This window comes from Topomyia yanbarensis, chromosome 2 (assembly GCF_030247195.1).
Source record: "Topomyia yanbarensis strain Yona2022 chromosome 2, ASM3024719v1, whole genome shotgun sequence".
In the NCBI taxonomy this organism is placed as follows: Eukaryota; Metazoa; Arthropoda; class Insecta; order Diptera; family Culicidae; genus Topomyia; species Topomyia yanbarensis.
The window spans coordinates 125878287-126166644 of NC_080671.1; the positions used below are offsets into that span (position 1 = coordinate 125878287).

General features: G+C 37.1%; 3 protein-coding genes across 4 annotated transcripts; all 3 read left to right on the top strand.

Moving 5' to 3' along the window:
• The first annotated feature begins 56932 nt into the window (after nucleotides 1-56932).
• Nucleotides 56933-61237, top strand: LOC131679738 (uncharacterized). Its single transcript, XM_058960482.1, has 2 exons — nucleotides 56933-57178; nucleotides 57243-61237. The coding sequence occupies exon 2, from the start codon at nucleotides 57251-57253 to the stop codon at nucleotides 61235-61237; it is 3987 nt and encodes a 1328-aa protein (XP_058816465.1). The 5' UTR covers nucleotides 56933-57178; nucleotides 57243-57250.
• A 17003-nt stretch (nucleotides 61238-78240) lies between these two features.
• On the top strand, nucleotides 78241-223529 carry LOC131681005 (developmental protein eyes absent). Of its 2 annotated transcripts, XM_058961713.1 has the most exons (8): nucleotides 78242-79544; nucleotides 112386-113822; nucleotides 136025-136071; nucleotides 211649-212927; nucleotides 221205-221400; nucleotides 221564-221678; nucleotides 221752-221996; nucleotides 222062-223529. In XM_058961713.1, the coding sequence occupies exons 2-8, from the start codon at nucleotides 113742-113744 to the stop codon at nucleotides 222241-222243; spliced, it is 2145 nt and encodes a 714-aa protein (XP_058817696.1). In that variant the 5' UTR covers nucleotides 78242-79544; nucleotides 112386-113741; the 3' UTR covers nucleotides 222244-223529. The 2 variants fall into 2 exon arrangements, with proteins under 2 accessions (XP_058817697.1, XP_058817696.1); XM_058961714.1 differs by lacking the exon at nucleotides 112386-113822 and having other exon boundaries at nucleotides 78241-79544.
• A 7725-nt stretch (nucleotides 223530-231254) lies between these two features.
• LOC131681006 (cytochrome c oxidase subunit 4 isoform 1, mitochondrial) lies at nucleotides 231255-232659 on the top strand. The gene is made up of 3 exons (XM_058961715.1): nucleotides 231255-231410; nucleotides 231843-232066; nucleotides 232180-232659. Exons 2-3 carry the CDS (start codon nucleotides 231860-231862, stop codon nucleotides 232504-232506), a joined length of 534 nt encoding a protein of 177 aa, XP_058817698.1. The 5' UTR covers nucleotides 231255-231410; nucleotides 231843-231859; the 3' UTR covers nucleotides 232507-232659.
• The last annotated feature ends 55699 nt before the right edge of the window (nucleotides 232660-288358 follow it).

A 288358-nucleotide genomic window follows, 5' to 3' on the forward strand; every position in this document is an offset into this window, starting at 1 on the left:
ATATTTTAACTTGAAAAAATAATTCTTTTAAAAGCGTTATAGCTCTTTGCAACAATCTAAATGAGGGTAGGTTTGTACGGATGAATTTGAGAGTAAACTTAGTACTCTACGCTTCTGATGAGAATTTCTTGGGCTTTCTTGAAATTTTAAAATATTACATATTTTTCAGTATCTTCATATTTTCAAAAAATATTTTTACTCAGGGTTCTATTCCAACTAATTTTTCATTCGAAATTCTATCTTTTTCTGATTTCTCAGAACTTTCAAGCCCAATTTGATGTACAGTAAGATTCCGTTTTTGGCACGTTCCGTTTTTGGCATGCTCTATTTTTGGCAACAAAAAAGTTCCGTTTTTGGCAACAAATGGGTTCCGTTTTTGTCAACATTATTTTTGTTCATAGTAAATCTTTTGAGAAATGCTCAATAATCATTTTATTGTAATAATGGATATCGCTTTTGACGTTATTTCCAAACATAGGAGTCATATTCACTATATTTTATGAAGGCGGGCATAGCGAATAAAGTTAAATTTGTTGATTTTTTCTATTATTTCATTCCATTTCACATATTCTTATATAATTAACTAGCTAATACCCATCGCGCGTTGCTGCGACACTCTGCGAAATAGGAGAAAAACATAATTTGTTCCAAAGCGCCATCTGGCGGGCAGATAATCTCCAACTAATAGCACACAAACACGCCCCATACCAAATACCTACTGTGTGCAAATTTTTACGGAAATCGGTTAAGCCGTTTGGGAGTCTATAAATCATATACATACAAACTTTGACTTTTATATATATATATATATATATATATATATATATATATATATATATATATATATATATATATATATATATATATATATATATATATATATATATATATATATATATATATATATATATATATATATATATATATATATATATATATATATATATATATATATATATATATATATATATATATATATATATATATATAGATAGATAGATAGATAGATGTTCTTGTGACATTTGTGATGTCACAAATTGAAAATAAAAGCTTTTAAGGTAATGTTCCATTCTTGGCACGGTTCCAGTTTTGGCAACTGAAAAAAAATATTGTTGCCAAAAACGGAATCCTACTGTATTATATTCATATATTTAGTGTAGCAAAAACTGGGGTTCAGCACGATCGGAAACCTTCCCTTTGAAAAACGCAACAGTGTACGTGGTTTATAGCGATATAAATCGATAAAGTAATTTTTCACGTTATATCTTGTTTATAGTCTACTAAACTATTTTTTGCATAGCAGTAGCTTCAGAAACAATAAATAGAAACAAAAACAAGTAAAAGGATTTCAGGGATTTCTCAAATTGGTGTAGAAGAATAAATAAAAATAAATGTGCAAAATTTTTAATAATTAATAAATAAATAACAGATAATAAATAACACAAATGTTTACTTTCCAAAGATGTAAGAATACGGATTTGAGGCGCTGTATCGATAACAGTCGATACAGTTCCACTGATCCCGCAATACGGCTACTACATAAATATTACCAAACGAATCAGTTGAATGTTCAATTGTGTCTGGGAATGTCGAACCTGCACTTATGTCCATCAAATGCAGTCGTGTGAATCCGCTTGGAATATGTGCCATTTTTGGGTACGAGGTACGGTGCATCGTATCCAAACATGTTTCAGATTATGTCCTGTGCTCTCGGCATTCGTGTGGCGTTGCCTGGTAAGGTCTTTAAAAAAACTACAAAGAGCTTATTTTTATTATGTTTGCACTAGACCTTCCGAATGCCCATCAGGGCTGGCCGCCAGCAACCAGCTAACAGCAGCAACAGCAGCGGGTGGACGGATCTTTGCGGTTTTGTCGGAAAACATTACACATAATCCGCTTGGCTCAACTTGAACCGCTTCTCCGAGTCCTACCAGCTCGCAGGATGGCAGAGTCAAGGGCGCGCGAAGGGTTCATTTGTTAAGTTGTTCAAAGTGAAAATCGGAAAAAATGGAATTAAAACTGTCTGGTCTGAGATTTGCTGCACTCATTTTTGGCGTTTATGCTTCCCATAATGCCTTGTTACGATTTGTGTGCATCGGCGAGGCTTATGACTTTTTTATGATTTCACGGGCTGCCGATTAGGAATTCTAATTGCATCTATTCAACTTTCTTGACTGATTTTAATTAGCATGAAAATTTGTAATCAATTGTTTTCGGTTGGCACTTCATTGGATTCAGGCACTTATGAATACGATATAAATCATGAAAATAATTTGAATGTGAACGGCTGGAAGACCTGACCAAAGACTACCCCGAAAACCTGAACCCGTCAATCAAAACGACCGCATTGACGCATGCATCCTCATCACCATCATCCCTCATAAGGCTTTATGGGAAGCCCTAAAGAGAGAGCCGGTATTAAGACCAGCTGGAACAATGCCACCAGCATCTAAGAACATGGTTTTTGAAATACTGACCGCCAACAGCGTAGATCAACCTCCGGGCGAAGAATTTCAATTCCAACAGCACTCGTGAGGAAAGAGAGAGAAAAAATCTTTCAAACCCGTGAACAGTTTTTTCACCTACTGTTCTTTTTGCCTTCATTTCTGGGTAGTTTTTCTCAACCTAAATTCGGTAGCCACAAATCGTGCCACGCATCACTGGAATCAATAATCGTCCGGTTCTTTGGGCTGAAAATATGATAATAATAGAAGCTGTTTACGGTTGAGTTGTGGGAAAATGTAGCGAGCTCTGGTCATATTCCTCCTTACTGATATCATCTAAGGAAAAGTCGAATAGTCATTTAAAACATAGAATTAATTTTTGGTGACTTATTTTTACTCACTAATTTCATTTTTGTTTGTGTCACAACTGAGTCAGGTTCTAACTCCAACTGGACTCAAAATGTATCAAATGATAGCGGGTGGGGTTACAATCTGTCTCAATTTCAAGGTCAAGCAAAAACGGCAAATGTAGACTCCGCGTAATTTTTTAAAAATATTTTTATTGCTGTTTCAGTTACTTCAAATATTCACTATTTCATATATTTGAGTGAAAATTAATGGTTTTCAAAGAGACAGACGTAGTGTAATTGATAAATCGATTGCCTTGTACGCACCTCACCTGGATTCAATTACCAACCCCGCACGTAGGTTGGAGATTTTTCAAAAAGAGAAATCTCTTTTTGAAAAATCTAAGGTTTAAGGGTCTCTCTAACCCGAGAAAAGAGACGAATGTTTCTAAGGTTAAAACCTGTATGAACGAAATAAAAAAAAATGTAATGCGATTTGATGTAATATTCTAAAACAATTTTAATAACAAAGTGTTAACTAAAGTACGAACAAATCTGCTTATGGCTTTGTGTGACAATTCATAACTCACTAGTTATCCACTAGTTTCTGGAGAAGTTGAAAGGACCAAACTTGCTTTTTAGTTTATTTTTTGCATCACTTCCTTGGAGTACATCTTCCATAGTTAATCCTCTTTCTGAGAAAACGAAACAAGGCATGACAAAAAAGGAAACTATCCCTTCCCACCGAACCTTTTCGGTAGTCACATCACCTGACGTTATCCTAATCAATTTGGAATTTTAAGCTCACAAAATTGCCCAACAGCAGAGCAGAAGTGGAACGGGATTAGGCCAAGCAGGTCCAAAGGAGCACTGATAGCTTCTTGAAATCCGTTGTGTAAAACTATCAACCCGACTAGGTGGGAATGGTCACTCATGGACTGTAATCACAATTCCTGGAAATCATTTGTCAAATAAAACCAGCAAGCCCACGCCCGACCGTTGTCATAACCTTTCATCAAATCATGAATTGTGTTCAACATCATTGCAATCTTTCACACCCTCTTCAGGGAATTGAAAATAGAAACAGCTTACAACTACTCGAGACAAAATCCATCATTAAGTCCCATTCATCGACTCTTGACGACTAGAGATGAAATGAGATTTTTCCCATTCTCCTACCGGTGCTCGTTCACTTTTTATGCTATTATGAAACTGTGCTCATTGACACTCCATTTGAAGTGTAAACAAATTGCTCTTCTGAGCGTTCCTTCAAAAAAGAAGCTCTTTTGATCCTCGGGAATAAAGGATCCCTGCTCTACCTACCTATGACGCTACCGGTTGCTCCGATTCAGTTCACTGTGACACGTTTTCAATAGCATAACGTATGTAGGTGCTCCCTATTTCTTTCATTTCCGTACTACGGACAGATATCAAGAAAATTGAAGTACTTTGAGGTGGGTATGCACATATTATAATCGCATTGAGACGAGACATGTTTTGGCGATGCTTTAGGTTTCTAGGGGACATCCCTTGGCGGGATTGTTACTGGTTGGGTCAGGAACGAAAGAAATCACAACCATGGGCATTATCTGATCAAAAGTGGCACTTGCGGCAATTATGGAATATGTTTCAGTTTAAGTTCACGTCCTTTGGGATTTTAAGAAAAGTATAAGCAATTTTTTTTGTTTCGATTATAGAGGTTTTAACCTTAAGGTCATTCGCCTCTTCGGGTTAGAAATATCTCTTGTGAAAAATTTCTAACCCTATGTGCGGGGGTCGGGACTCCAACCCAGGTGCGCTGCGTACAAGGCAATCGATTTACCAACTACGCTACGCCCACCCACGTATAAGCAATTTATGGTTTGGAACGTTCTTACATAATAATACTTTTATTATTACTTCTCCGCTAACTAGAAACTTCAGTAAAACCGCTTTTTGACGTGAAGAACAAAAAACCTACAAATAAAGAAATTTTGAAACTAGCCTAGCCCTGGATCGACGCTAGCTCCGAAATCGGAAACATAAATTGTGTTCCTGAGCAATCGCCAAGTCAAGCGTAGTGTCCAACAAGAAAAGGACACCGCTAGCTTAGGACAGCGCTAGCTTTGCCCTGCTCGAAGTCAGTGTTGGATTTGACGAGACGAAGTGGAAACATAAATTCCATACCTAATTTATTCAAATCTGCTGTGCCCTTCGTTCGCAAAAGTGCTTTTGCCCAATTTTCACCTTAGTGGAGTTAAATGGAATTTTACCCAAATTTTTCTTCTCAGGGAGAAATGGCATGGTGCATATTGCATTGGCTGCTAAGCCGAACTAAGTTTCTCTGGTTCTCATCGGTTAAATCGGAACAGCTTCTCACGCTTGACAAGGTGTTTGTTCAGGAACACAAACCATGTCTACGCCTTTGTAAAGTCTGTGTAGTATAGAGTTTCGTACAGAGGAATGCGCAACACTGATGATGACTACTTTTTTGTGTCTGGCAACAACAGTTTTTGCTGTCACTTTGAGTGACTTCAACCGAGTTACACAGTCATTCTGGCACTCACTCGTCAAGAGAATTCCAAAAATACCCATATTGGTTAGGTTATAATGAATGTCGCTAAACCGGAAGTCGCCCTCTGGGATTTCAAAATGGTGTCAACAAATTAATTTTTGGCACCTGCTCGTGAAGACCATTCCGAAATACCTATGTTGTAGAGTTGCGGGCCAGAAGCAGTCTTCCAGACCTGTCTTTTCCACCTTTCCGAAAGTTTGCATTTAAGGTTGCACAGAGAATGCGCAAAATTCGCAAACGAAAAAAGCAGTTTTTTTCCACACCGTATGTCAGATCTTCATAAAAATCAATCAGCAGTACTGTAACAACATTCTACATACGCTGATTGATTTTTATGAAGATCTGACATACGGTGTAGAAAAAAACTGCTTTTTTCGTTTGCAAATTTTGCGCATTCTTTGTGCAACCTTAAAAGGACTCAGAATATCTTTGCAAAAACCACGTTTCAAGTATAAATACTACACGCAAAAATAGTGTTCTGATTGTGTACCCATCAAGTATGTGTCGTCTTTTCAACCGTTGTTCCAGTGTCTTCCTTTTTCATTTGTTCCGTAATGCTGCCAAGAAATCGTTTCTGAGCTCATTATCTTGTTAGCTGTAGCCTAGTACTAGTTCCTAGTTATTAAGATAATGCTGTTCGTTTTAATTGTAGTCATAAGTGTCGAAAAGTATCATTTGGGTATTTGTTATCTGTTGATAAAAAATATACCTGCTGGAGAGAGAGAGAGAGAGAGTTAAAACAAAATTCAGCTCCAGCGGGTATTTGCCCTGTTCCCAAATAAAAAATAAATAAAAATTATCTTCGGCAAATTTCTTAGTCACTTCATGGATTATACTTCAAGCAATAAATTGTACTTATACTTCAGGAAAAACTTTGGTTTAGGGAAATGGAAATGTAAAAGGTGAGTACTCGTATTAATATCCATACCAATGTTAAATGTAATGCGGCATGCCACGCTAACCAATCGATTTTATGCTCTGCATAGTTCTTCGAAGCCCAAGAAGAACAAAAAGTCGCTGTTTCTAAAAAATCAATATTGCGAATCATTTCTAAAAACCTCTAAACAATCATATTTTTCTGAAAGATGAGTAAAATTTGTTAGTCTCGGTCGAGATTCAAAATGTCCTTATTTTGCTCTCAGCCCATTTGGTAACCCTAATATAATTGAAACAAAACTAATTTCGGTTGTAACAACTTTTGAGTGTATCAAACGGGATTTACTAAACATAATAAGGCGTTTATTATTATATCGAACAATATATTTCTCGGAAAATTAAATATAGAATTTCGTATGGTACATACATTGTAAACATTCATTATCAGGAAGACATGGAATTCGTTTCGATCTGTTGTTTATGCCTTCTTGGGTACTCGTCAAAGATTTGTTAATGACTTTAAGAATACCTCCTTCAATAAAATCTTATGTTCAACTATTTCATATTTCATATTTTTTGCGTTTCTCTGAGAACAGTTGCGAACACGTCTTTGAAAATGTATTCACTATGTTCGCATTTTTTCCGGGAAATCTTGGGGTGAGCATGGTGAGCACTCTGAACAGCAATTGAAAACCATACTAATGATTTTCAAACGAAGAAGCGAATTATGTTAGGTTAGAATGAATAAACGAATTATATTCGGTTATTGCAGCAAACCTCTGAAGTAATCATAAGTATTCCAGTGCACTATATTGGTTATGAATTCGCACTAGCATTGTATAAAGACTTTATTTGTGCATTTACAATGCAATCAAGCTTTACATTAGGAAAAATGTAGCATAATTGGCAGTTATATATACGTATATAAAGCAAGCCTCATGTCACTTTAAACCACTTTATATATTCATTTAGTGATAATATAGAGCAAATAAAAAGTCAATATGGTGGTGATGATTTGTTAAAGACAGATCTCCTCTTTAGAACAATAGGAGGAGGAGCGCCGTGAATGATAATGAATGCCGTAAATGAGTAACAGCTCAATATTATATTATAGGATTATATGAGCATTGAATTGGGCTTAGCAGTCCTTGAAGACGGCCCTATATGCAGATCTAGGTTAGAAGGCTACGTTATAATGTTTACACCGAATTCTTTTTTTGCGCGGGAGATGCGTCCCCTGCAAAAAAATCCGTGTTATTTCGTGAAACCGTGCAAAAACATCGAGAAACCATGCAAAAAAATCCGCTCTGTTTCGAAAAACCGTGTAAAAAAATTCCGTGCTATTTTGAGAAACCGTGGTAAAAAATCCGTGTTATTGGGAGATACCGAGTAATAAAAATCCGTGTTATTCTGAAAAACCGTGTAAAAAAATTCGTGCTATTTCGAGAAACCGTGCAAAAAAATCTGTAAAAGATTTTTTTATCAACAGGCATTTGGTTAGGGCATTTGATAATAAATAGTGTTGGACATTTTGAATGTACAAGGGGGTCGTCAATGTGCCAGGTAGAAGTTTTTTCAATGTTTCGAGTAGTTTTTTTTTAATAAAAACTTGTTTCTTTATTCAGTTCGTCAAAAGAAGTTATTATCAGTTGAAAGTCAATAGTAAAATGTGTCAACTATTTAGAATTCGTTAAGTTGTAGATTACACGGTGCTACAGTGAATTTGATCTTTTAAAATGAGCTAGTATAACAAATGCGATACAAAATAATGTTGTATACACAAAATCTTTATTTATAGCAAAAATAAACATTTTCTAGGATTTTCGGCACAACGGAATTAGCTACGTTGTCATTTTCAGCCGATTTTCGATTTTGTTACATTTTTGGATAGAAGAAAATGAGATCTTTCAGTGACTGTCTGCCAAGTAACCACCGGCTTTCGGGAGGAAGACAAAATTTTACGCTTGTGTGTTTCAAAAAATGTGATGTCCTCTAGTTTGTCTACTCCTAAAAAATGTTTGCGGTATCGATCTCTATTCTAAACAAATTTAGAATTGAAACCGCTTTTGTCTTATTCCTATTATCCTTTTTCGTCTTTTAGAATTGAAGCGGATCAATTGACTATTTATAAACATGATGAAAGATGCTAACAGTATGGATCTTACTCGCGAATACTTTATTCACTACAACTGAGTCTATATTTATTTTCGATCTTGTATCGGAATTTGATAATCTCTATTCTAGTCGTTATTGGTAGTTGTTATGATCTACACTAGGAAAATATGCTAGAGTACTGACAATATCTTTAAGTTCCACAGAAATAATCCCCCTTTATTAAATACTTGAGAAATATAGGTCCAGAACCAACTCGTCCTATCTCAGTAAAAATATACTTGTGCCTGTCCTTATTCTTTGAAACCTCTTTTTAATCGACAATAACTTATTGGTTGATATCAAGAAACATCAGTCATTTAGTACTACCCGGGGGGAACTGAATCGTATACCCACTACTCTATTTCCGATACGGTGTGATCTCCGAACCGGAATATTATTTCGTGATATCTAAAAAGCACACAATCCTATGAAAACCAGGACTGTCAGATAATCAAGTGTCACATCTCATTCAACTTTTATGAACTCAAATTGATAAATTGATGATTGATGGAAGTCACAGTTGCAGTCCAACTGCATTGCGTCAAACACTGCGCCACAAAGCACATTTCACCCACCCGCGTTATTCGAAATTTTAATTACCTATGTTTAAATACATTCCGTATCGAGCCAATGCATCCATTACCTGTGACTTGAATTGTAATTAAATACATTTTCCTGTGATGTTAAAAAAGTACCATTTTATGCATTGGTGGACCACTTTGTGCATTTAAAATATAGAGAACTACTGTTATCTTAGCACATTGGGAGACACACTTGTGCATTTAAGCTGCCTTTCTAAAATAGAAAAATGCACGACTTTGACACCTTGGGAAACCCCCAAGTGCATTGAAAATATCCAATTCCATGGTTTCTCAAATCACTCGGTTTTTTGCACGGTTTCTCGAAATAACACGATTTTTTTTGCACGGTTTCTCAAAATAACACGGATTTTTTGTACGGTTTCTCGAATTAACACGGATTTTTGACGTAGGACTACGTCTTTGTTTTCGATATAGTGGTGCACGTTGCAAATTCTACAAAAATGGTATGTAACGAAAAGTGGTCCAATTTTAAACGCATATAATTCAGCCATCTCACGATAAATTTTTAAATTTTTTGCGCATATCGCCCAGAAATACTTCTAAGAATAGATTCCAATAGATAAACCCAAAGATTGATATTGATATCATGGCATTAAAAATTTAAATAATGGCATCATGGCATTAAAAATTTAAATAATGAACAACTTAGTCAAAATATCGCGCATTTACATACAGAAGATAGCGCTTCCCTAGTCCAGCGCGACAGATTTGTGTACCTAGCGCGCTACGCTTCTATGAATGACGTCATCATCAACTATTTAAACGGACGGATTTCGCCAGAGCAGCTCAGTTGCCTGTTGAACAGCTGGCGAAGCAGATCACTGCGCTGTGTGTTTCCACAGCCAGTGTAGCTGATTTAGAAGTCCGTTACACTGCCTGTGGAGGTACGCTACCCAGTGAATGCGAATGAGCTTGTCCGTATGCTATCTTTTGTGTTGTGCTCGTTTCCAGCACACTTTTATGTATAATTATTCGTACACAAAATAGTTTGTACATGCGAGCTCCATTTGCAAACACGGTTAACATAGTATCGTGGTATTAGTTGTCTCTTTCGCTCTATCCATCATCATCAGCGTTGATTCATTTTGCTTTGTGCTAATGTTTGAGGCGAATGCGTAGGTAGGTAGATCTGATAAATTGCACAACGAAAGTTTACTATTTACGTTCGATCAATTCATAGATTCATTTCCCCGTCACGTGATTCATTTCCACTCAGCCTATAGTAGTATAATAGGTATATACTACAAAGCCTATTTATGAATGAATACACTGCCACTTGAAAAATTGTCGCAAAAACGCATCTTGTCCATATACAAAATTGTTTTCGATTCTTGTATATTTATAGTTTCGATATATGATTAAGACCACTGCATTCGCTATATTTGTATGCGTACTCTAGGAAAGTTACAATAATGGCAAAATATAACTAGAATGCTTGGTCTATACATGAAATGTGATTATATCTGAGATCTTCTTAAATAAGTTTAATCGGATTCGATCACCTACTGCAAATGAAATGACCTGATAACCAATAAGGTTTGGTTCAATATGTAATATTCGATGTTGATTGGTTGTGATTAAACCATAAGTAAGAAATATGTTTGATTTATTATTACTATAAATGTACTAAGAAAATAAATATTTTACATTAAGGTTGGACAGAGAAAAGGTAAAATTCGCAAACGAAAAAAGCAGTTTTTTCCACACCGTATGTCAGATCTTCATAAAAATCAATCAGCAGTACTGTAACAACATTCTACATATGCTGTTTGATTTTTATGAAGATCTGACGTACGGTGTGGAAAAAACTGCTTTTTTCGTTTACAAATTTTGCGCATTCTCTGTCCAACCTTAAGTAGTATAGTCCTACGTCTACAGCTCGTGAAACCCCATAGAGCTACCCTTTGTAGTTTTTTGGCACGGTTTCTCAAAATATCACGGATTTTTTTACACGGTTTCTAGAAATAGCACGGATTTTTTTGCAGTTTTTTTTCTCGGGTAATCGTATCATTGAACTGGTATAATGTAATAGGTATTCTATACATAAAATGGGTTTCATTTTGCAAAATCGTGCAAAAAACCGTGCAAAAAAGTGCGTGCAAAAACAGAATCCGGTGTATTTGGGTTGTATCATGCTGCTCGTTAGCTATATCCATCATGTCAGTCCCATCCAGAGGCTCAGTATCATAGCGCTGGTTAGACGACATGCCGAATCTTTGAACAACAATTCTGGCTAATGTAAATGAACATATTGTGGATTAACAATTTACATTATCATAAACTTAGAAATATTAACTTTTGGTGAATTTTGCAAAGATACCCGTAGATTTTGTAAACCTTTTCCGATTTCGGCGAGTGACCTCTCATGATGATGATGATGGTCTTACCTCATACCCCTACAAAGGTGTGAGCTGAAAGATTTATCTAAAAGATAATAGATGTTTTTACACATGACTAAACCAGTGAACAAAACAAATACGCACTGGTTAAATATTCAGACAAAGTTTTTCCTTCAAAAGACGGCAACCAAATAGGTTTCATATATTTCGCAGACAACCAAGGTCCATCAAGAAAATTTTCATCTCGGGAAGATGCTTGATGGAATCGGGAATTTGTTTATTTGTTTATTTGGGAGCAGGAAAAAGCCAGCTGGAGCTGAATTTTGTTTTAACTCTCTCTCCATCAGGCATAAAACCTCCTCATCTTTTATATCAACAGATAACAGACATCCAAATGATACAATTCGTCACTTATAACTACAATTAAAATTAACAGCATAATCTTAATAACTAGGAACTAGCACTAGATTACAGCTAACAAGATAATGAGCTTAGAAAGGATTTCTTGACAGCGTTACGGGACAAATGGAAGTCGAAGACATTGGAACAGCGATTGAAAAGACGACACATACTGACGAAAGGTGCGTTATAACCATAATTTGTTCTGGCTACTGGAATGCGAAAGAAAGGATGGGTTCGAAGACTGCGACGACGAATGTCGATGTCCAAAAGTTGTAGAAGTTCGGAGCACTCGATTCGAGTAAGCCTAATGAATGATAAGTAATGAAAACGGCCTTCGAAACTTACCGGCGTATAGACAGAAGATCGAGGTCAATAAGCTTTCAGCGATCTATGTAGCTCGATAGATTAAGTGGGTCCCTCCATGGGAGTCGACGAAGTGCGAAACGAACAAATTTACGCTGAATAGCTTCAATTCGTTGGATATCATTTTGGTACTAAGGTGTCCAGACTACATTGTCGTATTCGAGTGTAGAGCGAACCAAAGCACAATAGAGTGCTTTTAAACAATGTATGTTGGTAAAGTTCTTAGTGATTCTGACAACGAATCCCAACAGCTTAGAGGCCTTAGAAATAGTGTACTCAATGGGGTGCTTGAAGTTTAGTTTAGGATCTAAGTAGACTCCTAAATCTTTAACAGATGATTCCCGTTTGAGAACGATTTGTGAGATATTGTAGTCGAAATTAACTTTCGAGTGTTTGCGAGTAAAATATATAACCGAACACTTGGAGGCGTTTAACATCATCCTATTGGCATAGCACCAATTGGTGAACACATCCAACTGGGACTGCAAGAATTCTGAGTCTTTGGCATTCCTGATAAGCTGAAATAGTTTGAAGTCGTCAGCAAACGAAAGTTTCATACACTTCAGCAGATGGTTTAGGTCGCTTAAATAGAGCAAAAATATGAAAGGTCCGAGATGACTGCCCTGAGGAACTCTCGGGCTGGCAGTAAATGGTGATGTCGTACAGTCTCCAGTTTTTACTGCCATTTCACGTTCGGTTAGGTACGAGTAAAGCCAATCCAGAAAGGAGCCATTAAATCCAAGTTTACTTAATTTGGAAACAGTTATCTGGTGATTAATTTTGTCAAACGCTGCGGAGAAGTCGGTGTAAATGGTATCTACCTGCAGTCTTGCTTGGAAACACTGACTGATGAAGGATGTGTAAGATACTAAGTTTGTAGTAGTTGACCGTTTAGGCATAAAGCCATGTTGGGTCTCGGATATGTAGCTTGTTCTAAACTTCTCTCCAATGTGTGCAACATGTTAATGGGGCAGTACTCTTCAGCTTCATCCATTTCAGTAACTTTGGGAATAGGAACCACAAGTGATTCCTTCCAAACTTTCGGCACGTGACCAGTTTGTAGTGATTGATTTACAAGGTCCAGCAGATCGTGTCCGATGACATGAAAGCAATCCGGTATCACTTTTGCGATGACATTATCGATGCCAGCCGATTTTCCCACAGAAAAACAAATCTCCTTCAACTGTTCAAAAGTGATTGGGTGAAATTCATCAAATCTATAGTTGATATTAATCGGCTGTGTTGTTTCCACAGGTTCACTGATCAGCTCAAAACTTTAATTCATCACTTGCACACTGTTAATGAAATAACTGTTTAATGTATCCGATATTATTATCAATTATTATCAACTGCTTCGTTTGACCGAACGTTCACACCTAACAATAGTGAAAGCTAAACGACATGTAAATCGATACGAATGTAAATATACAAAGCTTGAATAAAAAATTTGATTGAAAGTTTAGTTGAATTCGATGCATTCAATGGGAGCATCAAAAAGCATATGATTTTACTCTTCCGTTCGTGTCATTTATTTTACAGTAATATTGGATTAAAAATACATTAAAGTGCATTGATATCCCGTTTAATTGAACTATAATTTTTAATCAATGTGTAAAATTATAATAATATTTGTTGAAGCAAGCACGACAAGTTGTGAAGGTGGGCGTAGCGTAGTTGGTAAATCGATTGCCTTGTACGCAGCGCACCTGGGTTCGAGTCCCAACCCCGCACATAGGGTTAGAAATTTTTCATAAAAGATTTTTCTAACCCAAAGACGCGAATGATCTTAAGGTTAAAACCTATATAATCTAAATAAAAAAAGACAAGTTGTGTATATTTGTGGTGGAATTTATTTTTACATTTATATTAATGCTCCAAATATCTGCATGAAAATAAATTTAAAATCACAAAATATTTTTTCTGTGTTGAATTTAATCGATTCTTTGGCGTAAATTCCAACTACACCAGTATGTCTGGAATGAGATGGACAAAAAGCAACTTTATTACCCGGAATACCATTCTGATCAGATGCATCAGCATTAGCTCTATGTTTTTCTGATTACAAACGCAACAATGGTGTTCATGATATATTTCACAGAATGAAACTGCTGATATCATGAACATGGGTCACATTACTGCACGTATCAAATTCGAAAGCAAGCTCTGGAATAAAATATCACGATAACGTGAAGATCCTAAGATCCTGAAATAATTAACATGAATCACTCTACCCATGACTAAAATATAACGATAACGTGAATAGAAATTACGAAAATAAGCATAAGCATAAGAGATCGCCCGTAGTTGCTACTCCGTTATTGACCAGAACCAAATTAGGTTGCAAAATGTTCATTGGAACAACATGCTTGGGAATAACATGATGAGCCACATTGTACAATCTATTCTGATCCCTGCATGCTGATCAATACCGACGCCGGCTACGTCCGAATGCAGATCTTCTGGGAAAGGAAGGAATGTTAGTCCGGTACATGTTGCTACTAGAGACCGAGGAATCCTCTGCATCTCCACATGTATCACGGGAAGGGGAGAGTTGTTAGTAAATGTGTCAGTAGCGTTATCATGTAATAATTGCTCTGGGCAGCCGGCTGCCGAGAATTTGGGAAATTTATCATTTGTTGTATTAATACGATTAGCAAAATGAGCACCTTGAACTCCGGATAGCCGTCTTTAAGGAGCACTGCTTATATTTTTTAATAATATTCAATAACACGACGAATTTGTTCGTGGTTTCTATCGTGTCGGTGCTGATTTTACCCGGCGATCGTTTGAATAAAATGCGGAATCTTATACAGAAGGTTCATCAGACTCTTCCATAGGTGTCGCGGAGTTAGTGGTTTGGAAGGGAATAGGGTCTAGGATTCGCTTCCAACCCCACACAGCCGACCGTGGGAGTATTGCCTAGAAAAGCTAATCTTATCTGCGTAATGGGCCGGATCACTATTTATTGCGACATTATTTGGACTAATTTTGCTATTCCGTCTCTACGATATATTTTTGGGTTGCAAACTACCGCGTGATAACACGTTATACAGACAAAGAGTTATGATAGTTCGAGATGTTATAAATCAACGAAAGTATTTCCTATTTTCCTTATTGGATTGTTTGTGAACACGTATACGAAGGATTATATCGAACATTGAAGGGAAATCGTTAACCTGATGCACGGGCCTGTTACCAATAACGGAACTTGAAATTAGACTTGCAAGATCACCAAAACAGATGCATCGAACCTTCAGTACGCATCGACCCGCGATCATCGACACCAGTCAAATCAAAGTCCCATTGGAGCCAACCCCCGAACAACAATTCGTCTTTACGGTATTGTCTTTCCGGCCAGATCCGCTCGCACCCCGTCACTCTGCCACCACCGGCAGAAGGCCAACAGCACTCAGTCGTCGCCTGTCCAAGGACCAAATGTCATCAATAGACCCAGACTCGCGTGGGGGCATGAGATAGAATTGAACGCTGACCAATGAACATGACAGAAAAACACTTATTCTTCGTGCGGATATAAGGCCAACCGGTCCCCGATCCCTCTCGCGAATTGTCAATTCTCAAACATTATACATGATTGAAGTCATCATTCCACTCAAATAAGGCCATGTGTTTTCCCTAAGCACATTGAATGTTCTGTGGATCAGTTCCCCCGTTGGTAAAACAAACCCCAAACATAGAAATTAGTTTGCTCAGTCCAAAGAAAAGTTAGCCGACCGGCGGATACGTGTTTTTTTCAGTGCCATCACATCAACGAACGCCCAAAATTTACATGCGACAAAATATCTGCAATCCCGAATATAAAAGAATCAAAACCTCTACTCATTTGCAATAAAATAAGAAAGCAATAAAAACAGTTGAATATCCAAGGCGGCTCATATTCAAAGATAGCACCGCCGATGAAACACCGAATTAAAAATAGGTGACAAGGGACGCGGACGAAATTAACTGAGCACCGATCGGCTGGTTTGCCACCTATTTTTCAGGTGAAGAATTTTGGGGCGACACCTGGTAGTCGTTAGTCGCTGGTGAAACACCAATTATTTGAATGTCAAATTTTCTTATCGCCGTATTTTTTCACTTTTCGAATCGAATTTTATTTTCTGAAAAACCATTTTTCACTATTTTTAGAAAGTACACTGTGTTTCTATATGTTTTCTGTGTACTTTTACTGTCCTTGCATCGGGAATCGACGGCCCGTAATGCGAGGAAAAGATTTTTTTTCATTTGCCGAAATTAGATTTTCACAAACTGTCACACCTCGCGTCAGTCGAAAAATGCTTTTATAAGCCACTTCACTTTGTATTTTCGTTAAATTGCATCGTTATTCACACTTTCGATAACCAAAAGGCAGTAAACTGTGCCGTAAATGATTAAAATTAACCGACGCGAAGGGAGCGCTACGAGAGTCAACCGCTCGTGACGAAGATACACACTCGAATCTCCGTGAATAGAAATTACGAAAATCATGACAAAGTTCCTGAAATCATGAACATAAATCACATTACACGTGTTTAAATTGTTAAAAATCGCGACTAAGATCCTGAAATCATGAACATCATGTGACTGGCGGCTGTGTATTCTCAAATTATGAACAATAATAATAAAAACTAAACATGTACAGGGAACAACAACAGGAACCCAACCGAACATTCGAATGTAACGCCATGAATATATTCGGGGTGAACTAGTTTTTTGGAAACACAAATAATTTCATTAATGTGAGATTTATAATTCACAATTTCAGGATCTTGGTAATTATTTTCGTAAATCGTTCAGTTAACGAATTCGTTGTCTTTTGTTCATTAATTTATGAGCGACTTTTTTCGTGCGTCAAAGCTGACATACTCTGACGAAAAAATCCGTAAACAATTCTGCAACGAAGTACAATCGTTCATCACGGTCAGTCATACCAATACATTCTGCATGAAGCCCTTTTCGTGTTAAATTGTGTAATTTGAAATCCCAAATCCCTAACTCAGGTAATTGCTCCTGCAGAAGAAAAACTTCATAATAAAGGATTTTTCTTCGTCTCGGAAAATCAAATTATATACAATAACAACGGATTAACAATTCCCATGCCGAAGAATACTGGGTTTTCCTTGCGATTTTCCGACCCTCCGGAGAAAAATAACGAGCAAACGAAGCAGGTCCGGGAAAACATTATGCAGGGAAGGATGCTGCGCGTGGCGTGCCAGGCAAGCGGGCAGGAAAAACACACTCGAAAAGAAAAGCGCAAATCAAATTGTAGGGGCGTTTCTATAACAACTTAACTTTTGCCGTATGCTTTTAATTTGGTTTCAGTTTTCTCGCTGAATGTGTGCTGTACTGCGAGAGACTGCCTGCCGCTTTTCGGCGGATAACGAGTGTGGTGGCTCTAATATGCTTTGCTTTTTTTTTATTTCGTTTTTCTTCGCCTGTGCGGGAGGGGGATGAAATCCCCGGCTACGGAAGTGGGTGGTGGTGATGGTGGAATACGGTTTCCCAGAGATGTTGCTAGGAGCGGCACGGTTCTGGGCCAGGCGACTGAGAACAGTCGTATTATAACACCAGACAGACCGATGTTTTCTGTCTAATGCTGTTTTATGCCTTTATTATCAAATGAGTGATGACAGATAAATTCTATTATTTTTAACAAGGAGCAACATTCGTTGGCACCCGCGCATGCACGTCGACCTCGGTCGGTGCACAGGGGTAGGATGATGTTGTCATGGCTTTTTACCTCCGCTGATGTGAAGACTTGCTGACGTGGCAGCATGCGAAACACGTGTTCGAACGGTGGGAATTAATTATTGTGCCGAGGAAACATTCACCTTCAATTAGGTTTGTTTGCGGAATTAGTTTGGCAGTGATGAGTACTAATTATTTGGCATAGAACGGTATACTCACTGCGCTAGGTTTGAAACAATTATAATCACTAACCGTAGATGAAGTTATGAGGTGGTTTAAAAATGGTAGTACGTTTTTGGTAAAGTTTTAGTAGTACATTTAGTTTAAATGTGAAGAGTTGTGTGTTTTTCAATACACTTGACAACCTACACTGTTAACACTTTCCAACATTCAAATAGCGATATTATATTCTAGAACAGTTGAACTATGGCCACTTATTTTTAACTATATAAATTATATTCGTGCGTGAATGCAAGAATAATATTAACCAGCACCTGTTGAATTATCTTGTTTTTTTGGGAAGCCTGTAGGCACTTTTGGGTGTAATTTTTTTTTCTGATTTGCATTTGTTTTCTGCTTCAAATGCAACTAAATCTGCTGAAGCAAAATATTATTTTAGCAGACAGCACTTTTAAAATATATTCTCTAGATATGAACATATCACAAATTACATCAAAGTATATCCAGCGTAGCGTATCTTTGAACAAATTTTACTTCACCAATTTGACGGTTACAAGTGGAGGATATAAATCTAATTGCTCACGCTTTCTGAAAGGTCGTGGCATGTAACTAAATAAAATTTAATAACACAGTTTCTATACCACTGATAGCAATCTCGATGATCCCATAAATCTTATCGCACCCTCACCCGTAGATCCCCTTTCAGATAGGGAGCCAGTGCCGAAAATTTGAGAGGGTGTCAAATTGAAAAGGATAATCATAATAAAACATGATAGCAGATAGCGTTAACAACCCATGCATGTATATAGGCGATAGGCTGAGAGACTAGCGGAAGAGGAAGGGATGCTATGAACCCCACTACTGCTGCGGTTTGATAAGGGATCTCCGGGGACCAAATTAGCGACTCGGTTACCCGCTGTAAGTGAATGCATATTTTATTCATCCGATCCGGTGTCAAATTCACGCCAGCCCAAGTGGACTGAATGTGGGACATTAGGACGTGCTGTCGTTCGGTAACAAGTTGTAATAGGCAGAATAGACACTTGTTTTTTTAGATGATATTGTAGCGTAGCGATTGAAATGAAGTTGTATATTGTTAAAGAAATTTTAAATGAGCACTTTGGTTCGAAATTCTCAGTTGTAACGCCTCACCCTATCCAAAAGTTGTTGCAGCTGAAAACGTACCCTTCGCCGGATTTAAATTTTAAAGAGCTTTCTCTTTATCCAAACAATCTGGAAAGTTTCCAGCCATTTGCAGGCATCAGCTGCTAACACAATAAACATATTTCAGGACCCTACTTCCTCCGTCCTGGCAGTGTACGGTGTGTCGAGTTTGAATAGTATCATCTTTCAGAAATCGATTATTCCACGACCATTATCTGTCAATTATTGTCGACTTTCCGAGGAGACGCAGCAAAAACAATACCAACAGTGAAGTACATACATATGTCTGTCGGATTCAACTCGGCAGTAAATGGAGTGATGCTGCTTATTTGTGGAAATTGTAGAACTGTAGTTCGATAAATTGCTTGCTTCTTGTTTGTTCTGACATTACTAATGTCAGCGTTTCTGCAGTTTATCATCGATGCTGATGATATGCCGAGATCCCCCTAGCAGTGTTATCTAAAAATAAATGAAAATTTTAATGCTACGGTGAGATATACGTAAAGAAGAACGACGATTTTTTTCTTGAATTATTTTAGATGTGTGCACCCAAAACATTTTCCCAATGCAGCAAATGGATTACACCTTTTCATCCTTATTTTGATTTAAAATCATGACTTTCCAAATTAGTTACTGCAGTGTGATTAGCTGATTTGGTCCGTATCGACAGTAGTTCAGTAATAAAAATAGCGCACCTTTGGTGTAAAACAAACAATTCACTCATTAGCCCATTGAGATACACTGAGCAAACTAGTTAATTGAAAACGAAAACACCCCTTTTTGGAAACACAGTCCTGATCGCCATATCGACACACCGGTGTGGCTCCGCATCACCGACCCCGTGTGGAGATTCTATTTGGGGGAAAATATTCTCCCAAAGCGATCGAGCTACGTAAGTGAGCACGAACGAGTGGGAAGATAACGCATGTGGTTTCCATGCTGGTCTGTGTTTTTGGAAGGGTTTTAATTCTGGGGACGAATGCTGAATTGTATGCATTATGTGGTTACACATAAAACTGATCAGTAGCACGTAGAACACTCTTGGTACTACAGTACGTAGCGGAGCTGATTCTTACTGACACTAGCAATCTTTCCTGGTTGGGACTCCTATATGCGACGACCGGTTTATGGCTCGACAACCGCACACTCTAATTCGCTTGACTAGGCTAAAACTTGCATCCATCACTAATATAGAATATTTTAAGCCATCCCGAGCAAACGAAAAGCCCATAATGCCCCTATGGTCATGGGGTTTGACATGGGTTCAAACCATGAAAACACTATCACCATGGTCCGGTAGATCCCATATAAAATACCATATGTTGGTGTATGTATGGGTTTTGAGACCATTTTATGGCGTCTTGATGGTTGTGAATTTTGTCACGGACCTTGTTTAAGGTCTTTTCAAGGAGCTATGTGGTGTTTGAACCCATGAGTATTTGGTCGGGATAACAGTAATTCAGAAAGGTTCATGTTCGAATATCTATTTACAAGAAATGTAATAGGAATTTCGCGATGTAACAAGAGTTCCCGAGCAAATGGTCCGAGACACCACATGGGACTATATAAACACCATACTAAGATTCGCTACAATTAATCAACCCCATAATGCACCATAAATATAGCATAGTAAGGTCATTTGAACAACATGATTGATTTATACCATAAATCACCCATTGCATAGTGCAATGATGGTCCTAACATATAAGTATGGTGTGTTAGCACTTTGTAGGATCAATGCGTCTTGTGAGATATTCAATTTATTATACATAGTGTGAGCATGATGACGGTACACAGAATTGCAGTACACCCAGGTTATTTTATACGGGGGATGCGTACCGCGTATAAAACCGCGTTAATTGGAAAATCCGCGTAAGAAACCCTCAGCAAAATACTAAGAATATTTTTGAAAGTTTTTATTGCGCGGATTTCGCAAAACTATCCAAAGTCCTTTTGAATGCAAAAGATATACTTTTTGCTGAATAAAATTCTAAGTCCTTTTAAATGCAAAGAACGAAGAAGAATTTTGGCAGTTTCTTTGCACGGATTTCGCAATTAACAGGGTTTTTGCAAAAATTATTCTTTGAAATGCAAAAGACTTAGAATATTTTTGGAAAGATGGAAGAGACGGGTCTGGAAGACTCCTTATGACCCTCACCTCAACAATATAGATCTTTACGGAATGGACTTGACGAGTAGGTGCCAGAAATTCATGTTTGACGCCATTTTGAAATCCAAGATGGCAACTTCGGGTTTAGCGAAATTCACTATAACCCAATCAATTCGGAATGGTCTTGACGAGCAGGTGCCAGAAATTGATTTTTGACGCCATCTTCAAATACAAGCTGGCGACTTCCGGTTTAATGAAATTCTCTATAACTCAATCAAAATAGATAGTTTTAGAATGGTCTTGACGAGCAGGTGCCAGAAATTGGTTTTGGCGCCATTTTGAAATCCAAGTTAGCGAGTTCCGGTTCAACGAAATTCCCGCATGCAAAATCTGGGGAATCATCCAAAATCGAACATAAGATCTAATCATAAACCAGCGAAATGCAAAATATTTTTATGTGTTAATACAGAAGAGTGTGGTGGAAATGGTAGTGAGAGGAGAAAGAGAAGGATGTGGTGTGAGTTTGGGGTTTGAATTGATTTCAATTAAACACATTGCTAAAATTCAAGCAAATTCAACTGTTTAATTAAAACTATTTGTACTACAACTTCAACTTCCAAAAATACCCATATTGATTGGGTTATAGCGAATTTCGCTAAACCGTAAGTCACCATCTTGGATTTCAAAATGGCGTCATCATGAATTTCTGGCACCTACTCGTCAAGTCCATTCCGTAAATACCCATATTGTTAAGGTGTGGGTCATAAGGAGTCTTCCACATTTCTCCCATTCCATCTTTCCGAAAATCTTCTAAGTCTTTTGCATTCAAAAGGACTTAGAATATTTTTGAAAAAACCGCGTTGATTGAAAAATCCGCGTAAAAACCGCGTTAATTGGAAAATCCGTGTAAAAAACTTCGTAAAAAACCGACGGTTAATTTGTTATTTATAATTTAATGAAATGTTGGTTACCCGAAGAAATCCAGAAAAACTTGTATAAAATCTATAAACAATTAGTTCAGTACATTTTGCGTTAGGTGGACACTGCATATTTTGAAACTGCCTCTGGAGATTCAATAGTTCTATTTAAATAAAATATATTCGCATAAAATATTCATTTTCTTTTTTATTGACACTCCTATTTGGATTTGTTTGATTTATTATCTTTTTACATTACATATATAAAAATCAAATTCTAGTTTTAGAAATTATCCAACTCTGTTTAGAATGATGCCAAATTGTGGATTTTTTAGTTTACTTAATTTTAAAATTAAAAAGCACAAAAAACACAATTTTTGAAAATCGCAAAGATTCAAAAGATAAATGTTCCATTGTCTAGTTCAGGGTATTTTTTCAAAAAATTTATCAGATCAAAAACTTTGATTTATATTTATCGAAGCCACATTGTATATTTGTAATTTAGTTTTAGTTAAATGATCGTTTCCATTGCTTTCGCATCAACTACGTTTCTACATTTCTATTTAAAACTCATATGGAATTATATGGAATATGGATTTATTCTAAGTTAATATATTTACCATAAAACTATTCAATATCGTATGTTTTGAGTCTTTCTCGGATTAAATCTTCCTAAAAATTTTCTTTGTTGGGCCTATGAACTAGAACACTCCCATAATATAGATCTAATTTCAATACATTCATTGTAGGCTGAGTAATTAATAACAATAACCTTTTATTCATGAGATGAATATGGAATCAGCTAGCTAAGAAATTATTTTTGCACTGATATTGATATCCAAATATCATTCAAGTGGCGTGATGTTTCCAAGATATTTGAAACGAGCAGATCTTGGGAACAACATATGCAGTGATATAAGAAAGGTTTCGTCGCACTGTTGGGTGTATTATATAGGTTTCGTCTCATATACGTATATTCTGTAGTGCATAAGCAAACATAAATATTTTAACAAAACATTGTTCTTTCTGGTTTCGATTTGATTTACAATTCAAGTATTCAAACTCCTCTGAGTCAAAAAATGTACGAAATCGATGTATCCCTGTACGCAATAAATGCAAAAAATATAGTTTACGCAAATAAATGTGAGACGAGAAATTTTTAGGCATTAATATCCATTTAGCAATCAAATGATGTGAAATTTCCAAGTTCTTACGCGAGACCGGTTGATTCTGTGGACAACATATTAATTGATAGAAGAAAGGTATCATCGTACTGTTAGGTGAATTGAATCGATTTCGTTTCTCATGCATGTATGCTGAGGTGTATAAACCACTAAAGATATTTTATGAAAACATTTTTCTTCGTGTTTCGGTTTAATCTACGATTCGAGTAAACAAACTCTTTTAGGTCGAAAAAGGTACGTTAAATCGATGTATACCTTTACACTGTTTATACTAAAAAGATACGGTTTGTGCAAATTTGCGCAAGATGTCCTAGACATTTCCGAAAAGCTGATGAAAAAAAACTTGAAAATAGACCTAGTCTGATATGCGAGAAAGTGTGTGCTCCTATTTGAAATCGAGGTAAAGGTAGTTTAAGTTTTCCCATACATTTTACAAAGAAAGAAAAAATCAAACAACGAGCGCACTGAACTGTAGCGTGCAAACCGTTCATCCAAACCTCGTGAAATTATGGCAAGTAACTATTCATATCCTACCTAATAATACAAAAATAGATTTGCTCCGCGCCGGGATTAAGCTGACGATGTTCAGAGTGATTGCATAACCTTTCTATAGGAGAAAGGAAAAAAAATGATATGACATATAATTTGATTCAGCTGTTAGAGCGAAAATGAGAAAGGTAGCACCACATGGATTCGAATTTTGCATTACCTGACGTTAAACAGTATAGAGTTAAAATTTCAACAAAAACAATTTGGTGTTATGTGAAAATGAAAATTAATAAATAAATTACAAATGAGTATTTAGCTCAATTCAGTCCAAAACTCGAGGCAACATTGAATTTACACCAACGTTGCATCAATGCAGAAACAAAAACACTATTAGTAAACGCATACCAATTTGAAAACGGCATAGCTCATTTGTATTATAAATATGCAGCAAAAATTCAAAAGTTTGATCCCAAATCATATCGGGTATTAACCCCAATTAAATACCATATCAAGTTATAGGGTTTAAGAATCAAATACAAGGCAGAACTCCAAACTTGAAAAATCAACAATTGAAAAATGACACAACTCAACTCAAAAGTAATTGTTTATAGATTTTTCCAGCTAATAAGACGAAGAGAACACTAGATAAATGAAAATAAACCTTACTTAAGGTGCATAACTGAGAAGCTTTAGCAAAGCCTACCCTAGAGCTTCATGCGGTCCAAACGCAGACAATGACGCGACTACTGGAGGACCAAAAGTACCATTCAACAACTTAATTAAAATTTAAACGATCTCACTGGTATTACCTCCAGTCGTGTTAAGATACTCTGTTGCTGAACACATCAATCTGCAGACTGCTGGCTCACTTCCTAACCAGCCGTGGCAGCTCACTCAGCTTATATTGTATCAGTGGCGTTCATTGACTTAATCCTCTCTCCACTTCTGGAGGTTCTTCAATGGCAGGACATTAGAAATCACGACAAATGCTTCCACACTGTGAATATTTATATTTCGAAAGAACACTTCATGATAAAATGAAGGATATACGCAAATAATTGAGAAGCAAACAAAGCAAAAAATAACCGAGAATCCCCAAAAGCTCGGCAGGATGAACTTCGATTTCTGCTCCCCATCCGGCGAAACTGCTCATTGCGCCGCACCATACATCCAAGCACATTGATGGAGTGCAGCTATATTAAACATCTTTTCTACGTGTTATCCCCTTTATTCAGGACGCCAGATTGTGAAGTGAACTTTTCTAAATCTAAACCTAAAATTACTTAGGAGTAAGTTAAAATCCCTAATCTACAATTGTATAGCGCTAATTAAAAGCCTAAATCGGATGCTCAGCCAAAACTTGCAAGTAGGAGGCAGCTACTAATATTTATAATTAATAATAAGAAAATTTTTAGCTTCAGTTAGTACTTGCGGTACTGCATTTATTCCTAAAATTAAATAGAGTGCAGCGCAAATTCGTTAGTTGGATCACGACTGCGCCCCAACTAGCGAATCGTATCCGTTAATTGGGGCAACTGACAGCTGGCAAAAATTACCCGAGGGAAACGCTAATTGTTTGTCTTCTTTCGATAAAAAAAAACAAACAAATATTTTTCGGTTCGAGAAAGTGGGCTGTTTCTTCTCAGTTTAATGATGAATTTTGTGACAAAGAATGCCGTTAGTGTTCTGTTTGCCATTAATTACATTCCTTTTGATAATTTCTTTCACATAAAACAGGAAATGGATACGCCGCTGAAAAAAACCGATGAAGCGCAAGTATACTAAATTGCCACTAGCTAAAAAGTTATTTGACAATGTTGTTGATTACATCAAAGATAACCTTCAGGAAGTTAGCAGACAACATCTCTGCGACACAAACTAATTGATACTAAATGCAAGAAGCGCAATATCTAACACATTTATTTCATAAAAAAATATTCCGGAATATAAATTCAAAAAATAAAATTCCATTGGATTTCAAAGTATGTTTTTTCTAGATCAACAGAAATCAACTAATGAGCCCCTTGAAATCGATGACTTTCAAATGTCAATCACTTTTAGACTTTCAGTTTTGTCATAAGAGTGTCTTTTAGTTGGGGCATGTCCTAACTAGCGATCACCCAAATAACGAGTTTGTGCTGTAGTTCGGACAAGTCATTGATTGTTACTTAGCTGCTATTCTAAAATCTACGGGAACAAGTAAACTAAATCAAACGATCAAACAGGCGCACCAAACAAGGTAAATTGCAGTTAACATTAAGTGAATGTAATCCTAACCTAAAAAACTAAAACCCTTAGCTTACCCACAACCGATCTTTGAACTAAACATAAAGGAGAACAAACACAAAAGAGCCACTAAACGTAAGTCGAAATAATTCATGCGAAGTTGTGTATAGAATAAGACAATCACACAACACTGAAAAATTATCATGTACAACATAAAACACATATTCCTCCCCTTTTTGAATAGGGATTTTTTAATCGTCGCACTGTTATCGTCGCTGATTGCGCTGAAATATATAAATATATATATACACGTCGCTTCAAGAAATCGGAAATCAGTCACTTTATTCAACACCATCACTATTAAACATTTGGCTTTTTGGCATTCGGCCTAATGCCCATTGGCGATTCTACGTTGAAACCGCTCACAGATAGCGCTGGAAGCAAAGTGTTGCTGATTTGATTCTGTTCTGTCATAGTGCATATATTTTCTGTAAACAATGGTAAAAAATAACTTTTAAACATCAAAGCACCGATCAATTTGTTGATAATTGTTTATGAAAATGAAGGAAAATTATCATTTTATAAGATGATGAGTAAACATCTTGCGAAAAGGGTGTAAAACAGTGGTTTCTAATATTATTCGCAGAGCTATATGTGTTCTGTTCCGAAATGTAATTTGTTGAGCACCGTAGCCGCCGCAACATGATTTCCCGTTCCTCCTAAGTTAAACTAATCCTTCATGAGATGGTGTAAATTCATGAAACTCGCCAGATCACGCGAAGAAAGAATATATCCGGCTAATAGGAAAGTGTCAGCTTTGTATCATACACAGCCGATCCTTCTCTCTGATAGTCTTCACTATATCTCCTACGTAGTCCAAAATATGAAGGAGTTTGACATTGGTACTGATTGGGTCTCGGTTTCGAGTTGGAACTTTATTTATGGAACAATTTTTGTATAACCACAATAATACCTCGATCACATTTCGAAGAAATGTATGAGCCAAATAGTTGCAAATGGCTGTAATTTCAGAATAATTGCAAATAAAATTAAATTTCTTACTCGTTTCATTCATATTTTGGCAGTGGTAAGCTTTTTCCAAAAAGAAAATGAAGTTTTTGTTGTAAAGGCCTATACACCCTCGGTGAAAATGAACGTGAACTCGATGCGAACCAAATTGTTTTTTCCAATATCTCACTTATTAGTGTATAGAAATTGATGAAAATGGAACTAAACGATAGTTCATTAATATACTTAGCGAATCCATGCACAATTATTCGATATAATTGAACCAATGTAATAATATTCGTATTCCCCGATCATTTTAAATATTCCACGGTGAAATATGTTCGCAGTGGATATCTCACTTGTTCACCGGGAGTGTAAACGCGACGATTGGTGGAATTGATGCGGAGTGGTGAATATAAATGTCATCGCTGTTCACGGTGAACGTTCACCTTCGAATACCAAATTGCATTCTGACAAACTGTAAACTGTCAGTTGAGCGTGAAATCGGTGTTCGCTGATGAAACTGTTCACGACGTCCTCCACCGTGAACAATGGACGGTATTCAACACATGTTCACGTTCATTTTCACCGAGAGTCTAAATAGTTCTTAAGCTACGACTCACTTGCGGGTGAAAAAAACTAAACTGTATCACTTTTCCAGTTTATGAGCTGAATCATAGGTGTCGCATGACTAATTTTGGTTTTGCCGCAAATCGCCAATTCGGCATAACGTGTATTTGACCTACTGTCCATTTGGCCAAATGTCCATTCGAACTAATGTCCATTCGGTTGAATGACCTTCGGTCTAACGTCCATTCGGCTTATTGACCTTTGGTTTAATGGCCGAACACCTTTCCTAAACTTGTGTAACATCATTGGGAAGCAACCAATCCGCAACTATGTCTCGAAATTGCTCGCAAGTGATGTTGTCATTGTCTCTAGTATCAATTTTGAAAAAAAGGACCCAGCATGCCAATCGTGTACAAAATGCATGACACTTTCAGTGTATTTGGATGAAATGGGGTCGCTAGGCTCTTCTCTGGTTGTTCATTACACTGAATAGGCAGTTTAGTTTTTGAATATCCCATACACAAAAAATAAGATTCGTCTAAAAAGATAAATTTTTGGCGAATAGTTTGCTTGACCGAAAAGTCATTTCTGTTTAACCATTCCAAAATTTGAAGACATTATTCAAGGAAATATTTTTGGAATGATAAAATTGTGGAGAAAACTGAAAAGATTAAGCTAGTCGTGATTCAGTATATGCAAAAAATTCTCCACGACTTTCTCCTTGACATCTAAGAGATTGGTTACACGTTTTGTATGTAACAGTTATCTAAAACTCGATATAATGAAGGAAACCTAGTGAAGACCCGATTTTATCAGCCCTCCATTTTGTCTGCCCCTGAGTTTGTCTACTTACGATTTTGTCAGCCTTTTGTGTCAGCCTCACGTGATTCTAGCAGACGAATTAAGTCAAATTCGAGTAAATCCTTTCTGGAGAGTTTTCTAATCTTAAGGTTCAAAGAACTTTCGGTGAGTGTCTATGAGAATTGAACGCTTTATAGTATGTGTTGGGAAAAAGGCGTTCAGCTTTGCCACCGGGTTATCCATATAAAACCTTTCAAAACTCTAAAAGAAGAAAATCAGTCGATTTATAAGATCATCACGATTCAAATCATGCAAAATAGCTGCTGGAAAAACTATCGGCTTAGTTGAATGGTGCTTTTGAAAAAGTGGCTGTGATTTTTTGCCACACTACCACAACGTGCGCAACACAACTGCGCAATGAAATAACCACAGCCACTTTTTCAAAAGCACCATTCAGCCAAGCCGATAGTTTTTCCAGCAGCTATTTTGCATGATTTGAATCATGATGATCTAATAAATCGAGTGATTTTCTTCTTTTAGAGTTTTGAAAAGGTTTTATATGGATAATCCGGTGGCAAAACCGAACTTTTTTCCTGGAGCCCCCTAATGGAAACTCATAGTAAACTAAAGAAATGAATTTTTTTACAGCTTCAAGTTTAAAAAAATTAAATGATACATAAATGCATCTGTGTACTTTTTGTAAAGCATTTTACCTCTATACATCTTCTTCTCAAACGTGATTTTATTGCAACCAATTGGATTTAAGGTTATGATTTTTTGAAAACCACGTGTAAAGGTGCATACGGCCTTTTCAAAAGTTATTCTTGGAATAATACATCATTTTTCAAATCGAAAACATGTGTAAAATTTCAAAAGTTATTCTTGGAATAATACATCATTTTTTAAATCGAAAACATGTGTAAAATTTCGTCAAAATCGAATAGGGTCGTGCTTACACTTCAACAGATATGATTATGTATTCATTATTTTAATTTATTTATTTTATTTTCTAAGTTCACTGTCATATTAGTTACCTTAATAATTTTAATAATTTTCTAAATATTAGTCGTCTATTTTTCGATTTCTTTCATTCATTTGGCTCTCTATAATATTTTATTAATTTATTGATTTGGTAAGTAACTCGAACCACTGCTCTAAATATTCAAACATTTCTTGTTTTGGGACCTGTGCCTGGAGGACAACTAAAAAGTGTGAATTTATTGATTTTTCTATGGCGAAATCGTAATTTTCTGAACGATTTCTATAACTATTTATCGGACTACTTTGGTGAAAAGGAATTGGTGAAAAACGAACAATTTTTTTTCGGAAGAATTCCCAGACGCTGAAATGGACAAAATCCTCAGAAGATAGATCATCAGTCAACTGAGCTGGTTCAAAAACTAGTTTGACGCGTCCATCAACAGAAGATAACAGCACATTGTTCCAACTGATTTCGGTAGAGATAAAACGCGTGTACGACAGGCAACAGAATAAAAACCAGAAGCCTTTTTCATGCTGGTTTCTTCACTTTGCTTAAGACGCATCAAGATACATCGGACAGCGATACCACCATCCATCGCCGCTACCACCGGGCAAGCACCAGACAGAAAGGCAATCGCACTAGCAGCTCACGAGACGCAATGAATGAGAATTTTGAGTTTTATCAACTGTCAGCCGACTGACAGTGACAGTACGAGAAGATGCATAAAGTATTTCTCCCACTCGCGCATGTGTATAGTAATTATGACGTGGCCCAGGGCAATGCACACTAATAATACGTAAGAAACTCAAGAAGAATGCATACACCCAAAGCGAACACAACATGATTTGTTTCTTCAGAATTGAATGTCGGAATAAATGATCGACTATAAGTATCGAGCGTGTTTATTGCACTGGCCCGAAAAAAACAATTGCGACCAACATAGTTTCGTCTTATCGTGATAGTGAGTTTCTATAAATTTTCCAACGAAAATGCTATAATAGTTAAACAATACTAAAAGAATTCTGCTTACTATGTTTAAAAATACGATATATCACCTATACTTCCCATATTGTATTTAACCTTATACGTTTGAATTATCTTCTGTCAAATTTCCCATTTAACCAGTTCAAATATTGGGAAACTTTTTTCGTCTCGTTTTTTTTTTCGTCCAGTCTGGTGCTTGTATGAAGCCGTCAAAAATCGGAATCGGAACCATCAGCTGAACGGCACAGCAGTGCCCCCGTCAGAGCGTAGGGGGTTCAGCGCAGCGGCCCTGTGTACCTACTGACGTGAGTTCAAGACCGCGATGATACACAGTAGCCGAGATCTGAGGCGGCACGCACGCACAGTTGGAATCTGTCAGTGTTTTTGAAATGTTGAAATTCAAGGCTGGTCGGGGAGACCGATACCATATTTTACCGAATTATGATAAATTAGAGCGTCGCGGATGGATATGTGATTAATTATGTTGTGTTAATTAGCGCGTTACTACAATAGGATGATTCATTTCGTACCCTTGCAATAACAATTATTTCTTTTTGTGTACGGCGTTCCACATTCGGGGTATGCCGAACAACTGAAATTTGATATTGAACTAACTAAAACTTGTCCAAAATTCCGGGATTTTCATGTTGAAAAACCACAAAAGATCACTGCTGCTATTCATCGTGGTCCAGCTCTATCTATGCCGCTATGGTGTACCTTTTCGAACGGTGTTGGTTCTTGCTGATATGCTTGCAGAGCGTGTAACTGTTCGGAATCAATCAACCGAAAACGGGGATCTCATAGGAAAAAGTGCTAACCACCAACATATTTATTATTTCCCAAAAATATCCCATACCTACGAAGTAGTGAAATTGATATTTTATTTCATATCTATACCGATTGGTTTCTTTCTATACATCTTTTACTAGGAACAGGCAGTAAATGAGCATATGGCCACGGAAAGTTGGCCGGTTGGTCAATATGTTGCATCTAGGTATGGACGAAAAATCAAAAGTGCCAGAAAAGCGTTTACAGTCTCTGTAGGGATGTCAATAACGGTAGAAAAGAATAAATTATTCGCTTCTATTTGTACCGATCGTCACAATGAAAGTCGTTGAATTGTTGTATACAACATTAAATCCGAAATAATAGTATGAATATATTTCAAATTTTTATATAGTAACTTTCAGTATTATCTTCCAAGCTATCGAGATGAAATTTATTATAGCATGTGATGCTAAAATTTGTATAAAATGCTAGATAATATGCCTCACCCTGAAAATCATCCACCGAAATATATGCTAACTTAACATGGTCTCCATCACCACAAAACATTTTTAAAATGATTTGTCTTACCCTCCCCTTAATAGACAATCTAATGTAGAAAAAATTATTATTTTACATGTACACCAACACAAGGTATTGAGAGAGTTCCGAATCAAAATATTTTTCTTTTATATGCACTAACATGGACATGACTTTTTAAACAACTTTTACAAAGACATGACCTCTTTTGGTTAGACGAAATGGAACACGACTTAATATATAATATGTCCAAAATTTAATTAAATTCATTGTCTACAATTTTATTGTCTACAACTTTGTCGAAGACTGCACATCAATCCATCTTCCATAAGAGAAATTATTGAACTTCTAATGAAGTGATGTCTGAGTCAGTTTTGTGCGGGGCCTATACTTCAATCGGAATATCAAACTTGTGCCGGGCGGTGAAGAACAGTAGCCCTGGGAGCTGTAGGAAATCCGCCTTGCCATATATTTCATTATCCATGATGAGACAATGAGGCTTCGTCAGCATCTGGGTGTACAGTTTTCGGGCCCACCGTATTTTGTCGTTCGTCACAATTTAGAGCTTTCTGCACTTTGTACGTATGCAATATCTCCCAGTCCTTGGCTCCCTGAACGAAAGACTTGGACAACTTATTGGCCACTTCCCTGACCAAAATATTGGGATTCCGCTTAAACGTGTTCTCTACACACTAATGATCCCGATCACTAACAGAACATCCATTTTACCACATTTCTCCTTCCGTTCGATGCTCAGAGTTTGGTAGGAACGTTGAACATAGGTGTGCGCAGCGGGGGGCTAACAGCTTAAAAAAATTCAGTTATGTTAAGCCTTCATTATCAGTTGGATTTCTGGTAGAGATTCGATTGTAAAACAGTTATTTTATTTTGTAATTGAATTTTACGTTGTTCCATTTATTTCCTAAATCTAGAAGAAATTAACATCAAACATTTTCAACTTCCTTGAAAAAAATTTCTCGTGGTGTTTAGCGTAAAATAATCGTCACGTGTTGTGCAATATGATTTTTTGAAGTTTATAAAATTGAACATTTTTCAATTGCAGATAACATGTGAACTATTGATGCAAGGATTTTTTCTACAAATAATTAGAGTTGTGTTTTGGTAGTGAGTAGTCTGAAATTTTTTTTAAAGCATTTTTTTAGCATGGCCAATTTAAAATCTAAAAGGGTAGCGATTTTTGGAAGTATGATTTAGCATGATACGAAGTATGATTTAGCATAATACGTTATCAGAAAAAAATGATGCGTATTTATTGTGGTTTAAAGACACAATGTGGGTTTTTGCGGTTTTTATTCCTCTCGAATGAAAATTTGAACTTTGGGCACGATACCTGCCTTTAATTTCTGCACAAGTTGCTGATCAACTTCGCCGGCTGCTTTTTTTCCAGTATCTAGTCATTGCAATAACATCCATAGCCATGTTTCCATTCTATATATGTAGAGTACATAGACTTGGTTTGGGTGGAATTCCTATATACTTCGATTGTGTGGAATTCCGGGAGATTAGGGGGTTCAACCCATTCTCATATACGTTGACGTCATTATCCCGGTACAGCTATTGCACATTCTTACTGTACTGGTTACTCGCCAAATCTGGCAAAAACTGGGGAGAGCCCCGGTGATACCTAATTAGCCGCTAGACGCTTTTCTGACCATCATTGATGTATAACTCGTTGTTGGTTGTGATGAAAATTGGAGTCTTGTGGCTATAACTGCAAATTTACTGCCAGATGATACACTTTTTCCAGCAAACTTGTTCGAAATTCCTGGATTAGCTTTGAAAGCCGTCATGAGTCCTGACGCAGTTTCTGGTACCGCTTCGACGATACGATGGCATCTTCTGAACAGCAGACAAACATTACTTGAAATCTGTTTGTAATGAACATATAGAGGTGGGGATGGGCGTAGCGTAGTTGGTAAATCGATTGCCTTGTACGCAGTGCACCTGGGCTCGAGTCCCGACCCCGCACATAGGGTTAAAACCTCTATAATCGAAATAATACAAACATAGAGGTTTGGATATTGTGATCATCATACTCGGCTTTTTATTTCTTTTGCGCAAAATTAATTCTTGCTTCTTTTCCATCGCTTGACAATTTAAGAAAACATTAAATTTTTTGCGCAAGGTCAAGGTCTCAAGAGAAAGACATTTACAGTGTTGCAGTCAAAAGCTTCCGGAACAGACCACAAAGAGCACTGCACCAGATAAGAAGAAGCTTCGTTATTCTACATTCTTTAGCTTCAAATATTTGCAATTTTGAAAATTTTAAGAATTATGTTTTGTTAAAAAATCAGAGTGATTCTCAACATACGAGCAATTTCAATTTTTCTTGAAGATCCAAAACTCAACAATGTGAAAAGTTTTATAACTGAATAAAAAACCAAAAATAAACAAAATCAATAAAAAGTACTATTAACTAGTGGAAAAATCCATAAAAAATTCATTTTGATATATAAAAAAACAACAAAAATTCGTATATCTTTTGAATTTACGTAATCAGATCAAAATATTTACGAAATATAATATTTCTCTTTCTATCTCGCCAGGATTCGGTAGTGGATTATGGTTCACTGACGACGTAAATTATAGTGCCCTCAAAAAAATCTGGATTACCTTTGTTAATCTATTAATTGTGATATGTTATCTCCACTGATTTATGCTTAAAAATAATTTTTATCTCACTTTTAAATTTTTTAAATTTTGTTTTATGATGGGCCCTATTCTCATAGTCACGTCACTCAGTGACTAGAAGAAAATTTTCTTCAATTCACTAGGTGACGTGATTGTGAGAATAGGGCCCGATGTCTATTTTTCAGGACAATATATTGAATGAATTCTGACCTCACCTCAATTCACACTTAGATTTTCACCAAAAATTACTTTTCCAATTTATAAAAAAAAATTCTATCTGTAGTATTGGGTGTATCTCTAATGGGTTTATAAGAAAAATGAAGACAAACAATAGCTTTTGAGCCACTCCAAGAATCAAGAAATTGCTATTTGTAGCGACCGAACCATCGAACCAAGATTTTCTGGAAGCCACTTTCCAATCACGCTCCACACACATATATTCTTCGATTGCATACCTCCAGCGAGAGTAACGCTTTCCTCAAAAGTCGACGACGCCTTGCAGATTGTCTACCTACGCGTTACATGCCCAAAAGCATCCCAACGTAAGCCTGCGTGTATAATCCGTACAGCTCGTTGCTCATGCTACTGGGTCATTTTCCATTTTCTTTTCTTCGTCATAGTATTTAGTAGTAAAGTAGTAGGTTGGTAGAACTTATGTTTAGTCATTTAGTCACTGATCGACGCCAATTCAGAAGTCTTTCGTGAAACCAAGAGGCATGTGATTATGGTTTCGTTTCTTCGTACACTGCATCGTATCGTATTTTTGAGTGCATCTCCTTCAATTTATCTTCTAATCTGATCAGCAGCCCGCAAGTAGTATTGTCATAAAGCAATAGTCCGTAGTTTGTCTTTTGGTAACCTGCTGTGATAATCACTGATAAAATATTCTGTCAATAAGCGCTGTTTGCTAAACAGAACACGGGAGAGTAGCTTATAAGCGGTATTAAGGCGCTTTATGTCTCGATAATTATCACAGCCGAGTCAGTAGATTCCAAACCATTCCGAATGCAGTTTTTTTCCATCCATCATCACGATCGCGTGGATGATCACTTCGTGCCGTTTTAAAACTCCTGAATATTTGTTTACACTGCCTCTAACATACTAGTCCATAATTCTCAAGCCTTTTTCACTACACTGTTCTAACATAAACCAGTTTGAGCTTATGCTCCTAGTCTAATTTTTCTCATCTGTTGCTCGTTGGCACTCCACATCGAACCAGTTTCCTCGTGTGTCATCCGATAGTTATGTGACTGCTGAGCTGGTCGCCCTATGAACTTGCTGCCACGTTGCGCTCAGGTGATCTCTTATTGGTCATTCCTCAAAACTTTTTGTCCTAAAGCCGGAGTTATATATCTCAGGTTTTCCATGATATAAGAAATTTAAACGTGCATTTTTTGGTATTCACTATTAAACTATGTTTATTAATATATTTTTTTCAGTTTGCCAAAGGGATCTTTTCATATGTTTCATAAGCATTTTTTTCTATAAATGAAACTTTCAACTTCAATACATGGGTTTCATTCTAGGGCAAATAATCCATTAATTATGGTAGCAGATACCATCATGATGCATTGCTTTTTCAGTAGGTCATACTCAAAAAATATAACAAATTAACATAAAAACTATAAAATGATTAAAACCGTTTTGGAACATGCATCCCAAAAACCTATTTTCATATTTCTCATGCGTGTAATGAAGAATTCTTGCACAGTTTCTTTTTTCCACTTTAATGACATTAAATTAGCTGAACATTACTTAGAAGGGAAAGTTATGAAAATTTAGAGCAATAATACTCAAGTGATAGCCAGGATTTAAAATATACAGATCATAAAACTAGTAGTGATAGGGTCATTAGGAACAGGCTTAAAATCTTCAGGACAAATCTTTTATCTTTTGTTGGTAGGAGTCGAGCTTAGGCAGAGTTACTACGAATTGGTCAAATCTACCAACATGTCTCACGGCAACAGCAGAGTTGTCCCTCTTTACCATGAGAACCGACAGATTTCCTATCTGTATATTCCAAATCCTTTCATAACTAGAACTTTTATAACTTTTACTAAATAGTAATCTCTAGCTAATTCAATGTCGTTTAACCCATTCATGCCCATGTTGTTTGTGGACAACAACGTTTTAAAACAGCTATAGCTTTTGATTGAGACGAGATTTACTCACACAAACAAGTAAGGCTCATTAATGTGATTATTGCCTTTAATTTGAGTACTAACACTTACAAGGATCAGCTCTAGAACTGAAGTTATTGCAATTAGTCTGATTGGATTCCGATGGAGCAGTGCTGCCAGCGACAGTTTACGTTGACGACGGAAAATGATTTTTTCATATATCTTCGTTTTAGTGCAATATTATTGAAAACCGATAAAACTTATCAATTTAGACTGTCGTTGGCTACGTTTTCCACGCAAGTGGATCATTGTTATTATTCTAGGAGAATTGTATTATGCATTGGAAGGTAAAAATTGAGCAGCTTCTAGCACTGCGAGGGAAGCACCTATCTTTATGAAAATAGGCTTTTCGTGTTTCTTAACCCCACCGTTTTCAAGGAAAAATAGTTTTGAAGCTCTACATGCATTAGAAAAAAGTTGGGCATGAAAGGGTTAAAGGAAAAAATAGAAGTAGAATACGTTGTTATCCGAACAAGTAACATCTATATAATTCCAAAAGTTCATCTATTATTATATTACTGTTAAGTTTTAGAAGAAAGTTGAATGTTTCTCTTGTTGTCACTTTCCATATAATACCTCCTGGAATCGCCATATATGCCTTTGTAATAAAAAGTTTAAATTTTTAGTTAATGCAAAAAATAGCACTGTTATATTTTTAAGTCGGTAACCGAATTTTTACTGCAGTTACCGCTTCTTCTCAGCAAACTTATCTTACAAAGTGAGTTATGCAGTAAGATTCACATGTTTCTCGTATGTCTTTAACAATATAATCATACTTATAAAATCAGTAGACTTTCTACTTCTGCCCAAGTCAGATGTACAATCGAACCAAGTGAACAAAAACTAGCAACCTCTCGATCTAGTGTGCATTGTCTCGAGAACAAAAGAAACTTTTAATTTATTCTTGCCATCACGAGTGAAGTTGACGAAAAATCTCTGCTCCGGCCCAACACAGCGGTCGTTGACTTTTAATTCTGTTCAATAAGATTGAGTTTTCGTGAAGTGGAATACCTGCTAAAGGTGAAGATGCAGCTTAAGCTCAAGGAGGTTATGTATCTACAGTATCATCATCTTCGTAATGTCGTACTCATATCATTCAACACGTTAGCACAAGCCGAACGTTTCGTTTTGCAGAACAACTTGAAGCACCTGGCTCAAAGTGATAAAGTTGGAATTAAGATTCCCGTGAATATAGAAAAGGACTATGTAGATGTAAAGTTACATGACTTATCACCACGTACCCCTCCTGATCTAATCGCAAAATACATGTCGCAATACGGCGAAGTAGAATCAGTTACACGTGATACGTGGAGAAATTTCTTCCCGGGTACACCTAACGGTGTTCTTGTGGTGAGGATGCGGATCGAAAAACCTATCCCCTCCCACTTGACTATAAAACTCAAAACCCACGAAGCTACTATTAATCAAACTGCGTTATGCACCCATGAGGGGCAAACTCCCACGTGCAAGTATTGTAATCAAACAGCACACCACGGACCACCTTGCGCGGAAGATACAGAGAAGAACGCATCTCTACCGATTGCCAACGAATCCACGGTAAACCAACCCAAAAAAGAGTTTTCAATACCAATACTTGAACCACAAACGGTTGCCAAATTTGTGGCAGCTGTTCAGTCCATATTGACAACTGCCAAAGCAGCATCCAGCACCCCAAAAACCACTGTAAGCAACATGGGTGATGAAGATAATAACAATGACGAGGGATTTACATTGGTCATCCGTAAGTGTAAGAAGCAGGAAAGAACATCTGGTCGCGAGCACCAAGACACTTTTAACGATGATGACCTTGATGTGGAGGACAGGATAGAATTAAATGGTCCCCATGACGCAGCAGGCGAGCCGCGAAAGAAGGGCTCCGCTCGCAATAAAAAGTTTCGCGCACGAGATCCAACGGACAATCAATAATATTTGTTTTTATTTTTTACATATTGTAATCACATAAAAGATTCACGGCTCCGTTAAGCTACCGCTATGAGCCATGTCAAATAAAGTGAATAAAAAAAATGCTTATAAAAGTTTTTAAAATTTCCAGAACATTAGGGGGGGCTATAGCCCCCCCCCCCTTTCGCACGCCAATGACGTTAAATAACACGACTTACCGTTGACTTCACGATTCCGAGTTATTTTCCGATGTCCCTATGAGAAAGTTGAGGATTTTCCAGGTGCTTTCAATTTTTGAAAAACTGGCAACAATATAAATCCAGTGTAAGCAATATACTTTAAACTACACTGATTTTTAGATAATTTAACTGTGCACCGACTGAACTAAAAATGTATTAGAAATCTCATTTTACAATGTTATTAACGCATTTACTGCTAAAAAAAGTCGAGCGCTTTATTTAAAAATGACTAAAATATTTAAACTTTTAAATACCATAATAGTCTATCCTGTACAGAAAAGCCTACAAATAAGAAAATGTTTCACTTTTTTGTTTTAGCTAAAATTACGGGAAAGTTGATTTTATGATATTTTTGATGCACCTTCGAAAGTGTACAAATATAGCTGCTACTTTTTGCAACCTTCTGAGTTATAAGTCATTGAAAACTATAATTTTTATTTAAAAGAATGACCGTAACTCGATAACGAAAAATGATATCGATTCACATTCTTCAGCAGAAATATGCCCAATGAAAAGTACTAAAATTGCTTCATAGAGAGTATGAAGATAGACTATTTAAAAATTTATAGTTAAAAAACTGATTTTTTCAGAAACACCCTAAGTTAAAGAAGAAGAAAAATTGTAACATGAAAACCGATAGTGCTATAACTTTGATGCTTTTGAAAAAACATTTTCCTTCAACTTTTCTGAAGTAAGTACCTTACTATACCATTTAGTTCGAAAAATAATTTTTCGAAAACAATGTTCGAGAGGACCATCTTAGTGACATTTTGCTTTAAAAGAAAGCTAATTTAATTTCCAAAAATACTCTCTCAGACATAATTTCTCTAAAATGAACGGCTTGGATGTTATTGATTTCTGTACCGAACAACCGCCCTTGTGACCCATGGTTAGCGGTGAAAATGCGAGCTAGTGGGTTTTCTCTATGTACTCTGTCAACAAATTCCAAACTAACTTCAGCCACGTTGGTCCGATAGCTTGACGTGTCCGATTTGCTTCAAATTTGGAGCAAATACAGCTGGTCAGGGTTGAGCCGATAGGGCTTAATTTTTTTTCTTGTCACTCTAGAATACACCCTTACGTGTCAGCTCTGCAACTACGTACAATACGTCTTGTTTTGAAGTGTTGCAATTATTCAATTTTAAAACATGTTGAAAAACGCACGTGCTCACAGGTGCAACGTGGTGACAGAAATCCGAACCTAACAAGACTGTGTCTTATAATCAACTTCGCTAAAAATACCGACGCCGTAAGTAGCCTCGTTCAATAGATAATTCAAGTTGAAAAGTTATTTAGTCATATGTACACAACGTTACCATATTCCCAGCAAACCAATTTTTTTTCACAGGTAACTTCGCCCGGAAAGTGATGATCTGACAAGCAGCTGCGAAACCTTGCATCTTTTGGTTTTAATGCCACCAATTTAGTTATAAGTTAGCAATTAGGATTGCTTTTTAAACAATTTAGGTAGTAATGTTAGTGTGTTTTAAATAATGTTCAAATATTCATAAATACCGATTCTGACGTACTGGATACAAACGGTAAACGCTACTTTCCGAAAAATAATATGTGGATTCGGAATTTGGATCCAGTTGGAACAGTGTTATTGACTATGGAGGGTAGAATCAGATTAAAGTCTACATGGGCTTTTGTTATAATCCCCTCTCTCCCCCTTCGTGGACAAACGAATCCTTTTACGAAACCCCTCATGAGTCCACATGCTTTATGGTCGTTCTTTATTTAGTGAGCAAGTTTTGATGTGACGAAGTCGAAACACATATCCACGATTTACAAAATTTATAGATATTGCAATTTCAATTTTGGGCAATTTTTGCGTTACGTAATTTATGAATGGTCCCTTAAGTATCTATTTAGTGTCTATTTAGTGGCCAAGTTAGTCTGCTAGATACTAATGAGACGAAGTAGAAACGACAAATTGCTTAGAAACTCCCTAGTTCTCTTTAACTACGGTTCAAAATCTTGATAAAATCAATCGTTTCCTTTTTCTAGTTTTCAAGGACACATACTTCTTGATGTATTCTAAATTCAACCAGAACATTTTCAAAACATCACATATCGCGCTGATTCAGTCGCAGTAAAATTCTGATCAACCCTAGCGCAAAATAAATGAAAACATACGTACCTATCTATGTACAGTCTCCTCGAGCACCGCCACTAATAGCGCTTCCGATGTAGAGAACTTCTGCACCTTTTCTATGCCGCTACCTATAATAATGATCAGTGCAAAGGGATCGATCGTTACGCCCGGTAGCAATTCTTATCTGTATATTTATTTTCGCTCCCGGACTGCAGCAAAAGCAAAAAATCAATCCCGAACAGCATAAATCGTAGTTACTCGCTCTGTTAAGAAAAAGAGCATCGAGCATCGGGACAGCAAATCAATAAAAAATATCGAATAACCAATTTTATTAATGGCTTTGAACTCGGCAGTGCAAAGGTTGGATAATTAAAAGGTCAGGATGCTGGTCGTGCCAGCTTCTTTTTCGCTGTCCTTTGTCTTTACGGTTTGTGGTTTGGTACCTCTATACCTACCGATCGGAGACGGGGTTCGTTAGGGTCGTACTTTTTTTTTCGGAAAAAGGTCACCCCTTTTTTCAAAAAAAAAAACGGACAACTTGATTGATTTTGAAAGAGGTCATGATAATATTTTGGGGTGCCGTCTCAAAATATTCTCAAGGTTAAAATTTAAAAAAAAGTGGTTTCTTAAAGGGTTAGTTAATTAAATAATGCAAAATTTTTACTTTAAACAAGACGCTAGGTAACAGCCAAAAATTAACTTTTTCGTGGGAATTTCGAATCGATTGTGTGTTGATTATAATTTATTGATAGTTGGACATATAAGAGAAATTTTCGTTACATTGTCCAGATCAAAGGGTTTAGTGTGAGAAAATGCTTGCGGTAAAAATAATTTAATCAGTTAAGAAAAGTGCAGGCTTTGAATTTACGGTATTGGTAGGTACAGATTTCTCATTAGAAGTTTGTATGTACAACCGTTATTTCTATAAAATCATGTCAAATGGTTGGGTTTTCGATTTAAAATTGGAAAGTGCAAGTATAGAGTATTATGAGACAAGTCAGGAAATCGGATTATTAAATGCAGCACTACATTATTCTTTTATTACATACATCGGTATAAAATATTTTTGAAATCCATCAAATTTCAGAACGATATGTATACTCAGGTTTTTTCTTAAGCGGTTTTTTGCGCGGTTTTTACGCGGTTTTTTACGCGGATTTTGAAATTTACGCGGTTTTCATTTACGCGGATTTTGAAATTTACGCGGTTTTCATTTACGCGGTTTTTGAAGTTTATGCGGTTTTCATTTACGCGAATTTTTAAATTTACGCGGTATCCATTAACGAGGTTCCCATTAACGCGGATTCATAAATTTTCGCATTCTTCATTTATGCGGATTTTGAAATTCACGCAGTTTCCATTTATGCGGAATTTGAAATTTACGCGGTTTTCATTTACTCGGTTTTCATTTAAGCGGCCTGTATCCTCAGCGTAAAAAACACCTGAGTGTAATTAATTAATTTTCTTCGAACAGGTTAATGTTTCTTGTTTGAAACTATCGGACTTACTTGATCGTGGTTTCAACCATTTCGTCATCGTTATTCCTGCCTCGAGGCTCGATGTTCTTCCCTGCTTCTCGTGCTTATGGTTGACGAGTATGAATCGGTCGTGTGAACCGTTGGTTTCTTCGCTGATGATGCTTGCTGTTGATTTTGAGGGACTTGCGACAACGTTCGCAGTTCTCATGATGGTTTGAAAACGTTATTGAAAACAAATCCAATTAACTATTCATTCAACAAATATACGAATATTACTGCTTCTTTATTGACTATATCACATATTATTCAGTTCTATGATTATACAGTAATGTTTCGATTATATCACTATGCGTTTATATCAATACTCGTTTATATCACCCTCGATTATATCACGGTTTTATCTCGATTATATAACGCTTTTTGAAAAACAGACAAGGCACACTACGTTTTGATCCAATTAAGCCACACGTTGTGTCCAGGCACTTTTAGGTTTTTTACAATTGATTTGCTTATTTTCATGTAGGGTAATGAGCCTATTATTAGGTTTCGGACTATTTCACTAATGGTTTATATATGATGAGGTCGGTCAAAAAGTCGAACTTTTTTATTCTTTTCTCTTGAAGTATAGATTCTTAAGAAACTATCTGAAAGCAAAGTTATAGCGCTGTTCATCTTGTTCCTTTAAGTGAATGGAGGGCGTGGCGCGAAGCTTTAAACGTGAATAATCTCGAAATAATGTTTTACCAAGACGTTGTCGCAAAGACTAAGATTGCGAAATATCTTTCGGCCGATTTCAATTTTAGTTTTAAATTCATCATAACTTATTTGCTGTGTCCTTAAGGGACCGTCTGGTGTAGCAGGTAAACAAATCGACTTCGTTTATAAATTGTTGGTTATCAGCAGGAAAATCTAACAAAATAATGAGAAAAACAAAATACGCAAGATATGGTAGGTATGCCGAGATATGCATTGTCCCTCGTGAATCGATGTGAATACTTTTCTTTTCAAAGAACAACATCAACAATTGGAGATGGGACTATTTCTATAGATGTTGAAACAACGAGAAGTGAATCGTAGTCTCTCCGAATACACTAGTCAAGATATTTGTCCTAAACCTTAACGTGCCAGATTCCTTCAAGTTTAGTATTGGGTGGTTCAACAATTTTAAGAAACGGTACGGGATACGTAAAGTAAAGCTGTGTGGGGAAAAGTTATCCACTGATGCCATACCGTTTTACCCAATGCTTTGAACAAAGATGGCAGACGCTGCTCTAACCAACGGCTTCAAATGGGTAGTGTGACTATAGAAGCATGGCAAAAATAGGCTCATTACCCTACTATGATTTATTCTTTTGACTAACTTTAACTTTTTATTACTTTTTGTTTATAGAAATACATGGGTTAATGCTTGAATGTATTTTTTTTTTGTTTTGTTTTGAATATATCACGCTTCAAATATATCACGCTAAAATACAGACCGACCAAGATATAATCGAAACATTACTGTATTCTTGAGGCCATGAAAGATAGAATTACGGAGACTACCTGATTCCAGGGAGATTTTCATTTGAGAATCTTGGAATGAAATCAGGATAGTTACTTCAAACAAGCGTTTTTTAATGAAATTGAGTTTGGTTCACGCAAAACAGAGGTGATGTTGGCGAACCAGAAATATACTTCAGGTTAGAATCTAACGCGATTTCCAGACCTGAATTAATGTTTGCCTCAAGCAAAAACAACATATAAATTTGTAGTTTTAAATCCTAAATATTGTAAATATTATTTCCCACAACAAAGATTGTTGTATGATTCATATTTGGGTCTATCAAAATATTAAGAAAGTTCAGTCGTTGACATTTACAAGGACGTTATGATTCTTTGTCTTATACAAAACAATCTAAAAAGGCACTGAGGAGTACACAGCCCCCCCCCTCTTCTTTTAATTTTCTGGCTACGTCTATGTTATTCAGCAATTCATTCTGAACATTTCATTCAAAGGTACCAAGTCTCTGCGATGAATATATACTCATTTATTTGAGTTTTAAATGTCGATGTCGGTGGTGCACCGGCAGTGTTGGAAAAAGTAATAAATTTCTGCATTTGGATTTTACCATAAGTTTTAAAATCGTTATAACTATTTTTTGAAAACTCGTAGCTAGTTACGGTCTTCGATAAAGTTGTTAACCAAGGTTTAAACTATAGTTTTATAAAGCTGGTTTTTCATATGGAGTGAAACAGCGATCTTTATTAACGTAAATCAGTAAAGCCATGTCAAGTGATCCTCGAATTTTTCGCAAAATCACCGATCTTCATGAGGTATATTTTTATGGGATTATGATGATTAGCTTTTGGTATAAATATTTCGTTACAATTCCTTTTTCTCTTCAAGATATTAACCCTTAAACTTTATTGCAAGATAAAATTGAAAATTTTATATCTCAAAAACTACTAAAGATAATTCAATGAATTTTTGTACACCTATGCAATGATATTTGCACTATCTTATAAAAATATTTTTATTTTATAATTGTGTGAATAACGGTACTTTGCATCTATTTAAAATTTTCAATTGCATTTTTTCTTATTTTCTTCACGCTAAAATCTTTCAAAACGTATGTCAAATTATGCGAAAATCTTTCACCTTCAATAATCTGTATTCATAATTTTTCATTTTTGTTCCTATCGAGAGTTATAGGGGATTTTGTGACAGTGCGCTCTTTCAACGCACGGCCCACTTTGATGCAACCCGCGAGAACGTTCATATTATCAACGTCGCACGTCGCAACGTTATAATGCGCATCGCTTTGAAGGAGCGTATCTCATGTTCAAAAATGGCATCTCTGAAATTAAAGCAAAAAGACAAGCTTTTCTTTATGGATAATTGAAAGTGATGTTTTCTGTGTAGTTTACTTGCTCTTTAGCGTTATTATATTGTTCAGGAGTTATTTAATTTTCTGTCACTCAATACCACGGAGAAGCGCACTCGGATGTTGCCAGCCGATGAGCAAAGTTGAGCAGTGGGCATGTTTTAACCTGCGTTGACATATTTTTTGCAAATTGACATACTTCACCACGTTTTATTTCCAGTTGGTTCTTTCTGAGAGGTAGCACGGTATATTGCGACTCTTTTCTTAAATCCACATAGCGACTTTTCAACCATGCGCCATTGGGTCGTGCGTTAAATTACGCGTTTATTTAATTTGCATCAGTGCGAGTGAGAAAACGTTTTGACGTTTGTTTTTGTTTCGATCACACTTGGGTGTTTCCCATACAGAGACAACTCGCGAAATGCAATATTATCTCAAGATAGACAATATCTGCTCAAATAAACATTCGATTGTTTTATGTTAAAAATATGGGTCGATCACACGAATAATGTATTCCGTAAAAAAAATCATAAATATGTTCGTCGTATCTTGCTTTTGTGGCATCCTTGTGGAGTGATAAATTTAAAAATTATATTGGTCAACACAAGTGTAGCATATGTCGTAATGGGCGCAAAAAATACAACGAAAATATATGTGGACATGAATAAAACACAATTTTCGTTAAATTTTCAATTTTACATCCCATGTTTATAGTAATGGGTTAACGCGTTTAAAGTATAGGAAAATTTAACGTTTAATTTTTCTTCTTATAGTGTTCGCCAAAGTATTGGAACTGGAATATTCGATGACTGAACAGGTACATACGATGATTTTAAAATAAAGATCGTTGATGATTAAATGAAATTCGACAAAAATAAATAATATCTTACCAGAACTTGGAGAACCATCCAATTAACAGAATTGACAGAAGCAATAGTGATAAAAAAACCCCAACATCGATACGATTGAACAACAGATTTTATGTAAACTTTTTTCAAAAGACACATCGTTGTTTAAAAGTAATATCACTCGCGAAAATAAAAACGTGAAATAAAATGCTGTTGGCATAAGATTTTCAATTTTCATATATTTATGTTGCAGACTAAAAATGAATTTGGATATAACGTAGATGTATTTTGACCAACAAAAGTGTTTTTAAAGATGTTAATTGTTAGTAACATTAAATTATAATAATAATAAATATATTAAACAACTATAATTTTTGTTGTGCACTTCGGTCAAAAAAATTTAACGCATCTCAAAATAAACGGAAAAGATGACCTTCGATAATCCGTATTGAAAAGTTTGCCCTTTTGCGCTAATCGAGAGATGTGGTTTCTTATAGTCATGCGATGCGCACTTCCCACGCGATGCGCATTCTGACGTAGCGACGTGCGACGTTACCAATATGAACGTTCTCGCGGGTTGCATCAAAGTAGGCCGTGCGTTGAAAGAGCGCACTGTTACAAAATCCTCCATAACTCTCGATAGGAACAAAAATGAAAAATTATCAATACAGATTATTGAAGGTGAAAGATTGCCGCATAATTTGACATACGTTTTGAAAATTTTTAGCGTGAAGAACACAAGAAAAAATACAATTGAAAATTTAAAATAGATTCAAAGTACCATTATTCACACAAATAGAGCAAAAACATTTTTACAAGATAGTGCAAATATCATTTCATAAGTGTACAAAAATTCATTGAATTATCTTCAGTAGTTTTTGAGATATTAAATTAACAATTTTATCATGCAATAAAGTTTAAGGGTTAATATCTTAAAGAAAAAAAGGAATTTTAACGAAATATTTATACCAAAAGCTATTGTATGTATGTATGTATGTAGGAAGCCACCATCAGTTCAAGGCATTACCAGTGGATGCGGGTAGACTTACAGTAGAAAGAATTTGTTTATCAGGTAACTTTCATACTATTACTGTTACCGAAGGTCCAAAATAGGGTTGGGCGGGCACGTAAACAGAGGCGTTTACGCGCATTCCGCGGAAAATAGAGAATCTCCTTCCAGTAATAACATCCAGCCACATAATAAAGAATTTCGCAGTACCAGCTTAAACCCGCCTGATGGTTTGTTTGTTAGAAAGGCGCGTCTCACTCATTTCTGACCTTTAGGAGGAAACGGGAGGTTTCCCCCAAGTGATTCAGGTTGGCAATCCACTCCATCATCCAGTCTTCCAATCGTAAGGTACCCTGATGCTACCCATCCCATCCCGTATATGATATTTAGTTGATTTTTCACATAACATAATTGTATTGTCATGAATATATGCTTGAAGTGTAGTAATTATGTACACATATTGAATAGATTAATTAAAATGAAAAATAAATGCAATTATTATATTGTACATATATTTGGAAAATCTGGAAACTAATTTAATCACCGATATAATGAATATCATGTATTTGGTAAGAATATTTATACCATAATCCCTATACAATAAAATATACCTCATGAAGATCGGTGATTTTGCGAAAAATTCGAGGAACACTTGACATGGCTTTACTCAAATGCAAAATAATTGACTTCCCCATATAAAATCCCATACAAACTTTGAACGCAATGCGCAAACCCGGAAAGCAACCAACCGCTACCAAATTTTGCACAGGCATTTGGGACCAGAAAAGGAACTCAAAAAGTGCTGTGCCCGCTAGTTTAAATCATTTTGAAGTTCTCCTATACAACCGCGAGCCACTCTAGTACTCATGCGTAGTTGGTAACGTATCTTCGGTCCATATTTTGTTAGGAAATACCAGGATTAGCTTTAAAGCACCTTTCATCTCGTCTCTCGTTCTCTACATGAAAAAAAAATCCGTTGATAAGTTCATGAAAAAATGGCGATATCGTGTACTTAACGATTTATGAGAGTTGTGACTAACTTCCTAAGATTATGAATAATAAATATCGTATACATGAAACCATTTTGAAATAATCCACGCCAAAAGTATACATGGCATTACAACGAAAAGTTTGGTTGAATTACTGTGGACATGTTTAGGTTTTGTTATAATTCTTGTTAATAAATTGAGGATACATTGGTTTGTGTAAGCTATATCACCCAAAAACCGACAGTTAAACGTTGTTCATGATTTCAGGAGCTTAGTTGAGATTTTTTCGTAATTTCTCATCACGTTACCGTTTTATTTTTTTTCGGATTTTTCTTGCAGAGTAGCGTGAATTTTGTTCATGATTCTGGACACGATTTTATTAGATTCTATTCATGTTATCGTAATATTTTATCCACGAGATTCGTATTGTATTTTTCTGGCAGAGTAGTGTGATTTACGTTCGCGATTTCAGGATCTTAGCCACGATTTGCGTAATTTATATGCACATTATTGTGATGTTTTATTCTTAAACATTCATGGGTTGCATGAAATTGAAAATGTTAGGGTTATCTCCTAAATATTACAAGCACGCAAGATAGATCGTATATAATGTATTATTAATCAAGAACCAGTTCACGAATACACACGAATAATAATTTGTGATTTGTGAACTTTTCACGAGCACGAATGGTAAATCTTGACCAATATACTAGGAACTAGTTCCCGAATACATGAATATTTTTTTATAAATACGTGAACTATTTCACGAACATGATTAAGTAAGTTGTGACTATTATACTAGGAATCACGACCCAGTTCACAAGAATGGTGAGTCGTGACTAATATGTTAAGAATCATGAATAATATTTCATGATTTTCTGATCTATTTCACGACCACGGATATTGAATTATGAACCAGTTCACGTATCCATGAATAATATTTCGTGATTTTCTGATCTATTTCACGAGCACGGATATTGAATTATGACTAATATGATAATGAATTAGTTCACGAGGATTTTTGAATAATAGTTTCGACTATTCCTGTCACTAAGTTAATGTCGTATTCTGATGAGACGAAGTCGAAACGCAAATTCCATAACTAATTTAGTTATAGGTTTTGGCGCTTCACGCGCAAAGAATTTCACAGTTTTCTTCTTAATGTAGAAAAAATAGTTTTTACCAAAATTATTCTCCACTAGGAGAAATATAGCATAGTGCATCTTGCATTGGCTTGCTAAGCCAAACCAAACGTTTCGATTTCATTAGATTCTCATCAGCTTAAATTTGAGCTCTTTTCTTGCGGGACATCACGCTACACTAGGGGTTTGCTTAGGAATACAAATTGTGTTTCCTATTTTTTGTAGCTAGCGTCAATCCGGCGCAAGCTTAGTCCGGTCACTAGGTTAGTGTCGGATTCTGATGAGACGAAACGCAAATTCCATAACTAATCCTCTTAAAGGAGATGACTCTAACCTGTATTATAACTTACGAAACATATCAATATAAAGTTAGAAGTAATCGCAATATTTGTTCAATTTTTTGAAGTTTTTCAATGCAGTGTATCACGAAATTGTTCAATGTAGCAAATGAATATCACGATATTACAATTACTATACCTTTAATTTTCCGTCATTATCCCTCACATCCAGTTTTTTTCAGGCACAATGTGGCTTCCCAAAATATACCCCCGGTCAATCTCTCCCCCTCTCAACGGGTTTTACTTTGGCTAGTCAAGTTGTCGAATAGTTGTATGGTATAGCGACTAATAATATGAGCAAGTAGCACCCTATTTAAAAGCATGCAAAACCTTTTCTGTTTACTGTATTCATTTTCAAATATTATCTACAAATCCTAACAATTCATCTACTGAAAAACTGGCGTATCGTATATTAAGTTCCGATCACGAATCAGAGAATATCGTTCGTTAGAATATTCAACTACACTTCACAATTATAAAACAAATACTAAGCTGCCATCAATCTCTTCAAAAGTAGCTTCCCTGTCAACAAACGAAAATGTTTTGTTTGCCCTTGATATTTAAACAGACCGCGATATTAAATCAAATAAAAAAACAGAACCGTGCGTTCAGCTTCCGGCGCCAGCATTATCATCATGATCAACACCACTACCACCATCGATGGGTTTTAAAAGTTTTTTTGAGCATTTTCCCAAAATTATGCATCAAGCGTTTCTTTCCGTAGCCGTCCGAATGCAGATCCGAACACAGCTCATCCCGGCACAGGACAAACATAACCATTAATCATGTTCTGTACGTGTACGCGACTCATCGGGGATGCGTGTCTAGAGGCATTATCCGAAAGGGAAGACAACAGAGCGCCTCCCATTCGCCTTTGGTTGATGGGTGAAAATTTACCGGCTTTCGGTTTACCTGCCAGTTACGTTTACTTTGTGTTAGTGACATCGAATTTTCCGTTCAAACTGGTTTTCGAACCCCTCGCAGAGTAAGTGGCGGCTGTCGGTGGGCGTGGTTTGCGAGAGGCAAACGATTGTGTTTGTGTGCCAGCTTCTGGGGTAGCTGTGCATACCAACACAACCGAACAGAGTTGTACCACATCATGCGTACCAGTGTTCGGTGATTTTTAGCGTCGGATAAATTAACAGTGTACTGAAGACCAGGGCGCGAGGATGGGAATTTTGCCCAGAGCGAGGAAGTTTATTTTTCTTGGCGTAGTTGTACTGGGCCAGTGAATGAGCTACTGGGAGTGGACTGGCAGGAGATAAGCTTGAACTGAGGTGTGAAGAAAAATAAATTGAATTTTGTAAGTTGTTTCTTTGCTGCTACAGGAAAAGCAATTCGCTTCGAAAAAGCGGTGGGGGTGGACGGATTACGAGAATAATGGTGCTGAAATGAATTGGTAGCGGAAGGAGGATACTAAGAGCGCAGTAAAATATAATTCAATTTTGCTCTGTACGTTTGGAATTATTTATTTCTAGCGATGGATGCGGTTAATGGATATAGCTTGACAGGACTTGAATTCATTTGCGTGATACAAACTTTTCGGAATTATGGTCAGAAATAATTGTTATGGTAGTTTTCATTTTGTTTTGTATTTGTGCTAGGTAAAATAAAAGAACAAAACTTGAGAAAATGTTGAAGATCACAGGCTACCTTCGTTCCGTGGCTACTTCAGGTAATTTTTAGACGCTTCCCTTTCATTGTAAATCATAGATAAATTAACCTTCGTTCCAGGCTCAGTACCTAGATTATTATGAATTACTTCAATTATAAAATTTTCGTAACAAAAACTTCAAAACATTCTTATTATTATAAAAAAGCAGCTAGGATCTATAGATGGCTTAGTTTAAAAAAACAAAAAACGGCTTGTCTCGTTATAAGAAAAAAACTATAAACAGATTGTTGAAGGTCTCGTTATCCGTAGTAGAAACCTTAACCTTCCGACAGTCGCGCTAGTGCACTGAGTGCTGCTCTGAAAATCTAGCGAAATCGTCTTAGGGCACCAGCGGCTGCTCGTTCAGTGGGTCATAGGCGCGACTTCCGGAGGATTAAATTAAAACTGATATTAGGATTAAAATGTTAGTAAAAAACTTATAATTGGAAAAAGAAAACACTAGAAACGCACCACCTCTATAATTTCAAATTTAATGTTTTCAAACACGCTTTTTTCTAAATATTCGTGCGTTAGCGTACTTTGTTCGACCAAAGGATTTGTCGTAGTCCAAAATAGGCACATTTGTCGAAACTTTTGCTCTTATGTAGTTTGTCTTTAGTGCATTTATGACCAGTCCAATCAGTTTTGTTGCAACTTTTGGTCGGATGCATGTCTCCACCATCCACCGACATCGACAGTTCGGTCGTTATCAGTAAAAAAACTAGAACTTTATACTAACTGGGGCATCAGTCCCGCCCAATTATTTCAACCGTACACGTAAGTTTAGTGTCATTTTTTGAATTAGTGTCTAACGGCTCAGTCAGCTGTTGGCTACTGATGACGAGGATTCAAAACACCAAAAATGACCTTCCGACAGTCGCGCTAGTGCACTGAGTGCACGCTGATCTGAGAAGCTAGCGAAACTGTGTTAGCGCACCATCGGCTGCTCGTTCAGTGGGACATTTGCACAACTTCCGGCGGGTTAAGTAGGTACGTGAACCATATGCATTAACTCGGCAGTTAACCCCAATTTAGCAAGGGAACACAAGTATACTTCATCCGTAGAATACTCTGGTAAAGTCTCCTTTATCACTAGAATTCGTAGTACCGACCCTTTTTGGTGAGAACCGGTACCACGGTACTGACGCCCTCAGTACCGGTAAAATACCGGTGCTGGAATATTTTTTATATTAAAAGGTTTCATCAGGCGTAAAATATGTCCCCATCAATGTATACTGTGTGGTAATAATAGTTTCCAATTCGTAACTTGCGAGTTTGCAATTACACGCTTCCAAGAAGTTAAAGAGTTTGACCGTACAGATAACTGAACAAACGAAATCAATCTCTAAAACTTTCACAATTTTTTAAGGCGATGCAATCATTACATTCGCTTTATATGAGTTTGTTAGCGTTGAGCGTTTCAAATTGGAGCTCCCATCCCAAACTGCCTATACAAACTGCATGTCGCTCATGAGGGCCTTGCCTACATATACTTCTAAGTGTCCAGTGTGGGTTGGAGAACCGGAGACCAACTTGACTGTAGTGATTTTTAGTTTACTTATACTGATTCCCGCTATAACGGGATACATTTCTGGAGACTATGACCTTTTGGTTCTCGTCAGGTTTCAGCTCTATGCTAGATATATTCTTTAACCAGTCGATTTACAACCACCAAAGACACCGGTCACGAAATTCTGCCGCTGCCTGAGCCGCAAAACGAACCACAACACAGTACTGTTATCTTGTGTGCATTGTCTTAAGAACAAAGGAAACCGTTCGATCTACTTTTACATCTGCCAAAGTCCCACTAAACAAGAGTAACAAACGAGCAAAGTGAACGACAGTTAGTGCGTCTAGAACAAAAGAACCATTTTATGTACTCCTGCCCAAGGATGCAAAATGCCTACCTTTTCTGCGGCTGTAATTTTTCTGCCTACATTCTCATTTCTCTTTCGTCGCTGCTGTCGTTCGCTATTGCAGGACGCCCAGCGCTGTACGGCAGTCTGTAAGAAAAGCAGTAACATGACAAAGAAATACTGCCCCCAGTACAGCCACCAGACGCGAGCGGTACAGCTTCTCTTTCCTTATTTTACACTTTTTAATATTTTTGATCTATTTAATATTTTCAATCACTAACGACAAAAATAAATGCGGTTCGTTTGCGCCACGACCGGCATCAACGCTTTCGTGTGCGGGCCTCTCCCTTTGACTACGCAGAGAAAAGTGTACAAAGCGAGAGAACAAACTTTACTACGCCCCACTCTCACCGAGCAGTCGGAGTACAGCAGCAAAACAAAAATGTATTCTACTGCTCTACGGGAAAATGTACTCGGTTTGGCTACCGTTCTGGCAAGAGCTGTAGTGATGCGTCGCTGTAGCGGGCTGTACGGCTTGTGCAAATATAAATATAACGAAAAAAAATTTCGTTTACCAGTACCTTTGGCATCCCTGCTCCTGCCATCATGAGTGAATTTGATGAAAAAGCGCAGCTTCGACCCAACACAGCGGTTGTTGACTTGAGATTTTGTTCTACACGACCGAGTCTCTATGAGCTGGAACATTTTCTGAAGGTGAACATGAAGCTTAGGCTTAAGGACGTCACCTATCTTCAATATCATCATCTGCGCAGTGCAGTATTGATATCATTCACCACATTAGACCAAGCAAAGAAGTTCGCTTTACAGAACAACCTGAAACACGTGATTAAAAGTGACAGTGTTGAAATGAAGATCCCAGTGTACAAAGAAAATAATTTTATAGATGTGAGACTACATGATTTATCACCGCGTACTCCCCGTGAATCAATTACAAAATACATGTCGCAATTCGGAGAAGTGGAATCCGTTACACCTGATACTTGGAGAAACTTCTTCCCGGGTACTCCTAACGGTGTTCTTGTGGTGAGGATGCGAGTGGAAAGATCTATTTCCTCCCACTTGACTATACAATTCAATTATAATGGACTAACATTAAACAGACCACGCTATGCACCCACGAAGGGCAGACACCTACGTGCAAATACTGCAACCAGACGGCACATCATGGAACACCTTGTGCGAAAGAGGAGAATGCATCACAGCCAATTCGCCACACATCTTCGGAAAACCAATCTGAAACACAGACTTCAATACCATTACCAGAACCATAAACGGTTACCAATTTTGTGGCAGTTGTTCAGGCCATAATAACAACTATAAAAGCAGCATCTAATGCTTCAGAATCAACTTTTAGCACCATCGACGAGGAAGCCAATACCAATGACAGTAGCTTTACTCTCGTAACCCATAAGGGCAATAAGAAAGGAGGAACATCTGATCGTGAACATGTAGACACCATAGACGATGATGACATCGACGGAAACAAAAAAAAAATAATCGACCAACAAGATGCACTAGGCGAGCAGACAAATGGTACCTTACCACGAAAGAAGATCTCCCCGCGCAATAGAAAGTTGCGTGGACGAGACCCTAAGGATACTTCATAATATTTTTTTTATTCATTTTTATTTTTACATATTGTAATAATTTAATAGACCCACGGCTCCGTTAAGTTACCACAATGAGCCGTGTCAAATAAACGAAATACAAAAAAAATATTCTTTAACCCTTTGTGACGCGATTTTTTTTTCAATTTTCTGTTATTTTTAGCTTTACATAGGTTTTTCGGGTTCGTTGATTCACGTCGAAAATTTAAAATTCAAAATGTCGGATCCAATATGGCGGCTGTACTTGGCTATATTTCATGTTTTTTTTATATTGGCCTAAAATGTCTGTTCAGGGTAGTATTAATTATAGAAGGTACTAGATTTCACTAACGATATAACGAGCCCTGCACATTTTTTATTCATTGGTACCTTGGGTACCGCTGCACATACATTGAATTTTGGCATAGAATAGGGATGAACTGTCATGTACAATTACTTCTAGTTGAGCCACCGAGTAATAAAGCTGCGATACGGAGAAGAATAAAAAAGGTGTATTAAACTACGTACCGTTGTAACACCTAGTGAGTCCACAAAGAAATCCTTTGCCACCTACTGCGCCTGGTGCCGCCATAAGGAAAACTAACTTACCGGTCACAACATAAACTGGTGCCGTGACCAGGATCCGGTGGGAATCTGTTGCTTGCGAAACGTGTTTAAGGTAGGCGCCATTGCGCTTAGATTACCGTACTAAGATCCTTCTGCGAATACGACCGCCATCACAGGACGCCATCATCTGTAATTCTTTTCGACCGCCATCACGCTCGATCTGGACAGATCCAGCAATCCTACTGCCGCAATTTAAATCATACAAGGCCTAGTTCTTTAGGCCAGTAGGTAATTGGCTGTCCAAAATTTTTTTTACACCTGCGCAGGTGCGTTTAGATTTACTTTTCTTTCTGGGAACTTTCAACTGCTGAGCTCAATTTATCGTCGATTAGTTGTACTTTGGTGGACTGTGAGGCTGATCACAATCACGGTGGCAAAACTGCATGTACTCAACCTAATTATCTACTGCATGCAATTTCGGAACGGGTTCTACAACGGGACTGACGCAACGTGCATGTGAGTTGCTGTTGGCGATTGCTGATTCTATTTCGTACAAGGCACGCTCAAGCCTTGGACAAGGTTAGTACCTTTCCAAGTTCTCTATCCTCTATCGCCAGTGCTACCTGGTCCTTTTTTCTCAGACAAAATCGTCGACGTTTTTCGAGCCGTTCCATTGACATCGCTAGGACAGTGGTGGTTCTTCACCGCTCCACGCTTCGTTCAACAAAATGGAGGACGACAGAAGAATGCAACAGCTTAACACGCGAAGGACGACTCTGCTCGCTTCGATCAACCGAGCTGATCAGTTCCTCCAAGGATATGAAGCCGACCGGGATGTTTTGGAGCTGAATCTGAGAATCGAAAACCTGGAAGTGTTGTGGCAGGGACTGGAAGAAGCACAAGCCGAGCTGGAGGAGCTGGAAACCACAAACGAAGGGATGGTAAGAAACTTGCAGTTTCGTGCGGAATTTGAGCCGAAACTGTTTAGAATAAAGGCTGGTTTACTTTCTAAGATGCCTCCTCCAACTTCTTCGACTGTTGATCTCCCTCAAACCCCCCCTACTCGAACTGGGTCTGGTCTGGCTGGTCTGAAATTACCTACGATTGCGTTGCCAGAATTCTCCGGCGACTACCAAGATTGGCTCGCTTTCCATGATACATTTCATGCTCTGATTCATTCTAACGTTGAAGTTGCTGATATACAAAAGTTTCACTATTTGCGTGCTGCAGTGAAAGGTGATGCGGCTCAAGTGATCGAATCGATATCAATCAGTGCTGCAAATTACCGCCTCGCCTGGGAGGCTCTCGTATCACGCTACTCAAACGAATATCTTCTCAAGAAACGCCACCTTCAGGCCATGCTTGAAACGCCGCGAATGAGGGAAGAATCCGCCGTCGCTTTGCATGGACTTGTGGACGAGTTCGAGAGGCACACGAAAGTGTTGAAGCAGTTAGGTGAGCCGACCGATGCCTGGAGCACAATGCTAGAGCATCTGCTTTGTACAAGGCTTCACGACGAAACACTCCGGTTATGGGAGGACCACGCTTCTAAATTAGAAAATCCGACCTATACGAACATAGTAGAGTTTCTCCAGAGAAGAATGAGGGTGCTGGAATCCATTTCAGTGAATCATGATTCAGTATCTTCCTTGGCAATCTCTCACTCTATTTCAGGATCAGCACCAAACACTTGTCCCTTTGGTAAACAAAAAAGGGCCTACCCGTTAAAATTAGCCACCCACGCCGTTACTGAAGACTCTACACAAAAGGTGAATGCTGGCAACCGTCCAGGGGTTCCGTGGCGTCAGTTTAAACGAATGTCTCTCACAGAACGGTTGAATATGGTCAATCAGAGACGTCTTTGCTTCAATTGTTTACGCGGCGATCATTATGTTGGAAGCTGCCCAAGTAAAATCGGCTGCCGCACCTGCGAGAAGCGTCATCATACTACCCTGCACCCTGGTTACGTTGAATGCCCGTCTAAAAGTAATTCAGCACAGACCTCAATTGCAACCGGAAGTCGTTTGCAGTCCATAGTCCAAACGAATGTCACGACAGCTTGCAACGTTAGTCTTACCCCAAAGTTGTCTGATCCATCAGATATTGATGTACAGCTATCCACATTTTCAGCCCAAGTGATGCGGACGAACCATATGTTCATGTTGACAGTTGTTCTCATCATCGTCGATGCTTACGGTCAGGAGCATCTAGCCAGGGCACTACTCGACTCTGCTTCCCAACCAAATCTCATTACGGAACGTATGGCACAGATACTAAGACTTAAGCGTAAGAAGGTGAATGTACAGTTACAGGGACCTGGAGGAATCGCAATACGAGCTTCTGATACAGTATTCACACAAATCCGTTCTCGAAAGGAAGATTTTACCCGTGATGTTGAATTTCTAGTGTTACCCCAAGTCACAGCGGATCTGCCAGAGCAAGATGTACCTGTTATTGATTGGAACATTCCTAAGGATCTTTTTATGGCGGATCCGCATTTCTACATGCGAGGAAAAATTGATATGATCATCGGCCTGCCTCACTTTTTTGCGTGTTTCAAAACACCCGCTCGCATTCGCTTATCGAACGACCTTCCCGAGATGGTGGACAGCGTTTTCGGTTGGATTGTTGCTGGTTCCGGTGATTTGGTTTCCGTTACTCCAGATTTAGTAAAATGCCACACTACAACCGTGTGTTTAACCACGCTGGAGGAAAATTTGGAACGGTTTTGGAACATTGAAGAATTGCCGTCGCGATCCGATTACTCAATGGAAGAAAGGGAGTGCGAGCAGCACTATTCATCTACTGTTGAAAGGGACAGTACTGGTCGCTATACCGTGCGTATTCCGCGCCATCCAGACTTCGATACAATGCTAGGAGAGTCCAAGTCATCAGCACTACGACGATTCAAATTGTTAGAACGGAGGCTAGAACGTGACACCCGATTAAAAGTCGAATACCATAGATTTATGCAGGAGTACATCACATTGGGCCATATGAGACTTCTGCAACCGTCCGAGCAGTCTGCTAATAAATGCCTTTACCTTCCACATCATCCAGTCATCAAACACTCCAGCACGACGACTAAGGTACGCGTCGTCTTCGATGGCTCCGCCAAGACATCAACGGGGTTCTCGCTGAATGATGCACTCCGCGTTGGACCGGTTGTACAGGACGACCTACTCTCGATTGTTCTTCGATTTAGAACGTTTCCAGTTGCAGTTGTAGCAGACATCGCCAAAATGTACCGTCAAGTGCTAGTGCATTCGGATGACACTCCATACCAGCGCATTTTTTGGAGATTTGGTGATTCAGGGCCCATTCAAGCGTACGAGTTATTAACCGTAACTTATGGCCTCGCCCCGTTTTCATTTTTGGCAACTCGTACACTTCAACAATTAGCCCGGGATGAAGGTGCTGCATATCCCATGGCTGCACAAACTCTCCAGAAGGGGTTCTATGTGGATGATTGTCTAGGAGGTGCCCAATCAATCGACGAAGCTTTGCAATTACGAGAGGAACTGGACAGTTTGCTCACCAAAGGCGGATTCACTCTGCGAAAGTGGACATCTAACAAGCTCGAAATACTGCAAGGACTTGAACCGGACCAGATCGGTACACAATCCGCACTAATGTTTGCACCAGAAGAATCAATAAGCGCCCTAGGCATTGGATGGGAACCGGAAACCGACAAATTACGTTTTGATTCGAAAATTGATCGAGAGGCCGTAGCTGACACCAAGCGAAAAATTTTGTCATCAATTTCACAATTATTTGATCCACTGGGGTTGATCGCTCCAGTAGTAATTCGAGGAAAAATGCTAATGCAGGAATTATGGCTGCTGCACTGCGATTGGGACGATTCTGTACCAGATATCGTGCAAGAAAAGTGGAACCAATATCAGCAACAACTTCCTAAGGTAGCTGAATACACAGTAGATCGCTACGCATTCCTGCCAAATTCGAAAGTCCAACTGCATACTTTCTCGGACGCCTCAGAAAGTGCATATGGAGCATGCGTTTACGCGAGGTCCATCGACAATCACGGTAATATCAGGGTCCAACTGCTAGCATCGAAATCTCGCGTGGCACCTTTAAAACGCATCACGCTTCCCAGGCTCGAGCTATGCGCAGCCGTCGTCGGATCTCAGCTTTTCTCGCACGTTGTGAAGGCACTACAAATGGAAGTTTCAGATGCCCGGTTTTGGTCCGATTCGACGATAACAATTCAATGGCTTCAGGCGCCTCCACATACTTGGAAAACATTTGTCGCCAACAGAGTTTCTGAGATACAAGCCAACACTCATGGGTATCGATGGAGCCATATAGCTGGCAACGAAAACCCAGCTGATTTAGTTTCCCGTGGAATGAGTGTGGAGGAATTTCTTGCAAGTTACCTTTGGAAGTATGGTCCAGAATGGCTTCGACTTTCAGAAAAGCATTGGCCGGAGACTGCTCCTATTCCTGCGGTTTTAGATAACGTCGAAATTCGTAGAGTCGTCGCTCCTATATTACGCACCAAACCATTCACTAATCCAATTTTCTGCCGGTATTCGTCATTCAGCAAACTCGTTCGTGTAACGGCCCACTGCCTCAGATTTGTTCGTAATATTCGCGAAAAGGCGCGAGCGCAACCTCAGGACAGTACGGTTCAAGGCGCCGGTAAATTATTGACGACTCAACAATTAAGTGATGCTGAAATTCGCTTGATTCAGCTCGCCCAAATCGACGCATTTAAGCAGGAAATAAACGATCTGAAGGTAGGAAAATATGTGTCAAAGCACTCACAAATACGATCTCTGAACCCCTTTATAGACCAAGAGGGTACGATACGAGTAGGGGGGAGGTTAAGATTTTCAGACCAGACCTTTTCAAATAAGCATCCATGTCTATTACCCAGCTTCCATCCACTATCCCAGATGATTGCCAGACATTATCATCTGAAAATGTTACATGGTGGCGGCCAATTAACACTTGCTGCTATGCGTGAGCAATATTGGCCTGTGCACGGAAGACGATTAATACACAGCGTCATTAGAAAATGCCTTCCATGTGCAAAGGTTAATCCCGTCCCAGCCCAACAACAGACAGGTCAGCTACCCGTAGCCCGAGTCACTCCGAGCAGGCCATTTACAGTAACTGGTATCGACTACGCTGGACCTCTTTACTTAAAACCACCGCACAAACGCGCTGCCCCAACTAAGGCATACATCTGCATTTTTGTATGTTTTTCCACAAAAGCGGTACATATTGAGCTCGTATCTGATCTCACAACGTCAGCGTTTCTGGCTGCACTTCGCAGATTCATTTCGCGCCGTGGATTGCCAAAGCACATCCATTCCGATAACGGCAAAAATTTTGAAGGTGCCAGAAATGAGCTGAGGGACTTGTACCTGATGTTGCAGAATGATCGAGTGATGGAAGCGATCCAGTCGCATTTGTCCAATAAAGGAATAACCTGGCACATGACTCCTCCAAAGGCACCTCACTTTGGAGGCCTTTGGGAAGCGGCAGTCAAAGTTGCTAAAAAACATCTCCAACGCCAACTAGGAAATGTTCGATTGTCGTTTGAAGACATGGCCACAGTATTGTCGCAAATCGAAGCAAGTATGAATTCGCGACCATTAACACCGATGTCTGAGGACCCGAGCGATTTCACTGTTTTAACCCCAGGGCACTTTTTAATTGGATCCTCGATGCACGCACTTCCAGAACCCGATATACACTGCATGGCCAGTAGCCGTTTAGATCACTATCAGCGAATTCAGCAACTACATCAACAATTTTGGCACCGGTGGAGAACGGAATACCTGCAGGAGCTTCAAAGGGACCATAAAATTTGCAATGCAAACACGGAAATTCTCCCGGGACGACTGGTGCTCATCGTGGACGAATGTCAGGCTCCCCTGAAGTGGCCGCTTGCCAGAATCTTGGAGATCCACCCAGGAGAAGACGATTTGACTCGTGTAGTCACTCTGAAAACCAGTAAAGGAATCATAAAACGACCGATCGTGAAAATTTGTTTGTTGCCGATAGATCCTGCTGAACCGACTAATCCTGAAACGATGCTAGAAACGATTCATCAGGAAACGACGACACCGTTGAGCAGAAACCCCGATTTATAATCGCATCAGAATTAAAAGTGTTTGAATTTATAAATTATGTTAGCGTTAAGTTTCTGAATATCAAATTTGAGTTATGATTAATTGAAATTGACATTTCAAGGTGGTGGCGATGTTCAGGGTAGTATTAATTATAGAAGGTACTAGATTTCACTAACGATATAGCGAGCCCTGCACATTTTTTATTCATTGGTACCTTGGGTACCGCTGCACATACATTGAATTTTGGCATAGAATAGGGATGAACTGTCATGTACAATTACTTCTAGTTGAGCCACCGAGTAATAAAGCTGCGATACGGAGAAGAATAAAAAAGGTGTATTAAACTACGTACCGTTGTAACACCTAGTGAGTCCACAAAGAAATCCTTTGCCACCTACTGCGCCTGGTGCCGCCATAAGGAAAACTAACTTACCGGTCATAACAATATCTTACAAGGGGATATTCGGGGTCGCTGATTCTGATTCTGACGTCGAAAATGTGAAATTCAAAATGGCGGATCCAATATGACGACTGTTTCATTCTCATTCTAACGAAATTCGCAAATTTCGTAACAAATTGCTGCCATTGTGTAGCAACGATTTTGAATTTTCAAATTCTGTTATCAGAATCGTAATCATCGACTGCAAAAACCACATAATATATTTTTATGCTAGTTGAGAAGTTATCACTGTCTCTCAGAATAATTTATAGACCAACATAATAATAAACTCCATTTTTGCATATTCTGACAATTTTTTTTCGAAAAAACTAACCTACGAAAAATTCTGCAAAGAATCTATTATTTAGTTCAACGTTTGAGACACTTGCAATAAAAAAATTAGATCTCTAGCACTAGAACGAATTTATTGTATAAAAACGAGATTTTCGAGTTTTACTTGTTTATAACTAAAAAGTAATTAACAAATTCAGATAATTTTTTGTGCTAGTTGTATTTTTTACATCCCTAAGAGTTGATTAAAAGAAAGTATTCGTATTAATATGTCAACGCTAACTAGATATCTGATAACTTAGGAGAAGTAGGTGGTACGTATACGTCCCACTGCGTCGCAAAAGGTTAACAAAAATTTTGTATAGTACGGAAAATACCGGTACTTAGTTTTATTCAGTACCGGTATTTCGGTATCAAAAATGGGTCGGTATCCCCGGGTTTTTCGATACCGGTATTACTGGTGCCACAACCATACGCACGCACCTTACGCTTAACTTACCTCAGGGTTCGTACAACCTCTGCACAGTGGTTTCAAACGCGAAAAATGTTTTTGTATTTCATTAATTGTGACAGTTTTGTAGAACATTTTGAACTTGAACCAAAAAAATCTTGGAAAGAAGTTATAATGAAAAAATTGATTTTTTTCGGTATTTTCTCTAATAATGCTCTATATCTCAAAGATTATTAAAGATAGACTATTACCACCTTCAGTAAAGTTTCTTGTAGAAGAATTTACTACAACTTTGCAGAATACACCAACTCGCTATCTCTAATTTTACGAGAAATAAATTTTGAATCTCACTTATAGAAGGATTAATCATCAAACTTTTGACTTAAAAAGATGGGGCATCTCATTATCATCAATTCAGCCGAAAGTAGTATATCGCTATAACAAACCATTTCGGAGTTATTGAAAACGATCACATTTTTCGCGTTTTAAACCAATGTGCTCTGGCTGCAGTTTCGTGTGTGCGTTTGTGAAACCCTCTTTTGCTTCATGTCTTCCTCAAATTTGAGCTCCTTGGGATGCCCAGTATTTTTCGATGGGCTTAGTTCCAGTGCGTTCGAGGGATCTTCTCGTTTACATTCCTGGTAGTCACGGACGGCGCACTCCGTTTGTCACATGAGCAGATCGCTTGCCAAATCATGTATTTATGGGCGAACCTTGAAAGTTTCTACTTCTTTACTTCCTCCGGAACATCAAGCTGGGTGGTGAAGAACAGTAGCCCCGGAAGCTGATAAAAGTTCGCCTTGACGTAAGTCAAATAGTTTACAATATCGCCTTGATGTTGATGGGAAAGTTACAGGAAGTGTTATAATATATTTCGAGAGCTACTGCATTTCAGAAAATGTTTGTTATGAGTATGTTGATTTAAAAAGGCGTTTAGAATCATATTCAAAAAAAAAATTGACTGCAAATAATATGAAATTTACAAATATTACCAAAAGTTGTTGTTTGAAAAACTTTTTCATTGAAAGCTTCTCCATAATCCAAATACGCTAAAAATTTATTTTACGTCTTTAAAACGTTAACCATTAGAATGTTGACATTTTATGATGGGGTATCGCGAATTACTTTTAAACAGTATATAATTACACAAATTAATTTTTTTGTTGGAGCAAAATTCCAAAAATCTCGAAAACTATCCAATTTTGGAAGAGTTGTGTTAAATTTAAAATGGTACTTAGAATTATATTCTGTAATAAAATTATAGTTTTGCATGTCAAATAGTACATTTGAAAACATGTATAAAGTTATTGTTAGAAAAACATTTTTACCACAAGTTCTCCATCATGCTCATCTTTTCTCCAAAGGTTTTTGTTGACAAAATATAAGAAATTAAAAATGTTTTTTTTTGCGATTTAAATTTTTAACATATTTTTATGAAAAATGACACAACATTTTTTTCAATGTATATTTTTTTTGTATAGAACTATTCATTCTCTGTAACACATTCTCAGATAGTTTTGCTGTATAATATAGAGTAATCGATCATGTAGAAACGTCTTCGCCTTTTTGAAAAATTGCTCTTGTATCAAAATATTGCAATTGCAAGAAAAAATCATGGAAATTCATAAATCGATCACAACTGCACAGTTTCGTTCGAATCGACCATGGTCATATTTTGCGATCGGCCGGTTTCTCATTGAATCCCTCTTAAGGATTTTCCAAATCGATGTGCAGTAGCCACATTATGCAATACTTTTTGTTTCTTTATTTAATTAAATCAGTTACCCTTATTCTTTGAACATTCTGAATTGGCTATGTTTGATTTGCGGTATATTTAATAATATTACAATATTGTTAAACAATATCTTTGATTCATTATAATACCAACCGAAAAAGATGATTCTCAATATGCACGAAATAATTTTTCAAGGTTTCAGTCAAATTTTCAAAAATGCAAATTAATCCTACTTTGAAGTATTCTTCCTTTAAACTATAATGCATAATTGTCTCATGTTCTATTAAACTGCATGGAAATAGAAAAATTATGCGCAGAATGGTAGTAAAGTCCTAATTCTAATTTGAATATAAATTGATTTTTTGATTTTATGTCTCCTTCATCATTTTTTCACTTGTTCTCGAGGATGACTAATGTAACAATTTTTGAATGATCCTCCTACTTTATTAGATTCTACATATTAAATTTTCTTGTCATTAACTACCTACAACCTATCTATTTCTACAAATTCGATGAAAATGTTAACGTCATTGCAATATTTAATAGAGTTAATACAATGTTAGTAACAATGAATAAAATGATTTGAGTTTTTGGATCAAGTTTGTTTTTTGGGATATATTCGAAGGCGTCTATGTATCTGAGGGTATAGTTTCAACATTTTTATTGTACTCAAATCATATTTTGTTGTCAATTTACATTTTGCATAATCCAGGATCAGTTTAATGACGATATTTCGTATGATCAGTAGGAAAGGGACCTAAAATCTGACTGCCACAATATACTTTCAGAGGAAATCTTGAATAAATCGTTACACACTAATCACAAATTTGAACAGCTACTGTTGTGGTTTGCATTCCATTAAAAACTGTTTGTCCCAAAATTTCTTCTTGTAGTGAATTATAAAGGGAGGATGTCTCTTTGAAGTAGGATTTTCTTAGTCTCCAGATTTATTATCGGTGAGCTCGTTCTGATTATTTTATTATGCAAATATATTTATTGATATCTAATCATTCCCAAAATTTGACGTGAACTTGATTACGCGGTTCTGTAGTATTTCTCTCAAAAGTCATACCTACCAATAGTATGCCAACAAAATAGTGATTAAATTAAAACTTGCAGGATTGAAATTAGAATCACTTTTCATTAGATGATTATATGAGTGAAAATATTTTGCGTGCTTTTAGTTGTTTAGGCGTTTTTGTCTTTATGTTTAGTCAATTTTCTCTATCATTTCGATACTTTACTCTATCATTATTTCAGAAAGCGAGTAAAGGTGCTATAACCTGGCTCATTAGCCAGGACAGGGCTAAATATCTCTGTCCCATCCCAGGAATTAAAGGAGTGACATTAACCCTTTTAGCAAAGTCACTCCCAACGATTTATCAAACCCTCATCAAATTGAAACGATTGTGTACGGTTGCCCAAGTTTGTTCCTTATTCAAGATTCAAAATAATCCGTTGATTAAATTATTCATTGTATGAATAATTTGATTGCCGTATAATTTTGAATCATCTTTGTTTTGTACGCTGCACAGTTGGCCTGGTCGCTTTAATGCTTGTGTCATATTCAATATGTGCCACAAACATTAATAATGACAAAAAAAAATTGTGGACGAACGTCTGCAATTTTCCAGGATCCCTACATGTATTGGCTGTGTATGTGTAGACTAGACTAGACTAGACTAGACTCTAAAAAAATTTTGTGGAGGGGTGGGCGTAGCGTAGTTGGTGAATCGATTGCCTTGTACGCAGCGCATCTGGCTTCGAGTCCCAACCCCGCACATATTGGAATGGAATTTTCATAAGAGATTTTTCTAACCCGAAGAGGCGAATGACCTTTAGGCTAAAACCTCTATAATCGAAATAAAAAAAATCTTTGTGTTATTATTTGATTTGATGAAATAAATGGATTGTCGCACGGTATTTTTACAAAAGTTATTTATTATTGATTTTCCCAGATCATCAATTCCACGGTGCTATATTGATTTTGTACTTTTCAAGTGACCTAGTATAGGCTGTAGATCTTGTAAAAATGCAACATAAGACAATGTTTGAAAAATGTTGTATACCCTCAAAATCTTGATTCATGAAAAAAAACTATTTTCGGGACTTTTGGCATTAAAAAAATTTCCACGCGGTCATTTTTCAACCGATTTGAATTTTTTTGGTTTTCTAGAAAGAAGAAGAAATAACCTTTCCAACGGTTTTCTATATTACATTCTTTTGTTAAAAATACTATACTATATGAACTATATGAAAACAACCATAATTCTGCAATTTTTCCATGAAAATTACGAAAATTACTCAGCATTCTTCTAAAAAACGTCTTTGCTTTAATGAAATTTTAGAGAGCATTAAATTTCGCATCTAACGACCTATATATTAACAAAGTCAGTTCATGTGAGCAAGTTTCTAATTTGGAAACAATAATAACTCTTCCTTTTTTAACCTATTTTGAACATAGATGTTCTCCCTAAGTTTCTATTTAACAGTTATGTGTCCAACTAAAAAAAACACCTTTAACAGGCCAACGAGGGTACCCGGGTACCCACAAATTGAAATGCTCATAACTATGGCTTCCTTTAACCGATATGGACACTTATGGATATTCTGGATTCAGGAACTCGTCCACTTTTTGATTCTGTACAATAGAACCGGAATATTGGATCTGATTTTTGGTAATCCGGATTTTCCGGAGTAATGTTCCAGTACTAGGATATGATTTGTAAATTTTAATAATGTACTAGCAATATGAGTATCAAAACTCTTCAAATTGTCCTCGGAAGTCTTTTTTTTTATTGTTACGGGACCCTATGGCAATTTGAAAAATGGAATTGGAGTGGAATGGCCACTCACGGCCCCACGGGAACCTGCTCTGGAATGTCCGTTCCGGGGTCAAATCACCAAATGGTTCCAAAGCCACGAGATACAGCCTACTGATGCAATTCCAAGAATTTTACCCATATTGCTAGTATTCCATTGAAGTTCGCAAATAGTACCCCAGCACTGGAACCTGCTTCCGGAAACCCGGATTCGCGGGAACCGAATGAAGTAACCCGATTCATTTTTACCAAGTCAAAAAGTGGATGAGTTCCTGAATCCAAAACGGCCAAAAGTATCGAAATCGGTTGGATATTACCTTAGTTACGGGCATTTTAGTTTTGTGGGTACCCGGGTACCCACGTCGCACAGTGGCTGGAGGCTGGCCAAAACCTCAAAAAATTATTTTTGAAATATTGATATTTTCTATTTTTCCTAAATTTATCATGGATTGAATGATGTATATTCAAAATATTATGATCATTGGATAAGAACACGATTTTTAACATGAGTTTAAACGTATCAAAGTCCGGACTTTTTAATGATTTTCATTTCCAAAACCACCATGGCTCTGTTCACTTCAAATGCATGTTGCTCTTTTGATTTTGGTCCGATTTTAGCACAACTAGTTTCATTGTGTAGAGGAACGAAAGAACTTGGTTAGTTGTTGTTGTTGTTATTTATTTATGACACTTTACACCAACTTGGTTAGTGAATAATATACATTTAGTAAATTTGTTTGGAACTATGACTTTTTAGTTCAAATATGTTTGAGGTGGTCAGATCAAAAATACTTTTTTTCACTAATGTATTCTGAACAAATTTCGGAATCATTTCGGAACGGTCACATGGTATACATTCTATGGTAAATAACCTCTATTTTCGAATATCATGGTCTCGTTCTGCGCCTAGGTGCGCAAAAAGGTTTAAGGAGATTTTGAAGCTTTGTTGCTTATATGGAGGCGCAGGGTGTTTTGTGTAAAATAGTTAGATAATCTACAGTAAACCAACACGTTATACAATAGATTTAAAGTAGTATTCTTAATTTTTATGATATTGCTGACATTGGTGTACAGTAACGGAAAATCTATCATGAATACGGGATCATAGTTATAAGAAAGGTTCAATGACACTGTATGGAAAAATGCATTTAATATTTTACGACTTTTGACATCAAAAATGAGCTCAGCACCTCAAAATTAGCTTAAATTGTGATTTTCAGCCAAATTATGTAACATTTGAGGTTTTGTCCGACTTTTGTTTGAAGACCCGCCACTGTGCGTCGGCCTGTTACGTAGTAAAAAAATTCAGGAGCCCCTCCTAACTCCCACCCTTACTATATCAACAATATTATTAACCCAAAAGCTTGACTTAGTGAAGTTCTAAGACGTCACAAAGTTTCAATTTCCAGCTATGGATAAAACATAGGAATTTAATTAGTTGAAACTTAAAAAGGTACCCGGGTACCGCGTCGGACACACAACGGTTAAACAAAGACGCTTCTTAATAAAACTGTAGTGCAATTTTTTTAATAAAAAAATCACAAAATAATGGTTACTTTCATATTGTTGTTCTAAACTCGCATAGTATTTTTAACAAGATAATATAACATAGCATACCGTTGGAAAGGTCATTTCTTCCTCTTTCCAAAACACTTAGAGAATTTATAATCTGTTAAAAAATGACCGCGTAGAAAAAAATTTCGTGCTGAAGATCCTGAAAAATGTTTTTTTTGCTATAAATCAAGATTTTGAGGGTATATTAGATTGATCAAACGTGGTTTTGTGCTGTATTTGATGAGATCTACAACCTTTAACATACCACTTCAAAAGCACATTCAATTTTTTTATTTTGTAGCATCGTGTTATGCATTCTAAGACCAAAGAGAAATTTTGATGTGTAACCCAGAATATACATAAGGAGTTTGAATTAGCAAGTGAAGGAAATCGAATAAATAACGAATAGTTCAACTTAAACAAAAGTCCACAAGTCATTGACCAAACGATCATTGATGTTTCCATTATAGAAATTAACTAAAAAATTGCTAGTTTCTCAGATATCCTAGAAATCACTCGAAAATGGCTTTTAAAAGAAGTGAAGGTTTTTAGGTTTTTTTGAAATCAACAATACGAACTGTTCAGAAGACCAAGTACCACCAAATGGGGTCGTCCACCGGGATACGAAGGTACATCATACTGAATATGAGTTTTTACTTCGTAGATTAACAGTAACAGTAATCAACGTTGCGAATCGTGATATACACAGGCGAGCACTTTCTCACGCTATAATCGCTGCTCATCAAAACTTCCGACGGAGCATTTTGTCTATCAACGGTTGTTATGTCTTCCGCCATCGGATTGAGTTGTCCCACAGTGTTCAGCGTTGTCAACTGTACAGTTTGATTTATTCCCCCCCGCCAATCATAACCACATCTCCGTCAAAGCATTCCATCGTTATTTACCAAACATTCTCGACAACAGAAGCAAAACATTTTTATTAGTTCATTCACGCCACGGGCCACTACTGTTCGATCGCCGCTGATTCGATCGTTTCCGATCATCTGTTCTCAGTACCGCTGGGCTGAGGGGGCTGTGGGAATTTGGTAGCAGTTTGTCGCGGGCGGGTAGGGAAGATTTGTTTTGTTTCGCAAAAAAGCATAAACCATCACGTTCTGCAGCAATCGAGCGTGGAAGACGGTTGCATTGCTTCCATTGAAATAATCCTCAAAGGTCCAAAACGCACTGAGCGAGAGGAAAGATCGCTCGCAGTAATATGAACGAACATCTTAATTTTAAACAGTCACTGTTATGCAAATTAACTCGCCCAAGTAAGTACTTTGTGGGACTCGGAGTTGCTATACGTATGTACATGCAGTACAGCGGATTGAAGATGATGACTTGTGCGATGGTCGATACTTTGCTGGTGCGAAACTGATGACGTCTGATGTTGGAGTTGACGACGCGGCTGATGGGGATGCTGAAGATACGCTTTCACAGCTCTGCGGTGTGTGGGAGCTGTTATTGATAGCCAACAGATCTGCAAATTGTCGGACTAACTCTGTGTGACCGTCGCATCGGCATTCATCGTGCGGGTTAATCTCATGGGTCAGCGGAGTATCTCAACGAGATTTCAATTAGCATTAATGCAAACAAGCTGGGTTACGACGGTTGGAAAGAACAAAAATAAAAGGAAACGACGTGGAAGGAAGTCTCGTGATGGTATTCGCCACGATCATGAACGAAACGAGACGTGCTAATCAGTCTGGTTTGGCAATAAGACTCTGACGATGTGCTGTGTGCATACTGTTGTTTGTTATGAGTTTACGCTTTAATTTTTATGATTGCGTTTAATGCAGCACTTCTTAACGGATTGTTTATGCTTCGCTCAGCCGAAGCCTTTCAATTTTGTATTTCATATGGTGTTATGATTTTTAAGGAACGGTTTTTTACGATGCTACCGTCTTTACAGCTTGCCTTTGTTTTTCTCGATTCCAACCTTTGTTTAGTGTTTTGGTTTCTCAAGAATCAGGAGAAGGAATGCCGCTTTCAGTAGAGAATCATTGCATGGAGGATCTAGGAAAACAGACCAAATGTTTAGATGGTTGAGATTCGAACGAAATGTTTCCGAAGCTGAAACGAACTTTGCAAATCGTTTGAATCATCACGGTCAGAGATTCTAGGAAACATGTTTTTTTACTGTTTTAAAGAGGATTTTAGTACAAATCAAATGAAAAAAAATTTGCTTGAAACCTCTAATTGATTGAATCCTTCATCATAAAACGCGTTCCGCGATCTTGCCTTGGAATATAGCTGCGTATGATTGCTCTATTGAAAACGCTCGATTCAAGCCGCATACGTAGTACACGACTTTAAAACTCCTATAAAGATCCTCCAAGAGACAGAATATAAGCAGGCCTTATGCTTTGGGGGGTTGTTAGGGGTTATTAATGGCGAAAAAAATATCGTTCACAATTTTTTTTGTCGATGCAGAAAATGTTTGTCTATTCTGTTCATAACATTAACACAATATTTGAACGTTTTCCTAAATTTTGACTACAATATCTTGAAAATTGGATGAGTGACAGTCAAGCATTGTAATTCTCTCTCACTCACGCGAGAAGGAGCTTATCCGATGTCCAACTTGATAAGAAGATGAGTCGCAAAATTCTCCGTCTCCACAAATAGCGTGAGAAAAATTTTCCGGACAAAATTTATTTGTTTTTTTTCTTCTCACCGGAGAAGGTGATAATATTTTAATTTCGTAGAAATCACTAAAATCGTCAAAATATACACCTAATTTCAAAGAAAAGTGACAAAGAAGTACGATAGACTTGTTTTTTCGTGTTTTGGTGTAGCGACAGCAAGGCAGCGAGCGCAAAAAGGATACCGTGATAAACTCATTTGCTCATACTCCGTCGGTTTTCTTTATCCGAAGAAATAACGCGTTGTATTTATCCTGAGAAGTTATGTGAGTACCATTAACTTTTCGTTTGAAAATGTGAGTTTTTATTGTCGCAGTAGCAGATTATCGGGACGCATTTACTCATATGAGCGATAAATGCAATGCATGGTGACAGTGAATTTTCAGGAGGTACCTCGAAAAAGTGTAGTGTGCACTACAACTCGAAATCTCCTGGATCATTCGTTTTGAAATTTTGTACAGTTCTTTTCCCCATTTTCGACTCGGTAACTATGGGAGTTTTTTGCAAAGTTTTTATTATTATTATTATTATTATTATTATTATTATTATTATTATTATTATTATTATTATTATTATTATTATTATTATTATTATTATTATTATTATTATTATTATTATTATTATTATTATTATTATTATTCTTATTATTATTATTATTATTATTATTATTATTATTATTATTATTATTATTATTATTATTATTATTATTATTATTATTATTATTATTATTAGTATTAAAACACATTTAATAATGTGTTTCATATTACTTGAAGTACATAACGAGAAGCAGCGTTGTATGTCTAATAAAAACGGAGAAAAGGGGATTCCACCAACTTACCCCAACCGCCAACTAGCCCCAGGCTCCCCTACTTTACCAGCACAACGGACATACTTTGTAGTCAACTGTACTTAGCGCTTGTACTTTCGCGTAGCTTTTAATAAATCGAAACCAAAACAATACAAAATTCATTTGTGAGTCGGTGTGAGCAATGTTGCCAGAACTTCGAACGAAAATACTTTATTTGCTGTGGGTGCAATAATCACTTTTTGCGGTTTTTTTACCGTTTAAGTACAATGGTGGTAACCGCACTAACCAACCTGTAGCTCCGGAACCGAAAGTCAGATCGCGATGAAAATAAACAGCAGCCAATGAAGCATTGTATCAATTATTTTAAATTTGGATGAAGGTGGAAATAGGTGAAGAATTTTCTGAGGAATAGGTGTGAAATCAATTCTGAACATTGGCAAGTTCTCCGGGCCATCAAAAGACCGTCCTAGGACTACGGGTCTGAAAATCTAAGTAATTTAACACCCATTTTAATAGGTCTGGCATCGTCTGGATAAACATGGTGGTTCCAGTTTAATTTCAATCAATAACTTTGGAACCAGATGTTGGATCAGAATTAAATTCAATAGCAACCAATGACTTTAATTAGAGACTAAGTTTAAGAAAATCCGTTCGGTCATCTCCGAGTAACTGATGTGCAACACATACACACAGACATTTGCTGAACTCGCCAACATCAAAATACCCCGGCAATTAAATGAGCGTTTTGGCATCCATAAATTTGCAAATTCCGTCTCAGGAATTAACTCACCGCTCGCGCGATTATGAATCGGTAATGTCCGGAATTCTCTACCGACGGTCCTACCAGCCTAGCCTCATGCCATCAGTTGGATTAATCATATAAATGAAGTAACATTCTCGCTAGCACACGCGTCATACAATCGCCAACGCGATCGAAAACACGTTAACACATAAACGATCGAGCTCTTCGCGATCATGCAAGCGATCGTGAAGTCCCTATGCCCGTATATATCCGAATTGTACAATGAATATCACATTCAGAACCACAGCTCGCAGCAATTGATCTTCAGCAGTGTTTAGTGGGTAACATTTTCCGTCTCGTCTGCATTTATGGCGAGTGATTGTGAGACCCTAGCTTCACAGTTCCAGTAGGACAACTCTCGAAATAAGATATGTATATAAAAAATCTAATGTCATTTGACCTTCCGCGTTTTGTTCAATACTTTTCCGATCTTTTACGTAGATAATGTTGAAGTCGATTCATCTGAGATAAGAGCTCATCTTAGGCTTATGAGAGCTAAAAACTAAAAATGATTTTTTTTGTAACATACTGGAAACAACCATATTAGTTTAAGATTCTTTAATTTTTTTTTCTATTCACTTTTTTAGTCGAGAAATCCAGCAAACCAAAGAAATTTCAAGTCTTCGTCAATTTTCGTATCTAAAACGGTTAAATAAAGAAGTCAACCAGCTCGAAAAATGAAAAATATGTCAATAAATTTTATTAAAATGGATGAGGATTTCTTTAAAAATTTTGCTTATAAACTCGAATACTCAATTTGCTCGTCTGTCAATACTTCGCTCTCTCTCTGTTTTGAAAATTGAAGACTTTATCGAACTCTATGAAGGATATGGATAGTGAAGTATTGTTACTCGATTAACGCGAATAATCGTTTAATTCCTTAAATAATCGAAAAATTTATAATTGATAAATGGAATCAATTAATCAAGCTCTCAAAAATTACTCGATTAACGGATAATCGATTATTTGCAAAAATCAGACATCACTAGATATGGAAAATATTGCTGAATTTTCCTGTGGACACATATAAAAAAGAAATATATAGAAAGAGCAGCTCATGTTAAAAAGAAGGAAAATGCCCAGAATGTTTAGACCAATATTGTAAATACACGAATAAATAAACATTGTTCAATTTAAGACAAACAAATACCATTCGTTACTAATTAGGTGTTGTATCTATGTATTTCTGTATTACGGTTGTTCAGTCACATAGAATAAGCATTTTTGTATACTTACACTTTCAACTAAATAGCTCTTGAACCAAAACTCGACCGACCCGAAGAAATTTGTCCAAATGGCCTTCGACTAAACGGTATTCGGTCAATCCGCATTCGGTCAAACGTCATTCGGCCTTATGGCATTTAACCAAACGGTTCCTTCGGCCAATCGGCCAAATGATCCATTCGGCCAACCGTTATTTGGCCAAACTGGCTGGAAGGTGGCCAGATAGCGTTCGGCCAAACAGCATTCGGCCAAATGACCGGACACCATTTGTTTCACTTTCACTGAGGTCCTGACAGTATTAGTGATACATAGAGTTCTAAATTACTAATGACTAACCAAAGTCACTTTGACCAGATTGGCCGCCTACGAATTTGTACTTTTGATGCCAAATATCTTTAGAATGCATTAAACGTTGAGATTTTATGTTATCTCGAAAAAAAACCAAACTCTTGACCAAAATCGACTTTTTGGGACTTATTTCATTTTAAAAAACAATTTGAATGAGGATGATGTGAAACCTTATTGGGACGAAGTCCATAGGAAAATTATTATTTGTTATGAAATGGGAAGAAATACAATGCTACACTATATACTAAACCACATGAGTTTAAAGTGCTTAGATTTATGTAAAACCCCTCCTCAAACCAAAATTAGCTGGATTGAAAGAAAAACAAATTAATAGATGCTGATTAATTAAATCAATATTACACAATAATAATTTTGGAAGCATATTGGCTTAATTAAAATTTCTTAAATTTTGTTTAATATTTCGATTTAGTACATTCCTGTAGCCTTAATATTTTTAACAAAATTATTTAAAATGACATTATCAACAACTTTGCTGAAGACATTGATGTCTCGTGCTATTTTTGAAGAGTTTATTTTCCATAATTACTTCTTTGTAATCACCAAAATTATTACATCGAAGGATACGATTTTTAATGTTGAAAAGCTTCCTCGAGGTTGTTAAAACTCTAAATTTGATGCTTTCCAAATTATGTAATCTTGACTGTTAGAAAAGTTTTGGAACATTTATTTCATTTTAAAAGTACACTTTGTATTTTTATACTTTGTCTTAATTCACATGATTTTTGATCGCTTTAAAAAAATTTCAGTATATTCAATATCTTCAATAACTGTAACCATAACAAACATATAGGATTCCACAAAATTGTAGCATCATGTGCTATGCCCAACTTTATTGAAGAGTATAAATGAGTATCTTTAATTGCTAACATCATCAAAGGTTAAGTAAGCTTAATGTTAAGATAGGCCAAAATAAAAGTTACTGCAAGCGTCCAACGGAAAACTATCAAAAGTGATAAAGTGCAACTGTATTAGAGGTATGTTTCCATTGCACAGTTTCCAAAATTCCATATACTACTGATTTCAAAATAAATAGTTACTGAAAAAATACATATAGGGAGCCCGGAGCTATTAGGACAGGGGGTAATTTGGACCCCCTCGATTCCTCAAAAAATAGCGAGACTTTCTGACTATCGTACATATTCGTGGAACCGCTATTCTGAAACATTAATTTTGAGAGCTGAAGTTGATTCTATATTCTTTGTAAAAACAACGAGTTTCGTTGTTTTGCCATTCTCAAAACAAAAATCATTATAATGGAAAAACCGTGATTAAAACAACAAATAAAAGTGAGAAATTTAAGGTAATTGTTTTGGAAAGCTTGAGGCTCCTATTTTATGGAATGATTTTTGTTTGGGTGAAAATAGAGATATTTTTGAGACGCTCACCACTTTTGTGGGATATGAGCTTACGGGGCTATTCGGACCCCCTATTCCGCCAACCACCGTTCAGCGGCTTGCGACTGCGCACACCATTTCATACGCCGCAGCAAAGGAAATACATGGGCCGCCAATCGACAGCTATGATATACCAGATTAAGTTTTTGTAAAGCAATTTATTTTTTTTGCTTCTTAAGGAGTGTCTCTTGTAATTAACAGGTAAACGTAATTCCATTGCAAAAAAAATTAAGAAAAATGATGGTCTGAATTGCCCTGTAGGGAGGTCCGAATTATTCTACATTGTAAAAGGATGGAAAACGTAGAGGATTGCAAATCGTCGCCTAGCGCTGCCATTGAGTGGTGCAAATGAACCTTTTATGGCACCAAAATGTAACTGAGGTTTCGAACTAACAATGAGGACTTTTGACCGGTAACTTTTTTCACATCTATCCACCTAAAAGGGCAATTTGCTTAAATAGGTTCGAATAGCCCCGGGTTCCCCTAACTAAAATCAGTTGATATTATTGCTTTGGGAACATATCAAGTAAATTTGAGGAAAATTCAATAAGAAAAATCCACTATACTAACTAGATGACTAGAAATATTTTTTCGGTCATTTTTTGGTTACAATGAACAATTTTGGATTCATCAAGAAAAAAATTTGTTTTTGCGTCGCTATAGCGAAACACGATAAAAAGTAACGAAAAATATTTTTGAGTTGCTTTATATTGACGTATTACTGCATTATAAATTAAATTATAAAAGGCTGCTGTTAGGCTAATTTTGTTTCTGAACTTTCAATAATTTATCAAGCTTACATGAAGTTTAAGCATTTTCGAAAAATCGACGATTTTCATCAATCCCCCCCCCCCACCAAAACCAAATTTCTGGCTACGTCACTGTTTCTAAGATGCTACAATTTAGAATGTTTAGTGAGGAAAGCTATCCTTTAAACCTGTCACACATGATATTGTGATATTGTTTGTATCTTCAAGGAAATTACAGTTTCTGTTCAAAATTTAGGCCCGCTCTACAGCGATATACACTCAGGTTTTTTCTCGCGGTTTTTTGCGCGTTTGTTTTACGCGGTTTTTTACGCGGAATTTTTAATTTACGCGGTTTTCATTTACACGGCCAGTATTCCCCGCGTTAAAAAAAACCTGAGTGTATTTCATGAACAAGTTGATCATGATAACGAATTCTGCGCATTGTTAATCACTCTCAATCTGTATCATTCAGCTGTAATCTCAAAAGATTTCAAACAGCTCGTTGAAACTTTCGCTACTGACCAATGTTTCCTGATTTTGTATCGCTACAAGTCCTGTTATGGCGAAACCCTTTTTAATTGGTGTCGCGGGATTTATTTAAACCAACTGGAATAACCTAAAAAATAAGTTCGTGGTATTTGTGACTGAATGGCTGTTTTCAAGAATATGATTTGCCCAACTATTAATCTTTCTTCATGCAGGAATCGTCCTGGAAAGACATTTCCAAAATTCCGATTTTTGTATAATGTGGTATTTTCTCAGAAGGCCGCCAACTTTGTCAACAGGACCTATGTTTATGTGCCAGCTCAGTTGAACATTATTTCACATGGTTTAAACAGTAAGGGAACATGGGGAGACTTGACCAAGCGCAGAATTCCATTATTGGCTATGACGTGTTCTATTAGGTTCTTAATTTTTTTTCAAAAATATTTCTATACATGTTTCGGTCCCTTAAGATAACTTTAATTAATAAATTTGTGTTAAAGGATGTAATTTTCTATCAAACTTTCCCCGCAGTGGGGAGACTTGACCAAAAAAAAACGATCACAGAAAAACTTTTATAACTTTTAAAAAAGTAAATCAAAAATTCTGCAAAAAATCATGAACACGCACAATATTTTTGCTCATAATATCTCAATTACTTTGGAAAGATTGGAAACTTTTTTATAGATTTATGCAGGTTTAGCTGAAAACCTGGTCAAGTCTTCCCATGTTCCCCTATCCTTGAGCATAGTTTTCAATTTAATCGTACCTATTAAATTGTTACGTGATCATCAGCAAACCTTTCCAACCGAAGAAGAAACGCCTGAAATGGAGTGCACCAAAAATGGACAGCAGCAACTTGCTCGTCAACAATCGGGACTGCTCTTTAAAATGATGTTTTCTTTTTGCGTTTGCAGAACAAGAGACGAAAGGAAATCAAATACAGAAAAGTGCAATAATATTACCCATCTACCACCATTCAACCATTGGAGTTGTTGTTAAACCTAATATCGAACAACGAAAAGAGCAACTCCGCTGTGCTGCTCTGTATTGCCCCTGCTGGGAGGTGGGTTTGCCAGGGGGTGGTCGCGGATATGCTCCTTTCCATACACCTATAAAGTTTGCGCAAAACTCATGAACACCTCAAGTACTACATGGCAGCCAGGCACTGGGCTGTGTTAGTGTTTGGATAGATGCACCAACACACGGCCGTCGGTGCCCGCACCACACAACAGCATAGAATGAGCAACGGTTCAGCCAACTGCATGCCGCAATAACTGGGAAGGAGGAATCTATGCTCTGTTTGAGCGCTTGAGTGAGGGTTCCCACTACCGACACAGGGAACCTACTACACACATCTGGACGAAGCGAACAGAGACAACCACAAACCCGCCCGACGGACATGGGCATGGTAGGGAGGAAAAAAATCTTCGACAACATTTTAGTTGCTGTAACACTCTCCGTAGGAGAGGAACGTCTTTTTGTTTTGCGCGCGGTGAATTCAAAGATTTGTTTCGTTTCGTCGTCACCGTCAGACCGGAAGGCTCGACGAACAGAAGAAATTGAATGTGCGCAAAAGGACTGTAGTGACACCAGCAAAAAAAAGAGCAGCTTGCAGAGGCTGTGCCGGGGGTTGGTATTTAGAGCATAAAGAAGACTTTTTTCTTTTTTTCGCGGTAAATTCTCATTGGATGGGACACGTGAAGTGAAGTGCTGCTATCGAGGAAAAGGACCCGGTTGAACCAGAACTTTGCTAGCACACAAAGGGAACGATTTCAATTCAGCAAAAGCGAGAAAAAGATTCAAATTACAAGAGTTTTTTTTCTTGGTTCGATTTTATGAAAAGATCGAACTTTGAAGGCTGAAAGGAAGGAACAAGGACGAGGAATTAGAAAGGAATTTCATCAATTCGAGCAAGTTCGTGGAAATCGTTCAAGTGACAAGGAAAAGGAAGCAGGAAGAGATTACGCGCAGAAACGAAATAAATAACCAAGTAGTGGAAAGTGTGATAAAGCTCGCGGATTAAGGTGAAAAGTCAGTGGTTCGACATAAGCCTGCAGTCGGCAAACGTTACGCAATAGCTACGGTAATAATTCATGTTCGCGAGTACTTAGTGTTACAGTCTATTAGAGAAAACGAAGTAGGAGGAACCTGCCATAACAGCGAAAAGCCGATGATGGAAAACGTTCGCCTGTTGATTGTAGTGTAGGAAGGTGAGAAAATCCGGATTTCTCGGGAAACTACCCCTTTTAGTGGCAGTGATAAAACTTTCGTGTCAATTGAAGTCAAACGGTGGAAAACGCTATTGTTATTAGTGGTAATTGATGCAATTTGTAGTTGGTTCTACCTAAGCCGCGAAATTAGTAGCAGCGGACAGTGTCTAGTCATTCGACAGGTACATTTGGTCGGCTGTCATGCGATCCAGTTAGACTCAAGTGTCGAGTTTTAAGTGAAGCCGACGGAGGCATGGAAGTTTTTTTGCCAGCGCAGCGCAGTTATTAATGGATTGTATTAATGTTGAAATTGAGGGTGGATAGCTGGGACGACTGCAAGCGGACGACGGTATGTTACTTGTCAATAAGCGCTAGGTTTTGCCAAGCCCATTATCATCGCTTTCTCATCACTTTGATTATATCGGAAAAAGTTGAATTACTTTTATTATAATTTATATTAGTCTAAATTCAATAATTATTTTTTTCTCGAATACTCTAGATGGCGATGCTTGAAACATGTAATTCAAGAAAATCCAAGTGTTTTTATATGATATATTGTTAACAAACGGAATGCAAATTATGGGTACATCATTGCGATCACTTTTTAAGGCGACCTATTTCACAGTAGATTCTTAGTGTACAGGACAAATACTGGTCTAGTGCTACGATCTGTCCAACCACTAAGAATCCTACCTATCTGGGACTTGATACATACGACGGGTGACTTATGAGCAGGGATACCAGGTATATTTTTCAATTGTCTTCACATTTCTTCATTTGGCCGATGAGGCCAGGATTCTGAATCACTTTTAGTGTTTTTTCTGCCAGAAATCGTGAAGACATCCGAAAAAATTGTCTTCAGAATGAAAAACCCGTCTTCATAACCTTTCAAATGTCTTCAAAATGAAGACATGTCTTCACATCTGGCATCGCTGCTTGTGCGCTGCGCTCTTCACCATTTGAACTACCAGACATGAGATTTGTTTTGGGTTATGATTGTTATTTATTTCCTTTAAAAATAACGCAATCCTTGTCCCATGTATATGAACTAGTAATAGGTTTTCAGTATCTTAGTTTTCCATTTTTTGTATTTGATACTATATTTGCATTTCTCATAGACGCTGTAGTTGATGTAAAGAATCTCAAAAATATTCCAAAACTTTCACAGTAAAGATTTCCCGCTATCGGCCAAATATGATCAGACCTAAGCCGAATCTTAATAATAAATTTTTAATGTTGATAAAGTATATGCATGTGCTAATAAATTGTCAATTGTCAATTCGAGAAAGTGTCATGCTTAGCTGAAGCCCAACTTGCTTAAAACTTAAAAGAGGGTGTGGTTTTCGATTGGGTGCTTCTAGAAAAGATGCCGTCTGGGCACTATTGAGTTGATGGGTTCTGAAGTTAAACAGTTATTGAGATATGTTGTAGGGTTATGAATGTGTTAAAACATCACAGATCAATGAATGTGAATAAACGGACCAATTGTTTTATTGGTAAACGCAAAGTATTCATATAACAACGGTATCCTTTATCACCGATAACAAGTATTTTTAATTTAAATCTTGCGCTTCAAAACAAAAACGTCTGACATACGCTATATTATATCTTACAACAGAACTAATGCCTAACGCTGCTTTTAATTAAGCATGGATTAGCGTTTCGACTTCATCTCATTAGTATTTGGAAATCGATTGGGCCACTGGATAGATAGATAAATCGCACACAAAATGGTCTTAATCCAAATTTCTTCTGAGGGAATAATATAGGCAAGCGCAATGTATTGACTTGTTGGATGAACCATGGTTCCATTTCTCTATGATGTCAATAATCAGAATTTGTGTATTTGCCGCACATCTTCTACGATCAGCTGGTAGCTTGTAGTGATTCATTTAGAAATCAGTTTCTATCTAGCTGCCAAGCTGATGTGCCAGCTACTGATGAGACGAAGTCAAATGCAAATCCATCATTTAATAAATTTATAGGTAATGTGCAACATAGCATTAAGGCAACATGGATTTGATTCAATTTACTGCTTAGGATGTAATATAGTAACAAATCTCTGTTGTTGATTGAGTGTTCGTAGAGTTTTATCGAAAACTATCGGCAATCGACATACCTGTGATTTGAAACATATAGATAACATACAGATAACGACCACCCAATGTTCGAAATCTCTCGACTCATTTGTGGGTGAGAGACCAACGTTTCTTTTCTACGCAACTGAAATTGTAAGACTCAAAGGAAACCATTTACCATTTAGTCTGGGTCGAAGATTTTCAGGTTCCTACTGCCGAAAATTAGATGAATGGAGCTGAAGACCTGAGCGATTGACTTTCTCACGAAATCTGACGATTACTCCAGGAGGTCTGGGCATTGCCAAGTAATCCGCCGCTTAAGGCCGAAAAAATATTGAGCAATTGTACACACCAGAAAATAATTAATTTTAAACGACATGTAAATCAATATGAATGTAAACATGCAAAGCTTGAATCAAAAAGAATTTTTTTTCGAGAGTTGTCTTACTGGAGCTGTGGAACTAGGTTCTTGGAAGGGCTCCCCGTCAGAATCACATACTACAATTTGCAGACGAGACAGGCAATGTCGCCCACTAAAACACTGCTTTAGGCCAATTGTAGCGGGCCGTGATTCTGAATGTGATATTCATTGTACGGTTCAGGTATGTGCGGGCGTAAGGACTTGCGATCGCGTGTAGCATCGCGAAGAGCTCGAGCATCTGTACGTTAACGTGTTCGATCGCGTGTGCGTTTGTATGTCGCGTGTGCTAACGTGTATGTAATTTCGTGTGTATAAATTATATTTTATAACCGTGTGCGTTTCGCACATTCGCGTGTGTTCTTGGATAATCGCGCGCGGACCCTGAAGCTAATATTTTATTTTTTGTGTACGGCTAAGATGCTAAAAGAGAGTGAGATTTTCCATATCACTAGAGTTCCTGGTGATGTCGCCATGGGACGTGTTGTCTAGTGGATATGAGCTTTATTTTTTGATTGGTCCTACTGAATGTATGGACCTAAGTTATTAGGGCAGAAGGTAATGGTTTCCGGGCGTGACCGATTCATGAGCACGCGAAAACGAACGTCTGTAGGTTCGCGTTTGAGACAGCGTTGGAAACTTAGTAAGTGCTAAAACTTTCTCCTTATTACCGGGTGTTATAATTTTGCGCGATCACAAACGTATTGTGCGTTGTTCATCGCGAAGGGCTTAAGCGTTCGTATGTTGACGTGTTTGTCACGTGTGCTCGCGTTCATGTGACTTCGCGTGTGCAAGACTGGATTTTGTAACCGTGTGGCCATTCCTATATACGCGTGCGTTCTTGGATGGTCACGCGGACCTTCATTCTGATAGTTAGTTTTCGGCGTACAATTCACATTCTGATAGGGAGTAAGTTACCCCATATCACTAGAGTCCTCGGTCATGTCGCCATATAATGTGGTGTCCAGTGGATATGAGAGCTTTCTTTTTTTAATTGATCCAATTGAAGGCATGGACCTAGTCTGCTGATGTCAAGGATAGAAACATCCGGAAGTTACCGATTCATGATCGTCCTACCGCGGAAGTTTTTAGGTTCACGCTTGAGACCGCATTTGAAAATTTATAGGAGCTGAAACATTCACTTTATCACCGGGATGTTATCATGTTTACGAGATCGCGTGTGTAGGTGCTGTGGATGGTCGCGAAGGACTCAAGAATTTGTATATTAACGTGTTTGTCACGTGTATGTGACTTTGCGTGTATAATTTCGATTTTATAATCATGTTGCGTGTATTTTTAATGATCGCGCGCGGACCGTTAATCTAATGCTTAATTTTTTGTGTATGGTACAGATGGTAGAAGAGAACCAGTTTCCCCATATCACTAGCGTTTCAGGTCATGTCGCCATTGAACGTGTTGTCTAGTGAACATGAGCGTCATTTTTGGTTGGTTCAACTGGAGGCATTAGTCTAGGCTGCTAGGACCGCGAATGAACTTCCGAACGTGGCCGTTTCAAGATCGCGCGAGTGGTGGTTTAATGTTTGAGACCGAGTTTGTAAGTTTATAGGTGTTACGTTTACGGGGTGTTCTAATATTGGCAAAATCGCGGCCGTATGTGTGGAGGATTGCAATTGCATGGTCGCGTGTGTGACCAGGTTTGTGTTATCGCGAAGGAAACGAGCGTTTGTACGGTTGTGATTATATGAATATATAGAGTATAGTATAGTATAAAGTATACTAATAAAAGGAATCATAGCATACCGAATAATGAAAAAAAGATGCAAAGAAAGAAGTGCTTAAATTGACCGATGCTATTTTGGTCTACATGAGTAATGGAAAGGCAAACTAATAGATTACAAAAGAACAGATTAATGAAGTTGAATACAAAAACACATGTAACATAAAATCAAACTACTTTAACTCGTGCAAATGTTGTTTATTTGCTATCAACGACAACTGCATTCTGTTAGACTTTCATCATGCTATGCTGACCGGGAATGGATGATTCACGTGCGTCGGTAAATTAAGTGTACCTTAATTTATCCATCCATGAATAGAATCGAATGCACAAATTGAATACCGGAAAAATTACCCACTATTCTATCATATACGCCAGTTCTGCATCCATTCTCTGAGCCAACTGTCACAAATATTCAGGCTAACACATGCACAGATAGCCATGCGACTACAATTACTACAAAACGACAACTAATAGATTTCTTTTGATGTATTTATTAAATTAATTTAATAATTAAATTAATTTAATCAGCCTGTGCACGATGACGATGTCGGCCAATAAACGGTCACACAATGGCCCCCACTGTGAGCTCCTCCACCAATACTGCCGTTTAGCTGTGGAATAACAAACACAGCCCACAGGAAAAGCCAATGCACGTCGACCCGCCAGCCGGTCACGTCAGAGCGCACAGACTGGTGGTTGAGCGTTAGTATGGGTTCTGTAGCACTTATGCATGCAGTATGCTTGATGATATTTGCAATACCGTCAAACCCCTCAATCTAGGGGAGGAACAAAGCTTGAATAAAAAATTTGATAAAAAATTAAGTTAAAATCAATGCATTCAATTGGAGCACCAAAAAGCCCATAACTTTACACTTTCATTCGCGTGATATTACATGTTATTTATTGTACAGCTATACTGGAATAAAAATACATAGAAATGCATTGGTTTTTCGTTTAATGAAACTATAATTTTGAATCAACATGTAAAGTTATAATAAAAGTCATTGAGGAAAGCACAACAAGCCGTGTGCATATGTAGTGGAATTAAATTTTACATTTATATTCGCGCATGAAAATAAATGTAAAATTGCAGAATATTTTTTCTGTGTAATATAATTGTGGATTGTTGCAAATAAGATAAATCTTTTCCTTCTCCTCCTGGTCAATTTGACGAACTTTTAGAGCAAAAATCTGACAACTCGCTAGTTTGTGAATCGAAGAAAAAACTATTTTTGATGCCAATTAATGACTAGTAACCCTGACAAAAACTATTCTATTGGTTCATGCTGGTTTTTTTAGGACGGCAATATAACAATAAGAATTCAGTCGATTTGCTTTGGTTTTCGAATCTGGGTGTGTTTACATCCGTTCGTCGTTACTAATTGCTTGTTGAAAGCCGCTGTTCAAACTGAGCCAACTTTTTGCTATATCTCGTCTCGTCAGATTTTTCGACTAGGATTTTTTCTTTGCACTATTGTTCAACAATAACTTTATTTTTATTATTTCGAAATAGTTTTATCGACTGTGCATCAGTTATTTGAATCAAAGCTTTTTCTCCAATCCGATAGAGATTAGCAAAATTTTGAACTTACTGTTATTACACACGGTTCAGCGTATCTAATAGTACAAACATATTAAAATATTGAAATAGTGATTCTTTTAAACGGTATTTGAAGAATTGTTATTCGTTCGAATGGCATTTAGTTGAATGGCGTTGGGCCGAATAGTTTTCGACCATATAGCTTTCGACCAAAAAACCGTTACAGCCAAATAGCATTCGGCCTCACGATATTTGGCCTAACGGTGTTGGGCTAACTGATTTATTCGACCAACTGACCTGGACCCAAAAATAGTTACCAGGTTGAACTAAATTTATTTCTCAAAAAATATTTTTAAATCAATAAAGTTGACAGTTTAGATTCGTTGACTAAATGCACAACATGAAAGGCTTTTGTAATTCATTTAGTAATTAATCCAGCTAGAAGTAATTATGGATAACTTACTCTTCGAACGGATTTCGGTAAAGGCTCAGTGTTTTTTCGGCAAAGCTGTTTGTATTCAACTTTGCTTACGGTATGTTTTCAGGGTATCGACGTAAAATATGATATTTAACCAACTATTTCAACCAAAGATTAGCGGAACTTGTGACTTGAGAGCTCATGATAATTTATACAGGGTGTTTGATTCATGGTTAAGAACCTCTCGGGGGGTGATAGACTGTCATATTTGGAGAAAAAATTGTTCTACACATACCATCAAATCTCAACCAATACAGAGTTATTGAACTTTTTGTGTAAAAAAATTATTTGTCTTAAAATACTTCTAACTTTAAAAGTATACTTTGTATTTTAAATTTTTTAATTTTATTCGAAAGGTGAGAAAATTTCCTATTGAATAGTGTTCTCATATCTTTTAGTTAATTAGTTTTAATTACCTTTTAGCTGTAAAGTAGTTAAAAGTTAGTGACAGTTCTCAACACTGTCGGTAGAAAAGGTTACACCGAATGCTGTCAGTGCTGTCAGTGGACTTGCCACAAAATTAGAGTGTAAGAAAATTGGATTCAAGCAACGTAGGTTTAAATTGTAGCTATAGTAGTAATAAAAACCCTCTTTCCCAATTAAACCGTCGAGAGGAACAGATCGTGAATAAAAGTTTTTCGCTGTGCTAGTAGAGCGTAGTTATTCCTCGTGAGCCCTATTCCATCGGCGTCCCATTTTTCAATTGTGCCTCCACGAGTCGTCCGTGTGCGAGTCCCAAAAGTTTGAACCGCCGGAAATCGCGATCCTGCCTCAACAGTTAGTGTTTTTGAGGAGGTTTTTGCTAATTTTCTCGAAAGCTGAGAAAATGTCCTATCAGTGTATGTACAAATATCTTTTAGTAAAGTGTACTAAATGATTTTTTACTAACGAAATAGCTCAAAATTTGTGTTTTTGGAGAGTTTTTTTTTAATTATTCTAATTATTAATCAACAAAATTTATCGTTACTATTGTTCATTTGATACCCCTTAATGTTCTCTATAACTTTTTATTTGACACTATGTCTATATCTCTTTTCATTTTGCTGCTATTTAATAGTTAACACTGCATGACCTCGCCACAAATGTTGTGGGTTCGAAATCGTTATTTTTGCATATGAAACTATGTGATAAAATCGATTTTGCGTCGAAACAAAAAGAGATAATTGAATGGAGTCGAAGAAAGAACTGTAGAACTTGCTGAGATGCATTATTTCCATGATAATACTGGTGATGTTTATTATTTACTATTTTAAGAAAATTAACGAAAATGCTAATAATAGCACTAACTTTAAAATAATTTACTTCTTAAAGAATACTAAATTCACTTAACTGAAAGGTATTAATACATTTTTCTCTGTAAAATTTTCCTGGCTTTCGAATAAAAAGAAAAAAAGTACAATAAGTGCCATACTTTTTCAATTAGAGCTGGCTTTAGTGAAAATGAGATAAAGAGATCCATGTTGAATAACCCAAACTCATGAAAATAAGAAAAGGTAAGTGTATCATGTCAAAGAACGAATTATGCAGCTCTTCAATACTAACAATCTGGATTATTGAAATGATGAGGTTAACTATTAGGATTTTCAAGAAATGAACGAAAAATCGATTGAAATTGTTTAATTTTCAATAAATTACTTTGAAAAATCTACTTAAACTCATTAGCTGAACCATGTGAGGGCATCACTCAATGCGAAATTTTCTCACCTTCCCAGTGGACCTAAAATATTTGAAATACAAAGTATACTTTTTGAGTTAGAGGTATTTTAAGACAAATAAGTTTTTTACACAAAAAGTTCGATAACTCTGTAACGGTTGAGATTTGATGGTATGTGTAGAACAATTTTTTTCTCCAAATATGACAGTCTATCATCCTTCGAGAGGTTATTAACCATGAACCAAATACCCTGTATTCTTATATTCTTCCTTGTATGAGAAAGATATATTCTACTCTAATGTTTATTACCGTCGGTCAATGTTTTTAGTTTGACGCGAGTACAGTGAAGATCCGTTTTATTAGTCCCTTGCTGCATTTTAGTCTGACAAAATGGGACATTGGCCAAATCAAGACATATTTATTCGTTCTTTTTAATAAGCCGAAGCTGTTACAACATTTTTCTTTAGTCCATAGACATAGCCTCATACGCTTTTTTGAATTATTTAGTATAAATTTCTCTTAAGAGGTCTTCCATTGCATAATTTGAAAAAGCAGCTTTAATTTTTGTATATTCCGCGTGTTATAGATATCTTATCTATGGTGAAGAAAATATTCACTCGAATTGCCTGCTAGAGCTCATTAAATGGCTATACATGTGTGGCTGATAAAATATGGTCAAAAAATCTATATAAATCGGTTGCAGACAAAATCGGGGGCTGACAAAATCGGGATTTCACAGTATTTTAATTATCACTCCATTATAGGTTGCTTTATTTACTAAGGGTTTCCTCATCATTTTTTTCTTTGCTTTTTTCAAAGTTCCTGGGCATAGCTGTTTAAAATCTAATGCCTGTGAGTTTTACTCAATTTGGTTTTTTCCTTCTAAAAACTTTAAAGTCCATTTTTTGAAAACCACAGTTGCAAAAAAGCTATAAAAGTTATGTATACAAGTAAAATACTGCTCTTTAGAAAAAATTATTGTGCACAGGATTCAGTGTTCTAAAGCCCCCAAAAATTTTCGTATAACATTTGCTGAAGGTGAAAATGGAGGATAATATATATGGACGATAGGGTTCGCAGTACCGACCCTTTTTGGCGAGAACCGGTACTACGGTACTGAAACCCTCAGTACCGGTAATACCGTTAAAGTACCGGTACTCGAATATTTTTTTAAAAAATTCGAAAAAAGCTTCAAACTGAAATTGAATGCTCAAACTGATGATCTTATTCTTAGATGATTGATTTTTGCTGATCAAAAAACATGTTTATTGTTTTTAATTGCTTCGGAATAGCAAGACTCATTTCACAGAAGATATTTTTTGTATAGGGCACCTTCTTTGATTTCGAAATCTAGGCCACTTTGAAATCAATAATTGCTAAGTTTCGTCGACTTGAACAGATGGTAAATGTATGAAACCCTATTAACAACAGTAAATCAAAGCGAGAATGGCAGTAAATCCGAGCAGGTTAATCGCATTTCCTCTCTTGCTTTTCTGAAAATTGGTTTCGGCCTTTATGTCGTTTGCCTACTATTCTCTAACGCATATCCAGGCTCTTTGCTTTCCTGTAAACTATGGAGTTTTGCTGAATTTTCAGATCACCAATAATTACAAATCGCCCCATTTGAAGCAGTTCATCAAGTCTAAAACTGTTAGCTACTAAATCGCTGTTCGTTCTATTATAGATAAAGGTTTAAGAGCAAAGCAAATACAGACATGACTTAGACCATAGTCTTATTACGCGCCACCCAGTAAACAATGGAAACCAATCAGAATGTCGCTAATAAAACTTTAACTTCTAGAATTATTATGATGATGGCCCCACCTCATTCCCACACAAAGGTGTTATCTCAACGATTTATCTAGAAGGCAAATTAATATAATTAAACGTCATCTTGCAGACCGATATTTTGAAACAGATCCCCCTGCAGAGTTAACATATTTGTCATAAAAAATTGTATAGTACCGAAAATACCGGTACTGGCTTTTGTTCAGTACCGGTATTACGGTACCAAAAATGGGTCGGTATTCCCGGGATTATCGGTACCGGTATTACCGGTACCACAACCCTAATGGACGATGAGAAAATCAATGTTCGGCTACAAGATCTGACATCACTGGCTTGTACCGTGGCTATTGAAAGATATATATATATATATATATATATATATATATATATATATATATATATATATATATATATATATATATATATATATATATATATATATATATATATATATATATATATATATATATATATATATATATATATATATATATATATATATATATATATATATATATATATATATCGCATTTGAATGATGTGGAATCCATTATGAAGGACACCTGTAACAAGGTCCTAGTATTTCAAATGGTGTGTCTGTGGTGAGAGTGGGGGTGGATCGACCCATTATCTCATATCTAGTAAAAGTCAAAAAGTGATAAAAGAGCGTTTTTACTGTGATGCAAATTCATTTACCTGCGAATCAAATACACTCGTGTATTTATAGCTTTGCTGATAAAAAGGAAACGTACAGTACTAATATAACTAGTTATTTTGTCATTTCTTTCGTTGTGACGGCAACTAATGCGAAATCACATAGATAATCAATCATATAAGTATCTATCAATGTTTGCTTCCAACTTTCGGTTCGAGATTTATTTCAGATAATGAACCTAATATTGCAACTAGCAATTTCCTATGGTTTCCAATCAATGTCCATGGAGGTTTGAAAATGATGTGAGAATACAACCAACAGTCATAAATAGCTAATTCCGGAGAGCGACTAAAATGTAGCGACTGGTTGAATCTAAAAATCAACAATTTGGGATTAGAGCTTCGTTTTTAAGTCTTCAGTATGTGACAGTCTCTCGTTATTTTGTTGTTCGATGTGGAATAAAACGAGAGAAATGTTCAGAAATCACGGAGCATTGAGAGGAAGAAAGAATCAATAAATTGAAATCGACTCAAGAGCACCTCTTTTATCTTTCTATATCTATTCTATATAGGAGTGCTCAAAGGAACTGATCGAATCCTCTTACTTGGGTTTGGTGAAATGACAATAACTTTACAAGAGACTGTTTCCCTTATTGTGGTAAAACTAACCTGTAATCAAACAGACATTACAGTTTTCTCCAAGAAGCAATATCTTTTTCAATATTAATGATAACCAATTTTTGAGCGGATTTGTGTAGATATATTTGTTCAACGAATTAATTTAAAAACAGATATTTAAAAGAGATCCTCTTCAGAAAATGAGAAATAAGTGCAATGTGTTTTTTTTCTATGTGTCGGAAGCAAGTGATGCTGAAATTATTGAGCTAATCCATATTTATAGTTTGTAGTTATTTTGGAGGATATAATCAATGATGCATTTGCATCTGTTAGAAGATATCAGTAATCATAGTTAAGTGATTTTCATTCGATTAATGAACAATTTCTTGGCAGTAAGGGACTGTCGTATAGGTTGGGACAGCTCGATATTTTCGTTCCTATACAGTGTTGCCATCTGTTATTTTTAGCACATGCTAGACTCGATCGTAGCTCAGTCACTTTTACCAAGTTAAAGTTATAGTTCATTATTGTCTCAGCTGCACTAAACAGTGTCAAAAAACGAGCGAAAAATCTTTTGTTGTGCTGATTTTTGCCCCATCTTAAATTGAATCTTTTTCATCAAAATTTCAACGTAAATAATTTTAAAGTGTTAAGAAGTAACTAAAATGTTATTACCGATCAGGGTTTTACGTTTTTTCATTGGATTTTTTTTCTTCGAAAAATTGGTTGGGACAAGCGTGTCGTATATGTTGGGACACCATACAATTACGCATGCGTACAAGATTGCGTACAAGCTTTACATGTAAAAACTGTGAGTCAGATTAACTTTGTCAAATGGAAGTAAATAAGTGTTTCAGTTACTTATTCTTATTCTAAAATACCAATTAACAAATAAATATTACCCAAAAAATAAATATAATGCATTAAAGTTTTAATTGCCTTTAATTATTTAAATTGTTTGAAGTATCCCAACCTATACGACACTTTTTTGGCCGTCATGTAGAAAATTGATCCTGAGTCTTATTTAAAATTGCAAGTAAACATCTTCCATTCCCAGTCATTAAGCCACATAGTATATCTACAAAATAGTGTACCACAAACTAAAAAATATTGTCATGGAAACCAGATATCAGCCTCTAAACAAACCCGTTCCAACCTAGACTACATTCCCTTATCATTCAGAAGATTACATTCTTGATAGTTTACTCAAATATATTTCGCATTGTTCAAAAGTCAATGAATGCTGAAATAAATATTTTTGTCAAATATGCTGGGAAACCTAGAAGCTTTATTTGCTCAATATACGAATACACTCGTTCTAGTAATCTCATTAGGTCCGAACGATTTTTCAAGATTGTTGAAAGCCAATAGAGCTAAAGCTTTTATTCTTGATTTGTAGCGAAACCATGTTTGCTCATACACTTTCGAATTCACTGGTAATGTAATTGAATATGATAATGAAAATTACTGGCCTACCTTTTGCCATTGTTTCAGGGATCTAGGAATTCTTCCAGGGCCGGCGGATAACGTGGCGAACACGAAATTATTGTGACACATTCAACAGGGCATAACTTTTTTACCATTGGGTAATAAATCAACCAAATTTTGCACACTTTCTCATTGATGTGTATTGTTTACATGCTGTCAAACTCGAAGTCGTGTTTTTCGATTCAACGAAAATGGAGGTGAACCAACGCGAGTCGAGAGAACAAATTCTTTCCAAACACCTGGAATTTCCTAACCTGTCGCACCGGCAGTTGGGAAAAATGTTGAGCGGTTGACGTTGGTCCACGGCAAAGGAGCTGGAAGAAAACCGGGACCGGAGAACAAAAAGACGGAGGGAAAGGTGAAGCGGATGATTAAAGCAAATCCCAACGTCTCAAGCTAAAAAGATCGGCATGTCGCAGAGCTACGTCCAGAATGCAAAGAAGAGAACTGGACTACATACATACAAGGTACAGAACTTCCCAAACCGCGATGAGCGGCAACAATCGACGGCTAAAACTCGTGCACGGAAGCTCTACGAGAAGATGGTGACAAAATATGGCTGCTGTGTGATGGACGACGAAACGTATATAAAAGCCGATTTTAAGCAAATTCCGGGGTTGGAGTTTTTCACCGGCAAGAGCAAGTTCTATGTGGACGACAAATTTAAGAAGAAGAAAATGTCGAAGTTCGCCTCCAAATATCTCATTTGGCAGGCCATCTGCTCTTGCGGACTGAGGAGTGAGCCTTTCGTGACAAAGGGCACAGTAAATGGCGAGATCTACAAATCTGAGTGCCCTGAGAAGCGCCTTTTGCCGTTCTTGCAGCAGCACGACGAAGCTCCGCTATTTTGGCCAGATTTGGCATCATGCCACTATTCTAAAAGTGTCCTGGAGTGGTATGTGGCCAATTCTGTCCATTTTGTTCCAAAGGACATGAATCCGCCAAACTGTCCGGAGCTGCGCCCGGTGGATCAGTACTGGGCAATGATGAAGCGGGAACTTCGGAAGAGCAAGAAGACAGTCGAAGACGAGAAGGACATGTTAGGAAAATGGAAAAAAAACTGAGAAACTGGTACCGGATGACACTGTAAAGACTTTGATGGAGGGCATCAAGCGAAAATGCGTTCAATTTTGCACTGAAGGCTCCATCGATTAACTTTTCTTTTGATTTTTGAAGCAAATATATGTATAAAACTACCCTAAAATTTTGGTTTGATTTTAAACAATATAACAAAATTGGCATGACATTTTCGGTATCGCAATAATTTCGTGTTCGCCCTTTATGGGTAGTAGTACCCCCTTGAATATATCTAAGTGAGTAATTACCCACTCAAAACATTGGATAAAAAACCTAAAAGTAGTAATCTGCCACGCATGTGGCACACAATGCACGCGTCTTTAATTATTTGCATAAAGCGATTTTATGTGATTGTAGGCGTATGTATTGCGTTCTACGCTTATGTGACGCCCGCCCTGACATTATTGGGAACGAAATTTATGTTTATCAACATGCAAATAACTATCCTAGTACACAAGTTTTATTATGTAGAAAGTGTTCACATTTTTCATCACGCTTGAACTAAATTCCATTGACTCCTGCTACGGTTCAGTCAATACCTAGAGGCAATATTCTGCGCTCAACTCAACAAGCTGAAAAATTCTACCTCTATCGACAATCTGGACACATTCAATGTCATGTTCCAATCCGGCAAGTGATCAAACAAAACCCGATGCCAGTATTTTTGATCGCAGTTCCAGACCGCTGCTCGAAAAAAATCATTATCCACTACAGGATCGCCCGTGTTTGACGAGACTACCTACCACCGTCCACCGTGAACCAGTTTCAATCTCTGTCTCATACATCAAGGTGTCTGTCCCCCTGGCAGAAAAGATGACAGCCGACGGCGGGCTGCAACCATGCGTGGCCTTCGGTAAGATCTTCTTTTTGTCGTCCCAGCACATCGGACAGATTGCCGTTTCATCTTTTTGTTGATCATCATCGTCACTGTTTCCGAAAGACAAATTGCGTTCCGTTGCTGCACATTATCATCAAATAATTGATTTCCAGCTGATTAACATCAACCGTAGGTCTTCCTAAATGAAGTGGGATAATTCCAAACCTAAAAACAGTAAGATTGTGTCTCTATACATCACTACATGCGAGTTCAATCCGAAAGAGGCAATCGACCGGTTGGTCAACTGAACCGGGAGCGCGGTGGGGTGAAAGCGATTATTCATATTTGTGAATTTATTGAAAACTTGTGACCATCGAGATAGAGTAAGGAAGATAAATACTGTAGCCTCGTCCCGTAGGGCGATTTTTCATTACAAGACTATCCGTCATGTGCCATCGCGACGAAGACAATCTGGCTAGGATGGGTGCGAATGTCGCCAGGTTGAGATTATTAATTTGAACACTGGCAAATTTGAACGTTTGACGACGATTCATTGTTTCCTGATGCGTTGATAGGTGATACCCATCAGTCTGGGGGGGGGGGGGGGGGACGTGGTTGCCATGCCATCCCTCTGTGATCCGAAAGGTGACCGTTCCTGAAAGTGACAGATTTCATCTGTTGTAGTTGAAAATAACAGATTCAACACAATTTTGGTTAGATATGGCATGCTCAGTGGGTTGATTAAAAGTGTATCGAGAGTTTTATTTTTTCTTGTTGCCACTCACACAGTTTTCATGATGTCAACAATTAGGTGGTAACTCTCGTATTCATTCTTCTTTCTTCCATCTTATGACAATTTCGTTTTTGACAGTGCATTATACCGGGGTAGTCGGTGCTACACTCATTCAAACTTAGATGTAATCAGTCTTTCTTTTTTACACTACATCGCTGTAGTGTTTTAGATAACATGCTGATACCGACTTATATGGGAATTTCATGCGTGACCGCACTCTTTAACCCGTAACTCTATGGAAAAGCTGTACCTTTCTTTTGAGACTATGTTTGGTAAAATCGGTTCAACCATCTCCGAGTAACCGATGTGCGATTGTTGGTCACATATGTACATGACATTTGCCGAACTCGACAAACTGAGTCGAATGGTGTAAGAGACTCAGTCCTCCGCGCCTCGGTTCAAAAGTTGGTTTTCAGAGTGATTGCACAACCTTTCTATAGTATATATATATATATATATATATATATATATATATATATATATATATATATATATATATATATATATATATATATATATATATATATATATATATATATATATATATATATATATATATATATATATATATATATATATATATATATATATATATATATATATATATATATATATATATATATATATATATATATATATATATATATATATATATATATATATATATATATATATATATATATATATATATATATATATATATATATATATATATATATATATATATATATATATATATATATATATATATATATATATATATATATATATATATATATATATATATATATATATATATATATATATATATATATATATATATATATATATATATATATATATATATATATATATATGGAAATTCCTTTTACTTATTGATTGCTAAATGCTCAAAATATTTTCAGAAGACGCTTTGGATGTAGTTAGAATACTAGGATTGCGTAGTTAATAAAAGTTGTCAAGAAAGATCCGGTTCGCTGTGAAATTTATTTCTTCCGCATCACACGTACTGTCACAGGTTTCTCCCAGTGCCAGAGTTTAAAAATGCTTGAATTAGGAACTCTGGCAAAGACACTGCACTTCTAAATAGTCACAATCTTAAGATTCATAAATCATGCATGTGCATTTTCGCTAGCGGTACCTAGTGACAGAATCCTAAACTATTCAATATACCGCTTCGTAGGTTTTCATGTCTTGTGCAACTATGTCCAAGACACCGTCCCAGGCACTTAGCTAGAGGGGGGCTAGGGGACTAAAACCCCCCCCCCCCGAAATGCTTTGAAAATAATTTTGAAACATTATTATCAGCGACTTTAGATTGTAGCTCGTTTGGTTTGAGATAAAGTTAGAAGATTGCTGTTTCCAACAACCAAAATCAATGGTCACGAAATTCAGTGTGGTTTATGCTTCTGTCCCAGCCGGTGTGAAGCGAACGACAAATAAAGTTACTTTTATATTGTGTTCCTTGTCTGAAGAACAAAGGAAACTTCTACTATACTATGCCCTAGTAATCTGTCGAGATGAGTGAGTCGCAGAAGCAAGAAGTGGTGCACCGGCCAAATTCTGTGATTAGTGGTGATTCGCATAAGAGCGAGTATTTGTGATGAGAAACATTTTCTGAAGGTGAAAATGGAGGCTATACTTACGATAGCCACCTTTATTGAGTTCTACCACCTCAGGTATTCTGCGCTCATAGCGTTCAACTAATTTGATCAGACGAAATCATTGATTTTGAACGATTTAAAGCAATTAAATTTTAATGGTTGTGTGTGACAATGCTGTAATTAAGAGCTTCATATAAATGGACGGCGAGAGAATCAATGTTCGGTTACAAGATCGGATACCGCTTTCTTGCAGATACAAATCACATATGGGAGAAATGCAGCACAAAACATAATGCGATAGTGCAATTACACATAGTATTCTTTGCACATATCAAAGGAAAACTAGTACGTTGCAGTTCTGTGAAAAAACGTCACATTACAATTTATTTAACGCTGAACACAAACAATTACCAAATATGTGGCACATGTTCAGGAAATATTGACAGGGGTAAAAGCTACGTCAATATCTCAAAATCTACAGCCAGCACAATCATTGAGGAAACTCACAATCATAAAGGCAACAAGTAAGCATGTTTGCGAACATAAAGGCAGCAACCACGATTATAAAAAGGAAGTGTTCAATAGCGAGATAGATATGAACGACCCCCTATACGCATTTGGTGAGGAAAAAATGTTTCCCTGCTTCGTAAACAGGTATCTACGTGCAATGGTTGAGAGCTTGCGTGAGATCTGTCGGACAACCAGTTAAACTCATTTTATTATTTTTATTGTTGGGAACAGATATAACTAGATAACAGAACCACTGTTTCGATTGCTGAAAGAAGTTTAATGGACGACTGAGTACTAAAACTCTTCAAAAGTGAACGCATCATCGCAAGTGATTGTCCCGTTTAACAAAACTCATATGTAATACTCGGTATTGGCAACTCTATTTTAAATTTAAATGACAGGTTTTTGAATTGTACCCAATTTGAATTACTATATTAGGTCTGTGCACTCTGTACTCTTAGTATAAATACTAGACATCACATTCAAGTGTACTAGGCAAAAAAATATTTCAATTTACTGAATGATATAGCTGAGACGCATCATCATTTTCATTGGCACTTAATTTCACTTTCATGCGAGGAATTCGTTTCGTTCATGCGAGTTCGCAACACTTGCGACTAAAATGTTGTGACTGGTTGAATCTATTAGTCCAATAATTTCGATTTTATGTCTTCAGTATATAGCAGCCTTACGATCTGTAAAATGAGAGATGATCAGAAATCACGGAGGAGAAAAAAAGAATCAGCTAATTTAAGAAACCTCAAGAGCACCTCTTCTATCTTTTCTGTGCACTCAGAACTCTCCATTCGGTTTGAATAAAATAGCATTTTCGAAAACACATTACGTATTCGTTATCCGCACAACATTCAACGTTAGGCGGAACAACGTTGATTGAAAGTATTTCCTAAATTTTAGTTAAACAAACCTGTAATCAAAAAACATTACAGCTTTCTTCAAGAAGTCCTGCATCTCTTCCAATTTTGATGATGATTGTAAAAAAACTTGAGGTTATTAAAAACGAAACAATAACTGAGCTGATTGTTTGCATTGACTTAGAAAGCGTAACTGCAATCATCTTCGCATCACGAAAACTACCGCTGACAAAAAAATTTGCAAAAGATTCACAGAAATCGGATAAATTACAATAATTTAAAAACATAGAAATCTGAAAGAAAGTCTCTTCGGCACAGGAGAAGCAAGTGCGATGTATTTTCTTTGATTTGTTGGAAGCAAGCGTGATGCTAAAATTATTTAGCTCCCCCATATTTATAGTTTCGAGTAATTCTAGTGATGTCATCAATGTTACATTCAGTGCTTCGAAATTTCAAAATCAGTTAACTATTTCTGCTTATCGAAACTGACATTCAGATTCAACGCCTCGGTCATTAATTAACTTTCCAACTGACTGAAATTTCATGCAGAATCGAATGTTTGAGTACAGAGGAAATATAAATTCCTTCACCAACCAAAGCATTCATTTGTTATTATGTGGACAGTTCGAGCATTAGTGAGCCGCGTAATCTATGTTTAGTGCATTTTCGTTCAATAAACAAAATTCAGTTTGCTTCTGAAACCGAACATATACGAACCCGAATGCGCTATGTCGGGAGAATGAATGATGAGGGAAACGAACCAAATATTTCATTCATCGCGGCGGGCAGGAATTGAATTTCAGTTCTCTTTCAAGTTCACTCAGGGATGTCAGATTTAAGCTCTGGTTACATTTGACAAAATTTACGTAAATTGCAAGATAACAGTAATCAGGAGATTTCATTTCGATTAGTGAACAGCCCTATAGTAGATAAAATTCCGGCTAGTTTAGTAAATTAATTCATTGAAACATCTCTTTTGTATTGTCCAAAAATCCATGAATTCCTAAATGAAACCTGTAAGCTTCGTGTGCTCAAATATAATATTTGCTTAATCTAGGTAAATACAGCTATAGTTCTTATTCATGCTTTGTAGAGAAATCAGTAGTATTTTTTGTACACCCTTTATATATCAACAAACAAAATTACTGGTCTGTCTTTTACCATAGTTTCAAGGATCTAGTAGAAGAATTGCCTAGAAAAATAAGCCTGTCTAATGATATAAAAAGTATCAATTTCATAAAAGAATAGTATCTGTTGAAAATCTGAATACTTAAATAGATAAATAATTAGTTGTTCTCACTTGTCTGAAAATAGTCTTTAATGTATCATCATTTAAATTGAAAATTATTATAAATTTGAGTTGAATAGGCGTTGAACCGTTTCTGCGCATCTACAAATCGCCTGCCTAATCAGAAGATCTATAGCGAATTTCGACATTCTCTTGTATTTGTATTTATATAATTGAGTCTTAATGAACTATACTAAATGACCTAAAGTGGCATGCGCGGAACTAATGACGAAGTCGAAGATGTCGTTATAATCGTTGAAGCGACGGGTCATTTCTATTATCGGTTGTTGGCAGCGTAGTTAGTGTTGTGCATTTCAGAGTGCAGCAGTGTTCGAGAACAAAGGACACGGGTTGGTGTGATAGAAGATCGGGAACATCATATTCAGCCATAAGAAGCTTTGACACGAAGGTAGTTTACGACGCGGGTCTACGATCTTCTAAAGTGTGTAGTCCTAATAATCGTCAACGATCTTCGTATGGTTTAGGTTCAGCGGATCGTTCCAAGGCAATTGACGTAACGCATATCGTATGAATCTGCGCTGGACAGCCTCACTTCGTTGGCTTCAAGTTGTATGATGGGGGCACCCACCAGACCAGACCACGTTTGCTAATTCCAACGGTGAAAATGGTAGCTTATAAATTAATAATAAAACCAAATTCAAAAGTAAGAATTCGTCGATGTATCAGACATTTCTTGTATCAGACAACATATTGTCTATTGCCTTAGGAACTGTTTTCACTAAGAAATTTTCAAAATTACATTCAGTTTCAAGTGACTATCGCAAGTCACCAGAACAAGTTTTAAGCCCTTCCCGAAACAAAATCCTGGCTACGGGCCTGCACCGTCCTGCTAATAAATCAGGAATTCGAGATGCAGTAGGCCAAAAATGGCATGTTCACTAGCGCAGATATTGGCAGAAGATCGAACTATTTTGCATACCAGCTCGTAGGTTTTGATCTCCAGAACAACATTGCCGAAGACACATATCTGCTGAATAAATCAGAAACTTTAGATATTGTAGATGGAAAAAATAACGCCCATTAGCGCTGCTTGGCGGTAGAATTCCGACATATGCATTCGTCCATCCAAAAGGTCATAATCTACTGCCCAAGTTTGCAGAAGAAATTAGTGCTCTAAATGATAAGGATAACGAAGTATTCTAATGACTGTCTGTGTTGTTTTCTGTCTGATGTTATAGCACCATTTTTCTGCTCTCGAATTTTATCTTTTTTTTATCGTTAATATGACCAAAATGATAACCTGAGTTATAATCACATGCAACATCAAATGATCAAATTTATTTTTCATTTTGACATCATACTTTGCTCGGGTAACCGACCACCGAACAGTAGTTGGCGACCCCAAGAATGAAGATCTTCCACCAAATAACAACAACAAAAGTATCAATATTTTTTGCACATTTTTATATATTTTGCAAATAAAGAATTTACCCATGGCTCTGTTTAGCTATCACACCGAACAGTATCGTTTAAACGAATTAATAAAATATAGGGATTAGATATTTTGTCTTCGATTTCTTATTGCACACAGGAACAAGAAAAATTTCAGTGTAGCAAAATTATTCATTTTTAATTGAACGATCATTACATGAAAATATGTTTCAAAATTCTTCATCCCAGAAAAACGAAAAGTGACGATGAAAAAGTTTTATAACTTTCATACCCGGTGTTAAAAACGTTCGTCTGGCTTTATTATATATGCAGATACGTCGGTTTCTGACCGACCCTACTTAGTTGCTGCCGTTTCATCTGCCACCCATAACATTAGTGTTTTTGATAAGCAATCGATCGTTATTTTGTACGCCCCGTTTTTTTTTTGCTCAACTACACGAGATATGAAGGGGAATGCAATGAAGCCGAGACTGACTTATCATTATGAAAACATTCACAACACTGTCAACTGCAAGCGAATGACTGGAAAGTTATCTGCCCCGTCAATGTCCAAATTGGTTGCAATAAATTAGCTCGCGGTCATTTCTGGACTCGGAAACGACAAAAAACAGTAACCACCCGCTGAGAGCGCGTAGTCGCGTAGGAGTCTTCGATGATTTGCTGTTCGCCACCTAGTTTGAACCCACGGACCTTCGCTGAGCACAACTAGCGGAGGATTGATTTGATGTATGGGCTTTGGTATCAAGCAGACAGCTCCCAAGAGTGTTAAACAATTTGCCTACAAATGTTCAATATACGCCCAAACTTCGGGCAGGACCTACACGAACGTTCATGTTTTTGATTTTAACACAGACTGGCGCCTGGTATGCAAATATAGCAGTATACTACCCACTCCAATGTTTTACCGAAATATTTCTTAAGTAGATTTCGTTAAGGAAAATCACCCAAGCTGTACATACATTTTGTAAATATTGTCTCTGTGCGTTAATCCACAGCACCCTTTCCCTGAACTTTCCATTCTTAAATATTCTAAGCCCGAAATCCCCTTTCATGAATCAATTCGTTTGTGTACCGACAACTACCTGCATTTACTCGATGCAGATTTCAATCCGCGATAGCCAGCTAATCCTAAGTTCTTGGGAGCATACCAGAAAATTTCAAACTCAGCTGATCCCAGGGCAAATCAGATAATGGATAGCGCAGCTCCGGATGTGACCCGAGCGATTATACCGAGCAGGCATTTGTCATTCAAAGTATTAAAACCTGCCGCCTTTTGCCAGTTCGAATGAATTCGAATCCCAACAAATGCCGTCAATCCTCCGTAGCCATTATTGCAACTACGGACGGACGGGTGCACTGAATAGTCTTGCAGGGCTTGGGCATTGCAGCTTCTGCTGTTTCATTTCGCTCGTCAAACTAGATCAATCTCGGTGCGTCCCGGAGCTGATCCGTTTCTGCCTGCTGGCTGAACGTGAACGTCGGAATGTCTGCGTTTCGTTCGGATCGGAGAGGTGGGTACTGTATGCAATACTACGGGATAATTTGAAACCGTCTCTGGTGAAATTTTACGGTTCACATTTCAAAGGCTGTAATTGGAGATTGTGCGAACCATTCGCTCGTTCGGTCTATGCACATTTATCTCGTTCGCTGTTCAAGAAGGTATGTACGTGTGACAAATTTGAGTGTTAAAGCAACTGCCTACTAAATGGCTGTTGAGTTGAGTTGAGAAGCCTCTACGTTTGCGATGTGGATTTTTTTAACCTGATTTCTGTTATCAGGGTGCTTTTTGAATCAACATTTTAACGAGTGAGTCAGAAGAAGCTGGGATAATTTTTACTTACTTATATATGCATAAGTGGGAAAGAGACATCTGGTTGGGCATTAGAGTGGTTAAAAAGAAGCTTTTCGTTCGATAATGTCCCAACCGGATTTTGAAAATATAAGCATAAGCAACAAATTTAATCTGTTTCTTTATTTAAAATTCCAAACGGAACTGCTGGCACAAGGCGCTTGAAAATATTACCATTTTCACTGTTTTATTGATTTTAACAAGTTTTATTACCATAATATATATAAAAAAAAGTTATGTTTGTTGTTTTTGGCATTTAGTTTTATTTTTGTTTATGCTAATTTAGATTCTTAAAATCAGCACAATGGTCAAATAGTATCAAAAATGGCCATTTTATTTTTCATAAAAACATGAATTTTACGTCGATACCTATTGATATGCATCATAAATGTTTATACTGGAGGTCAATCTTCCTCAATGATGGATCCTTAATACACCCAAAAAATAGTTAAATATTCAAGATGAAAGTAAACGATGCTGTCTCCGAAAACGTGTATTCGAGATGCTTGCTTATAACATTTGCTGGAAGGACATATTAAAAGCACTCTGTACAGCATGTGTACGAGATACCAAAAAAGAGGAGTTAGTGTTGGTAGTCTTTTCTGAAGTTGCAGTCTTACACTTGTATATTTAGACAAGCAAGGGATTTGCCGTTTCTATAGTTATTTACTTATACGAATTTTACTATTTTACCTATTCATTCCCAAAAATGAATGATTTCAAAAATCACAAAACTACAACATTGTTTTCTGGCATGATTTTGCATCATGCTCCGCATTAGAACAAACTAACGTTCAATTCTTAAGGGATTACACCACTGTACAGCACGAAAAAATAGACATATGTCGGAATGTTTACTCAACGCTATGTAAAGATGAATGAAGATCTCGTAAAACGGAATTTATAATAGGTACTAGTGCTGATTTACAAAAAATAAAATTGTTAAGAATATCCAACACAAGATGGTGGTTGGACAGCATTTTCTCGCAGGTGAATTCTTTTGGAAAGGGTCCACTGCCGGAAGTCTATCTCTCGTAGAAAGTTTTATATACAAACAAAAAAATACTAGCCACCCGCACCGGTCTATTGTGTACTTGTAACATAGACACAGCAAAGTTCCGTTGCTCCCAACTACGAGTGAAGTGAAAATAAATTTCGCCGGTTATGGGAGAACACAATCTCGATTGACTTTTCGCAGACCCGTGAAGTGTCACACATACAGCAACATCATATGAGATATGTAGTACTAATAGCGTTCAACTGCTTAGCCGAGGCAGAAAGCTTCGTAGTAAAGAACAGGATCGAACACGACGTATAACATGAAAACGTCAATACCAAGAACCCCGTGTATATCGATTTTGATCTGACGGAAATTCGCCTACACAATCTGACACTTTGTACTCGTACGGATTATATTAACCCTTTCTTGATCAACTTTTTTCTAGTTCATGTAGGGGTTCACATCTATTTTTCCTTGAAAACGGGAGGTTCAAGAATCACGAAAAGTATTTTTTTCATAAAGATCGGTGCTTCCCTCGCAGTGCTAGAAGCTGCTCAATTTTTACCTTCCAATGCTCAATACAGTTCTCCTAGAATGCTTACAATAGTCCAATTGCGTGAAAAAGGTAGCCATAGACAGTTTAAAGTGAAGGGTTTTAATCAGTTTTCAATACTATTGCAACATAACGAAGATATATGAAAAATTCATTTTCCGTCGTCAAAGTAAACTGTCCCTGGCAGCACTGCTCCTTCGGAATACAATCAGACTAATTGCAATAACTTCAGTTCTAGAACAGGTCCTTGTAACTGCTATTATTCAAATGAAAGTCAATAGTCACATTTATTAGTCTTACTTGTTTTTGTGAGCAAATCTTGCCTAGATCAAAAGTTATAACCGTTGTTGTCCACAAACAACGTGGGCATGAAGAGGTTAAAAGATTCAAGTCGAAGTATAGAGAAGTGAAATCCGTCTCTGACGACACATAGAGAAACTTTTTTGATGCATTCTCAACGGAGTTCGGGAGGTTCGAATGTGGCTGAACCACATCATCTCAAAGTGTTATCTATATACAAAGAACAATATGCACATACGCTGGGTCGATGCCCATTACGTACCTGAACAGCACATTATGGTAAGCCATGCGGCAAAACAACTAAAGATATCTCATCTACTACAACCAATACCACCAAACAGCCTTCGACATTTGCTGACACACAGTCAGCCAGCCATCAACCAGATGTGACAGCCAGTCAACAAATAAATGCCGGACAAACTTTAATGCATGGAACCCCCAAGCTATTCGTTAACATATAGGGGATAATGGGGATACATGAACCACGGGGATATTACGTCACATTCTACCTATTTTAGTGCAAACCTTATGCGTTTTGTTAGCTCTGTCGGTAAGCTGACCTCACACGCATTTGCGATAGTGTTTGTTGTCACTTTTACAGATAATCAAAGTTATTGTAGATTAAAAGTTGCCTCAATTGAGACCTGGCGTTTTTTTGGAAAAAGTTTGTGGTGTCCCTTTTGTGAGACTAAACATCGTAAAGCTTTTGAAGTAGGCGTAAAATATGTTATTTATATGAAGAAATTTGCAAAAGTAAATATTTCTTGCCAGCTTAACACTTCGTAAAAATAATGTGCAACTATAAACGCTAAACGCAAACAGGCTTGACTATGAGTGTAACTATGTAGTCTGCGCTAACTTACAATCTTGAGAAGAGACATAGAGTACGTCGAGATAAAATATACAATATCTCGTACCCTACTTTAAGTCGTTATGTCAAAAACTTAAAAAGGACGAGAAACGTAATTGGAAGCTGATTTTGGACAACAAGAGACAGAATTGACTGCTTATCTTTTTCATTTTTTTAATTCGTTTATTTGACACGGTTCAATGCGTTATCACAGTGATCACCTTCCATACAAAAGTCGGACTAAGCCTCAAAAGTGTTCCGAATTTGATGAAAACTTCACATTAAGGTAATTTTGTGATGCTGAATTCATATTTGATGTTTATTTTTTGTTTTTTAATTGCCTCAAAATGTTGTCACCTAGGGTGGTTCTAAAATTCTATATTTACGAATATAAAGTGCACTACATCCGAAAATTCATTTTCAAAAAATTAGGTGTAGTGAATTTTTTAGCAGAATACACATTTTTTCAATTGTTGATAATGATAAGACACATCTATAAATTATATTACGAACCCTGGGTAATCAAAGGCTATCAGGCTTCTCCTTCAGACATATCATGAAAAATCACCTTTTTTCATACCTCGGGGCAGAAAGGGGCAAAACAAGATATTTATTTTTGGAAAGTACACTAATTTTCAAGTATCATGAACAACAAGCGATCTTTCCGAATTGTTTCAAATAAAGTACCAGTTCGACCCTAATCGGACTCTTAACTAAAAAGATATAATCATTTCAATAACTTTGGTATGAAAACAGTTTTTTGCAGAATTCATCATCTATTTCACTTTTGAAGTTCTGTACAAAATCGAACTTTCGTCCTCAGAACTTAATATTTTGAGTAGACTCTATTCAACCTGATAAGAAACAGAGAAAAATGTTAAATCATGAAAAATCTAAAATAAAATTTTTAGGTTTTTTCCGGATAGGCGACACTGTGCGTTAGCTTAAAGGAGCCATGGGTCTTTTATATATTTACAAGATGTAAACAATAAAAATCACAATAAGTTTTATTTTGAGCCTGTAAGATCCCGTGCGCGCAACTTGCTATTGCGAGCGGAGATCTTTTTTCGTGTCGAAAAGATGTTCCTTCTCTCGCCAACTTCGGGGTTATCCATGGCTCTCTCGTTGTCGTTTACGTCCGTATCATCATCGTGATTACTTCCTTGATACTCGCGATCAGATGTTCTTCCTGGCTTCTTGCCCTTGCGGGTCCCGAATGTGAACACTCCATCCTTGGCGGTAGCTTCTTCACTGATGGCATTAGTTGTTGAATTTGAAGTACTTGACGCAGCTTTAGCAGTTGTCATTATTGCCTGAACAGCAGCCACAAATTTGGGAACCGTTTGTGGTTCAGGTAATGATATTGGAGCTTGAGTTTTGGTATTTATTTCTGCAGCTGAGCTTTCCTCAGCAGTTTCTGGACAGGGTTGTCCGTAGTGTGCCGTTTGTTCACAGAATTGGCACGTAGTAGTGTGTCCTTGATATGTACAGAGAGTTCGTTGTATGATGGTATCGTCCCCTTCTGTTTTGTACTGCAGGGTAAGGTAGGAGGAATGGGTTGGTCTACCCGCATTCTTACCACAAAGACACCATTTGAAATACCTGGGAAGTAGTTTCTCCATGTGTCCTCCGTAATAGATTCTACTGCTCCAAAATACGACATGAATCTTTTAATTGTCATTTTGCAAGTAAGTGGAGATAAATCATGTAATTTAACTTCAATATTCCCATTATCCATGTATATAGGGATCTTGATTTCAGCATTGTCACAGACAAGCATGTGTTTTAAATTGTTCTGCGAAATGAATCTTTTCGCCTGGGCGAAGTTGGTGAAGGTTATCAGCACCGCATGCCTGACGTGCTCAAGCTGTATGAAGGTGACTTCCGAACGCCGAAGCTGCATTTTCACCTTCAGCAGATGTTCCACATCACGAATATTTGGTCTTATGCGAAAAGACCTGAAGTCAATGGCCGCTGTGTTAGGCCGAATAATCACGTTTTGTTGATGAAACTCAGTCATCTTGATAGATCACGCAAGAATAAAAATAACGGTATCCTTTGTTCTTCAGACAATGCGCACAAGTAACTTTTTTTTCGTTTACTCTGCACTGGCTCGGACAGAAGCAGGAGCACACTAGGTATTGTGACCGATGCCTTTGATGGTTGAAAATAGACTGACATCCTTTTCATTGTTTAGAAATGAGATTTGGATTGAGCAGTGTGGAAACTCCTTTTAGAAGCTACGAATCAAATCAGTCTGAGATCTCATTGAATATACCTGTAATGTTCCATCGCCAATCACCAGAAACTTGCGCGGATTCCCAAAGACTGTACCACTGACTGTAGTCTAGAAATTAGGAAAGGAAACGACGAAGAAGTAGCATCACTACCGACTCGCCATAAATAAAATTGATCAAAGAAAAACACGATGGAAGAATAGACACAAAATTTCTAAAAACAAATTCAAATAATTTGTGATATGGATTTTATACTACAAACATATAAATGAATTTTTTTTTGCACAAAGGCAGAATGAACGAACTTTTTTTGTATGGTTCTACGTGTTTTTATGATACTCTGGATAATGGTTCCCATGGAGTGGGGATACTTGAGCCATTTGACATACTCAACAAAAATGCATATAATTTTGATAACACGTTACTTTTGTTTACAAATGATATTGCATATAGTAGGGCAATGTTTTTTTTTCATATTCATGCATATAGAATATTTTATCGCAAAAGGTCTAATACATATAAAAATTAATAAAAAAGTGGTTCATCTATTCCCACTCCCCCCCTATAGAACAGAAATAAACATGAAAGAAGAGTTCTATATCAAAGTCACTCAAAAACACAACAAGCATCAAACATCTAACAGCGAGAAACAAAACTCCAGCAACGACGACATGAACGCAAATACGAGCGATGGAGAAGGCAGACAGAGTGATTAGCGACAGGGGGTAAACCTGACCATTGCTCAACACAAAGAAAGAGAATTAATACGAGAAGCAAAAAGCAGTGCTCCCAGAATAGAAGGCAGCAATAATATTCGGTCATTTTTTGTTTTTATCTTTCATGATTTGTATATTACTTTCAACAATAGGCGAATGACTCTTGTGGTTAAAGCCCTAATGAATTGTAATAATAACATTACATAGATTAAATGAATGAATTCTCATTTAATTTATGGAATGTTATTATTTTTATTCATTATTACTCGCGATATTTTCGCTGTTACAGTCAATATAACTGTTGTTACAGTCAATATAACTGTTGATAACACAACGGAAATACGTCCATTGTTCAGCATATTTGTCGTATAAAGAATTATCACTTTCTGATGATTTCAGACGGTGTCGAAAATGCCTATCACATAATTGGGGCTGCTCAGATATCAATTTGAGAGATGGAATACTTAAGCAGCACAAATCTGCATCTACTCGATAGAGAAAACATTTGCAAGCGTAGGTAGTTGAGCAATAGGGCGTAGTGAGGGGTGAGGGGGGGGGGACTTTAACATGTAGAAATTCGAACTGAAATGTTGTCGAGTTGGAATGTTCAGACGAATTATTTCAAAACATTTACACAATATCCTACGCATAATAGTAACGTTGAAATAAAACATACTGTATCCTTTTGCCTTGACTTTTATCAATAGAAGCTATGTTACAGACTGAATCAACTGATGTCGAGTTACATACAAAATAATTCATCTGAACATTCCAACTCGACAACATTTCAGTACGAATTTCTACATATTAAAGTCCCCCCCCCCCCATCACCCCTCACTACGCCCTATTGCTCAACTACCTCATGAAATTGAGCTAAGGCTTTTGAATAATTCATCCAAACATACCAATGTGGTAAATCTAAAATAAATAATGTTATTTTGGAATGCTATATGAAATACCATTGGTACACCCGCAGTGTTGGCAATAAAAATGATTTTTGGCATTTAATTCGATGTATCAAATTTTGAACAGCTATAACTCGGCTTAGAGACATTCTAACACCATACATCCTTCGGCAAAGTTGTTCAGCATATCCTGGACTACACTTCTATCTATTTGTCGGCATACTACAGGAAGAATTGTAGTCTGTAGAATTAAAAATGCAAAAATGTAGGTTTTCCCATACTAATCTCCATACAAATTTCAAACGCAATGCGCTACGCCGGGTCAACACCAATCGACCCCAAATTTTGCACAATTGTTTGGGGCCCCAAAAGGAACCAAAAAAGTGCTGTGCTGAAAAAACGATCATTTTGCCCCACCCTAATATATAGATGAACATATGTACAGTGAGCTAAAGCTCAAGGTACGTTTTTGTTGTTAGCCCAGTGTCGTAAAGAGCTATAGGCTTTATCAGTAGGGTTTATTATACCTTCGGAACTGTATAATTCACGTTGCTTACTGTTTTGTGTTGTGCTTGTATTTTGTTGTCATTTTCCATTTCCCTATCTTTCCCTTTCCCTTCCCATCAGGAAAGTGATGAAACGACATGGCAAGCCATGAATCTACGATTAAAATGAGGAATTGGGCCAATTGGGCGAATATATTCAGGTTCCTAATAGGGAGAATTGACCAGCGTAAAGCTAACGATTTTTTTAGAATTATCTAGATGTTGAATGTCGTGTGTGCGTGTGTGTAAAGGCAGAGCGCCGTGTCTGATTAAATTTATACATTTTTAACAGCATCTTTTCACAGGTCATTGGAAGCAATGCATACATGCAAAATTGAACCTTCATCAATTCTTAAATTCTAGGGGAACCTGGGGCTGTTAAGACCGTGGGGTTAATTCAGACCCCTCTCGATTGCTCTAAACCTGAAATTTTACTTGTATAATCAAAGTATTGTATAATCAAAGTATTGTGCATGAGCATGAGCATGGTGACAGTACAATTCGTAGTTGCTACTTTGTGATTGATCAGAACAAGGAAATCGCACAGAGAACCAACGAACGGGGCCTGGGAGTAGTTATGTGCACGTTTCGAGAATTCTATACTTTGAAATGCCAATAACGGTATACCTCTGCATCTCCGCTTTTGCCACGGGAAGGAGTTTTTGTTAGTGGGATGGGGTAAAGAGCTACACAAATCTGGATTCACCTTGATAAGTGATACAATCTATGCAACTCTAAGAAGTGTTATCTTATGTTTATTGCTCGGGGCAGTCGGCTGCCGAAATATTTTTGATAGATTTATCGTTTGCGGAACTAATTTGCTCGGCTTGTAAAAAAGCAACTTAATATAAGCAACATGCTCCGGACAGCCGACAGTTACCAATGTTTAATTGAATCAAACTTCAGGTAAACAATTTCATTATTCTTTGTTTCTTTATTCCGACGAAACACAACATTCCAAGAACAATGCAATATATGTAAAGAAAAGCGATTACCTTTACTATCTAGAGACATTTATCGAAATAGATATGCTAATGTGTGATTAAATATTTCGTAATATAAGTACTTATCTTTTATCTTGCATTACCTTTCCTATTATTATCAGAGGGGGGACAATTTGACAGCTCATATACAAATCGTTGAAACCACTTTATTTGGGTCTGTGGGTCTAAAATGGCGGATCAATCTTTATTCAAGAACAATTTCTAAAAAAAGCGTAAACTTGTTCACAGTGAAAATTTTCTTGTTCATTTTTTTTACTTTCGATAATTCATTTTTGAAGACTTTTTGGGCGTTTGGTGTTGTTTTGTTATAAAAATGCATCTTTATTCCGATGCATTATTTTTAAATGATTCTTTGGAGTCATCAGCATACAAACAAGCGGCGCTTATACTAGTTAGTAAGCACTTTTATTTAGTCTTAAGATATTAGGTAATAATATTTGTATTGCAATGTAAAAAAACACACACAATGATATTGGACTGTTTTGCTCCCTCTCCGATAAAAAATGAACTGTCATCACTTCTGAATTTCGTGGAAACCTTTGCACCGTACATGTCGCAGCACCTATCAGTTATATGCTATACTGTCAGAAATAAACAGTCGAAGTCAATCCTGCCTTTGTTAAATGTGAAGTGAAAAATGATAATCACAAAACTAAATGTATTTAAAGATTAACGACAAACTTTCGAGAATTGTCATATGTGAAAGATATTTCAAGGGCAATGGAAGAGGAAAAAGTTCACACTAGAAGCGCACTCAAATCAAATCATGCATTTTATATTTTACATTCGGCACAATTTGTAATCCTTAACTTGTTTGTATTTATCTTAATTATTAATTATTATATCATCTTGATTATCTCTCCCGAATGTAAATAAAGAAAACAAGTTCGTAAAAGATGTCACGAAATTATTTTTTCGCATACAAATTTACAGTATCGCAATTAGTGGACGGCGTTCTATGGTGGCGACATCATTCGAAACACGGTGGTTTCATGCAACTTAGGCTAAACGTCAAGTTGCGGGAGGGTTGATTATTATCAAAAGAAATGAAATGACAATGATATATTGGCTACTTTCTCCACCAAACTTTGAACAATGTGTCAATTCTTATATTATTATCATACGCGCGCGTTTTTATGTTAACTGAAGCGCATTTTAACCGGTATAAAATAAGCACTACCGAAATAGCTGAAATGACTAATTTTGTATGTCGAATACACAATCGATAACATGCGCGCCGGTTTTTATATGCTCATTACTAGAACAATATTAGAGACAATAAGAACGAAAATAATCTAACTTAGTTTCAAGCAATAATGTGCCCATTAAATTAAGCAAATGCGAGGAATAAAAAAGAAACTAATATATCTTTTTGCTCACGAACGAATGTGTTTAACATAATAAACAATAATACAGTGCATGTACCACTCGAAAGTACGAAAGTTCTCAATACAATGAGAACAATTATTATAATTGATTGATGATTTAATGGACTAAAATAAACCATTGAATATGTCAATAATTGGACATTTGTTCTTCGTACTGATATGACTACTGCAAATTGGTAACTGGATTTGAATTCTTCTAGCGTTTTGTCAATGCTCAATCCTCATATATGATTAAACAGTCATCATTCCACTCAAACAAGACCATGCGTATTCCCTATGCACACTAAATGCCCAGTGTATTAATCCCCTAGTTAGTCAAATAAACACTAAACAAGCAAAGAAATTAGTTCGCTCAGTCCTAAGAAATTTGAGCTCGATTGGCATCACCCGGCAGATGAGTGTTCTCTTACAAAGTCATCAAATCATTGGTTGGTTGATGAACAACCAAAAAAAAAGGTGATAAGGGAAGCGGACGAAAATATCTGACCACTGACGCGTTGTTTTATTTATTTATAGAGTAAAGAATATTTATGTGCCATAATGCACGATGTCAATAAAAAATCCAAATCTTATCTAGTGTACATCCGGCTTAAATGTTATTCTGGTTACTCTAGTGCGCCTTGTAGCTTACCGTAATAAGTGTTGACGTTCAAATTTGTTCTGATTGTTTGGGTACATATATGTTACCATGCCGCCGCCGGCCAAAAATCCGGCGCTTACACCGTCACACTTCAAAAAGACATCAGCGCACATATCTAGCCTAGAAATGTTTTTAAGAAATTTGATATCCAGTGATTCTAAAAATCGGCATTGTTTCGCATTATTTAATTTTTTGTTTATATTTCAGTTTTACTATTTCTTATATCCGTAAAGCGTACTGCCACTAGTTATTTCTATCATATTTCTTGACTAAATCATCAAAGCACACCCCATCAAAAGCCAAGTCACCCATTTAGAAATCTCAATATGGAATAAATTTTATGTGTTCCTTATTTTCTCCTTTCACCAACAGAAAAGAGATTGACAGAGATAGAGCAAAACAGAACAGCCATTACAAAATAATTACTTCAGCTAAATAATAGCGAAATAATTTCTCCAGCCAAAACTGTCCCGACGAATGTGGTCCGTCTCGTGACGCTGTGCAGAGAAACGAGCCTAATCCATGAGCAAGCCAAAAATACCACAGAAATCTAAAGTGCCTTAAAAATTAATGGCATAATAAAAAACTAATAATTGCAATTAGCCATTCGTGCAATCAATATTGCGCCCTGGCGCCTCGTGCCGGATGAGTTCGGTGGAAAAAAGGACACTAATTAACAGTCGCGCGCGTTGAAAACAATTCATGTAATTGGTTGAATAACAGTGAAAAACGATACACTACGGGTGACCGATGCAACCGACAGCAGGATATGGCCACTTGTAGTGAAAATTGTGCAGAAATGTAAATAGCACAACTTAGCGGCAATTAAGTACATTGATGAGAGTAACTTATTTTCGTTCAGTGCTGGAAAAACGCAATACACACGGTCGCTGCAACTGAATGTTAAAATTAATAAAAATGATTAACTTCCCGCAACGTGCAAGTAATTGATAGCGATGTTAATTCTCCCGCGATTAAAACATTGACGAGCAGAGTACCGACGGGTGAATTACCACGGCTGGAACTCTGCGCAAACGCGTGACAACCAACGGATCTTTCAGCGGGTGTGTACATATTAGTTCGACGCTGGGGTCTGTCAGTCAGCAAGCTTCATTGTTCAATCAACCGGTCAGCAGTTCCGACGGCTGCTGCAAACGTTACACATTCCGAGTTCCCGCTCTAAACAGTCCAGATCGGTGAAGGTCTGACCGTTCACTGCGTGTGTGAATTTCGTAGTGTGATCATAAATCTTTAATGATATATCATCAACGTTTCGTCGTCGTCGTCGACTCTGGGAAATCTCGGCAACGAAAATCAGAAGATAAAAAACGCGCTGAGTGAGTAATTGTGGGACATAAAATTTGGATGTTTTCGCGGTTTCCTTCGCCAAAGACCTAATCGATCTTCGAAGGCGGAAAGAAGTGACATAGAACTTGTCCGACGACGTCCGAGAAATAATAAAAAAGTGACGTAAAACAGTTGCTTCGAAAAGTTGGTCAGCCGATGCCAATCCAAATTTTGCGAACGGATAAGTGAACCGCGGAACAAACAGAGAAAAAAATATCGGATTAAGTGAAGTGAACGCGGCTTTGATATCTCGCGACTCATCGGAGCGTTCCGAAATAAAACCTGCTGCTGCTGCTGCCGGCGAAGTGGCAATAGTGCGTGTGTGTGTGTTTGTGCGTGCGTATGACGAGTGCCAGCTTTTAATGTGAAAAATCGTATGAAATGGTGACATTAATGCCTTGTAGTTACATATCGGCCCCACGGATCTCCATCATTGATAAAATGATAGAGATAGAACCAAAGGTATTCAGCATTCTCTTTTGGGAATTAGTATAAAGGTATTCCTCACCTATACCGCAATAAAGCTGTGCTTCCTGGGGAAACTGAAAACGACTGTGATCCTTTCCTCCCTCTTTTTGACATATACTACAGTAAATAATTTGTACTAACTCTACTTCAGCTGAACCATAGACTTGTTTAGGTTTGTGTGTGTTTAGGGGATGACAATTAACATTTCTTTTGGCTTCACTTTCTTACGGTGGTAGTGATGTTTGGTTTATTTTATAACTTGATCTTAGTATTGATTTGAAACCTCTCTACGTTTTTCATTTTTGAGATACAATCAAATGCAAATATTAAATGTATGCTAATGATATTAAAATTTTTGAAAAAGAGGCATACATTCGTTATGAATAAAATATGCTTCGGATCCATTGTAAATCCCATATTTGCTTTTGATGACATCATGTGTTAAAAATGTTGTAGTGTATGCTTTTTTGGATGTAGAAAGTGTATCGTCGGATCCTGGCTGAATTCAATGACATTTGACAATTCACATGGATGTGAATAGTTTAAAAAATTGAGAAAAGTGCACATTGTTTAATTCGTTTCTAACACGCGTGTTACCGTCATCAAACAAGGAAAGAAGTTTCTTAAAGAACAACTCATGACATAAAGAATGAAACATTTTTTACATTTCTTATAAAAGAAATGTATAGAATTCGCTCAAACTTTCAAGATTTTTTCCGAGGCCCGGAGGGTCGAGTCTTATATACCAATCGATTCAGCTCGACGATTTGGGACAATGTCTGTGTGTGTGTGTGTGTGTGTGTGTGTGTCTGTGTGTGTATGTAACGGACAAATTCTCATTCGTGTTTCTCAGCAATGGCTGAACCGATCTTATCCAAACCAATTTTAAATGAAAGAACTAAAAAACAGTATGAACGCTATTAATTTGTTTTTGATTCTGATGTTTAGTTTCCAAGATATGAATGTTTGAATGCGCAAAAATGGCGTTTTTTGCAGTTTTTTTGAATTATCTGCCGAAATTGACAATATAGATTAACAATTTATATGTTTTTAGACAGCTTTAATACCTAATAGCTAGAATACCTTTCGAACAAGCTATAGATTGTTGAAATCGGACTATTATTAAAAGAGATATTTAACATTAAATGCGGACGAAAGATTTTTATCATTTCCCATAGCCAGAAATATGACCAAAAACATGTAATCTATTATTAACGCCAAAACGGCTTATTTTAGGTCAATGGTATCTTCGGGGAATTTAATGGAAGCAATATGCCCTTTCTTTTGGTATTGTGCTTTTGCTGATTAATCCCCCTATGAGTGAGATATTTTCACAAATTTTTTGGAAGTGATTATATCGAAATGATGTCTTCAGCAAATTTGTATCTCTTACTTCTGCGAATAACTTTACAGAAGACTTCAAATATCTATTTTTAATACTTTAAAAGTTATGGCTTGTTGTTTGTTGATTACTCTTTGTCGCCTATTTATTGTTCAATATAGTAATAATCCATTGAAATAAGCTAAACATTATTTCGATAAAACGAATTTTGTATTTCATTTTCCTATCTACAACCGCTAGAAATAATCACCGAACACTTCCAAGTTGTCTGGAAGGAACTTGATAACTTATCAGTACAAAAATGTTCATTTGTGCGAACCTTCTGACTGCAATTTTTCTAACTTATAACCATCGGATCGATCCGAAACATATCGGAAAATGAAAAGCGAAATAAATAACTCCAAGCAACGGTGTAGCCAAGAGAAGGTTTTGGGGTTTAACACCATACAACCCTCCCCCCCCCCCACAACACCCAAAAAAAAATTGGATTGAAGTTGAAAATTTATTGATGCAGACTGATTTAATTCAATATTACAATAACAATTATCTGATCCGTAGATTGATAACCTGTTGTTGTAAACATCATGAGGACTTTTGATAAATTGTCGGAATGGGGTCCTGATATGTAACTGATCTATTGGTCTTGATTTCACAGTTGTCTAATAGCATCAATATCAAATTCCTGCCTGAAAACATTCCAATAGAAAATTCCAGAGTTCTGTAATCAATCATAATTCTCAGATTTATTTTCAAATTGATCACGTTTTTGTAGAGATGTACTGTTATAAGGGTCTTTATTTAATAGGAAGCGAAGTTAAAATTGATTTAATGTCTATGAAACATAGAACTGCTCACCAAAAATGCATAAATTTCAACATTTGCTAAAAATGTTTTTGCCTTTCTCATTCACTCTAAAATTCGTCGATCTAATCCCGACCGGGAGGGCCGTGTGTCATATGCTAATCGACTCAGTTCGTCGAGATCGGAAAATGTCTGTGTGTGTATGTATGTCTGTATGTATGTGTGTGTATGTGTGTATGTGGAAAAAAATGAGACCTCTGTTAATCAGAGATGGCTGGATCGATTTGCACAAAGTTAGTCTCAAATGAAAGGTACAATCTTCCCATCGGCTTCTATTGAATTTTTTATTGATTGGACTTCCGGTTCCGGAGTTACGAGTTGAAGAGTGCAATCACACAGCAAATTCCCATATAAACTGAAATGAAAAATTTTCAAAATCAAATTTGTATTTTTGATGCCAAATGACTTTATAATGCATGAAACATTGAGATTTGATGTAAACTCGAAAAAATAACGTTTGACAAAAATTGATTTTTTTTGGACTTTGGTACTTTTTTGCTCTGTTACTATTTTCTGAAAAATTAATTCTGCATAATTTTAAAATTTCAAAAATTACGGTTTCGGAATTATGCCGTTTAGACATTAAGATCGATTTTCACCAAACCCCCACCAATTGTAAAATTGGTATTGTAAAAAAACGTAAGTGCGATACTTCAATGCCGATAGGTGGGACCGAAAAAGTAAACAATCGCCAAAGGGACTATATACTATATATACAATCATTTTGTCAATTTCAATAGCAAACACAAATTTTAATTTAATAATTTCAAATACTTCATGAAGTTTTGGGTTTCGATCACTGAATCATGCAATCTAGGATGTAAAAAACACAATAGTTCTTAAATAGGAAATAAAACCAAGTCTGGAAATATGCACTATTGATTTTCTTTGAATGGTGGGTTTTTTCAAGAAAAAGCGTTGATTTCTTAATCCTCAGTCGCGTTGGAAATTTGAGTAAAGTATAAACCTCAAATCGATTCAAAAAAAATTCGATTTTTTTTGTCTCAGTACAATACCCGATCAGAACATTATAACAGAAAACTATCAAAGTTATATCTCATGTTGATATTTATTACTCTCTGTGTTATCTTTATGATATACCGATCAAGAATACAAGAAAATTTATATCAAGATTATATCTTCTGGTGCTATCATTGGATTAATAATATGATATTAATATACGCATACAACGATGATGTTACAGTAAGTTATATTCTTTCACAATTATATTTGAATGCTAACGGTTACACAAATGACAGTCTATATGCTTATACACTGAAGTCTCTTTTTATGCGTCGTAATTAAACTTTTTAAAGCGAATTTTCGAAGCTTTTGATTTTTTATTTGGATGTTCAAAATTCCGCATTTTGAGTACAGACAAGTTTTAGATGCAAGTGGTCGGAGAACTTGTCGGTGAGTATTTGGAAAAAATCCCTTTTTTGTCTTCCTTATAAAAAGCCTAATAGTGTTTCTCTTTGTTTCAATTTTTAATCAAATAATTATTCTTGTTCAAAAATTAAAAATTGTATATTTAGTCTTTAATAAAATTTTCTAACTGCTTCCTTTAGTCTGAATAAAATCGCATTAACATTTTTGGTTTATCGATCTGAGCTCTGAGCTGTTTTAAGATGTAGATGTGTCGAAATGTATTCCCCTTATCATAAATATATTAAATTTCAAATTGCACACAAATCCTAATTAATATCTCATATTTTCAAGAAATTGTGAAAATTGTTATACATCGAGAATTTCAGACGCATGCATTTTGTGCGCGAGACATATACGTGGTTAATCTTGTTTTTGTTTGTTCCAAACTTTCGAGTGGGTAATTCCCCCCTCAGTAATTCTCGAGTGGGTTATACTACCCATACTACCCACGTGTTCCGCCGGCCCTGCGGGAGACTATTCTAGAGGTTCCATACTAACAATTAAGCGAATAAAAAGGAAGTCGATTTGCCCACTAGACGCCCCCCTTAATATTAGGGGAGAGTGGGTACACTTGATCCCACTTTTGTTTTTTTCTCATAACTTTTCAATGAAATATAAATTTAAATTGCAAAATTCGCCATTTTGTAGTCAATCTGAATTGTAAGAGCTATGAATAATATGTAAATCCGAATACTATGCACTGTCAGTAATATGAACAATTTTGGAAATCATGCCAAAACGAGGTTTTTGTAAAAACGTGGGGTAACTTGATCCCCTGCCTACTAGGGCTAAAGAGACAAAGCACACTATGACTAATACCTACTAATATTCAGCCAATCACCTGTCCTGACAAATTAATTAATTAGAGTATCTTTTTAAATGCACAAAAAAAAAATTTATCACCGTAGAAAGTCAAGGCAAGTATTTGAGGTAAATCAGTGCTGTTTAACTGTATTTTCCAACCTTCAGTACCTTATACCGTAATTTGCTCACGGAAAAAAACATTTTAGATTAATTAATAGTGCCAGGCACTTTATGAAAATGATATTTTTCTATTTCTATTCATTTCGAAAATGTTTGAGAGCGCTAATGATAGGGATTAAGTGTACCCAGTGTTACAGGGATCAAAGATACCTATTGTATAAGATGAACAAAATTTATTTTTTTTGTATGTGTTGTGAAACTTTTTATTCTAAAAATGTTTTTTTTCTAGACAAAAGCCCTTAGAAAGTAATCGTACTTGAAAATATTCATATGCAGTTAGTTAGCCTATCTCATACAACCGCTTAAAAAAATTTGTAAAAAGATCTTCGAAATGGATATTAACACATATTTTCTAAAATATAGTACAATTTTTCCAAACCAAATGTTATACATTAGATTTGTTTTTGAAGCATCATAAACGATCAAATATTTCATTTTCTTTTTATATTGTGGTAATATTTGCTGTATAGATTATGAGATATGGTCAGGGAATCAAATATCCCTAAGGATCAAGTGTCCTCACTCTCCCCTATTTATTCTGATCATTTTCTGTTCGATTTCTTTTATTTCTCGTATTTCTAGAATACATTTTAATATTTTATCCATGAAGGTAGTGGTCGACAGTTCGAAAAATGAAAAAGTGTAATAAGAGTAATAATTGCAACTTGTTTGCCGCCAGCTCATTCGACTTCGTGATCACTGGAATAACTACCTTTCTTAACAGATTTCAGAATTCTTTGTTTTCGAGGTAAATCCTTTAATGTAGTCTGAACGCGGTGTGCGTCGGGCAGACGTACTTCAATTGAAGCATAATTCGTATATGCGCGGTTCTTGTCGTCTCTGACGCCATGGCTGACAAGAACCGGCTCCCCTGATTAACGTTATCAGTACACAATTACGTACGTGATGTAACTGTATAAAAGCAACTTTCACTTGAGCTTGTGTCATCGTTCCTGATTGCTATTCCGTTATTGATCGGGACTAACTGAAATTTCACAGAGAATGAATAGATGTGAATGCCTGTGAGTAGCAAATCATTTTTTTATGTTCAACTCCTGTTAGTCACAAGTTATTATTTGATCATTACCAGTGCTAGCCAGGCCCGAATGTACGTCGCAGCAGGTAAGGGAAGTAATGTTAGTCGATTTTGTTGGAGGCCGTATATACTACTGCACAATCCACAAATATCACGGGAGGAGGGAGATCACTAGTAGGGATAGGGATACGGTTCAAACTTGTGTTGCAAAAGATAAAGCATCAAAAAATTTCGAATGCAATTATAATATTAAGAGTAGTAAACAAACTGAGGTTACTACTAAAACACAGTTGTTAGTCGATTGTTTTCGCGATAAGAATGTGAAATAATTTTGAGCGGCCCAAAATAAGCATTAACTCTACGGAAAGCCTTATTTTACATGACGAATATTCTAACAATTTCAAACACGCGCTTTTTATTATTATCTACTATCTTTTTATTATATCTACTAGAAACAAAAGCAAGCAGGTTTATCATCAATTGATAAGAAGAATGATAAGAATTTATTTACTAATTTAGAGCAAAAAATTTCCTTGTAGCTGTACAAATACTACTTTAAGGTGCATTTTCATCTATTTACTAAAAATTCCAAATCATGCATTGTATGTATTAGGAGTTTTTTTAAGTCAATCCAAATAGTTTTGCGCTGATAAACTGTTGAGCAGTGGATAAGCAACAAAACTGTAAATAGATACTTCTTGTTTGTTTTATTGACAGCTATAGCGGAGATTCTACTCCGATGACATGAGAACGTTGCTCTTTCAGTACTATTTTTATTATCACACAACTATTCGTTGTACTTTCAACTTAACCAATTTTAAATCCATATTATTTATTTTGGTTTAAACTTTTTTTGAGCAGAAATCGAACCTACATTCTTCTGGTCTATAACTGAATCCGTACTTAAAATAAATTCTGTAAAAGAATAAATGAGAGCAATAATATGTGACATATCTCACTTCACAGCTAGGTGGATTAAATCGGCTTTTTTGTTTTGTTTTGGACATTACTCTTTTCGTCAGGTTGTCGGGTAATAATTGTGCATCCCTAACCGGCAAACTCCACCGAGTTCCCTGCCTGGTGGCGAGAAGTCTCCTTAGATTTTCATCGCGCTTCTTTTTTTTACGATGTTGGATGCTGGTTGGATATTATCCCAATCGATGCCCTTCCCCCATTTCCTCTGCCACACCATCCGCTCAATCACTTCCAATATTTATGGCTATTTTTCATATTTTTTTTCTCGTTTCGTTCGATCATTTCTCATTCCGACCGTATACCTTTCTCCGTAGTATTCGGGCCGGGGAGACAGACGTGTGAGGACCTACGCTCAAGACGATGGTTTTTTTTATTTCCTTATACTGAGCTCCCTCCCCGCCAGCATCATTCATCGTGGTTCATTTTTCAAACCACCGAGAGCTGGATTTAAATTATTCCGTGTTAATGTACTGTCCTTTTGTTTATTAATTTAATTTAATTCCCCTTCCGACGCGCTGGGTGTTGGTGAATGCAACTTTGATGATGGTTGGCAATGCTGGCCTGCTCCGGTCGTAATTCTGCCGTTACGTGCGTGTTGCTGGACGCGCTCGCGGTGGTCACTTGAACGGTGGAATTGATGGTCGAGTTTATGGGGTTTGTTGCTTTTGTAGGTGGGTTACCATCAGCGTACGTGCAAGTCAATTAGGAAAAAGTAAATATTTGTTTGGATACAATTGGGAAAATGTACTTTTGTATATAAAATATTTAAAATAATCCATAAAGAATTGTAAAACGATCCATAAAAAAGTTGTCCATGTTCCATACAACAAAACTGAAAATCCATAAAACAGTGTGAATGATCCATAAAAAAGGGTGATTTGATCCATAGATTATGTAAAATTGAACCATAAAATAGTCGCAAAAGAGCACTAAAATAGTAATAAAAGAGCAATTAAAATGAACTAATGCCCCATAAAAATATTGGAAATGTTCCATAAAATGATACATTTTGCGCCATAAATTAACTGACATTGATCCATAGAATATTAACAATGTACATTAAAACACGTCGATATGTTCCATAATATCGATAAAAATGTTCCACGGTATTACAAAATGGAGCAATAAAATGTCAGAAAAAGTTCCATAAATTTGATGAAAATGTTTGCTAAATAATTTTTCTTGGTCCATAGTAGATGAACATTAGAAATGATTCATATATCGAACGTTAAATTATGGTTCATGGATATTTACAAAACGATCCATAAGAAAAGAAAATGTAAAACGATCCATTGGCATATGCTTATGCACTAGAAAAAATGAATTTAATGAATTCATGCGAAATTTGATGGTAAACTGAAAAAATAAGTTGTGCCTTATAATTCTCATAACAGTGACAGTGTTTTAACAAGTGAGATTATACTGGGAGCTAGTGTGATGCGGCTTGGCCGCATATCCGAGGCCAAGGATCCGAAGCGGCGCAAAGCCGCTGATGATCCGATGGACGAGGCATTGATTAACCCGTAGCTGGAATTGCAAGCAAACCTGTGGTTCTCTCGTTTGCCCGGTTTACTTAAACATAGGGGCTATAGCTAGTTAAAAGCCGACTGAGCGGCAGCGAAGTCGGACAGTGCACAAGAAAGCGATGTGGCGTAGCCACATTAGTCAGTGTTCGTGTATAAAATGTCCGTTTTCGCTTCAGATAGTTATTCAGATAGTATTTGCGACTCATGCCAGCCTGTATCAGCGGTCTAACAACTCTCAGCGCTCTAATATCATAAATACCCTGACGTTTTAAGAGTTACCATAATGATTTCAGGTTAGCTAAGGTCAGTTAGCTGACTAGTGGGATATGGAAGCTGAAGTTTAACTATAATATATGCATTGTTTGTTGTAGTTTGACATTACAACCAAATGTAATAAACTTTATTATTAGTTCGAATAGCAAAAATTTCGCCTGAATTCATTAAATTTAATTTTTCTGGTGCATAAGCACATATTAATGGATCGTTTTACATTTTCTTTTCTTATGGATTGTTTTGTAAATATCCATGAACCATAATTTAACGTTCGATATATGAATCATTTCTAATGTTCATTTTTACATCTTTTATGGACCAAAAAAAAAATTTAGCAAACATTTTCATCAAATTTATGGAACTTTTTCTGACATTTTATTGCTCCATTTTGTAATACCGTGGAACATTTTTGTCGATATTATGGAACATATCGACGTGTTTTAATGTACATTGTTAATATTCTATGGATCAATGTCAGTTAATTTATGGCGCAAAATGTATCATTTTATGGAACATTTCCAATATTTTTATGGGGCATTAGTTCATTTTAATTGCTCTTTTATTACTATTTTAGTGCTCTTTTGCGACTATTTTATGGTTCAATTTTACATAATCTATGGATCAAATCACCCTTTTTTATGGATCATTCACACTGTTTTATGGATTTTCAGTTTTGTTTTATGGAACATGGACACCTTTTTTATGGATCGTTTTTCAATTTTTTATGGATCATTTTTGTTGTTTTAGCGGCGCAAACTTAGGGCTGCCGATACAATTCCATGAGCATTTTTATCGCTTTTAGAAGTGCGAATGAGCAAATATTGAATTGTTTTATCAGTTAATACATCTCACTCCGGATAATAAAATCATCTGGGAAATCGATTCAATTTTTTTTTCGTGAGATGCATTTGTTATATATTCGGAAAATAGATACGAATTATTTTACTAGTGGCGTAAAAAAAGGACTTTAATCAATTGTGTTCAGACTGTTGAGGAAAACTTCCATGATCAACTGAACAAAGTTCAACATGTGATAGAACCCAAATATACTGCACCAATTCGAATGAAATCACGCAAACACTCCTACCTCACACGTCGAACGAACAAATCCTCTCTCGGGAAAAGGTGCGCAACGCCGAGAGGTTGTCCATGTTCAACAGTGTTAACCGTTTCACCGATTTCGCATGTAGCCGGTAAAATATCACCAACATAATCATTTATATCCAGCAAAGTCCAATATTTCACATGCCTTCGGGAGGCATATTTACGCCACCAGCGAACAAATTTTATGTTGTTTTCCAAATTCGAAACCCCGTACCCCAGCTCGATCGGCGAGCTTGTGGCATGTTACAAGGCCGTCAACCCAGTCTAAGAAACGAAAAGCAACAGACCACGCATGTATCCCACTTGCCAACATGTTGGTTTAGTTCACTGTTCTCTTTGCACCGATTTGGTTAACATTTTGGTAATGCACTTTTGTATTTAATTGTTTCGAATTGGAACCACATGTGCCTTCCTGTCTGGCTAGATTGTGCTCTGGGTAGAATAACCGGACCCAGATTTTGTCCGAATCTACCCCGGCAGCTAATAAATCTACTTGAAAAGTTGCCCCGGTCAGCTGAAATATTGGCTAAATGATTTTCCAAGAATTTGACGGCTGATGCTGACGAAAGTCAGTCTCTCCGCTTGACATATGTGCACGCATGGACGACAGCAGGAAAGAGCGAGACAGCGAGAAGGAGTGGGAATGTTTTCCATTCCAACACGTTCCACCCAGAAGAAAAGATAAATCCTCTGCCAGAACAGCGGCAGCATAATTTACAAACATAATTAATTTTATATTATTTTTTAATTTATATTTCATTATCTTTCTCGTTTTTGTTTTCACCCGTTCTGGAACCACTCGTGCTAGCCGTGAGCCAGTGAGCATTTGGACCAGCAACAATAAGGTGCTGATCTTATCTGAATATCTCCACAGATTTTTTGGTGGTTGGTTCCCTACGTTCCGGCAGGCCTCCGCGGCCGTAAACTCGCTGAGATATGCTAATAAGACACGCAGTCAAAGCGAACCATAATCGACGGTGGTGTCAACTCATAAATTTTCACATTTATCGATTTTATCGGAAACATAATTTGTTGCGCTGGTTAGCATCGGGATCATAAAAAAATGCTGCCTATGGAAACGGTAAACGGTGGAGGGGAATTCGCTCTTGTAGATTCTGTACATTTCTATTTGTGTATCACTTCTGTGCTGGTGGGAAGCTTCCGCTGATCCGTGAGAAAAAAAAGTCCCTCCCGAAGCATTCATCCGCTAAACCTATAATGTCACAATAAAGACTACACAATTTACGACTTGTCTGTACCGAACGGGATTTATTAACTGCGCTGTCCCACCAGTTTCAACAAACTACTATCCATAAATCCACCTTCACTTTGCTTTAAAGTGGGAAGCAATGGGACATTTTTTTTCTTCGACAATCACCCTCGCTTCAAAGATCTATCCACTCGACGGCGGACGCTATCGTAAAATCGGTAAACGGGAACAAATTGTTTAAACGCTTCCAAATGTGCGATAACGATCACTCTCTGGAGGATTCGGCCCAACAACGTGATGCTGATGACACACAGCGTTCGACAATGGAAGACAGCGAAAGATTCCCGTTCAAGTGAACACGTTTTCCCTTGCAGACAGGAATTGGGTTTTTGCTGTTTATTTTCACGAATCTGTGCGGTATGCGCGATTGATTTAGGAGCTTCCTGATCGTTGAGAATGCATTTATTGGAATCGGAGTGGTTGATACTGGCGGTTCCAGGGGCACAGAAGGTGTTTTTGTAGAAATGTGTTTGTATTTTCTTCATAAAATGATTTCGCGATTTTTTTGGTTAATGTGCTAATCTTTTAGAGAGGAGTATCGTAGTAGATTTCTTTGTAGCACTTCAATTAAACAAGACATAGTATATTACAAAATTTTAGCCAAATTTGGAAGCAATAGTAGTTGCTAAACACAACTTTGTACCTAAAGAGCAACATACCACATTTTATTATATTGCAGAAATATTATTTCTGCATTCCAATGGGGAATTCAATCTTTCATCTCGCTTTCTCTACTAACACTAAGAATGCTTCCAAATCAAAGCAAAGATCTGGTTCATAAGACCAGCACTATTTTCGTCAATATTTTTGTACGAAGTCCTTATTCTTAAATTAATTGCCTTTTAATACACCTTTAGCAAGGAAAATTTCATTGAAATAATTGTAAAGCAAGTTCTCATACTAATGATTCTTTTAATTTAGCTAGATTGAAAAGTGGACTGTTGAAATTTTATTCAAGTTTTAATAATCTCTAAAGATTGACATGGTTCTATGCGTTAGTTTAACTGAGTCGTTGATATTTAACCTTCCGGAAGTCGCGACTAGTGCACTGAATGCACGTTGCTCTGAAAATCTTGCGAAATCGTCTAAGATCAGCTGTGGCTGCTCGTTCAGTTAGCTATTTGCGCGACTTCCGGAGGGTTAATAAAGCAAAACAATCATTTGACGCTAAAGAGTGAAATGTTCAATAAATAAAAGAAATGAAAATGAGTACGTCTTTTGCCGTAGGAATATATAGTCTGTCTTATCCATCTTCATCAAATACGTTCACATTTATCCCAGATCAAGATGATCGGATGATATAGTTTTCGAAATTGAAAACTGTAAATAGGTTTTGAATGGATTGGATGATTCTTATGAGTAACTACAAAGCTTTTCATGGAGTGCCGTCTGATTACAGTACTGAGACTTGGTGATCTGGACTAGAAATTACACTAGAAATTGATACATCTGGAGTTGATCTGTAGAAAGTTACAAGGAATCATAAGCTCCATTTCCACTTTAAGTCAACCGTTATGGTGTACTAGCCAATCCCCATCGCGCGTTGCTGCGACTTTCTTCGAAATAGGAGGAAAACACAATTTGTTCCAAAGCGCCATCTGGCGGGCAGATAACCCCCAACCAATAGCACACAAACACGCCTCGTAACAAACGCCTACTATGTACAAATTTTTACAGCAATCGGTTAAGCCGTTTGGGAGTCCATAACATTGACTTTTATATATATATATATATATATATATATATATATATATATATATATATATATATATATATATATATATATATATATATATATATATATATATATATATATATATATATATATATATATATATATATATATATATATATATATATATATATATATATATATATATATATATATATATATATATATATATAGATTAAATTAGTCATAGCATTTTCGTTTCGACTTCGTGTTATCAAAATCTGACACTAAAAGTGCCAGGACTAAGTTAGCGCCGCAGTGACGCTAGCTCCAAAAACACTCGTTGTGTTCCATGACTTATTTCCTTCTGGTCACATGAGACCGTCGGACGATGATGTCTCGAAATAATACCTAGGGGTAAAACTTCCACCCGTGACAAAGGAAATAACTTTGCAACTTAAAGCGACTACCAAGTACTATGTGAATCCCATGATAATTATTAATAAACGCAGGAAATTTGTATTATCTGTGCTAGAAATAATGTGACGTTTCACAGTTCTAAATCCTTGATTTAGTTGTACTCGCAACAAATCAATAATTTCGTTTACACGCGATCAGGTTTGTAGTTACTCGCTAACATGTCAAAGGGTAAAGATCTCTCGGTGGTCAGCTATTTTCTTTCGCGTCCCTTATCACCTAATTGTATAGGGTGATTCATTAACAGTCATCTTTGAAAATAAACCACCTTGGTTAAGCAACAAATCATTTTCTTTTGGAGTTGTCCTACTGGAACTGTAGAGCTAGGTTCTCGGAAGGGCTCCCTGTCAGAATCACATACTACAGTTGCAGACGAGACAGGCAATGTCCCCCACTAATACACTGCTTAAGGCCAATTGCAGAGGGCCGTGATTCTGAATGTAATGTTCATTGTACGGTTAAAATATGTGCGTGGGTAGAGTCTTCGCGATCGGGTGCTTCATCGCGAAGGCCTCGAGCATTTGTACGTTAACGTGTTCAATAGAGTGGCTCGAAAATGACATTTTTCAGCACAGCACTTTTTGAGCTCCTTTTATGGTCCCAAATGCCTGTGCAAAGTTTGGGAGCGGTCGGTTGCTTCCCGGGTTTGCGCATTGCGTTTAAAGTTTGTATGGGATTTTATATGGAGGAATCAATTATTTTGCATTTACGTTAGTAAAGATCGCTATTTCACTCAATATTAAAAACCAGCTTTATAAAACGATAATTCAAACCTTTGTTAACAACTTTGTCGAAGACGGTAACTAGCTAAGAGTTTTCAGAAAATAGTTATAACGATTTTAAAACTTATGGTTCAATCCAAACGCCGAAATTAATTATTTCTTCCAACACTGTCAGTACACCACGACACCGATACTTTAAACATGAATAAATGAGAATATATTCATCGCGGAGACTTGGTACCTTTAAATGAAATGTTCAGAATGAATTGCTGAATAACATAGACGTAGTCAGAAAAGGAAAACAAGAGGGGGTGTGGCTGGTGTACTCCCCAGTTCCCTGTTTAGATAGTTTAGTTTAACATAAGGAGCACATCTTTAACGCTAGTTTGAACCGCCGAATTAAAAATTAACCTTACGTGTTTGAGTGCTACTATTTAAGGGCTCTACTGTTATCTCATTTAAAATGGTACAGCGGTTTATAAGTTTTACATATTTTAAAACCCTATTTCTTAGAGTCAGATTTTAAAAAATGCGTATCCTTAGATTCCTTGAAGTTTCGGAATTGTTTCTTTTGACGTTTTCGTTTGACAATCTAGGAACGAAACGAGGATAGTTATTTCAAAAAAGCGTTTTTTGATGAAATTGAGTTAGGTTCACGCAAAACAGAGGTGATGTTGGCGAACCAGAAATATACTTCAGGTTAGAACCCAACGCGATTTCCAGACCTGAGTTAGTTTTTGCCCCAAGCAAAAACAACACATAAATTTGTAGGTTTAAATTCTAAATATTGTAAATGTTATTTCCCACAACAAAGATTACAATCTGATATTTGGGTCAATCAAAATATTAAGAAAGTTCAGTCGTTGACATTTACAAGGACGTAATAATTCTTTGTCTTATACAAAACAATCTAAACAGGGACTGGGGAGTACACATGCCCCCCCCCCCTTCTTCTTTTCATTTTATGACTACGTCTATGATATTCAGCAATTCATTCTGAACATTTCATTCAAAGGTACTAAGTCTCTGTGATGAATATATTCTCATTTATTAAGTTTTTAAAGTCGATGACGTAGATGTGTATTTCACCATAAGTTTTAAAATCGTTTTAACTATTTTTTGAAAACTCGTAGCTAGTTACGGTCTTCGACAAAGTTGTTAACTAAGGTTTGAACTATAGTTTTATACGGTTTTTCATATTGAGTGAAATAGCGATCTTTAATAACGTAAATGCTAAACAATTTATTTCCCCATATAAAATCCCATACAAACTTTGAACGCAATGCGCAAACCCGGGAAGCAACCAATCGCTACCAAATTTTGCACAGGCATTTGGGACCACAAAAGGAACTCAAAAAGTGCTGTGCCCGCTAGTTTAAATCATTTTGAAGTTTTCCCATACAACCACGAGCCACTATAGTGTTCAATCGCGTGTGCGTTTGTATGTCGCGGGTGCTAACGTGTATGTAACTTCGCGTGTATAAATTCTATTCTATAACCGTGTACCTTTCGCATACTCGCGTATGTTCTTGGATGATTGCGCGCGGACCGTGAATCTAGCATCTGAGCCGTACACCAAAAATTAAGTAATTTCTGGTGTACGGCTTAGATGCTAGAGGAAAGTAAGACCTTCCATATCACTAGAGTTCCCGGTCATGTCGCCATGGAAGATTGTCTAGTGGATATGAGCTTTATTTTTTGATTGGTCCAACTGAATGTATGGACCTAAGTTGCTAGGATGGAGGCTAATGATTTCCGGACGTGACCGATTCATGAACGCGCGAACACGGACGTTTGTAGGTTCGCGTTTGAAACTTTGTAAGTGCTAAAACGTTCACCTTATTACCGGGGTGTTATCAAGTTTGCGCGATCGCGGGCGCAGGTGTACGTTGTTGATCGCGAAGGGCTTAAGCGTTCGTATGTTAACGAGTTTGTCGCGTGTGATTGCGTGCATGTACGAAGTCACGAAGTATACTAAACTGGATTTTATAACCGTGTGGCCATTCGCGTGCGTTCTTGGATGGTCACGCCGACTTTGATTCTGATATTTAGTTTTCGGTGGACAATTCATATTCTAACAGGGAGTGAGTTACCATATCACTAGAGTTCCCGGTCATTTCAATTGAAGGCATAGATCTGGTCGTGTTGTCCAGTGGATATGACAGCTTTCATTTTTTTAAATTGGTTCAATTGAAGGCATAGATCTGGTCTGCTGATACCAAGGATAGAAACTTCCGGAAGTGACCGATTCATGATTGTTCGAGCGCGGGAGTTTCTAAGTTCACGGTTGAGCGTTTAAAAATTTATAAACGCTGAGACGTTATCACCGTGATGTTATCATGTTTACGAGATCCCGAGTGTAGGTGCCGGGAATGGTCGCGAAAATGTATATAGGGAAAGTTATGAAAATTTATAGCTATAGTACTCAAATAATAGCAGGAAATGTAAAGACCAGAAAACTAGAAATGGCAGGGTCACTAGAAATAGGCTCAAAATATTACAGACTAATCTTTTGTCTTCGGTTGGCAGGAGTCGAGCTTGGGCAGCATTACTACGAATCGCTCAAGTCTACCAACCAACACGGCAAAGACACACTTGTCCCTCTTTACCATGAGAACCGACGTCCTTGTAATTAGTATAAAAACCGCGGCTATATATTTGACAGTATAACAACGCCCGCAAATAATGATAACATAAGAATTGGAACCTTATTCAATCGTTCGCGGAGAAAGAAACCAATACATAATTATCACTTCATTTGTTTTAAAAATATCAAACTGCCATCCACATCGTTCACATGCCGTTTAACTCATTTAACCCTTTCATGTCCAACTGTTTTTCTTGTGCAAACAGAGGTCCAAAAATATTTTTCCTTGAAAACGGAGAGGTCAAGAAATACGAAAAATCTTTTTCCATACAAATAGGTGCTTGCATCGCAGTGGTTGAAGCTGTGCAAATTTTACCTTCCAATCATTAATACAATGTTCCTAGAATTTTTACAATAGTCCAATTACGTGGAAAATGTAATCGAAGACGGTCTAAATTGATAGCTTTTATCAGTTTTCAATAATGTTGCAAAATAGCGAAGTTATATCAAAATTTCATTTTTAGTCGTCAACGTAAACTGTCCTGGCAGCACTGGTTCATCGGAATCCAATCAGGCTAATTGTAATAACTTCAGTTTTAGAGCTAATACTTGTAACTTCTAGTGCTCAAATGAAAAGTAATAGTCACATTTATTAGCCTTACTTGTTTTTTGGAGCAATTATTGCCTAAACCAAAAATTATAGCTGCTTAAAAACGTTGTTGTCCACAAAGAACATGGGCATGAATGGGTTAAATTTAAGCAACACGTCCGACTTTTAGCTGTCCAGAGCTGAAGTTACTTTTTTTTCTAAATTAATTCAACAGACGATAAATTTATCACAAATTGTCGGCAGCCGGCTGCCCAGAGTAATAAACACATAACACATCTGAGAGTTGTATAGATCGTATCACTTATCAAGATGAATTCAGATTTGTGTAACTTTTTACCCTATCCTATTTACAAAAACTGCTTCTAGTGGCAATCGTGAAGATGCAGTCCCTTGTAACAATTGAGGTTTTATGGGTCTCTTAAAGCCTTTCTTAAAAATTAAAATGGACTTGTAGTGTGCTATAAAACTAGCATTGCTACCTGGGGTGGTAGGGTAAGGTGGGGCAAATCCGACCTAGTAAATGGTTTTGGCTGTAAAATAATAATTTTACATCGGATCAAGTCGTTTTATATATCAAATTAAAGATTAGACTTATGGGTAACTTGTATAGCATTTTATTTGCATCTTGGGAAAATTTTGAGATATTAGCATTTTACGAAAACGTTCATTTTTTTCTGTTTTCAAAAATAGTGAGGTAAACGCGACCGCCTATGTTTTTGGTTGATTTAGTACATATATTACCCAAATTTTATGCTTTTTCAATGATAAATGAATGAATGTTATGTTATTAAATTGTAACATGAAGAAAATGGAATTCAATGTCAATCTTGGAATGACAAAATAACGAGCAAAGATATTCCCATTGGCATCGGAGTAATTGCCCGACGAAAACTTTATTCATCACGTTTTTGTGTCTTTCGTTTGTAATTATGAACCATTGTGCAAAAAAATAATAAATAATATCTAAAAAAAAGACTGATACAAAGACTGAAGATGATTACAAGTAGTAATCGAAATACCGGTATCTGTTAAATAGTGAAGTGCAAGTGCATCTAACTATAAAAACATAGTGGAATTAAATGGAAGAAAATCTTTGAAACATTACGTACATTCCACTAAGACCTCCGTTCGCGTATATATTGATCAATAAAAATATTTTTCAATATGATAAATAAACATTTTCTTAGCGAAAAAAGCGGTCAGATTTACCCCACTATTTAGAGGTCGGATTTGCCCCACTGCGTCATTTTTCATTACGATACAATTCAAAAAAAATATTAAAAAAGTTGAACTAAATTCACCTATGCACTTTGTTGCACTTTAATCAAAGAATTGAAATCCACTTACATTTTTTATGCAATCACTTTAACAATCAGAAATATCCTGTAGTCAATGATGCACAGAAATCAAATCAAAAGTTGTAAAAACACACTTATAATCGTTTGAGCATATCAATGTAAACTATAAAATTGCTGTCATACCACCATTATGATTATTTTCGATGCTCTACACGACAACATTGACATTAGATCACGTAGTGCTTCTTATTTTCCATAATAGAGGGGGGTCGAGTTTACCCAACGGTCGGATTTGTCCCACCTTACTCTATACCTGGTCTCCATATCAATGTTTTTTCTCCTAACATTCTTTCTCTTCCCAGATGACTGTAGGAACGTGGCCGGTGCCGTTATTGAAATTTCAAAGCATAAAACTCTCGAAACGTGCACATTGATAATGGATAGCTATTTGTTTAATCGCCGTTGGCAGTCGTATACTTCAAATTTTGTTTTATAAGGGGAACTGACCTTAGGGAGGGGGCGTTGAAATCATGATATGTTTGATAAAATTAGTGAGGATACATAATGATTGGAGGGCCATTTTCAGCTACACATTATATTATTGTTTGAAAGTCGAACTGAACAAGACAGCCAATGTAAACACCAAAGGGGCACCACTACTGAAACTACACCAAAATTGCCACAAGACCACGTTACGACTCTGTCAGTCCCATTCAGTTTCGCAATAACACAAAGGTTTCGCTGCTCGATCTAGGCCCAACCAGTCCTGCACTAAGATTAATCCCTGGTAACACGAGACTTTTGGTGTCCCTGGAAGGGCTGGAAACTACTTGTTTGATTTCAAATTTACAGAACCAAAAAAATCTGAATTTTATCGTTGACGTAATTGCAAACATGACACAATTCAACAACTAGTAATTCACGGAATGACGAAACATTACCGTGTTCCGTTTAATTTTACATGCTACATATACTTTACATGCGCAATGACATAAAATTACACTTACTACCATTCAGAACAAACGCTGTATGTGGAGTAATTTTACATGATTTACGAAATTAAACGTCATGTAAAATTAAAATCAAACGTAGAATTAAGTCATTTTTGATGCTCGTATATGTCATGTCAGGAGACGTAAATTTACACTATTTTTTCTAGGTGTGTATTTTCTTCGACTTTGGGTCAGAGATTTCTCGAAATGGTATATTTTCAAGCAATCTCATCTGCCTATAGTTTTAAGAAGGAATAAAAGATGTCCTCGCATGGGGTCATCGCCGTTACACTCGTCCTGAGCCAAAAAAGCATGATTTGTCAGGGTGTCAAAGCTCTTTTTAGTATTTCTGCCAAAGAATACTTAGAGCATTGTCTAAAGAACACTTCAAATTCGTCGGACACTATTGGTCCGGGGGGCATGGTAATAAATCATGTAGACTCTCTCTATAATAGGTACACTTTTCAGCATTTGCAATGGAAGAATAATTCTCTTGATTCTATACACAATTGTCGCATATTGATACAATGGCCCATTTGCCTGTATTTAATAATATTCTTCAGTAGATCCAGGCATTAAAAACTCGAATCGGTGACTACACTGTTGATCATAACGTTGTGATCGGACATGTAGACGCGATAGTCCTTCATAGAAGGCTTGGAATCAGTAACGTCATTTGCTTGTTTTAGACAGAATATAACGATTCTGTGCTTATCTGAGCGGGCTTTTGAGGTAGCTGTCGCGACTGAATATTTCTGTATCAGTTCTATCGAAATCTTTAGAACACTTAGCGGATCATCTTTGATCCGAAAGAAGATCAGATAGAGACCGACCGAGTTCAATGTAGTTGATTTTAAACGGGAAGTCAGAGTCATGGATAACGATTCGTGTTTTACATCCATTTTATCATAAGATGGGTCTTTGCGGGAGAGTTTATTTACGCACGGGCCTACAGCCTGGCGCAAAACGAGAAACAGGAAGAATACAAAGGATGAGATAGAAATGGCGGTAGATATAATAAATTAAAAGACAAGTTAGGGGATATTAAAGCGATAATGTGGTCATCTAGCTTAACTCGATCTATGACTGGATACTACCGATTTTCTTAGCAACTGGCACGAAGAATGTGTAAAAACCTTTATCAGCCATCTATATTAAAGTCAATGTTTGTATGTATATGATTTATGGACTCCCAGACGATTTAACCGATCGCCGTCAAAATTTATACATAGTAGGCATTCGTTATGGAGCGTGTTTATGTGCTTTTGGTTGGTGATTTTCTGCCCGCCAGATGGCGCTTTCATAATAAATTGTGTTTTTTGCTACTATTTCGTTGAAAGTCACAGCAACGCGCGATGGGTATTAGCTAGTAAACTATAAAAAGCTTCTTTGCTTCACTGGTATATGCAAACGGTAATTCAAATCTAATGATATGTAACGTAATCAACAATTACGGAACCAGATCACAACTCCTAAAAGTTGTCTCCTCAGTATACTGGCCTTGATATATTGGAGAGTGACAATATTTGTGGTCATCCTAAATTATCCAACTGGACGTTAAACTCCTCGAAAAAGCCCCTATGCGAAATTTGCAAAAAGGTCTTATAATGTCACGAAACGTCGAGATTTCAGTTGAGTTTAGATTGATTTAAAATAACATAATGACGTTTACTCACTGGGCTGGTGCAGAATGTCGCTGGTCGAATGATCTATTCTCTTCAACTTGACTATACAGTTAAAAACTCATGGAATCAAAGTTAAACAAACAACGCTATGCGCCCACGAAGGGCGAATCCTTACATACAAGGACTGCAATCAGACGGCACACCTCTATAAACTTTGCGTGGATGATGCAAATGAGCATGCAGCTCAACCGATTACCCATTCATCTACAGCAAACCAATATAAAGCAGAGTTTTCAATACCAATACCTGAACCACAAATAGTTGCCTGCTGAAGCCATAATAAAAACTGCAAAAAAACAGCATCTAGTACCCCAAAATCAAATACCAACATCATTGGCGAAGAGGTTAATAATAATGACGGCGGGTTTGCGCTGGAAAAGTTTGAATATTTATAGCAAAGTAACAGATACATCATTTAACCATCTCAAGACTCTTCTAAAGGTTCTAGGTGCTGGACGAAAATCGCAAATGACGCGTGAAAATCTATAGAATGCTGCTTGCTCATTTCAAGCGAAATCCGAACATTTCAAACTTTGCCAAAAAACTCGATGTTCCGCAAAGTTCCACTTCCTAAATCACGACGAATATCTCACAGGTATGGACAAGTTTACTGTAACTGTTTCAAACGAAAGAAGCTGTTCTAATTCGATTCGAAGTACCTGATTTGGCAGGCCGTATGCACTTGTGGAAAATGTAGTGAACCACTCGTGACCAAAGGCGTCAAGAAGGGTGAGATTTACAAAACTGAGCGCCTCTAAAAACGGCTTTTGCCGTTTTTAAGATTTCAAGATCAACAACCATTGTTTTTGCCTTTTTGGCGTCATTTTCAAACCGTGAAGGAGCGTTATGCGATTAATTCTACGGTTTTTGTGCCGAAAGACATGAGTCCATCAAACTGACCTGAATTCCGTCCGATCGAAACCTACTAGGCCATGATGAAACGCAAACTTCGGATGTCCAAAGAAGCAGTGTAGGATGAAAAGAAAATGATGAAGAAGTACAAAGATATGAGAAAAATGTACCGGAAACGCAAACGAGCGTTTTACTCAAATTTCCCCTTAAGTTCAACCGACATATGCAAGCTGTAATAAATACATGTACTGAATTACTGTAAAATTTTGCTTTGAATAAAATAGTTGATTTACCAATCAAGCTAAAGTGTGGCAATAATTAACGACTCATTCTTTGTCTTCCAAATTAGCTTTGTGATAGACTTTATAGATCACCAAGCAGAACAATTCTGAAACAAGACCGTAAAATTCGTTATAACGTACATTATATAGAAGATTACTGTACTGATTAATTGCTGATCGTTTAATATCATCACACTAATTTCTATTTCTCTTTTTTCTAGGGTAAAAGATCACGCACAGAAGGACCAGATCTAATCGATAGGAGTCGGTAAGTGTAATTTAGGATTTTTCAAATATAATTTCAGTCAGTCATTTTTTTATGAACTACAATCACGTACAAACTCTATTCTATCGGTTAGTTCCCACACGACATCTTACCATGTGGGATGACTAACGTGCCAAAATCGTACCTATACCAGCTACGATGACTACTGAGCGAGTGCCAGAAGTCGCATATCATCTCACAGCACCACCACCACCACCGACCAGTGGTGTGGCATTCCGGTATCGATAACCGGCTGCCGTTTAGCAAGATTATCACTTTAATCGTTGGACAGGCGTTTATCTAAATATTTTGTGTAGTTTAAAATTTGTTGAATCGATAAAACAAACCAACAGCTCGCCTCCATCCAGCATTGGGCGGACGACGGAGGAAAAGTTCGATACTGTCCAATCGTCACCCTGGGCTCATCTGCATATTGATGACCGTCTTCTCATCACGGCCCATCTTCATCTCCAGCCGGGCAACCCCGGAGAATCGCAGAGACATTGGTGTTTGTTTTGTCCAGGCATTAATTCATCCAATTTTTTCATGTCCCCCTAATTCCGTCCTGCTGCGGTCGTCACCCGGGAGAATTTCGAGCTATAAATTTACCTATATTTTATTCATAGAACATTTTTCACTCTCGGACTATCCGGTTGAAGGTCTCTTAGGAGGCCCCCATATAGTGCCAAGAACAAATGGTCCTTCTTTTCCCAGGCCTTCACAGCGCGCAGCAGGTCTGAGTGATGACTACGATGGGCTCATAAATAAGCTGTCTTCCAAAATCAGCTGAAAACGGCTCCCTCCGACAAATATGTGAACCTCGTGCCGTCTCGCCGCACCGTTCGTAGATGGCAAAAATGTGGAGAAAATTTGTCGACTCTGCGCGCTTATGAAAGTGCCATCCGTATGCAAATTGCCTCGAATGATCGTTCCGAGCCGTAAGGTGCCGTGATTGGTGGTTGGCGGAGCGGGCGGTCGGTTCAGGGAATTAATTTTCACTAGTTACGGTGAGTATTGAAATTCATGTTTGTAAAGTGTCACTTTGCAGACTCTCGAGCATAAATTAGTGCTGGAATTGTCGCGAACCGACGGGAAAGCTGCGGGCTGGAGTTAGCGGTTGACAAATTTCAACACGTTATTGAAGAATGATACAAACTGTTTTAGAATATGGCAATAAATTTTTCGTTTGCACACGGGAGTTTAAAGCCTGGCTTCAGAGCGAAACGGTCGTCAAACATTTATGACCGGTCGACGGTATGGATCCGGAATTGGGTTAGATTGGTCTGAAATGACACGAATGGGATGTGGGAATAAAAGTTTTTTTGACTCTCCAGCATAATATCCCTTCAGTTTTTCAATAGGCTGTGTTTATATCTATTGTTTCGAAGGATAAGGAATCAAAATATATTGGCTAGATTAGTATGTTCCACATGCTATTCGGAGATTTGTGTTTTGTTTCATTGGCTCTTCACTTTCCTGGTAGGAAGGGAAAGGGAGGTGAAAAAGGTAGGGAAACGAAAAATGACAACGCAGTGCAATCATAACTCTAAACTGTAAACAACCTGGATTCTTCACTTACGAGTGAACCGTGATAAAGCCTATAGCTCTTTACCAGAATGAGATAGGAACAATAACCTATCTAGTAGTTTCAGCTCCCTGCACATAGGTTCCTCTATATGCGGAGAACCAAAAATGCGGTTACGTACTTGCATTACTGCAGGGCAGTTATATGTCAAATGATATAAAGTTCCCTAATCAAATTCACAAGGATCACACGAACGATACTCAGCACAGTAGTAGCCTTGTGATAATTGAGTTTGCAATTTCCCGTCAGTTCTCTGGTTGGAATACTGCAATTGTGCTTGGAAAAACCTGTTTTAATCCACCTAGAGGTGCAATTGTGCCTTTCTCATTTCTCCAAACTATGATTTAATAGCTGGTTCGTACAATATAACTTTATGGAAATGTCTTTCATTCTTATTACACTTGTTAAGTATATATAAGAGCACCTTTTTGCATTCATCGCGGTATCGGTTTGAATCGGAGTTTTCTATGTGATCGACCTCCACAACCCGTAACTCCGGTGCTGGAAGTCGGATGGAGATGGAATTTAATATCAGTTTCTGGGGACGCAACACCTTTCATTTGAGACTAAGTCGATCAAATCGGTCTAGCCATTTTCGAGAAACCAATATTACCGTTATTCTGAATTTGGATGCTTCCGGATCCGTCGATGGTGGCCAGTGTGGCCAAAGAGACTTTGAATGACTGTTGGTGACCTAGATCTACAAATTCAACAGTTACGTTTATATTTTGGAAAAAAAATCACCTTTTTAGATTCATCGCAGAATTCGTTAGAATCGGGCTTTGCTGCGTGATCGTACGTATCATCCTGTAATTCAGGAACCAGAACTCGGGTCCACACAAAATTCAACAGCAGCTGATGGACCTTTCATTTAAAGTCAAGTTTGTCAAAATCGGTTCAGAAAATTCCGAGACACCGATGTGGACAAATCAACAAATTTTGTTTTGTAACCATACTCTTCAACTCGTAATCCGGAACAAGATGTCGGTTGAAAATGAAATTCAATAGCAACCTATGGGAATATTATACCTTTCATTTGAATCTTAGTTTGTAAAAATCGGTTCAGCCATCTCCGAGTAACCGTTGTGGACATTTTGTTAACAAATCCGCACATACACACACATACATACACACATACACATACACACATACATACATACACACATACATGCACACAGATATTTTGCGATCTCGGCGAACTGAGTCGAATGTTATATGAAATTCGGCCCTCCGGGCCTCGGTTAGAAAGTCGGTTTTTGGAGCAATTGCATAACCTTTCTATATGAGAAAGGCAAAAGAATAATATTTAATTAGCTTAATAAGAATGAGTTCAATGTTATCTTCATGTGATTATAATTTGCAAAGGTTGGTGGAATGCGTTTGAACGTGTAGGGAATGGGGGTTTAGTAGAGTGGGTGTGGAGGATGCGTCAGAAATCCTTCATCTTATTTCGGTATACGGGGTGGATGAAGGAAATCTGGGCGTGAGGGTGATCCAAGAAGAGGGGAGTGATGAAGGAGGGAGGTGTAAGGGCAAGGTGGGGAGGGGGGGGGGGGAAGGGGCGGCTACGCCATACTCAACTGCATATTTTGCCTTCCATTTGAGACTTGGTTTGAGAAAATCGGTTCAGTCATCACCGATGAACCGATGTGACTTTAATTGTGGAATATGCCCGGAATTCCGGACTTCCGGAATCGTCGATAGTGGACAATATATTCAAAGAATGTTTGATTGGCAATCAGTGATCTAGATCTACGATTAGAAGTAATTTGGTGACCATTTCAATAGTTTTTAGCCTCTGAGGTATTACGATTGTACCGATTTATATGGGAAATTCCAGTGTATCCTTACTAACACCCCTGTAACTCCGGAAGCAAGAGTCAGAACCGAATGAAATTCAGCAGCAGTCAATGGCATTACTGTATCTTTCATTTGAAATTAAGTTTGTAAAAATCGGTAGAGAATTCGTTGTGGAATGGGTGTGATATTAGCTTAGGAACTTGGCGGGTTCCCCGAAGGCGTCATGAACCGTCATAGGCGGCCAATGTGGTCAAAGCTGCTTTGATTGATCATTAGTGATCCAGACCCGCAAACTAGAGTAATGTTACATCAATTTTAATATGTTTTACATCATTTTAACATTATGGTGGTACCACTTTATATGGGAATTTGCTGTGTGACCGCACTCTTCAACCCGTAACTCCGGAACCGGAAGTCGGATCAACTAAAAATTCAATAGCAGCTTATGGGAGCGTTATACCTTTCAGATGAAACTAAGTTTGCGAAAATCGGTTCAGCCATCTCTGAGAAAATTGTGTGAGTTTAAATGACACACACACACATACACACACACACACACACACACACACACACACACATACATACACACACACAGACATTTGCCGATCTCGACGAACTGAATCGAATGGTGTATGATATTCGGCCCTCCGGGCCTCGGTTAAAAAGTCGATTTTTACAGTGATTGCATAGCCTTTCTTTATATGAGAAAGGCAAAAAAGCAAAAAAAAATCTTTGACATTTTCAGACTCACATCCGGCTGAAAAGTTTATGTTTGAACAAACATCTATGGTTGGCATGTTCGGAAGTGAATCTTTTATATTATCCAACTAATCGACAGTTTCATTCGCTGCAGTTGCTCTATTTAGCCAATTCACCGGCCAATTCTCTTCCAGTAATACCGGATTGATGGGGTACTTGTAAACAGTAGATAGCATTAGAATTGCTGAGTTCTTCGATTTTCGACATGCGATTACTAATCGAATCGATCTCGAATCTGCTGAACTAAGTGCTTTTAGGGTAGCCTGACTGTTGGAGCCAAAATCACAAAATCCCTTTGATGGATATTGTAAGCCACAGGAGGATTTCTGCTTGAAATAAAATACACTATTATATCTACCAAGCGAATGGGATTTGTCTAATCTCATTTCACGACAATAGACACCAGCACTGGCTCGATCTTCCAACAAAGAACCGTCAGTGCAATAGGTATGTATTCAAGTGTTCGCTCCATACAGCCATTCATTGCGAAGAGGAAATTTTAAAAGGAAAATTACACGTTAGTCAGGGAACCCGTAGTATATACACTCAAGTAATCATTTGGGATCACAATGTTGTGTGGCTAGATGCACGATCTATTGTTGTTCCAGAGCCCTTAATATTGTATACACAATAAAGTGCTTCTTGAATCAGAAACACATATAGTGGTTTTATGTTTAACTGTACCTCTAGAGCAGTCATTCTAATTGCTATTTCACAAAAATGCTTAGTTCGTGGGATTCGAGTACTGATGCACAACCATGCACTACTAGGACACATGCAAAACTGAATCAGATATCACTTCGCTAAAAGTTTAATAACTTCTATTAACAAAGCCGGATTGACATGCTGCCTTTGACAAAGTTGTAGACAATTAAATTATCTTTCTTATTTTCACTTACAATGATACAATGATGCATACACTGCCACCTAGTGGAAAAAATGCGAGCTGCAATCTTTAATTTGGAAAAATTGTGTCAGTTTTTCAAATGTATTGATAGTGGGTGTCCTTATGAGTACACTCATATTATTTTTAAACTTTAATTATTCTTTTCTGACTTTTAAATTAAAAAAAACTTAATTAAATTCAGCCAACAAACTGGCAGTTGTATCTGCAAATATCTCGTTCGCCTTATTGTTAACCGGGACAGCGCCCCCAAAAGTGGTACATTTGCAATCCGCTAGCAGTTTTAAATCCCAAGTTTCATCTGCAAACTATGGTATATCTGATGAGGCAACCTATAGAGTCGTGAAAATCGCATGGGTTTAGATGTGTTATTGTCCTAAATGGAAACAAACTAAAAAATGCTTTTCCCTCCCCTATGTTGAGGGGTTTGATGGTATTGCAAACATCGTCGAGCACATTGCGTGCATCAGTGCAAAAGAATAATTGCTTTAAGATGATTATTGTATTAGGCCTCGATAGTGGTGCATTGATGAGACCGAAAGGGCTTATCCAACTCACTTTTAAGGATCACATTTAAGGAATCCAAACAAAATGCAACAAATATATAAAATGTTTATACCCTCTTCTAAATAGGAATTCTAGGCTCTGCCTAAAGAACAAACTATTAATTTATCAACAAATATTCAGACCGGCAATGCTATACACTGAAGTCTTTTTTATGCGACTTTTTTATGCGGATTTTCAAAGTTATGCGGTTTTTCATGCTGATTTTCAAAGTTATGCTATTCTTTTTATACAGCTTAATAGGGAATAACCTGAAGAGACTTTTATCGAAAGATAGATCCTCTTGAATGCACATGCTTAAACAAAAGACATAAAATGTTAATATTTTTATTTTAGATTATTAATTACTAGTCTTTTGGTCAAGGATATGAGAAGCATTCTTGATGCAGTGAAAATAAAAACAGAAAATGACTGAATACCTTTTTACCTTTCTCATAATAAAACTTATGCAATCGGTCGGAATTTCGACTTTTTAACCGAGGTCCGAAGAGCCGAATCTCTTATAGCATTCGACTCAGTTCGGCGAGATCGGAAAAAAAGTCTCTGAGCATGTATTTTTTTACTTGGTGGTAAAGCTTTTACACCGACCCGGCATACGTTCAGTAGTTAGACCATACTACCGATTTCGTCCATCGTGTGCCAGAGTAAGGGACTGTGAACAGAGAAGATAACTATGAACCCTATTCCTCTAAACTCCACCAAGAATTCCGACATTTGCCAAATTCTCCGGATTCCATTTGAAATGACTACTTTGGGGGGAGGCGTGCTAATGTACTTCACTTGATACCAGTCTAGCTGGTCGTGCTAGATTTCGCTTGTCTCGTAACATCTTGCACGCCATGATATTCTACATGCCTTCCTCTCTACGTTGACCAGTTGGATGCCGTGGTCGATCCGGCGATTCCGGTTGGAGGGTGGTTTCCGGTTCACTGGTGCCCCAACGACCCTGGTGGTTTGTCGCGTGCTACTCGGCGTAGTCCCCGACGGTGGAGCTAGCCTACCTCGGCGGAGAGTTCCCCGACGAAAGAATGTCTCCTGCAATCGTTGATGGACACGTTATTCTTCCTTAGATGCAGTCCGGCAGAATGTCCAGCGATTCCCGGTGGAGGATTGCGTCCGGTTCACTGGTGCCCCGATGATTCAAACCGGCGATTCGCTATGGACTACTCGGAATAGTCCCCGACGGTGAATCTTTCCTACTCCGACGAAGAGTTCCCCGGCAGTGTAAGATCTTCCGAAACCGATGCTACCTGGGCAGATGCCGAGGTCGGTTCTGCGATTCTGGGTGGAGGGTGACTTCCAGTTGACAGGCGCCCCGACATCTGCCGGAGCTACTTCCCGATCTACTCGAACTAGTTCCCGGCGGTGGGCCTAGCCTACTCCGACGGAGAAGTTTCCCGACGTTGAAGTTACGTGCCGAGGTCAGTCTTGCGATTCCGGGGAGTCACGGTTCCGACAGCATAAGTCATTAAGTGACTTTACGCTTGTCTGGACATGCCGCAGACTCAGGTGATTCGCATTTAATGCCAAAAGATCTTGACTCTTGTGTTGCAGAAGAAAAAGAATTAAGTAGCCGGGAAACTCTAAGCTTGCTCATATGACTCTACTCCATACTTTTCTAAACTTTCTTACATCAAATCCTTGCTCTTCCTTGAGTACTATGGCTCTTAATATTGAAAAATATTTCACACTTTATGTGTTTTTATGGGGATTTTCAAAATTGTGCAGTTTTGTTTATGCGGATTTTTAAAGTTATGCGGTTTTATTTTATGCGGATTTTCAAAGTTATGCGGTTTTTTTTATACAGATTTTCAAAGTTATGCGGGTTTTTATGCGGATTTTCAAAGTTAAATATGCGGTTTTTTATGTGCTACGTTTCCCCCGCATAAAAAAAACTTCAGTGTATGCCGTGCCAATCTGGGCAAGTTGTTGTTCTACTAGAAAGAAAACGCTTCAAAGGATTCAGAATAAAATTCTGAAATGATTTTGAAGCGTCCTCCCTGGTTTAGCACAAATGAATTCCACAGACTATGATGAACAGTATTATAAGCAACTTCCGACAAAAATCGTTGCAATCTTCAATTGCAATGATTAACTCTCTTTATAGCTTATAAGTTAGTTTATAAAATTTGTTTAGCTCCTTATTCACAAGACAAGTAGGTTTAAAACTTCATACTGAAAAAATACTTAACTGCGAAAGCATATTATATCTTAATAATAATTAACTGAATCATGTAAACAATAGGTATGAAAAATCACCACTTGTGGCTGAACACCCGATATACTAAATTAGAAATGTAATGCAAACAAAACAATATAATCAAATAGAAAATAATATATAAAAAAGAGGGCTTATGCGCTTTTTCATGATTTATGTTTTTTCATACTTTGCACTTGCGCATACTAATGCTCAAACACTAGCCCGCGCGGTGGCGTGGCCGGCTAGCGGATTGACTTTTGCTGTGAGCCGTGTTTGATGTCATTGTTCCACAGTTTAATGGCAGTGTTGGTGGACGGGGCTCATAGTGAGGGTCATTGTGCGTCCATTTATCGGTCGGCTTCGTCATAGTGTTCAGGCTAATTGAATTACTTTAATAATTAAATTTATTTAATAAATACATACTTGGAAACTTATTAGTTGTCGTTTTGTAATAATTGTAGTTTTTAGTACTAGTGTACAAATGCTAGTCGTATGGCTATCTGTATATGTGTTCGTCTGAGTATTTATTACAGTTGGATCAGGGAATGAATGCAGAACTGACGTATATGCTAAAATCGTGGCTAATACTTCCGGTGTTCAATTTGTGCATTCGATTCTATTCATTCGGGAAGGTTGGTTTGGATAAATTAAAGTACAATCAATTGGGTCATAAAATGAGAAAAAAAATCTTTTCGATAAAGTTGATTTTTGTGATTACAACAATGTTTTTCCAACTCAGGAAACGTGAAAATAAAATTTAAATTTAAAATAAAGAAATATGTTGACAGTCTTTATTTGGCACCATCAGAAGCATTTGACATATCGAATTTCACGACAAATGATACCCTGACAGAAAAAAAAACGAATACATGTTTTCCCACAGGGTTATTTTTATTTGACATAAACATCTAAGACAAGACGTGAGAATCGGCTTCTTATTTTTTCTTCGGCATTCTTCTTTTCGCACATTTCACCTTACCGAAATCTTCCGAACAGTGTTGCTATTTTTATTAATGAAAATGGAGTTTTGTTAATTTATTTTATGCCGGTCATCTTTTGTATCTTGAATCCACTATATTAATGAATTGCACCGTTTTTCCATGTCATGGGTGTTTAGTAAGGTTTTCTGAAAAAAATTAGATTATGGTGTGGTTTCTATCTTATTTTTTTTTAAGTTAATCAACCACGTATGTGGTAAATGCATGATTAATACTTGTTTCACTTTGCCGCACAATTTCTGTTCAATTAAGTCATTTTTACTTTTTTAACGATAATAATGTTATTTGTCAAAAGTAATGACAATCTTTTCCAATAATTATAGCAACACTGCTAAACATCATTTCGCTATCGCTGCAGTTACATTGCCTACGGTGCAAAAAGTCAGAATCAACCAATCAGGAGCTGAACCATTCTGACGTAAAATTGGAACAAAAGCGCCCCCCTATTGTCACGTCTTGTCTTAGATAAACACCTGGGACGGGACATGCGAAGACAGTCTTCTTCTTCCCTCCCGATATTGATGTTATTTTGCAGGGAAACATTCGCTTGCTAAATTATTTCAAGCAAATGCCGATGATAGTGTTGTGCCGATGCGGTATAGATTTCTGCCGATGAGGTATTGAATTGTGCCGAATATAATAGAGCTCAAACATGACATGAATTATGTTATCGTTTGTCTGAACTGTGAAAAACAACATTAACTATAACTGTTGAGCAGAATATTAAAATTGCACGTGCCGTCGGTGCATTTTGCATATTTGTTTGTGTGCATCTACATGCATATGAAAAACATGTAAAATGTTTCCAAAAACACCTTGTATATAGCCAGGATATTACGATACTACCCAGACACTGTCCATTCCAAGAAAATGAAAATCGTCAATAAAGGTCCGGTTCGCAATGACAGGCTATTGCCGGTTCGCAGTGACAGTTACTTTTTTTCACTTTGCACGTCCCGTCCCAGATAAACACCATCCAATGTATATAGTTTTTTTTTATTTTGGGTGTTGTCTTGACAGGCCAGATGTAAACAACCGCATTTTTTCTATGTATGGTTGTCTATGTTTACATAAGATTCATTTAAAAAACAAACAAATCGATTTTTTGACATTTTTTTTTAAAATAATGTTATATTATGTATATTGGACCCAAAATTTATCGAATGGAACAGAAAACTATATAGCTTAAAGACCAAATTTTCCGACGCACGTGAATCATCCATTCCCGGTCAGCATAGCATGATGAAATTCTAACGGAATGCAATTGTCTTTAATCGTAAATAAACAACATTGGTTGCATTTAGACGAGTTAAAGTAGTTTTATTGCATGTTACATGTTTTTTTCTATTCTACTTCATAATTCTGTTTCTTTTGTACTTCTATTAGTTTGCTTTTCCATTAACCATGTATACCAAAATAGTATCGGTCAATTTATACACTTCTAAACGATCTCTGCTTTTTTTCTTTATTGGGCATGTCATGATTCTATTTATTACTATATATCTATACGATACTCTATCTATACTCATACACGAACAAACGTACAAACGCTCGTGGCCTTCGCGATAACACAACCTGGTAACAAACGCGACCATGCAATTGCAATAATCTACACATACTTACGCCCGTGATTTCGCCAACATTAAGACACTCTGGTAGTTAAGTAAACATTGTAGCGCGTATAAATTTACAAACACGGTCTCAAGCATTAACCTACCACTCGCGCGATCATGAAATGGTCATGTCTGTAAGTCTAACCTCGATCCTAGCAGTCCAGACCCATTCCTTCAGTTGGAATATAAAAAAACGCTCATATGGATGACCGGGAACTCTAGTGATATGGGGAAACTGACTCTCTTCTACCATTTGTACCATACACTGAAAATTAAGCATCAGATTCACGGTACGCGTGCGATCATTCAAGAATACGTGCCGCATGATTATAAAATCGAATTTATACACACGAAGCACATACACGTTAACATACAAATGCTTGAGCCTTTCGCGATCATCCACGGTAGCCACACCCGCGATCTCGCAAACATGATAACATCCCGGTGATAAGGTGAACGTCTCAGCGCTTATAAATTCTCAACCACGGTCTCAAACGTGAACCTAAAAACTCCCGCGCTCGCACGATCATCAATCAGTCACTTCCGTAAGTCTTTATCACTAGCATCAGCCGACTAGGTCAAAGCCTTCAATTGGACCAATTAAAACAAGAAAGCTCTCATATCTACTGGACAGCAAGTTCCATGGCGACATGACCAGGAACTCCAGTGATATGGCGTAGCTCGCTCCCTGTCAGAATGTGAATTGTAGACCGAAAACTAAATATCAGAATGACGGTTCGCGTGACCATCCAAGAACGACACACGGTTACAAAAGCGAATTTATACACGTGTGGTCACATGCACGCGAACACATGCGACAAACACGTTAACATACGAACGCTTAAGCCCTTCGCGATCAACAACACACACCTACGCCCGCGATCGCGCAAACTTGATAACACCTCGGTAAAATGGTGAATGTTTTAGCACTTACGAAGTTTTAAACGCGGTCTCAAACGCGAATCTACAAACGTCCGTGTTCGCGCGATCATGAATCCGTCACGTCCGGAAATCATTAGCCTCCGCCCTAGCAACTTAGGTCCATACATTCATTTGGACCAATCAAGAAATAAAGCTCACAGCACCTTCCATGGCGACATGACTGGAAACTCTAGTGATATGGAGATCTCACTTTCTTTTAGCATCTGAATCGTACACCAAAAATTGAGTATTAGATTCACGATCCGCGCGCGATCATCCAACAATACACGAAAAAGGTACACGGTTATAATATAGAATTAATACACGCGAAGTTACATACCCTTTATCAAACATGACTTACAAACGCGCACGCGATTGAACACACTAACGTATAATGCTCGAGCCCTTCGCGATGATATACGCGATCGTGGAGTCTCTACGCTCGCACATATCTGAACCGTACAATGAATATCACGTTCAGAATCACGGCCCGCTGCAATTGGCCTTAAGCAGTGTTTTAGGGGGCGACATTGCCTGTCTCGTTTGCAATTGTAGTGAGTGATTCCCGACCCCTTCCGAGAATTTAGCTCTACAGTTCTAGTAGAACAACTCTCAAAAAAAGGAAAGCTACTAATTTTTTTTTTCGATGGCTTCGAGCTTAGAAATAGAAAAAGGATTGAGATATTAACTCACAGTACTAATCTGCATCAGAAAATGCCCTAACCCGCACACCCGTAAAGATCCCTTTTGTCGAAAAATCCCATGCCAACTTCAGGCACGTTGGTCCGGTAGCTAAACATGTCCGATTTGCATCAAATTTGGAGCAAGTACTCTTGGTGGCATTAGGAATCGACTCAAGGGTGGGCCGGTAGGGGACATTTTTTTCTTGTCACTCTAGTATACATACATAAAGTTCGGCCTTACATGCCCGAGAACATTCATATTTTTGAATGCAGTTTTGACCATTAATTTACACTACACAGTGAAAACATAACCTAGAAAATAGAACAGACCTCCCGTTCGATGAATTTTAAACTACAATACAAACGGTTTGGCAATCGTCCTTCATGCTCATACAAAAATCATACTGTAAACAAATTATGCGTTTATCATTGTTTTCCCATCTAAGTGCCCTCATTGCCGTCACTCGAAACAGCTTCAGAGTTCAGGTCTTCCTACAGGGAGCAATCACATACTGACAGCACAGCAGGCGATCCCGCAAAGTGATTACAATGAGAGCACTCACTGTACGTAGATATACGGGATAAATAAAATCTCAAATTACACCTTCGCTAAGCACAATAGCTCCCTGCCTGGTATCACCGGGATGGCAAAACCGTGTCAGCAGATCGTCCGTCGGTGCCATATTGCCCGACCAAAAATGCGCACACCGACAGGAGGAGGAGCAGCGGTAGTTTGGAATGCAGCGTCAGTTATCTCGTCAGCAGCTATCGCACCTGCTGTGGGGCATTCAGGAGTTTTTTTTTACAATTTAAGCCCAATAAGGGATGCTCTCTATGGTGTAGTTAATAATAGTGCACATTAGATTCATGAAACAAGTACTGCGTGACAAGATTAAAATGGAGGGCAGAACGTTCTCTCACTTCACCGTCTCTTCACAGAACATAAGTTCTAAGCTGATCAGTAGACTGCCCAGAAAAATTATGAATTTTTGAAAACTCAATCGGCCCACCCCTGATTCGATTACTAGTCCCACTAGGAGTACTTGCATCAAATTTGAAGCAAATCGGACAAGTCTAGCTACCGGACCAACATGCCTGAAGTTTGTATGGGATTTTTCGACAATTTACATGGAGAAAACCCACTAACTCACCTTTTTGCCGCTAGGTGGCACTGTATGCATCGTATGATCACTGTAAGTGAAAATAAGAAAGATAATTTAATCTACAACTTTGTCGAAGACTGATAGTCAATCCGGCTTTGCTAAAAGAAGTTATTAAACTTTTAACGAAGTGACGTCTGAGTCAGTTTTCCATAGGGCCTAGCAGTGCATGGTTATGTATCAGTAGTCGATTCCCACGAACTGAACATTTTTGTGAAATAACCGTTAGATTTCGCTCAATAGTATGTCCAGAAGAGTTGTAATAAATAATACGAGTCATTTTTTTTTTTTAGAAAATTTTAGTTCAAATTGTGACCGAATAGAGGGCGCCAGCACTAACTTTTCATAGAAGAGAGATAGAATGTCGAAATTTTCGGAAGAATTATTGAAAAATACCTGCTCTACAACTTTGTAGGATACACCTAATATCTATCTCTTTCCGTTGAAAAGTTAGTGTTGACGCCCTCTATGCGGTACAATGTGGAACTAAAATTTTGTAACCAAAGCATGGCTCGTATTATTTACTACAACTCTTCTGAACATACTATTGAGCTAAATCTAACGTTATTTCACAAAAATATTTAGTTAGTGGGAATCGAGTACTGATACACAACCATGCACTGCTAGGCCCCATGGAAAACTGACTCAGACATCACTTCGTTAAAAGTTTAATAACTTCTTTTAACAAAGCCGGATTGACTAGCAGTCTTCGTCAAAGTTGTAGACAATTAAATTATCTTTCTTTTTTTCACTTACAGTGATAATACGATGCATACAGTGCCACCTAGCGGCAAAAAGGTGAGTTAGTGGGTTTTCTCCATGTAAATTGTGGAAAAATCCCATACAAACTTCAGGCACGTTGGTCCGGTAGCTAGACTTGTCCGATTCGCGTCAAATTTGGAACAAGTACTCCTGGTGGGACTAGGAATCGACTCAGGGGTGGGCCGACAGGGGTCATTTTTTCCTGTCACTCTACTGATCAGTGTTAATTGCACAGCCTTGCACTGCACGAGTAAGCGATATGAAGCCTATTTTGCTGTACTTCTTTCAATGGTATTATTTTGATCGTATATTGAATCAAAACAAATTTGGTATCTGCTGATGGCACACATTTTCCAGACGCCACGTCACGAGTGTAGTCCTGCAAGCACAGAAGTTCTTATTGCTGAAGGAGAAAATGGCGAAATCGAAAATCTGAGTCCCGCTAACAGGCCAATGCGTATTAAAATGCTATATTTTTCTGCCTTGATTCTGATGAGACGAAATCTAAACGCAAATTTCTCAACTTACTAAAGTGAAGATTTGTGCCTTTCATGCACGAAATGGTTTAATCCAAAATTCTCCAAAATATAGAATACTGTGCTGATGCAGTACAACCAACCGACAAGCGTGCATCAAATTAAGTAAAAAACGCTTCTTCACTGCCCTATACCTCCCCCGGGGGAACACAAACAAACGGAAGCATAAATGACGATTTAATTCTTGTGTAATTCTAGTATTATTACCACATCGCCGTCAAAAACAATGGCATAAAACGAGCAGATATCAAATGAAATTCCTTCACGCTGACGTCCTCTTATAACAATCACCATAAATTAACGATTTTCAAGAGCATAAACAAATGCATTCCTAGGAAAGGTTTCCTTCTGCTCCAGCTCAGAACAAGGAACAAAAAAGTAACTTCCGAGTGCCGTTCGCCGCATTTTTTTTATTTTTCCACTATCGGTGAAGTGTTTCTTTCCTCATACCTACACCCGAAGCCGGAGCGAATGGATGGCGTTAGGTACCGACTGCGTTATAAAACTTGATACTTTTCACGCAGAAGCATTCGCCGGCCCCGGGAGGAAAATCAGATCGTACGCTTTTTTTTCTTGCTTTAACTTATCGCACAAAGAGTTGGTTACATAACCGAGAACGTTCCGACGTCAATGTTGTTCGTCGTACACCACCCGGGCTGCCTCGGACACAGCCGGCGCCGCATCATCAGCCGGGTCCGGATGGTCGCTAATTATTATGTGTTCATCGCGCGTTATGATGACTCCTTTCTTTGAGCGGCAAATAATAACGATCATGATGCTACATGCTGCTGCTGCTGCTGCTATAGAAAAATCAACAAAAAAAATGTAAACCTCTCTACTAGACACATCCATCTGAGCGAGGAATATATGTCACATCACAAAACGGCTGTCAGACAGCTATATATAGCCCCGTATAGTCAGCCATAGGTCTTTATGGTAATAATATGCAACCGGACTGGATTTTTCGGGTCTGCACCGTGCCGTCTGGATGACTGACTAGGTCTGGGTGCCCGCTGGTAAATGAAAAGATCAAACGAATTAACTAGGTGCGTTCTACTTCTCATAATGACGAATGAAAATTGCCGGATGATATTCGTGGGGTCCCGAAGATATAGAAAATGCGAAGCGTATGTTTTGGATGATGCTTATACAGGGTGCGTGTGGAATTTTGCATTTTATATTTTTGATGATTTTTGCAATGAAATATTTTAATTTATTTTCCATCATTTCCGAATTTTATGCGAAAAAAATTAACTCGTAGATGTAAGATTTAATTTCAAGTAAGAGGCTATTTGGTAGATGTTTGGTCAGACCGGACTAAGTGACATTTTATTGATTTCGAGAAATCGTGTTCAAAATGAGGAATGTCCACGTGGACTTTTCATTATATTTTTGCATTTTATAAGAATATTAAACAAATTTGAACCGCAAACAAATTTTTCCCAAGAAATAGTGAAAGTGTTTATTACATAGTGTGTGAGTGTGCAAGCATGTGTGAAAATTTGAAACAACATCAAAATCATCAAAAAATCAGAGGAAATCGTACTAAACAGAATCCAAGAAAAAATTCTGTGTGAATCATTTGATTCAATTGTCTGTAACTGGGTCAAATCCCACTAATTTTGGATTTGAAAGCTTGTGGTTGAAATTTCGAGCCAATTCAATGTTACTTCAATTTTGTGTTATTGCGTTGCGTTGCGTTGCGTAAGCACGGTATACTTCGTAGATTGCAGACTGATGATTCTCATTTCCAGCCAGACTACTTGAGGAGCATTGTTTGGGAATAACAATTGATCCAGTCCAAGCGAGAGTTTCGCCTGAGAGCCACCATTGCGGGCCACGACCATCTTTACCGTAACTTGGGATGAGAAAGGAAGTGTTGATGTGGTACTTACTTAACGGAAGGCTCCGACTCAGTGACGCTCCCATAAGTACCACGGATTGGGTAGTGGGTGGATTGTTAGTCAGGATTCGCTTCAAGCAAGCGATGCGACTGAGAATATATTTTCGTGCATGTTTGAATAGTTCATTGACTGTAGGATACGTAAATCTTCTGGGCGTTTAAACTCTGGCTAATCATTTATCGAGATTGTTTCATCGAAAACAACTTGAACTCCGGACAGCCGACTGTCGGGAGTGTTGTCGACAATGTAAAATGGACCGTAAACAATGAGTTTAAAAGTGGTATGATGGAACATTCAAAAATTATGTCACGCAAAGATTACCCAATACTAACTAACTCTCTGTCATATTACCACGGTATTTTCCTCTTGGTCTAATACGAATCAAATTCTTTTAGTTTTTCTTTCATTTTGTAGTAGCACTTTTATGATTGCCGCAAATTGGTAATTGGATTTGAATTGATCTTGCGAATTGTCAATTTTTTTTTACATTAAATATTTTATTGTTTCCTTTGTATTTTACATTTCTGTTATAATTTACATTTTAAGTGACGCAATTTTTATAAAATTTTTCATCTTTGTTTTGTGTAGCAATAATATTCAGTTTTTCGCATAGCCAAGTTGTTCCTTTGTAACAGTAGTTGTTTACTGATAACCTTGCGAATTGTCAATTCTCCACCCTCATACATAATTCAAAAGTCATTCACTCAGACAAAACCATGCGTATTTCCCACCCTCATCAAAGACCCAGTGGATTCGTTTCCTAGTTGGTCAAATAAACACTAAACAAACAAATAAATTAGTTTGTTCAGTCTAAAGAAATGTCAGCTCAATTGGCATCAACCGGCGGATACGTGTTCCCTTACAATGCCATCAAATGAAAGTACATTTACAATTACATACGACAAAATATGTGCAATTCAGAATATAACGAAATGAAGATTGTTTAATTATTTGCATTTAAAAAAAGATCGGAAAAAATTAGTTGCATAACCAAGGTGGTTCATTTTCAAAGATAGCACTGCTGATGAATCACTTTATAAAAATTGGTGAAAATAGCTGACCACCGCCTACTTCAATTTTGTGTTATTATGACGAAACTTTAAAACGTAAATATAAACGATCATAATGTCGTTCAGAAATGAGATATTTCCATGTAAATTTCACAAAAGAGTTACGAGTGTGACAAAAGAGTTACGAGTGTGACATTCCTTAGTTGAAGTTTGGACGGTTTTCATTAATTCCTTCTGCATAATAGTAGTCTTCAGAGCCGGCGGAACACATTTTTCCCGAGTGGGTAGTAAGATTGGAAGTGATTTCTCCTCGTACTGACGAAAGTTCAGATATGGCGAGTGTAAATGAAAATGAAAATTCCCTGATAATATCTGGTGGCTATTTGGTATCACTCTTTGTTAACAGGGCTGTATGTCCGACGGCTCAGCGAAAATGTGACTGGCATGTTTCTATTACTTTTGGGTAAGATTCTATTGCCTTTTTGGTAACAGACCACGCAATTGCACATTGCGGTACTTAACTCATATTATCGCAAAGGTAGTAAGCGGTGGAATGACGAATTTCGGTAGCTGTTCATGTATGTGCTTCACACAACCAAACACGGACCAGTTCCCAAATTTGGACCTCCTGGATCTGGATCAGTTTCCGAATCTGGACCAGCTCCCGATCCTTACCAGGTTCGGACCTAAACCAGGCTCAGATTTGGTGCTTAGATCTAGACCAGTGTCTGGATCCGGACCCTGGGTTCGGATACGTGGATCCAAACGGTCTTGCTTTCCGTACATGACGGGAAGGACTGTTAATGTTTTGTGCAGTCGCTACCTTGCTGTTGACGTCCGTCATAGAAAAAAATCAATTTAACTCCGACCAAAATACCCCATCACTATTCCGAGCGGGTATTTTTTCTGACTGTGCTTTGAAGCTAGCCGAGTGTGAGCCGATCTTCAAATATGGAATGTGTCGTGTAAAGAAAATCGAAGCTGGTCTTTATCCACATCGTGTTCGCTTCGTTTGATGCACAATACAATGACCAGCGAAGTGCTACACACTTCTAGACAATCCGACGCGGTAATATTTATTGTATAAGAATTGATGAAACGTGAGTTCGACGCAGAGAAGATTTGAATATGTTGGTATTGCCGTTTGGGGAATTTTTGTTGGGACCGTTTTAGTATTAAACATCTTGTCATTACAGCATTTTTATCTTATTACCGTGAAGGTATTACGACCGAGTTTTGGGTGTACAGATACTACAAATGTTCCACAGTTAAGTACCAATTACTACATTCCTTCGGAATTTCATTGCATTAATTTTCCATTTCCTGCTATTAAACCTTCCTTAATGGGACGGTATCTCTGGAGACCGACATCCTTTCAGCCTTAGTGGAGGTCGATTTGAATATTTCTCCGATGGCAAAATAATACCGATGAGTTTCATTTTCGATAAAAATTATATCTAATACAAAAGGCCCTTTGGATGGTCTACTTCCGAACCAAAGACAAGCCATTTGACGTCATCGATATATCGCGTGATCTAACTAAACAACACTCGACCGTGTACGAAAAAGTATTTTGTCTACGTACCCGCCCGGGAAGTGGAGATTGATGGCGTAGTCTCCGAGAAGGGCCTTAATTGCGAAATAGGGGGGTGACTCCTTCCAGATCCCTGTGCTTCAGTCAGTGAAAATTGTAGTATGCAAGTAATTGTGTTCAGCAAAAATCAAGGAGTATTAGAAAACTTATTTTACATCACCCTCATTTCGAGCCTTTCGACGGATTTGTTCTTCCAAAATTTGTTCTTTTGAACCGGGCTCGTCTATTCGTTAACCTTTTTGTACCGCGGGGCATGAATTGCCGTCGTTGCAAACAATGGGCCCATTATAGAAATAAGGCACGGTGTGGAAATGCGGAGATGATCAAGAAAACTATTTCTTCTGTGGGGAGACTTCGAATGAACTGTCAACATATCCCACATATAAATTATACGGAGAAAAACAAGCATTCTTTTGAGAAACGGTGGTAAGAAATGTTAAAGAAACCACCGGCCACGACTAATTTCTACGCTTCCTTGTTCACTAAACATTTTCTAATGTGCCTAATAGTTTTCGAAAGAATCATTTCCTCCGCAAGATTTCCTCGTAAAGGCCTGAAACCTTGTGTGCCTTGAGGGGTGTTGTTACAAAACCGAAGTATGTGGCTCTTGGTCTCGGAAAGTCCACATGGGATATCCAAAACTCCAAGTATCTCTATATTTCAGTCATATTATATTTCAAGGTTTAACACAATGCATTTGCATTGTGAAAAACCTGGTTTACTTCCGACGTAGATCTTTCTAAATTTAACATTATTCGCCATAGCCGAGAAAACAATATTGAGGAGCGTTTTAGGGATCAAAACGTGCTATTATTTCAATCGGATTAGCCTTTGCTTGGTACCAGGTATTGAAGTTGTCGCTTGTTAAATCCGAATCATAGGCAAAGGTTTATTGATGTTTTTTCCATATACATCGCACCTCAACTGGTTCGAGAAGATTTCAACTCCCACGATATATCATGGGGTTGTCTTCATTCTGATAACCGATCTATCTTACTGCATGATATTCGCGACAATTTCAGTATGACCATCTTGAATACAGTCGAAATGACACGAATGCTTATCAGCGCGGGCAAGCGCGTTAGATTTATCGTTGTACTCTACCTCATTAGTGTGTCCATTGATTGAAAGAGCTACGCGTCCACTATATCCGAAACAATCGAATCAAAATAAGAAATTCCTCCGGTGGCAGTGTACAACGTTTTGACTGGTTTGTTTCTCTACACTGAGATTAAAGGTCAGACGAAACGAATACCCGGCGCAAACAATCGTGGACGGTTTCCTACTCTGTTATGGGCAGAGAGTATTCAGAATTGTATGCGAAAAGGTCCTATGATCGCCCAAATTTTTCAGAATATGCGCGACATTAGCAACGCAAATAAAAAACTTGATGAAACTGAAAAAACGCGGTTATTGGCACCGGTTCGTCAACGGACTAACGAGAGAAACAATATTTCGTCTAGCTGCTGGGCCCTACGTTGTGTACTCGATTCGACCTTTGATCGGAATACACGGAACTAAGAATCCTTTATCGGCGACAACAGCATTCCACGTAGATTCATATTCAATTTATAGACGATTCGCGATGAAATTATAATCATGTATATAAACGTAATAATTGTTCTTCAAACACACAAATTTATCTGACAGCAAAGATACTCACGCTAAGCATTCTCCCCACAAAACTTACGGTTTTATGTTTACTTACAACTATGTTCACATCGTTACAGTTCCAAGTAGGCACTTCGATCGATGGAGCATGGAAGGCACTCCTTATTTTCCTGGAGAAAATATGGGCGTTCCTAGATACTTTATGTTAAAATCGTTCCTAGATTCTTTATGCTAAAATCGTTCCTGATTGCCTGATACAAATATTGGTTTGAGTTCTTTCGCATTATTCTTTTACGGGTAACGAGAAAAGTGGCACTTAGAACTGGATTCCAATAAGAAGGCGGACACTTAGGCATTTGAAGGTAATATTTATGAAAGATCGCACAGCTTTAACGAATTTTTCAGTATTGTTTGTCAGAGGACGCTCGAAAATAGGCAAATTTTGTGGGATAATGGATGTTTAGAAATCCCAAAGGCATCAACCAACCTTGGTTAAAAAGGAAGAATGGAGGTCGTGACTTCCTTCGGGTGGCATCTCGGGTCATATCCAATCATTATACGTTGAATGCACATCTCCGGCGTATTGGGGTCGTGGAGACCGTTCTCTACGCTTGCGGTGAAGGCTATCGCGACATTAAACATGTTGTCGGGTCGTGCTCCTAGTGTTCTACACACCAAAAAATCTGAATTTTACCGTTGAGGTAATTCCAAACTTGCCACAATCTAACAAACCGTAATTTACGAAATATAACCGTGTTCTGTTTCATTTTACATGAATGATGTACTTTCCATGCGCAGTGCTATAAAATTACACTCATCAACATTTTAAACAAACGCCATATGTGGAGTAAAATTACGGGACTCGCAAAATTCAACAACATGTAACATTAAAGTCAAACGTAAAACTATGTCATTTTTGATGCTCGTATGTGTCATGGTCAGGAGATGTAAATTTATGCGATTTTTTTCTAGGTGTGTAGCGCCAGATCTCCGGTAAACGAACCCCTTCTGTCTGGTTCTAGTCCGAGATGTGCAGGCTATCCTTCAAATTTATTTATATCTTCTCTTTTGGTTGACTCACTAACAGCTACCTGCAAATGTGGTCTCAAGAGTTCCCAGCGGATCCAGGGAGGCCAGTCGGTTCATGATGTCCTGATAGTGATCTACCGTTTACCAAGCAATGATTTTAATTTCTTTTTTTTCCCTTTAATTTTTGTCCTCTGCTCGCTTTCTCTGATGGGGTCCTTGCTACTGATGTTGGAATCAACAATCTTTTGCCCTTCTATAAAGAGTGATTATCTAGTGATTGTTTCTTCTTGTTCCAATTTTTAATTAAATGATTGTTCATGTTAAAAAATTACAAATTTTATATATTGTAATTAAAAAAATTTCTAACTTCATCCCATAGTCTGAATAAAATATTTTTTGTCTATCAATCTGAACTCCTTGTTTTAAGATGTAGATGTGTCAAAATGTATTCCCATAAGCATAAATATGAAAAATAATTTCAAATTTCAAACAAATCCTAATTATTATCCCATATTCTCAAGAAATTTAAATTGTAAAGCAAAGAAATTTGTATCTGAATAAAAATATGCAATTGTTTTACATCGAGGATTTTCAACGCAAGAATTTTGTGCGCAAGACACATACGTGGTTAATCTCAGGTTTTGGTTTGTTCCAAACTTTCGAGTGGGTAATTCCCCCCTCGGTAATTTTCGAGTGGGTAGTACTACCCATACTACCCACGCATTCCGCCGGCCCTGTGCGGAATGAGGTTTGGACAACGATTCCAGGAATACAACAAAAATGCAACCCTGCGCAAGGCACCATACTAAACGTCATACTGTAGGCACACTTATTTTAAACATCCAGTGTTAATTTCGACTCGCTATACCATGTGAACAAAATGGAAGCGAACGACCAATCTGGCACCTAGCTATTACGGCAAAAAAAATTTGGTGCATTGGAGGATTCTTGCATACCTTTTGTACAAAAGGCTGATAACCCTCTAAATGTACCACAACTGCGTCCAAATGAGGATTTCTGGGATAATTCGAAGCAGAGAGTAAATGCCAATAATTTTCGACCCAAAACTAACAAACATGATAATCAAAATTAAGAATATGCCAACATCAATTTTTTCGACTCCTTTGCAAAAAGTTCCTACAAACTGTCGTAAAGCTTCTCGAATAGGCTCATTTTTTGTTTCTACATTAAGTTATTAGGCTGACAAATGTTTTTCTATAGAGAGAACATTTAATAAAAGGTTTTCTACAAAAAAATTGCCTTTTGAATTTTGTCTAAATTTTATTTCGCATACGTTAGACATTTTATTTAAAAAAATTTTCGAATTTCGCTAAAAAAATACAGAAATTGTCCATGTTTGTCCATGGAGGGGAGTCAAAACCGAAGGTTTTTTTTATCCACGTGGTATATGAACTACCCCGAATCCTCTTTTAAGTGGGCTACTGCTAATAATGTCAATTATACTGCCCATAAAAGCATAAAAGTCCCATATGGATTTGTGTCGAAAATGAGCTATCTGTTGCATTGTATTCTGTATCACCACTGAATCACGATGCACAATTAATATTACCAGGTTTGTTTAGAAAATATAGAAAATAACTGGTTGGCAATATAAATATTTCTTTTCACTTTCAGGAGGATTTATCATCCTACTTACTATATCAAAATATGCGTCATTTTATATTAAGAAATTTCAAATATTTAAAATCAATGGTTTAGAAGGTATTCTATTTGAACCGTAAAAAAGATGGGTTGTTAATGTCTGGGACTTAACCGAAGTGAAGTAGAGCACACTTACACTGTTGATTCGAATGCTGAAATTTTTAATATATTCTACATGCAACCATTAAAATCAGTTATTTCGGCATTTCTAGTAGAAATCCAAATATAATGGTACCCGTACATTATTACTAGAAATATATCGCATGTTTGCATTACATTCACATAAATAACCTTCGATGCGTGGCAAATTTCAAATGTTAGGCTTGCTCCAAAGATTCAACCCGCTAGGTTATTTTGGAGTGGGTAATACTATCTTTACTACCCACATTACCCATCGATTCTGATTATTGAAATGAATGTTGAATTCTCGCAATAACTCTGCAACTATCACTTAACTTTGAGCCGCGAAATTCACAAACAAAATAAGTAAAAGAACTTTGAGTCATTAACCCGTCTTACATGCAACTGTTTAATCGGGTTCTACGGAAAAACAGAAAATTGTTTTTTTTATTTTGATTATAGACGTTTTAAACTTTGGGTCATTCGCCTCTTTTTCGGGCTAGAGAAATCTCCTTTAGAAAAATTTCTAACCCTATGTGCGGGGTTGGGAACTGAACCCAGCTGAGCTGCGTACAAGGCAATCGATTTATCAACTACACTATGCCCGCCCATAGAAAACTGTGTTTATATCAGAATATACGATGATACGTAAAGCAATTCCTATCAATTCATCAGCAGAAACTTATAATATCAGCATTCAATAGGCCAACATCATCTCCTTCGCATAACGTAACCAAATGGGCGAAGTCGATGCATTTTTTTCGAAACCCATCTTTTTGTCTCGAAACACCATTTTGTTAACTTATCGATCTGATAAAATCGATTTTTCTTTCAAAATTCCCATTGAAAAAGATACGATTTTGTTACAATCAACCTTTTGGCTCGAAAAATCGATTGTTATCATTCGATCTTTCGCGGTCCAATGTTTGACTGCACATATTTCTAGTATATAAAAATATCGGTTTCATTTTACGAAATGCCCATCACTAACCAGTGCTAATCAAATTGTAAATCGCACCAGAACCTAAGAGCGCATTCCGATGTATACTCCAGTGTATACACCGCAGTGCACCTTGGAGCGCGGGCCGTGGTGAATTTATCTGAACACGCCACACATAGTTTAAAGAGCAAAGGAGCGGGGTCTCTCACGACCAACCACCCTATCTCCAGCTCAAAAAAAGAGCGTTCTGCTTTTTCTATGGTTTGAGATCATTGTATGCATGAAACTGGCGCGCCTGTGCATCACTAGAATGATTTCTGGCGGCAGTCATGGAATACGCATATTGGCCCGAAGTGTTTCATTTGGCATACAACGTTTGCTTACTACGAAGTCAGAAAGCAAACTGACGATTTTTTCATGTGTTCTGTTTTTATTCATGTGTCGCATTTCATTGGATGACGAAGGGGCAGTCCCAGGAACGCTCGCTGCTTGGTAGAATTGTACGGGTTGGGTTGATACGGGCCAATTTTTTTCTTGTCAATTTAATACGCATTCAGACTTGCACAACTCCACAGATAGTGTATAAAGACTTAGATGTTTGACATAATTCAATTAGTTCCGTTATCCTCATGCATCGATATCTTTGCTCAACTGTCGTAAAATGCTAACAAAATTAGACACATATAGCAATAATAGCAGATTCTATAATTATCTCAATCTTACGACTGAAGCACGAATCGAAACAACTGCTTCGTCATGCCGACCAACTTTATAAAGCAAACGAGGATAAACGTTCCCGAATACCGAGAAGCCATAATTTGTTAATCTGAAGGCGCGAAATAACAGCTCCCACCATTTGCTGACCCTAATTATTTCGTCGTTCCAGTCATCCGGCGTTTCCCTACACGGCTGCCGTGCCTGGTCGTATTATCGAATACTGATAGCCCATAACAGTATGTCAACCATTAAATTCCTCCTCGAATCCGTTTAATTGCTGCTGGACACTAAATCTTATCTGAATCATTTATTTAGCACGCGTCTGGGTTTAACTTGGGGTCGGGACAGAAACATCATCGGGGCGTTGTGTGTGTGTGTTTGTGGGTCCAAAAGCTATGGCTAAATGGGAAGCCTAATCCAATTGACCATCGTCTTCGCCATCATCATCATCATCATCATCATCTTACTGGATGCTGCTCTACGGACGTAGGTGCCCACCATCGACGTCGTCGTTCGCGCACTGTTCTTTGATTTATCGCTCCGATTGGTGGGCCCTCCCCATAGCACAGCACAAATCGGCCCCTATAAAAAGATTAATTTAATTATTCCACTCGCAGATTAAAGACTAGTTAAAAACATAGATAAAAACCTGTTTTAATCCACCTAGAGGTGCAATTGTGCCTTTCTCATTTCTCCAAACTATGATTTAATAGCTGGTTCGTACAATATAACTTTATGGAAATGTCTTTCATTCTTATTACACTTGTTAAGTATATATAAGAGCACCTTTTTGCATTCATCGCGGTATCGGTTTGAATCGGAGTTTTCTATGTGATCGACCTCCACAACCCGTAACTCCGGTGCTGGAAGTCGGATGGAGATGGAATTTAATATCAGTTTCTGGGGACGCAACACCTTTCATTTGAGACTAAGTCGATCAAATCGGTCTAGCCATTTTCGAGAAACCAATATTACCGTTATTCTGAATTTGGATGCTTCCGGATCCGTCGATGGTGGCCAGTGTGGCCAAAGAGACTTTGAATGACTGTTGGTGACCTAGATCTACAAATTCAACAGTTACGTTTATATTTTGGAAAAAAAATCACCTTTTTAGATTCATCGCAGAATTCGTTAGAATCGGGCTTTGCTGCGTGATCGTACGTATCATCCTGTAATTCAGGAACCAGAACTCGGGTCCACACAAAATTCAACAGCAGCTGATGGACCTTTCATTTAAAGTCAAGTTTGTCAAAATCGGTTCAGAAAATTCCGAGACACCGATGTGGACAAATCAACAAATTTTGTTTTGTAACCATACTCTTCAACTCGTAATCCGGAACAAGATGTCGGTTGAAAATGAAATTCAATAGCAACCTATGGGAATATTATACCTTTCATTTGAATCTTAGTTTGTAAAAATCGGTTCAGCCATCTCCGAGTAACCGTTGTGGACATTTTGTTAACAAATCCGCACATACACACACATACATACACACATACACATACACACATACATACATACACACATACATGCACACAGATATTTTGCGATCTCGGCGAACTGAGTCGAATGTTATATGAAATTCGGCCCTCCGGGCCTCGGTTAGAAAGTCGGTTTTTGGAGCAATTGCATAACCTTTCTATATGAGAAAGGCAAAAGAATAATATTTAATTAGCTTAATAAGAATGAGTTCAATGTTATCTTCATGTGATTATAATTTGCAAAGGTTGGTGGAATGCGTTTGAACGTGTAGGGAATGGGGGTTTAGTAGAGTGGGTGTGGAGGATGCGTCAGAAATCCTTCATCTTATTTCGGTATACGGGGTGGATGAAGGAAATCTGGGCGTAAGGGTGATCCAAGAAGAGGGGAGTGATGAAGGAGGGAGGTGTAAGGGCAAGGTGGGGAGGGGGGGGGAAGGGGCGGCTACGCCATACTCAACTGCATATTTTGCCTTCCATTTGAGACTTGGTTTGAGAAAATCGGTTCAGTCATCACCGATGAACCGATGTGACTTTAATTGTGGAATATGCCCGGAATTCCGGACTTCCGGAATCGTCGATAGTGGACAATATATTCAAAGAATGTTTGATTGGCAATCAGTGATCTAGATCTACGATTAGAAGTAATTTGGTGACCATTTCAATAGTTTTTAGCCTCTGAGGTATTACGATTGTACCGATTTATATGGGAAATTCCAGTGTATCCTTACTAACACCCCTGTAACTCCGGAAGCAAGAGTCAGAACCGAATGAAATTCAGCAGCAGTCAATGGCATTACTGTATCTTTCATTTGAAATTAAGTTTGTAAAAATCGGTAGAGAATTCGTTGTGGAATGGGTGTGATATTAGCTTAGGAACTTGGCGGGTTCCCCGAAGGCGTCATGAACCGTCATAGGCGGCCAATGTGGTCAAAGCTGCTTTGATTGATCATTAGTGATCCAGACCCGCAAACTAGAGTAATGTTACATCAATTTTAATATGTTTTACATCATTTTAACATTATGGTGGTACCACTTTATATGGGAATTTGCTGTGTGACCGCACTCTTCAACCCGTAACTCCGGAACCGGAAGTCGGATCAACTAAAAATTCAATAGCAGCTTATGGGAGCGTTATACCTTTCAGATGAAACTAAGTTTGCGAAAATCGGTTCAGCCATCTCTGAGAAAATTGTGTGAGTTTAAATGACACACACACACATACACACACACACACACACACATACATACACACACACACAGACATTTGCCGATCTCGACGAACTGAATCGAATGGTGTATGATATTCGGCCCTCCGGGCCTCGGTTAAAAAGTCGATTTTTACAGTGATTGCATAGCCTTTCTTTATATGAGAAAGGCAAAAAGAGACGACAACAGACAGACACAAAGACGAACAATTTTATTTATTATCCGAAATTTCACGATCCGTGTACGTACAAAATGCTCTTCCATTCTATTTGGGTTTTGTTTGGTTGTGAAATTCGATTCCATATATTCCCCCTCGCCGTTACGGTGCCCGGCCCGCTTCCAACGGACCAAGAAAGGTCCAGCAATCCAAAGTACTGACGTTTCTTTTCGGGGTTTCGTTCTGCGGGATGCTCTGAAAACGAGATCCATTTGGCCGCCGACGGCGAAGGCTGGCGCGTATGACACGCGTAAAGATTTTCCCATCGTCGACTTCCCCTAGCCCCAGCCAGACAGGCAGCCAGCCAGCCCACAGCGACAACTGATGGAACATTTTGTTTGGTTCGGTAGGTACTTTGAAAATACATTCGAATAGTAAGCGCTCGTAAAGATGCGCCGCGCCACACGAGCGAGTGTTGATTGGTGGAAATTTGGTGGGTGGGAGATGGTTGTTTCACGATTTCGGTTGTGATGGTATGGTGTGTTCACTGTGAGGGAGAGCTATAACCAATCGGAAACAGACCGGGGAGAGCGGTTGGTTGGTTGGTTAGTTTATGGTACCGTTGACGTATGACAGTTATTGTTCGGCGGGGAATTCCGTTGACAGATTCATTTGGGGTTTGGTTCGGCGAGATTTACCAGTCATTTTAGTAATACTTTAGGTAAAATATAACCACAGATTGAAGCACATTTGCAAGAATTTGAAACTTACTTACCCTTACTGACACCCAAACGATATAAAGTCGTTGGTAAGAACAGGGGCTTCAATCTTCGTTCAACGCTTGGATTAAAATAATGCCATTAAAATTGGGACAATGTGTTTGAATTCGCTCAAAACCGAATTGCGAAATATTGACAACTTTGAATGAGTTAAAAAGTGAAACGAATTTTAATTCATGCCTTACCGTGCTCAATTTTATGTTTCGATTATTTGCTGCATTAGTCATTCATTGGATGCAGCGCATGCTCGGTAAAATTGACCTTCATTTTCAAAGTGCATGTTCTTTCTATGTTGGCTCTAATTTTGATTACCGAGTAAAAAGTACTAAACATAGATTCATCCGCTTTTAATTGAAAATGTAAAATAAGTAATCTTCTGGCTTCGTCGATGCTTTGGTTCGTGACGAATGAAGGAAATTTAAATAATAATATAATAATATAATAATAAATTTAAATAATAATATAAAAAATAATAATAAAATAAAGTAAAAGTAAAGTAATGATGCTTTGGTTGGAAAATGTAATATATTTAATCATACATCTAGTCAATTTTCTGAAAGGTTGAAAGAATATGCATATGAAATAGTATTATCTTGAAAGACTTATTAATCCACTACAAAATCTGGTAATATCTCAAGATGTTATGAACGAATAAAACTGCGAGTGTTGGAGTATTTTACCGTTATATTATTTTTAATAACAACAGAAAAAAGGGAAACAGGTGGGTAATGTCAGCGACACAACCGAAGTGAAGTGGGATACATTTTAGGCTGTTAATACGAATGCTGCAATTTGCAGCATGACAATTTTTCTGAAAGGTTGTATTACAAAGAGCTATATCGGTTTTTTGTAATGAAAAGACCAAAATAACGGTGCTCGTATAACAAAATCTAAAATATTCGTACATATTCTTTAAATTGGCGTATGATAACCCTGAAAAGGGAAAAGGGTATTTACTTTATTGTGTCCAACAAATGAAAAACTGATATCTCTTTCATTCTTCCATACAAACGGGAAGCGACAGAAGTTACAGCGCCTATATTGTATGAAGGTAAAAAGCTCAATGTAAAAATGTATATGTGTGCGTGCATCACTATGGAAAGTACCATCTTTACCCGGAAGAGGCTAACTGTCTCCAGATTCTGGTCAGAGTTCTTTATGTGCAGTTTTCGATGATAGCTAAACAATTCAGAAGATTATTGGCAACAGAAGAAAATGATGCATTCGTCTGTCATTGCAAATGGCTTCTGCTATTTAACTTTTCCGTGCCATAATGACGGCCAACATCGTTATAATCGTATATGTTAATAACCCTTATTTTAACAGTAGTCATTAGGCTATGCCCAGTAAGAATCATTCATTATACGTTAGATCAATGCTGTGGACGCTGGTTTAGTGGCTAGTAAAGAACATATTGCCTGTTAGCACCATAGCCAAGATTCATGGTTTTTGTAATGGTTAAAGGGAAACTACCTTTAACCTAACATTAGCTACAATCTTTCGGAAGGCAGTAAAAATTGATGCATTCCAATTCACAGCTCAAATTGTATTTTACTTCACTCCGGTTATGTCTCTAATATTACCCATCCATGATTTTTTCTACGTTTTGCTACTTTGCAACATTTAGAAAAAGCGTATGCCAAAATGTGGATATAGAAAACTATTATTAGACAATAAATTTATCCATAACTGGAAACATCTTGGCCAATGAAAGCTTAACATTTCGTGAACCTATGACATCTTATTTGAAATTAATTAAAACGTCAAGAACTCTAGTATTTTGGTCGGGAATAAAATCAAGATATGTAGGATTTTATACACATTTAGAAAAATTGGTTTTGGATAGAATTTGTGTGCTTTTACCAGAATTCTGGCAGCAAACCGGTTGTGCTAGGTTTTAGCAAGAATGCTGCCAGGAATGTTCAATTTTGTTCGACTTCTGCCAGAGTTTCGTTCGACTTTTGCAATAATGCTGTCCGGAAGATAATACTATGGTTTTCGGATCTCTTCAGAAGTCTTCTCGCATTTTACTCGGCTCCAGTCTGACAGAAATCTAACGGAACGGCTTCTTCCGGAGGATTTCATGTCTCGGGAGATGTTGGTTCGATGTCGAAGATTTTCGGAAATTTCAATTTAAATGGAAGTGACTTTTGAAAGTCATCTTCTTGTATTTTCGGAAATCGATTCATTTTATTTTGGACATTTTAGATTCAAAATGAAATCTATGTTTCTGTTTATGTATGGTAAAACGAAGACAGTTTTTAATTTACACAACGAAATAAATTTGGTGATAGAAATGTTTAAATTGTTTATTTCTTACAGATATGGAAAAATTTCAAATTTTGCTACTTTAGAGCTGCCATGACATCACCAAATCACCACAAAATTTGCATATGAGTTCAATATATGGAAGCTGTCAAGTTGTCACCGGGCTGGATGAGACCTAAACGCATACTAACTCTCCTAGGTCAAGAAGTAAGGCTTGATCCACAATTTACAATTAATACATCGCAAAAATAGAAAAAAAACGCATACTATTCATAAATGTTAACTCTTAGACTACATAAGTGATATTTTCATGATCGAACATCAGTTAATGTTCTATTTATACCAATTTGAAGAAAATAACGAAAACTTACTTTTGCATATTTTTGTAGTGTGTTTACCGTAAATGCTCAACCACTCATTTAACGTAAATGGTGTGTATTGTGGGATTTGTGGGTACGATATAAATAAAACAAATGCATTATTATTTTATTCCTAATGGTACTGTTTCAATAGTAATGGACACTGTTTCAACTCTCCTCGGTTTCCCCTACGTATATATTAGGGTGTCCCAAAATGACATCATGTTAAAAAAGTGATCGAGCTCACTTCTTAAATGAAAGGTTAGGGTGTTAGCATCACTTTCTTCTTCGGAGTGAATTTGCTAAAACATTTCCTACTGGTGGCGAATTTTGATTTTTTGAAAAATGGGCAGATTTTTGATAAAATTTCAAATTTATGCCTGTTGGAATGGTTCTAACTGTCTTAGATTTTTTTTCAGCATTTTTCATTTTTCTGGAGATCCAAATGGAGAAGATTGGTTAGTTGGTTTGTACAAATTTTGAATTATAAGAGCGGCAGAGCCATTAAAACTTAGTAAAAAGTGAAATTTTTGGCGTTTTTCAGTATTTTTACATTTCTTATAAAAGAAATGTATAGAATTCGCTCAAACTTTCAAGATTTTTTCCGAGGCCCGGAGGGCCGAGTCTTATATACCAATCGACTCAGCTCGACGATTTGGGACAATGTCTGTGTGTGTGTGTGTCTGTGTGTGTGTGTGTATGTAACGGACAAATTCTCATTCGTGTTTCTCAGCAATGGCTGAACCGATCTTAACCAAACCAATTTTAAATGAAAGAACTAAAAAACAGTATGAACGCTATTAATTTGTTTTTGATTCTGATGTTTAGTTTCCAAGATATGAATGTTTGAATGCGTAAAAATGGCGTTTTTTGCAGTTTTTTTGAATTATCTCCCGAAATTGACAATATAGATTAACAATTTATATGTTTTTAGACAGCTTCAACGAATACCTTTCGAACAAGCTATAGATTGTTGAAATCAGACTATTATCAAAAGAGATATTTAACATTAAATGCGGACGAAAGATTTTTATCATTTCCCATTGCCAGAAATATGACCAAAAACATGTAATCTATTATTAACGCCAAAACGGCTTATTTTAGGTCAATGGTATCTTCGGAGAATTTAATGGAGGCAATATGACCTTTCTTTTGGTATTGTGCTTTTGCTGTTTAATCCCCCTATGAGTGAGATATTTTCACAAATTTTCTTGGAAGTGATTATATCGAAATGATGCCTTCAGCAAATTTGTAGCTCTTACTTTTGCGAATAACTTTACTGAAGACTTCAAATATCTATTTTGAATACTTTAAAAGTTATGGCTTGTTGTTTGTGGATTACTCTTTGTCGCCTATTTATTGTACAATATAGTAATAATCCATTGAAATAAGCCAAACATTATTTCGATAAATCGAATTTTGTATTTCATTTTTCTATCTACAACCGCTAGAAATAATCACCGAACACTTCTAAGTTGTCTGGAAGGAACTTAATAACTTATCAGTACAAAAATGTTCATTTGTGCGAACCTTCTGACTGCATTTTTTCTAACTTATAACCATCGGATCGATCTGAAACATATCGGAAAATGAAAAGCGAAATAAATAACTCCAAGCAACGGCGTAGCCAAGAGAAGGTTTTGGGGTTTAACACCATACAACCACCACCCCCCCACCAGACCCAAAAAAAAATATTGGATTGAAGTTGAAAATTTATTGATGCAGACTGATTTAATTCAATATTACAATAACAATTATTTGATCCGTACATTGATAACCTGTTGTTGTAAACATCATGAGGACTTTTGATAAATTGTCGGAATGGGGTCCTGATATGTAACTGATCTATTGGTCTTGATTTCACAGTTGTCTAATTGCATCAATATCAAATTCCTGCCTGGAAACATTCCAATAGAAAATTCCAGAGTTCTGTAATCAATCATAATCCTCAGATTTATTTTCAAATTGAGCTCGTTTTTGTAGAAATGTACTGTAATAAGGGTATTTAGTTAATAGGAAGCGAAGTTAAAATTGATTTAATGTCTATGAAACATAGAACTGCTCACCAAAAAAATGCATAACTTTCATGATGATGATGATGATGGTCCCACCTCATACCCCCACAAAGGTGTGAGCTGAACGAGTTATCTAGAAGATAATTAATATTTTAAATCAACACAAGACCAGTTAACAAAAAAAACGGACTGGTTCAATTTACAGACATAGCCTTTCCTTCAAAAGAACGTAACCAGATATATTTCGAATATTCCATCAACAACCAGGGTCCATCAAGAAAATTTCCATTCCGGGAAGATACTTGATAGAATCGGGAATTGAACCCAATAGCTTCCATTTCTGATAATTCTCTGTAAGACTCCTCCCGCCTGACCAAGACATCGGTACTACCACCTGCTAAGGTGAGAAGTGACGAGCCTAGTGGCAGTGCAGAGTCTAATCGAGTTATATCATCCACATCAGGCCCCTTTATTGAAAGTTGCGTACCACTAACCCAAGGCAACCCAGGGATATTCCTTTCCGGGAATACCCTGGATTGATCAGGAATTGAACCCGATATCTTGTTTTATCAGAAGAAATCACCAAGCCCCCCACTCAACGAACCAACTCCGTTATTGCCGCTATGGCAGCAATAACCGAAATTAACTCTATTGTCGAGCAAAGCCAACAAAGCAACTCCATCATCAAATCAGACCCTGATCACAACAAAAGTCTAAAAGCTTCAATTCAACCCGATGAGCTCTTAGTACTGGTCACCATGTTCGATTTCAAGTTAGTCTCTATCTGTTTATCGCGCGCGTGGCTCAGACTTCTGTAGACATCTCATTATTTTTAAAAACTATAATAAACAATTAACAAAAATCCATCATCATCATAGCGAATATAATAACTTAGTGTGACTAAATGCAAATAATAGAAGAGAAAAAAAAATACAATCTTCGTGGTATTACATAGTTATTCAAATAACTCCAAAATATGAAAATTCAACAAATCTGTCTACAAAGCAGATTTTACGTGTGAAATACATAGTGTTTTGAACTCCGCTAATGTTGCCGCACGTTTAATATGTCTAGGCATCGAATTGAAAAAACTTATTCCTTTGTACAACAAGGAGTTCTGTGATCTACTAAATAAAAAGTTAGGTGTTCTTGCATCAGACGCGTTTCTAGTGTTGTACCTATGCACATCACTTCCTCTTTCAATTCGATCACACAAATATCGAGGTAGCATTCCATTAATAATTTTAAAAATGAACACCATTGTTAAGTAATAAATTCTTTGCTTCACAGAGAGCCATTGTAATGCGCTTAGCATGAAACTAGAGGAAGTGTATCTGTTACATTTTAAAATTAATCGCATGATTCTATTTTGCAATCGCTGTAACCTCAATATTTGTGTTTGATTGGCAAGAAACAAAATGGACGGGCAGAAGTCAATATGTGGTGAAACAATAGATTTATATAATAAAATTTTACTACTAATTGTTAAATCATTTTTCAGACGACACAATATACCATACTTTTTAGCAATCTTTTTGATGACATTGTCGATGTGAGACTTAAAGGTTAACTTATCATCAATGATTATTCCAAGATATTTTAATTCACTAACGCGATCAATAGTCTCACCATTTATTTTAACGTTAACGTCAGGCCTAGTATTAGCCGAAGAGATAATCATATATTTAGTTTTAGCAACATTTAACTTTAATTGTTTAAATTTTAACCAACGAGCAAGGGAATGCAAATCTTCGTTCAAATGCGCCACGGCTTCATCTATATCCTTAGCTGCAATGAACAGAACAGTGTCGTCAGCAAACAAATTTAGGTCACAAAATCGTAAAACTCGCCTAATGTCATTTATATACATAATAAATAAAATAGGACCCAAGACACTACCTTGCGGCACTCCAAGAGGATTGTCGAGAGGACTAGATACAAAATCGTTAAAACTAGTTTTCTGAGTTCTATCACATAGATAGTTTTCAAACCACTTATGTGCTATCCCTCCGATACCAAATCGCTCTAAAGTTTTCAAAAGTAAAGGTCTCGAAATTGTCTCAAAAGCGCGTTTCAGATCCAAAAATACAGCAAATATAGTCTCTTTAACCTCGATTTTCTCTTTCCATTTTGCTAACACTAGATTCAAAGCGGTTTCGCAAGAGTGTCCCTCTCGGTATCCCGATTGCTCCGGAATTAGCAAACTATTATTATTCAAATAACTCATCAGCTGGCCCTTAACAACAAGTTCTAAAATTTTCTCTAATGTGTGCAACATGTTAATGGGGCGGTACTCTTCGGCTTTATCCGTCCCAGTAACTTTGGGAATAGGAATCACAAGTGACTCCTTCCAAACTGTCGGCACGTGCCCAGTTTGTAGCGATTCATTTACAAGATCCAGCAGATCGTGTCCGATGACATGAAAGCAATCCTGTATCACTTTTGCATTGACATTATCGATACCAGCCGATTTTCCCAAAGAAAAACAAATATCTTTCAATTGTTCAAAAGTGATTGGGTGAAATCCGTCAAATCTACAGTTAGTATTAATCGGCTGTGTTATTTCCACAGGTTCACTGACCAGCTCAATACTTTGATTGATCAGTTGGACACTGTTAACGAAATAACTGTTCAATTTTTCAGCTATTATTTGTTCAGATTGTTCTTCTATCCCGTTAAAAGTTATGGACTGCGAGGAACTACGTTTAGGTTTAATTAAATTCTTTAGGATTTTCCATAACTCTTTGCTGTTGTTTTGATGTTGATCGATCTTCCTTTGAATATATTCACATTTGGTCTTCTTCAAGGCCCGTGAATAAATATTTCGCGCGTGTGTGTACCCATTCCAAAGACGTTCACTATTAGTTCTGCAAAATTTCTTGTACTTTTTATCCCTTTTACGTTTAAGACGCAAAAGATCTAAAGAGTACCAGCTGTTCGATTTATTTGAATTAACAAACTTTTGAGAAACTAAACTATTTGTACACTCTTTTAACACGTTAGTTAGAACAGCTGCCTTGTTATCCAAATTTCCATTCAATTCCGTAAAATCCATGCTTCTCGAAACCAGTTGAGACATAGCTTGTTTCGAATATCTTTTCCAGCACTTGATTTTAACTTTATCCTCTTCATGGTTAGGTTCATTCTCCAGTAAAATTGAAATTGTCTCATGGTCTGAAATTTTACAATCGGCCTCTACATACGAATGAACCCCATCAAAATTGGAATACACGTGATCTATCAATGTTCTACTGTGTCTGGAAATTCTTGTAAACTCACTAACCGTTTGCTTGAAATTGAAAAACTCTGCCAACTGCTTCAACTGATTCGAATTTTGATCATTGAGCCAATCAATATTGAAATCGCCCGAAATTACATTAAGTTTACTTAAGTCAACGAAATTCTCCCACCAGTTTTCTAAAATTTCTAAAAACCGTCGATCGCTTGAACTAGGAGAATGGTATACTACTGCAAAATTTCCCATCTGCATGCCTCTTTCAACTGATATACCCAAGAACCAATTATTATCAACTGCTTCGTTTAACCGAACGTTGAATTTAATCGATTCTTTGGCGTAAATAGCAACTCCACCGGTATGTCTGGAATGAGATAGGCAAAAAGCAACTTTATAACCCGGAATGCTATACTGATCAAATGCATCAGCATCAACAATATGTGTTTCTGATATTAAAACCAACAATGGACGTTTGTTTTCTACAAGATGTCGCATTGCGACAAAGTTTGTAGATAACCCAGCTATATTTAAATACAATGTTTCAGACAACCTCTCGTTTGTTAGTTGCTATTCACTTGACCAAACGTTGCTTTTTTTCAATTCTAGCAGTCTCCGATATACTGAACACTGCTTACTAAATGCCGCATGATTTACGTCCAAATTCATTTTACGTTCATTATTCTTTTTAATACAATTAACGCATTTAAAATCCGTTGACGAGCATTCAGATGTTCTATGTGCTCCATTACATCTGGAGCATGTTTCTTTATTCACGCATCCCGTGCTCTTATGACCATATTCTCCACAGTTGAAGCAGCGCAGCACGTTAAAGGCCTCAAAAACAGAACACCTATCCCAACCAATGTTTACCGCACGGGCTGACATTTGCTAAAAATGTTTTTGCTTTTTTCATTCACTCTAAAATTCGTCAGTCTAATCCCGACCCGGAGGGCCGAGTGTCATATGCCAATCGACTGAGTTCGTCGAGATCGGAAAATGTCTGTGTGTGTATGTATGTGTGTGTATGTGTATATGTGGAAAAAAAATGTAACCTTTGTTAATCAGAGATGGCTGGATCGATTTGCACAAATGAAATGAAAAATTTCAAAATCAAATTTGTATTTTTGATGCCAAATGACTTTAAAATGCATGAAACATTGAGATGTTTGACAAAAATTGACTTTTTTGGACTTTGGTACATTTTTGCCTTTCTAATATAGAAAGGTTATGCAATCACTCTAAAAATCGTCAATCATACCGGCCCGGAGGGAGTATGCAATGAGGGGTAGCTACTTTAAAATTAAAACTAGTTTAAAATTTCTTAACAAGTTGAAAATGTTCGGCAGGGCCTGGACCTCCCGGATCTTTCTCCATGATCCGCCGCTGGTTTCAAGCGATGTTTCAGTATCACATAGTATCTCAAGATCGTGGCTGTCGATCCGTTGTATGTATGTGCAAATCGTACTGAACATGTAATATTCATTTCAACCATTGTATTGAACACAACCAGCCATGGAATCGTTGTCTGGACAAATGAGAAAAGCACAATTGCACCACTAGGTGGATTAAAACAGGTTTTTATTTTGGGAATGCGTCGAGTTGAGACGAAAACGTAATATGATTAATAACGAGGATAACACTTTCCGAATGTAGAGAGAAATTTATGAAAAATAACGATTTCCATTCGATTCTAGCAGGTTCTGATCGATTTTGATGAGCATTTGATTTTTGTTGTATGACCAATTATATGTATAGGTCAAATGTTTAAAATCAGTAATTTAAGGTCAAAATAGCATCATTTTGAAACCGCCAACTTCGGAGGTTTAGTATCTTCGATGAGTTTTACAAACGTTAAACAGCGCATCATTTGATAAAATAATTTTGACGGAATATCGTCCAAGAAGTATTTATGGTGATTTTTCTCAGGTTAATATTCATCACTACAATAAAGTCTCAACAAATTCGCTAAAGACAACACGAACTCTGTTACTATTATCTGAAAAATTAATTCTGCATAATTTTAAAACTTCAAAAATTACGGTTTCGGAATTATGCCGTTTGGACAGTATGATCGATTTTCACCAAACCGAATTTCTGGCAAGCAAGTAGAAACAAAGTCGTTCTACACTCGTTCACAAGAAACTTCTTCGAATGCTGAATATCTATTATAATACAATGAAACCCCGATTTTATCAGCCAAATATGAACATATGTTTGATGGGCTCTAGCAGACGAACAAGACTGAATTCGAGTAAATCCTTTCTTGCGCATGTTTTCCTTATCATGAAGATGGAAATATGTAAAAATAAAAAGTTCATCATAATCAGAAATAGTTATCAGACTACATCAAGGGACGGGAAGAATATTTAAACAGCTTCAGTTTATTAAAAAGAACAAAAAATTGCCCGATTTAGTCAATGTCCCCATTTTGTCCGCCTAAAATACTCCATGAGACTGATAAAAATGGGTCTTTATTGCATGTATTATTCTTTATTGTATGTATTATTTCACATTAATAGGTAGATTTCATTTTTGGGGATTTTTTTATTGCATCGAACTACAACAATTTTTAGGTAGCTTTCAAGGGGTTATTTTATAGACTTCTTCCAAAATTTGGCTAACTTATTCCAATTCGTATACCATTTAATTGGTATACTTAAGGGTTTATATGTTGCAGATAGAGAAAATACTGAAACTTTCAGTTTTTTTCCTACACAATATTACGTAAGCTTATTAAACAATTTTTCCTAATAAGTTTGTGAAAATTAAAAACTATTTGAAATTTTTTAATAGTTTAATTTTTTATTTAACCGTGATTTTTTAATAAATAGTGACCATCGCTTCACAACGTAGTCTATTTTTCATGGCTTGCGGTGAGCACGATCTCTCGAATTGCTGAACTGAAAATTATGGAAGAGAAATTAATTTTTAGTATTCTTTACAGATTTAACTCGCCGCACAGATGGCTCTGATTTAGACCCGCTGGTGCCCTAAGACGATTTCGCTAGGTTTTCAGAGCAATGTGCACCCAGTGCATTAACGCAAGTGACGGAAGGTTATCGAAAAGTTTCGTGAAAATGAAAATTCCAGTAATGATGATGATTTTCCCAAACGGTTCGTTTTCGAGAGGTTTTTATTAATGTAGAATACATTTAAGCTTTCAATATAGGGGTCCCGTTTCAAAATATCGGCTGCGGCACCGCGTCAGATTTTGAACGTTAATAACTTTTATCATACTTAACAGAATGATTTGATTTTTAGGCCAATTTGTTGAAAATATGTTCCTCTATGCTGTATTAAATTTTTAAGTATGTATAACATGCACTAATAACAAAAAATTGTGTTTTGAAAAATCTTTCGAAAACGACTCGGAAAAGTGAAAATTTTCAGCCCATCCCGCACAGAGCCGTCAAAATGGTGGACCAACCGAACAATAAAATAATGAAAAGTTTATATATAGGTCCACTACATGTTTGTTTTATGATTATTCGTATTTGGTTGCTTGACGAGAGCAGTTAGTGGGGGAAAGACGGCATACTCCTTTGGTTAGGCCATTAGAAGCCGGACGGAAAGGAAAGGCTCACGCACGGCACGAGAACGAGCGAGAAAGCGATAGTAGTGCATATTAGCGCGATTATATAAATATCTGTCGGTCGGTTTTTCTCATTCGTATTCGTTCAAGTACTAGCAAGCAGCCAGTCCACCGAAGTAAAGCAGTTGGCAATGACGACGGTCCGAAAAAGTGCCCCAGCTACTGGTGACTCATCGGAACTGTCGCCCTGCAAGAATTTCGCCCCAACTAAAGGGCAACTAATCTGTAGGCTATCGTTCCAGCGTCTATATAAGAAATACGATGTGTGGAACGAAAGAAAGAGAATTTAAATTATCCTCTCTCGCTCGTTTTCGTGCACTGCTTTTCCATTCCTTTCTGCTGCTAATACCATCATAACTTAAACGAATGTGCATGTTCCCCCACCATCTCATGGCCAGTGTTGCCACAATTGCATGTTGCTATTACACTTTGAATTATTTTATCGATCCTCTATAGTATTGATAAAATATAGAACGTGCAAAGTACACTAGTCGCATGCTTTTATTCGAACTTTTTGGCAGCCTCCGTTGATTAACTGCATAAATCGATTTGTTTGTGCAGCTCCTTGCTAGTAGCAAACTAAATAGCCTTTATCAGCGCTAACAAATAACACAAAAGAATTTAAATTTGTGAAAATATTTTCCTTCCTTCTTTTCAAATCTGTAACATTCTTTGAAAATATTGTTTGAATGTTGTTATTGAAAAACTGAACATGCAAGTTTGCTAGCACTGGCCACTACATTGAAGGCGATGGAAAGACAGAATATTCGTTTTGGTTATGCTAGTATTGGTAGCCGAACGGAAAGGAAAGGCGCAGGAATGGAACGAAAACGAGCGAGAGAGCGATAGTAGTGCTTTCTCGTGTGTTTATATATGAATATTGGTCAGTCGGTTTTTCTCATCATTCGTATTCATTCAAGCACTAGCAAGCAGCCAGTCCACCGAAGGAAAGCAGTTGGCAATGGCGATGGACGGAAACAGTGCCCCAGCTACTGGTGACTCATCGGAACTGTCGCCCTGCAAGAATTTCGCCCCAACTAAAGGGCAACTAATCTGTAGGCTATCGTTCCAGCGTCTGGTTCGTGAGATTGTACAGGACTGCAAAGTCGAGCTACGCTTACAAACCTCAGTCGTAATGATGCCCCGAGAAGCCAACGATGCCTACTGGTTCGAGAATGCAAAATAGTGCGCCTGGTTTGTTCGAGAATGCAAAATACTGCACCAAACGCATAACTTTCAGGCCAAATATATTAAACTGGCTCACCGTGTCGCGGGGAGTGCGTCTGAATTATGCTCCCGCAATAAAACAATAAACGGTTCTTTTCAGGACCAATTAATTGTGTTCTAATAAGAGTTAAACTGAAATATCCATTTGAGGTGTTTAACAATTTTCAGCAAGTAGGTTAGAAATACGATATGTGGATAGAAAGAGAATTTAAATTATCCTCGCTCGTTTTCGCGCACTGCTTTTCCATTCCTTTCTGCTGCTAATACATCATAAATTAAACGAATGTGCGTGTTCCCCACCATCCCATGGCCAGTGTTGCCACAATTGCATGTTGCTATTACACTTTGAATTATTTTTTCGATTCTCTCTAGTGTTGATAAAATATAGAACGTGCAAAGTACACTAGTCGCGTGCTTTTATTCGAACTTTTTGGCAGCCTCCTTTGATTAACTGCATAAATCATTAGATTTAAATTAACGTCTCGAAGTGAAGTCACGATGCTCCGGTTATGTCACAGACATTACCCACCCATCTTTTTTTAGTTTAGTAGAGCGAATACGAATTACTATCGCTCTCTCGCTTGCTCGTTTTCGGGCTATGTTCCTTTTCATTCTTTCCTGCTACTAATACTAGCATAATCAAAACGAATGTGCGTCTTCCCACCATCCATTTAGTGAGCAGTGTTGCCAAACGCATTTTCAGTTTTTCATCAATAACATTTCAACAATATTTTCAAAGAATGCTGTAGATTCGAAAAAAAGAAAAATAGTTGGTGATAGAAAAGAATTCCCAATTAGAATTTTTAACCATAATTATAACGAATCATTTGAAAATTTCACATGCAAACGTAATTTCGTTGCATATCATTAGATTTGGATTAACGTCACAAGTGTAGTTACGACACTCCAGTTATGTCGCAGACATTACCCACCCATCTTTTAATGTAGAATATTTAGTCTAGAAATCAGAATGTTCCAATGGTCGTTTCAGGCGACTTCAACATAGATGTTTCAAAACAAGAGAATTTGAAATTTGTTTATTTTATGAATGAATGTTTCAAGCTTCGTTTGATCTCTGATCCATCACAAGCAACTACACTTGCAGGCACATGCATTGATCTTGTATTTGTCAAAAACGTCAATGCAGAAACCCGAAGATATATTTCGTACTTTTCATATCACAGACCAATACTTTTTTTAATTGATCCAGTGGTTTAATTTCAAATGTAAACAACGCTTGAAAAATTATAACCGGTTGACGACCTACACCTACACCAATCATGTCAGAATCACCTCCTGGACAACAGCTAAGCCCGGAAATAGTAAGAAGTCAGAAGCATCCAACGAAAATCGAAGCCAGCGCATCTCCCCACCAAGGCCAACAACGCCAACAAAAACGGTCCTTGTCAGGACCACCATCATTTTTGTAAAGAATAATTTGAAATATTCCTCGCCCAAATCACCTTTTGTCCGAAAATTCCAATGAATATCAACATATTTGAAGAACGTGTTCCTTATGTATTCTACATCTCTCCGGTTATGTCGCAGACATTACCCACCCATCTTTTTGTTCTTTGGCATTAGGATTAGCGATAATAATTCAAATCAAGGATACTACTGGGAAGTCACCTTTAGAAAAAGTCGACGTCGAAGTAAAATTTGGAACTATGCACGCATGCACTTCAGAGATAGCGTGATATCAGGATCTGCGATTCCATTTCAACGCTTTTTTGTGAAAAGGGCGATACTTACAAATATAAATATAAGGCTTTTTTCAATAAATGCGAATGAGGGCTTTGAAACGCAACAAATTAACCTAAAAATTTGGATTCTACGATTTTGCTTTCTTAAACTACAGCAAAAAATACAACGGGCGAAACTGTATTTTTGTTTGTTTATTTAAAGTTTCGCCCTCCACGCTCCATGCAAACAATCAGGGCGATACTTTTTTTGCTAGCAGTTTAGAGGCGAAACTGTCTTTTCGTATTTTTTAGGATTATCAAGCTGATACTAGCTGTAAATAGTAACAATGATTGCCATTGAAAAAAACCCGGACGAAATCGGTGGTGTAAAACTGTAGTTATTGTAAAAAACGTAAGGGCGATACTTCAATGCTGATAGGTGGGACCGAAAAAGTAAACAATCGCCAAAGGGGCGATACTATAATTTTGTCAATTTCAATAGCAAAAACAAATTTTAATTTAATAATTTCAAATACTTTATGAAGTTTTGGGTTTCGATCACTGAATCATGCAATCTAGAATATAAAACACAATAGTTCTTAAATAGCAAATAAAACCTAGTCTGGAAATATTCACTGTTGATTTTCTTTGAATGGTGTCACTGCTAGTAGTTTTCAAGAAAAAGCGTTGATTTCTTAGTTCTCAGTCGCGTTGGAAATTTGAGTAAAGTATAAACTTCAAATCGATTCAAAAAAAATTCGATTTTTTTGACTCAGTACAATATATAACTCCTTTAGGAAAATTCAGTTTTCCCACCACAATTTAGATATTTTATTAACAGAGCATTAACAATAATTCGTTGGTATGTCTATTTAATGGGCCATTTTTCGCTTTTCCATTTATTTGGTTTGAGATTTCTAGCACTGATATTGTCCTATGCTGATTTGAGCGATTCTCTGAGTCCTGCCACTATCCCATGTAGTATGTGTTATCAAAAACATCGCGAAGCATCAAGTTCTAAATGTTCTCAAACGATATAATATCCGAAGAGAGTGATAAGAGTTATAAGAAATGTCTCATCACACTGTTAGGTGGATTAAAAGCGTTTTTCTTCTAAACTGGGTATCTACAAAATTTTAAAAGTATAGAAAACACTTTATATAGTTGAGCCAAATACAGGGTCGTGATTTTGCAGAAGAAAGTGCATAGCTACGGCTAATGGGGTATGGGTTATTTAAGTTTTTGTTAGATAACCTTTGACATTTTTAGCAATTCATCAAAAATAATGCTGTTCCAAAAAGTAAATCAGTTCAAATGTGCATTGACCACACATTGTTTTTCGGAAAATGGTAGGCAAATTATGAAAAATGACGTTTTTTGTACGTCTTTAGTATGTCCGGAAGAGGTTTAATGAGCATCTGATAATTTTTTTGTAACTTAAATTATAAAAATAATGATAACTTTGCTAATGACGCCAAGTCTCAAATTATTTTTTGAAGAGTTAATTCTCCATAATTACTTCTAGGAGGCATCTTCAACAAAATAATTGTGTCAGAAGATGCGCTGTATTCTGTTGTAAAACTTTTCGAGGATATTTGCTCCAAATTTGACTATTTCGGAATTATATGATCTAAACACCCACCTCACTCTTCTGCATTTCCACTTTAAAGTTCCTAACATGGAAATAAGACCTTATTTACAAAATGTGAATACATCAATCAGTTCAGCTTTCAAATATACGCCATAACTTGTCATTAACTCGACATATTTGTTTAATTTTAGTGATTTTCAAACTCGATAGATGGCTATTAGTATACAACAAAAATTTAAAAAAATGGTCAAATGCTCATAAAAACCGATTCTGATGTAATATTTCAATTCTTACACTTTCTTCTGCAAAATTAGGCCCCTGTATTCGGCTCAACTGTATAATGTGTTTTCTAAAAACTTTTAAAATTTTGTAGATACCCAGTTTTGAAGAAAAACTACTGAAAAACATCAAAAATTTCACTTTTTACTTTACTTTTTTGGCTCTGCCGCTCTTACTATTCAAAATTTGTACAAACTAACTATCCAAACTTCTCCATTAGGACCTTCAGAAAATAAAAAAAAAAGCTGAAAAAAAATCTAAGGTCGTTCAGGAGCACTTCAAGAGGCATGCATTTGAAATTTTACCCAAAATCGGCCCATTTTTCAAAAAATCAAAATTCGCCACCAGTAGGGAGCATTTTAGCCAATTTACTCCGAAGAAGAAAGTGCTCCAAATACCCTAATCTTTCATTTAAGAAATGAGCCGGATGACTTTTTTAGCATGATGTCATTTTGGGGCACCCTAGTATATATTTCTATTATGGGGTTAACCATTGAAAAGCTCCGAAAGGGTAAAATTCATTCCCTAACTCATTCGTTTACAGTGTTAAGCGATTGAAACAAAAAACGCTTGTCGTCAAGGTGTTGTCAAGGTTGGGCTACCGCATTTTTTCACTACAAGTAAAACAACAGTCTTGTTTCTCGCATCGAAATGTATTACAATCATTCATTGCTACAATATAGGTACTGCTTTATCAGGAAGTGGGCGTAGCGTAGTTGGCAAATCGATTGCCTTGTACGCAGCGCACCTGGGTTCGAGTCCCGACCCCGCACATAGCGTTAGAAATTTTTCATAAGAGATTTTTCTAACCCGAAGAGGCGAATGACCTTAAGGTTAAAACCTCTATAATCGAAATAAAAATAAGCTCTATTAGTAAAATAATCAATTAAAAGAAATCAAAGCTCGACAACTCAAAAACGTCCAATCTCTAACGCGAGATAATCAGCCACACATTGAGCCAAACCTTGACTACATTTTTGTTTTTGTTTGGTGATATTTTTTATGCTATGCAACAATTCCTACCAAAATAACCAGAAACTATAACTATAGATGCACTCAATAATTTAATAATAATGGAAGAGAACACATCGCACTTAGTTCCATTTTTTCTTTTAGATTTTTAATTGTTAAAAAAAGCAATTGGTTTACGATTTTTTTTTTATAAAATCACCATCAAGACTGAAATAAGTATCGTGCGGTTATTTGAAGAAAGCTGTAATGTGTGTGTTTTTTACATTTTGTGAAACGGTTGTTGAAATAGTTGCACCTAACGCATCAAAGTCTTACGACTAACGAAGGCGTAAGGTGCTTTCAAAAATGTTGTTTTATTCAAACGGAAATGAGATCTGAGCGCAATTCAGAAAGCACTCTTGTTGGGCGTATAGAAAAGAAGTGCTCTTGAGTAGATTTCAGTTGATCGATTGTTTTCCCTTATTTTCCTCGTGATTTCTGATTACCTCTCTCATTTTGTTCTATAACTAACAAAAAAAACATAAGACTGTCACATATTGAATACATGAAATCGAAATATATATTAGACCTCTCCACATTTTCAAAAAGTTTTGAAATATACATGGGTCAGGTCAGATTTTTATTCTATGTGTGAATTTAAAAACTTTCACCAAAAATGACTTAATTTAAACATTTAGAGGTTTCTCCAATCAAAAATCGTGTTTTTGCTATGTTTCCATAGGAAGATCACTTACACTCCGACTTAATAAGCCCTACATGCCCACATATCATCGAAGGTTGTTCCGTACAGTTCTAATCTCAATAGAAAATTTGTTAACTGGATTTTTATATAAAAATGATTATCAAAACTACTACTGCTACTAATTTTCCTTGATTTTGATATTCTTTTCTATATAAAAACCATTTAAAAGGTAATTTTCAGAGTTTGTGAAAAATATAACCGTACCGGTCGCTAAAACAAAAACAAATCTTTCAAGGAGCACCTTCGTTCTATCTTTACATGTCAACTCTAACCAGACGATAAGTTTCGTATGTTAATACAAAGAGAAAGTCACATTGAAAAAATGCATAAAACCAGATCAATCACAATTAGTCAACCAGAGATGTGAACATCTAAATTAGGCATAATTTGTTTCTTCCTTTTCGATGCAAAAGACAACAATACCACCCGCTGGCACCAGCCGAGGACGCCAAAAATCCATTCACCAATAAATCGAGAACCATTTGTAAGCCACGAATGATGTTGATGTTAGTCTGAGTCAAAGTGTCAAAGAAACAATTTCGAGTCTTCCAAATGTGAGCCAAGTTAAATATAAGACTGAGGGATATTTGATAGCGAGAGGAGTTTAATGGGCCAAAACAACCGAAGGGGGTAATCATTTCGATGAGCGAGAATAATAGGCCGATCAAATCGATGTCGGTGGGTGGTCCCCAATGATGCAGACTTCGCGTTTCGTTGGAAAACGTACTATCCGATCAGTTTGTAGCAAGTACATCATCAAGCATCAACTATTCATGCGTCCAAAGTTTTGCACATGTGCCCTCTTGAGTTCGAAGCTGAGTAAACAACACAAACGGAAGAACCAATCCCTCTGATAGTTTTGCGATCCACATGGGCTCGGGCATGCGCAGCCCTTCAAGGGGCCACTTGAAGTCGATCAAAGGACTTCTTTCCGTCCCTCCGTTTTCTCGCTTTGTCGGAGAGATCCTACTCGTCTTCATTGACTTCTCTGCCAGTCAATTTGGGTAAGGGTTCCCGGCCAGTGTGACCCATTCACTCTCGAATGAGCCCGTCAGTGTTTGTTTATCTCATCGGAGAATCCCAAAGAAAACCCATAGAAACCAACTGTGCAACTATTGACTCTTTTATTTTCGATTCTCTGCGCCTACGGGATAAAAATTATGACTTACGAAAACAGCCTGTTTCTCGTTTTTTTTTGTTTTTGTCCCGCACCGGTTGCCCTGGTAATGATGTCGTTTTCGCAAAGTGTCAACCTACATAATGATCTACATCTTTCAACCGAATGAAGCAAACGACCGGTTCAAGCAGAACCTAATCACTCGACTGTTTTTTTTTCGAGAACCACTTGTTCCACCAGCTCCGCCTGAGGGCATTTGTTGAACACATGTGCTTGGCTTAGGATCCGAGCAAGAGTTTGTCTAAATTGCTTTTATGGCCGTTTACGGGGAATCCGTCCTCGTGTAGATACTGCTGACTGACAAACGTTAACAACCAATTTGGTCGGGAGATACATCTTACGCTTCGCAGCATCCCAGCAATGCAAAGCACTCGTAAAATCTGTTGTCGAGGGCGAGAAAATTTCAAGTGAAATGACCCATGCTTCGAGTGGGATGAGTTATGACCTGCTGCGAGATTTTCCGCTATCCGTAACAAGTATTTTTACAGTTTTGGAAAAGTGGAGAACAATTATTACTGGAAAAGATTTATGCCATTTTTCGCTACCGGCTCTTGATGACTCTGCAAGGTTCGAGTAGGGGATGGCTGGTGGTTCAGATGGTTTTGGGCGCTCGATCATTTGACAGCGAGCCGGATGTTGTGAAATTGGGGAATTGCTTCCGTGGCCGCGATACCTGCGTATTAAAGTTGAAACCGCTTTGACAATAAGTATAGATGGGAATAGGGATAGGCAGAATTTAAGTGAACATTTGAGTCGTAGTTTTAAAGATCACCCACTCATCAAGTCGCTGAGTTTGTAGTGGATATTTTCAAGATTATTCGAATTTCGTGCCAAATCGAACAAATGTTGGCAGCACCCTCTCAGATTTTAATGAAACTTTCTGTACATGAGAATTTTGTCACAGAAAGCCACTTTGCATAATTTGTTTTTCCAAAAATGATCTAGACTGTCTTTTGAAAAGGGCCAAACTTTTTTCACTATTGTTTTTCAAATGGCTATAGTCTAAAAATGACAAATCCTACAAAAAAATGTTGTAGGAGTGATTTTCAAAAGTTAGTCAAAATTTTGAATAAAAATATTGAAAAAATTCTTCATTGACTTCTACACTGAAAAAAATCGATTTTAAAAATTTAAAGTCGATTTACAAAAAGCCCCATTTTTGATTTGGATGAAGTTTTGTTCCAAGATAGATAATTATGATCCCTACCTACCGTCAAAAATTCAAGTTCGAAAAAAAGTCATTTGAAAAAAACTTTTCCTTGCCTAAACTGAATTTTTTTACAGTGTATTTTTATCGAAAACTGAACCAATGAGTCATAATGATCTGATAATCCATTTTCCCAGCTGCTAGTTGCCTGAAACATGCAAAAAGTATCAGTAACGAATTTGGTATATATTCATAACAAACTTGAAAGAAGACTGGAAGATCGGAAAACTAGAAGACTGGAAGACAAGAAGACTGGAGACTTTAAGACTGCAGTTAGTTTGTTCCTCTCAAAACTGATAAATTTTATGAAACAATTGACAAACATTTCTAAAATTTATTTTATGTCTGATGGAGCAGCAGCACAATACAAAAATAAGAAAAACTTTGCAAGCTTGTGTAGATTTCAGTCAAAGTATGAATTAAGCGCAGAATCGAATTTTGTTGCAGCGTACCATGGAAAAGGACCCTGTGATGCTATTCGTGGTACTCTAAAAGCGAATGGCAAAAAGAGCCAGGCTTGTTCGCGACTATAGAAACTCCCCGAGAGTTATATAACTGGGCAGTTGAACAAACTGATAAAAATATCACAAAATTAATTTACTGCTACATATTCACTGAACAGTACATCAAAATGTCAGAAGAACTCTAAGAGCTGTATAATAACGCCAAAACAATAACTGGAACTCAATAATTCCACCGTTTTGGGTGTATTGAAAGGTGACCCTTTAAAATATCATAATTTTTCATTATTTTTTTTTGACATTCTCTTAATTTTGTCACATTATGTAGTATGCTTTTAGATATGTAAAAAGAGATATAACTAAATAAAAAGTAGGAAAATAAGTATTTTGAATATTGGCTAGGAATTTATTCTAGTTACTCCTCTGTGTAACGTCGCTCCAATCGCCACCAAAACCGCGCGAACGAGCCTCTCCCATGCACCGCCCATGTGCGGGGAAGCAGGTAGGGACATAAGCGAGAAGAATTTAAAAAATATTAATATTAACATATTAAGAAATCGTAATCTGCATTCGCTATAGTGTACCTGTTGAATTTTATGAAATCTTCTTAACTTATATACTGCATTTGTCTTGATGCAATGAAACCAAATGGAATAACCGATTTTAGATGAGCAGGTCTTGGTTGTTGTGACAGACAATTAGGTTCTTTAATGACAAAGTTAACCTCACTTTTATTGACAATTCACTTGCACTGTTTTTGAAAATTTTTGTGCATGACTAGATTCGCTCAAAGCAAATCGCAAACAATTTTTCTAAGTCCATGTAAACAGTACAAGCGAACTATCAAAAATGAGCATCGAGTTCATTTGTGACTTCAGCGTAAAGTTTCGCGTGTTTTTTTGTAAACGGCTAATAAGCATGCTGTCAAAATTCACTTTGAGAGAAAATTCCAGACAAACCGTAGCTCGCCGAGAATGGATGTTAACATTTTATGAAAGAGAAAAGTTTTCTCTTTCGTCTGCTGTTGTGATTTATAATCGGCGCTTAATGGTTTGTCCAGAATTTCTTCTCAAAGGGAATTTTGGCAGTATGCTTATTGGCCCTTTTCAAAAAACACGCGAGAAGTATTCAATTTGGTTTTACACCAACCGACATAACCCCACAAAATGAGCCGGATGAACTTCGTTTGACAATTCTCGGTGGTTTGTTTGCACGGAAGTTACGTGAGTTCGAATGTAACAGATGAGCACTCGCACTCACGCAACTGTCAAAGTAAACAAACCACCGAGAATTATCAAACATGAACTTCATTCATTGGTGTCGTCATCTTGTAAATTTTAATCTTTGGAAGAAAGTTGACGAGAATAGACACGAGTTGGGTCTAGACAGCTTCGGTTACGACAGAATGAATTTCCATGTTGTTTGTGAGGGAGTAGGGGAACGCGGGGCAAGTCCGACACCTTAAGCGCAATAATTTTTCTAAAATTCCACAAAGCTCCCAAAATTGTATATTCTGTGCATAATCCATGTTTAGGTGGTTCTTAACAAAATATATTTTTTCAGCGTTTCAAAAAATTGAATTTATTAAAAATTATTGGTTGCCAAAAAATGAAGAAAAATGACATTTTAAAAACGCTGCAGGTAAGACCGACATCCCAACGGGGCAAGAGCGACACCCTTTTGAACTTTCTTTTTGTCCAATTTTTTCCATTAAAAATGTATTGTGTATGTGTGATAAAGTGCAATTATGTGTATATGAGTATGTGTGATGCAAACGCATGCTTTCTGTAGTAGCGTAGCAAGAGGAAGAGCATTCGAATGCGTGGTGTTATGAATAAATAATGTTTAACGCATGGTTTATGTTATGGTACGGGTTTTCTCAAGTAATTCTTTCGAGCTTTATTGCCACTTGTATAGCCATTCTAACGAGGAAGCGCTGTTCTGCAAGCAGATTACATACGCTGTTACTAGGACTCATTCACTTAGAACTATCATCACTGTCAAACTATTTATCACTGTCATCCCTTCCCAATAGAGTCGAGCGAGGTCAAGTAGGTCATTTTTGGCGAGCTCGTGCAATGACATTTTTTGCACTGATTTTGATTAACAAGCTCTCGTTGGGTTATACATCTGGCAACTTGTCGGCTATACTGATTTTATGTCTGGCCAAATATTTTTCAAGTTAAATCCAATAAGGCGAAGATACTTTTTTCAATATTTTTAAAATCTGTAGGTACGATAGGTCGCTATATTCGAAGTTTAATAAAACAATGTACACGCCTAGAAAACCAGCGGTTCAACTTTTATTTTAAGAGTATGAATGCTGCAGGTTATTAAAAAATTGATCACACAAATAATCCATTGGCGTCATTTAGGTAAGAAAATGAGGAATTTCCAAATGATGTGGAAAATCATAAAGCCGCGGAAGAAAATGTTAAAAAAAAAAACATGTTTTTCAACAGATGTGTCTGGATTTGTACTTGCAAATGACTTCTTCGGTGTCCTCGTCGTCGCCATAGTGTGGAATTGAAGTTGTATATTTCGGCTAACGTGCTTGGTTAGCTGTGTGACGATCATGTTTGCGGTTCGGAGCATTTTTTAGATTTCTTATCCTTCTCTTTTTAGGTTTTTCGATTATCTACTTCAACAACACCTTAAATTATTATATCGTTAACTCACGTGAAATATCTGACGCGTTTTCATTGATGACGAACACTTTCCTTTCACACGAGCAAGTAATGTTTCGAACGGAACCTTGAATTGTTTAGATACTGATCGAATATTGGCGCCATCTTGTACATATGCAATTGGGTTCTTTATGTCCTCTTCACATCGATTTTCCTGTTAAAATAATTCAAATTTACATTATAGTAGTGACCTATAGTGCCCCCAAACGGCTGACCTATTGTGACCTATCTTTCATGTTGATGTTCGTATTTTTTTTCATAAACAAAAATATCGAGAAACCAACACAATATTCGTGTTCAGCATTAACAAAAAACTCACTTGACATTTATTTACATTGAGTAAATGTACTGTACTGAGGACGAAAGACAATGCGTCTTCGTAGAACAACACACGAAAACATAAACGATGCCGTAACTAATGCAGCTGATCCACTGTAATAGCCGAAACGACAGTCGTCAACGATGTTCTCTACCGTGTATCTAATTTACGCAACATGGGCGATCTTTGCAATAATATAGCAAAAATGATGCCCTATACCTATTGTACCCCCATACCTATTTGACCCCATTCTACTCCATATATAACTTTTCGTGTAGAACCGGTATAAAACCACTCCGTATAAAGTTGTATATGCTCGAAATGAGAGCTTGTTTTTGATAAAAGTAAACTTTTATTTGTTACGCTTTGAAGGGTTGCTTAAATATTCTTAAATCGGAAGGTTGTGAGCCACCTAGAAGTACAGTTTACAATTTTCGAAGATTTATTTTATTTAAGTTGAGTATAACTACTAGAAACCATTATCATTATCTTCCAAATCGTTTTTCTTCCCATTTGAGCTCATTGTTCACCACGACTCATGTGTATAAAAACACATACCTTCTTATTTGGTTTACGCTATTAATCAGTGGATATCGTAGCAGGTAATTGAGCTTTGCAGCAAATTGCCAATAGAAAGGGGTCAGAGCATATTATGCTGTTTTGAAAGTAATATTGTGCGTCTTTGGGATAACAATTTGAATTTTTTTTGCGATTTTTTCATGAAAGATATGTAAATGGTAAACATTTTTCCGAAGACACCTCCTTGTTCTAATGATAACTTAAAAGAACATTTAATTCGGTGTCCGACTATATTTTATTCATCAAAATCAGTCGAAAAATGGCGAATTTATTAAATTTTTTCCAAATTAAAAATTATCTCTCATGACTCTAATTGGGAAGTGCACTTTTCGCCTTAGGAGTTCATGCACAAATATTCCAAATTTGGGAAGAATAGAATAATCCTCAATTTTTGGACCGATCTATATGATTAAAATATCATTGAACGCGGAATGAACATTATTTCGATTTATTATTAGAACTAGGACGTGCTTTTGGAGCAATGCTGAACAATTGGCATAGTTTTCATGAAAAAGTCGCAAAAAATGACGATTTTCAAATTGTCATTCTACAATATATCGGAGCGTTAATGTCAATAACTGGGAGAACTGGGCCAATTCGGACCTAGTGTGGGTTTATGAGCTATAGAACTGGAACGTGTCAACCGATTCACAAATAAATATTCCGAATTACCCCAACCCTGTTCCAATTCGGATTGCCCATTTCTTAGCAATTTTTCAAAGGAAAATGAAATCCTATTTCAGCCTAAGTTATTCCTATTTGATTTTCACTAAATTTCGAATTGAGAAAAGAAAAATTTTCTTTGATATATAAAATTTTGTGGTAAATATATAATAAAAAGTAAGAACTGGTACAAATTACCTATAACGTCGAAATCCGTCAGCCGATTTGCAAAAATTTGTTTTCCTAAAAGCTCACCGACTGCGCACATATATATATATATATATATATATATATATATATATATATATATATATATATATATATATATATATATATATATATATATATATATATATATATATATATATATATATATATATATATATATATATATATATATATATATATATACAGGGTGTTTGGTTCATGGTTAAGAATCTCTCGGGGGGTGATAGACTGCCATATTTGGAGAAAAAAATTGTTCTACACATACCATCAAATCTCAACCGTTACAGAGTTATTGAACTTTTTGTGTAAAAAACTTATTTGTCTTAAAATACCTCTAACTTTAAAAGTATACTTTGTATTTTAAATGTTTCAGTTCCATTTGAAAGGTGAGAAAATTTCCTATTGAATGGTGTTCTCATATCTTTTAAGTAATTAGTTTTAATTACCTTTTAACTGTAAAGTAGTTAAAAGTTAGTGTTTTTGAGGAGGTTTTTGCTAATTTTCTCGAAATAATGAAGTATGATTATAGCAATATCCAGTATCCAAAAGTTGAGTTTTGGGACGATTCATAATTTGTTCTTGGACGTCATATTTCTATCTCTTCTCATTTCTTAGTAATTTCATTACTATACTTTTCCCGTAACCGACTTGCAAGTGCTTAAAAGACTCTAATCTAAAAAATATGCTTTATATCATTATTTACAAGATTTCATTGGAAAGCTGAGAAAATTTCCTATCAATGTATGTACAAATGTCTTTTAGTTAAGTGAACTAAATGATTTTTTACTAACGAAATAACTCAAAATTTGTGTTTTTTTGGAGAGTTTTTTAATTATTCTAATTATTAATCAACAAAATTTATCGTTACTATTGTTCATTTGATGCCCCTTAATGTTCTCTATAACTTTTAATTTGACACTTTGTCTACATCTCTTTTCATTTTGCTGCTATTTAATAGTTAACATAGTTGCTATTTAATAGTTAATAGTTAACACAGCTCGCCACAAATGTAGTGGGTTCGAAATCGTTATTTTTGCATATGAAACGATGTGATAAAAACGATTTTGCGTCGAAACCAAAAGAGATAATTGAATGGAGTCAAAGAAAGAACTGTAGAGCTTGCTGAGATGCATTATTTCTATGATAATAATGGTGATGTTTATAATTTACTATTTTAAGAAAATTAACGAAAATGCCAATAATAGCACTAACTTTAAACTAATTTACTTTTAAAAGAATACTAAATTCACTTAACTGAAAGGTATTAATACATTTTTCACTGTAAAATTTTCCTGGCTTTCGAATAAAAAGAAAAAAAGTACAATAAGTGCCGTAATTTTTCAATTAGAGCTGGTACTAGTGAAAATAACATAAAAATATCCAAGTTGAATAATCCAAAATCATGAAAATAAGAAAAGGTAAGTGTATCATGTCAAAGAACAAATTAAGCAGCTCATCAAGACTAACAATCTGAATTATTAAAATGATGAGGTTAACTATTATGATTTTCAAGAAATGAACGAAAAATCGTCTGAAATTGTTTAATTTTCAATAAATTACTTTGAAAAGGCTATTTAAACTCATTAGCTGAAACATGTGAGGGCATCACTCAATGCGAAATTTTCTCACCTTTCGAATGGAACTAAAACATTTAAAATACAAAGTATACTTTTAAAGTTAGAGGTATTTTAAGACAAATAAGTTTTTTACACTAAAAGTTCAATAACTCTGTAACGGTTGAGATTTGATGGTACGTGTAGAACAATTTTTTTTTCCAAATATGGCAGTCTATCACCCCCCGAGAGATTCTTAACCATGAACCAAACACCCTGTATATATATATATATATATATATATATATATATATATATATATATATATATATATATATATATATATATATATATATATATATATATATATATATATATATATATATATATATATATATATATATATATATATATATATATATATATATATATATATATATATATATATATATATATATATATATATATATATATATATATATATATATATATATATATACTCGTATATACGGCAAAAAGTCCGAATTGGACCAACCCGTATTATATTATTCACATACCGATTAAACGAAAACAGTTGATAGTCTCGCCCAAAACAAAGTATTAAATAAAGTATTAAAATAACTTCCAGCATCGATTACGATAACGCATTTGGCTTAATATATTGTTCTTGTCAACAAAATCTTGTTTCTTGGCTTACACATTTTTCAAAAAACGCTCCAAAATAATACTCTCCCCTAGCGCACGCACACGAAAACTGAGAACCGCAAAATGTTGTGAAATAAAACAGCGCTACATGACAGCCACAAAAATGAATTTATCCCCCTTTATTTTCATTCTGGGGTCGGAGTTAACCAGCGGTCCGAATTGGGCCTCTTCTCCCCATTGGTATATTCACTATTAAAAATTCTCAAGCGGGAAAAGTTTTGGACAAAACCATAAAATAGTGTCATTCATTATACAAATAATACTTTGAACACAGTTTTTCTCACCCTGTAGAAACCAGTGCATAGCACAACCTTATACTACTATGTATTTGTTTAAATTCCAGGTCGATGTTGAGTTTGTAATGAAGAAAATCCTAAGGGCACTATATAGCGCATTACCGGGAGCTGTGACTAAAAATTCTTAAGAATTGTTAAATTGAGATACATCTACTCCTAAAGGGGCCTTTACCACAGTGGCATTACTAAGTAATGGAATAACTGGGATTGTATAAAAATTCCGTCATTACTCGCCCTACACGATCATTAAAAGTGAGATTACTGTTTAGTAATGACATCACTAACCTTAAGAGAATGGCAATGGGATAATTTACAAGCGTCTAAAATCTAAAAATCAAACTGTGGTTAGTTAGAAACGTTCTATTATCCAACCAGCCATACGACAGAATTGAAGTGATCTCCAAGATTTTGTTTTATTTTTGATTATAGAGGTTTTAACCTTAGGGTCATTCGCCTCTTTTCGGGTTAGATGAGAAACCTCTTTTGGAAAAATCTCTAACCCTATGTGCGGCGTTGGGAATCGAACCCAGGTGAGCTGCGTATAAGGTAATCGATTTACCAACTACGCTATGCCCGTCCCCATCTCCATAGATTCTTTGGCATATCAGCGTATCGTCCCGCACCTATCAAACAACTTTCCGAGCGGCAGATTAAGTTACCTTTTCCCAAACATGTTCCCCTCCCCGTGCAACCACTTTCGCAGATAAGAACCGCTCATATCGACATTATTTATTCGTCTGAACAGACGGTTCGCATACCTCGCCAGTAATGCTTATGTACTGACATTCCAAATCACAGTCCATCTCAAAACTGAACCCCGTGTGTGCGATTGGGTTACACAGTCAGCGCTTCTTGGACATCCTCTTTTGCCGCCCTCCCGGACGACCCGATCCACGATTCATCCAAAACTCACACGGTAGCTGTTTGCAAGTGTATACAAAAACATAAAACCTTCCCGGCAAGCATGTTTAGATTACTTCTCGAGTATAAATCATGAACCCATAAATCCAACGTTCGTTGACGAGCCGGCTTCTTGACGGACGTCGTTTACCAGCAGTCGTCATAGAGATATGATCGATGTTTTGTCAGCGTCTTTAGGTCGTGAGCGGGAGACATCAACATCATCATCATCATTACCATTATCATCAACGGCGTCATCATCACAGCCGTTATAAGCTCTCGTCATCGGTGCATTAAAACGACATTAATTATTATGCGGTGGCATCGGATGCTATCTTTCAACTTGTTTTGCTTATACATATTGCGGAATTGGTTTCGAATGTCCAAGATTACCAGTGTGAGTGAGACTCTGTTCCGATAAAATCTTTTTTCAAATAGTATTATCTAGCATGTGTCACTACCGGAATTGGAAGTCAAATTATGCTTGAAAACTTACGGAAAATGCATGCCATTTGGTTCCATTAAATACTGCGCCGTAAATATTTTGCTGATGATTTCAAAAGAAACCAGTGGCGAAATTGAAAATATTCTCACACTTCGAAGCTGCACAGCTAAGCGAAACTTTGCCATTGTTTCGAATCGGTTTTGTTTGCCAGACTGCAACGGTTGGGAAAAACAACAGCCCAATTTAATAATCGAAAAAATAGGCGTGTGGCAGCAAATGCAATCCGCTCAATTTGGTCGGAAAACGGCATTTCGGTTGGCTTACTGTTGGAGTTAGGTGAAGGTTGTTGTAATCATTATCAGTACCAGCGTACTGGTTTTTTCCACGATATCGCTAGTTGCGGATCTTGAAAATATAAGGCAAAAAAGATGTTTGAGTTTATTTTATTTACCATAAAATCTAATTGGAATAACTTGAAGCAATTCAATGGTTTTGATGAGTAGCTTAATTTCAACCTAGATGCTTTACCGAAGAAAACAGATCTCCAGGATTTTTACTCATACTTGCAAAAGTTATGCCTCAGAAAATAACCCATTCAGTATTTTCTCTTGAATATTTGGGTAGAAGTAGTTTAGAGTGTATTGTTTACACTGTATTTTTATTGCTGTTAGCTTTTCGAAAATTGGAAAAAATGGAGTCGCGAATTGATTTTGCGCAAGCACCAGGAAAATCCCTAGGGACATCGGAAAACAACTCGGAATTGTGCAGTCAACGGTTAGTCGTGTGATTAAACGTTACTACCAAACTCTGAGCATCGAACGGAAGAAGAAATGTGGTCAGAATGGGTGTACAATTAGTGATCAGGATCACAAGGTTGTAGTGAAATCGTTAAAGCGGAATCCCAATGCTTCGGTCAGGGATGTGGTCAAAAAGTTGAATGCTTCCAAGTCTTTCGTTAAGAGAGGTTCCAACGCAGAAACTGCAGAAGGGTCAAAATCGTGACAGCAAAATACGGTAATAATGTCACGGTCCCGGAAACTGTACACCCAGATGCTGACGAAGTCTCATTATCTCATCATAGGTGATGAGACTTACGTAAAGGCGGACTTTCAGCACCTTCCGGGGTTAACTGTTCTTCACCGCCCAGCACGAGTTTGATGTTTCGGACGCAGCAAGGAAGCATAAACTAGCAAAGTTTGCCAATAAATACATGATTTGGCAAGCGATGTGCTCATGTGACAATCGGAGTGTGCCGTTCAAGACTACCGGGACTGTAAAAGGGGAGATCTACCTCAAGGAGTGTCGACAGAAGCGTCTGCTTCTTCTGTTGAAGTAACACGAGGGCTCTACGATCTTTTGACCAGATCTAGCTTTGTTCCACTATTCAAATATTGCCCCGGAGTACGAAGCGAACGGGGTCATTTTCGTACCCAAGGGCATGAACTCCCTCCCCCTTTACGCACCGGAACTAAGGCCCAAAAATACTGGGCAATTAAGAAGCAGGCACTACGAAAGAATCCCAAGGAGGTCAAATCTGAGGAAGACATGAAGAAAAAATTGGTTTCCGTACAGAAGAAGCTGCAGCCAGATGTTGCACAGAACCTAAGTTAAGCTAAGGTGCGAGCGTACAATTATGCTATTGAAGTTGAATGAAAAAAACATGCCAAAAGTTTTCTAATGAGTTGTTCATTATTGTCTGAAAGTTTGAAAAGGATCGGTCTACTACACCCAAAACAATTTCCCAATGCAAAAAAGGCATTACATCCTTTCGTGCATATTCCGAATTAGAATCATGCCTTCTTCGCATTGTAGACCAATCATAGTTACTGCATTATACCAACACAGCTTGATTCATGATGAAATAAATTGATTGAGAATACACGCTACCATATTATCTGACCGCATGTAAAAGTATTAATTGGTTTTGCTTGCTGAATCTCCAAAAAAGGTGGTGTATTCTATACATGAATACCTCTGTGGTGTTTGTAAGAACTTCTGTCTTCATACACAGTTACGCTTTTTGTCTGCGAACAGCTCAATTCCAACCACACTAAACGCGTGAACAGTTTACGTTTACGAGAGTGTGTGATATACGCGTTATTTTCCCAATGGTGTTTGAAGTAAAATCATCGCTCTCTCATTCTGTGCTTCAGAGAAGAGTGGAAGAAAATGATTTGTGCTCAGATTGATTTGCGATGATCGTTGCCCAGTGCGATGATGTGCGCTGGATTCGCATGTTCGGGAAATAATATAAACTGAAATGAGTAACTGCCACTGCTGCTCAAAAGTGCAAAACCATGTCATCACTGCCCTTATAGTTTATGATACTTTAAACTTAGATACTTTTACTGCGAAGTACTGATGTGATATCACCTGAAAGTATTGTTAATATGAGGAATGCCAGAAATGATTGGCGGACGGCTTCTATCCGACAAATGTTGAATTAACTTGTTAACCCAATGATCCCATATAGCTAACTTTCTCCTGCGTATAGTGCGCTTAAATAATCATTAATCATTACTTATGAACCTATCTAGTGGCTAGAAGTCGCATATCGCTGGTAAATTTAGGGTTTAGAGAACGCCGAAAGCTCAACATATTATCAAAACAAAATCATCACCCACACCCCACCAATTTGAGGATGCTATAAATTGTTCTCTCCAATATGCAGTATGTGATCAGTAGAAAGGCGAAATGGAAACTGTTCCTTGAGCGTGTATTAGTATTTTCAGAGCGCACATGTATCCGAGTGGAGATGTCCTTTACATGTGTATTAGTGCGGAGTCATTTTAATACTAATACTCTGATATCGTTGAATTCACTAATACATTCCCAACTGTGGGTTTGTGTAAGTTTCTGTGGTGTAATCGCCTTAATGCATTTTTGTCCCGGACCAATATCGCTTTATATGCATTATACCAGTTACAATGCAAAATTCTCATTAGAATCATGCTTATTCGCATGTAATTCATACGGTTCGCGTTTTGGGTGTAGGTAATTTTCTACATCGTTTTTTCCGTGATGCAAATTGATGTGTGACACCCTTTACACCAAGTTTTATAATTTTATCACACCTTTATATGGAGAGGTGCTACTATACGATCCCGTCTTGCCCTGCACAGTGAATTGATAGTATTTTGCAAGCAGCGACAATTTGTGCAAACAATATAAAAAATAGTCACAACCCGAGTTGCGCATTATTCATTTGCATGGGAAAATTTATAATTTGCGCCTCGTCGAATACATTAAACATGGAAGAAAATGGCCATGCGTCATAAACAACGATAAATAAAGAGCCTACCGTTGATAGCAATTAGAGAGACTGACATGGTAAGCAATAATGTGAAGACTGGATGTAGCACCAAATGAAAAAGTACCGTTAGCTGTGTCACGTGCCTGTCCCATATGCATTTTTTCGAAAGAGATCAAGTTCACTTGCTTTGCTGTTCTAATTGTTTTACGGCGTTGATCGGGTTTCCACTATTTGAATAGTTGAATGTCTGGCTTAGGTCGATTTAGGTTAAGGTCGTTTATGTTTTCGGTTGTAGGTACATTTTAGTGCTGGGTGGTTTTTCGTTAATCATAGACACTACGTATAGTTTAAGATCTACCGCGTTAGCCGTAATCTTTCGATCATTGGATATTATATCGATCAAATTAGCATGCAACATCATTGCGAGAAATTTCGAAAGTCAAATTAAATCATAGGTAAAGCGAAAAAAGGCTCTTTAACATATATTTGAAGTACATAGCATTTATTCAAATTTTCATGGCGATCTGAGAACTAGAACTGGAGTTGCAGCTCTTGATAACACGCTGACCTTAAGGTTAAGACCTCTATAATCGAAATAAAAAAACGTATTTCGGATACCGTTGGACCTACAAATCATAAAAAACTACATGGAAATATTACACTGGACAAGAACTAAGAGCTTTTCTGGAAAACAAAAAAACAAATGCTTCGATTAGTGGAGACTCGATCCCTAATTCGAAAACACTTCATTCCTCTGTGGAAACATATTTAAAAGGAGATGTAGAGTATTTATTTTTGCCCTGTTTCTATCATCACCCTATACATTGGTTAGAGCAGCGTCAGCCATATTTGCTCAACACATTGGCTCAAATGGTAGTGCGATAATTGGGGCACTTGATTCTAATTTTCGCTGCGCTGAAACAGAAGAATTCTTAAGCCATTTTTTTATTATATTGGTTCAAAGCAAAGCAATACATGGAGCAGGTGATCAAATCTCAACAAATTTGAAGGGACTAAGTGAATTCATAGCAGCTATACACTGAAAGCCATTCGTTGAAAAGAATAACAAAGCCGTATCTTGTTTTTCTAATTATTTTATTACAACAGAAAAATGACAAGTATTACTAAATTTTCTTTTAATTTTGCAAGATTCTCCAATAATAGTTATTGAAAATTATTATTAGACGCGCATCATACAAAATGACAGCAAAGATGCACACCATACTGAAATATGTCAAATTAGCGACAGCAACTATGTTCATACACGCTGGGCGTAACGGTTATGCAGGTAGGTGATTGTCTCAGATTGTATAGCTTGTTTTAGTCTGGGCAACTGCCTGAACCAGTACACAAAGAACAAAAATTCAACTTACCTCTATGTCGATTTTAACTAAATTCTATATAAAAACATTTCAATAAAGGAACGACATTTTGTTTCAATACGTATATACAGGCCATATTCGATTATCCGTAGTCTCGATTATCCGTAACTCGATTATCCGTAGAAAATGATGTGATTATCCGTAGTACGACAATCCGAAGAAATTGTTTCGATTATCGGCACATTATTTTTTCTCAAGCTACATTACACATTTAAAAGTCATTATTTGATACTAACTTCAGTTTCTGAAAGAATAACTATTTTCTAAAAAATAATGAAAAATTCGTAGAAATACAGAAATTTTAATTATTTTACATATAATTTTGAATTCGATGCGATGACTTACATATTTTCGTACACCAATCAATTTCAATTGATACTAGCTACAATTTCTGGAAGATCAGAATTTTATGTTCTCAAGAAATATTCACAAAAATATGCAGACATACAGAAATATCATATTTTTCACAAAAAAAAAATTTTTCTCCCAATATTTGAATACAAATATCGATAGAAATTGATATCATCTACAATTCCTGGAAGCACAAAATTTTGAACTTAATTTTAAAATTACAATGATTTGGAAAAATAAAGAAGTTTCATATAATCAACAAATCTTTGAATTCAGTGCAGTGTCCTATAAAATTTTATGCACATAATAGGTTGGCTACAAACTACACAAAATCGGGTCAAAAAGCTGACAAATTCGGAGGCGGACAAACACGGGGACTAATAAAATAGGATCTTCACTGTAGTCAGCACTTTGAACCGCTTTAAAAAGAACAGCGCTAATAATTCGTTACAAGGTAGATGCTACGTAGAATGCCAAACAATGGCCTAATGAAGATTCTGAATGATGTTTCCACCAAGCAAACAAGAGAAAAAAGTATAAGTAAAAGTGTATAACAAACTGAATCACTCAATGCGTTTGAACATACACTCAGGTTTTTTACGCGGATTTTAAAATTTACGCGGTTTTCACTTACGCAGATTTTGAAATTTACGCGGTTTTTAAAATTTATGCGGTTTTCATTTACGCGGATTTTTTTAATTTACGCGGTATCCATTAACGAGGTTCCCATTAGCGCGAATTCTTAAATTTATGCGGTCTTCATTTAAGCGGATTTTGAAATTTACGCGGTTCTCATTTACGCGGCCTGTATCCCCCGCGTAAAAAAATCCTGAGTGTATTTATAGCTTAAAATTTTCAAGAACCAAGAATCGGCTAGTTTCTGAGTAGCTCTCCAAAACCCTAGAGCGCATGACGACGATGATGATGCTGCTGCTGATTGAACAACGCACGATCCTTGGTTTTTTTACTTGTAACATGTGCAAAACTCATCTTCTTAGTAATCCATGTTTTAAAATCATCCAATGCTGGGCTTTCGTTGGACCAACGCAGACTGTTCAGCAGAAATCGGCCCTTAAAGAATTCCCAATGTTTTGTTGTTATAAACAAACCAGTAGTTCGTAATCATAAATTCAGTTGTTATTTCTGTCTGAATTTACCGAAACCAGCATTAAGTTAACTGAAACTTCACGCAGAGAATTTAGTTTCATGCGTCATTATTATTAGACCAAACATAAGTATCCCAATCAATCGAACACAATACTTAAAAATAAAATAACTTGGCTATATAACTTATTTTTCTAACATGTCTTACTATCATTTTATAGAATATACAGCGATCGATATTCGTTATTAAAACGGTTTGACAAAAAAAAAATGTTCCATGAGTCAAACATAGATACATGTACCTTAGATACTGTTTTTGAACATATAACAAATATATTTCATGAAGAAAAAAAACTTTTGTTTTGATTCGATTATCCGAAGCGAAATTTTTCTGCACCCTACGGATAATCGAATCTGGCCTGTACTACTGAAGATTGAAAATATTGTCGAAAATTGTCAAAATCTTTCTAATACATATTTAGTTGATTATATCGTAAAAATTCTATTATTAACAAATATTATAATATGCAATATGATAATTATCATTTAAGATACCAAACTAGATGAGAATAAGTGTGAAGTTTTTTTTTGTAGTGCTGACTCACCAAATAGAAAAGAAATAAAAATTATAGCGTTCATCCGAAATTAAGACTGCAGTTGATAAAAGGATAACTTTATGAGAAACATAACTCAATATTATATTGACGGGTGAATTACTGGTCTCCGGAGTATTTCAACAATTCACTTCCAAACCTTCATCCGTCGGTCGGTAAAAAAAACGTTTGAAATAACCAATGTTGTATTTTACGATGAACCAGTTTAGTTCAACAATGGGATCAGTTGAATTTCAGTCATTTGTATCCTGGCTGAAACGGTAGTCTAACGGGATTTGCGATTATGTCCGAACTGGAACAAACGTTACAAGCGGAGACAAGCATTTCAAGCTTCAACCCAGGTAAGCTTTTGAAGTTTTGTGCTAGGCTCAAACGTTCGTGTCCAGACTGAGATTGACAGCATCAAAATAACAGCGCTGGATTATTGGTTTCAGCAAAAACTTAATTCGCCCAAATATCAAATATCGACGAAATCAAATAATAAACTAATTTTTTGGTTTAAATTGTGATGAATCGGTTTTCCGTACATTAAACTTTATTAAAAATATAGTAGAATAAAAGAATCAGCGTAATCATTACGTGTTCATATACTTGATATTTTCCTTGAATGCCATATGTTATGTATTGGATGATTCTATCAATTCTATAAAATTTTTGAAAATTCAGAAAATAAATCTTCCTCAGTTCGTCTGAGATTTTTATTTAAATCGGGGAAAATTTGGTTAAACATTTTCAATTGACTTTTTTTCGGAACACTGTTAAATCAAACGGTAATTGGCTTCACATAGCATCTATCAAATATTAGTTTTTTCCGAAAACTCTAGTTCACTCACAAGAGTTTTGAAGTTTGTTTGTGAAAATATATGGCAAACAGGCAATAGAAACAATACATTCAGTACAAAATGCCAGTGTCATCTTGTGCATCCCAAAATTCGCAGATAAATAGCTTAAGGTGTAAGGATCAACATTGCCGAAGACTGCAAATTGATCCAATTTTACAGTAAAAAGATATTATCATGTAAAGTTATGTGTTGCCTCTCTTTCTCGCACATGCTTAGAATAGGAATTTTCAAAAAAAAATCGGTTGTTCTACAAAGCTAAATAACTTTATCGGGAAACCTCCAATCAATATGAAATCTTCTACAAAGCTGTTCATTATAAAGTAATCTACGGGACCATAAGTTTTGAGGTGTGCAGAGTTACTGTGGAAATTTTTATCGGATTTTAAGTTTTTATTTCTAAGTTTCCATATATATTACTAAAGAAACTTGAAACCTCTTCTGGGTGTACTAGATCTATCCGAAAAAGCTTATATTTAGCATATGGTCTGTGCATCCAATTACCGTTTGAATTAGCAGTGTTTCGAAAAAAAAAATCAAAATTGATACTGGTCTAATGTACATGTACATTAGGGTGGGACAAAAAACAAAGTTCTGCTTCGAGCATTTTTTTGGGTACAATTTGTGTCCTAGTGCAACTGTGTAAATTCTCAGCTCGATCAGTGAAACTATATTTTTGCGCCCACTGTTTAAAGTTTACATGGAATTTCGTATGGGGAAATCGACTTTTACAAAATAATTCATCCAAGAGACGCCCAGTGCTTCATAAAAATAAATCGATATGAAATTTTTATAGGAAATTTATGAAGGAAATAAAGCCTTGACAACCGCAAAACGATTTGACGATTGTGGAAAAAGTTATTAAGCAAAAATCGACTGATGCTCTGACAGTTGGAAAAATGTTCATTTTTTCTAGCACCACTGCATTTGGCTGTCCAATTATATGAAAATTTGTTGCGACTTTCTCTTACCGTTTCTAAATCAATGATCTGAACTGTTTAGTCACTTCCGAAGAGTTTTGAGGGATAAATTGAGGAATTTTGTACAAAATTGGAGAAAATTAAAAATTTTGAATATAATTCGACCAGTGTCATAGCAGTGGTGCTATGACAATGACCAGTCATAGCAGTGGTGCTATGACAATTGAAATTTAATCTTCAGAGCATCATTTTTGCTTAATATTTTTTTCCACAATCGTCGAATCGTTTTACGGTCTTCCCCATGTAAACTTTAAACTACGGGCGCAAAAATATAGTTTCACCGATCGAGCTTAGAAATGGAACCCAAAAAGTTGCTCGGAGCGAAATTTTATTTTTTTTTATTTAACCATGTCCCACTCTAATTTACATGGCATAAAAACATATTTATTTCTTGGTCGCATTGCCTTTTTGTGACGAATCCTAGACCTATATCCGCCCTTCAATCCAACTCTGTAATACCTATGGAAGCGTTGCTGAGCCGGTGACCTTCCTTAAGTAGGTATTGCATGAACATTTCCTAACCTATCCTAAATACCGGTGAAGATTGTTGTGGCCGGCAATGACGATTCTCATGCTCATTCTCATGAACTCAAAAGAGATAAAGTTCATTCCCGATCATTTATCTCACAAGCAAGATGAATTAAACTACATATAGGCATCATGACATTCGTTAGTATGCACTCTACGAATAGCATCGTACTTTGCAACGCAAACGCAACGCATTTGTACGGTGTTTGGAATCCTAATGTATATACGTAATATGCCTGAAGTATTAGTTCCTCACGAATTGGCCAAAACATCCTGTATACCTGAATTCTCTTCTTCCTCTATGCGAAATTGAACTATTCTTGAGACAAAATAATTACTTGTGATAAGAAATGGAGATTAAGAAACGACAATCGTTAGATGCAAATGAGCCCTCGGAATATGTAGCAAAGCGCGATATTCACGGAGATAAGCCCCTTTTATGAATTTGGTGGGATTATACACGGAAAAGAGTCTGTTCATGAATTCATAAAAAACTTACAATTTCGTGAACTTAACGATTTACGAAGCTCCTGAAATTATAAAAAAAAATTGTCGTGTTCATGAAACTAATTGTGTTTACAAAAATTCTAAATCTCCTAGTTTTTGTTATGAATCTTGTTGAAAAATTAGAAATACACTGACTTGCATAAACCACATCAACTAAAAGAGTCGATAAAAAAACGATATTCATGATTTCAGGAACCCGTAACGCAAACGTTATATTTTATTCATGAGTTTATTATCGAGTTTTTCTGGCGAAGTAGAGTGATTTATGTTCATGCTTTCCAGATCTTAGTCATGATTTCGCAGTTTCAGGCATTGTAATTCTCTCTCACTCACGCGAGTAGAAGCTTATCCGATATCCAACTTTTCCGAGGTAAGATGATCGCAAAATTCTCCGTCTCCACAAATAGCGTGAGAAATAGTTTTCCGGATAAAATTTATTTGATTTTTTCCTTCTCACCGGAGAAGGTGATAATATTTTAATTTCGTGGAAATCAATAAAAGCGTCAAAATATATATTTAATTTCAAAGAAAGGCGGCAAAGAAGTACGATAGACTTGTTTTTTCGTGTTTTGGGACAGTGACAGCAAAGCAGTGAGCGCAAAAAGGATACCGTGATAAGCTTATCCGCTCATTCTCCGACGGTTTTATTTATCCGGAGAAATAACACGTTGTATTTATCCGGAGAAGTTGTGTGAGTGCCAATAACTTTTCGTGTGAAAATGTGAGTTTTTGTTGTCGCAGTAGCAAATTACCTGGACGCATTTACTCATATGCAATGCCTGCGCAGTTTACAAGCACGATAAACTGAAATTTTTTTGAACGTACTTTCGAACTTGACTTGTGAAGTAATGTGACTCACATTCAAGATATTATCAGTTTTATCATGATATTCTTAATTTCCCTTCGCCTTATCGTGAAATCTTATTTTTGGTTACCATTGGTTTTTTTTACTAGGAGTAACGTGACGATATGAACTGGATCATAAAACTTCGATTGATTCTTAGCATCTTGATTTGTGAGCTGTATCACAAACACGATTTGTGGCTCTATAATGTTTTTTTTTTGTGCTCAGCGCTGTTTTCGATTTTTATCACACAGCGCCTTATCAAATGAATAACGATGTTCGAGGTTCTAATAAGTAATAGTTTTCTTATACCTACTGCTCGTATCTATTACTGGTCGCTAGTTGCTGGACATAGCTATAAGATATTACATGAAAAAGTGCAAGAATAAAAATGATTACACAAATAACAATACAAATTTTGTGAAAGAGTTCACGTGAAAATTTCATGACCATGTGCACAGTTGCATGAAATTGTAAATGATTAGGGATATCTTCTGAACACACAAGCATGCAAGATAAATCGTGAATCAGATACTAAGAATCATGCACCAATTCACAAATTCATGAAATCATAAAATATTTAGTGAATTATTTCACGAGCACGCATGGTCAATCGTTACTATTATACTAGGAATCATTCATAAGTTCACGTATCGATAAATAATATTTCATGATTTCGTGAACTACTTCTCGAACACGAATCCTGAGTTGTGACTAATACGCTAGAATGCGTGAGTCAGTTCACGTATCCATAAATAATATTGTTTAATTGTATGAAATATTTCACGAGCACGGATATTGAATCAGGACTAATATTAGAAAACATTAGGTTCGCGAGGGTTGAATGGATTCAAGAATAAGATTCCGAGTTTCGCGAAGTTGTTCACTAGAAAATATTCAGTCGGTTTTGATTTTGTTAAGTAATTCACAATCACGAAAACCAGATCATGATCAAGATGTAATAAATCATGAATCAGTTCACTTCATATAGTCGAACTCTGAATAATGATCCTAACTCTCTGAATAAAACCATAAGTCAACCTTTTGTTTTATGAATAATATTAACAAAGTAGCGCATTAGTTCACGTGCATAAAATCTATTTAGTAATGCTATGGCGGTAACGGTGACTAAAATTCACATCACAAAAACAACTATCTCCATCTAATAAAAGCGTTGTGCAGGCGTTACTGAAGGGAAAAGGAACTTAATTATAAAACACATGTTTTTGTTCATAGTCCTGTTCTCGTAACGTAAAAACATGATCGTTCCAGAATTTATGGCACTTTATTCACGATTTTGAGAACAATGTTTGTTACCGTGCAAGGGTGCTGTTTACTATTAGCCACTAGAACGAAACCTCACCATTATTGCAAAATTGTACTGTCACCAAATTGATAGATTGCATGAAAAGTTGAAGAAAAAACACCCTGCACTATTAAACAGGGGTAAACTTATATATCGACCCTGGTCGGGCGGTTTAGAGGATTAGTTACACGTTGGTCATTCGTCGTATGTTCGAGCCCCAACCATGAAGAGTTCTTAGTGGTTAGTATGATCGTGGCACTAGTCCTACATAAAAATCGTAGCAAAACGGACAAATAAAATATGCAAACTCTGCGCACATACGTAAGCGATTGTTTACATTTTCTATTTCCGTCTCTTTTATGCATTTTCCAGCATGTACTTCAAGTATGTATTCAATGAGTGGATAGACCGAATATGTTCAACACATAAAATTTACACCTGAAGAAATGATAGGTAGATAGATAAATATGGTAACGATGACTAGATAAATGTCCATTTCTAGTCCCACCAGTAGTCTCTGCTCCAAATTTGAATCAAATCGGACAAGATTAGCTACCGGTCCAACGTATTTCGAAGCTTTCATGTTAGTTTTTCGACAATTATGACGGAGAAAGCGCACTAAGTCGTATTTTCACCGCTAGGTGGCATTATATGCAACAGTTTATCACTGCAAGTGAAAATATCAGAAAAATTTTATTGCCTACAACTTTGTCTAAGATTACACATTAATCGAACTTCCTTAAAATAAGTATTTTTATATGAAGTGATGTCTGAATCAGTTTTGCACATGAGGGATTCCATGAACAACATATGATCATGGTCGATTCGAACGAAACTTTGAAGTTGTGTTCGGTTTCTGAGTCTCCATTATTTTCTCTGACAATTGCAATATTTTGATGCAAGAGCAATTTTTCAAAAGGGCGTAAACATACGTACGTACATTAATTTAAAAAAAAAATTGTTCGAATCCTGTATTGTATACAGCAAAACTTTATGAGAACGAGTTTCAGAGAATGAATATTTATGTATGAAAAAATATACACTGAAAAAAATGTTGTGTCATTTTTCACAAAAACAAAAATTTGTGTTAAAAATTTAAATTACAAAAAATCCTTTTTTCTAATTTTTTATATTTTAAAAACCAAAAACCTATAGAGAAAAGATATTTTGAATGTGATTGTATGATGGAGAACTTATCGGTAAAAAAGTTTTTCTAACAATAACTTTATACTTGTTTTTAAATTTCATACTAATTGACATACAAAACTGTAATTGTAAACCATTTGAAAGCTATACGAAATCAACCAAAATATGATCGAACTATTTAGTTTAATCATAAGACCCTATGGTTGAATAGTATTTTGTTTGCTTTCGTATAGCTTTCAAATGGTTTACAATATCATCTTGATGTCAAAGAGAAAGTTACTAGAAATGTTATAGGCCTTTTGAAAAACGTATTATTGTTGATAGAGAAACGCGAAAAATTTCTGAAAAGGTCGTAAGAAAACAAAAGAATTATGTTGTTAAAACAAAATTTGAAATATCTCTAGAACTACTACATTTCAGAATTTTTTTGTTATGAGCACTTTGATTTAAAATAGCATTTAGAATTATATTTAAATTGAAAATTGTATTTTTGACTGCAAATATTATGAATTATAGAAACGTGTCAAAAGTTTTTGTTAGGAAATTTTTTTTATTGAATGCTTCTCCATGATCCAGATAAAAAAAATTTCTTTTACGTCTTTAAAACGATAAACATTAGATTTTTGACATTTTATCATTGGGTAACGCGAATAACTTTTAAAAAGGGCATAATCACACGAATAAACTGTTTTTTGTTGGAACAAAATTCCAAATATCTCGAAAACTATCGCATTTTGGAAGATTTTTGTTTGTTATATTTTGAATTAAAACGAGACTTAGAATTATGTTCTGTAATAAAATTACAGTTTTGTATGCCAATTAGTATGAAATTTAAAAAAATGTATAAAGTTATTGTTAGGAAAACAAAAACAAAAAATTGTTTTTGTGAAAAATGACTCGACATTTTTTTCAGTGTATATTTTTTTCGTACATAAATATTTATTCTCTGAAACTCGTTCTCAAAAAAGAATACAGTAATCGAACAAAAAAAATTTGAAATTAGTGCACGCAGAAATTCGCCCTTTTAAAAAATTGCTCTTGAGTCAAAATAATCTTACCGATTGTGGAAAATGTTTAGTCTTCCATGCCGATGAAATGTGTAAAGTTTCATAGGAATCTAAGATGGTCGGTCAGGATTTTAATTATTTTCGGACGGATCTTCGTGGAATTCCTCAGATGGCACAGTGGACGCAATGATACCAAAACGTGCGTTTAATTAATGGTTAGGAATATTTTTTCACAATAGAAGCTCCCTTCATTTGATGTCTGTTGAATTGTGATCAATCCACCTAAAAGTGAGATAGAAAGTTTATTTCCACTAACTTTCGAGATAGAGTCACGATGTCAATGAGAAAGTTATAGAAAATTTTACTGCGAGAAAACTTGTTGAACATGCAAACTCTCCAAAATGTAATGGTGTTGAGATAAAGGGCGTTGTTTGTGGGAGGCACCCTAAAATCATTTTTTCATTATAACTTTTTTCTGAATTTTTTCCGATTCATTAAATGTTCTATGAAATTGTTGAAATTAAGAAATTACAAATATTTGTCAATGACGTCAACATTTTTTATTTCAAAACTAAAACTACCGCCATTTCGAACGTCAATTACTAAGAGATGGGGAAATATGTGGAAAACATTTCAATTCTATGAGAAAGACAGTGCAAAGTATTACAAGAAAAAAATTACTCACAACGGGCATCCACCGGCCTGTATATAAAAATACTTTCCGGTAATGTATGTTTTGCATTTTGTAACAAAATAAGTACAACTTTTTCATTATACATTTTTTAGTGATTTTTTTCTATGTGTCGAATATTTCAATAAATCATTGGAAATGTCAAAGTACACATTTAAATCCAAATGGCGGTATTTTTAACCCACTTTATTTAATAACTCTTAAGTTTTGATAACTCTTAAGTTGTGAAATAAAAAATGTTGACGTCTTCGTATGTATAATTTCTTCATTTCAACAACTTCATAGAACATTTAAAGAATCGGAAAAATCTCAGAAAAAAGTTATAATGAAAAAATGATCTTTGGGTGCCTCCCACAAAGGAAATTGGATTGATTTGCAGTCTTCGACAAAGTTGTACGCAACAAAAGTATCTTTCTAATTTTCACTTTCAGTGATAAACTGATGCATAAAGCACCACCTAATGGTGAAAATGCAAGTTAGGCGGCTTTCTTCATGTAAATTGTCGAAAAATCCTATGCAAACTGGGAACATGTTGGTCCGATTTGGCACAAATTTGGACCAAATACTTCTGATAGGACTGGAAATCGACTCAGGCGTAGACCGAGGGTTGTCATTTTTTGTCGCTACTTATGATGATCTGATTTTCATAAAGACTTAAGGTTAGTGATCGGTTGGGTCAGTGTTATACTAGAGCGTGTCCCACATTTATACGTTAACCTTTTTTCAGGATGGGAGTTTAAATGAAAAATGTGTTGTGATGTGAAAAATACTCATCCGTTTGGAATTCATCGTATACTTTCAGGAAAACTTTTTTTCCATTCAGACATACTGCACCAAATTTTTTGAGTTTATTTCAATGCTTAATCAACGATGTTTTTCCTGGTGTGTTTTGTTCTTTCGTTATAGCAGTTGGAGAAAAAAGTTTTGCCTTACATTTATACGTTAACTAAGAAAAAATGCAGTTTTTCTTAATAATTGCTTTATTCAAGTAATTATCCAGTGATAATTAACGCCACATGTAGTAAACAATTGAATTTCCACCATTTTAAATATAAGTTTTATACGTTTCGGCATTTAATTATTAAGATTTTCTATATTTCTTTCTCTAAGCTTGATTCAGAATAATTTGATTGCTTTCTTGAACTTTTCATCTGACGCATACTGCTTCGCGTTGTCATACACATTGTGAATCAGCACACTCCAAACATTTTCAATCTGGCTATCGTCCGAAGAAAGCGTTATTTGAAAGACCTCAGATTTTCGAAATTTCGAAAAGAACGTCGTTTATTAAGCTGAAAATTTGGTGCAGTTTGTTTGATTTAAAAAAAAGCTTTCATGAAAAAATTAGAGTGTGGGACACCTCTTTTTCGTTTAAATATCCATAACAAACGATCAAAATACACCATGGTTTTCATATTTCGAGGAACATCGTTGATTAAGTTTTAAATTAAACCTTGAAAATTTGGTGCAGTTTGTTCAAATAGAAAAAAAGTTATCCTGAAAAAATAGTTGTGAGACACACTGTATATATTAACTCACAACAATTCCACAATTTCTTACATTCGTTGCACACATGAAATACACTGAACAAATAAAATACAAGCGATAACATGCGGATTGCTTAAATAATAATGAACAGCCATGATGCAGAAATGCGAAAAATAACCAAGACCACTTCAGCCCCAAGAAAATTTGTCTAAGTGTGAAATAGCCTTTAACCGCATTCGTAAATCCATTTGTTCCTAGGGGCAACTAGTTGATAAATAGAGGTTAAAACCTCTATAATTGAAACAAAAAAAAATCTCGCCTGACAATGTTCGCCTTTCTTGACTGGGAGGTCACGTGTCCTCCATGCTCCTCCAAGCAGCCACGTGATGATTATTATTAACAATATTTAATATCATCATAATACTTCGAAATGCTTCAAAGCTCAACTTTGAACAAATCACATTTCAGTAGAGTGAAATAATGCTTCCTATAGATGAAGCAAAAAACCGAGACTTTTTTGCTTTTCTTTCTCACAAACACACTCTTGTCCGACATTTCAAACCAACTCAAGCAGAAATCGACACAAAGTCCATTTGCTATTGGCCATCATTATGGGTTTCGTCCTCTTCCTCACACACAACATTGTCCCGGTATCATCTTCGGTCAGGTTTCATCTTCGCGACGTTGCGCGCAACCGTGTGAAATTGGAGGCGTGCTTTCTCACGCTTGATGGTTCGTTTAAGGTATCATAAATTCCTATACAAACAAACAAAAACCGTACTCAGCGATGTTTACAAAATACGGCTTATAAATAATTACCAGCAATGCAAATAACATAATAAGTTTATAACTAGTAACTCGTACTTCAAACAAAGCACTTACAAACCGAATAAATTAGTGGTGAGCCCTACATAATCAGGGTCAAGCAGCATCCTGAACCCAACCTTGATTAAATGGGAAATCAAGCCCCACACAACCAGGGTCAAGCAGCATCTATCCAATTGCACAGAATATGATCGATATTTCTATCGACAAGCACAAATATTGTGATCTAAATGTCACGGTTTACCGACTAACGGTATCAAATCACGGATAACCAGACTGGATCAATTTCCAATTGCCAGTCGCTACTTTGCTGCCAGACAGTCTGGTTTCGGATTGCAAGCTGGTTTGTACGCCCGCCGCACTGTCCTCTGTCATCGTTTCAGAAAAAAGGGAAAGTAAAGCCAACCATAACCATAATTAGGTCACATTTTTCATTTGTTCAAATACGTTAAACACTGCGATGGCCGACCTTCGAATAATTAGGAAGAAAGTGTGGAATTACAATAAAATTAATGTTGTTTGTTGTCTATGGGTTCAACCCGTGGAATATTCTGGTTGAGCCATAAGCAGCCTAGTCATAGCTACGGTTCAGCTTTCTTTGAATAAAACCAATAAATCAGACACTTTTAACGCCACACGGGTCCATGATTCACAGTAATAATTCGGTTCAGCTTTTTTTCTATTTCGTGTGGTGTTTATGATTTATACCGTTAAGGCATGAGTAATGAAGAAATTTGACTCCTCTTAACCGGCGTAGAATGTAGTAGAAAATTTCCTCGCAATTTAATGAGCGTACCCATTTTTTAAACCAAAACCATTGTTTTTTTTTCATTACAGAAACTACAACTCCGCATCAGTATCGAGTCTGAGTTCGGGAGCTTCGGCCGACAGCTGCTTGCCACCGAGTGGTTCAACATTACATTATCCCTCGGCTTCGCACACAGTAGGATCATACTCCCTGTTGAACAACAACTACCGACCGCTTAGTGGAGCTTCCACTGTTCCAAGTGCATCACATAACGGAGTGAGTCTACCGTACGGTTCCGCTGCAAATCACGGCTCGACATCGGGAGGCAACATAGTTTCGCGGCTAAACGGAGGTGCTACCTCGACGATTACATCAGGTGGTAGCAGTACTACAGGAACAACTGGTAGCTCTTTGGATGGCTTATCTTCATCAAGTGGGCTCAATAGCAGTAGCGCGAGTTTAACTGGGAGTGCATCCAACGCGGCACTTGGTTCGGCCGAGTTGGGGATGTCGCACTGGCTCACCGACGGTACAGTCAAGTCGGAAATTCGTAGTCCTGGATTAGACGCAGCGATATCCTCTGGGAACCTTCCCGTTGGTTCTACCCATCTCGACAGTTCACTGTTTTGTGCAAACCCCAACAACCTAGACGCCCTGCAAAGCACTGCCAACTCGTACGAGAAATCCGATTACTATTCCTACACGTACAACATGCAACAATACGCACCATTCACGTACTCGTCCTACGGATCGCCGTATCAGACGAGAACGTCATCGAAAATACCTTCGCCAAACACATATCTTCCGTCCAGTTATGCGGCAGCTGCTGCCAATAACAATTCGGCACAAATCTACTCGTCCTACGGTTACAACAATTTCGCCCAGTTCGGAACCAGTCAGCAGGACTACTATAACTACAATGACCCAACGTACTCACCGTACTACCAAACGGCAACCTATCCACCGTACGTGAGCTCACCGGGGTCCAGTGGGAGTCAGAGTTTTCACGTTGCCGCTGGCCTATCAGCAGAAAGTCCTTCAGAGGGGCATTCCGCGGTGACACCTACCATGTTGGCACACTCACACTCGCCACAATCTCCGCTGTCCATCTCACCTACCATTCAGGCTGGTTCGGCAGCCGCCGTAGCAGCGGCAGCGGCAGCCGCAGCAGCAAAAACTACGCCCACCGGGAAACCCGGCCGGACGCGAGGCCGACGGCATGCAAATCCTAGTCCGACGAGAAGCTCGACGTCCGAACCGGGCGTGCCGGAGAAAGCACCCGAACGGATCTTCGTGTGGGATCTGGACGAAACGATCATCATATTCCACTCGCTGCTGACGGGGACCTACGCGGCAAAGTATAACAAGGTGAGTGTCGCTTTCAGTACTAGTGATTTCAAAGAATATTCTACATAGGGTAATGATCGGTTGATTTGATCCGGCCAAGTAATCATTTTAGTAGACTACTAGAGAAACAGGAAGAGTCACATATCCCTGAGCCAATTGCTAGTCCCACTAGTAGTGTCTGCTTCAAGTTTGAACTAAAATAGGGGGTTTTCTGCATCCATCGGCTTAGAACAAAAGCTGGGCTACAGTCAAAACTTCAGTTCGGTTCAAATTAGTTATCCCCTAGGAAGAGATATGCAGAGAGTAATGCGGATAAAATGGTAACCTTCAATTCCATTGTTAAAATCTAGCAGTGCTCCCAAAAAGGACAAGATTAGCACGGCTGGCTCAAGAATTTGAGTTTTGCCGGCTCAAGATGGCGTCTCCGCATGTCTCTCACTAACTAGTTCAAATAAGATGTTTATTATGTGATTTTGGTACGCCGAATTCGTTTTTGGCATGAAAACATATTTATTGGGGTAGCCCAAAAATGTTAATTTTGCGAAACTTTTCGTATTTATTTAAAAATTTCCGTTCGCTTAATCACTTTTGATATTAGAACATATTAAGAAAAACTAACTTAATCCACCTATCAGTGAGATGAGACATTTCTAACATATATCACTGTTGGATCATTCATTAGCTTGCAGAACTCATGCGAAGTAGGCACCCAATAGGATGAACACCGTTTCTAGTCCTGCACGATTAAAATTACTCTGAATAAATTTTAGAAAATCAGAAACACAAATGGAATTGAAGAAAATTTAAAGCAAAAATATAAGTAAAAAAGTTTTCAAAATATGAGCGAACCCTATAAATTTCTTTTGTAGGAAATGTGAAAAGCTATCAAACTCGTAAAATGAGTAGAATGATAAATAAAAATCAAATTAATAAAATAAATGAACCAAATTAGTCCAGCTCATTAAATGAAAAATTTGGCGATATTCAAAAAGTAGTAGATTGACTTAAACTCACAAATTGGATGAATTCAATAAAGAGAATGATTGAACATGAAAGGAATAAAATGAAAAAAATGATTAAAATGATTCAAATGAATAAAATTAATAAAAGAAGGACATAAATTAAATGATAAGATGAGTAAATAACACAAACGAATCAAATAAACAAGACGAAGATAATTGATAAAATGATTAAAAGGTAGAAGAAAATAAGCAACACAATATGTATTAAATGACTAAAATAAAAATAAACTATGTTGAGAAAGTTATGAAAATAATATAATGAAATAAATTTCGTCAAATTAATCATTTGGATGATATGAATGAAATTAATGACTGAAAAAATTAGTGAGATTAATCAATCGAAGGAACTGAATAAAAAGTATGAAATGAAGAAAATGAATAGAATGCATAAAATGAAAGTAGTGAAGAAAATAAGTCAAATGAACGATATGAATAAAATGCATAAAATGAACAAACTGAATAGATAAAACGAGCTCAAATGAACAAAATTAATAAAAAAGGCAGAATGATAAATAAATAATTAAAATGCAATCATCATATATTTAAAATTATTCAAATATTCAAGATGGATAAAATAAATAACACGCATAAAATCCATGAAATAAATAAACTGAACAAAAGTGAGTACATGGAATGAAATAAAAAAAACCTGTTTTAATCCACCTAGCGGTGCAATTGTGCCTTTCTCAATCATGAACACGAGAATGTTTGCGTTGTTTAATTCATTAAAAGCTTTCAAATGCATATATTACATTTTATTATTATACATGGCATGACAAATTTACAAGAAAAGAAATCATTATTCGAGTTCTAAAATTTTGCAAAAGAAAAAACAGCCACGGTAATATTGAACTGAAAAAAGGTGCGAAATCGGCAAAGTCCCAAAAAGTCGATTTTTATAAAAAAAAATTTCGTGATAACATAAAATCTCGACGTTTCATGCATTTTGAAGATGTTTGGCATCAAAAATACGTATTCGATTTCTGAAATTTCATGGGCTTATATAGGAATTTCATATGTGACCGGACGGTTCAGTCTATATATCCGGAACCATATAAGCGATCCGTGCGAAATTTTATAGGCATCTGTGGGGATAATATAAATAAGCTATCATTTGGGACTAAGTTTGTGAAAATCGGCCCAACCATTTCCGAGAAACTGATATGAGTTTGCTAGTTTTGGAAGATGGCCGCTTTTCCCGGGCACTTCCGGAACCGTCTATGGTGGTCAATGTAGCTAACGAAAGTTTGTTTGGCCGTCGGTGACCTAGAACTGCAAATTTAAGTTATTTGAGAGACATTTTAGCGAAATTATTACCTTTTTTGCTTTCATCGGAGTATCGGTTTCAATCACAATTTGCTCTGTGATCGCACACCACAACCCGTAACTCCGGAACCGGAAGTCGGATCGGGATAAAATTGAATAGCCATTTACGGGGACGCAACACCTTTTATTTGAGACTAAGTTTGGTTGATTCGGTCTAGCCATCTCCGAGAAACCGATGTGACTGGTATTCTGAATTTGGATACATCCGCCGGTGCTTTCGGAACCGATGATGGTGGCCAATGTGACCAAAGAGTCTTTGAATGGCTTTTAGTGACATAGTACTACAAATTGAAGCAGTTGTGGTCACATTTTGGAAAAAAATTCACCTTTATGCACTCATTGCAGAATTTATTAAAATCGACATTTTCTGCGTGATCGAACTCATCACCCTGTAATTCCGGAACCAGAAGTCGGATTCATTATATATTCAATAGCAGCCTATGGGAACGTTGTACCTTTCGTTTGGGACTAAGTTTGTGAAAATCGGTTCAGCCATCTCTGAGAACAGTGAGTGAGATTGTGTTCGCGTACACACACAGACGCACATACACATACATAAATACATACACACACAGACATTTGCCGAACTTGACGAGCTGAATCAAATGGTATATGTCACTCGGCCTTCCAGGCCTCCGTTAAAAAGTAGGTTTTCAGAGCAATTGCAATACCTTTCTTTTGAGGAAGGCAAACAGACAAAACATCCATTTCACATTTGTTCCCCCTTATAAGAGCATAGGAATCTCGATTGGGATCCCATTCCAAAGCTACAAAACTAAACAAAACATGTCACTGGTTAGAACTTCATCAGTTGTTAGAAGAAGAGTGCCCAGTATTGCACTCGCTGGAAATAATCATGCGAAAGCTAAAACCACAGATAACAGACGTTTAGGCTAGAACAAAATTTCTTCAAAAACCTGTGTAAACTTTCAAATTGATATACGTTGAAAATCCGTGCCATCTGCGCAACTGTTTGCTACACGTGTTTGACAGCTGCACTCTAACTGCATTGTAGTGATCACTGCGCCATCTGCAAACGTTTGCCAAACATGTTTCAGATGTCTGATTTATTCGGAATTTCAGCAGCGGGTATTTACACACGATTCAAATCGAGCCTAAACGTCTGTTATCTGTGCTAAAACCCAGCCTTCCCATGAACATCTACAAGTTTGCACCCGTGTACAAAATTTCGTGCACGCGTTCAACCTCAAACATGCTCTGCCTTTGTGTACAGGTTGACATCGAACACCGAACCCAAGCGAACGATGTGCAAACTTAGGTTTAAACATTGTGTGCGTACACCGTGTGCGTACATAAGAAAGGCACACACAAAACAGAATGAGTCAATGCTAGTGATGATGGGGAGAGAAAACTAGTATCAAGAACCTGTGTGTACGAACACCGCGTACGTACATGGGGTTCGGTACTGCAGACGAACAAATGCTCGTGTTTTGGTACGCATTAGCGCGTTCGAGTTTGCACACGAAATGATGGTGTAGGATGAGCACAGAACTAGAGCCAACATGGTGTTCGATGTTCATTTGGGAAGACTGCTAAAACCTGGTATTGACTAGTTTCACATCAAACTTTGCATTGTCCCGAGCCGAATGTTATGTCCAGATAAAAAAAAATAAAATCTCTGCAATCGGCAATCAGTTAAATAACCAAAAACATTTGATAATTAAACCTAAAATTGCATTATATTATATTTTCAAGTTTATATTTTAGTCTGGCCGCACTGGTGATTCTTTTCTGTGTACTGAATGCAAAAAGTTTGTTTTGATTGTGGTAGTGTATCTGAACAATAATGGCAATAATGTGTACAGCCGTATTTCTGTATCACGTTTTATAACACTAGGCCTATCCTAGCGTTTAACGAGTGCTTCTATAGTGGAATTAACATCAATGAACTCTCCAGTTAAAATAAATAATATTTAGTTGTGGCAAAATAACGAGATATGAGGTATGCTCGTAATAATTTATTTTGCTAAGCGCCGTTGCGTCCTATTTCGGTTCACTATGTTAATGAGGCGAATTAACAGATATTCCAAGAAGGTGATTTTATTTTAATTAAAAGTTGGATCTAGAGGGTAGTTTTAAACAGATATGTGCACAACAAATAAATAATACAACTTGAGCTTATTTTTGCCATGGGACAGTTCGCTCCACATTCCAAGTGAATTGAAAATACACGATTGAAAAAATACACGAGAAATACTTCAATACACCTTAATACATTTAATACGTCGAAAATACACCAGTACACTAAAAATACGTTACTGCCGGAAGATTTTGTCAATACGCCGAAAATACGGTAATATACAAAAAATAGTATTGCCGGAAACATTTTTCAATGCGCCGATAACCATCCAATTCGTCAACCAGTACACTTAGTTTCATGGTGTGGATGAAACTAATTCAGTATGTTTTATTAGTTTTTATTATAGCAAGGCGTATGTTATGTAAACTAGATTGTTTGCTTTTCTTCGGAATGCGGACTCAAAGAAAACGGACTCAGAATCGGTTGAATGATTTGAGTGAGATACAGGCAGAAATCAACATGAATTCGTGTTGGTTTAACCAAAGACTAACAGATATAACACTCGAAAATAATACGTCGCGCGCTTTAACAGTGATTTTAAATGGCCACATTTGCAGTTATTGCGCCACTGCCATATGAACAAGCATTTGGAGGATAGACCACTAGTTAAAAATTGTTCCTAAACTTGAGGGGTAACCCACCAGCAAGTGAGTGTTTGGAACCGGAAATAAAAGGTGGAGCTAGTGTTCTGGAAAAATTGCCGGATCGATACTTTTTTAGGGAACTTCCACATGGTGTTTTGTCTGTTAGTCTGTGGTTTAACTGAGAGGTAAAAGCCTATAATCTTTGGAACCTAAAGATTACAAACATCCCGTGCATTTAAAAATACTCCCAGGATACGATTGGTAAATCCGAAACTTCTTAGCCGCAGAAATTTTTGAACAAGAATTGTCTCGTATAAATGTCATAAATAATAGGGTAATGCTTGTCTTAAACAGTCAAACCATGCCCAAAAACTTACATGTTCGAAGTTTACATTGCGATGGATGATTTTTTAGATTAATAGGTTGCATCTAAGAGAAGAGACGACAACAGGCTTCTTGCTCTTCTTAATTTTCTCGACTTGCCCCTGCCGTAAATCTGAAGACAACAAGCGTTCATCGATGCCAGATTCCCTTTGAATGTTTATTACAATTGCCGAAAAAAATTGTACCTAAAAGATCGCACCTCTACCAAGAATTTACAATGCTAGCTGCATTTAAAAATTAAATTAAATATTTATTCATGTCTCTCTTAACAATACACGTAACTATATCGTCATTCAGGTATTTTATTTAATTTGCACGAAATGTTGATGCGTATGAAAAATAGCCAAAATAGATTCAGCAGCACTGTTTTCCATCCCGATTGTAAATATAATGAACGCTCATGACTGGCAAAATGACCAATCAGAAGCTGGTTCAATATTGAGGTTAGGACTGGATCAAATTGGCTACGCGATTGTCTTCTCTTCTCTTAGGGTTGCATTTGAAACCAACACTCATTTGCGGAATAGGGTCAAATCGAATACAACGCTCCTTGGATAGAAAATTCAAAACGCAAGGATCCATCGTTTGCAAATTACGAGTTGCTTCCAATCAATTTGCAGTTCAGCAATAACTTTAAGTCCAGTTGAAATTCCGGTTGGTTTCTGCCAGAACCCAGGCTACAGTGACACAACCGAGTGTAATATAGCCAGCAGGAATTTCGGCTGATTTGACTGAGAAGCATTTCAATCTCTGAAATAAATTCAGCAAATACTGCAGTGATTAAATATAACACCGTGTTGCTCAAAAATGGTGCTGAAGTAAGGCTAATTAGTTTTCCACCATCTAAAGATAAAGGTTAGCAGCATATCTGACGAATCTCCCCGATTATTCGTACTTCTCAAATCAATCATGAAAAATTACCCTAGTAATCCCATTTCTACAAAATTAATTTATCGTAAGTATTTATTAATTTATTCCATTTACATTCTACACCACCACTTAAGCGCCAGAATTGTATATCACACGGCTTCAATTGATTATTGAACAAAAATACAATAGTTGCATACAGGTGTATGTTTTAGTGCACTAATTCATAAGAATTATGAAATAATACGCCAATACATATAATACATTGTATTTCGTGAATAATACAGAAATACGTCTCTCAATACGTATGTCTGAATCGAAAATACTGAAGTGAATCGCCCTTCGATTTCTGCACACCTGTTTTAGTCAAATTACCTAATATTAAGTTATGCTAATCATCATACGTAACATCGGCAGACAAAAAGTCTTCTCATATGTACACAACATGCGATTTAAAATCGCCACTGAAAGCTGCGCCACAAAAAATCCATTCGTGTGAAACAGGCTTAAAATGGAGATATTTGTAATTAATGGTAGTTCTTGTAGTTGTTTCAACCTTTGCTTACAAATTGATAGCAAATTGTTGTTATTGGAGATTGTCAGGCATCCACATACATAGGAATAGCCCAGGGAAGTTAGTTGAGATCGTGGGTGTTTTTGCTTTACTTCAATATCGTGTTTTTAGTGCTAAAGATTCATCTCTGGTGCTTCCGAAAGATTGTAAATTTATCCAACAACTGCGTAAACCCTTCGCTGTTTGTGGTGTAACAAAAACTACGTGTGTGTAAATCCGAAAATGTCCTCGGTAATTGAATTCTCACGAAAAACATTCTGACAGAGCTCTGCATGACAGACACCCAGAAATATATTACGTCTGCTATAAACAGGAGGAGAATGTCGCTAGGCATGTTCGAGCGATATGTAGCGGGGGAGCACACTTTTGACTGACTTCACCCTAATTTTCACGAGTTCATTGTAATACATATACATCTAATGTATTACATATACATCTAATAGATCGCCGTAAATTTGTACGTAGTAGACAGTTGTTATGGAGCGTGTTAATGTGCTATTGGTTGGAGATCATTTACCCGCCAGAACAAATTATGTTTTACTTCTATTCCGTTGAAAGTTGCAGCAACGCGCGACGGGTATTAGCTAGTTTGTCATAAATTTCTATTTTTCTATTTAAATGAAGATATTTATTATTTGCTGAGTTGAAAAGAAACAAGCTTAAACTCTTCCAATCCCTTGGTAAGTCGTCAGGTCATCAAATTAACAAATTGGCAAAGCATTGTCTGTACTGTTCAGATTAAGGTGTAAATTGTTAGCGTTTGCGAACACTTTTGTCGGTTTAGAAAGGTGTAGAATTTTACTTGCCCGGCTAACCGCAAATTATCCAGAAGCACCAGCCACTCTCGCTGTGGAGGATAAGCCGAACTAGCATTGCTTTCCGCTACCAAGAATAGGAAAGCGTCATGGTGTGGAAAGCATGCTAAGATGTCTTTCGGAATTCTTTGCGAGGCGCATTCGCCACCCCAGTCGTTAGGGAAGTTCCAACAAAAGAACACAGTTCTCCGCTGTGTCATTAGACGCTGCAAGAGTAGCCAGTGTGAACGCTGGAAGAACTCGTTTGAAAATCAGTACTATACAGACCAGGAGAAATTGAATTAGAACCCGGAGAACGCCTTCAAAAGCTGGAGTCTCCGGGTCAAAACTGGAGGGGTGGTAACCCTAATTAAGAGAATGTTGAGTGATACGGAACAGACATCAGAGTTTGTGGTTCAAGTTTGTTAACTATATATTCGAAGGCATCGCACCAAAAATACTCAAATGTCATGGTTTTAGACGGGAATTGTCACAAAAGGCCACCACTTTAAATTTAGATATGCCATTTATGGTGTTCCGCAAAGATGTCAAGACTTGATTGATCTTTGAAATTTATGTAACTTGTTCTTTCCCAAAGACATTCCCCATCAAGATTAAAAAATGTCCTCATGTTTTTTTCCCACAGAGTCGAGACCACCACATGCAGCTAGGCTACCGGATGGAGGAACTCATCTTCAACATGGCAGATGCGTTCTTCTTTTTCAACGATTTGGAAGAGTGCGACCAGGTACATATCGACGACGTATCGTCCGACGACAACGGGCAGGATCTGAGCAATTACAATTTCTCCGCCGATGGCTTCCACACCGGAACGGCACAAGGTAAATAAAAAAAACCCAAACCTCCCGCAGGATCCTTCCTTCTTTATTCGCTGCTGTCGTCAGTCCTAAGCAAATATTAGCCCGACTGCGGTGCCTCTATTTGCAGTTCAATTTCTCATTCCCGCAGTTGATTCATATTCGCTGTTTTCTCTTTGTTCGGCAGGAGCTCCACCTAATATTTGTCTTCCTAATGGCGTTCGAGGGGGCGTTGACTGGATGCGAAAGCTGGCGTTCCGCTATCGGAAAATTAAGGACACCTACAACACCTACCGAAATAAGTATGATTTATGGCCTGTTTGCTCTGCACGTGAACGTGACATGTGACGGTTTTTGTACGCTTTATCTTTTCAGTGTGGGCGGTTTGCTGGGACCTCAGAAGCGAGAACACTGGCTACAGGTCCGATCGGACGTTGATTTCGAAACGGACAGCTGGCACAGCTTAACGTTGAAATGTTTGAACATGATTGCCCAGAGGGAGAACTGCGTCAATGTACTGGTGACGACAACGCAGCTTGTTCCGGCCTTGGCCAAAGTGCTGCTCTACGGTCTAGGGCAGATCTTTCCAATAGAGAATATTTATAGTGCAAATAAAATAGGTATATTCGAGCATTTTGATGAATTTTTCATATGTTCTAACACCATCTTCCTAAATCTTCAACAGGTAAGGAATCCTGCTTCGAGCGAATCGTAACGCGGTTTGGCCGCAAGAGTACGTACGTCGTCGTGGGTGACGGTCAGGACGAGGAAAGTGCTGCCAAAAATCTCAACTTCCCCTTCTGGCGGATATCAAGCCATAGTGATATTCGGTCGCTGCACACCGCTCTAGAGATGGGATTCTTATGAAGAGCGCCGCCAACCACCGTTATCCTCGTCCTGTTGAAGTTGCGGCCCGAGTCCAACTTCGTTCTGCTGTGAATGCGTTAGGAATTTTCTAGTGAAATTGAGCAGTTTAGCTTTATCGTTGAATGAAAATACATGAAAAGACATTCTTTCCATTTAATCCTAGCGTCTAAGTCTCAAATTATGTAAATTGCAATAGAGTTACATTTCAAAAGTATAATCGGAGTAAACCAAATCATTATCATTATCGTAGAATCGCACAGATAGTTATTCATGTCACCAAAAGTATCAAGGTCGGATACATGTTAAAGTATCTGTATAGTATTCTGCTCGTCGGTTTTTAATATACTTAGGACTAAGATTTTTTTAAGAATTGCATTTATCAATGCTCAAAAATCGTACCCCGTTCAGATTTCCCAGTGGCATAAAAATCTCAGTTGTGCAAAAAAAAAAGTCGTGAGTTGCATTAAAATTATTTCCAGTTAGAAAATTTCAGTATGCTGTACTGTATCTAGATTGTACATAATTGACAGCTTTTTAATGAGGTTGGCGCGATATTTGCTTAAAGAAAGACTTTGAAATATGTCTGATTATTGCTCCTCTTTTGTATCATATCCAAAAAAGTGTTATGAAAAGTTTAATTTCAATACGTTAAAATTCTTATAAAACTACCTAGTCGAAAATTTTCGAGTTCCACGGCATGTAATCATTACATCGAACTTTTCGGAAACTTTCTTTGTTGCTCATTTTAAAAAATGAAATACGCATATTTGTGCTGATTGTAGAGCCTAATGCGACCGACAGTTTTTGAATAAGCAAGCCCTACATTTGAAAAACGCACCAATAATTTAGCTGTTTCGAACGGTTTCTTGAAGCGATTTTTTAGTCCATGCAGTAAAATAATCGTCTGTGAAGATATTTCGGACGATAGTTCCAGCAACAGAATTCAAATATCATATATTTAGTGATTATCCGAATTAGTATTCGTAGCAAAGAAGAAGTTATTCAATATATATCATTATTAGCTGTACGAAAGAAATGTGAATTTTTCAACTGCATATTGTGTTATAGATAATTAAGGCATTTGTAAATAGTATCATTTGAAATAAAAATAAAATCAAAATATGACTACATAGCGTCTATGAAAATAATAAAGAATAAAAAAAATTGTATAGTAAGCAAATACAAGCAAATATTTATAAGTCAATCATAAACAATAAAAGAAGCCAAAATGTAATAAATAAAACACAGTTGAAATACAATGAAATTGACTTGACAGTCCCTGCAAATTATATGATACACATACAACATAATTAGCATACGAACAACTTTACTAAAAAAAATCGGTATCCGCTAAACTTTAGGATACGAAAGAACGGACTTTTCCCTTTCATTTGCGACCGACCGCAAAATAACTGGTTGGAGGGGTGGGTCTAGAACGACTTTTCATTTCAAAGATTTTTGTTTGAAAACATAGGTTTTGCAGGGATACTAGTTCGCATTTTTGCCACTAGGTGGTACTATGGACATTCAAATAATTCTAAAAATGGAATATGATGAAAATTTCATTGTCTACAACTTTGTAGAAAAATATAAATTGATATAAAATCATCCAAGAAAGTTATTAACATTTTATAAGTTTTCCAATGTGCATGGGTCTACTGGTTAAAACGTCGATTTGCAAGGACTCACAAAAAATTTTGTTTTTAGATAAACAGTGTACTCAGATGAATTTCAGTCTAAGGGCAGATCACTTGTGATGCATTTTTTAATATCAGCGAAATCAAATGCATTTCTTTCCATCAAAATAGAAATTCATTGCATTGCGTTTGCTCCTTTTTGTTCCTTAACGTGTTATTCAAAGTGGTAGTTACCCCAAAAATATCGCAAAATTTGGAATATCTTTTTAAATTCAACAGATAGGAAGTAACTTTGTTCAGCAAAATACGTGATTCGATACCGCAAGCAACTTTGTGGAAAATTCTAAGAACGTAGGAGAATGTCTAAAAAAGTTATGAAAAAAAAACTAATTTTAAGGGGTCTTTTCTATATAATACTAGCTAATACCCATCGCGCGTTGCTGCGACACTCTGCGAAATAGGAGGAAAACACAATTTGTTCCAAAGCGCCATCTGGCGGGCAGATAATCTCCAACTAATAGCACACAAACACACCCCATACCAAATACCTACTGTGTGCAAATTTTTACGGAAATCGGTTAAGCCGTTTGGGAGTCTATAAATCATATACATACAAACTTTGACTTTTATATATATATATATATATATATATATATATATATATATATATATATATATATATATATATATATATATATATATATATATATATATATATATATATATATATATATATATATATATATATATATATATATATATATATATATATATATATATATATATATATATATATATATATATATATATATATATATATATATATATATATATACATATATATATATATATATATATATATATATATATATATATATATATATATATATATATATATATATATATATATATATATATATATATATATATATATATATATATATATATATATATATATATATATATATATAGATAGATAGATAGATAGATAGATAGATAGATAGATGTACCATAACTTTGAAACCTAACTCTGAAGTTAATGGTTTAGACGCTATTAATTTTGAGCACGAAAACAAACTTTTACAACACTGCGCATGGTAGAGTTTTGAACCCCCAAAACCCTCCACTTGCGCACGAGCCTGTTTGAGCTCATTTTATCCGGCATATCACCAAGATGAGAAGATTTTGTTACGTATCCATTGATGCTTTGCATCATACACGGCCGATCCTTCTCTCTGATAGTCTTAACCCATTCATGCCCATGTTGTTTGTGGACAACAACGTTTTTAAACATTTATAACTTTTGATTGAGGCAAAATTTGCTCACAAAGACAAGTAAGGCTAATAAATGTGGCTATTGTCTTTCATTTGAGTACTAACAGTTACAAGGATCAGCTCTAGAACTGAAGTTATTGCAGTTAGTTTGACTGCATTTAGTGATGTCTTTTTTTACTCGATTAACGCAAATAATCGATTAATTTGTAAAGTAATCGAAAAATCAATAATCGATTACAAGCTTTCGGTATAATCGAGCAAATCGAGTAGCTCCTATCAATTAATCGGGAGCATAATTAATGAAGGGTATGCGTTGAAAATGAAAGTCGCAGAACAAAAAAATATGACAAGGCTTCTCCAAAATTGTCAAAACGTTTCCAGTGACCTTTTTTGTTGGTCGTTAAAGTAACCCTTACTACACTAAAAAAAAAGTAAACGTTATGCCTATTGATTTCACACATAGATTTTTGCAATTAACGGAGGCATATAGACACTATTTGCTAGCACATAAACCTAATGTGTGTATTTACAAGAAATACTAATCTTACATTCACATTTCATGACTATTAGGCACATAAATCCCCATTCTATAACAATATTCACATATAACTTATGTGTGTGAATACATAGTTTATACAGTTGACACATAGAAGGTATGTGTGCGCGTGATAACAATTGTGAGCGTGATTAAAAAAATGTATCCACCATATTGGCGTGGTTCAAGAAATATTTCCTAATTCAGTAAAACCTATCTTATGTAGTCAAAAACTGTGGTTATTATACCTTTTAGTTTATATGCCGACATTGTTTTAATGTAAAATCATATCTTGTTTGCAAATATATTTAAATATCCGTTTTCGGGGTTTTTAAAGTTCATTAACGACCAAAAACTGGAAGGAATAAAAACCAATCTGAAATCCTGTATGTATCTGAGAAGAATTGTTATCGCGCCCACAAAACGGGAACTTCTGTTTTTTTTTTAACCCACCAAATGTCGGTTCGATCCCACAGTTTGAAAAATTGTACTGTTATTATTACACGAATCAAATATACAAAAAACAATTCCTTCTGCTTCAGGCAGATCAAAAAATTAAGAAAATCTTCAGGGAATTTATCTATGAATTTCAGAGATTCAGGATAGTTCTAGAATTTTAAAGAAGTGCTAAATAAAATTCTACAAAATTCCTAATAAATTTACCGAAATGCTCAAGATAATGCTACCAATTTCAAAGGAACATACCATGGAAATGTTTTTACACTCCATTTTCAATCATTCTGGTTGATGGAAACCAAATTTTCAATCATTCTGGTTGATGGAATATTAAAGATTAAGTACTTGGTGATAGGACAGTTTATCACTAATAGGGTGATGAATTTAGTTAAGTTTCGTTAAATATTAAACATAAAAAGTAATATGTTGAATTTTATTTTTATGATTCGATACTACGTACGTTTCGATAGTACATACGCTAAACGAAGCGAAGGTGTACGTACTAACGAGGTATACCTGTAATACCTTATCTATTTTTGCGATCGTGACGACGTGGCTGGGGGTACGACGGTTACAATTATGTACTATATTCAAAAAGTAATGAACATGATCGTATTGCTGTGCAGCAATAAAATGAAGGCTTCACAATAAACTATTTCGTGGCTACCGTAAGTCTACCAGCATTCACTGGGTTTTACTCAAATATCATAACAAACCACACTGTATACAATTGCACAGGGATGGTTAAGTAGAATGACAATCAACTAAAACACAAATTTATTTGCAGCGCCAGAAGCGGTACTCATAACCATATAAATATTTTTTTCATGCGTTATATGACCTTATGAATTATTTAACTATAAAATCAAATCAAATATATATACAAACCAAACATTCTGCTGCTTCTAAAAAAACACTGGCACACTTGGCACTTCATGAAAAGTATCATTTTTGTGTAGACTCATTTTCCGCCACGGGATTTGAAATCCCGATCTCCAAGTTGACTAATTCATGTGCAGTTGTGTTAGTGCGAGATTGAGGTTAAATCGGGTGGAGTTTTTGCCAAATGAGGTTAAATCAGATGGCGAATTGAAAACATAGCGTTATATGTATGTTGTCTATACACATTGCAACTGTGTTGGTGGCCTAGACGTCAAATAAATCAATGGACCACACAAGGACCTGAATCTCGTGACACGTTTCCCGAACTGTAAACTAGCCTTTAGTGGGAAATACGCAATAATATATTTTTTTAGCAACGCGATTTATTCTTCGAATGTATATGGATAAAAAGAAAAATACACGGATAAAAAGAACATTACTTAAAAACTTTTATTATACACATTTTTAGTATTCTTTATATTTACTCTTTGAAATACTCAAATATATATATATATATATATATATATATATATATATATATATATATATATATATATATATATATATATATATATATATATATATATATATATATATATATATATATATATATATATATATATATATATATATATATATATATATATATATATATATATATATATATATATATATATATATATATATATATATATATATATATATATATATATATATATATATATATACATTTTCACGCATTCTACTAATAATTTAATATATGCGATGTATAGTTAGTTATTCGGTGTTAATCTTGGGACTTCGACGTTTAGTCGGAAGTTCTGCCAATTTCATTTAGATGATTGATTTGGTATACAGTATTATATTAATATTAATATTAAATTAATGCTAATGCGTGTGTTAGATCTTAATAAAAATCAATCACATTATGTAGAATGTTTATACAGTACTGCTGATTGATTTTTATGAAGATCTAACACACGGTGTGGAATAAAACTGCTTTTTTCGTTTGCGATTTTTGCGCATTCTCTGTCCAACCTTAAATAACTATTATGCATTATTAGGATAAAATTGAAATATGCATTCAAAGAATAAATATGGTTTATGCTATGATAGTATATTTCCAGTTTATGCATGCCAATGGGCGAACAGACAGAAAATGGTATTAGCATAAAATTTATGCTATTTAGTATTTTTTCTACTCTCCGTGTATAGGTGCGTATCAAAACTTTCACTTCATGAAACGTTTCACAACAACTATACTCAGCGATAGATGTCGTTTACTGACGACATTCTAACCAAAAAGAGCTTATTGCGCATTTCCTTTATAGAGACTTTCGTCTAAATCTCGACAAACATATGATTACGGCCTAAAAGCCATCTGTCAAAATCCAGTTTGAATGGAAATTCCGGACGAACCGTTACACGCCAATCACAGATGTTGGTAGTAAACGAAAGAGAAAAGTTTTCTCTTTAAAACTGTTATGAACTGTGTTCGACTAATAACGGTTTGTCTGGAATTTCCATTCAAAGTGGATTTTGACAGTTGGCTTTTGGGCCGTAATCATATGTTTGTCGAGAAATGTTTAATTTGGAAAAATAAATGACCTCACGCAAAGATATCAATAAGTAGAAATATACCCACCCATATTCTTCATACAACCTATTCGTTGTCTAACGACAAAACGACACACAGGGCTGCGCTGCAGACAAAATGATCATGTTTGTTAATGGAGCTGTCAAAATACAAGCAAAATAAAATTTTTGTCATAAAAATCATCAATTTCTCTTTAAAAGTATCATTTGCGAACCAAATTCAATCGTTAAAGGGTTAGAAAAGTGTTTTTGCACCGAATGAAAAATTTTAATCGTAATTTAAAGATATTTGAAAAAAGTTATTATTTACAAAAAATAAGACTGGCATTTAAAGAAAATCAACTTTCTTCCCCGTGCCTTCAGATTTAGTTAAGAAATAGTACGTTTTTACTGCGTATCTATTGATTTTGTTCGCGAGTTGTATGGTGCATTTCAAACTCAAAATCATTTTCTTGTCATGTCATGAGAGACAGGCGGCGCGTGGCTATTTAAAGTTTAGACAGAGTTACACAGAAAACTTGCATTACCTAGCAGTAGGTAATTTTAAATCTGTGCATCCTACTTCCTCCAACAAAAAAACGAAAGAGAGGGAGTCCAAATTTACCCAAAAATAATGAGATATTCCCCTAAGCCGACTAAACTTCATCCCATTAATTTTGAGTAAAAAAATCATCCCCTTCCCTTTTCCGGCAGTGAAATAAGGACAGCAAATTAAAATTACCTACTGGTAGGTAATGGATTTTAAGTGTGTAGACAGCCTATTGTAGACATCCCTTTATTGTCCATTAGTCCATTTGTTTTCTATGGTTTTAGCAAAGGCACACTCCTTTGGCCATTTACATTTCAGCTCAGAATATCGAGTGCACCTGTATACGATGTTTTGAGCCAAAATCTACACGGAGAAACAAAAATATGCATAGTTAGCATACTTTCTATTCCCGTCTCTTTTCTTCTGCTGTGCTTTTTATGCATATACTTCTAGTAAGCATTCAATGAGTGGATAGACCGAATATGTCCAATGCATAAAATTTACAGCAGACGAAACGAGAGGCAGATAGAAAAGTATGCTATCGATGCATAAAAAAATTCTGCGATAACTAGTGCAGGTTAAAAATAGTGTTTCTTAGAAAAAACTCTAGAAAGAGAACAGCGTATTTGGATCGATTGGATTCACGTTTAGCTGTCAAGAAACGAATCCAATCGAACATTGCCTATCCTTATAACATTGGACGGGTTGCCATACAATGGCATACGTTGCCAAAAGTGCTGTTGGCATACGTTGCCAAAAGTGCTGTTTTTGTCTCCGCATTCTCTTACCAGAGTTTTTCTAGTGTCTCCTGTTTATTATTGCTGAAATTCTCGACAAACATATGATTATGGCTTAAAAGCCAGCTGTCAAAATTATCTTTGAAAGGAAATTCCTGAAAAACCGTTACTCGCCTATCACAGATGTTGGTAGTAAACAAAAGAGAAAAGTTTTCTCTTTCATTAATTGCTATGAACTGTGATTCAAAGAGAATTTTGACAGTTGGCTTTTAAGCCGTAATCATATGTTTGTCGAGAATTGGGTTATCTTTCATCTAATTGAAATCTTTACCTAACGTCGGGGGACAGCAAATAAACATATCGACGATCTATAGCACAGCCCCTGAGAGTTTGTTCAACGTTGATTTTAGCTTTGACATCCGATGGTGTATCATGCGGTTTGTAATGAGCATATTTTCGTGTGTCTATTGATGGGTAAAATGCTCAATTTTTTCATACAAAAGCAAGCGGTTGATTCTTCGAGTATAGGTGCGTATCTACACGCCACCGAAAAACTGCCTAAAATTCAGTACTTTTGACTCAAACTCGGGGTATCGTGCAGGAAGGTGAAATTAGGTCAACCGTGTTGAAGGTAGTTCCCATTTAACTACGACAAAAATCATAACTCAACCTTGAGTTTAATTTACTTTAATTTAAGTTGAATTTACCTAATTTTGAGTATACCCCAAACAACTCAAAAGTAGGGTGATGAGCCCATTTGCGCCATGTTTCTATTATAACGCTACTCATTTGAAGCCATTGGTTAGAGCAGTGTCTGCCATCTTTGTTCAACGCATTGAGTCAAATGGTAGCGTAGCAATAGGAGCACTCGATCCGAGTTTTCGTTGCGCTCAAACACGAGAATTTTACTGTTTTCAACGCATTTGTGTTATTATATTGGTTCTTAACATCGAAGCAAAGCTATTTTTACGCATTCTATTGATTGTGGCGCGAGAAATTAACGAATTAGTGAGACATCTTGCTTAGTATGGTGAAAATAGGCACTTTACCCTACCGTACTGTACGGAAGACCTCGACTGAATCGAATCTCCCGTTTGTTTTTGACAACACTAATAAGTGCGAAAGCAACGCACAACTCAAAAGTACCTAAATTTAAGTTAAAAGAACTTATTCTGTGGGTTGTTTTATGTTTGGGTGTAGGCTCTATTGTAGACACAAACTTTCGCCTCATGAAAAGTTTCACAACAACAAGTCTGAGCGATAGATGCCGCCCGCTGTCGGCATTCTAACCAAAAAGAGATTATTAAAATCTCTTTTTCTCACCACGATTCATGTCCTGGCTTTCACATGACAGTCTGTGACAGTAGTAATACGAATGATGGAGTTGGTTGACGTAAAGCGCAAGGCAAAAGTCTTTCCTCGATCGTAGTTTTCATCGGCATCGAGTGCTTTCTGCTTCGATCGATGTGACAGTGGTTTGGTTCGCTTCAAATTTTCTACTCTGCTATAAAGTCCCGAAGGTAAGGGTTCCTGCTTTATTTTCCTTAGTTTTGCATTAGAAACAAGTCAAAAGAATCGATAACATATTTGTTGTTTGATAGAAGTACTATAACTAGGAAAATTGAGTGAGAAAATCTAATAGCCTACATTTCAGTTTCATTTTTAGGGTTAGGATTATTGGCTGTAATTTTGTAAAAACTAACTCATATTAGGAAGTTTTTGTATATTATCAAATAATTTATACAGGTAATTTTGAGTACATTACTAGATAATCCTCGTTATCAAACATTTTATCGTGACGAACCATTTAGATTACATAACACATTTTCAACCTCGAGAACCTCTGCAATTAATAGATTTGACGTTTCGCTTCTAAGAAAGGGCGTTCAATGTAATCGAAACGAATCAGCTGGTCTGTGCAAATTATCAAGTTTTTCAATTTTATCTCGCAGAATCTAAGCAATTCGGAATGGCCACCGTAAACTTGAGCCAGGTGGTGCTGAGGAATGCCCTCCGCTCTAAGGTCGGTGTACGTTATGTGCATGAAGTGCTTCGTCAAAAAATCGGTAAGCGAGAAATCGTCGGTTACGGCTGGAATGGCCTGCCGGTGTACGCTGACCGTGTTGACTTCCCGATGCCACCAATTCGATTTAAGGAACCAACGCCCGACATTTTGGTGAGTTTGTTGTGTATTGTGTGATTTTCGCACCTTTTAATTGATTAGCCCTATGTTACTGCGAATGTAAATGTAATAATGGGGTATGAATGTGTTGTTTGTCTTCCGTATAGGTCCTCCGCGAGAAGGAGAAGGGTGACTGGAAGAAACTGTCCATCCAGGAAAAGAAAGCCCTATACCGAGCATCATTTTGTCAAACTTTCGCCGAGATTAAGTACCCGACTGGAGAGTGGAAGATATGCATCGGTTTTGGATTTATTGCCGTTTCCATGAGCATCATCCTGATGATGTTGATGAAGGCGTTCGTGTACGAACCCCTTCCGGTTACCTTCGACGAGGAGCACCAGAAAGCTCAGCTCAAGCGTATGTTGGACCTCGGTGTCGGCAACATCAACGGTCTGTCGTCCAAGTGGGACTACGAAAACAGCAAGTGGAAGTAAACCCTTGCCGACTATCACGGCGATGGCTGAGTATTAGTTGGTAATTGTGTACTATAATTGTCTAGCGAAAGGGCAACCGGAAAGCGGATCCCATTGGGAACTACTTTTCAAATTGGCTATAAAATGATGAAATAAATAAATAAATAAACTTAATTTGGGTTACTAGAGTTGAGATAGCATGTTCTGTATGAAAAGGCAAGACTACTACTTTACAATTTACAACCAGTTTATTTTTTAAGTAGGCACCTCTCTGTCCTACAGGTCTTATCGAGGTGCTCCGACTTCGATTATTTTTTCAACATTTGTTCATGCATAAAATAACTGCATGTCCCCAGTGAAGTTCAGTCGCAATTCTGCTTGGTTCTAGTTAGAATCGGTTGTGTCACTGGAGCTGGACTACTAACTAGCACCAGTCAGTGGATTACGGCTGGGTCGCCTTCTTTCAGTAGTCCTTACGATGAGACTTTTCGTGCGGTTCAGCTAGCCTCTTTGCAGGTGCTGTTGAAGATATTTAGGTTGATTCCCCAAGTATGCATGGCGCCAGTGCCGTAACTTGACCTTTTGGCGCCCTTGGTGAAGTCTCAGTTTTGCGCCCCTTTAGTGTTAGCTGTCATTCTTTTTAGTTAGACTTTCGAACAATGATTTCGTGTGTACATGGAAATGGCTCCGCTCTCCTAAGGCGGTGGCCACAAAGGCATTCACCCTTATTCTTGTTTACGACGAATGAGAGATTCGTTCGAAAGTGATTTGTATTTCTGTTTACGACAGCAAAATCAAATGGGCTTACTATTCATTCGAATCGCTTTCGAACGAATCTCGCATTTGTCGAAGAAAGACTTCAGATGTAAAGGCTTAAAGAATTTCACATAGAAATGTGAATACAACATACGTTGTATAACATTCCACTGATACAAACTCGAGGGGCAGGTGTTTCAGTTCGATAACACTAAGTTCTTTCGATAATTGAGAGGGTCAAAGTAATGTTACAATGAAGTCGGAAGTTTCCTCATTTAATTTGTTGGCTTGACAAAACATTTTCGGTTAAAAACCGTTGGGAATGTCATTCATTGCGGAACCCCAGACCTACCACAGGTTTTTGCAGGTATGTCCTTAGGCTTGTCTTTCAATTTGGGGACCATTCATAAATTACGTAACGCAAAAATTGCCCAAAATCGACTCCCCCTCCCCCCATGTAACAAATTGTCACAAATTTCTCCATCCCCCCCTCCTCTACGTAACGATCTAGCTAACTCCCATTCCCCCCCTAAAAGCGTTACGTAATTTATGAATGGTCCCTTATTATATCTTACACTGCAAATAATCTGCAGATTGAACTCAAGTGTTTAACACTTAAATTTGCCGCATCTGTCTTGACACTTAGATCTCATGTGTCAGACACTTAATAATGCACTTTTTTGAAAACACTATAATTCCAATAGATGCCACACTTAAATTTCATATGCATGACGTATTCAAGTTAAGTGCCTGAGAAATGGTTGTTGAATGTAATTCATATTATATTTAAATTTGCATCAACTTGAATATTATATCGTTTCCTCTAAAATACATTTAAACACATAATAATTTTTAAATGGGAGAACATTGGCATCTCAATGATTTAAAGATTTTTTTTGTTTTATTAAATATTTTTTATTTGAATAAAACAAAATACATTCTGTGAAAAGAAAGAGTATATGTTATTAATATATTATCCTAACATATATTAAAATAAAAAAAAAATTATAATCTAAGCGGCTTCTTATAAAAATTATAAGCTCTGCAAAATCATGGAGCGTCGATTTCGTTAGCTGCAAATAAAAAATACTTATATAAATCAAGCAAACAAAAATATTTTTAAACATTTACTTACCATCCAAAATCTTCCAAATATGGCTTAAAAATCTGAAATTAGATATTTCCGCATGCTTTGAGACCGATTGTGGAACAGTGAAAATCAATTGAAGTGTTTTTACACTTAATCTTGCCGCATTTGTTAAAACCATGAATTCCATGGGCACAACAATTATGAGTTAATACGCCGAAACTTCAAATTTAAATGTGATGATAGTCGATCATGCCATCCGGTTGCACACTTATATTTTAAGTGTAATATTTTATTAAAGATCACAAGGAAAATTATTGAATCTTCAGAGTGGTTTGAAAGTCAAATATTATGTGTCGAATCACTTCATAAAAAAGTGTACATTATTTACAGTAATTAGCAACACATTTATGAATCAATGCGCTGACTTTTAAAATTTATTTGCGGTGACACTTAATGTTGCCGCATTTGTTAAAACCATGGATTCCATGAACAAAACATTTATGATTTAATATACGGACACTTAAAATTTAAATGTGATGACAGTCGATCATATCATCGAATGGCACACGTAAATTTTAAGTGTAATTTTATTAGGGGGCAAATGGAAAGTTATTGAATTCTCAGAGTGGCTTGAAACTTGAAATTTATGTGTAAAATCTCTTCGAAAAAATGTGAAGATTATTTGCAGTGTACATAATTTCTGTCTCTGCCTTTGTATGCTTTAAGTTCTCACTTTGCGCCGGGCTTTAGGCTTGGGCATAAACAAACTCTCCTGAAAAGACCCAGATTCCGACTTATCGTTTACAAACATTGATTGAGCTCAGTTGGACCATAAATTAACAGAGGTACCCCATATGTTTTGGCCCACCCGACCGCTTTTTATGTTTATTAAACGAATTTACGCAAAACTTTGGAAATCTAGAAAATTCTTATTACAGTTATTGCATATCAAGATTATTGTTGCAGATACATTATAAATCACAAAATGGTGGAAACTCATTTACCGCCATGCCGAAATGAAGAAAAAACTGGAGAAAGTAGCAATATTGTGAAATACTTTGCAAACATATTGAAATTAAAATACGTCATGTTTAGTTGAACTAATTATGTTACTGTAATTATAACTCTTCCGAAGCCGAATGGTAGATTTCTCCCGATACTAATGTTTATTTCCGTGAGCCATTTAGCTCCCCGCCTCATCCCGATCTACTCGATTTAGTCCCGGCGGTTGTTCTAGCCTACTCACGAGGTACCCGGTAGGGTGTCGAGGTCGGTCCAGCGATTCCGATGGAGTCTGACGTCCGGTTCACTGGCGCCCGACGATCCGAACCCGGTGCTACGTCGCATACTACTCAACTGGTCCCCGGCGATGGACCCAGTCTACACCGTCGGAGAGCTCCCGGCGGCAGAATTAGTCTCGAATCCTCATTTGGTGTTTCAAGGCGGCTTTCTAGCCAATGGCGCTACTTTGTTGGTCCCTTCGCCACTTCCTATGCAGCTCGGTGAATATTCTCGTAACCACTCTGTTGACAGCGTCCCAGGTATGCTCCTCGTGGCACATGTTTTCAATGATATTGTCCACTGTCGCACCAGGCATACCCTTTCGAACTTCTTCGAACCTATGATATTCAAATACTACGTGTTTCAGTGTCTCTTGAACGTCCACACACTCTGGGCAAAGGGGTGACGAAGAATGTCCAAACCGATGCAGTTACTTTCGGAAGCATTCGTGCCCGAACAAAAACTGCGCCAAATGGAAGTTCACCTCTCCATGCTTCCTATGCACCCAAGCCGACACATTTGGGATGAGTCGGTGGGTTCACCTTCCTTTCTTCGCATTGTCCCACGCCTGCTGCCATTTTGCCAACGAGTACGCTCGGACCAATCTCCTTGGATTACGTGCATTTCTCTGCTGGTAGCATTCCACGTCTTCAGCCAGGGTGATCCAGATGGGGATCATCCCTGCGATAACGCATACTGCCTCCGACGATATTGTTCTGTAAGCACTCGCGACTAGTACGGCCTTCAGCCGGAATGTCCTGTTCAGCTTTTCGCGGTTCCGCTTGGTTTTCAGCGCAATGCCCCAGACGGGAACCCCATATCGGAGTATCGATGATGAAACAATAGATAGCAGACGTCTCGTGCTGCTTCTCGGGCCGCCGACGTTTGGCATGATTCTCGCTATTGCGTTCGTTGCCTTCGCCGACTTTTCACAGGCGTAGTCAACGTGAACGTCACTCCCAATTGCTTCAGTGCACGCTTCGATGCAATCAAGTGCCCTTCGACGTCAATCTGCATCCGCAGAACAGCTTTGCACTTGCTGACCAACACCACCTCCGTCTTGTGGTGAACTATTTGCAGCATGACACCGTTCATCCAGCTCGCGATCGCATCTATTGTCTCCGTCACTGACACCTCCACTTCTTCAAGTGTCTCACCCATCACCGTTAGTGACACGTCGTCCGCGAAACCCACGATTTTCACTTTCCTGGGCAGCTGTAGCGTTAAGATCCCTTTTCTGGGCAGCTGTAGCGATCGTACATCCCGTTCCAAAGAATTGGTCCGAGAATGAAATCCTGAGGAACGCCCGCTGTGACTCGATTTGACTTCTGCGCTTCACTCGTCTCGTACAGCAGCACTCTGATCTGGAAGTAGCTTTTCAGGATCTGGCATAGATAGTCGAGAGCCCTCATTCTGTGCAGCGCTGTAGCGATGGCTTTCCAGCTGGCACTGTTGAATGCGTTTTTCACATCTATCATGACCACAGCGCGGTATCGATCTCCTTTTCGCTTCTGTTTAGATGACTTCTCAGCACTCTCGAGCACTATCCGAATTGCTTCCACTGTCGATGCTCCTTTGCGGAAACCGAACTGCATATTGGACAGTCCGCGCTCACCTTCCGTGAATTTCGTCTACCTGTTAAGAATGGTCCTTTCCAGGAGTTTTCCGAGTATATCCAGTAGACATATGGGCCTGTACGAGGCTGGATCGCCAAGTGGTTTCCCTGACTTTGGCAGCAACACCAAAATCTGGACCTTCCACATTTCGGGGAAGTTGCCTTTATTTAGGCACTTCTGCAGCACCATTCTGAACATGTCCGGATATGCCAGGATCACAGCTTTCAGCACCACATTTGGTATTCCATCCGGACCGGGGGCTTTCTTTGATTTCAGGCGCTTTTTTACTTCTGAGAGCTCGTCGTTAGTCACTTGCCGATCGTCCGTGTTTGTTCCTTCTTCTTCGCTGTACGGTGTCGGTGGCCATATAGTTGGACCGTGCTTCGGGAAAGGACCCTCGACGATTGTTTTCAGCTTGTTCAGGCACATTTCGGCGGGCGTCGTCGGGCCCTTCATTTTCGCCATCGCGACTCGGTATGCGTCGCTCCAGGGATTGGCGTCTACTTTTCGGCACAGCTCCTTGCGGTAATCTGACTTGCTAAGTCTGATCTCCCGTTTTAAAGCGGCCCTAGCTTCCCAAAACGCTGCATTGCGCTCTTCTCTATCTGGCTCCGATATTGCTCTTTGAGCCCGCCTTCTGGCTCTGAGACAAACAACGCGTAGCCTACTAAGCGTCTCGTTCCACCAGTAAGATGGCCGCCGGCATTGTGGCGTCATAAACCGCCACAATCCTTCTTGTTAGGTACACCACATCCACGGCCGAAGTGGCGCAACGAAGAGGTCCTTGTTGAAGGATTTCATCTTCCACTTTCCCTCACAAGTCATCCTTCTCCGTACTGCAGCAGAGTTCCGTTGACCGATACGGTAGCAAATCGCCTGGTGGTCACTATGCGTATGTTCACCGTCAGTGAAGGACTACAGAATGTGACGTCGATGATGGACTCCCTCCTGTCTCTCCGAAGTGTGCTAACAGAACCTTTATAGCACAATCGTACGTCTAACTTCGCAAGAGCTTCCTGCAGGATACACCCTCTTGTATTGGTTACTGGTGGTGTTTATGTGTGTGTGTGTGCGTATGTACGTGCGCTTGTGTCAAAAATGTCACTTATTTTTCTCAGAGATGGCTAGACCGATTTGCCCAAACCTAGTCTCAAATAAAAGGTACAACCTTCCCATCGGCTGCAATTGAATTTTTTTTATTGATTGGACTTCTGCTTCCGGTGTTACGGGTTGAAGAGTGTGACCACACAGGAAATTCCCATATAGGGTGATGAGCCTATTTTCGCCATGTTTCTTTTACCACCCGTTACAAGCCGTTGTTGGTTAGAGCAGCGTCTGCCATCTTTGTTCAACGCATTGAGTCAAATGGTAGCGCAACAATTCGATTCGAGTTTTCGTAGCGCTCAAACACGAGAATTTCACCGTTTTCAGTGCATTTGTGTTATTATCTTGGTTCTTAACAACGAAGCAAAGCTGTTGATACCAATTTGTACGCATTCCATTTGTTGTAGGCCGAGTAATTAACGAATCAGTGAGACACCCTGCTTAGTATGGTGAAAATAGGCACTTTAGCCTAAACTGAACTGAAAAATGCTCAAAGGGGGGAGTAAAGGAAAATTTCCAAATCGAATTAGTATTTTTGATGCCAAATAACTTTAAAATGCATAAAACGTCGAGATTTGATGCAACCTCGAAAATTTTTTTTTTGGCAAAGTTTGACTTTTTTAGGCGTTGGCACATTTTTGCCTTTCTCATATGAAGTAGGCGCTGTGTAAATACGGGCGTCAATTTTTTTCGTGCGTTGTTTTTCTTAAGAATAGTGGATTATTGTGCCAAGTTTTCATCGGTTGCAATTTGTATTTTGAGACAGATTGTCTCATCTGCAATGAGTAGTTTAGTAATTAAAATTAGGTCAGAGTGTGGATGTGTGTACCAAACAAACAAAAGTTTCGGTCCTGTTGCTTATTCGCTGCAGGATCCGCTCTAAAAGGAGGATGCATCAATGAAGTGCGAAGCGGTTTCCATCTGCGAAATCAGACTATGGAGGCCGGAATGGGGCCATTGTGTAACTTCGTCAATAGGATAAGCCTTTAGCCAACATGAAGCAATGATTTGGCAATGAAGAACTCAAGTTAATTGTGGAAGCAATCTGACGGCCGTCATTTTTTAGAAAATGAGACAAATCAATTCAGAGCAGCATACTGGTGAGAGCGTTTTATGTTATCCTTGTATGACACTTTTCCGTTTATTTCTAACCACTCATTTAATCGAAAAACTTTATAAGGATGAAACAAAGGTAATAGGTCGTCTTACTTTTCTGCAGGCTCATCAACAGGCGCACATCTTCAGCTAGGAGGCCTTGTAGAATTTAGTCCCGAGATTTTTTTGAAATCAATTTCTGCAAGAGTTTCATTGTCGTTCCATTGTGTTTCGACAGGGTTGTTTCGGGATAACATTTCTAGGCCTTGGCTTTGCTTACAAAGAAGCATTTTTGTGCATTGTAAATGACAGATGTTTGGTGAACTGGACATGAGCTCACCCGACTGCTTCTAGTAATGGCATTTTTGTTTTTACCTAGTGTTATACCGGTGTAGTGCAAAACAGCAGTAGACTGATTACATCCAAGTTTGAATGAGTGAATTTCCGATGACAACTGTGTTAAGCACTGTCAAAAATGAAAATGCCATACGAGTAAAAAGAAATAACATAGATCCCGCTTACCAACATTTGTTTTTGCTATCCCAATCTATACGCGAACTGAGGTCTTAGCGAAATGAACGTACTTTATATATAATTTTATATCATTTAATTCCACTGTGTTTAAGTAAAATTAAATGGTAGGAAGACATATATAAAGTGTTTTTTATTTCAGGGTTTGAGAGCGAGTAAAGGCGCTTTAACCTAGGCTTATTAGCCAGGGCAAGGTGTAAATACCTGTAGGTACACGGTTCGAAGGGTTTACGGGCTTCGTTCGGACGATATAGACTGTCGCGTTTGGTTGTCTTATTAGAACTAAAATATATTTACAATATATAGTATCGTGTGATGTGTAATTGATAATGTGTATGTGTTGGATTCTATTAGGGTTACCCTCATGTTCAGTATGGTGCCGTTAATGTCGGATACGCCACATACCTCTGTCCCATCCCAAAGGATCAAAGGAGTGACATTAACCTTTTTAGCCTAGTCACTCCTAACGATTTATTACAACCCCTTTAAAATGAAACGGTCGGTACGGTTGTCCTCGTTTCTTCCTCCTTTATGAATCAAAATAGGTCGTTAATTGAATTATTCATTAAATGAATAATTTAATTGCCGTCTAATTTTGAAACATCTTCAAACCCAACTCTGCACAGTAGGCCTGGCCATTTTAATATTTGCGACATACGAAAATATGCTTCAAATATTAATATTGACAAGAAAAACACTACAGAATAACAGCAGTGTTTTCCAGGATGCTTTTCAATACTGGCTGTGTAAGGGTTAGAATAGAATAGAATAGAATAGAATAGAATAGAATAGTTGGCACATTTTTGCCTTTCTCATATAGAAAGGTTATGCAATCACTCTGAAAATCGTCAACCTACTCCCGGCCTATATATGTTTTCTGTATTTTAACAGTGGCGTAGCTAGGGGTTGCCCCCCATTGCACACCCTTCCCTGAGCCCCATCCCTCCTTCAGTCCCCCCATCATACCCCTCCCCCATCAATCTCCCCAACCAGTGGTTTAAAATTGGAAAATGTTTAAATTTAATGGAAGTTTGATACATTAGTGAAAGTTCAGAAACTAAATTAGTCTAACAGATGCCTTTTATAATTTCGTTTATAATATGTCAATGAAGTCAAAGAATACAAACATGAAGTTCCATTTTAAAGTGAAATAAACGGTCAAAAACTTTTCTAACGGTCAAGAACACATAATCAACTTCGAAGGTTCAAGAACCTTGAAGAAGCTTTCCAACACAAAAAAGCACATCTTTTGAAACAATAATTTTGGTAATAAAATCTCCTAGAAGTAATCATGGAGAAATAACTCTTCAATAATAGTAAGAGACTTGATGTCTTCAGCAAAGTTGTTGATAATGTCATTTTAAAAACTTAGTTGAAAATATGAAGGCTACATAAATGCAATATATATATAATATATAAAATATAAAACGATATTTAAGAAATTTTCCTAAAGCCAGTTCTTTTCATTAAAACTTTATTGTAATCTTCAGAGACTACTATGAATAGAATGTGAATTTTATTGTTTATATCGAGGGGAACGTCACTTTAAAATAATTGTTATTGCAAAAAAGTTTGAAAAAATTGCAACAAATCTATCCACTCTTAATCCAATTTTGCTCGAATTCCAACCAATTTGTTGTAACTGGCAACTCTGCATGCTCTATTGTGTTTATTGACCAATATCGGCGCCGGCTAGGTCCAAATGTAAATCGCGGAAGGAAAGGGAAGGAATGTTAGTCCGATATTTGCTTTTGCTAGAGGCATAAGTATCCACAAGTATCATAAGTATATTGATCAATTAAAAAAAATGTAGCAATGGTTCGTGGTTTGAAAGCAATTACTAAAAATGCTATATCTCAGCCCCCACCGAATTTTTACGAATATTTGTTCACGAACAGATTTATAAAGAATAGTACTTTCCAATACAAGCTTTTGGTTCAATGAAAAAAGTGATTGATATTTGTATTGTGTGAAAAAAACTAAAAATAAACTAAAAAAATATTTTTTTGCCATGATTAAGGCTTTCCATCATTGACATAAGCACTTTTTGTAAAAAAAAAACTTTAAATGGGACTTATTCTTGAGGGTCTACAGATACATATATTTGAAAAATAGTTGGGCGTTGAAAAAGTTGCGAAAACCGCTTATATACCACAATTTTGCTCAAAAATGATAATTTTTCATAAATCGCATTAGCGGAACTTTTTAATGATTTTTTAGAAAATTGATTTGTTCCACAAAAGTGCTTAAAAATGTGCTTATCTTTCATCGATCGTTTTGGGACTGCCTATTACATAGTGCCAGTGGCGTAGCCAGAAATTTGGTTTGGAGGGTTTTTTACGAAAATCATAGATTTTTCAAAAATGTTTGCGGGTCTATTGATGACATTTAATCTTTAGGCCGCGATCGACTGGGTACTACCGTGTTCTGCAGTAATAGCGAAATGGGATTGTGTGAGCGGGCATGGGCGCTATAACTCTACCGTAGACCTGTGCGCCGCCGCGCCACGCCGCCGCCGCCGGTAAATTTCAACAAACGCCGACGCCGAAAGGTAGACCGGCGGCGCGCCGCCGACGCTTTTTTCTCACGCCGACAATTTGCGAACTCGAAAATCATTGACTCATAATTTTATTCACAAATCTATGAACATTGTCTATGGTCCGAATATACGACGTTAACTGATTCATGATTTATCACATATTGACCTTTATGTGGTACTATCTAATACCCATCGCGCGTTCCTGCGAGTTTCAACGAAATAGGAGGAAAACACAATTTGTTCCAAAGCGCCATCTGGCGGGTATATAATCTCCAACTAATAGTACACAAACACGCCCTATAACAAATACCTACTGTGTATAATTTTTACGGAAATCGCTTAAGCCGTTTGGGAGCCTATAAATCATATACTTTGACTTTTATATGTATAGATTAGTGGTTGTGAATTAGATCACAAAATGAACAAAGTCTGGATATTTTCTCGAAAATCATTACACGACACTCGGTATATAATTCATGGATCCATTCTTGCTTCGTCAACTGGTTATGATTGCGAGCATATAAGTTTCAATTCACCATTTGTGGAATGGCACACAAATTAAAAAAAAAACACTTCCACTTTCAAAATATAGTTCATTCCTAATATGTTAGACACGATTCACCAGTGGAGCTCGTGAAACTGTTCATGATATAGTTCATAAAGTAATAAATCTTTCACTTAATCTTAATAAACCTACGTAAACAATTACAAGGAACTCAGACTATTATTCATGGATGATTCGCTCTACTCTTTGGTTTTGAAATTTCTATGTGAGCTATTGTGTACAACTGCTAGCAAGCAGTCCAATAGGCGCGAGCATTAGATACAAGGAAACTACATGGACCTGTAACACTGTTATTCGTTTGTAAGATTCAGTGTAATGTTCGGAATTAAATGAAACTGCGCTGAGCACCAAAAATACATTACCTAGCCACAATTCATGTCCGTGAAATAATTAAGAAAACTATAAGACACGTAACTCTGTGTAAAAAATCCGACGGTAAGCTCAAGACTAAAATATCACGATAACACGACGAGAATTTACGAAAATCGTTGCACATCCTATGGGCAGATCACTCTAGAAATGTATAACAAATTTGCATCAAATTAGAAAAAATGCATGTTTCCATTTTTGCATCAACTTTCCATTTTTGCATCAACTTTGCACTCCCTCGCAGAAAAGTTTGTTTAACAAATGTCCTACGCTGATCCACTTTATTCGACGTTTTGTTGAATGTGGGGCTAATTTTATGTACGGTTTTGACGTCTTACACGCAACGCAAAATATATTGCACGCAACGCAAAATACATTACGAATTTCTATTTTGATGGAAAGAAATGCATTTAATTTAGCTGATTTTTAAAAATGCATCGCAAGTGATCTGCCCCTAGTGCACATCGTTCAATTCTTGACTTTTTTAGTCAATAAAGTTAATATAAATCAATGTATCATCAAATTATGAAATTAGTAGGTGGTTGTACCTGAATATGTTTAATATTTTTATGATTTTATCATTAAAATATTAAACATATTCCGATACAACCACCTACTAAACATTTGAGTATAATGGAATCTTTTCTTTGCGTGAACTAGTTTTGTGAAAACACAAAAATTATTTTCAATGCGAGGTTTATTTATCATTGATTGAATCGTGACTTATTTTGAAATTTTTTTCTTGAAGAATAGTTGGGCAGAGTGATCTTGACTTTTCGTGACGATGGTGCACTGATGTGGCGAAGCAGAGGGTAAGATTTCTAGTCTCATAAATTATTCATCGCGTGATCTAGCTCCACTCAGGAAAGATTTTCAGTATCAGTTGCATCAGCCCGGTATCACAGACAAATAGGACGTAACACAAGATGAATTTTCATCATTCGTAGGAAAAACGGTCGATTTAAATTACAAAAATGCGCCATATCAGCGAGCGTGACGTTAGTGAAAAGAGTTTGACAGAGAGCTAAATGCGTTACTCAGTTTCTGCACTCACCCGAAAACGTTACCGTCTCATGCAAACTAAAACAAACAAAATGGGCTGGAAATGTGAAATTCATTCTTGTCGAAGTGCCCAAGGCGGGAGTTGTTCACAACCATTTCTTAAGTTACAACACGATGCCGATCTGTGAGTAAGCACATAATAGGATTACAGAGAACAGACATCTATGATCGAACGAAAATATTTAAAAAACGTGTGTAAATATTTGAATTAATATACGATACACACTAGCGCCGCCACACCAACCTATCCCAACTATCCGTCAAATCCATTCCGGAACCGGTTCGAAATCCTGAATGGATTCAGTATGGAATCTTGCTCAAAGAAAACAACCGATTCCGACTCTATCGGTTGATACATTTGAGCTGGAATTCATGCTGGAAGTCCGAACCGGTTCCGGACTAGTTTGACTGGGTAGGGGATAGAGCTTCCATTTCCCGTCGGTTTTCAGCTTTCCGGGATTCGGGAAATAAATAATAAATTTCCCGGGAAATCCCGGGATCCCGGGAATACAGAATAAAAATAAAAAGGTGAATGATTCTCTTGAAAACAAAAGAATAAATTGAAAAGTTTTCAAACCCGTTTGATTGCATGTATATCTGTCCTAAAGCAATTGTCATGGCGATTTGGTGGCCTACACATCATTCAAACATTTGATAACTCGTCAATAAGTTCCATTTCCGTCACAGTAGGATCAGCATCATTTCGAATTAAGTGTGAATCAAAATCAAGCAGATAATGGACGAACTGTGCAGCGATGGATGAAGCCTACCATCGATTTGCTGTTACGGGCAAGTATTCTGGTTGCAGTTGAAAACTGGAAAATCCAACCAGCGACAATCGCATTTTCTTTGGTTCTAAACATTGGAATCACGTCGAAAGTAGTGCGCTGTTTTCGTACAATGATGCGCTATCCAGCGCACTACTTCCGACATCATGGATTAGCACTAAACAGGAGAAAAACGGATTGTCGCTGGATGGATTTTCCAGCCTTCAACTGCAACCAGAATATCTGGATTGCTTGATCGTATCCCTTCAAAAATCCTGCCTGTATCCTTGAAAGCGACATTCAAAGAATTTGGATGCGCATGATATTGGACAAATGCAACGTTACGTATTTCTTTTCATGCATCCAAAAATTTACAGATATTACAGTTACAGTATAACAAATAAGACGAAATATGCATTCGATGAATCGACCAAATATTTCTGCAGACGGTCTAGAAACATTCCTTATTGTAAATAGCGTTTGCGTTAAGCATGATATCACTGCAAATCATCCCAAGTTTTGAAACAAACACACATCGATTTTTTAAGCAAGTAACGCAATTTCCCTTACTAATTTGATTGCAAGCCCTTTCATTCAAGATCTAACTATTTAAAAAAAACTATAAAAAGAACTGTTAAAAAATATGATCAATCAGCTCATCGTGCGCATCACTAACGCTACTGTAAGGAAATGGTTCGGTACAATGGCCGGCAAATTAATCCATTTTTGAATGAAAAAATCAACATTCTTTAGCAGTGGTTTGAGTATGGCGTGGACTATATGATCACTAAAATCTAAAAATCACGAAAACATATCAGTGAGACTAAAGATATATAGTCTATTGATCTGCAAATCAGTTGGAAAAGCACAATCTGCATTCACTACTTGCTCCAAATGTTTGCCGGTAAAGATATTTCCTACAGAATTTCATTTGCAGGATCTAAGTCTATTGGAATAATTTAAAAATCTTTTTTCCCGGGCTTCCCGATTCCCGGGAAAGAGAAAACACAATTTCCCGGGAATCGGGAATCCCGGGAAATCTAAAAATCCCGGGATTCCCGGGAAATAAATTCCCGGGATGGAAGCTCTAGTAGGGGAATAACCGCTGTCAATTCTGTCGAACTCAGCCACAAAAAAAACATGACGACAATAGCGCACCTGGTTTGGATATCCCAACTACCTTCGAAACCGTTAGAGATTTTACACAAGTTGAATGCTGAAAATGGACGTCTGTTCTCTGTGATAGGATGTTAGTAAATTAATTGATTCGGTGTATCGAATCATCTGTATGTAATGAATTAGAATTTGTTGATCTCCGGAACTGCTGGAGAAATTGGCGGTGTGCAGGTTCAACGAAAACTAGAGATACGCTCAGACCATTTTCAATCAGACTTGTTTAGTGATCAATTTCAACTCAACAGGAGCTAAAACATCAAGTCGTGGAATTATTATGAATGATAGTAACTGTATATTTAGCTTTCGTCAGGGTGTAGATCTGTATGATTCCAGCAACTTGAGCATACTGTGCATTCAACATAGAAGCAAATCATACGTTGAAAGAAAATGTAGTGCAATGGAATCGTATATGCCTTATTATCGCAGCGATTTTGTACTTACAAGAAGTAAAAGTAAACGCCAGCCTGGAAAATGAAGTAATCCCAGTTAAGTTCAGCCGGAATTGAACTGGAAATCTGGCTGGTTCCAGTTGTACACGGGATCCAGTGTGCCAGTGTGGGATTCTAACTAGAATCGGTTGTGTCACTGGAGCAGGAAAACGAACTGGAACCAGCCAGAGTTCCGGTTCATTTCCGGCTGAGCTTAACTGGGATGTGTCTACCTTGAAAGGTGTCCTTAAAATCATTAAAAGTGACATTTCTGCGCAGTAATGCCATTAATAACGCCTCGTGTTAGGGTACCTGATATCTGCGGGATTCTAAAAGAGCGACGGTAAAGAAGACTAAATAGAAAGAAAAAAACAATGAAACAATAATAATTAATTTCCTCAAACAAAACAAAAACTTTTCTACAGTTGCTTAATTTCCCAAATATAGAACAATAAATAATTATTATGGGTCATAGAAATACAGTCGTTAATCTGCATTCTTCAAATTTGTCCATTACAATCATTATTTCATGCGAAGTCGTAGTATGCGACATCGACAATTTTTCTATTTCGTTCTTCAAATTTTACAACTGTAAAAATAGTTCCACCTTTCATTTATTATCTTGCATTTCGCAAGCAGGGTGAGCACTATTAGAGCTTCAGTTAAAAAAAAATTGATGTTTTTGCGAGAATTACATTTTGTGCAATGTGTTCAATAGATGTCGCTAGTACATTGCGGGCGATGATTTTTTTAGAATTTTCTTCAAGCTGTAACGTCTGTTTGTATGTGCCTGATACAATAGAAACCGAAAATTTGGGAAAGGAATTGTACTGCCAAGAACTTTTTTTTTAGTTACATAGGCGTCAATATACGTCACGCCGACACACGCCGGCGCGCCGCCGCCGATAGGGTCCAACGGCGTGACGCCGTCAACGCCGCCGCCGCCGGCCAAATATGTCGCTTACGCCGCCACCGATTAAAAATGCATCGGCGCACACCTCTACTCTACCGTAGGCAGAACTAAATACCTGTCGCAGGTGTCAGTTATGTTGGGTGGCGGACTACGAGACAGGTTTGGTCAAGTGCAACAAGTGGCCCAAAAACACCACTTTACTAACAATCAAGGAGAAAAGGATGAGCTGAAAACTCGCAACTTCGAAAGCGTAGCAATGGAGGAGCTTTGCTAAACGGGGCAGAAGGTGTGGAAATGCGGGGATCGAGCGACGGCACAAGAGCTGGGCAAAATGCGCCAACGCGTGATCAAGTGGCAGGCGATCAGTGAAAGGATGTGTGTAGTGTGGATCAAAGGCCATTTCTTCGACTAGAGCATTATCAATGTGCACTGACCTCACGAAGCCGAGAAAGATGCATTTTATGCGCAGCTGGAGCATGTCTATGATAGCTGCCTATAGCGGAATGTTAAGCTCGGCATCGGTGACATAAATATCGTGATAGGTCAGGGGCATTGTATAAACCGGTTATCGCACAGGATACCCGAATAGAAATGTACAGTAACAAAACCATGATTTTCACTGTGACAGTACAGTAATTTTACAACAATTTACAGTAAGTTTTAGTGTTATGCTACAATACAAAAACAATAAACTTTAACGTTTTTACAGTAAATTTCAATGTAAAATAGACTTTTACAGTGAAAAAGGGGGGTGGTTATGTATCTTAACATTAAAAAAATCAATTTTTCTCCATACATTTTTTTCTCGGAAGCAGTAAAATTTAATGTGAATGCACTGTGTCAGTTTTTTGGTGAACAGTGAAATTTATTGTTACATGAAATTTTATTGTAAATCTACTGTGAGAACTTGGCATCGAACAATGTTGAAACAGTAATAACTATAATATTTATTGTTTTATGATTGTTTGTAGGGTAAATGCTATTGTAAAATTCTATCCGGGTAGTCTGTACACCTTATAAATAATGTTCAGAAATTCTCACGATTGATAAGTATATTATGACAAACACCTAAATAGCAAAGCAGTAAACGACAAGAATATTGCATGAATCAGCTTGGAGACGCGTGCAGTCGACGACAGATTCCGGATCTACCTAAGATTCATGACAAAATAGGACGGTTGAACCGCTGGCAATGATCAACTGTCATGTGAGCTAGTCAAACACAGAGTAGAGGAATTGGCTAGAGCACTCCACTGGGTGCTTTTAAAGATCTGGAAGGAGGAGATTTTACCGAAGTATAGGATGTAGGGAGTAGTATGTCCCATCTATAAAAATGGTGTTAAGCGGGATTTTTGCAACTAATTATTGATTAATCACATTACTGAACTGCCCTTGTATACAAAGGTGACGTATATTTTTCAGGAAAGCGATTTTCAAATCTTGCATGGTGCAGGTAAAAGCATGCTTTCGTCACTTTGTTTTTCGCATTTCAGCAGGTTATTTTTAATTTTTATTTGAAGTCGTTTGCACTGAAAGATGCGAATTTTCGTAGTGAACTTAAAAATACGACAAAGCTAAATTTGACCAAAGTGGCGTTGAAGTCACTTTTGCATATTAGGACAGTAAACGTCATCTACAAGGTGTTCTCCGAAATTCTTTGTTACCGCCTATAACCGTTAGTAGGGGAATTCGTAGTGCAATACGGCCTATAATGCACAAATACGGGTTGGATTCATATATTCAACCAAGCTATTTGCAATAACATTCTTGAAAACTTTGCTGAAGACACTAAGTCTCGAACTAAATTTGATTGGAATTAGTAATGCATTCAACTGGAAAAATTAATCAACGAAATTATACTGCTAATAAACCTCCAAAAGCTGATGGTTTCCAAATTATGGAATCTTGCCATCTTTCAATTCGATACCCAAATGTACATCATAAATAGCGAAAAACCTATTTTAATCCACCTAGCGGTGCAATTGTGCCTTTCTCAATCATGAATCACGAGAATGTGTGCGATGTTTATATTCATTAAAAGCTTTTAAATGCATATATTACATTTTATTATTATACATCACATGAGAACTATATACAGGAAAATAAATCATTATTCGAGTTGTAAAATTTTGAAAAAGAAAAAACAGCTACGGTAATATTGAACTGAAAAAGGGTGCGAAATCGGCAAAGTCCCAAAAAGTCGATTCTTATAAAAAAAATTTTTTTCGAGATAACATAAAATCTCGACGTTTCATGCATTTTAAAGATGTTTGGCATCAAAAATACGAATTCGATTTCTGAAATTTCATTTTCAAAATTTTTGAGTTCCGGCTTGTATTGGAAATTCATATGTGACCGGACGGTTTAGTCTATATTTCCGGACTCATATAAGCGATCCGTACGAAATTTTATAGACATCTGTGGGGGTATTATAGCTATCATTTGGGACTAAGTTTGTGAAAATCGACCCAACCATTTCCGGGAAACTGATGTGAGTTCGTCAATTTTGAAAGATGGCCGCTTTTCCCGGGCACTTCCGGAACCGTCTATGGTGGTGAATGTAGTCAACGAAAGTTTGGTTGGCCGTCGGTGACCTAGAACAGCAAATTTAAGTTGTTTGAGAGACATTTTAGCGAAATTTTTACCTTTTTTGCTTTCGTCGGAGTATCGGTTTGAATCACAATTTGCTATGTGATCGCACGCCACAACCTGTAACTCCGGAACCGGAAGTCGGATCGGGATGAAATTAAATAGCCATTTACGGGGACGCAATACCTTTCATTTGAGGCCAAGTTTAGTCGAATCGGTCTAGCCATCTCCGAGAAACCGATGTGACTGTTATTCTGAATTTAGATACTTCCGCCGGGGCTTCCGGAACCGATGATGGTGGCCAATGTGGCCAAATAGACTTTGAATGGATGTTAGTGACCTAATACTACTAATCGAAGCAGTTTTGGTCATATTTTGGAAAAATTTTCACCTTTATACATTCATTGCAGAATTTCTTAAAATCGACATTTTCTGCGTGTTCGTACTCATCACCCTGTAATTCCGGAACCGGAAGTTGGATCCATTAGAAATTGAATAGCAGCCTATGGGAACGTTGAACCTTTCATTTGAGACTAAGTTTGTCAAAATCGGTTCAGCCATCTCTGAGAAAAATGAGTGACATTTTTGGTCACATACACACACATACGCACATACACACACATACATACATACAAACATACATACACACACAGACATTTGCCGAACTCGACGAACTGAATCGAATGGTATATGTCACTCGGCCCTCCGGGCCTCCGTTAAAAAGTCGGTTTTCAGAGCAATTGCAATACCTTTCTATTGAGAAAGGCAAAACGTGACAAATTTTTAATTTTTCGTATTACCAATCCCCAAGTAACAAATGAAGTTTTATAGCACACTACAAGAGCAATCTAAGTTTTATCAGTGGCTATAAAACTATCATAAAACCACAATTGTTACTAGGGTCTTAGCTAGTGGCACTTTCTATAAGTGATAACCCAAAAAAAATCAAATGCACATAAAAACCGATTCTGACCTATTAGAAACAAGCGTTAAACGCAATTTTCATCAGTTTCTATGTAGGCGTTTTCGTTGAGCTATTTTGCTTGATATTTACATGATTTATCAACTATAAGATCCTCAATAAAATATTAGTTACAAGATCCCATTCTCACAATTTACAAAAGGCCCCCATAACGTTCAAAACATTAGGTTCTCAATGTAATGAACAGATAATAAACTTCCAAAATTATTATTTGAATATTTAAATAAACAAGTCAGCATCAAACTTTTTTTTCAATTCAAATATGGTTTAGAGGGGGTTTTAACCCCCAAACCCCCCCCCTTGGCTACTCCACTGCATAGTGCAGAGATAAATCGAATAGCACATACCAACGTCTCCATGCTGTCCCACTTATGATCGCTGCTACAATGATCAGTGTTGAATCCAGGTAAGGGTTCATCCATAAATGACGTAGCATTATATGGGGGAGGGGGGAGTTTTGTATACTGTGATGAGGTGTGACGACAGGGGGGTAGGGGGTCATGTCATGCTACGTAGCTGTTTTATTTTTGACGTAGGACTACGTCTTTGTTTTCGATATAGGAGTGCATGTTGCAAATTCTACAAAAATGGTTTGTAACGAAAAGTGGTCCAATTTTAAACGCATATAATTCAGTCATCTCACGATAAATTTTCAAATTTTTTGCGCATATCGCCCCGAAATACTTCTAAGAATAGATTCCAATAGATAAACCCAAAGATTTTTGATATCGTGGCATTAAAAATTTAAATAATGAACAACCTAGTCAAAATATCGCGCATTTACACACAGAAGATAGCGCTTCCCTAGTCCAGCACGACAGATTTGTGTACCTACCGAATGACTATTTAAACGGACGGATTTCGTCAGACCAGCTCAGTTGCCTGTTGTACAGCAGACGAAGCAGATCACTGCGCTGTGTGTTTTCACAGCCAGTGTAGCTGAGTTAGAAGTCCGTTACACTGGCTGTGGAGGTACGCTACCCACTGAATGCGACTGAGCCTTGTCCACTATGCTATCTTTTGTGTTGTGCTCGTTTCCAGAACACTTTTATGTATAATTATTCGTACACAAAATAGTTGGTACATAGTGTAGTGGTATTAGTTGTCTCTTTCCCTTCATCATCAGCGTTGATTCATGTTGCTTTGTGCGCTTGGGTTTGATGTTTGAGGCGAATGTGTAGTTAGGTAGATCTAATTTGTTACTAAATTGCACAACGAAAGTTTATTATTTACGTTCGATCAATTCATTGATTCATTTCCCTTTCACGTGATTCTTTTCCACTCAGCCTATAGTATTTTGATTCTACTAATAGGTACATACTACAAAGCCTGTTTATAAATGAATACACTGCCACTTGAAAAACCGTTGCAAAAACGCATCTTGTCCATATATAAAATTGTTTTCGATTCTTTTATATTTATAGTTTCGATATATGATTAAGACCACTGCATTCGCTATATTTGTATGCGTACTTTAGGAAAGTTACAATAATAGCAAAATATAACTAGAATGCTTGGTCTATACATGAAATGTGATTATATTGTTTAAAATTTGATTTTTCTTCACTGGTCCGGGTTTTTTACCACACACAATCGAAGTTCTTAGAAGTTTTTACAAGCTAATCTTAGGCTATAGGGGAAGATGGGGTAAAACGCACCCCCGGGGCAAAATGCACCCATTGCTTGTATCGAAAACAGCTGAAAATTTCGAGAAAAGGATAACACCAGTCGGAAGTCCGCCATAGTTAACATACACTGGCAAAGTTTGATAACCGTGCATCAATAGCAGCTTGAGAAATAAACAATTACGTGCTCTTCTCATGTAATTATTATGGTTCTGCAACAAAAATTTTTAGTTCTTATGAATGCTGTTTTACTATTGTATCAGAACATTCCAGTTCTGTTTATTCCGTTGTTCTGTCGCACTACATATGAAAAATCTAGTAAATAATTCACTTTTTGCCAAATTTATATCTCTGCTCCATCGGGGGCAAAATGCCCTCTTCTTTGATTTTGCTGGTTTTTCAATCTAAAACAGAAAAATCGTTCTGAAAACCTACTAATTGAATAACCTAAGACTATTTAATGGCACACTTTCGTGAAATCTCGTCAGAAAACAATTTTAATATATATATATATATATATATATATATATATATATATATATATATATATATATATATATATATATATATATATATATATATATATATATATATATATATATATATATATATATATATATATATATATATATATATATATATATATATATATATATATATATATATATATATATATATATATATATATATATATATATATATATATATATATATATATATATATATATATATATATATATATATATATATATATATATATATATATATATATATATATATATATCTTAATCCTTATGAAGTAGTGAAATGATCGGACCATTGAAATAGTTATTATTAAAATTTGCACAACATTGAACGTAAGAACTAATGTTGGGGAGACTTGACCAAGTGGCAATAAGCTGAAGAAAGATACAAATTTCTGATATTTATTATGCTGTGGTACCTACTGTTAGTTTTAATCACGTCACACAAAATTCCCGCCCAAAATATTAGTCTATATCTTTTAGTACTATAGTTATCAGAGCTAGCAGTAATATGGCTAATTTCGTAACGTGTGAACATGCAATGTAAGCAGCACAGATAATCCTTAAAAGGAAATTTATTCAAAAAATCTAAAATGATCAAACGCAACTCTTTTATATTTTTTACTGCTACCTAAGGATCTCGTCAATATGGAAAAAAGGATTACAGTATATTTTGTCATTATTTTTTGTCCTGATTTTTCCACATTCTCTTGGTCAAGTCTCCCCGCAGTGGAAGGTTGAAAAGGTTTTGCTTTTATTCAGGTATTATAATAACTCGTTTCATTATCAACTAGTTCTTCGTAGTACATGTATCAGTTATTATTTCAGGCATTTTACCTCTTATGCAAGGCTCCTAAATACCTTATTGTGGTGTTCAAGTATTGGGTACAGTATGAATTTGGTATTCTGAAGTTATTTTCTTCTGCTCGGGGAGTCGGGTACTGTTTTTATTTTTCTTGTTATGCCAGCGTAGTTTGAGATGCATGTCTTGTCTTGCATGAAGAAGACTTCGAATTGGTTCAAAACGTATTTCTTGTGTGCATTAAATTTGATCGCATTTTCCTTTGCACCATATGGAACACGCCGCATAACTATCGACATACAAACACTCAATGAACACCACTAATTCGCAATGCTAAACGATTAGGTTCTGGGTAATTATCAAATTTCTGTGAAAGTATGCAAAATCACACTGCTTCGAGGTTAACGATTGTTCGGAGAAGCATGCTTTATAGTTAGTTACCCATTTAAGTTTTCGGCTCATTCTGCTGGTTTGTATTGTTCCCAACTCTCAGGTCCTCCTCCATGGTGATTGCAAATGGTGCTCGCGATCATTTTTCAATTATTTCACGAGGAACCCTGTCCAGTGCCGGCGGTGACGAGAGGACGACCAGTACGGAGAACCAGTGTAAAGTTAAATTGAAATGAATGAATTTACCAGGAAGTAGAGTTTTGTTGGAAATTTAATTAAAAAGTTTTGTTTCCATTTGAAATGATTGTGAAGAAAACATAGCTGTTTCGTGATTATACACAGATTAGGTATGTAAACGAGGAATCAAGCGAAAATTCCGATGAAGCTGTTGTGCAGTGAGGTGCGGCAGGGGCAGCGTCACTGCTTTCTATCTGGTTTTATTAGTGTTAGAACTATCGTAGCACTAGTTCTCCTATTATCCCGCAGGAATCTGCTGTGAAGTCTGTTGAACTAGGTCATCATATATATCACAACGGGATAGTAGTGCCTAGGCTTTGGTTTATGATGGGAATAAATATTCCGAGCTTTGGTTCAATGAGCAATAGAAAATGTCTTTCTCAGACAACCACATCCACAGTTAGATTGAATAGAACTAGAAATCCATCTGCTTAGGTGAGCTAGTTACGGTCGGAGAAACCGAGACTCTTGTCGATGAGCTAGAAAAGCCATTCCGCAATGTAAGTGTTCCGTATGCAACGACCCGAAAGTGAATGGATTTGAACTTCTGTGTGTTTGCCAGGCGGAAAAAGCCTTTTATTAGATTTTGTCTGCCCAGGACGACGAACAGAGGCTCGAGATGAAGCGATAGCCATTTATCTCCGGTCAGGATCGATTTATGTGCCTAATATTTCACCCGGTAGCCCACCAGTTCCAGTCGCGAGCAATACCAACCTACAGAAAAAATATCTCGGGCGGTTGTAGCTAGGTTTTAGAAAATGATCAGAACCGGAGACAAGATGGATTGTTCTACGGTGGTACTTTATAGTTAAAGGTATACAGCCTGGGCCATTCGTAGAAGGCAGCGGGTGAAATGAATAAACATGAATTATCACCTGACTGCTGTTATAATTTGTAATGAATCGTTGGTTGGCTGGGATATTTTATTATCTGCCCATTGTGTCTATCCCAATAATTTGTGTCAGTGTATATTTGTTCTTCATAGCAGCTACATGGAGGAATTTTCTATTTAATTAAAACAAATCGAATGGAATGATTGTCATTATTTATTCATTAAATGATTGCAGTTTACATACCAAACCACAGTAAATCATCGTGATTGATATGGGTGTTAATGGGACACAACAATTAGCAAATTGTTGTATGACTGCGCATCCGAAACGAGCACAATGAAATGCTGGGAATTATATTTTTATGAAATGAGCCGAGCACGACTATCTCATAATTATTATTTTTTGTTTTAAGATTTTTGCTAATGTCCAACCATACCCGTGGCTAGAATTCTTGTACTTAAAAAAGTTTCGCATAATTTAACTAGTTAATTTAGGCAATTTGAACATCGAGGCAGGGCTCCCATTTGGAATAAAATCACGCAAAATGAATTCAGAAAAGTAGATAGAACTCATTGAGAGTGTGAGTGATTGATTTCCACAGTTGCGAAGAGAAAATTCGCAATACATTCCTCAAAACGAACAAAATCATTTCTCGCATCACGAACCATCGATGTTTTGGAATGGTCTGCTATATATTATCTGTGTTTTATTCGGATTATTAATTGTCTAGTTGGCCTTAACCCCAAGGGTCCTTCGCCCTAATGAAATAAAAGGATATATGTTAACATTGCATTAACATTAACATAAAGGATATATGTTAATATTGCGTCTCTGATAGACGTGGGTATATTATATGAGCAACACAAATCAGCAAATTCCAGGCAGTTTGTCAGAACGTGCTAAACGGCGAGCCTGGTATTGCAGGAACCGTATTCTGGTGGATAAACTCTGGAAACTGCATGCGGATGTGTGACTCTGGTGTGCCCGACATGCAGCCTGGAGAGAACCTTCTGCTCGGTTTGGTTCTGGCGGTCCATCCATTTGTCAAAAGATCCTTTAATTTTCTGGAGGTAGCCGGTACAAGATCTCCAATGGTTGATAAAAGACTAAACAACGCTGTGGTGAAAAGCCTTGAAAATGTCCTCTTTCGGTACCTTCTTGTTAAAGGATGTGGGCGAGGTTTGACCGAGAGAGGCCAACCGATCGACATCTAAGTTTCCCTGGATCCCGCTGTGCCCCGAAACCCAATAGATGGTGTTCAGTGGCTCATAGGCTGCTTCGATGGCTTGAATAAACGGGTGTCGTGACTCTCCTGTTCGAAGTGCTGATAGCACTGGTAAAGAGTCTGTTAGTATCACTGTCGGTAGATTCTTTTGCCTTCTGCTTATGGCCAGAAGGATTTCAGCTGCCTCTGCCGAGAAAACAGAGCAGGTATGCTGGAAGAGGGAATGAGAGACCGATTTCAATGCCACTAACTCCTATCCCTGCACCCTGATAAGTCTTAGATCCGTCAGTAGTCAGCTCTGCATGGTTTGCGTATCTTCTTTCAATGACTTCCAGAAATTTCGTTTGTGCAACACTTGGAGCTGCGCCCGCCCCCACTGAACTAAAAAGGCTGGCATCTTGGTTTGGGCCACGTGCAGTTTATGGACGATGCCACACTCTGACTGGACTCGCTAGTGGTGGAAGAGGTGTTTGGGTATATTCCATGTGGATTTGTTTGGCTGTGTCGTGTGTCAGGCAGTCTCCTCCGTAGGTTCTTTCCATGAATCCGAGGGCTCGCCTCAGGGTGACTAGTGCTGCCGCCCATCTGGACGGCAAGACTCCGGCTTCAACACATGCACTATTTGTACTATTTGTATGTGTACTGGGGAGTAGCTTGGAGGCAATGTGCACTGCCCCATACGATCCGCCTTCCCAGATTCTGTTGTAACTGGCCAGCAGTGCCCTTTTACCCTATGGAGGAAAATGTTTCAATAAAGATATCCGATATTATCTATACCAGTGGCCTTTTCTTTTCCTTGGTTGAGTGCCGCTGTGAGTTCCATTCCCGTTAACAACTTGTAACAGTTGGTTCCATCGTTTGTTGTAAATATTATTTGTTTGTCTTTAGAACCTTCACGTTTCTTGTACTAATATACACAACAACAGTAAGAAGGGTAATGAAAGGGTGCATACCGCTGCAAACTAACAGTTCGTTTCGGTGGGTAGGTGAACCACCCAGTATGGATACGCGAGATACTAAAAGTTTAAAAATGGTTTTCGGATAAAAATTGGAGGGGAATACATCTCAAAACTATTATAAAAGGGCCAGCAGTTTCAAACTCTGGTCTCTTTCAATAACAGGCGTCCGAGTGTAGAAGTTTAAATTAGTTGATGAAGTGTAGTATACCCCCCCCCCCCTCTCTGGGGCAAGAAGAAGTGTTTCGATATGTTCAGGTATTTAAAGTTTTACTCTGAAGAGTCGATTAGATTAGACTTAGCAGCTCTGCGTTACCATATTCTTTACCAAGGCCACTTAGCGAATCTTATCACCACTTCCAATCATCCAGCACAAGGTTCGGCCCGCGAATACGGGAGAATTCCGCACCTAATCAGTAAAAGGAACGTTGGCCGTCTTCCTGCGCTGCGCGCCTGTACCACGTTGGCCATTGCGGTTAGCCGCGGTCACGCCGATGCTCGCCAAGGAGGGAAGACGCCTGCCTGCATCCAAACCAGCAACGCCCGCTGGTCCGTCCATCTGCAATTTGGATCATCATCGTACCGGTAACCTTGGAGCCTTCATCCGGCCCGTTTCGCCGACGTCCGCGAGGGGATCTCGTCCGTCGGCATCGTCAGCGCCGTGACGCACATCAACAGATGCAGCAAAAGTACGGTACGTTAAGTGATAGCAGTAGTGCACATGCCACATTAGAAAAATGTATATTACACCCCACACCCACACTGCAATTACACCTTAATAAAAACTGTGGTAAGAAAAGTGAATGTTCTAGGTTTTTTTCTTGATCCGCGTATCCCTTGATTACCCGGTAGCTAGCCGACCCTGCGATACCAGCAATAGAGTCGCTTCTACCGTAACAGCCTTGTTCAATAGTTAAGTTATAAACTGATTGTACTCGGGGCCGTTGTCAGGTGGAAAAACGATTTCAGATAGGACTGCTTGTTGTTTCTTCCTGAGGAAGGCTTGCGAAAAAGATGTATTGGCCGATAGAGAGGAGAAGTAGCGGACCAACTCATTGCCTATCTCGATTGGTTGGGTGGTTGTGATGCCGACGATTTCGAGCGAGTATCCGAAATGCCTTCTTTTCCCGCTTAATGCGTTGACTTTTCTCCACAGTTCGCTGGTTGGTGAGTCAGCATGGATCCCAGCTGACTTCTTTGGCATCGGCATTTGGTTTTTCTGACAGTGTTACGAAGTTGGCGGTAGATGCTGGTTCGTGCTTCCCAGAGAGAGTGATTGATGAGTGTCCTTCGAAGGGATCGAAGTGCGTTCGTAAATTAGTTGTGCTACGTCTGGGTTCCACCAATGTACCGCCCTTTTGGGAGTTGGTACACTTGTCCGAGGAATGTACGGTTTTGCCGCTTGGATGAAGAGGTTGCCGATTTCCTATGAAGAGTACATCCGGTCCGGTTCGATTCGGTCAGCTAGATTTGACTCGTACGCCTCCCAGTCAGCGTTGTTATAAAGCCAGCATTTTCGTCTGGTTGTCGTCGAAGGTATTCGATCGTAGGAAATGTGAATAGGGTAGTGGTCATGAAGTACGGTCCACAAGAGCTTCTTTGCGATGGAACGAGAGCAGATGGTGGAGTGAAGGCATGGCTCGTCCCCGGAAGAAGGTGGTGGCCCCGTCGCTAAGTATTATGAGTTCGTTTTTCTCTACTGTTTGAAGGATGTCGTTACCGTGGCGGTTGCATCGATAAGAGCCCCACGCGGTGTTATGGGCGTTCATGTCACCCATAATCGGGACTGGAGTTAGGAGTTGATCGATGGGTTGGTTTAATTTTAACTTGGTCCACCCCCTGGGGGATTTAGATTGGGACCACTGTGTACGCGAACAAGTAGTTGATCCTTCGGGCAACTGCTATCAGCCTTGTCTTGATTGCTACCGGTACTGATGCTACGTCTGTTCGAATGGCTAAACCGATCGTTTGATGAATGTTGGCTCCGAACGAGGCCTCCCAGGAGTAACGGTAGTTTAGCCTGGGAGTCGGAGCAGTCTCTCTCCGCATGTGGGTATCCTGCATCACCTCCCTATCCTTTGCATATCTTCGAGGTTGTTTCTTAGACTGTTAATATTCCATTGTATTGCTAGTGAGTAGTGTGGCAGCTAGGTACCGGGGAAATGACGTTGGAGCGGTTGCTACTGGTTGATGGCCTTCCGTTGGAGAGACAGCCGATACTGGCAGTAGATTCCTCGGCGAGGGAACTAATCGCCGGTGGTATTTCTGTGGTGGTCTTTCGAGCGTCCTTGTTCAAGGTCTGTCCGTGGGGAGAGGCGTTTTGCCTTATCGAAGAATGATTGCTTTTTCCGGATTTAGTGTGAGATGGTGAAGTTTCTGCTTTGGGCGTTGCGACTTTTTTCTCCGGAGACCGAGCCCCCTGGACCAGAAGCCGCCTGGAGCTCGTCGACACTAGTCGGAACATTCCAGGACAGGGCCAGTGCAGGGGAATTGACATTTTCCCAAAGGTTCTACTTCTAGGTTCTGGACTGCTGCCTGTATCGAGTGTTGTAGACTTCTGCCGTTTTCTGGATGGCGGTAGGTTGGCAGGTCGTGCTCCCGGTGACGAAAAATGGTATGGTGGGCGGCCCACTTTGCTGTTTTTTTCCTGCCTCTCCTCGGGAACTTCTGTTTCGGAATCTTGTTGGGTGCTACGAACATCTAGCTATCGGGTTAAGGGTCTGTGCTCGGTTTCTTTGAAGTCCGTGGTCGGTGAGACCAGGCGGTCGTCCTCTGGGGCTTCCAGCTGGAGGCCTGCCGGAAGGCTCCGGGTCTAAAAGAGATGTGTTCGGACTGACTTGGTGTTGAGGGCAGCATAGTCAACGTCGTTGTTGCCGGGAAATCCGGCGTTATTTGTTTTGCATATTCTAAGCGGGAGGTCAACCTACACAGTGTGCCATCGTTGGGCGGAGCAGCGGAGACGGCCGGGTAATCTGCCGTATGTTGCTTTTTTAATAGTTATATTTGATACAACCTTCAACGTCACTCGAAAGCAAGATGCCGTATGTTGGTTGACGCGGTTGTAGTTTTTTGTTGTGGCTGTAGAACGAGGGAGCAGGACGGACCATAACTGTATCAAGGATGTGGGAAGCTATAGTATTTGCCTAGGGGTTGTCCGATGGTCCCACACCGACAGCCTCGGGAGCTCATCGGTGTGGAACGGTACTTCCCCGGACGGGGTCAATGCGGGTGAATTAGCTGATGGTATGGTGGCTAGTAGGTGTCCTGTTTTGTTTTGTGTTTTTTGTTGTACTCTGTCCCCTGTTGGTTCATCGTTTAGTTTTTCCGGTGCTATTATTGTTGTTACTGGTAGTTGCTTTGCTGTTGTTTTTGTGTTGTTGCTTTTTGTTGAAATTGTTTCTGATATCGTCTATTCGGAAATGTCATTCGAAGTTGCGCCGTCCCGTCTACTTTACCGCTGGAAGGTGGAAAAGTGGTTGGTAGGGTTTAGTATTATGATGGTTGTTTTACCCGGTGCGATGTTCTGGGTTCTAGTTTTGTTTTCCTTCGTTAGTGGACTTCTGAATTCGTCCCGATTTTCTGTTTCGCGCTCTTTCTTATTTCGGTTTCGTTTTTTTTTCTACGGCTTTTGAGTTCTTGTTGGGTTGTGCTTGTGGTGAATATCAGATTTCCTTCTAATAGTGAAGCATCTTCTTGACCGGGATCATTGAGGCTGCCTTTGCTTGATGGCTGATTGGTGTTTCGCTTCCTAAGCTGCACTCGAAGCATGCGGATTGTTCTTTCCTTCTCATCAGATCCTGGTGTTGGTCTGCTTTTTAGGGTAGGGTACGTATGATGTGATTGATGTTGTTTGGTTGACCAGTGCTCTGGCCTCAATTAATGTCAGATTATTGTCGGTTTTTAGTCTTATCACATCGGATTCCTTTAGGAAGGTCGAGCAGCTTCTATCACGGGCAGAGTGATTGCCGTTACAGTTAATGCACTCGCTCACCTCGTGACAGGGGGCTTCTTTGCTGGTTTTGTGGTCTTTCCCGCAGTTTAAGCATACTTCCTTCTGTACGCAAGCTATGCTTACGTGTCCAAATTTACCACATCGGAAACATTGCATCGGAGAGGCATAATATTTCCGGACATGGACTCTTACTAGAGCGAGGAAAATAGCTTCCGGCAGGTGCGAACTGGCGAAAGACAATACCAGTAACGGGGTGTTTGTTGACGTGTCGTTTACCACTTTGGTAATCCTACTGACCTCGATGACATTTTGTTCCTTCAATGCGTTTAAGATTTCTTCCGTAGGAAGGTTCTTGGTGTCTAGGTCCTGGATAATGCGCTGCACTTTGTTTACGTGAGGATGGGGTATCACTTCCACATTTGTCCCGTTTGATAGTTGGTTTATTTTAAGCAATTTGTCGTCCACTTTCGACGATGGGTACGATACACGGAGCTTTGACCGATTCTTACTATTCACAGCGAGTGTTCAGATCGAACTCACAGATTATCTATATATATATATATAAAAATCAATGTATGTTTGTATGTATGTCCGCTAACTACTTCTAAACTACAAGTCCGATCTTGATGAAATTTGGCATACGTATTCTTTCCCCCAAGAAGATGTTCATGGTATGTTTTTTTTTGGGGGGGGGGGTACACTTAGCTTTAGGGGGGGGGGGTTATTTTTTAGGCAAAGAATTATTTATATCTCCATATTTATTAGTATTTGACATATGTATTTCTCCCACTGAGCCGATGGATGATGGGAGTGGACCAAGAAAGGGGGGAGGGTTCTGAAGTAATCCTTATCTATTCATTCAATGTGATTATTAGCGATGAATTCAATTTTACATAAGTATTCCTTCCACTAAGGAGATGGTCATGGGGTGGTTTTTGTGAACGATGGGGAGGGTGAGAAGTAGAAGAGAGGGAGGGGGGTGCACTGAAGAACTTTTTTTAGCTATATATATTATATATGATTTCGCATAAGTATTTCTTCCACCAAGACGGTGGACATGATTGTTGGTTTCGGAATCTGAAGGAGAGGGAGGGTTTCTGATGCAATATCTATCAATTACTTCAAAAATCTAAAATGTTGTTGCATGTATGTTTACCAGCACATAAATGAAATGGCAAGAATTTATTTGATGTATTACGCGAATGACAATATAATACTGATGAATTGCATGAATTTGTCGAAAATTAAATTGAAAATTGCACCTGCGATCGCTTCATCTGAAGTTAAATCAACATTGCTGGATTATGGACGAACAGCTCTGCCCTAAAACAGCCACTAAATCTTGCGCTTGCGGAAAACGTTACTTACAATATCAATCAAAATTCGGATGTAAGCAAATTGCTGAAAGAATGCAACACTGTTATATAGGACGAATTCACGATGACCCATAAAAGGAACTAATCGAATATTTGGTAGCGTGGTCCGCGATCTTCGTCAAATTTTATCCGTTAGTCGACACCTACTGATGAAATCAGTTCTTGCTTAAGGGGGTAGGATTATTGTTGAAAAAATATCGTGCTTAAAAAAAATTGGCGATACCGAGAGTGTTAGTCTATTCAGACAATAATGCAACATTTAAGCAATATTTTCCTTAATGTTCACCGCAAAATATTGAAAATCTTCAGGAGACACCACGAATAAATGCAATGTACAGAATAACTTTAAATCTACTGAACCAAATTGTTTGAAATTTTGCACAGTTCTCCTTCATATCATAACATCATTAAAGATCATAACTTTGTTCACAAAAACAAGTTTCATGATTTTTTTAGCGAAAATTGCATTTTTAGCTGCAGAATGCTATAAAAAATTCAAATAGTATTAAGAAAAAAATAAAAGCTTCGATCAATACCTGAGGATATGTAGAAGAACTGTACAAACCTTGAAAACGATTGGTCCAATATATCTTGATTTATGATTTACACCACAAAGCAAGTTTTAAAAGAGATACCTCCAGAGATTTTCTGTCACTGGCTCAATTTTTAGTATTCTGCTATGATATTTAAAGAAATACTGTTCAATTGTGCAGTAAATATATGGAAAGTGAATGAATATACTAACACTCTCTGTATCGCCAAAATATTTTTTTAAATGCACAATTTTTTATGAATTAACTTTACCCACGTCCACCAACACTCCGTTATGTCTTCGTATCATTGGAAATATGTTTCGAAAACAGAACTTTTCACTATATGTGCATACTTTTATTGAATGATTCTTATAGTCACCTTCGCAGGTTAATTCGCCAAAAAAGTTAGATATATGGGTTGGGAAAATGTTAATCGATGCAACAATAACTTGCACCACATTTCCACATGATTTTGTAACATAATACAATCTGTTGAAGAATTAATCGATTGCGTAAATTGACTTCAATTTTATACACTACTCCATCCAAAATAAAATCGATGGTAATTCTGTTACGCATATAAATCTATGGATTATCGTATTGAATTATTTAATTCAGTCGATCCACCATGCTTTCAGGAGTATTGGTTTTATACGTTACCAACCCAGCAGTCTCCGTCAGGCGAAGGTTTTTATATTTAATCGAAAAAATAAAGTTCTTTCTACGAATTTTTGCGATTAAGGGAGTTCCTTAAGGTGTAAATTGATAAAAAATATTCGAAAATTGACAATAACTTTGTTGTTTCGAGAGCTACAGATTCATCGTTGTTATAAAAATGTGTATTTTATCGCTTTTAACAACTTTGTAGAAAACACTTTTAATAATAAAAAGTAATCGTAAAAAGTTATATTCGAAAACTGTTTTGAAGGGGTCTATCCCAAGCAAACCTACATATCTCGCTACTGTTACTATATAGAGCTTTAGTATCTTCAGTAAAGATTTTCACAATAATATTTTCTAGAACTTTACTGAAGACAGTGAGCTTCTAGCTAAATTATTTGGGGAAATAAATTTTCTTTCTCACTTTTAGGGGATTAATCACTCAATTTATTATATCAAAACATGCATCTATTTATATCCAGAAAACTCTTCGAAAAAATCCATTCTCCAAAACCAATGGGTTAGGAGTTATTAAATTTTGATCGTGAAGACGTCATTTTGCAACACTGTGCACCGCATGTGTTGCAATTGAAACTTTGTGTGCCTATTATATTAGTTACTGCGCAACATCGACCCACCACAACTGTGCTTTGGTTGAAAAATTTCATTTAAGCGACCATTGTAGCTAGAAAATATAAAGGAGCAGATGTACCTCGAATTCGAATGATATCAAGGGATTTCAAACGATTGTGTGTAGGAAAACAGAGCAATTAATTTAATTGTGCTCCAGGTGGTCAAACTAAGAACATTGTCTATCCGCGAGCAAAAATATTTGGTATTTTTAGTATTTTTAAAATATTTCGTTTAGTTCTGATGGGTGTAGCGAAGCGCACCGGGTTACAGCTAGTTAATTATAAACTCCTTTATAATTTCAGTTTATTCCAGCGCTCGTTTTCATTCCATCTTCCAAGTTGAATTTAAAGTTTTCTAGCACTCTACAACTGCAATCTAAGTTTTAAGAGGCTCTTCAAGAGTGCCTTAAAACCGAAAGTGCTCCTTGGGCGGTTTGTCCCCCAAATCAACCACGTTTTAATCCACAGAAATTTCTTTTTCGACATCAATACATATACAATACTCGTTGAGCACGGACGCCGAGGCTCACTAGTGAGCAGTTATAAGGCTATCGGGATACCGAGGAATATGTGCAACAGCGAGAAACAGAAGTGCGGCTAGGCGCGACATGCATAGGAAATGCCATAGGTAGCACTGGCTAGGACGTACTACGTACGAGAACTTTGAATAGAGGAAATGACTGGTTTGACGGCAAGTGCCAATAGTTAGTTGAGGAGAAGATTGAAGCAAGGGCGAGAATGCACTGAACAAGAGCGAACGAGAAACGATACACAAAAGCGCGCTATTCCGACGAAGGCATCATGAAGGAAGATCGGGATAACGAGGAGATGGAACATTTGTGCCAAGTTACGGAAATTCTTCAAGGAGGTGAATCGATCGAGCAAAAACTATGTGCTACAAGCCGACATGTACAGGAACTCTCACGACCTATTGTGAGGTGATCGATAAGTATATTATGACGAACACATAAATAACGAAGCAGTAGACGACAAGAGTATAGCAAGGATCAGCCTGGAGACGCGCGCAACCGATGACAGATTTCCAGCACCGGATCTACTTAAGATCCATGAGAATATATGTAACAGGTAGTTAGAAGTGTTCGCATTGGCTCGGCCATGTGTACGATCAGAAAGCACCTTTTTTCAATTAACCTTGCTTTAGGATGATTGGGGCGGCTCTGTGGTTGTGAGGATGTCCGAGATGAGAATTTTATTGAATTAATTTTTTTTAAAATCTATGTTGTCAAATATGGAACATCAATTTTGAAAAAAATCGCATCGACATCGTCCATTCCTAGAATGACTGTCTGTTTATCTAAGCATGTTTTTACGATAGCGCAGGTGGTTGAGTGGTAAGCGTGACCGCCACTCACCCCAGTTGGTCTGAGTTCAATCCTAACTGAGGTCGTTGAGATTTTTTCTGAGGTGAAAAAAATTATGGTCAAGTCTTCATTCCGAAAGGAAGTAAAACCGTTGGTCCTCGGTCCATGAGTTGATGGGTTAATATCCAGTCCAGATAGTGGAGTCACCTCTCTGGCGTCGGTGTTCAGCCTCGCAACGGAAATAGGTCGACAGAAAATAACTAGAACAAAAGGAAGAACTTGTTTTTACATTACTATTCGATGTAAAGTTTCTTTAATATAAATAAAAATTTAATTTTCAAAAATATAACCTACTTAACAATGTGTTTTAGTTTACTCCAGCTACCGCTGGCTCACCCGTTAATATCATTTTTATAGACAGTTTTCCTAATAACTCCAACTAGTAGGACCTCCACTCTAATCGTAAACGAATGCTGCTCGAAAAAGTTGATCGCTATGACTCATTTTGACGAACATCGAAATTAGGGTTTATGACTTACATATATCCCAATACTATATAACAATTCAGTAGTAGATGCACAAATGTAACTATTGAATCATTACGAGGAATGCAATCAATGTTTTCAACCAAAACTGCCTAGTGAAATGGTACTGGTTAAGTATTACAACCAAATAGCAAACACAACCAACCGCAAACTGAAACTGATGGCAATAATTTACTATGGAGCAAAAAAAATAAACCACGGTAGGATAGCCACGCGATGCATTCGGATATGGCTGGGTTTTTTTGATTTATGAACTAAAACCGACAAAGCCTATCCAAACGGATCTACTTCGCCCGTTGTGGCCGCTGCATTTTTGAATCATTTCCGCAACCGTTTATGGTACAGTAGTTCGAGAGATATATCTAAGTTTCTTTTTTATCAATTGCTGAATGTGCGATTTTTGCGCTGGCCCTTTTTAAAATCATTTGTCATTGTCATTAATATGCATTATAAATCGACAATTGCATGAATTAAATTTATCTTTAGGCAGCTGTTATCGTGAACAAAATCCATTGTTGATTTCACATATATCGAGTGAATTCAGGGCACGGGGCAAATATAGTGTGCTTGCTGCATCGACTGCCGGTAGCCAACCTCTGAACAATGAGTTAGATATTTTTCTAACCAGGCCCAGGATTTTGTTTCGGGTGGGGCTTAAAATTTGTTGCAAAAATGTGTTAATTTTGGTGACTTGAGATAGTCACTTGAAACTGAATGTAATTATGAAAATTTCTTAGTGAAAACAGTTGCAAAACTAAGGCAATAGGCAATATGTTGTCTGATATAAGAAATGGTATAGTACATCGACGAATTCTTGCTTTTGAATTTGGTTTTTATTATTAATTTATAAGCTACCATTTTCACAGTTGGAATTTGAAAACGTGGTTGCTCCCATCATACAACTTGAAGCCAAAGAAGTGAGGCTGTCCAGCGAAGATTCATACGATATGCGTTACGTCAATTGCCTTGGAACGATTCACTGAACCTGAATCATACGAAGATCGTTGTCGATTATTAGGACGACACACTTTAAAAGATCGTAGACCCGCGTCGTAAACTACCTTCGTGTCTGAGCTTCTTATGGCTGAATATTATGTTCCCGATATTCTATCACAAATTAACCTCTACGCACCAACCCGTGTCCTTTGTTCTCGAACACTGCTGCACTCTGAAATTGACAACACTAACTACGCTGCCAACAACCGATATTAGAAATGACCCGTCGCTTCAACGATTATAACGACATCTTCGACTTCGTTATTATTAGTTATAGTTCATTAAGACTCAATTATTTAAATACAAATACAAATACAAGAGAATGTCGAAATTCGCTCCAAATCTTCTGATTAGGCAGGCGATTTGTAGATGTGCAGAAACGGTTCAACTCCTATTCAACTCAAAGTTATAATAATTTTCAATTTAAATGATGATACATTAAATACTATTTTCAAACAAGTGGGAACAACTAATTATTTATCTATTTAAGTATTCAGATTTTTCACAGATCCTAAATTTCTTTCATGAAATTGTTACTTTTTATATCATTAGACAGGCTGATTTTTCTAGGCAATTCTTCTACTAGATTCTTGAAACTATGGCAAAAGACAGACCAGTAATTTTATTTGTTGACATGTAAAGGGTGTACAGAAAATACTACTGATTTTTCTACAAAGCATAAATAAGAACCATAGTTCTATTTACCTGGATTAGGCAAATATTATATTTGAGCGCATAAAGCTTACAGGTTTCATTTCGGAATTCATGGATTTTTGGAAAGAGATGTTTCAATGAATTAATTTACTAAACTAGCCGGAATTTTATCTACTATAGGACTGTTCACTAATCGAAAGGAAATCCCCTGATTGCTGTTATCTTGCAATTTACGTAAATTTTGTTAAATGTAATCAGAGCTTAAAAAAATTGACATCCCTGCGTGAACTTGAAAGAGAACCGAAATTCAATTCCTGCCCGCCGCGATGAATGAAATGTTTGGTTCGTTTCCCTCGTCATTCATTCTCCCGACATAGCGTATTCGGGTTCGCATATGTTCGATTTCAGAAGCAAACTGAATTTTGTTTCTATGCTAGCTCTGAGAGGGATTATTGAGCGAAAATGCACTAGACATAGATTACGCAGCTCACTAATGCTAGAACTGTCCATATAATAACAAATGACTGCTTTGGTTGGTGAAGGAATTTATATTTCCGCTGCACTCAAACATTCGATTCTGCATGAAATTTGAGACAGTTGGAAAGTTAATGAATAACCAAGGCGTTGAATCTGAATGTCAGTTTCGATAAGCAGAAATAGTTAACTGATTTTGAAATTTCGAAGCACTGAATGTAACATTGATGACACCACTAGAATTACTCGAAACTATAAATATGGATGAGCTAAATAATCACACTTGCTTCCGACAAATCAAAGAAAACACATCGCACTTGCTTCTCCTGTGCCGAAGAGACTTTCTTTTAGATTTCTATGTTTCTAAGTTATTGTAATTTATCCGTTTTCTGTGAATCTTTTGCAAATTTTTTTGTCAGCGGCAGTTTTAGTGATGCGAAGATGCTTGCAGTTACACTTTCTAAGTCAATTCAAACAATCTGCTCAGTAATTGGTTCGTTTTTAATTAGCTCAAGTTTTTTTTACAATCATCAAGACTGGAAGAGATGCATGACTTCTTGAAGAAAGCTGTAATACTTTTTGATTACAGGTTTGTTTTTCCAAAATTAAGGAAACAATTTCAATCAACGTTGTGCGGATAATGAAGACGTAATGTGTTTTCGAAAATGCCGTTTTATTCAAACCGAATTGAGAGGATCAGAGCGAAATTCCGAAAGCACTCGTTCTGAGTGCATAGAAAAGATTGAAGAGGTGCTCTTGAGGATTCTTAGATTAGATGATTCTTTTTTCCTCCTTCGTGATTTCTGATCATCTCTCATTTTAGTCCAAAACGAATAAAAAACAGATCGTGAGACTGCTAGAAGACTGAAGACGTAAAATCGAATTTATTGGAAATTAGATTCAACCAGTCACAACATTTTAGTCGCAACAGTGTTGCGACCTCGCGTGAACGGAACGAATTCCTTGCATGAAAGTGAAATTAAGTGCCAATGAAAATGATGATGCGTTAAAATGACACGAAAGCAAAAACTGTCGCCTCAGCCATATCGTTCTCAGTAAATTGAAATATTTTTTTGCCTGGTACGCTTGAATGTGATTTCTAGTATTTATACTAAGAGTACAGAGTGCACAGACCTAATTCAGTAATTCAAATCGAAAACAATTCAAAACCTGCCATTTAAATTTAAAATGTAGTTGCCAATATCGAGTATTACATCTGAGTTTTGTTAAACGGGACAATCACTTGCAATGATGCGTTCACTTTTGGATAGTTTTAGTACTTAGACGTCCATTAAACTTCTTCTACTATCTTTTAATTAATTCATAAGTGAACTCGGTTCAATGCTTTAGCCAATCGAAACAGTGGTTCTGTTATCTAGTTATATGGGTCATTCCATGCGAAGTGATCAAGGCACGTGTAATCGACCTTCACGGATTCTAACCAAATTTGGAGGAATTGTTCATCTAGGGCTAACATATAAAAACGCAAATTTTTGTGTCAATTGAACCACCCCTCGGGTCATGGGAGCACCCCCCGTTTTGGCAAATTACCAAAACCCTTGATTTTCTTTTGATCATATATTCGGTTCTATTTACTCTAGAATCAAACCGCAAGTTGGCTTTTAAAGAAAATTATTCAAGGAGTCTAGAAAAAATATTATTTTTGCCGGCTACCAACTATGCGATTTTTTCAATTCAATATTAAAAGTTAATTTTTCTCTCAATACATTTATTTTAATTTTGAAAATTTTAATGCCATCGCGTTCCTCAGACATTTTTACATAAAAACACTTATTATCCCAATATAATATGAGCGCATCCTGAGATACACTGTTTTGAAGAGAAAAAACCGCAATTTCCCATATAAAATCGCAAGCGCGCAACACTAAAAAGCAACTTGAGTATTCTGAGTTCAAACATAATTTTTCGTGAAGTAGACGAGAAATGATGAAAAACTACGTTTTTGGTTTGCTTCTAGCAGATCAGGGTCGATTTTTATGACCGTTTGAAGATTTTCTCAATTTTGGCCAATAAAAATGGATTTTGATATGAGAAAATGGGAATTTTTCGCTTCAAAATGGTATATCTCAGGATGCGCTCATATTATATTGAGATGATAAGTGTTTTTTATGTAAAAATGTCTGAGGAACGCGATGGCATTTTCAAAATTAAAATATTGAGAGAAAAATTAACTTTAAATATTCAATATAAAAAATCGCATAGTTGGCAGCACTGCCGGCAAAAAAATAATATTTTTTTCTAGATTTCTTGAACAATTTTCTTCAAAAACCAACTTGCGGTTTGATTCTAGAGTAAATAGAACCGGAGATATGATCAAAAGAAAATCAAATATTTTGGCAATTTTCCAAAACGGGGGGGGGGTGCTCCCATGACCCGAGGGGTGGTTCAATTGACACAAAAATTTGGATTTTTTATATATTGGCCCTAGATGAACAATTCCTCCAAATTTGGTTCAAATCCGTGAAGGTCGATTTCAAGTTTGCATCTTTTTTTGATCACTTCGCGTGGAATGACCCATATCTATTTCCAACAATAAAAATAATAAAATGAGTTTTGCTGGTTGTCCAACAGATCTCACGCAAGCTCTCAACCATTGCACGTAGATGCCTGTTTACGAAGCAGGGAAATATTTTTTCCTCACCAACTGCATATAGGGGGTCGTTCATATCTATCTCGCTATTGAACACTTCCGTGTCATAATCGTGGTTGCTGTCTTTATGTTCACAAACATGCTTTCTTGTTACCTTTACGATTGTGAATTTCCTTAATGATTGTGCTGGCTGTAGATTTTGAGATATTGACGCAGCTTTTACCGTTGTCAATATTACCTGAACATGTGCCACATATTTGGTAATTGTTTGTGTTCAGCGGTAAATAAATCGTAATATGACGTATTTTCCCGCAGAATTGGAATGTACCTTTGATATGTGCAAAGAATACTATGTGTAATTGTACTATCACATTATGTTTTGTACTGCATTTCTCCCATATGTGATATGTATCTGCAAGTAAGCGGTATCCGATCTTGTAACCGAACATTGATTCTCTCACCGTCCATTTATATTAAGCTCTTAGTTACAGCATTGTCACACACAACCAATAAAATTTAATGTCTTTAAATCATTCAAAATAAATGATTTTGCCTGATCCAATTTGTTGAACGCTATGAGCGCAGAATACCTGAGGTGGTAGAACTCAATAAATGTGGCTATCGTAAGAATAGCCTCCATTTTCACCTTCAGAAAATGTTCCTCATCACAAATACGAGTATTTGTATCTTATGCGAATCACCACTAATCACAGTATTTGGCCGGTGCACCACTTATTGCTTCTGTGACTCACTCATCTCGACAGATTACTAGGGCATATCATAATAGAATAGTTTTCCCATCTTTCGTGTTTCTATGAGTTTACCGTTATTCGGCCAGTGAGTAGTGAAGTAGTGTTTTTATTTCAGTAACCCGTCTGGATACCGTTATATACACAAGTTAAGTATTGCTATAATACTACACTTCTCATGCTTGTCTATAATACGAGCTTGCACCAGGCAATAGGCCCGTGCAAAAATGGCTTCCCCTGAAAGTGGTTCATCTCAAGGCGAGATGGATGTCGAAACAAAATCGGCTCCCCGGCTCAATGTTTACCCATGCTCGGCCACCAGGCCTTACGCGATCTTCTTCCGGGCCAAAGACAAAAAGTGCTTGAATCTATTGCAGATTTCTCGGAACGTTATTCAGTGTGACAGAAATATCAAAAATTTGCCCTGATAATCTTCGGGTGGTAGTAAATCGTTTGAACCAGACAAACGATATTGCTGACTATGGGCTCTTTACGGATGAGTACAGAGTATACATACCAGCTGACAGGATTGAAGTCTGCGGGGATTTGAATTCGAGTTCGAATTTGAAGCTCCTGTTGACACATGGGGTTGACTGTTTTAAAGTGCTACATAAAGATACTGGAGTGCAAACGTTTGCATTCAGCATCAGTCGCAACTGAGGGAAAGAGGACATACGTTAACTCAGACTCCTATCGTGTGACCTTCGCAGGGTTTGCTCTACCCAACTACCTCCTTGTTTATAAAGTTCGTCTACCTGTTCGCCCTTTTGTGTCGCGGGTTATGAACTGTACTAATTGCAAACAGTTGGGCACACAGCCTCCTATTGTAGCAATAAGGTTCGTTGTGGGAAATGCGGTGGGAATCATGTGGATGATTCCTGTGGAAGGGATGTCGAAAAGTGTGAGCTAGTCGTATTTTCAAGGAAGCGTGAATCAATGCAAATACAACTTGAATTAATAGGTCAAACCATTGCTCAGGTTTCAATTTTCAAATATCTCCAGGTCTGATTCGACTCTAATACCATGTTCACACTACAGAGTTAAAACATGTTATAATAATTAGCAACAAGAAAAATGCTATCAAGATAGCGTTAAAACACGTTTTAACTCGTAGTGTGAACGTAGTATAAAGGTACCTGGGGATGTCACATTAGATATCTGATTATCTGAAACAAAAGTTCCAACAAAGGATCAACTTTCTCCATAACAATAACCGGAACATGGTGGGATGCTCACCCAGGAGACCTGATCAGGATGTATCACACTCACACAACGATATTGTCGGTGAAGTACTGGCAATTTTTCGGGGATGGGCATAGCGTAGTTGGTAAATCAGCTCACCTGGGTTCGAGATTTTTCCAAAAGAGATTTCTCTAACCCGAAATGAAGCGGATGACCCTAAGGTTAGAATCTATAATAAAAAAAGTACTGGCCGGCGCCCTTCCGCTGAAAAATCGATTTTGGGACCTCTCATATCGATTGCTCATCCTATGCGATATCTTGAACCTATTAGTAATTGCTAATTTCGAGAGGATTGTCGAGCTCAATTCTCAAAGCCGATTTATGTCCTTGTTCTTCGATTACATCAATCCTTCTTCATATTATCACAGCTGTGCCAATCTCCTTCATATTTCTGATTCAACTGTATTCTTCGACAGTTCCATGAAAGACTAGATTCATAGAATTCTGAATCACATACGTCCGGAAGTGATCCCAAACATTTTTATAGTAAATTTCCAGAAATCGACAGCAACAAGATGTTTTTCATCGACGGGTCCAGTCGGTTCCACTGGCTATTAAATCATGTTCAATTCAAAACCTCATTGCTCCATTCAAACTCAATGATCCTGCTTCAGTTTACGTCACAGAACTTTCTGTTTTTCAGTACAGTAAGGTTCCGTTTTTGGCATACTCCCTTGCCACACTCCGATTTTGGCAACAAATGAGTTCCGTTTTTGGCAACATTTTTGTTGTACATAATAAGTCTTTTAAAAATGTGCAATAAATATTTTTTTGTATCAATTAATATCACAATTGACTTTATTTCTAAACATAAGAGTCATATTAACCCTCAAAGGCATTGAATCATTCGTTTTTTTTAAATTTTGTGAAAATTGTCTCACAAATTCAATGCATTACTGTGATATTTTTGAGATGTTTTTCGCAATTTCGTTTTAAAACATCGTTATGCATTTTAGGGTTACCTATATTTTACACTATACGTGTTGTATTTAATGATTACAATAAGTATAGAGATGTATTTTTATGTATAATATAACTAGTAATTGCGTAACTAGTGTCTGACGGAATCAATTTTTATAGTAAGAGCCAGAGTCTGTGCACTTTAAGAGTCAAGCACAGAGGAATGCGCTACATTGCATAATAAGACTAGTTCTGGAGTAAATTTTCAATTGAACCTTAGTTACATTGTGAGCTTCTTTCTCTTTGGATTATCACGACGTCAATACAAAACTTAGCACTAAATTTTCAGTACATATCGAAAGTTGACCATAGTGCGTCTCAAAAGCCTTATTTAGGAATACAAAACTGATGGCCCCCAAATTGTTTGGTTTAGTTTTATGATGTCTTTGGCAAATTTGTTAGTTTTTTTTTGCGATTTTTTTAAATGAATTGAATTAGGGTGATTCTTTTGGTTGAGGTGTTCGAAGTATCGACTGTTTAGATTGTGAAATTTGCCTGTACAATGCCCTACAATATAATAACACAAATGAATTGAAACAAGTTTGCTGAATAATCAAGACTATCTATAATAGTTATTTTTTTTAAAGATTTGAGGTAGGGGGGGGGGGGCTCTTGAAAAACAGAGTTGCTTATATTATCTTTTGATGTGTTAATTTCTCGCAAATGCATTGTTCTAGAGATTTTTGGAACTTTTTTTGGAGCACATTTTCACTGCAGCACTGATGTTTCAATCCCTTGTGTTTGGACAGTTGCAAGTTTTCTTCAAACCTAACTATTTTCAAACATTGTAATTTGATTTTAATAAAAGAGCTGTTTTTAAACAAAATTGTTCATTAATATTCTCGAAAGAAAAGATAACAATCCCAGGAGCGAATGTCATGATTACATTTATCACTCTTTTAAGCTTTTTTTTAATTGTATATTTTCGAAGATTTAAGAATAGAATATTTATTTCTATATACATTTTTCATAAAAAAATGTTAAAATTCATTTTATCGAGTATTTTTTTAATGTCATGTAGTAGTTATAAGTTATAAAGTATAAATGTCTTCTGTACATGTGTTAAAAATATAAAACAAACAACTTTGTCGTAGAAAGTTTTTTGATAGAACACCTCTGTCAAAAGATAGAACTGATCTAGATCAGTTTCTAGTTATCTAGATCAAAACCAAAGCAGTCAAAATAATGATCATTTCAATCTAAGATAGTTTGGTAAAGATACTAATCCTCCAGGATATATACCCAGGGCACTAGAGGTTTTGAGTGTTGAAAGTAGCATTCTGCCTCGCCGTACGACGTCTAAATTTGATAAAAACATGAACAAAATCGAATTTTCTTATTTATTTCTTTCATCTCATTCCATTTCACATATGATAAAAAATCCTTGAAACATTTTTGAAATCTTAAATTGATAATCCATACTTTAAAAATAAGGTTCAATTTTTGGCACGGTTCCGGTTTTGGCTACTATTTATACTTTGCCCACCGATCAGATTTTTTTTTGTTTCGGACAGCCTCAGCTCAATAGAGGCTCTTCGAGTTTAAAAATATCCAATTGAACTACTACTCATAAAAAAGCTTCTATTGATCCCCCTACTAATAATAAAATTCAATCAATTCTTCTATTATATCGAACGATATTTTTAGTTTTAAGATGGTTATAAAATTGTTCCCCTTAGTTTAATATAATTAATTGCTCCAATAATCTATTTTCGCTTTGCTTTTTACTCACAACAAATAGCTCTATAGCCACTCATCATAATAGATTGATATTATCGCCTCGCCTGTGAAATACAGAAATTGACACCTTCAACAGAACGTACTTTATCAAATAAACGAACTGAATAAAAAAAATAAACCATGACGTATAAGATATAATCGCTTTACATTACTAATATTGAAGTTCATATGAGTCTATTATCCGCATAAGGTGAATAAACCAACTTAACTTAGGTTCACAAACCATACATTGTTGAAAGACTGTGCAAGAAACACTATCATTGCAAAAAACAAACACCGAGAGACTGTCACAGCAAAACGAATCTCACAATATGAGTTGTATATACTGAAGCTTAATAATTATGAAGTAATCGTCTTATTTGTCATCCGATTATTAAACCTCATAAACATCTAACCTAGATAGGAATTGTGCCTGTACCTCTTTGGGAACAACGATGAAGATGACGGGTCAACTAATTCAACTAGCTCAGCAGCCTCAAGACGAGTGTTTATTACCCGACTCCCACATATTCGCTCTATACACAGCTACATGCGCCAATTGCCGAGCTGCCATAAATTGGTCATAGTCCCGTTCAGAAAAAAAATATCCATACAGCAAGGTCGCAACGAAAAGCTGGAACAATGTTAATTCAATTTACATCGCATAATAACTCACGCATCTGTCACCGGGAATAACTGTTACAAGCAATCAATCCACTTTTGAATTACATTGCGTGCGACTGAGGCAGATGACAGCATTCCATGCTCCCATTGCGACACGGCATTAATCTTCAGCTTCTATTCCCCATCGTCTGGCACGAGCAGTGTAGTACGTAGGTAAGCCGTGGTGAGGTGAATGGAGCTTTCCCCCGGTTTCCCCATTCCGTTCCAGCAAACGCAGTCAGTCCGATGCGCTCTGATAGCGTGGTGAAACAATGGAAATTCGCGCTAAAAAAGGGCACAACTACATTCAACGTTGCTGTGCTGTGTTCAGAGGCAGATTCGCTAACATATGGTCAATATGTCGCATCGTTAAATTTATGACCTGGCTTTTGATATTAAAATATTTTTGCACTTTCAGCTTGGTGGTTCTGTGTTTAACCCTTTGAGTCAATTGTACATTTTGTGCAGTTTGAATTGTTTTGCGATTCCTTTTGTTTATTCCTTTTTTCTGTCTCTGTCGTCGTCCTAATATGTGCATTAGACAAATATTTATTTTTGGAACACGGCTATTTCAAATCGTAATTAGCTCCACAAACCGTATGCTAAATATAAGCTCTTATTCATTGACAAGAATGTTAAAGTTTTCATAATAATATTCATGAAGAAATGAAAATAAAATCTCCAAATTCAATAAACAATCGCACAGTGCTCACAGAAAAAAATATTTTATAATTTTAAGTTTATTTTATTTGGAGCATGAATATAAATGTAAAATTAAGTTCCACCACAAATACACACGTCTTGTCGTGCTTTTTTCAACTAATTTTATTATAATTTTACACGCGGATTGAAAATTACAGTTTCTTTAAATGGAAAACGAATGTACTTCAATGTATTTTTACTCGAATACTGCTGTAAAATGAATGACATGTAATATTACACGAATGAAAGTGTAAAATTGTGTGCTGCTTGATGCTACAATCGATTTCAACGCAATTTTTAATCAAATTTTTTATTCAATCGTATGTTTACATTCGTATTGATTTACATGTCGTTTAAATTTCATTATTTTTTGGTGTGTACTGCATACCTGAAAACGTTAGGCGGCGTGGCTTTTTTGATAGAAGATTACTAGATGAAGTTATCGAAACTACAAGTCAACAGATTTTTTCGAAAATGTTCTATTTTGAGCATGCGTGAGAAAGGCAAGCAACGCATTCCGTATCAACAGTTAAAAAGGGCTAGTGTCGCATATGTAGGGGGAACTGGGCCAATTCGGCGACTTTTTCCAATCTTTTACCATATTGTTTATAAACGGTTCTGCGCAAAACTACATGACAGGTCCGAATTACCCCAACCCTGTTCCAATTCGGACCACACATTTCGAATTTTTTCAATAGAAATGAATTCCTATTTTTGCAGAAGTTATTCCTATTTAATTTTCACTAGATTTCGAATTGTGAAATGAAAAGTTCCCTTTGATATATAAAACTTTGTAGGAGATATGTAATGAAAAGTAAGAATTAGGCCAAATTACCTAAAAGTAGGTTATGAGATAACGTCGAAATCTGTCAACCGATTTGCGAAAACTTATGTTTTTCTGAAAGCTCGACCGACTGCGCATACTTATTTATTTTCGTCAAGCATATGTAGACTACATAGAATGGAATTACAATATTTGCTTATATACTTTACATTGTTTCTACGATTAACCCGAGCAAATTCTCATGGGTTCAAAGTCCATACAACCTCATATAAATACCATGAACATGGTCCACGCCAAATTTTACAACCATCAAAACACCATGAAATGGTCTCAAAAACCCATAAATGCACCAGAATATGGTTTTTAAATGGGATCTTCCGGACCATGGTGATGGTGTTTTCATAGGTTAAACCCATTCCCAACACTATCAAAACACCATGCAGTGGAGATGAATTTGCACCATGATCATGGGGGCATTATGGGCTTTTCGTTTGCTCGGGAAGTTCAAATTTAATTTGTTTTCTGGACATGGAAAGGTCGATTATTACACTATTTTCATTATAATGTCGCATCATTTTATTGATGGGGCTATTTTTAGCATAGTTTGTCCTAAAAGATTGTTCTTGGAATTGGAGTTCTTGAGTTGACGGATAGGTACATAAAATTTGATTTACGAGAGTAATGATGCGGATTGTACACGTTGAGAAATAATGTCGTTGATAAAGCAAAGCATGGCAAATTCGCGGCGTTCTTTGAGTGCTTTGAGTGCCCAACGTGCTTTATACGATGGAAGAGGAAATGTCGTCCAGTTTAGTTTACGAAGTGCGCACAAAAGAAATTGTTTTTGGACTGATTCGATGCGTTCTTCATACAGGACAGTGTATGGGTTCCATACTACGCTGCAATATTCCAAAATTGGCCTGACATATGTATTGTATAATGATCTAATTGTGTAGGGGTCTTAAAAATTATAGCTAAAGTGTTTAATAAAGCCCAGCATACTATTTGCTTTATTTATTATTGTATTGTAATGTTCCACAAATGTGAGCTTGGAGTCTAAGATTACGCCTAAGTCACGTACAATTTTGCATTTTTCTACTAGTTTGTTTCCTAAGTGTATTTCATTTGGAATATTTGAAGTTTTTCTGCTGAATGTTATTGTGTTACATTTCTTTACGTTAAGTTGGAGTAGACTTTTGCTACACCATGTGTGGAATAGGTTGATTTCGTTTTGGAATACTTCAGCGTCTTTGACATTTCTTATTTCCATGAAAAGTTTCATGTCGTCTACATATATAAGCACTTTTAGATATTTGAGTATAAAGGTAATGTCATTTACGTACAAAATAAAAAGAAGAGAGCCCAGGTGGGAACCCTGGGGTACGCCAGAGGTGACACGAATTGGTTCAGAAAGTATATTCTGAAAGCGAACTGTTTGTTCGCGTTTCGTTAAATATGATTGGAGCCATTTCAAGATATTATTTTCCATGCCATATTTTTGCAGTTTGAAGAGTAATAAAGGTATGTCAATACGGTCGAATGCTTCACTAAAGTCTGTGTAGAGAGTTTCCACATGATTGCCATTGTCCATTGCATTTACAGTGAATGTTACAAATTCTAAAAGGTTTGATGTTGTTGAGCGGCCTTTATAAAAGCCATGCTGTTTGATTGTTATTTGATTTTTGATTTGCTGGGATATTTTGTCATTCACTAGTTTTTCAAATAATTTTGGAATTCGTGAGATAATGGCAATCCCTCGATGATTTCGAATGTCTGATTTAGTGCCTGATTTAAAAATTGGCACTAAAAAGGATGATTTCCATATTTTTGGGAAAGTTCCATTTTTCAGTGACATGTTGAAAATACGGCGTAATGGTAGAGTAAGTTCTGCTGCCAGATTTTTTAAGAATATTGGTGCTATTCCGTCAGGTCCAGGTCCTTTTGATGCGTCTAGGTTTTTTAGTGCAGTGGTAATTTCGTGTTCAGATAGTTCGTGGACGGAAATGTCATTTGAAAATTCAAGTATAAATGAAAAGTAGTCGCGGTCGCGGTCTGTTTCGGAACTTTCCTTCCAAACAATTTTTCGATATCGCGTATCAGATCGTATATACGATAAAAGGTCCGAAATGGACCAACCCTTATTCTATTATTGAAGCACCGATTAAACGAAAACAGTTGATAGTTTCGCCCAAAACAAGATATTATCCGGCAGATCCAAAACCACAATAATGCACTTGATTTAATTAATTGTGACAGCTGAAACATACATTTGCGCAAGTTTAACTGAAAAATAAAAATAAAAAGTTGGATAATATTACAATCCAAATAGATGAAAATGGGTTGTAATCGCTTCCAAATGCAGTTGGGTATGTTTATGATTTAAATTTAAAATTATTTTGGAGCAGTAAAAATGATATACATTTTTCGTAAACAACATTGTTGTTTTGTTCAGATGCAGCCATGATGACGCTGAATAATAACAACGAATAATCGTTTTTGGAGTCATCGTTTCATACACAACAGCCGTAGAAACTTTCAACTACAAAATGGGTTGAAAGGGAAAATCAACAGGCGTGAATAAGACCCATACTTGAGTCTGTAGTATTATAGAATCCCGTACAGAGGAATGCGCAACACTGCATAAAATGATGTTCTCTTCATTGTTCCTGGCACCCCCAGTTTTTGCTGTAACTTTGAGTGACTTCAACCAAGTTACACAGTAGACTAAATTGAAAAACTACTGTTTCGTGGTTTATAGCACTTAATTCATAATACTATTCCATGTAATTAATTTTACATTGGTACAAAAAAGTATAATAAACTGAATACAGAATGTTGGTTAGGCGATTGAAATATTTCGCCATTTTTCTCGACACTAATACTTTTCTTGCATGTTCTCCGAAAGAAGAATGATCGATAGGTAGATTTGGCTTCACTCTGTGCGAGCCTTTATAACATAAACAACGCCTTTGACCCATACTATTCGAATTGACGAAAACGCCTTCAGTCAGAAGTCAATAGCATAAGGAACGCTGTCAAAAAGGAATTCGACGCATCGGATTCCTTTACCGCAGGCGCGATCGAAAACTCGTTCAATGTCAGCCTGATGTCACTAGGAAACAAACGGTTGTTTCAAATTCTACTGAGAAGGGCCGATGCCGCACGCAGGAGTGATGGTGGAAGTTCTTCGAGGTATGAGGATGGATTCTAAATACTAACTAACTCTTCAATGTACATTTCAGTATATTTGAGTATTCAATTATTTCTCAAATTATTTCACTAACTTGTATGTGCGATGTTTTTCTTGCAGAAACGTTCCTCCACGAACCATGAACACTACCAATGTGCTCTTTGGACATAATTCACAGCAAAGCAACGCCTTTTCGAATCACATGAAGGTGAAGAATGACATTCAGCTTTTCAAAGCATTCAGACAAAGGACGAACTATATTTTTTCCCTGAAGATGATGCCAAAAAGCATCGAAACGTCGGACAAACATTAACATACGTTCTATTATTTCTCAAAAGACTAAAAAAGTCGTTAAAAGAAATTTTATATTAACTAGAACGTATACTGCCGGAAGTCAACAGCACATCGTATGCATTTAAAACAGGATTTTGACGTGTCGGATTCCCTTACCGTAAGCACGATTAGGAACTCGCTTAATGCCCACCGGTACATGTCATGAGAGAAAAACCAATTGTTTCAAATCCAAGCGAAATAGAGTGACGATACGTACCGGAATAATATTAGCTACCGGCTAATATTCAAGCGGACATCTGTTGCGAGTGCGATAAGTTTTTGATAAAACTGTAGCTGGCACAACCCGATCAAAAAATTGGTTTATCGAAGAGAACAGGGATGCCCACTACAAACGTCCCCAGTTTGCGTAGGCAGAGTAAAAAGCAGATATGACGACAGCAAAAACTAGTTGTGAGATTCGGACAGCTTCACATGACCTGCAAAAATGCTTGGCTACTCTATATTTGCAATGCAATGCAATGTTTTATTCTCGCTTAAATTTTACCATTTTTCGACGAGTTACAGAAGAAATGTGTCTAGTTGCTACAGAGAGTCAAACGAGGAGCCCAGGTGATGGATCTTGCATTTGCTTGATTTCCAGAAGATGGACGAAAACATTAAGCTTGTGACATACTATACTGACAGCTGTGGAGGTCAAAGCCTTAGCGTCGCTATATGCAGTACATTTCTATACTTTATAAATATGTACAAACAGCGACAAAGGGATTTAACAATTCGTCACAAGTTTTTGGCATCTGAACATTTCTACCTTTGGGCATTCCCACGCTGTGATAGAACGATAAAATAAAAACGAACCACGAACAGTATTGAAACTCCACGTGATTTGCCCGTTTTGGTCGGAGCTATAAACCGGAAGGTTCCATTTGAAGTAATTGAACCGGAACAATACCAACTTCTAGCATTGAAAACACTGGATCAATATTTTAATCGTGCTCATCTAGACGAACACCATCAGAATCAGGTTCAAAAATATCTGCTTTCTTGAAAACAGACCTTTGGAAACTGGAAAAGTAATCTGCAAATATAACTTTGACAATAGACCTTACTTTTGTTTTGGAACCACAGAAACCATTACCACAGACTAACAGACGTAACACTCGAAAACAATGCTTCGCTCGCTTTACCGGTCATTTTAAATATATTTACAGTTGGGACTGTGGCCACATTTGAAATTATGGCGCCACTGACATATGAACAAGCATATGGGGGATAGACCACTAGTGAAAAATGGTTCCCAAATCTGAGGGGTAATCCACCAGCAAATGAGTGTTTGGGACTGTGAATAAAAGGTGGAGCTAGTGTTTTGGGAAAATTGCCGGATCGATGTTTTTTGCGGGAATTCCCTCATAGTGTTATGTCTGTTAGTCTGTGCTATTACCTTATGTTGCGAATAAACAATATTATCAAGTAATATTGAACAGCTTGTTCCTAAAAGAAAAAGGAAAAAACCGAAATCGGTAGTAGATCACTTCGACGGCGATTTAGATTCTGATGAAGCACCGTGAGAGTCAAACATCAAAATAAAAAATATATTTTTTGTAAATAACATCACAATGCATTGCTTTACAAATTTATTTTTTGCATTAAAAACAATGGGTTTATGGATCACAGTTCGATCCGTTATCCGCAGTAGTAACTTCATTTGATTATTTATTTATTTATATCGTCTTTGATGCGAAGCACCATACAGACTACCACTTAACATAAAATTAATTAATTTACATTTTAACATTAGGAACGAATCACTCGGAACAAACAATACGTTATACAGTTAGAACATTGAAAAATTTACGATATATTCTAGTCATATTAAGGCTCCCAAACGCCGAACCGCTCGTGAAATTCCCGGAAACCAATGCCGCGCGGCCATGTAGCTGGAGATAACGCAATGCGCTTTAACTTTACATCGACCCCAACCTTGAATGAAATAAACGGCATTGATGATGCATCCTTCCATTCGGGTACCAATTTTTTACTACGACAGAATCACTTCCTAACGCACCCGAAACCATAGCGGCGATTTCCGTTTCGCTAACAGAGTTTTTGATACGTGTAAAGAAAAGCCAGCAGAACGATGACGCAGAGATTGTCGAAGAGCGCGAAGTTGTCGATATACTACCGGTGCCGTGTTGTAGTTTAGTAGAAGACATCGGAGATGACTGTGCCGGGGGCGAATGGTTTGGTTCATTTGTATCATCCAAACGTAATCGGGAAATCTCAGCAATAGAGTTCTGCATATCGGCAATTTGTTGTTTTATTCTGCTCAACTCCTCGAGATAATTTGAGCTGTTTTCATCTGTCTGCGATTTTGCATGAACGGCAACAGAAGCAGGGCGAATCGGAACGAAGCAGTCAGCGTCAGACAGCGCCTGTCGTTTATCACGAAAAGCTCCCAAATATCGAACGTCGTTCATTATTTCTATACATAGTGTACACATCCACCAAATATTTCGATGTTTGTTACAACTTAGCACTTCTGGGACGGTCAGCGCAACACAATCGGCGTGATATTGGTCAGAACAAAAGCCTTCACAAACGATGCTATTCTCTTCTGGCATTATCACAGAGGCACACTTCTTGCAGCTCATCGTTACAGCGTACGTGAGTTGTGGTGATCAGTTAAGCAATGGCAAATTTGTTGATTTTCGACGCTGATACTAAAACGTTAATTTAGCATCTATTATCAACAATTTTTCTCTCAACGTGTCGGTTTACTGAATAGTAATGCGGTGAATATCACTCTAAAAATTTCGACTCCACTTCAAACAACGCAAAACTAGGCTGATTTCACTGAAATTCAGGAGCGGCGGGAGGCACGACCAGTGCGTAAGAAAAACACAGGCAAACTTTGATTACGTTTGATGGTTGTAGCAACCACTTGTGCTACAGTGCACGCTTGATTATAATGTCCCTGGGCATTTTTCATCTTCTTTGGTAAAGATTAGTTTGATTGATGGATGTGAGTCAGAATTACTCATGCTCATGTCAAACCACTACAGGATGGATGCGCATTTGCGAAGTATTTGGCTTGCTGGGAGTATTAGGTTTGTTTTTTTGTGTTTCTAATTAATCTCGTCACTAACTAGCACCATCTGGGGGTCTAGTTGGACGATGTACCTAAATTAGTACCCAAATTAGCACTAGTTAGGCACAAAAAAATCAAACAGTGCACACGACATATGTGTTCGTAAAAAACAACTGACTTGTCCCTAACGATGTCCCGGGAAGTAAATGCAGAAGCTCTTCTGGCTACAGAGCCGAACGCCTGGCATTATGTAGGGGACCGTTGGGAGTTGTGAACATAGTTTTGTTTTCGGGGCATAACTACCATAAACATTGGTCGATTTGCAATATTTGAACTGAATTTGTAAAGGACTCCTTAATACATCCACATGTTGAAGTAATTTAAAATAATCAATATCTTGTTTGAGATATGGCAGATTGCGTGAAATGGTGGAATCATTTGGCATTTTTTAGTTTGGTGGGGAGTTGTAAACTATCACAAAAAGTTGGAGAAACGAAGCGTTCAGCAGATCGTCTCGTAGAATCGGATCGTAAACCTGCAGCCTTCCACTCCATCAAGCATTCCACCTCTGACCGGTTGGAATTGTCTTGAAACTGCCATCGAGCTCAGCATTCCCTTCGAAACTTGCCGGCGCCATACTATTTGAAGCAAAAAGAGATTAAATACCATAGTACAGCCTAACACCTTATTCTAATAAAACTAGTTTACAGCATTTCTGAACTCAATAAGCTGATGGACATTTTCAATGTAAAATCGTGTGCTGAATCCGAAAATGAAGTTCGAATAATTTACAGTAGAACAATTTTCGAGTTATAGTGAAGAAATGATGAATTTCATCTTTAAAATAAAATGTGCGTTTGTTAAAATCCAAATATCTATGGTTATAGTAAATTCGTGTACTTTTGGTCGTCTATACATTCTGTTTTAGTGCGACTAATAGTTTTGACGTTATGTACGAATTTGTTGATTTTTTCCTTATTTTTTCCTCGACTTTCAAAAAAAAATAACCATTGTTTAAATCGAGTGAAAATTTCGAAAGCTACTCAATTTTTTGTTAAATGTGGATTGTTGAGTTTTTTGGGTCAACCTATTGAATCACCTCAACCTTAATTTTTCCTAGGGCTCGTTTCATAACATATGATGGATTCTCTGTGAGAACTCGGTTAAACAAATAAAATGAAGAATTTTGAGAGATTTTGAGCGGGGGTGATATTCGACCTCGTTTATTCAAATGACTCAAGACTTCTTATAACAATAATTTCAGGCTCAGTGAAGTGATAAATTATCGAATGAGTGGTATGCAATACTGCTTGCAATATTTCGACGTGTTATACAGAATAGAACACACTTAGAGCATGTTCAGGAGTGTTTCAGTTGTAGATTCATAATTTTGGCAGTTCTATAATACAAAACTGAAAATTTTAGAACTAGAACTTGCTGCCTTCAGCAGCTGTTTTAGCGGGTGCTCTATTCAGTTTAAAATTCATGTCTCGCTCTGCTTTCAGCGTTACTGCATTCAAATTCATTTTTCTCCAGTCTATCGGGTCTAAGTGTCTGTGCTGAGTGCTCTCCATGTATTTAAAACACAGTTCTAAACGTGTTTTAAAATCAGCAATATATAGATAACAGTTTTAAATTTTAAAAAAACTGTTCAAAGTTATAAAACGAAACGCTCTGCTGGGGATGTGAATGTTTCAGTTTCAGTTCTACTTTGAAACTTCTATATAAAATAAAACGCTGCTGAACATGCCCTTATGATACAAAATTCGTTGAAAACTAAATCCTCAAAAGTCATAAAGTTCGTACCTTGAAACACTAGCATGTTTTGGGCAATGTTAATACAAACTTTACGAATCCTTAGATATATGTGATACTACATACCGATACATACGTAAAGTATTGTAGTAGTAGTAATTTAGTATTTAATTTAGTAACTAGTTATTTATTTTCTTTCCTAGCACATCTAGCAGTTCGTGCAAGACTTACTTTCGTTTTAACAACTTGAAGTCTGAAGTTCAGAATAATTTGAAGAACTTAAAATATTTTGTAACTCCACTTATGCTATGTATTTTAGTATAGAAGTTTTGTGGACAAGTACAGTAAAATCGGTGCGTCGTAGAAGCCTATGTAAATCCAATATAATTTCAGATTACAAACTTCTAGACGTTTGATTGATGTAAAATAAATTGTTAGTAGAATAAAACGTGACAAAATAGGGAGATAAGTTACCAATCGTCAAAAAGGTCAGAGCATTTAACACATTGTTTTGATAAATGAGGTCGAAAATACCCCCCCCCCCCCGGATCAAATTCTCGCAAAATTCTTCAGTTCATTTATTTCACTGAGTTCTAACAGATAATCCATCATCTTCTATGAAACAAGCCACAAAAATGGGGTTGAGACGTTTCAATAAGTTGATCTAGAGAAATTCAAAAATATCCATTTCATAAAAAATGAATAACTTTCCCAATTTTCATCAGATTGAAACAAACAAGTGCTTATTTTCATTGATTACACGGTGCTACAAAATAAAAAATAATGAATGTACTTTTAAGGCTCAACAAAGAAAGCTTGGAAAAGCGGCGATCTTGGAAAACGCCGCAGATTTTTCTCATAACGTTGTGAAAATCTTCATGAAAATAAATCATGAATGTCCCGAATACATTGATCCATTTTCATGAAGATGTTCTTAACGGTGTGAGAATAAACTTCTTTTTTCGTTTTGCAAGATGGCCGCTTATTGGGGCGTTCTCAGTTGAACCTTAAAGTGGTCTGTTAAAGGTTGTAGATCTCGTGAAATACAGAACAAAACCACGTTTCATCAATTGAATATTCCCCCAAAATCTTGATTTATACCAAAAAAAATTTTTTCAGGATTTTTAGCATGAAATTTTTTTTTACATGGTCATTTTTCAACAGATTTTTTATTTTCTTCAAGTGTTTTGTAAAGAAGAAGAAATGACGTTTCCAACGGTATGCTATGCTATGTACTTTTGGTAAAAGTACTATGCGGTTTTGGGACGACAATATGAAAGTATCAATTACTTTGCGAGTTTAGGGAGGGTTGATAAAAATTTCTTAAATTCCCAAAGTCCGGAAAAATGTTTTTTTTGCCATAAATCAAGATTTTGAGGGTATTTGTATTTTCTAAACATTATATTAGGTACTTTAAGCACAATTATATAAAAGGGGCCTCTTAGGATAGCTGTAAAATTCCCTTAGTTTTATTATAAATGAAACATTCTAATGTAAAATCCTCTAGTTTTATGAAATTT

What these genes read in the sequence shown, in the direction of transcription:
- LOC131681005 (XM_058961713.1), top strand. Translation starts at nt 113,742, where the DNA reads ATGGTGACATTAATGCCTTGTAGTTACATATCGGCCCCACGGATCTCC. An exon ending in TGATAGAGATAGAACCAAAG is followed by an intron (nt 113,823 to 136,024) that starts GTATTCAGCATT and finishes TCTTTTTTCTAG; the next exon opens with GGTAAAAGATCACGCACAGA. An exon ending in CCACACCGGAACGGCACAAG is followed by an intron (nt 221,401 to 221,563) that starts GTAAATAAAAAA and finishes TTTGTTCGGCAG; the next exon opens with GAGCTCCACCTAATATTTGT.
- LOC131681006 (XM_058961715.1), top strand. Translation starts at nt 231,860, where the DNA reads ATGGCCACCGTAAACTTGAGCCAGGTGGTGCTGAGGAATGCCCTCCGC. An exon ending in AACCAACGCCCGACATTTTG is followed by an intron (nt 232,067 to 232,179) that starts GTGAGTTTGTTG and finishes TCTTCCGTATAG; the next exon opens with GTCCTCCGCGAGAAGGAGAA.
- LOC131679738 (XM_058960482.1), top strand. Translation starts at nt 57,251, where the DNA reads ATGCGGACGAACCATATGTTCATGTTGACAGTTGTTCTCATCATCGTC.